Source organism: Bombina bombina, chromosome 1 (assembly GCF_027579735.1).
Source record: "Bombina bombina isolate aBomBom1 chromosome 1, aBomBom1.pri, whole genome shotgun sequence".
Taxonomy (NCBI): domain Eukaryota; kingdom Metazoa; phylum Chordata; class Amphibia; order Anura; family Bombinatoridae; genus Bombina; species Bombina bombina.
This window is the reverse complement of record NC_069499.1, coordinates 1,403,021,408-1,403,309,765: the sequence shown is the minus strand read 5'-3', so window position 1 is coordinate 1,403,309,765 and position 288,358 is coordinate 1,403,021,408. Positions and strand designations below refer to the sequence as shown.

Sequence of the window (288,358 nt, the reverse complement as noted above, 5' to 3'; positions counted from 1 at the left end):
TTCTGCCGCTCCGGATGTCTTCTTCGGTTCCATCGCTGCTTGGCTGAGTGAAGACGACTCAAGGTAGGATGATCTACAGGGGATTAGTGTTAGGTTATTTTAAGGGGGGTTTGGGTTAGATTAGGGGTATGTGGGTGGTGGGTTTTAATGTTGGGGGGGGTTGTATTTTTCTTTTACAGGCAAAAGAGCTGAATTCTTTGGGGCATGCCCCACAAAAGGCCCTTTTAAGGGCTGGTAAGGTAAAAGAGCTTTGAACTTTTTTAATTTAGAATAGGGTAGGGCATTTTTTTTATTTTGGGGGGTTTGTTATTTTATTAGGGGGCTTAGATTAGGTGTAATTAGCTTAAAATTGTTGTAATATTTTTTAAATGTTTGTAACCTATTTTTTTTTGTAACTTAGCTTTTTTTATTTTTTGTACTTTAGTTAGTTTATGTAATTGTATTTAATTGTAGTTATGTGTAGTTAATTTATTTAATTTATTTAATGATAGTGTAGTGTTAGGATTAATTGTAACTTAGGTTAGAATTTATTTTACAGGTAATTTTGTATTTCTTTTAGCTAGGTAGTTATTAAATAGTTAATAACTATTTAATAACTATTCTAACTAGCTAAAATAAATACAAAGTTACCTGTAAAATAAATATAAATCCTTTAAGGCCTAGATTTAGAGTTCGGCGGTAAAAGGGCTGTTAACGCTCCGCGGGTTTTTTCTGGCCGCACCATAAATTTAACTCTGGTATCGAGAGTTCAAACAAATGCTGCGTTAGGCTCCAAAAAAGGAGCGTAGAGCATTTTTACCGCAAATGCAACTCTCGATACCAGAGTTGCTTACGGACGCGGCCGGCCTCAAAAACGTGCTCGTGCACGATTCTCCCATAGGAAACAATGGGGCTGTTTGAGCTGAAAAAAAACCTAACACCTGCAAAAAAGCAGCGTTCAGCTCCTAACGCAGCCCCATTGTTTCCTATGGGGAAACACTTCCTACGTCTGCACCTAACACCCTAACATGTACCCCGAGTCTAAACACCCCTAACCTTACACTTATTAACCCCTAATCTGCCGCCCCCGCTATCGCTGACCCCTGCATTACACTTTTAACCCCTAATCTGCCGCTCCGTAAACCGCCGCCACCTACGTTATCCCTATGTACCCCTAATCTGCTGCCCTAACATCGCCGACCCCTATGTTATATTTATTAACCCCTAATCTGCCCCCCACAACGTCGCCGACACCTACCTACACTTATTAACCCCTAATCTGCCGAGCGGACCTGAGCGCTACTATAATAAATGTATTAACCCCTAATCCGCCTCACTAACCCTATCATAAATAGTATTAACCCCTAATCTGCCCTCCCTAACATCGCCGACACCTACCTTCAATTATTAACCCCTAATCTGCCGAGCGGAGCTCACCGCTATTCTAATAAATGTATTAACCCCTAAAGCTAAGTCTAACCCTAACACTAACACCCCCCTAAGTTAAATATAATTTTTATCTAACGAAATAAATTAACTCTTATTAAATAAATGATTCCTATTTAAAGCTAAATACTTACCTGTAAAATAAATCCTAATATAGCTACAATATAAATTACATTTATATTATAGCTATTTTAGGATTAATATTTATTTTACAGGCAACTTTGTAATTATTTTAACCAGGTACAATAGCTATTAAATAGTTAAGAACTATTTAATAGTTACCTAGTTAAAATAATTACAAATTTACCTGTAAAATAAATCCTAACCTAAGTTATAATTAAACCTAACACTACCCTATCAATAAAATAATTAAATAAACTACCTACAATTACCTACAATTAACCTAACACTACACTATCAATAAATTAATTAAACACAATTGCTACAAATAAATACAATTAAATAAACTATCTAAAGTACAAAAAATAAAAAAGAACTAAGTTACAGAAAATAAAAAAATATTTACAAACATAAGAAAAATATTACAACAATTTTAAACTAATTACACCTACTCTAAGCCCCCTAATAAAATAACAAAGACCCCCAAAATAAAAAATTCCCTACCCTATTCTAAAATACAAAAATTACAAGCTCTTTTACCTTACCAGCCCTGAACAGGGCCCTTTGCGGGGCATGCCCCAAGAAGTTCAGCTCTTTTGCCTGTAAAAGAAAACATACAATACCCCCCCCCCAACATTACAACCCACCACCCACATACCCCTAATCTAACCCAAACCCCCCTTAAATAAACCTAACACTAATCCCCTGAAGATCTTCCTACCTTGTCTTCACCATACCAGGTTCACCGATCCGTCCTGGCTCCAAGATCTTCATCCAACCCAAGCGGGGGTTGGCGATCCATAATCCGGTGCTGAAGAGGTCCAGAAGAGGCTCCAAAGTCTTCATCCTATCCGGCAAGAAGAGGACATCCGGACCGGCAAACATCTTCTCCAAGCCGCATCTTCTATCTTCTTCCATCCGGTGCGGAGCGGGTCCATCTTGAAGCAGGCGACGCGGATCCATCCTCTTCTTCCGATGTCTCCCGACGAATGACGGTTCCTTTAAGGGACGTCATCCAAGATGGCGTCCCTCGAATTCCGATTGGCTGATAGGATTCTATCAGCCAATCGGAATTAAGGTAGGAATTTTCTGATTGGCTGATGGAATCAGCCAATCAGAATCAAGTTCAATCCGATTGGCTGATCCAATCAGCCAATCAGATTGAGCTCGCATTCTATTGGCTGATCGGAACAGCCAATAGAATGCGAGCTCAATCTGATTGGCTGATTGGATCAGCCAATCGGATTGAACTTGATTCTGATTGGCTGATTCCATCAGCCAATCAGAAAATTCCTACCTTAATTCCGATTGGCTGATAGAATCCTATCAGCCAATCGGAATTCGAGGGACGCCATCTTGGATGACGTCCCTTAAAGGAACCGTCATTCGTCGTCTAGTCGTCGGAAGAAGAGGATGGATCCGCGCTGGAGGTCTTCAAGATGGAGCCGGTCGTCATCGGATGGAAGAACATAGAAGATGCCGCTTGGAGAAGATGTTTGCCGGTCCGGATGTCCTCTTCTTGCCGGATAGGAGGAAGACTTTGGAGCACCGGATTATGGATCGCCAACCCCCGCTTGGGTTGGATGAAGATCTTGGAGCCAGGACGGATCGGTGAACCTGGTATGGTGAAGACAAGGTAGGAAGATCTTCAGGGGATTAGTGTTAGGTTTATTTAAGGGGGTTTGGGTTAGATTAGGGGTATGTGGGTGGTGGGTTGTAATGTTGGGGGGGGGGTATTGTATGTTTTTTTTTACAGGCAAAAGAGCTGAAATTCTTGGGGCATGCCCCGCAAAGGGCCCTGTTCAGGGCTGGTAAGGTAAAAGAGCTTGTAATTTTTGTATTTTAGAATAGGGTAGGGAATTTTTTATTTTGGGGGTCTTTGTTATTTTATTAGGGGGCTTAGAGTAGGTGTAATTAGTTTAAAATTGTTGTAATATTTTTCTTATGTTTGTAAATATTTTTTTATTTTCTGTAACTTAGTTCTTTTTTATTTTTTGTACTTTAGATAGTTTATTTAATTGTATTTATTTGTAGCAATTGTGTTTAATTAATTTATTGATAGTGTAGTGTTAGGTTAATTGTAGGTAATTGTAGGTAGTTTATTTAATTATTTTATTGATAGGGTAGTGTTAGGTTTAATTATATCTTAGGTTAGGATTTATTTTACAGGTAAATTTGTAATTATTTTAACTAGGTAACTATTAAATAGTTCTTAACTATTTAATAGCTATTGTACCTGGTTAAAATAAATACAAAGTTACCTGTAAAATAAATATTAATCCTAAAATAGCTATAATATAAATGTAATTTATATTGTAGCTATATTAGGATTTATTTTACAGGTAAGTATTTAGCTTTAAATAGGAATCATTTATTTAATAAGAGTTAATTTATTTCGTTAGATAAAAATTATATTTAACTTAGGGGGGTGTTAGTGTTAGGGTTAGACTTAGCTTTAGGGGTTAATACATTTATTAGAATAGCGGTGAGCTCCGGTCGGCAGATTAGGGGTTAATAAGTGTAGGTAGGTGTCGGCGACGTTGTGGGGGGCAGATTAGGGGTTAATAAATATAACATAGGGGTCGGCGATGTTAGGGGCAGCAGATTAGGGGTACATAGGGATAACGTAGGTGGCGGCGATTTGCGGTCGGAAGATTAGGGGTTAATTATTTTAAGTAGCTTGCGGCGACGTTGTGGGGGGCAAGTTAGGGGTTAATAAATATAATATAGGGGTCGGCGGGGTTAGGGGCAGCAGATTAGGGGTACATAAGTATAACGTAGGTGGCGGTCGGCAGATTAGGGGTTAAAAATTTTAATCGAGTGGCGGCGATGTGGGGGGACCTCGGTTTAGGGGTACATAGGTAGTTTATGGGTGTTAGTGTACTTTAGGGTACAGTAGTTAAGAGCTTTATAAACCGGCGTTAGCCAGAAAGCTCTTAACTCCTGCTTTTTTCAGGCGGCTGGAATCTTGTCGTTAGAGCTCTAACGCTCACTGCAGAAACGACTCTAAATACCAGCGTTAGAAAGATCCCATTGAAAAGATAGGCTACGCAAATGGCGTAGGGGGATCTGCGGTATGGAAAAGTCGCGGCTGAAAAGTGAGCGTTAGACCCTTTAATCACTGACTCCAAATACCAGCGGGCGGCCAAAACCAGCGTTAGGAGCCTCTAACGCTGGTTTTGACGGCTACCGCCGAACTCTAAATCTAGGCCTAAGATAGCTACAATGTAATTATTAATTACATTGTAGCTATCTTAGGGTTTATTTTACAGGTAAGTATTTAGTTTTAAATAGGAATAATTTATTTAAGTATAGTGTAGTGTTAGGTGTAATTGTAACTTAGGTTAGTTTTTATTTTACAGGTAAATTTCTCTTTATTTTAGCAAGGTAAGCTATTAAATAGTTAATAACTATTTAATAGCTATTGTACCTAGTTAAAATAAATTGAAAGTTACCTGTAAAATAAAAATAAATCCTAACATAGGTACAATGTAATTATTATTTATATTGTAGCTATATTAGGGTTTATTTTATAGGTAAGTATTTAGTTTTAAATAGGATTAATTTAGTTCATAATAGAAATATTTTTTAGATTTATTTAATTAATATTTAAGTTAGGGGGATGTTAGGGTTAGTGTTAGACTTAGGTTTAGGGGTTAATAAATTTATTATAGTTGCGGCGGGGTTAGGGAATGGCGGTTTAGGGGTTAATATGTATAGAGTAGCTTGCGGTGGGCTCCGGGAGCGGCGGTTTAGGGGTTAATACATATATTATAGTTGCGGTGGGCTCCGGGAGCGGCGGTTTAGGGGGTAATACATTTATTTAGTTGCGGCGGTGTAGGGGGGGGCAGATTAGTGGTGTTTAGACTCGGGGTACGTGTTAGGGTGTTAGGTGTAGACAGCTCCCATAGGAATCAATGGGATCTCTGGCAGCAGCGAACCTGTACTTTCGCTATGGTCAGACTCCCATTGATTCCTATGGGATCCGCCGCCTCCAGGGTGGCGGATTGAAAACCAGGTACGCTGGGCCGTAAAAGTGCCGAGCGTACCTGCTAGTTTTTTGATAACTAGCAAAAGTAGTCAGATTGTGCCGCACTTGTGTGTGGAACATCTGGAGTGACGTAAGAATCGATCTGTGTCGGACTGAGTCTGGCGGATCGAAGTTTACGTCACAAAATTCTACTTTTGCCGGTCTGTAGCCTTTGATAACTAAGGCGAATCAGCCTCGCCACAAATACGCTGCGGAATTCCAGCGTATTTGAGGTTGATGGCTTGATAACTAGACCCCAAAGTATTGATCTAGGCCCATTTTGGTGTATTTCATGCCACTATTTCACTGCCAAATATGATCAAATAAAAAAAATCGTTAACTTTTTTTACAAATTGTTTCCCACTGAAATTATTTACAAACAGCTTATGCAATTATGGCATAAATGGTTGTAAATTCTTCTCTGGGATCCCCTTTGTTCAGAAATAACAGACATATATGGCTTTGGGGTTGCTTTTGGGTAATTTAGAAGGCCGCTAAATTCTGCGGCACACCACACTTGTATTATGCCCAGCAGTGAAGGGGTTAATTAGGGAGCTTGTAGGGAGCTTGTAGGGTTAATTTTAGCTTTAGTATAGTGTAGCAGACAACCCAAAGTATTGATCCAGGCCCACTTTGGTATATTTCATGCCACCATTTCAGTAGCAAGTGCAATCAAATAAAAAAGATCGTTAGCTTTTTTACTAACTTTAGGTTTCTCACTGAAATTATTTACAAACAGATTGCGCAATTATGGCACAAATGGTTGTAAATGCTTCTCTGGGATCCGTTTTGTTAAGAAATAGCAGACATATATGGCTTGGTGTTGCTTTTTGGTAATTAGAAGGCTGTTAACTGCTGCTGCGCACCACATTTGTATTATGCCCAGCAGTGAAGGCATTAATTAGGGATCTTGTAGGGTTACTTTTAACTTTAGTGTAGTGTAGTAGACAACCCATAGTATTGATCTAGGCCCACTTTGGTATATTTCATACCACCATTTCACTGCCAAATGCAATCAAATAAAAAAAATTGTTAGCTTTTTTACTAACTTTAGGTTTCTCATTGAAATTATTTACAAACAACTTGTGCAATTATGGCACAAATGGTTGTAAATGCTTCTCTGGGATCCCCTTTGTTCAGAAATAGCAGACATATATGGCTTTAGCGTTGCTTTTTGGTAATTAGAAGGCTGCTTAATGCCGCTGCGCACCACACTTGTATTATGCCCAGCAGTGAAGGGGTTAATTAGGGAGCTTGTAGGGTTAATTTTAGCTTTAGTGTAGAGATCAGCCTCCCACCTGACACATCCCACCCTCTGATCCCTCCCTGACCCCCCCTCAAACAGCTCTCTTCTTCCCTCCCTCATCCCACAATTGTCACCGCCATCTTTTTTTTTTTTTTTAACACAACTTTTTATTGAGGACATAGTTTTTTTTTCCATACAATCTTTCTCAATAGAAGTAAAAACAGTATATCAACACTGAGCATTGCATAACTGGTACAAGGATGATGGTAGGGTTTTGCACAGATGGATAACAAATGAGAGTGTAAACTTGTCTCTGTGCGGAGGTCCTTGTTTGTACAGAGGTCACCTTCTGCATGTATAACAATTTTTCAGAGGTATAAAATCTTGCAATACTAGTCTACAAAGGTGTGATCTTCAGAACAGCGAATCAGTCTATGGAGGTGATCTAATAACATAGTTAAATATATTATATTCTATTACAAACTCCTGTCAGTATCAGTATGGGGGACCCTCAAGCCCCTCTCCGCCTGCTACCTGTTGGTTCGTAAATCAGATCCCTTTTCCCATTTTTATCCTTTACCGGAATAGTCTCATAAAAGGGAGCTCAGTAAGTATAAAGAGGGTGTTGGGGTACCAGCTCAGCTGCTAAGGGGGGGGGGGGCAAGGGGCATGGGGAGGGGGAAGGGAAAAAGTGTAATATGGATTCCGAAACAAATGAAAAATGGGAAGTGAGGGAGTGAAGTGAAGAATGGGGAAACTGGAAGGGGATGAGTTTTACTTAGTCACCCCATTCCAAAGTATTTAGGTAGAGGTTGGGTCGAGTCAGCATAGATTTGTTGGTTGTATATCAGAAAGCGCCTAATTGAAGGCTATGGGAAATGGGTTTGGGAAATACCGTGTATGTCTATATTTTAAATATGATTAATTCTCATATGTGTATGTATGTATTCCGGAATACTGTATTGAAATATATACAAATTTATTTCCTCATACAATTGATTAAAACATATGATTGAAACATACAGTTAAAAACATGGATCCATGTAAAAGTATATAATTATAATAGGTTACAATCTTGGTTCATAAAAGACAAAAAATTAACATAATAATTCCTAAACTCTCCTCTTAAAAATCTCTAAAAATTCTTACAATATTGTTTAAAACATATGATTAGGGTATGGTCCGTTGTGGTCCCTAACCGGTTAGGGTGATTTGATATTTTCAAAAACAGTTTCTAGTCTTTTATTTGGTGTGACTTCATCAGTAAAATGTGAAGCAAAAAATGTGAACAAAAAACAAAAAATTCTTTAGGTGTGGTAATAGTGATGAAAAAATATTGAAAAAGATTCTAAAAAATTCTTTTAAACGTAAAGTCCAATCTTTAAATATGAGGTGAAATCAAAAATCAAAAAGTAAAAAATAATAGTAAAGTTCTTCCATGTTTTAAATCCAAAATGGTGGTTTTGGTGATTGTGAGATACCAAATTTGTGAAAAAATGTCGAAAAAATTAAATGATGAATTAAATCCAAATCCTTTTCAAATAATAAGTCTGTGTTTAAAGTGAGTGTGGAAAATTATAGTTTAATTTTCCACACTCACTTTAAACACAGACTTATTATTTGAAAAGGATTTGGATTTAATTCATCATTTAATTTTTTCGACATTTTTTCACACATTTGGTATCTCACAATCACCGAAACCACCATTTTGGATTTAAAACACGGAAGAACTTTACTATTATTTTTTACTTTTTGATTTTTGATTTCACCTCATATTTAAACATTGGACTTTACGTTTAAAAGAATTTTTTAGAATCTTTTTCAATATTTTTTCATCACTATTACCACACCTAAAGAATTTTTTGTTTTTTGTTCACATTTTTTGCTTCACATTTTACTGATGAAGTCACACCAAATAAAAGACTAGAAACTGTTTTTGAAAATATCAAATCACCCTAACCGGTTAGGGACCACAACAGACCATACCCTAATCATATGTTTTAAACAATATTGTAAGAATTTTTAGAGATTTTTAAGAGGAGAGTTTAGGAATTATTATGTTAATTTTTTGTCTTTTATGAACCAAGATTGTAACCTATTATAATTATATACTTTTACATTGATCCATGTTTTTAACTGTATGTTTCAATCATATGTTTTAATCAATTGTATGAGGAAATAAATTTGTATATATTTCAATACAGTATTCCGGAATACATACATACACATATGAGAATTAATCATATTTGAAATATAGACATACACGGTATTTCCCAAACCCATTTCCCATAGCCTTCAATTAGGCGCTTTCTGATATACAACCAACATATCTTTACCACTTTTAGGGGCAGCTAGGTACCCCATTTATCACTAAGCATTATTGGGATACTATGAGCGCTGAGAGATACCATTGATATAGAGTCAGCATAGATTCCCAGGGTTCCCATGTAAGGCAGTAATTGTGCAGTTGTCCCTGCTCTCTAGCTACATAATTTTCCATGTTCTTAATGTAATTCACACACTCTAACACACTCTGTAATATAGGAGGTTGGCTCTTTTTCCAGTTCCTAGATACAAGTAGCTTGGCGGAAATAAGGATATATATCAGAAGATTTTGTTTACTTTGGGGGAGCTTATCTATGCCTAGATGTAGTATAGCCAGGGCAGGGTTCAGGGTTGTAATTAGTTCTAAGTCTTTACAAAGCCTTTCTACTTTCTGCCAATAGTCCGTCAATTTAGGGCAGGTCCACCAAACATGTATGGGGGATCCTGATTCCCCACATTCTCTCCAGCACAGCTGTGAGTGCTCAGGAAAAAGTTTCTGTAGTTTTGTGGGTACTAAGTGCCATCTAGTGATTACTTTGAAGTATAACTCATATAGGTTGACACAATGGGTTGCCTTCTTCGTTAGGCTAATTGCCTTGTTCCAAGTATCTGGTGTAAATATGAACTGCAAGTCTCTCTCCCAAGCGTCCATGTGAGTTGCTTTTGGGGGTGGCGCTCCTTCTATAAGGCAATGATAGTGTACCGAGAGGGGTCTAATCTGCTGAAGATTGGTCGCCCACCTTACCTCCCAAGTAATTAGGTCTCTTAATGGTTCTTCTAGGAAGTCCCAGGATTTCATTAGTGTACGCAGTCTAAATAGGTCAAATCGGAGCTTGGGGGTCAGGGTGGGAAGGTCTAGCATGTCTTGGTGTGGTCTTAATTGATTGTTACAGTAAAAGTCCTCCAAAGTGTTTATACCCGAATTAGCCCAAGTGCTTAGTTGTACGTTAGGTAGTCCTACTAGGAGGTCTCTTATAGAGTGTACCGGTGAGGGATGCGGGGCCACTAATTTGCTATGCCGCAATTTAAACCAGTTCTCTTGAACTCCTTTCACTATGTTATTGGCAACGTGCACTTTAGTTTGCCAATGTGGGGGTAACCAGAGCAAGTCCTCCAAAAAGATGTATGCTGGCAATGAGGCCTGCTCTAGCTCTCTCCACCTTGTTGGAGGAAGGTCCCTTCCCCAGGCTGTAGCATGTGTTATCATTGCCACTTTGTAGTATTTTCTGATGTTGGGGAGACCTAGGCCTCCTTTCTCTACCGACATCTGTAGGATATGTGCTGCTACCCGGGGTCTTTTTTCATGCCAAGTATACGAGTTAAACAGGGTTTGGAACTTCCTTATCAAGATATATGGGACTGGTAACGGGATACAGCGGAACAGGTAGGTGAGAAGCATCATTTTAAAAGCCGCTATCCTACCTAACCAGGATATCTCACTATATCTCTTAGAGTTAAGCTCGGTGGTAACTGCTGCCAGCAGGGTTTCAAAGTTCTCTTTGATCACTGTGGATTTCATATGGGAGAGAAACACCCCCAAGTGACGAATTCCTCTAGAGGACCACTTAAAGGAGTAAATAAGTTGAATAGAGTCCTTCTCGTTCTGCGGGATATTAATAGAATAAGCTTCTGTTTTGGCTACGTTCAATTTATAATAGGAAATTTCACCGAATTGTTTGAAAAGGGTCATCAGTGGGGGAGGGAATCAACAGGGTCTGAGAGAAAAACCGTAAGGTCGTCTGCAAAGAGCGCCAGTTTCTGGGGGGTATCGTGCATCTGTATACCGCGGATTGCCTCCGATTCCCTAATGGCAATCGCCAGGGGTTCAATCACAAGGACAAATAGGAGGTGGGAAAGTGGTCATCCCTGTCTGGTTCCATTGCGGATTGTTATTTTGGGTGAGCAGAATCCCAACCCTCTAATAACTGCTGTGGGGGCCGAATATAATGCTTTGACCAGTATTCCAAACACTGATAGGGTCTGGAATAAGTAGTCCCACCTTACCCTGTCAAATGCCTTCTCAGCGTCTAGTGACAGGGTGAGTACCTGGAGTCCCATGTCCGCGGCCTCCGAGAATATATTTAAGAGGTGCCGGGTATTGTCCGTGCCTTGTCGACCCTGGACAAAGCCCACCTGATCTAGGTGTATAAGCGTCTGTAGATGTTTCCCTAGTCTGTTTGCTAATACTTTAGCATAAATTTTGGCATCAACATTGATGAGTGAAATGGGTCTGTAGCTGGAGCACAATAACGGGTCTTTACCCTCTTTGTGGATTGTGGTGATGTTTGCCTCTAAGAGTTCCGATAAGAAGCCACTCTTAGTTGCTGCATCTTTAAATAATCGAAGGAAGATTGGGGCTATAATCGGGCTGAGTGCTCGATAGAACGTCACTGTAAATCCGTCTGGTCCTGGGGCCTTATGGGGAGTAAGGTCGTATATGGCCACTTTAACCTCTGCCAATGTAAATTGCTGTTCTAACTCAGTCCTAGATTCCTCAGATAGGGTGGGTATGGGTAGTGTTTCTAAAAAGCTGCTGATTGAAACATACAGTTAAAAACATGGATCCATGTAAAAGTATATAATTATAATAGGTTACAATCTTGGTTCATAAAAGACAAAAAATTAACATAATAATTCCTAAACTCTCCTCTTAAAAATCTCTAAAAATTCTTACAATATTGTTTAAAACATTAGATTAGGGTATGGTCCGTTGTGGTCCCTAACCGGTTAGGGTGATTTGATATTTTCAAAAACAGTTTCTAGTCTTTTATTTGGTGTGACTTCATCAGTAAAATGTGAAGCAAAAAATGTGAACAAAAAACAAAAAATTCTTTAGGTGTGGTAATAGTGATGAAAAAATATTGAAAAAGATTCTAAAAAATTCTTTTAAACGTAAAGTCCAATGTTTAAATATGAGGTGAAATCAAAAATCAAAAAGTAAAAAATAATAGTAAAGTTCTTCCATGTTTTAAATCCAAAATGGTGGTTTTGGTGATTGTGAGATACCAAATTTGTGAAAAAATGTCGAAAAAATTAAATGATGAATTAAATCCAAATCCTTTTCAAATAATAAGTCTGTGTTTAAAGTGAGTGTGGAAAATTATAGTTTAATTTTCCACACTCACTTTAAACAGACTTATTATTTGAAAAGGATTTGGATTTAATTCATCATTTAATTTTTTCGACATTTTTTCACACATTTGGTATCTCACAATCACCGAAACCACCATTTTGGATTTAAAACACGGAAGAACTTTACTATTATTTTTTACTTTTTGATTTTTGATTTCACCTCATATTTAAACATTGGACTTTACGTTTAAAAGAATTTTTTAGAATCTTTTTCAATATTTTTTCATCACTATTACCACACCTAAAGAATTTTTTGTTTTTTGTTCACATTTTTTGCTTCACATTTTACTGATGAAGTCACACCAAATAAAAGACTAGAAACTGTTTTTGAAAATATCAAATCACCCTAACCGGTTAGGAACCACAACAGACCATACCCTAATCATATGTTTTAAACAATATTGTAAGAATTTTTAGAGATTTTTAAGAGGAGAGTTTAGGAATTATTATGTTAATTTTTTGTCTTTTATGAACCAAGATTGTAACCTATTATAATTATATACTTTTACATGGATCCATGTTTTTAACTGTATGTTTCAATCATATGTTTTAATCAATTGTATGAGGAAATAAATTTGTATATATTTCAATACAGTATTCCGGAATACATACATACACATATGAGAATTAATCATATTTGAAATATAGACATACACGGTATTTCCCAAACCCATTTCCCATAGCCTTCAATTAGGCGCTTTCTGATATACAACCAACATATCTTTACCACTTTTAGGGGCAGCTAGGTACCCCATTTATCACTAAGCATTATTGGGATACTATGAGCGCTGAGAGATACCATTGATATAGAGTCAGCATAGATTCCCAGGGTTCCCATGTAAGGCAGTAATTGTGCAGTTGTCCCCGCTCTCTAGCTACATAATTTTCCATGTTCTTAATGTAATTCACACACTCTAACACACTCTGTAATATAGGAGGTTGGCTCTTTTTCCAGTTCCTAGATACAAGTAGCTTGGCGGAAATAAGGATATATATCAGAAGATTTTGTTTACTTTGGGGGAGCTTATCTATGCCTAGATGTAGTATAGCCAGGGCAGGGTTCAGGGTTGTAATTAGTTCTAAGTCTTTACAAAGCCTTTCTACTTTCTGCCAATAGTCCGTCAATTTAGGGCAGGTCCACCAAACATGTATGGGGGATCCTGATTCCCCACATTCTCTCCAGCACAGCTGTGAGTGCTCAGGAAAAAGTTTCTGTAGTTTTGTGGGTACTAAGTGCCATCTAGTGATTACTTTGAAGTATAACTCATATAGGTTGACACAATGGGTTGCCTTCTTCGTTAGGCTAATTGCCTTGTTCCAAGTATCTGGTGTAAATATGAACTGCAAGTCTCTCTCCCAAGCGTCCATGTGAGTTGCTTTTGGGGGTGGCGCTCCTTCTATAAGGCAATGATAGTGTACCGAGAGGGGTCTAATCTGCTGAAGATTGGTCGCCCACCTTACCTCCCAAGTAATTAGGTCTCTTAATGGTTCTTCTAGGAAGTCCCAGGATTTCATTAGTGTACGCAGTCTAAATAGGTCAAATCGGAGCTTGGGGGTCAGGGTGGGAAGGTCTAGCATGTCTTGGTGTGGTCTTAATTGATTGTTACAGTAAAAGTCCTCCAAAGTGTTTATACCCGAATTAGCCCAAGTGCTTAGTTGTACGTTAGGTAGTCCTACTAGGAGGTCTCTTATAGAGTGTACCGGTGAGGGATGCGGGGCCACTAATTTGCTATGCCGCAATTTAAACCAGTTCTCTTGAACTCCTTTCACTATGTTATTGGCAACGTGCACTTTAGTTTGCCAATGTGGGGGTAACCAGAGCAAGTCCTCCAAAAAGATGTATGCTGGCAATGAGGCCTGCTCTAGCTCTCTCCACCTTGTTGGAGGAAGGTCCCTTCCCCAGGCTGTAGCATGTGTTATCATTGCCACTTTGTAGTATTTTCTGATGTTGGGGAGACCTAGGCCTCCTTTCTCTACCGACATCTGTAGGATATGTGCTGCTACCCGGGGTCTTTTTTCATGCCAAGTATACGAGTTAAACAGGGTTTGGAACTTCCTTATCAAGATATATGGGACTGGTAACGGGATACAGCGGAACAGGTAGGTGAGAAGCATCATTTTAAAAGCCGCTATCCTACCTAACCAGGATATCTCACTATATCTCTTAGAGTTAAGCTCGGTGGTAACTGCTGCCAGCAGGGTTTCAAAGTTCTCTTTGATCACTGTGGATTTCGTATGGGAGAGAAACACCCCCAAGTGACGAATTCCTATAGAGGACCACTTAAAGGAGTAAATAAGTTGAATAGAGTCCTTCTCGTTCTGCGGGATATTAATAGAATAAGCTTCTGTTTTGGCTACGTTCAATTTATAATAGGAAATTTCACCGAATTGTTTGAAAAGGGTCATCAGTGGGGGAGGGAATCAACAGGGTCTGAGAGAAAAACCGTAAGGTCGTCTGCAAAGAGCGCCAGTTTCTGGGGGGTATCGTGCATCTGTATACCGCGGATTGCCTCCGATTCCCTAATGGCAATCGCCAGGGGTTCAATCACAAGGACAAATAGGAGGTGGGAAAGTGGTCATCCCTGTCTGGTTCCATTGCGGATTGTTATTTTGGGTGAGCAGAATCCCAACCCTCTAATAACTGCTGTGGGGGCCGAATATAATGCTTTGACCAGTATTCCAAACGCTGATAGGGTCTGGAATAAGTAGTCCCACCTCACCCTGTCAAATGCCTTCTCAGCGTCTAGTGACAGGGTGAGTACCTGGAGTCCCATGTCCGCGGCCTCCGAGAATATATTTAAGAGGTGCCGGGTATTGTCCGTGCCTTGTCGACCCTGGACAAAGCCCACCTGATCTAGGTGTATAAGCGTCTGTAGATGTTTCCCTAGTCTGTTTGCTAATACTTTAGCATAAATTTTGGCATCAACATTGATGAGTGAAATGGGTCTGTAGCTGGAGCACAATAACGGGTCTTTACCCTCTTTGTGGATTGTGGTGATGTTTGCCTCTAAGAGTTCCGATAAGAAGCCACTCTTAGTTGCTGCATCTTTAAATAATCGAAGGAAGATTGGGGCTATAATCGGGCTGAGTGCTCGATAGAACGTCACTGTAAATCCATCTGGTCCTGGGGCCTTATGGGGAGTAAGGTCGTATATGGCCACTTTAACCTCTGCCAATGTAAATTGCTGTTCTAACTCAGTCCTAGATTCCTCAGATAGGGTGGGTATGGGTAGTGTTTCTAAAAAGCTGCTGATGTCGCTATGGTTAGGTTTGGCTGTCCCTTCTGTAGTCTCAATATTGTATAGAGAGGAATAGTAGGTTGCAAACGCGGCACCTATTTCTTTGGGTGAGTGTACCACGCCGCTGTGTGTCGCGATGTGGGGTATCCTCTTCTGCTGCGTGCGCTTGCGGAGTTTGTTAGCCAAGAGCTTATCTGCTCTATTACCTTTATAGTAATAAAGTTGTTTGAGTTTATGCAGATTTTCTTGGACCCGCAGCATATCTCTCTTGGAGATTTCTTCCCTAATGGTTCCTATTTGGTGTGCTATCTGAGTATTAGGGTTTAATTTATTTGTCTGTTCAAGAGTGCGGAGGTCTCCGTATAGTTTCGCTAAGGACTGGCTACCCTCTTTATGAAGTTGTGCGTTTTTTTTAATAAAATGCCTGCATGGGTATGCTTTAAGAGCTGCCCAAATCATGTCAATGTCAGTGCTCCCTGTATCATTATGTGATAAGAATTCCCTCACAGTCTCCTGGAGTGCCGGGAGTTCTATGTCAGACAGCCATTGTTCTGGGAGTCTCCATGGGGGTCTACCAGACAAGGATTGTAATTTGGTAAAGTCCAGGTATACCATGTAGTGGTCTGTCCACGTACACGGTCTAATGCTGGGATTAACAAGTTGATCTAGGGACCAAGAGTCACAGAATATATAATCTAGTCTAGAATATGAATTGTGAGCCTTTGAGTGATGCGTGAAGTCCCTTTCTGAAGGAGCTAAGCACCTCCATGCATCGTAGAGGTTATGTTGGTAAATGAGTTTCCGGAAGGCGTTGGATGTGGATGAGACATTCCTGTCAGAGTGTGCCGTGAGAGTGGACTGCTTGTCTTTGGAGGGGTCCCAAACAATATTGAAGTCTCCCCCCACTATCAGGCGTCCCCTTTAAATCTGATCTATGTGTGCCAGAAGTTTACGAAGAAAGGGTATTTGTTTGGTATTAGGTGAGTACAGTGAAACTAAGGTAAACAAAGTGTCATTGAGTGAACAGATAAGTATCAGAAATCTACCTTCACTATCTCTTTCGACGTATTCCAATTTGAAGGACAAGTCCTTGCTGACCAATATGGCAACACCTTCATTTTTGCCTTCAGAGTTAGAGGCAGTCTCACATACCGGGTAATGCTGGGGTATCCCAGATATCCGGGGCTCCCCCGTCCAATGAGTTTCCTGCAGAAACAGGATATGTATTTTGTGTGTTAGTATGTAATGCTGTAGGAGTTTCTTCTTAGTAGGGGAATTTAGGCCCTGTGCATTCAATGTAGCTATACGTATGGGGGCCATTCTTGGAGCGGTGTAAGGGATGTCTGGGTAGCTGAGGGTAAGGGACTAGTCTGAAAACGGAGTGTAAGGGTCCTATCAGTGTGGAGGCAGGAGAATGTAGTATATCCTCGAAAAACCTCTATGACTGTTCAAAAGTGATAAATATACACTTTCGCAATGAGTGTTCCGTCTGGTCTGTTCCAGAGGGACACAACTAAATTGTTGGGGGTGGAGCTATGCTGAGAGGGGTCCAGGACCCCGCCGGCCTAAGATGTAGGTCAAAAGCCTGTAGGGGAAAAGGCATGTGCATTGCATATGTATATATAGCATAGGTGATATAACATTCAGTGCTGTAAACCTCGAAGTACAAAACATTTATCTCAACAGGAGAAACAATAAACATTATGGGACAATGCAACAGAGAATAAGTGGAGGGGAGATAGCTGCTATTTCCTCGGTAGTTATGGTCCATTGCTCTTCACATAGAATCCTATATATTGTGTGTTAACCTTACTTTAGGGATACTATATAGAGCCCATAATAGTTAGGTTGACTGGGGGGGGGACTTAAAATTATAGTCTTAAGGAAGTGCGGGCTTTAATTATTCTACGGGCCGTTGGTAATGAAGCAATTAGTTGTAGTAATCAGGCATGTTTAGAAATTACAACCAAGGGCCTCAGTGGGGGTAGATTGGTAGGCTTGTAAGTTATCTATAGTTAGCTTAAGTATTCTCAAATCCCCATGTAGATTAAGGCCCAGCTGAAAGTAATAAAGCCTGGTCTGGAGGGAGTAGTCGATTAAAGCATTACCTCGAGCAATGGGGCTATACTGCTCACATTGTCAATGGAAGCAATTAAACATAAGTTCAGTCTACCAGTAATGTCCATGGTATCTACGGGCTATTAGAAACAATATAGCATGGTACATGAACAGTTGATTAACTAAATGTATAGTATAATGCAATAAAGTAACAACTCATGTGTCTTCAACCGAAGGAAGTGGATATGTTCAGAGTCTTAGACTAGTGTCCATTAACATGGGAAATAAACAAACTATAAAAAGTAAACTATTTTGATCTCACCCATCTTCTCCTTGCACAGCTTTTGAAGTCGTCCTTGAGCTATGAGGGATATTCCCCCTGGGACGAGTCACTTCTCCTGACCAGGAATACAGCCAGGGTAGGTTGTATAAGCAGGTCCTCTATGTGTCTGTAACTTGGTGCGTACTAACAGTGTCTCGAAGTTTCTTTAGGGTCCCAACAGATTTACCAGGAGTTCCAGAGGGTCTCTGTGGTAGTGGTTTCCATGGTGGTGCCGAGGCTCTCAGACCAGTACCCAGTTCTGTGCTAGCAGAGCGATCTTCTCCATCTGGCGTAAGCAAATCCCATTTTTGAAGTAGTTCACGTGCTTGTTGGGGGGTAGAGGCCATGTACTGGTGGCTGTCCTTAGTAATAAAAAGTCTTACTGGAAATCCCCATCTATATTTCAGATCGCTCTCTCTCAGTATTTTGGTAAACGGCTGAAAGTGCCTGCAAAGCTCTAGTGTGTGGGGAGAGAGATCTGGGTAGATTTGCAATCCAGTATATTCTTCAGGGAGGCGCTTGTCTCTGGCTAATGCTCTGAGAATTTTTTCCCTGAATGTATAGTAATGGAGTCTCGCTATTACATCTCTTGGCTGACCACTATCTGCTGACCTTGCTCTGAGAGCTCTGTGTACCCTATCTATTAGTTTTTCATTACTTGTCACAGGGCCCAATACAGCTTCAAATAGCCCCTGTAGGTACTTTTCTAACTCTTGTGGTAGAACTGATTCTGGTATGCCTTTTATACGTATATTGTTGTGGCGTGATCTATCCTCTAGATCCGCCAATTTCAATTCCAGATCTGTAATTTGGGTGGCTAAGGATTGAGAGTAGCTAAGGAGATTAGTGTGGTCTATTGTAAGATCCTCCTGTATGCGCTCCAGCGCATCTGTTCGTTCTCCTATTAGACCAATATCTCTCTTCAAATCTGCGTGGGATCTGTCAAACCTTTTCGATAGGGAGTCGTGGTGTGAAGCTAACAATGACTTCATGGTGTCCATCATGTTGTTGTTAGAACAGTTGTCTGCCCCTAGGATTTGTGAAGCTCGCTGTACTAGTGCTGATCCAGTCTGAGTATCTGAGGTACTCCCTGTATCTGAGTATTCATCTTCTGATCTTGTCTGATCTGCACCAGGGCGATGTTGAAAGTGATCGGCAACAGTCCTTTTTGGTGTGGCATGAGGCTTCTTTTTTCGTTTATGGGCCTGCGACATTTTATTATAGTAATAAGTGAGACAGTATATTAGTAATTGCTTGCTATTGTTGAGAACCTGCTTATTTCACGTATGTTAGTGTTATCGCATTGGCTGGCGGGGGCACAGACACTTAGAGGTTATTTACATGTCGCTACAATCTGGCCACTCCAGAGAGAAAGAAAATGTTTTATGAAGAATAGATTGGTCTGGGTGTCTTTAGACCAGTAGCCCTGTCTTCGTGGTATGAGTCGCCTCAGCTGGGTCCTGGAACCGATATATGATCTCTCCTCTGGGGAGCTGTCCCCTCAGGATGATGTCGGAGCAGGTATGAGGATATGACCCGCAGACAATCTGGGCCGGCGGGAAGGGGAGAGGAGAGATCTACATGCAGGCCCAGTCAGTAAATTGAAGTTAGGAAGTTATACCACAATGCAGGCCCTGTGATTGGATTAGGATAAACCAGGAACTTTGGCCCTTCAGAAGGGAAGCATAACTCAGTGGTAGCAGATCAAATCCTCTGGTCCACAAGGTATAGATAAGAGCCACTTGGGATAGGTAGCTTTAGTCCACTAGATGAACTATTGGCTGCTTTGGGAGTAGCCAGGTGACCAAAGGTTATGTTAGCCATAGTTAGTCTTCCAGCACTAAGCTTCCCAATGTCTCACCTAAAACTATAGAGCCTTAGGGTGTAGAACCCGGAGCGTGTAAAGTACAGAGGCCTGTAACCATAAAATATATTTTCCTCACACCTTGCTTGGCCCAGTGTTGTCACTGATAAAAGTTCTGTAGTGCCTGTGTGGTGCTCGTTTTAAATAGAGTAGAGAGCAAGCTAGCTAGGCCCGTGTCTCCAGTAGTGATTTTTCCCCTAAACGGGCCCTACAGCTTCTACTTAGTGTCTCTCTGGAGGTACCCGCTTCTTACCAGGGCCTCTAAACTGCCTCAAATTTCACTGATGACCGGTCAACAGAAGTATCACCGTGGCCCCTCTCCTGGGGCAGTGCCACCTCTGGGCGAGTCCGGAAAAGGGGTTATGGATATGACCAGCAGGGCTATAGGCCTGCGGGAAAGGGAGGAGAGGGGTTCCTATGTAATATTTTTGAAAGAGTCTTGTGGAGTCTCCAGGACTTAGAACGATAAATATTTGACCTTCCACTCCCCGCAGACCACATGTGCAAGTAGTTCAAGTCTTATTGCTAAGATTGTAGCTGTAGATAGTAGGATGGCTTTCAGACAGACCTGTGCTCAAGGGTGTGTGTGAGCCCCAACGCTTGGGGGATATGGGATCTATGAGAGACCCTCAAACGGCTTCTAGGTGGCCCTTTGAGCTGGGATAGGTATTAGCCCCTCTTTATATATGTGTTTAACTGAGGAAGTGTAGGCCTTAGTCGAGCGTCAGAAATGGAGACAGCTGTAGCTCAGTGTTATTGCAGTAGTTTAGTGAGAGGCTGCAACACTAGTATGAAAAAGTGAAATTCCCCTTGTCCAGATAGGAGAGATAAAAAAGGTGGGGGCTTTTAGCACAAATTGCCTCTTCTGACCCTGGAATCTCTATTTGATAACTACTTGTCTGCTGGGGAGTGTATAAAGCAGGGATAAGTAGCAGGGCTATGTAAACTTATGGCATCTGTTAAAGGATGTGAACAAAGTAGCGGCTAAACATCCAGCCTGAGAGAAGTTTGCTTAGGAGTGGGAGACAGAGGACACTTTAAGCTGCTCAGAGTTGTGCAAGGAGGACTGGGTAAGCGTATAAATTAATTGCAGGAGCTGGTGATACTGCGTTTTACTGTACGCTTGTGGGGAGAGTGAGCCAGCTGGAGGAGGAGGGAGAGGAAAATGGCGGTTTCGTGCCTTAACAGGGGAGCACCCGGTATCAGTGAAGGCTGGTAAGATTAACCGCTATATGAGGGCAGTAAGTGAGTTAGAGAGCGTGTGGGCGGCAGTTACTCACAATTATATCGGCGGTCCTCCAGTCCTATGCAGGCCTCCTCCACTGTGCCGCATGTGATGTGGCTCAATCAGTCTCTGCCTCAGTGGATGCGGTGAGTGTGGCTGAGCTCCGGAGCGGATCCCCGACCCTCCGGAGCATGAGGAGGTAGATAGATTGAGGAATGCAATTTAGGGAGAAGTCTGTGAGAGCTGGGTATGGGAGAGGTTGCGGCTGATGGGCTTTCTGTGTCCAGGCTGTCACGCCAAAATATGTTAAATTGTCACTTTTTGGGAGTGTCACCGCCATCTTAAAGGGACACTCAAGTCAAACTTAAACTTTCATTATTCAGATAGAGCATGCAATTTTAAACAACTTTCCAATTTACTTCCATTAACAAAATGTGCACAGTCTTTTTATATTTTAACTTTTTGAGTCACCAGCTCCTACTGAGCATGTGCAAGAATTCACAGAATAAGCGTGTATGCATTTGTTATTGGCTGATGGCTGTCACATGATACGTTTATGCATTTGTGATTGGCTGATGACTGTCACATGGTACAGGACTCAGGAGTGGAAATAGACATAACTTAAAATTGTCAGAAAAACAATTCTACTACTCATTTGAAGTTCAGACTAAGTGCTATTGCATTGTTTTGTTATCTTGCATTTCTTGATTATGCAAATCTACTGTGTTGACTGGTCCTTTAAGTACTGGCAGAAAATCTGCCAGTACTAAAATAAAAGTCTTTTTTTTTTTTAGCATTTTTTTTATATAAACATAGTTTCTGCAGTGTAGTTTCCCCCCTAACCCCAAAACCTCCACGATCACCCCCCCAAACAGCTCCTATTTGTGGCCATCTTAGGTACTGGCAGCTGTCTGCCAGTACCCAGTTTCTAATAATATTTTATTATTGTTTTACCCCATTTTTCCATAGTGTAGCTGCCCCTCTCAATATCCTCCCCCCCTCCCAGATCCCTTTATCAAGAATTATTCCCCCTTCCCTCTCACTTATTCCCTTCCGTATTAGTGCATTCAGGCACTGTTATGTAATCTCAGTGCGCGCGTGCTCCCGCTCCTGGACAGAACACCAGAACTACACCAGCAATGGGCCACCCACCCACCTCCCTGCTATGGCTCCCACCCACCAACGATCGTCACCATCGCTGGCCAATGCAGAGAGGGCCATAGAGTCGTTAAAGGTAGTTTTTGTAGGATGTGCCTAGCCACGAAGGGGTTAAAGGGACAGTCTACTCCAGAATTTCTATTGTTTAAAAAGATAGATAATCCCTTTATCCGGTTTTGCATAACCAACACGGTTATATTAATATACGTTTTACCTCTGTGATTACTTTGTATCTAAGCCTCTACAGACTGCCCTCTTATTTCAGTTCTTTTGACAGACTTGCATTTTAGCCAATCAGTGCCGTCTCATAAGTAAGTCTACAGGCGTGAGCACAATGTTATCTATATGGCAAACATTAACTAACGGCATCCAGCTGTGAAAAGCTGTCAAATGCATTGAGATAAGGGGTGGCCTTTAAATACAAAGAGAACAAAGCAAATTTGATGATAAAAGTGAATTGCAAAGTTGTTTAAAATTACATGCTCTATCCGAATCATGGCTTTTGACTAGACTGTCCCTTTAATTTAAAGCTGTGCATTTTGATTTTGAAACTAGTAGAAACATGCAATACTGATTCTATTGGCTGGTAAACACTTGCCTCAGAGTCCTAAACAATTTTTTAATCCATTTTACAATATATATATATACAGGGAGTGCAGAATTATTAGGCAAATGAGTATTTTGACCACATCATCCTCTTTATGCATGTTGTCTTACTCCAAGCTGTATAGGCTCGAAAGCCTACTACCAATTAAGCATATTAGGTGATGTGCATCTCTGTAATGAGAAGGGGTGTGGTCTAATGACATCAACACCGTATATCAGGTGTGCATAATTATTAGGCAACTTCCTTTCCTTTGGCAAAATGGGTCAAAAGAAGGACTTGAAAGGCTCAGAAAAGTCAAAAATAGTGAGATATCTTGCAGAGGGATGCAGCACTCTTAAAATTGCAAAGCTTCTGAAGCGTGATCATCGAACAATCAAGCGTTTCATTCAAAATAGTCAACAGGGTCGCAAGAAGCGTGTGGAAAAACCAAGGCGCAAAATAACTGCCCATGAACTGAGAAAAGTCAAGCCTGCAGCTGCCAAGATGCCACTTGCCACCAGTTTGGCCATATTTCAGAGCTGCAACATCACTGGAGTGCCCAAAAGCACAAGGTGTGCAATACTCAGAGACATGGCCAAGGTAAGAAAGGCTGAAAGACGACCACCACTGAACAAGACACACAAGCTGAAACGTCAAGACTGAGCCAAGAAATATCTCAAGACTGATTTTTCTAAGGTTTTATGGACTGATGAAATGAGAGTGAGTCTTGATGGATGGGCCCATGGCTGGATTGGTAAAGGGCAGAGAGCTCCAGTCCGACTCAGACGCCAGCAAGGTGGAGGTGGAGTACTGGTTTGGGCTGGTATCATCAAAGATGAGCTTGTGGGGCCTTTTCGGGTTGAGGATGGAGTCAAGCTCAACTCCCAGTCCTACTGCCAGTTTCTGGAAGACACATTCTTCAAGCAGTGGTACAGGAAGAAGTCTGCATCCTTCAAGAAAAACATGATTTTCATGCAGGACAATGCTCCATCACACGCGTCCAAGTACTCCACAGCGTGGCTGGCAAGAAAGGGTATAAAAGAAGAAAATCTAATGACATGGCCTCCTTGTTCACCTGATCTGAATCCCATTGAGAACCTGCGCTCCATCATCAAATGTGAGATTTACAAGGAGGGAAAACAGTACACCTCTCTGAACAGTGTCTGGGAGGCTGTGGTTGCTGCTGCACGCAATGTTGATGGTGAACAGATCAAAACACTGACAGAATCCATGGATGGCAGGCTTTTGAGTGTCCTTGCAAAGAAAGGTGGCTATATTGGTCACTGATTTGTTTTTGTTTTGTTTTTGAATGTCAGAAATGTATATTTGTGAATGTTGAGATGTTATATTGGTTTCACTGGTAAAAATAAATAATTGAAATGGGTATATATTTGTTTTTTGTTAAGTTGCCTAATAATTATGCACAGTAATAGTCACCTGCACACACAGATATCCCCCTAAAATAGCTATAACTAAAAACAAACTAAAAACTACTTCCAAAACTATTCAGCTTTGATATTAATGAGTTTTTTGGGTTCATTGAGAACATGGTTGTTGTTCAATAATAAAATTAATCCTCAAAAATACAACTTGCCTAATAATTCTGCACTCCCTGTATATATATATATATATATATATATATATATATATATATATATATATATATATATATATATATATATATATATATATATATATATATATATATATATAAATGCTCTCTTGTTAGCCGAAAGGTTAAAAATAGAATAATCTATCTTGCTGTGAAAGAGAGGCTGGTGGCATTACGGAAAGAGTTGGAAGGGGGTCCGCGGCCCCTGGTTGCCCTTCATCGTCTTAAATCCTAGTTTGTTGGGTTTTCCTGTAAACTTTAGGTCAGAACAACATCACACTGATAATTCAATAATGTAGACATTTATTTTATTTTTTTTACCAAAAATAGCAATACTCCTGTATAAAATAAAAACCACAGTGACAAGACAGAACTCAAAGAAAAGGAACTGATAGAACGGGCAAGAGTTTTTTGTATTCTGTCTAAATCTATGTTGCTGAATATGTCTACAGTGTAGTAAAAGAACCACATCATAACATATTCCCCTTATTTATTATGGATGCTGCAGGTCTCCACGTGGATTGCTGTAAGTCTGCCAGACGCATGGCTGACCAAGCTCCTCTGAATAGCCGTCTATCCCAGTGGCATGTGTATCATCAAACTTCTCCATATCTCCTGACAAGAACGGATGGAGCTACAAGCAACCTAGTCAAATTAACCTAGACATTTTTTCTGCCTATGCCCACCCACCCCCTCTGCCTGACATTCTCACGGGAAATTCTATCCATTTTGCAAAGTGGCAGAAATCTTCAGAATCAAAGAGGATAAGCAGAGACAGCATGCGTTGGCTGGCTGAAAAGAGACACTGAGAAACTGGCCTGATTGATAGAGGATGTCCCATTGCTGTCAGGACATATCAGCTTGGTTGTCTGTTTCTCTTGGGATTCATAAAACATCAGACTGTAGACCAAAAGGCAGAGAATCCAAAATACAAGTGGACATTTATAATGAAGAATAACAGAAATATGAGATTTCTCTTGTACATTAGACACATCTTCTTAAATCTACAATGCAACGATTTGTGCTATGAAATAGTTGAATATAGATTTGCCCATTGTACCTGTTTACATAGTGCCTGCATCTAACCTTTTGGCTCATTCTGCAGTTCCCATATCTGCCTTCATATGATATGGAAGAACTGATCATTATTCCTTTATTATATGAAGGCCAGAGTGTCTTGCGGTGATGACATGGGTGGCATGAAAGGGAGGTGGGTAGCTTAGTGCTTTGTGAGAGGATGGAGGGAGGGGAGCGAAGGGAGGGTTCTCTAAGATACAGAAAAAAGGTTTTGATGAGGGAGGGAGGATTCCCTATGCTACAGAAAATGGTAATGATGGGGGGAAGGAGATTCTGTAGGAACTATCGCTTGGAAGGGGTGATGGGGGTTCCCTGCACTACAGAAAAACATATTTATTAGGAAATACATTTAAACATTTTTACTATAAACTAGGTTCAGTGAATTCTAGAAAGTTGGTGGAGAGCTGTTTGGGCGGTATCAGGGAGGTGGGTGGGTATGGGGAGGGAACCCTACTGAGAAAAAAAGCCCTAAACCTGCATACTGGAAGACTGTCTGCCAGTACCTAAGATGGTGGTGACCAGTGGGGGTGAGGGAGGGAAAAGAGCTGTTTGTGAGAGATCAGATAGGATTCAGGGGTGGGAGATGACAGGTACAAGCTACCTTATTAACCCTTTCACTACCAGTAATATTAAAAGTGTGGTGTGCAGCTGCAATTAAAGGCCTTCTAGTTACCAAAAAGCAATGGCAAAGCCAGACATGTCCGCTATTTCTAAACAAAAGGGATCCCAGTAAAGCTTTTGTGTTGACTGCACAAGCGATATGTAAATAATTTAAGTGAGAACCCAAAGTTTGTGAAAAAGTTAAAAAACATTTTTTTAACATGATCGAATATGGCGTCGAAAAGGTGGCATGAAATATACAAAAATGGGCCTAGATCAATACCTTGGGATATCTGCTAAACTGATATATAGTTTTAATAGGTAAATTAAAAAAAGGCTTTATTTCTGTTTAAACTGAGTGATAGCAACAAAAAAAATGCTAAAGATTCTCTGGTACTTTGGGCAAGTTTTTCCTCTAAAATTCCTGATCCTGAAGGGGTTAAATGATATAGCAAAGAATGCAACTAGTAAAGCATATTTACAGGAAGTCTGTGAAATTAAAAAGCTCACATTTAAATGATCGAATCCTAGCAAAGGTGATATAAAACTAAAGGCAAAACAACTAGTTAGAGACAAACAAATATCACAGGGGCTATAAGGTTTTACAGCAGGCAAGAGTAGAATGAATAAATACAATCAAAGTGTGTCTTTCTGGGCACAAACTTCTGTTGTGTAATGAATTTAAATACATAAATTCCAATGGTCCAGATGTACCTCCATGTTCCTTTAAATCTTAGATATAATGAATTCTTACATCATTGTAAAAGTAATTATAAATGAAATATCGTGCTTAATGGTTATCTAATACAAGGGATTCACTTTTCTTTATTACATAGCTCCATCTAGTGGTAGATTAATAAAATTTCTCTTTTCATATATTAAAGGAACTAAAAAAGATTTTTTTTTATAAAAGCATAAATATAATTAGACACAAAAATAAATGTTTTAAAGCTTTTAACCGGCATTTGTGCAAGAGTTTCAAGGTTTCGTAAATTTCAGAGAAGATCAAAAGAAGACATCTTGTGGAATTAACATTCATGTTTTTTTTGGCTGTTTCAAATCAGAAGATATTCTGTAGAGAAATTAGAAATTTACTATGACATAGTTCTATAACAGTGTGAGGAAAACTGTAGTATACAGCTCACTGGGCCCCTGGACAAAGGCTGCAACAGGGCCGGTATTTTGACTGTAGTCTTTCTTACTGTTAAATATCAGCAGAAGCTGAGCCGGCAGTCAAATAGGATCAAGAGGAGTTGCTTCTCTGCGATTGTGAGCTCTACTACCTTGGTTATTATGCCCTAAGGGTGATTGCGGGAAACCAGAAGTGGACACGTTGCCCAATGTGCCTAGAAGAATATGGTTGAACCTCACTGACGATGCCCACTCTAGGCTAAAACATACATCTGGGGTTTGCCATGTCTCTTGTTTAGAGAGGGGTTGCCTGGTATTTCAGGGCTGGACTGTACTGTTTAGTCAGGACCAGACTGATGTACTACAGGAAAGTTCTCTATGAAAGGCATATGCTGGGCAAAACACAGAGGAGCCATGTGATGCAGGTGAAACCCGGGCCCACAATCCCTCATTCTGAGCTCTGTCCCTCTGAGACAGCCGTATGTCCCTCTTTACAGAATTTCCCTTAGCCTTACCTTCAGACCACCCAGAAACAATCCCGCCCACTAAACACCCATGATCCCCTCCCAACACAGCTCCACACACAAAATGGTGACGGACTCTTATCAACCTCCTGTGTCTCTCATCCTCAGCCACAAATGTTGGGAGTTATGCTACTATAAACTCTGCACTACATTTTTACAGTCGCTCTGCAGGGGAGGGGCAAAGAACCACAACCAACAGAATTAAATTACATAAGGTGGCCAGAGGGCCTGTATTTTCTGAGACAGTTTAGGATATAGAGTGGAGAAAAAAAGAGATATGCCGGCTACTCGCAACAGTAGGAAACAGAGTCTTTATTATCCATAAAACAAAAGAGCGGTATCAAATACACATATGGAGGGGCTGTTTTTGATACCGCTCTTTTGTTTTATGGATAATAAAGACTCTGTTTCCTACTGTTGCGAGTAGCCGGCATATCTCTTTTTTTCTCCATTGTATGTATGCGGCTGTCCTCCGCTATTTTGTTATTGCTGGCTCCACTCCTCCCCTCACCTTGGCGTGCTTCTGGATCATCCGCACGCAAGAATACTGCAGCGGCACTTCCGCTTTTTTTAAGGATATAGAGTCTCTGTTCCTAATTTCCAAGGGACAATTCAAGACACCCGATTTTCACTTTGGTGTCCAAAATTTGTCCCCCATAGCTGGCTGCACAACTGTACAGCTGGTCGCTCTGGGTATGTAGACATAGATACAAGGTTTGTTTTTTTTAATGAGAAATTTGCCAGTGGGTTTGACTCAGGAGGTGAAGGAGCTCACTGTTACAGAGTGCAGTTAGGAGGTAGAGAGCTTTAGTGGAGCTCTGCATGGCATTAGAAGCATCCTGGACCCGGACTCTCAGATGTATATGCCACATTGTCTAATTATTTTATAACAGTGACCCCACTCTCGCCCCCTGTGTCCTCTCTCTCCCTGTGTCCTCTCTCCCCCCTCTGCATCTTCTCCCCCTTCTGTGTCCTCTCTTCTGTCCCTGTGTCCTCTTTCTCCCTATCTGTGTCCTTTCTCCCCCGTGTGCTCTTTTTCCTTCTCTGTCTCATCTATACTCCTTTTTGCCTCTCCCTCCTTCTGTGTGCTCTCCCTCCCTCTAAGTCCTCTTCCTCCTTCCCGTTTGTGTCCTCTCTCTCTCCCTCTGTGTCCTCTCTCTTTCCCTCTGTCTCACTTTCCCTCCCTCCCATCCCTTCCTCTTCTTATCTCTCTCCCCCTCTCTTCCTCCATCTCTCTCTCCCTCTTTCTCTATGTCTCTTTCCCCTTTCCCACCCTCCCCCCTCTCTCCCCTCTCTCTGTTTCCCCTCCCTTTGTCTCCCTCTCTCTCTTTCTCCCTCTGTGACCTCTTTATCCTTATTTTGTGTCCTCTCCTCCCTCTCTTCCCCCCTCTCTCTCCCCTTCATCTCTTTCCCTCCCCTCCCTCCTTCTCCTGCTCTCTCTCCCTCTCTCTCTCCCTCTCTCTCTCTCTCTCTCTCTCTCTCTCTCTCTATCCCTTTCTCTATCTCTCCCTTTGTGTCCTCTCTCTCTATCTCCATCTCTCTTCCTCTATCTGCATTGACATTTTTATTTATTCTCCCTAGAAAGGCTAAAAAGCAAATGTTGTCACCTGGAAATTCTACAAATCAAATAGCTGGTTTAGGCAATTTAGCTTTTTTTATTTCTAGTGGGCATCGGACAAAACACAATTGTTTCCACAAAAGCAATAGGTGTTTTATGTCCCTTTAATTAATCATGTTATTGGGGGTTTAAGTTTTTCTCAAAAGTTCTTTTTAATGTATCTTTCAAATTTAGTACAAAAAATAAAACATATTTTTCATTATTGTTTTCCTGAATAATATACAAATTGAAATTGCCATACAACGTCAACAGGTAAATAACCATGAATTGTATTTTTTAGATTATGTTGGATTGGAGAAGGGAGAGAGGATATGCTGCTTTGCTAGGGGTACAGGAAAGAAATTAGTAGAGATGTGCATTCAGCTTCAGATGAAAAGACATTTTTCTGAATTTATGGCAATTCAGCGAGTTCTCCCATGCACGAACAGCCGAATACATTATTGGACAAAACTAGTAAAGAAAAAACTACTGCTTGATCAAATCACTTTATTCAGTAATTTGGTTCTGTACACACAGAAAGAGAACCTATCTGCCAGGAACGAACAACAGCTCAGTGGCTTGTTCTATGTCCCGGTTACCACCTGGGAGTAGCTTCTTTTGGACCAATTGTGCTTTTCGCAGAGGAGAACTTTACTGAAGAATATCAGTCTGATTCCGCCTAACAAAGTCAGTCTAGCCCTGAAATACCAGGCAATTCTCCTCTGAACAAGGGAAATCGCAACCTCAGATAATTGTTTCGGCATCCTTAGGGCCTCGTCGTCAGTGATATGCAGCCATATCCCTCTAAGCATGTTGGCCAATGAGTCCACTTCTGGTTTCCTCATCACCAGGATGGAGACTTTCCCCAGAGTCATAATAAATATACTGTAAATACAGAAAGAGAATCAGTCTGCCAGGAACAAACAACATCTCAGTGGCTTGTTCTATGGCCCAGTTACCACCGGGAGTAGCTTCTTTTAGCCCAATTATGCATTTCACAGAGGAGAACTTTCCTGAAGTATATCAGTCTGATCCCGCCTAACAAGGTCAATCCAGCACCAAAATACCACTGACGATGCCCAAAGAAGGCGAAACTATTGTCTGGGGCTACCGTTTCCCTTATTCAGAAGAGAATTGCCCAGTATTTCGGGGCTGGGCTGAACTTGTTAAACTGTAATGAGCATTCGTGATCGTGGGTTCAATAATGAACTTGTGAACGAGTTTACACTTAGCGTGCATGAAGGCATGTCCTCCAATAAAAAAATGTTCACAAAGGTATAATCTTGTTTAAAGTGAAAGTCAATCCTAGCTCCCATGGGCGCCAAGCAGGATTTACCGCACGGCTATTGGCTAAGAGCTGAAAACGTCACTTCTTAGCAAACAAATTTTTTAGCCGTGGGCTGCTGTAGCAGCTAAGAACGGTGATCGATTGAAACAAATAAAGGAACTTTCTACTTCATGAATGAAAGTCCCCTTTATTTGTTTCAATAGTCAATCCTAGCGTTTGTACAACGCTAGGATTGACTTTCACTTTAAGGATCTTTTAGGAAGATACAATGCTGCAAGGCAGCAGATTCATGATTTACAATGTGATTGTGACATTAATTCAAATATTAAAAATGAAAAATATAAATACGCTATTTGCAGAGGTTGGTGCCCTGATGTGACTATATAAGTATCCTATCATACCAAGATATGTTTGCCATTCATATGGTTACTAAGTGTTGTAGATGTATTCTGATGACAATAGGTTAATGTCACACACACAAGTGTGAAAAATCCTATTTGGGAGCTTTTCAGTTGAAAACTTGTTCACGGCTGGGTTTTTACATATAACAAAATTTAGCATTGTGAGTAGTAGAAAAACTTGGCTACCAATTTGGTGCTAGATTACAAGTGGCATGATAAAGTTAGTGCGGACGCAATATTGTGTGCATAGTACAAGTTAAAAGTAAAGTTGTGCCGCTGAGTACAATCTAGATAACTGAACCTTCAGTGCAGTTTAACTACACAATTACTTGTGGGGGATATATGTGAGGACTGAGCGCTACACAGCGCCAAATTAATGCATACATATATACAGTCTTAAAACTGGTTAACAAGGATGACCATACCTTGTCTTATGGCAGGAGTGAGCTAAAAAGGCCCACAAACAAGTGCCACAATAGCAATATACTTCCCTTTGAGAGCAGGCACCTGAATCAATGTGGGCACATATGCAGTCACTATCAGATTCAATACAAAAACTTGAACAAGTTGGTTGCCAAGTTAACTTAAACCAGGTAAACATCCGTCCAGCTTACCTTGAGTTATTCCAGATCAGCCCATTCACTCAAGCTGTTATCCCTGTACCTGTAATTGGTGTCCTGGAGTCCTTAATCTGTTCACTGCAGTCTGCTATGTTGTTCATAGAACGCTTCTCGCATCCACTAAATTACTTCCTAATGTGACTCACCTAAGTGACGTCACTCTTGACCTGCCAAATCCTTGATCGCTTATCCCTGCTTTCATTGCCTAGTTTAGCGAGTTTGCATATTTGACAGGATGTTAATTTGTCTATATATAGTTCATAGCCCTGGGATTTTTGGCCCCTATTTAGTTAATCGGAATAGATCCTGTTTAACTAGGTTTCAGTTTTTAGGGTTTTGACCTTAGCAGCTGGCAGGGCTGGTTTGGATGTATCTCGTATTGTGCCACACTCATTTAGAGTAGGGGCAGCCACTAGTGCAGCTGAACTATGATGGATAGTGGATAGGATTCGTGCCTTGAGGTATTGGAGATCGCAAAGGTACAAAACTTACAATAAGCCTTTGAGCAGCACAGAGTAGGTAGTGGGTTTCTTTCTCTTTATTAGGTTGTTTCTGCTGGTTCTTGTGTTGTTAAGTTCAGAATGTAACTGTTGTTCTGCTGTTTTAATGGTAGTGCTAAGGGTACTCAGAAAGTTTGGATCGTTGACCATTCTTTAGTTCACTGGGCCTCCATGACAGCGCTTGCAATCCCGTATGGCAACCAGCTTGGTTTTCACCCTTGTTGCGTGGGAATTCATTGGTTGGGTCGAATAGGCTTATGCTGGCTCGAGCTTCCCACTGTCCTCCAAAAAGCTTGCCATAGATGGGGTAGGCCTGACATCATTGGACTTCATGTGGGAGGAAATAATTTGGGATCCTTACCAACTTTAGACTTAATGAAGATGTTGTTGGCTGACATTAGGTAGTTGCATGTGTGGTTGCCTGGTATGAAAGTGGGATGATTCCTAGATTACAGTGGAGGTACACAGTGTGTCATAAGGCAGCCTTTGGGGTACCAGAAGAAAGTGAACTGGAAGCTAGGTAATGCCGTTAGGTGGGTTTGTGGTGTGGCATTCCAACATCTTGGCCGGTAAAAAATGACTATTCAGACCTGATGGGGGTTCATCTAAAAAACATGGGATTAGATTTGTTCCTAGCCAATTTTAAGCAGGCTTTGTGTTTGGTGTTATAGTTACTGGTTGGTGTTAAGCGTCCACCTGTATTTGTGTGGCTTCTTGTGGCAGTCTTGGCTCAGACTGCAGGCAGAGAGAAGGGAGGACTGAAGGCCATTGCGGGGGGAGCAATATCCCTAGGCATGTGCCTGAGGAAGCTCCTCCTGTGGGGTCAAACAGCTCGAGTAATGTCTTCTGCCTGGTAGGGCGTTGTAAGATAAATTGTATCTTTTAGAATTGTAGTGTGTTGCTAGTTGCAAACGCCAAGAGATACAAATTATAACCTGGCAATATGCTTCAAGCGTTTTGCTAAGAGTGAACTCACAGGAAATGCTGCTAGACAAATATGATTCTATTCAGACAAACAAGTGTGCAAGTCTGATAAATTCACAGAGGCAAATATGGATAGCTAGATCAAAAATAGAGTTCATTAGCATAAGATTAATTGTTAATATACAGACTGAGTAAGTATGGTTGATAATATGAACTAGAAACAACTTGAGAGAATCTGATTAGCAGAGTTATACTTGCGGTAGCCTGTGCTTGGCTTTCTCTTGCAGCATGGAACGCTGTAATGGCGGAGTGAGACCGGAGTTCTTCCTGAGAGCTGAGTGGCTAGTTGCAGTACTGGTCAGGCTGAGAGATTGTTCTGTAGCTTCCGGAAGGAAGGTGAGTTGTAGTCCTAGCGAAGCAGGTGAATGAATCAGCTGCAGCTGGAGATGTGAGAAAATCCTCTGTAATACTGTGGTGAAGCGGCACTTTAGGAGAGAGACTGACAGGCAATCTATGAAATGGATTCAGATGGCTGTGCAGATTAAGTGTCTTTAGTAGAAAGCAGCAATTAGTTAGAAAGTTCCTTTTTGAGGGTTAAATTCAAATAAGCAAAAGTTCAATATCACTCAGTTTGAGATGATAGCAGGAGTGACTTGATTTCTGTGAAGTATTCCAATCAGAACAAACAAAATAATCAAGCAAAGTAGATCTCAGGAAGTGAGGTTTTATAGGCAGGTGAAAAGGTGGAAGTGGAATGTCTTAAAGGGACATTACAGGCGTTGTACCCGGGTTCCACTCTGTGACAGTTTGCCTGGACCTGCTACCTGCTACCTGCTTTGTATGGGTTAGGTTAGGACTCGATTGCCGCCTCTATATATATTTTGTTCTTAATAATATGCAAATAAATAACCTACACCGTCTAACCTAAAATTTTGTGTTTGTGTCATAATTTGGTTATGTTAGTTTTATGAGTTTGGTAAGTCACTCTCACGACATTAGGTCATTTAACCCCTTATGAAAATATTTAGCAAAAATGCTTCTATTTGAAACTGAAATGCACCCTCGCACATCATATTTTTTACCTTTCTATCCCTTTAAAGATGCTAAATTGGGTAATAAAAAAGTATAACTTTTTTCTTTCTTACATAAAGTGCTATCATCAACAGCTGCCACCTTTAATAAAACCAAACAGCAAATATTGTAGTCATACAACTTTATCCTGCAATAGGGCCTGATTATCAAAAACTTGCTGGCATGGAGGAACGTCATGCAACAACTGTTTTTTAGTAGGCATGTGCATTGGGAGGTTTCAGATGCCTCAGAATGCAGAAGAAGGCGACGGCTCGCAGTGTTTGTCTCTTAATGAATTTCTTCTTCTAAAAGTGCAACACACTAAGATCTGGATTTGCACAGATCTTAGTGTATGGTTCTTTCACAAGCAGAAATCTGGCTTCGAAAATAGATGAGCACTGCAAACAGCCACCTTCTTCCACATTCTGAGCCATCTGAAACCGCCCAATGCACAAGCCTATTTTTTAGCATTATATTTTAATATAGGAGTCTTTTCTTTACACCCAGACTCTATGTTGTGAGATAAACAGATCTCAAACTGTAAACTGTCTTTCTAAAACCTCACAGTAATGACAAACATTCTTAGATAATCTCACCAGACCAGAGAGCTTTAGAGAATAGAAATATGTATATTTGAGGCTTGGGTAGATTTACCTTATGTCGAGCGGACATGATTCGCTATAGGTGTCGGGATTTATCATTGCACAAGCTGGCTGGCAGCCAATCGGCCACTAACAGGGGCTGTCAATCATCCCAATCGTATCTTAACTAGTTAAGGAGTAGCAGTCTTATGACCGCTGCTTCCGAACCAGTATCCTCTGCCTGATAAATGGAGCACCTCAGATAATATTAATTACAAGATTCCAAAAATGAAAATGTTGCTGTATTTCTTAAAGGGGCGTTCCCTGCATTTCTGGATGTGATAGAGAGACAAGCTCAGTACCATACAGCACTACATGACATGAGAGTTTTTGTTTAATTTACAGTTTGTGCTTTGTATTTTAAATTACTGTACACATAGGTTTTTTTCCTCTACATTGTATTACATTTAAGATTTCTACTTTAGATTGTAATGCATTTAGATTATGCATACATCATTATATTTAGGATTGTGAATTTACAAACTCAGATTGTGGTTTGAATGTTTCTGAAAAAATTTTTTTTGTAAAATATATACACTCAAGCCTCACTAAATATTCTAGTGCAGTTACAGCTTTTTCTCAAGTGCAAACTGTAGCTTTCAACTTTTAATACCAGCACTATTTAGCACAGTCATGATCTCCATTGAAAGTATAGGTTTGGGCTAGAGCAATGTCTGCAGCACTAACCAATCTCTGGTAAATGGACTTGTAATATCAAGTTGCGCGCTAATGTTAGCACGGCCCAGCGTTACTGTTATTGTGACCCGTGCTATCATTAGCGTGCCACTTGTAATCAGGGCCTGTATTTTACAATTTGATACAGTTTGGTACAACAAAATTCTTCATAGAAATCATCTTCATTCACGCAGTCTAGCTTAAAACATTTAACAACTTTATGCAAATCCCTGAATTCTATTTCTCATTTAAGGCACAGTGTTGTTCCTTTCTTGTGTCTAGAGCTAGCTTAAAACATTTAACAACTTTATGCAAATCCCTGAATTCTATTTCTAATTTGAGACACAGTGTTGTTCCTTCCTTGTGTCCGGATCTCAAATAAGCGATTACTGCATAATCTTGATGTAGTCAGAGATTTGAAGTTCTATCTTCAAAATACTAGTATTCAGATAAACTTCTATTTTTTTTTTTGTTCTCTACTCTGGTACTCGTAAGGGGCAGAAGGCTACTAAGGTAGCGTTGGCTTTTTGGCACAAACAAGTGATTCACAAGGCTTGCTTGGTGGCGGGAAGGTCATCTCCTAAGTGTATTAAAGCTCATTCTACAAGAGCAGTTGCAAATCCGTGGGCTTTTTTTCAAAATTGAATAACTTTGATGTGTTTGCTTAATTGGCTTTTGGCAGGAAAGTCTTTCAGGTCTCAGTGTCGGCTAAATAGGAACTGCCAGAAAAAATGTCCTTACCTTTCCATAAGATAGACCATCAGCTTGGGTATTAATCCCATATGCTATGGAGCCCTATGGACCCTCATTATTTTACAAAAAAAACCAACATAATTTATGCTTACTTGATAAATTATTTTCTTTTGGAATAATGATGGTCTATTTCAATTTTTAGGATGCGGTTCCAATAACACCTCTAAAGACTCTTCTTTGTCTTACCTACCTATATGTTTCCTATTCTCTATTCTCTGCTCATCTATATCTATAGCTGATTAGAGGAAGGCGGTGGGAGGGATTTTAAGAAACTTGTATGGGTTCTTGACCTCCTCCTAGTGGCGGGAAATATATCCCAATATATCCTATGAACGAGCCTGCAGCTGATTGTTAAGAAGCAGCGGTCGTTTGTCAGGGTTTTTTCCCTGTATTGTTTGCCATGTGCTGCTGGCAGCCATTTTATTTACCTCTCTTCCTGACTATGGTGCATTGTGGGGGATGCTGCTCATTTCCTGCACTTCCTTTTATGGCCAGACTGGTGTGCATCATCCATGTGAGACAGGATGCAGTCTCAGAATTGTGATGTCATCACTTATTATTTAAAGGGCCTCTGTTCAGTATGCTTTGCCTTTGCGTTGTCTCAGACCTGTTTGTGAGAGTTCCTGTGTATTAACTGGCTGCCTGATGTCCTTCCTGGTTCCTGATCCCTGGCTTGTTCCTGACTCTGCTGTTTTCCTTGTTGCTGATTCCGGCTCGTCTGACTATTCGCTTTGGCTCCTGACTCGGCTCGTCTGACTACCTGCTCTGGTTTTGACTCCTGGCTTGTTATTTGACTTGTGGACTTTTTATTATTTTTTGCTATTAATAAAGGTGTGACTATTTTTGCACTTCTCATCTCAGTATGATTCCTGGCACCCTGACATTACGCAAAGGCCATGAATCCTGATGGTGCTAATAATCCACCTTTACCTGCCATCATTTCCAGGATGGATGTACAGGATCACCACTTGGATCAATTTGCACTAGCCCTGCAAACCCTGCTGACTCGCACTGCACATATGGACCAAATAGTCCCACAAGTTATGGCTGCTCCTGTTTCCGCTGCTGCACCTATGCCTACCAGGAGCATGTCCGGTTCTGCACCTCTACCTCAGCGATATGGAGGCGATCCTATTCAGTGCAGAGGGTTTTTGAACCAGGTGGGCATTTACTTTGAGATGTTACCTCAGGCGATTCCCTCTGACAGAGCTAAGGTGGGATTTCTCATCTTATTACTCTCTGACACAGCTCTTGCCTGGGCTAATCCCTTGTGGGAGACAAATAAACCTGTGATTTCAAATTACCCTGAATTTGTGGCCTCCTTTCGAAGGGTATTTGATGTTCCAGCTCGCTCCTCCTCTGCTGCTAAACGACTCATGTCCATTCAGCAAGGTACAAGATCTGTTACTCAGTATGCTATTGAGTTCCAAATGCTTGCCGCAGAGGTAGGTTGGAACAAAGAAGCCCTTGTTGCTGCCTTCTTTCATAGGCTCTCTGATGCGATTAAAGACAAAGTTGCTGCCAGAGATTTACCAGAGGATCTCGAGGCATTGGTGTCTTTTTTTATCCTAATTGACATCAGACTCAGAGAGAGGCCCTCTTTCAAGGAGCGCTTGCGGAAGCCTACTGTTCCGTTGTCTCCTACGTGTTCATTCCCACCCATGCCTCCCTTTCCTCCCATGCCTCCTGGTCCCGAGTCACCAGGTACTGCTGAGCCGATGCAGTTGGGATTCATGTGTCTCTCCACAGCGGAGAGGGCCTTTAGGAGGAGGGAGGGGCTCTGCCTCTATTGTGGGTTACAGGGCCACCTTTTGAAGTCTTGTCCTACACGGCCGGGAAACGCTCACACCTAAGGTCCTGTTGGGGGCAGACCTTGGGTGGTTTATCCTCACCCCTGGAACCACTTAAGGAAAAACCTTTGGTCATGGTTGTCCTTTCCTGGGTGGACTCCTCCATAGTCACTCAGGCTCTTGTTGACTCCCGTACTGTGGGCTATTTCATTGACAGTGCTTTTGTATCAAAACACTCCATTCCTGTTTTGCCTCGGTCCATTACGCTTGCTATTGAGGCCATTGATGGCAGGCCCCTTCAGCCCGCACTGGTTACTCACGAAACTGCTCCGTTGTCCATGGCTGTTGGAGCTCTCCATTTTGAAACCCTCCAGTTCCAGGTGATAAACTCTCCGCATTTTCCGGTTGTTTTGGGTTATCCCTGGCTCTAAAAGCATAATCCCAGTCTCGACTGGCGCAGGTCCGAAATTTTGTTGTGGTCCCCGCAATGTCCACTTGTCTTCGGAAACCAGTTAAAGTCTTGTGCACTGCTTCGGTATCTCAATTGCCAGAGGAGTACCGAGAGTTCCTAGACATTTTTTACAAGGTGCGTGCCGGTACGTTGCCTCCTCACCGGTCTTACGATTGTGCCATAGACCTGCAACCCAGAGCCATTCCTCCTCGGGGCCGGGTGTACCCTCTGTCTGTTGCAGAAAATTGTGCTATGGAGGAGTATGTTGTCGATGCTCTGTCGTGGGGGATCATCCGCAAATCCTGCTCTCTTGCAGGGGCTGGCTTCTTCTTTGTGAAGAAAAAGGGTGGCGAGTTAAGACCATGCATCGATTATAGGGGTCTTAATCGTCTTATCATTAAGAATGCTTACCCTATTCCGCTCATTACGGAACTCTTTGACTGCATCAAGGGAGCTATGGTCTTTACTAAACTTGATTTGAGAGGAGCTTACAATCTCGTTAGGATTAAGGAGGGCCACAAATGGAAAACAGCATTTAACACCAGGAGCGGGCATTATGAGTATCTTGTAATGCCCTTTGGCCTATGTAATGCTCCTGCTGTTTTTCAGGAATTTATTAATGATGTCCTACAAGATATGTTGCAACAGTGTGTTGTGGTGTACTTAGACGACATCCTCATACACTCACCCACACTTGAGGCTCATCGTTCTGATGTTACATGGGTTCTTCAGAGACTACGTGAGAACGGCCTGTTTTGTAAACTCATGAAATGTGAGTTCCATCAGACTCAAGTAACCTTACTAGGTTATGTTATCTCCGTTGCAGGGTTCTCCATGGATCCTGACAAGTTATCTGCAGTTCTGCAGTGGCCTCGCACAGTTGGTCTTCAGTCTATTCAACGTTTTTTGGGGTTCGCCAATTACTATAGAAAGTTTATTAAAAACTTTTCTTCCTTGGTGAAACCTATCACAGACATGACCCGTAAAGAGAATGATCCACTCCATTGGTCACCTACTGCCATTAAGGCCTTTGATAGTCTTAGTTCTGTCTCATCCTAACCCTGTCCTGCCTTTTGTTCTTGAGGTCGATGCGTCTGAGACTGGAGTAGGTATCCTCTTGTCTCAACGTCTTACGCCTGACGGTTCCTTGCATCCGTGTGGTTTCTTCTCTAAGAAATTGTCTCCAGCAGAGTGCAATTATGAAATTGGCGACAGGGAATTACTGGCCATTATTTTGGCACTCAAGGAATGGAGGCATCTTCTCGAGGGTACTAGCGTGCCAGTGCTCATTCTTACTGACCACAAGAATTTAACTTATCTATCTGAAGCAAAACGTTTGTCGCCCCGACAGGCCAGATGGGCGCTATTTTTTTCTCGGTTTAATTATGTGGTCTCCTACCTGCCTGGTAGTAAGAATGTTAGGGCTGATGGCCTCTCTCGACAATTTTTGCTTCTGTCCAAGGAGGAGTCTGTACCTACTCCTGTTATACCTCCTGACCATATTTTGGCTACCATATGTACTAATTTGACTTCTTTCTTGGGGGAGGAGATCTTGGCTGCACAAACCAATGAGAAACCTAGTGGTAAATGTTTTGTTCCTGAGAATCTTCAAACTAAACTTTTGCGCACTTACCACTATCCTAAAGCCGCAGGTCACCCAGGCAAGAACCAAATGATTTGGTCTGTCACTTGACAATTCTGGTGGCCAGGTCTTCGTTCTGATGTTGCTGCGTATGTTGCCTCCTGCTCAGTTTGTGCACAGAATAAGACTCCTTGACGTCTTCCTGTGGGTCTTCTTCAACCTATTGCTAATGGTGAGCGTCCTTGGACACATCTTTCCATGGACTTCATTGTCGACCTCCCTCTTTCCAATGGCAGTACTGTTATCCTTATGGTGGTTAACCGTTTTTCTAAAATGTCACATAGCATTCACTTGATGAAGCTGCCAACCGCTCAGGAGCTTGCTTCAATATTTGCCCGGGAGGTCTTCCGTTTACATGGGTTACCCAAAGAGATAGTGTCGGACCGGGGTAGCCAGTTTGTCTCCAGATTTTGGCATTCGTTTTGTGCTCAAATGGGGATCCAGCTTTGCTTCTCCTCGGCATATCACCCTCAATCCAATGGGGATGCGGAATGGTCTAATCAAGCTCTGGAACATTTCCTCCGTTGCTATGTCTCAGATCACCACAATAATTGGTCTGAACTGTTACCTTGGGCAGAGTTTGCTCGTAATAATGCTATTAATGCTTCTTCCAAGTTATCCCCGTTCATGGCGAATTATGGGTTTCATCCATCCTTGTTGCCCGATTCATTCATGTCTCAGGGTATTCCGGCTTTGGAGGAGCACCTCCGGCAACTCCGTTCCTCGTGGGTGCAGATTCAGGATTGCCTTCATCGCTCTATGCAGCGCCAAAAGTTCCAGGCTGATCATAGGCGTCTGCCCGCGCCTTCCTACCAGGTTGGTAAGAGAGTTTGGCTGTCCTCCCACAACTTGAACCTTCATGTGCCTTCCAATAAATTGGCTCCCGTTATGTTGGTCCTTTTCGAATACTCCGACGGGTTAATCCTGTGGCCTACACTCTTGACCTTCCTCCTGCTATGCGCATCTCCAATGTTTTTCATGTCTCCCTCTTGAAACCATTGGTTTGTAATCGGTTTACCACTGTGTTGCCTCATCCCTGTCCTATCTTTGTTGACAACCATGAGGAGTATGAAGTCAGCAGCATTATTGACTCTCATATGTCCAGGGGCCATGTACAGTATATTGTTCAATGGAGGGGCTACGGTCTGGAGGAGCGTTCTTGGGTTCCCTCCTCCGTGCCTTCCATGCCCGTTTCACCAATAAGCCTTTTGTCCTCCCGTGGGGGAGGGGTCATTGAGGGGAGGGTACTGTCAGGCTTTTTTCCCTGTTTTGTTTGCCATGTGCTGCTGGCAGCCATTTTACTCACCTCTCTTCCTGACTATGGTGCATTGTGGGGCATGCTGCTCATTTCCTGCACTTCCTTTTATGGCCAGACTGGTGTGCATCATCCATGTGAGACAGGATGCAGTCTCAGAATTGTGATGCCATCACTTATTATTTAACGGGCCTCTGTTCAGTATGCTTTGCCTTTGCGTTGTCTCAGACCTTTTTGTGAGAGTTTCTGTGTATTACCTGGCTGCCTGATGTCCTTCCTGGTTCCTGATCCCTGGCTTGTTCCTGACTCTGCTGTTTTCCTTGTTGCTGATTCCAGCATGTCTGACTATTCGCTTTGGCTCCCGACTCGGCTCGTCGGACTACCTGCTCTGGTTTTGACTCCTGGCTTGTTATTTGACTTGTGAACTTTTTATTATTTTTTGCTATTAATAAAGGTGTGATTATGTTTGCACTTCTCGTCTGATTACTGGCACCCTGACATCATTACACCAATGATTCTGAACCTGTAGGCAAGCTCTTATGTGGGGGTTTAAAATAACCAGGTACATATTTGCCCCGATGATTAACAGCTCCTACTTGCATGCTATTAGGCTAGCAGGAGCAGGGGACACCATTGCACAAGCAGACACTTGTGCAATATTAAATGTGGGTATTGTATTGCTGCCTGCCTTCTGTGGTCCCAGGTGGACAGATTCTTGAAAGCATACCTTGTCCATCCGGGCTTTGATAAGTGGTCTCTTTTTAACAATTTATGATTGTTCTCAAGCCCTGCATGTAGCTAAGTGATAAGTGATCTCTGTGCTGTTATATGAGAGTTCAAAATGTCCTCAGCATTTCTAAAAGTTGGTGTGATCTGTCTCTCCTCTCTTATCGTTTATCCCCTTATCAACCAGCGCCGTACCCTGTATGACACTGGTCATTAAGCCCTTAATGAACTGCATTGTACCCTGTTCTACACTGCAGTCCTGGGCCTAGATCTGCTGCAATCTCGGCAGTGCAGAAATAGAAATAGTGTTGCAGTGTTACTGATGCAGAGAGGGTCACTCTGTGGCCCTCTCTGCATCAGGCAGCAGTGGTGCCGATCATTGGAGGTGTGGGAGGGTAAGGAGGGAGGCAGGTGGGCGGCCAAGCACTGGAGGGGGGCGGAAGGTGAGTGGGCGGGACTGCTATGCTACAGAAAAAAACCTCTCAGAGTGGAAGGAAGGGGAAGGAGGGAGGGGAGAGGAGGGAGAAGGGGATCATACAGTGGAGGTGGGATTAGCAAGTGGGAAAGCTATCTTGGAGGGGGTAAATGAGGTGGGGAGCAGCTACACTACAGAAAAATTGTGGATTTTTTTGTAAATCTAATTTTTATTGAGGTTCCATTCAAACTTACAAACAATAGTTTGTCGGTTCTACCATGAACTTCAGAATAACATCAAGTCATTACATAAAATAACACATCAGAGGGGCGTGTCCGGACCATGAACGAAAATGGCTGCTATGCTGTGAGCTCTACTTTTTGGATATTTATTTAGCTGAGATATCGAAGCATCAACAAGCCATCCATTATCGAAATATGCATTAATCTACACCCTGTTCCAAATTATTATGCCAATGATATCTTTCTCATTTACCTAAATAATTGATGTAAACAACAGTCAGCATAATTCTCATGTTATCAACTATTAAGAGTACAATTCAAATTTTATTGAACAAACCTCCTAATGATAACAGTACTTTTTTTCAAAATAAAAAAATTACAATGCACTGTTCAAAATTATTACGCACAGTAAGTTTCAAAACACTTTATAGATTGTAAAGAACTGAAAATTGTCATTTGTTGTGTTTGCAGCATATTTACTGAAATCAAAAGCTATTTCAAACAAACTTTGAACAACATTTTAACTTTTTAAACATTTTAAGGTCACGTTACATTTTATTTATTTAATTATTTGATAGCAGCTTCACAAGTCTTGATACAAGAAGAAAGGGCACCTCCTAGTGTAGCCAATACAGAACTGTGCAAATATACTCAGATGTCAATTTTATACTCACAAATTGTGAAGGCAGAGGGAGTGCCAAGGTAAACGATCTGGGAACTCAGCAGTGTCCCAGTTGACTGTGCACTAAATGGCAGGGCAGCTACTCCTGTAGAATTATGGTTGAAATCTGTAAAAATGGAAGATATACAGAGGGCGACTCCTAGTGCAGATCAATTAGCAAATGAATTCTCCCACTACCAACTCCCCTTAGAAGGATACTCACACAGTGGGAAGCACACTATAGTGCTAATGCAGCCTGCTGGGTATATTGCAGTGGCCCAGCACACATACACACTCAGGCAATGAACTGTTCCAAGGTTTTTTTTGATGTTCCAATCAAACAATAGGAGACTTCAGTAGATAAAAAGAACTTTATAAAAATCAATGAATAAACATATAAAATCAGTCAGTAAAACACGCTACGCATTAAAAGAGCTTCACAAGTCTTGCATCCATTGAACTTGTGAGTTTTTGGACAGTTTCTGCTTGAATTTGTTTGCAAGATGTCAGAATAGCCTCCCAGAGCTGCTGTTTGGATGTAAACTGCCTCCCACCTGCATAGATCTTTTGCTTGAGGATGCTCCAAAGGTTCTCAATAGGATTGAGGTCAGGGGAGGATGGAGGCCACACCATGACTTTCTCTCCTTTTACCCCCATAGCAGCCATTGATGCAGAGGTATTCTTTGAAGCACGAGATGGTGCATTGTCATGCATGAAGATGATTTTATTACGGAAAGCATAGTTCTTCCTTCTGTACCAGGGAAGAAAGTGGTTAGTCAGGAACTCCACATACTTTGCAGAGGTCATCTTTACACTTTCGGGGACCCTAAAGGGGCCGACCAGCTCTCTTCCCATGATTCCAGCCCAAAACATGACTCCACCACCGCCTTGCTGACGTCGCAGCCTTGTTGGAACAGGGTGGCCGTCCACCAACCATTCACTACTCCATCCATCTGGACCATCCAGGGTTGCACGGCACTCATCAGTGAACAGGACTGTTTGAAAATTAGTCTTCATGTATTTTTCTGCCCAATGCAGACGTTTCTGCTTGTGAGCATTGGTTAGTGGTGGCCGAATGGAAGATTTATGCACAGTTGCAAGACTCTGGAGGACTCTACACCTTTATGTCCGTGGGACTCCAGAGGCACCAGCAGCTTCAAATATCTGTTTGCTGCTATGTAATGGTATTTTAGCAGCTGCTCTCTTGATCCGATGCATGGATCTGGCAGAAATCTTCCTCAAAGTGCCTTTATCTGCATAAACTCGTCTGTACTCTGAATCAGCCACAAATTTCTTAATAGTGTGATGATCACGCTTAAGTTTTAGTGAAATATCTAATGTTTTCATACCTCGTCCAAGGCATTGAACTATTTCACTCTTTTTGGCGGCAGAGAGATCCTTTTTCTTCCCCATATTGCTTGAAAATGGTGCTCTGCTTAATAAAGTGGAACACCCTTCTATAGTAGTTTTTCCTTTAATTGGGCTCACCTGGCAATCTAATTATCACAGGTGTCCGAGATTGTTTTCAGTGATCAAAAGAGCCCTGAGACACAATGCCATCCATGAGTTAAACTGAAAAAAAATATTTAATCTTTGTTACACTGAAATAGAATTTGCATAATAATTTGGAACAGGGTGTAAAGGGGACACCCTAAGGATCACTATTTTGCTGATATTGTAAGCGACAGAGCTCCTTAACCCAGTCAAACTGGACTCTATATTACTCCTCCCGGAACAGACACCAAGTTCCCTCCCCCGGGACATTGAGTATATAGTTCATAGTAGCAGTTTTCATTTTGGCTCTACATCCTTAGAATGGGAGAACTCTACTTTAGAATAAAAATCGCCCTAGTAAGGCTTGAGGATCAAATCGATAACTACGGCAGTCTGTCCCAGCTGTGAAACTGACAACCACGCGGTCTGGTGCATCAAAGGTGCTGCTGACTAATGACAGGAAGTGAAAATGAAGAAACGCTGTAAATCTCTGCAGGAGGCTGGTAAGCAGGAGTAAGGAAATCCAAATCCTCTTGTAGAAGGAAACTTTAACAAAAGTTCTCCTATGTAGTAAGTTGAAAAAATAATATCCAGAGAGAAAACTTTTAGAAATAAGCTTCGAACAAAAATGAAGCAGGCTGACAGTCTGCTTCATTTTATTTCTCAAAGTTTTCTCTCTGGATATTATTTTTTCAACTTACTACATAGGAGAACTTTTGTTAAAGTTTCCTTCTACAAGAGGATTTGGATTTCCTTACTCCTGCTTACCAGCCTCCTGCAGAGATTTACAGCGTTTCTTCATTTTCACTTCCTGTCATTAGTCAGCAGCTCCCAGCAGCACTTCCAGAGTTTCACCTGTAACACTGCTGAGTCTTCACACTCCTTGCCTGCAGTTCCTGTTCAGTGTTCCTCTCACCTCACGCTGACTGCTGCTGCATCTTACCAGATTCCATCTCCTCTGACCGGTCAGTGACATTTTCTTTTGAGGTCTGACAGAGAGCGGACATACGGATCAGCTGGAGAACGTGTGTAAGCGACACTGACCAATAGGAGCTGAGTAGTCTAACAGACCCTTTCCAAGTGACCATAACGGCTGGAGGAAGAGACTACACAGAGGTTGAACGGCTAATCGAGCTGGTTGTCCTCTGGGTCTATACCACTCTGAGTAGCCAGGTAAAAATACACCGTTGTGCCTAAGGATCAACACGTTTTTTAATCAGACTGTGTGAAATTTAGCTGTTACCCTTATCTGAAGTTTGTAACAATTTTTTCAGATACTTGTTTGTTACCATCTGGCCAAATCTTTTTTTTAGTAGTGGCAATATATTTTATTCTCAACATATTTTTTTAGCTTTTTTATATCGGAGACGTCTGAAATGTCTTTTTATGTTCTTTATCAATTTGTCATCAATTTAGGTAGCAGATATTGAGCTCATATATTTGCATTACTGTTTAGGTTTAACAAATTATTGCTCTTTTATTATTTGGGTATTGTGTATCCTTATCTGCCTATATGGGTTTTACCCTTCACTAATGTTACCTCTTAGTTATACATCATATGCTATAACGATATTACCTCTATATTAATTAATGTCTTATTTATTTATCTAAATGACTAGTATTGATGGTTTAATTATAACTGTCTTTTGGTCCACTTACTAACCTTTAGCCTTTTGAGCGCTCCTAAATATTTTGTTGTGTCTAACGAATGTATTATACCCTCCTCCTCGAAGGACTTACATTTTCTTGACACCCCATGTTCGTCTCATACACATGAGGACTCTTCAGTTTAAGTTAACATTATGAGATGCTACATTTTATAATATCCCAGATAATGTACACCGGTGTGGTTAATGTTGTCTCTTTTTCAATAACTGTTGGGTACTCAACCATATAAATGTGTAGTCTATAATTTTTGAAGAAGTGAGATCTATCCTTCTGATTTTAACTCTAACTCTCTCATTAGCTAAGATTTACTTAACGGTTAACACAATGGGTAAATGTGCATAAACCTATTAGGAAACAGGAATGTCTATCACCCCAAATGACACTTAATGTATTACTAGAGTCTTATACATAACCTATTGCACCGTTGGGTCACAATCCAATTGAGAGAGGCCACTTTATACTTGGTGAGTCTTATCTGTTTTAATAAAAAAAAGCCAAAAATATATCACCACATCGAACTACCTAGGATGCCCTTTCCTAGTATTAGCTAGTTGAATACATATTACTTCTGATGTATTACAAGCAAAACACACTAGCTATATGACCCTATACACATAGCCACTATGATTATACGACATTACAGGAACCCTAGGTTTCTTCCGCTGAGGTGTGTGAGATACGCTTATATCAGTCTCCAATTGGAAAGTCTGAAAGCATGGTTTAGCATGACCAGAAGGTTTAGCTACATAAGCTCCCTATAATGTTTGATATAATTGTACAGCTTGTATTACTAATTTGGTGAATGTCAAACCATCATTTTCATGTCATTTATGAAACTGTTAGAGTGGGTAGATTCTTATTGTTTATCTGAAAGACTGCCCTCTCAGCTTATGTTACGTTTTACAATTTTATGTTCGGCATTATTATATAGGTTAACTCTGCAGTAGTTTTACCCTACAGTGCGGTACTAGTTCCCCTCTACCTTCCTGATAATTTAGACTGATCAGGGCTAAATGAGATGTCTTACCACCATAGTTAGCTCCTTCACTGCTACTATCATGCTCTACTTTAAGCGGTACTTATCCGCTGTTGGGCCATTTTATGGGATAATTTCTATTTACATTCTATCTCACTTTTTAATGTTTTAGTTCCTATAGTAAAAACTGTATCTCTCCATTAAGATAATTCGCTATAACCCTAAGTAGCTCAGTTTAAAGTATCACTCTATGAGGCAGTATATCCTGATAAAGAGGTACTACAGTAATCTCTGCAAATCCTATTATGTGTATATGCCTGATAAACAGATATTAGGCTATACCTGATTTGCCTTGGGAACGGCTATCACAATTCTCCACACATATTATGTTTTTCTTATATATAAGCTCCATATTTTGGGGTATGATTTGTTTCAGGAATTTTGTCTCTGGAATTTGATGTGTCAATCTGGTGGTTAATCTTGATTTTTTTATTTCCTATTTCTGCAAAAGTTTGTCACCATATTGTGGAGATAATACCCATGTTGTCATGCCCTGAATATTGTTTTGATAAATGCCTTAATAAAAAAATTTCGCCTAGATTACGAGTTTTGCGTTAGCCTTAAAAAGCAGCGTTGAGAGGTCCCAACGCTGCTTTTTATCTAACGCTGGTATTACAAGTTTGGCAGGTAGAGGCTCACCGCTCACTTTTCTTCTGCGACTCGAGGCTACTGCAGATACCCTTATGTCAATTGCGTATCCTATCTTTTCTATGGGATTTGCCTAACGCTGGTATTACAAGTCTTGGAAGAAGTGAGCGGTAGACCCTCTCCTGGCAAGACTTCTACCGCATATAAAAGTCAGTAGTTAAGAGTTTTATGGGCTAACTCCGGAACATAAAGCTCTTAACTAAAGTGCTAACAAGTACACTAACACCCATAAACTACCTATCAACCCCTAAAATGAGGCAAACCATATCGCAAACACTATAATAAATATTTTAACCCCTAATCTGCCGACCGGACATCGCTGCCACCTACATTATACTTATGAACCCCTAATCTGCTGCCCCTAACATCACCGACACCTACATTATATTTTTTAACCCCTAATCTTCCGCCCCCAACATCGCCGCAACCTAACTACACTTATTAACCCCTAATCTGCCGACCGGACATCGCCGCCACTTTAATAAATGTATTAGCCCCTAAACCGCCGCACTCCCGCCTCACAAACACTAGTTAATTTTTATTAACCCCTAATCTGCCTGCCCTAACATCGCCGACACCTACTTACATTTATTAACCCCTAATCTGCCAGCCTCAACGTCGCTGCTACTATAATAAAGTTATGAACCCCAAACCTAAGTCTAACCCTAACCTTAACACCCCCCTAATTTAAATATAATTTAAATACATCTAAATAAAATAACTACAATTAAATAAATTATTCCTATTTAAAACTAAATACTTACCTGTAAAATAAACCATAAGATAGCTGCAATATAACTGATAATTACATTGCATCTATCTTATGATTTATTTTTATTTTACAGGCAAGTTTGTATTTATTTTAACTAGGTAGAATAGTTATTAAATAGTTATTAATTATTTAATAACTACCTAGCTAAAATAAATACAAAATTACCTGTAAAATAAATCCTAACCCAAGTTACAATTACACCTAACACTACACTATCATTAAATAAATAACCTAAACTACCTACAATTAATTACAATTAAATACAATAAACTAAACTACGAAAAAAAACTCTAAATTACGAAAAAAAATAAACACTAAATTACAGAAATTTTTTTTACAAGAAGTAATTACACCTAATCTAATCCCCCTAATAAAATAAAAAAGCCCCCCAAAATAAAAAAAAGCCCTACCCTACACTAAATTACAAATAGCCCTTAAAAGGGCCTTTTGCGGGGCATTGCCCCAAAGTAATCAGCTCTTTTACCAGCTCTTAAAAGGGCTTTTTGCGGGGCATTGCCCCAAAGTAATCAGCTCTTTTACCTGTAAAAAAACAAAATACAATACCCCCCCAACATTACAACCCACCACCCACACACCCCTACTCTAAAACCCACCCGATACCCCCCTTAAAAAACCTAACACTACCCCATTGAAGATCACCCTACCTTGAGCCGTCTTCACCCAGCCGGGCACCACTGGTCATCCGATGGGTCAGAAGAGGACATCTGGACCGGCAGAAGTCTTCATCCTATCCGGGCAGAAGAGGACATCCGGACTGGTAGACATCTTCATCCAAGCGGCATCTTCTATCTTCATCCATCTGACGAGGAACGGCTCCATCTTGAAGACCTCTGGCGCGGAACATGCTTCTAGGCCGACGGACTAACGACGAATGAATATTCCTTTAAATGACGTCATCCAAGATGGCGTCCCTCGAATTCCGATTGTCTGATAGGATTCTATCAGCCAATCGGAATTAAGGTAGGAAAAATCTGATTGGTTAATTTAATCAGCCAATCGGATTGAAGTTCAATCCGATTGGCTGAGGTCAATTTTATTGGCTGAGGTCAATTTTATTGGCTGATCCAATCAGCCAATCGGATTGAACTTCAATCCGATTGGCTGATTAAATCAACCAATCGAATTTTTCCTACCTTAATTCCGATTGGCTGATAGAATCCTATCAGCCAATCGGAATTTGAGGGTCGCCATCTTGAATGACGTCATTTAAAGGAATATTCATTCGTCGTTAGTCCGTCGGCCTAGAAGTATGTTTGGCGCCTATAGGTCTTCAAGATGGAGCCGTTCCTCGTCGGATGGATGAAGATAGAAGATGCCGCTTGTATGAAGAGACGGCTCAAGGTAGGGTGATCTTCAATGGGGTAGTGTTAGGTTTTTTTAAGGGGGGATCGGGTGGGTTTTAGAGTAGGGGTGTGTGGGTGGTGGGTTGTAATGTTGGGGAGGGTATTGTATTTTTTTTTTTTACAGTTAAAAGAGCTGATTACTTTGGGGCAATGCCCCGCAAAAGGCCCTTTTAAGGGATATTTGTAATTTAGTGTAGGGTAGGGCTTTTTATTATTTGGGGGGCTTTTTTATTTTATTAGGGGGATTAGATTAGGTATAATTAGTTTAAACTTCTTGTAATTTTTTTTATTTTCTGTAATTTAGTGTTTATTTTTTTTTCATAATTTAGTGTTTGTTTTTTTTCGTAATTTAGTTTATTGTATTTAATTGTAATTAATTGTAGGTAGTTTAGGTAATTTATTTAATGATAGTGTAGTGATAGGTGTAATTGTAACTTATGTTAGGATTTATTTTACAGGTAATTTTGTATTTATTTTAGCTAGGTAGTTATTAAATAGTTAATAACTATTTAATAACTATTCTACCTAGTTAAAGTAAATACAAACTTTCCTGTAAAATAAAAATAAATTATAAGATAGATACAATGTAATTATTAGTTATATTGTAGCTATCTTGTGGTTTATTTTACATGTAAGTATTTAGTTTTAAATAGGAATAATTTATTTATTGTAGTTTTTAGTTGTTTTTTTTATTTAGATGTATTTAAATTATATTTAAATTAGGGGGGGTGTTAGGGTTAGGGTTAGACTTAGGTTTAGGGGTTCTTAACTTTATTATAGTAGCGGCGATGTTGGGGCTGGCAGATTAGGGGTTAATAAATGTAAGTAGGTGTCGGCGATGTTAGGGCAGGCAGATAAGAGGTTAATAAAAATTAACTAGTGTTTGTGAGGCGGGAGTGCGGCGGTTTAGGGGTTAATACATTTATTAAAGTGGTGGTGATGTCCGGTCGGAAGATTAGGGGTTAATAAGTGTAGTTAGGTTGCGACGATGTTGGGGGGGGGGCAGATTAGGGGTTAATAAATATAATGTAGGGTTCAGCGATGTTGGGGGCAGCAGATTAGGGTTTCATAAGTATAAGGTAGGTGGCGGCAGTTTCCGGAGCGGCAGATTAGGGGTTAATAATATAATGTAGGTGGCGACGATGTCGGGGACGGCAGATTAGGGGTTAATAAGTGTAATATTAGGGGTGTTTAGACTCGGGGTTAATGTTAGGGTGTTAGGTGCAGACATAAAATTCATTTCCCCATAGGAAACAATGGGGCTGCGTTAGAAGCTGGACGCTGCTTTTTTGCAGGTGTTAGTTTTTTTTACAACCAGCTCAGCCCCATTGTTTCCTATGGGGAGATCGTGCACAAGCACGTTTTAGCCAGCTTACCGCTGATTTAAGCAACGCTGGTATTACAGTGAGAAGTGGAGCTAAATTTGCTCTGCGCTCACTTTTCTGAGGCTAATGCAGCCATTCAGAAAACTTGTAATACCAGCGTTGTCTTAAGTGAACGCTGGAAAAAAAAGGCTTGTTAGCCCCGCAAGTCTTTACCGACAAAACTCTGGCAGTTTGATTTAAAAAAAAAAAAAATAACACATCAGGGCCTCTATTTATCAAGCTGTCAACCGCAAATACGCTGGAATTCCGCAGCGTATTTGTGGCGAGCCTACAGACCGGCAAAAGTAGAATATAGTGACGTAACATACGATCTGCCGGACTCAGTCCGACACAGATCGATGGTTACGTCACTACAGATGTTCTAGGACGGCGGATTGAAAACCAGAAAAAAAAATCTGACTACTTTTGGAAGTTATCAAAGGTACGCTCGGCACTTTTCCAGCCCAGCGTACCTTTCATTGTGGCGAACTTGCGTACTTTTGGAAGTTATCAAAGGTACGCTCGGCACTTTTCCGGCCCAGCGTACCTGGTTTTCAATCCGCCGCCCTAGAAGCGGCGGATGCCATAGGAATCAATGGGAGTCTGACAGCAGTGAAAGCTCATGTTCGCTGCTGCCCAATATCCCATTGATTCCTATGGTAAAAGTCTACACCTAACACCCTAACATGTACCCCGAGTCTAAACACCCCTAATCTGCCCCCCCTACACCGCCGACACCTACATTATACTTATTAACCCCTAAACCACCGGTTACCTGACCCCGCTGCAACCCTAATAAATGTATTAACCCCTAAACCCCCGCTCACGGACCCCACCGGCACCTACATTATACCTATTAACCCCTAATCTGCTGCCCCCTATACCGCCGCCACCTACATAAATTTATTAACCCCTATCCTGCTGATCCCGGACCCCGCCGCAACTAAATAAATTGTTTAACCCCTAAACTGCTGTTCCCGGAGCCCACCGGCACCTACATTATATTTATTAACCCCAAATCTGCCCCCCCCTACACCACTGCCACTATAATAAAGTTATTAAGCCCGAAACCTAAGTCTAACCCTAAACCTAACACCCACTAACTTAAATATAATTTAAATAACTAAATAAATATTACTATAATTAACTAAATAATTCCTATTTAAAACTAAATACTTACCTATAAAATAAAGCCTAAGATAGCTACAATATAACTAATAGTTACATTGTAGCTATCTTAGGGTTTATTTTTATTTTACAGGCAACTTTGTGTTTATTTTAACTTGGTAGAATAGTTATTAAATAGTTATTAACTATTTAATAGTTACCTAGCTAAAATAAATACAAAAGTACATGTAAAATAAAACCTAACCTAAGTTACACTAACACCTAGCACTACACTATAATTAAAATAATTAAATAAATGAACTACAATTAAATAAAATTAAATACAATTAAATAAAATTAACTAAAGTACAACCCCCCCCCCCCCACTAAATTACAGAAAATAAAAAATTAATTATAAGAATTTTAAACTAATTACCCATAATCTAATCCCCCCAATAAAATAAAAAAGCCCCCCAAAATAAAAAAGTCCTACCCTATACTAAATTACAAATAGCCCTTAAAAGGGCTATCAGCCAATCGGAATTCAAGGGATGCCATCTTGGATGACGTAATTTAAAGGAACCGTCATTCGTCGGGTAGTCATCGGTCTGGATGGATGCTCCGCGTCGGATGTCTTCAAGATGGAGCCGCTCCTTGTTGGATGGATAAAGATAGAAGATGCCATCTGGATGAAGACTTCTAACTGTCTGGAGGACCTCTTCTGCCCGGTTGGATGAAGATTTCAACCGGCTTCATTGAGGACTTAGGCCCGGTTGGGTGAAGACGTCTCAAGGTAGGGTGATCTTCAAGGGGTTAGTGTTAGTTTTTTTAAGGGGGGTTTGGGTGGGTTTTAGAGTAGGGTTGGGTATGTGGGTGGTGGGTTGTAATGTTGGGGGGGTATTGTTTTTTTTTTACAGGTAAAAGAGCTGATTACTTTGGGGCAATGCCCCGCAAAAGCCCTTTTAAGGGCTATTTGTAATTTAGTATAGGGTAGGGCTTTTTATTTTGGGGGGCTTTTTTATTTTATTAGGGGGATTAGATTAGGTGTAATTAGTTTAAAATTCTTGTAATTATTTTTTTATTTTCTGTAATTTAGTGTTGTTTTTTTGTACTTTAGTCAATTTTATTTAAATGTGTTTAATTTTATTTAATTGTAGCTAATTTATTTAATTAATTTAATTATAGTGTAGTGTTAGGTGTAATTGTAACTTAGGTTAGGTTTTATTTTACAGGTAAATTTGTCTTTATTTTAGCTAGGTAGCTATTAAATAGTTAATAACTATTTAATAACTATTCTACCTAGTTAAAATAAATACAAAGTTGCCTGTAAAATAAGAATAAATCCTAAGCTAGGTACAATGTAACTTTTAGTTATATTGTAGCTATCTTAGGGTTTATTTTATAGCTAAGTATTTAGTTTTAAATATGAATTATTTAGTTAATTATAGGAATATTTATTTAGAGTTATTTAAATTATATTTAAGTTAATGGGTGTTAGGTTTAGGGTTAGACTTAGGTTTAAGGGTTAATATGTTTATTATAGTGGCGGCGGTGTGGGGGGGCAGATTAGGGGTTAATAAATATAATGTAGGTGGCGGTGGGCTCCGGGAGACTAGAGATTAGAGGTTAATCAATTTATTTAGTTGTGGTGGGGTCCGGGATCGGCAGGATAGGGGCGGCATATTAGGGGTTAATAGGTATAATGTAGGTGGCGGCGGGGTCCGTGAACGGCAGTTTAGGGGTTAAACACTTTATTTAGTTGCAGCGGGGTCTGTGAGCGGCGGTTTAGGGGTTAATACATTTATTAGAGTTGCGACAGGGTCCGGGAGCGGCAGTTTAGGGGTTAATAACTTTATTTAGTTGCGGGGGGCTCTGGGAGCGGCGGTTTAGGGGGTAAAACAGTTTAGTATAGTGTGGGTGCTTAGTGACAGTATAGCAAGAAAGCTGTGAAAAAGCCGAAGAGCAGCGAGATCGATGACTGTTAGTTAACAACAGTCCGCTGCTCATCGCACCGTACTTGGTGCGTGGCTTTTTGACAGCTTTTTTGATAATTTTGGAGAACGTATTCAGGTCCGCGGCGGCGATGTTAGGCGATCTTAGGCGAGCGTATTGGTGCCGTCAAATGCAAGAAAGTCGACAGCTTGATAAATAGAGGCCCAGATCTGAAGTACATACTTTCATGACAGATATAATCATAGTGAACCTTATACTTTTTAAAAAGTGTCAGCATATTCCTTGTATGACAGCCAGCCATGTTTGGGCTATTGATTATAAACATATATAAATCTATTCGGGAGTAGTATTATTATCTATAGTAGTATAGCGTATAGGGGGGCTGTAAATGAAAAACTAGTAAGAAGTGTCAAAAAATAATAGTTTTAAAGGTATAGGTCTTGGGATATATTTTCCTTAACTTACCAAGTAAACCATATGGGTGGGGGAAGGGGAAAGGAGTAATGCAAAGTTGAGGATATGTAAAAGTATTAAGGAAGGAAAACCCATTGAACTTATTACAATATGGTGGTACTATCATTAATAACTATAATGATATTTGTCAGGGTACAGGTAAATGACATATATACATATATATGTAAATAGGACATGGGAATGTGTTTATGTATGAAACCATATTTTTATCAGATATTATTAAAATAGGGTTGCAATTCTGATGTCAGGGTTTAACTCAAAAACCCACATTATTTGAATACACATCTCAAGAAAATACAGACAGGATGTCTCCAGAAATTTTAAAACACAACATTTGCTTCCTAGCTGGAGGTGAAAACTTCAAGGAAGAACAATTTGTTTAAAAAGGAACTTGTAATTAGCACAGGCTTGTAAAATGACCATGTTTATTGAACTATATACAGAGTTTTATGGTTTGAGATAGTATAAGACCATTAAGACATTTCAAGAGACCATATGTTGACTACCTAGAAATATGTGATAAAATCTCCTGCTTCTCTGTAGCGTTGCCTGATAGTCTGATTTAAGTGACATATTTTGTGAGAACTTTAACCATTTACATTTGAATACAAATTAATCCCTACTGTGTCATTGAAAGTTGACCAGCAGAGACACATGTTTAAATGAAAGTTTAAATGACTATATAACAATATATGGTCTGCTGGATTTTGTATAATTTTGAACACTGCATAGAAATGAATATATATATATGTGGGAGATGGATTAAAATTTTGTAATAGATTAAATGGCAATTGCAATAAACCCATTGTTAACAGAGAGCATAGAAATTAACCCCTTAATGACAACTGACGTACCAGGTACGTCATGCATTAACAAGCAGTTAATGACAATAGACGTACCTGGTACGTCAGTTGTCTAACAGAGTGCTGGAAGCGATTGCGATCGCTTCCAGCAGCTCTGAGGGTATTGCAGTGATGCCTCGATATGGAGGCATCCTGCAATACCCTTTTACAAGCCTCCAATGCAGAGAGAGCCACTCTGTGGCCCTCTCTGCACCGGAGCATCGTTGGTGGGTGGGAGCGCAACAGGGAGGCGGGTGGGCGGCCTGCAATGGGCCCGTGATCATGTGGAAGGGGGCGGGATCAGAGGCGGGAGTACCCGGGGGCACGCATGGACGCGCGCACGTGCACGGGGGCGGCGGGCGGGCGCGTGCACGGGGCGGGAGCAAGTGGGAACCGCTACCTACAGAAAACTAAAATAATGCATTGGGAGAAAAGGTGGGGGAAATTGTATTTATAAAGTAATCGAAGGGTTCTGGGAGGGGGGGGTGGGGTGGGGGGTTGTAGCTACACTACAGAAAGTAGCTTAACATTAAAGAATCTTTTTTTTTTTACTTAACTGGGTACTGGCAGACAGCTGCCAGTACCCAAGATGGCGCCCATTAGGCTAGAGGGGGAGGGTTAGAGAACTGTTTGATGGGGGATCCATGATATTGGGGCTAAGGGGGGATTCTACACAGCAGCATATGAAAATATGCCATTAAAAAACAAAAAAAAACACAAATATACCTTTTTATATTAGTACTGGCAGACTTTCTACCAGTACTTAAGATGGCGGGAACAATTGTGGGGTGTGGGAGGGAAGAGAGCTGTTTGGGAGGGATCAGGGGGTCTGATGTTTCAGGTGGGAGGCTGATCTCTACACTAAAGCTAAAATTAACCCTGCAAACTCCCTACAAGCTACCTAATTAACCCCTTCACTGCTAGTCATAATACACGTGTGATGCACAGCGGCATTTAGCGGCCTTCTAATTATCAAAAGCAACACCAAAGCCACATATGTCTGCTATTTCTGAACAGAGGGGATCCCAGAGAAGCATTTACAACCATTTGTGCCATAATTGCACAAGCTGTTTGTAAATAATTTCAGTGAGAAACCTAAAGTTTGTGAAAAAGGAAACAATTTATTTTTATTTGATCGCATTTGGCGGTGAAATGGTGGCATTAAATATACCAAAATGGGCCTAGATCAATACTTTGGGTTGTCTACTACACTACACTAAAGCTAAAATTAACCCTACACATTCCCTACAAGCTCCCTGATTAACCCCTGCACTGCTGGACATAATACACGTGTGGTGCGCAGCAGCATTTAACAGCCTTCTAATTACCAAAAAGAAACGTCAAAGCCATATATGTCTGCTATTTCTGAACAAAGGGGATCCCAGAGAAGCATTTACAACCATTTATGCCATAATTGCACAAGCTGTTTGTAAATAATTTCAGTGAGAAACCGAAAGTTTGTGAAAAAATTTGTGAAAAAGTGAATGATTTTTTGTAAATGATCACATTTGGCGGTGAAATGGTGGCATGAAATATACCAAAATGGGCCTAGATTCATACTTTGGGATGTCTTCTAAAAAAAATATATACATGTCAAGGGATATTCAGGAATTCCTGAAAGATATCAGTGTCCCAATGTAACTACCGCTAATTTTGAAAAAAAAAGTGGTTTGGAAATAGCAAAGTGCTAGTTGTATTTATGACCCAATAACTTGCACAAAAAGCAAAGAACATGTAAACATTGGGTATTTCTAAACTCAGGACAAAATTTAGAAACTATTTAGCATGGGTGTTTTTGGTGGTTGCAGATGTGTAACAGATTTTGGGGCTAAAAGTTAGAAAAGGTGTTTTTTTTTCCATTTTTTCCTCATATTTTATAATTTTTTTTATAATAAATTATAAGATATGATGAAAATAATGGTATCTTTAGAAAGTCCATTAAATGGCGAGAAAAACGGTATATAATATGTGTGGGTACAGTAAATGAGTAAGAGGAAAATTACAGCTAAACACAAACACTGCAGAAATGTAAAAATAGCCTTTGTCACAAACGGACAGAAAATGGAAAAGTACTGTTGTCATTAAGGGGTTAATACATGTGTGTATATATATACATGTACATATATTCAGACAACATATTATATATGAATATAGAAATTTGGGAGATTGTCTAATTTTCTAATATTACATTAGTATTCGCTTAGCTTGATAGGTGACTATTTTAGTCAATCTAAAATATTTAACTATGTCAGAATAATAACCCTTGTATCTTTTTATTTTTTTTTAGACATATGATGACAAGATTCATGCATTCCGAATTTGTTAGAAATGTGAAATATGCTGTGTTTATATATAAATGCCAGGATACTGGTGACATTTTAAATGGATTTAAAGCTAATCAGTTAGCAGTAGAAATATAAATTATTTTTGATGTAATATGATATTTAAAAGAATTTGATGTTTCATATTAAAATAATCAAAAAAATTCACATGGTGCTATCCTGCCTGGAATTCGAATTGTACGTAATTAATGAAAGAAATTATGATGATGTTAAATAATCATTACATGGGATATTTTAAATTTAGCAAACATGAATAATAGAAGTGGTTAAGTGAATCTGTCTGTTTTGTCTGCGGCCCCCGATGGCCGGAATCCAGTATGACAGTCAAGGGACTTAACTGTTAAAAGATGCATTTCCATGGTGACCATGCCAAGCCTAGGGCCAATCTGATCAGACTTCCCAGGTAACCAATGGGATGATCAGCTTCCGTAGGGCCACCCACATGGTTTCATAAATGAGTGAAAACATATATAAGTAAGGCTAGAGAGGGTAAAAGGACAGAGGCTGCTAACTTTGAGTGATAACTGCTGCTGGGCATATGAAATATAATCATTCTAAGCAAGCTGACTACCTTTTCTCATTGATTGCAAAAATGTACTTATCTGTCTTCTGAGATGAAACAAGGAGTTTCTGGTAACTGAATTATCGATTTTGGTAATTTTGGTAACGTATATATATATATATATATATATATATATATATATTCCACAAGTAGACACCACAAAAGCGCAAAAAATCTCCTGGGTAAGATAAAACTATTCTTTATTGTAGCCAAAATATAAAAACATAACAGCTAAGCACAGCTGAAATAAAGCACCTAAAAATCTAGTGCGTGTGGTCTGGATCGCTGACATTGTGTCACTAGATTTTTAAGTTCTTTATTTCAGCTGTGCTTAGCTGTTATGTTTTTATATTTTGGCTACAATAAAGAATAGTTTTATCTTACCCAGGAGATTTTTTGTGCTTTTGTGGTGTCTACTTGTGGAATATATATTGCTCTTTTTTGGATGCTGATTACAGACCGGCTCTGACGCCACAGCTGCAGGTCTCCACCTCGATTCTCACATTTCGTTCCCCTCAGTGACTGAAACCTACATTCAAGCTACAGGTATTACTGATTTAAATTTGTTTCATAGGTACTGTGAGTGCTTTTACTCTGATAGTGTTCTACTATATATATATATATATATATATATATATATATATATATATATATATATATATATATATATATATATATATATATATATAAAGGTTGCAATTAATATTTTAACACAAATATATGCATATTCACTGCAGTTTAAATTACACTTGATAGATTAAAAGAGCGCAGTCTGTATTTTTGTTTATATTCATAGTCCTGTATAGGATTAAGTTATCTTTTGTATGCTAAGTGATTCATCTGTGCAAAATATAGAATATATATATGTATATCTTAGAATTGGTTTTAATTATACGTAAATAAGAATTTGTTCCAGTTTAAATAAGTAGACATTTAGAGTAACTGTTTACATTAAGAATATATGTACTTTTAGTACCCTTATTAGAATTGTATTAGAATCAATTGTAGCTAAATAGCTGAGTATATATATATATATATATATATATATATATATATATTATCCTATTGTTTAACTTAGCACTGTTAATTGTGTTGCTTGAATGTTAGTAGCTGCTATCTTAAATCTCATTATGATATTTTAAAGGCAACTCTGATTTGTAAGGCTATTGTGAATAAAGCTAGTTTTAAAGGTAAACTTGCATGAACTCTGCATAGCATATTTGAATAGTTTTTAAACGTGTATAATATTGATTCATATGCTAATTCCTACAGATATATTTCAATGTGTTCATAGATATTTACTAATAATAAAGAATTCAGGTATTTATATTAATTTTATTGTCTTAGTATATGCATATTTGATTGTGGGTTTAGTTTAAAGAAATATTGTTAAATATATTCAGTTATAACCCTGCCATATACTCACATATTATTTGGAGAGTACTGCTAAGATTCTTATAAATATACTGACATATTCTTCCTCTTATAGCAGGCATTCAGGTGGTACTCCTTCCCTTAGATCAAACTAGGAGCTAATAATAGGTCTCTGAGAATATTTGTAAGATTCAGGCAGGTGTAAAATGTGTATTTGACTATTAGTGAAAACAGCACAATATCTAATCATGAATTAGGTATCCTATATAAATAGGTATCAACTAGTAGATGTGTCACTATGGGAGTCTGTAAAGTTTGGGAGGGTCAATAGTCACAGATAAAAGCAATGACTCATATGGTCATCTGTCACAATAGCTAGTAAAGAAGCCTGGACATGAATGGAGTTTCACACTGGCAGCATGATGGCAAATATGTAAAAGAAATGTAAAGGTCCAGGTTTTGAGTGAGTTTATCTATTTCAGACCCTTTGGGCTAGCTTAAATTTCCATCAAGTAGTGATAACATTAAATCCTAGATTATATCGATAAAGTGAACAACATCCTCTATGATAATTAGCTAGTGTACTGCTTCTCATAGTGTCTTTAAGGTAAAAAATACAATGCTAGTTTAAACTTTTCTAGAGCACCTTATGAAAATATGAGCATATGTAGAGTGTATGCATATATATGTTCCACATATAGTAGTGTCAGACATATTGACATGAAAGATCAATCTATCAAAGTGCATAGTCCCTAGAAAGATAAATAACAATAACAACAATGTGTACAATACAATAATTACTGACAGGTAACCAACCGCTAATCAATTGTTCTAAAATATTTAGTAAAAAGGGTGTTATAAAATTAGTTCACAGACTTGTAAAGTCATCCTTTGGATCCGGCTAATAGCCTTCATATTGTTAAAGGTGGTGTAGGGTAAGGCGAGATCAACAGCTCAATTTGTGCACAGTTTGTCTGGTAAGCTGTAAATGCAAGTTCCGTTGTGTAGAAGGTAGTCAAACCAATTCCTCTCCTACTAGTATTAGGTGCAGGGATAACACCAGGATGAGGTGGACCCATAATCTTGATGTTAAGCCGTTTAGTGACTAGGGGACAATCTCTCCAGTCTGTTGCTGTAGTTATTGTCTCTGATACCACCATCATGAGGTCAGGACTGACCATTTTTCTCATACCTTTTGCAGCAGGTGAGTATTCAAAGATGTGGATTCCTTTAACAGCAGTCGCAGCATCTCCTTCCAGCAGAACCGACTTCGCTGTTTTGTTTTGGAGAGTGAATCCAATGGGTTCTACGTTGTCTAGCTGTGTGAGCGTTGGGTGGTAATTCTGTCTGAGTGGCTGATGTTTCTCAGGAAGGTATATCCGGTGCGTTAAAAAAGACTGTAGTCTTACTGGACTGAGCCAAACTCTGAGTGGTGGCGCTCACATCGCAAGGATCTATAGGATTAGCAGTGTGTAGCGGTAATCCGGTGCCATTTTGGGAGATATGTCGTACAGCCAGTTTCGTGCACCACTGTGTGATTAGTGTGCACAGCCCAGACAAGTGGTCTCTCAGCAAGCTGCAAATAACTTCCTCAAGCACCTGCCATCCTTATTGTTAGGAGAGAGTTTTGTACAGGGGTTCCTTCTACGAAAATGGCGTCCTCAATGCCTGCTACTGCTGCCTCGTGGTCGTTTTGTGTGTCTGCCCGAAAAATCCATGTAAATGATGCTCCAGAGACTGTAATATAAACCCTCAGTTGGGGATCAAGTATATAGTTCACAAATGTTCTATGAGTTCAGAAAAAAACTAAAATCTATATTAAATCCAGGAGCTCCTTCAGTGTGTGTCTAGTCGCTTTGGCAGTTGGCCCCGCCCCCTGTTTTTTTTATTATTGCCAAATGATGGTGGTAATTAGTTAGAGAGGGAGGGTCCGAAAGCTTTTTGGGAGGGATTAGGGAGGTGGGAAGGTAAGGGGGTAATCCTACACTAAGGACAATAATAAAAATAAAAACATAAATAATAAATAAATTAAAAAAAAGTGTAAAAATGCATACTTGCAGACTGTCTGCCAATACTTAAGATGGGGGTGACCATTGGGGGGTGGGGAAGGGAAGAGAGCTGTTTAAAAAGGATCAGGGGGTGGGAAGTGTCAGGTGGGAGACTGATGTCTACGCTAAAGCTAAAATTAACTTTACAAGCTACCTAATTAACACCTTCACTGCTGGGAATAATAAAAGTGTGGTGCACAGCTACAATTAGCGGCCTCCTAATTAACAAAAAGCAATGGCAAAGCCATATATGTCTGCAATTTCTGAACAGAGGGGATCCCAGAGAAGCTTTTACAACCATTTGTGCCTTTATTGCATAAGCTGTTTGTAAATAATTTCAGTGAGAAATCTCAAATTTGTGAAAATATTAATTTTTTTTTATTTGATCGCATTTGGCGGTGAAATAGTGGCATGAAATATACCAAAATGGGCTTAGATCAATACTTTGGGTTGTTTACTAAAATATATATGTATAGTTTTGATAGGTAAATAAAAAAACAAGACTCTATTTCTGTCTAAATGGAGTTATGGCAAAAATGTTAAAAATGCTCTGGTCTTTTGGGGAAGTTTTAGTCTGAAATGCCCAGTCCTTAAGGGGTTAATAATCTCTAGAAAAAAAACCAAGACAACTGTTCCTGCCCCCCACTGCTTGCAATCCCGGATCACACTAGCTGCAGCCATTCCACTCACAGTTCACCTGTTCACTTCTTGCATTACTCACTCTCTGCTTCTTAGGAACTGGGTTCCCAGTTGTACATTGCACTATTGAAGGGGACATTATATGTATCTCCAGGACCATAAAACAAAAATGCCAAATAAATACATACATATCAATACATACCTTACTGCAGAGGAGCTGCCTTCGACACTGACATCCTCGTTCTGCATGTCACAAACAAGATACTGAAGTGCAGGCGCGGGAAAAAGAAAATTTAAATAGCTGTAACTTCCACTGGTTAGTGTCATAGCCACCGACTATACCATCACCAAAAAAAAATATTCCGAATTTTTTTTTTTAAAAAAAAGTACATTCTTGGCCTGTGCGCATTTTGAACTCTGTTTAAAAAAGGTGTGCACAGGGATGTGCAATCACCATAGAGGGACCGGTGTCCGCTTGTAATCTGGGCCTAAATTATTAAAATTAAGATTTTACATGTTGTAAGGGAAAAATGTTCTAAGAATAAATAAATAAGGTAGCCTGTGAGACTGCAAAAACAAGTTTGGGCAAATGATTTCAGTGTATCTTTTGAAACATGTGCTGCACTCTGTATCTTTGTCTATGTGAAATGAGCCTGACAGTTTCACAAAGTTATCTGGTGACAGGGGAGTTCCCCAGTTGTGTTCTCTAACATCCCTCATATTTACTAAGCATTTTACACCTGCAGGACTCACTGATTTATGCTGTTGATCTTTGCTTAGAATTCACAATACACTCATTTAACTGAAGAAGTGCTCCCATGTTAACCTCACTCTCCTGTGAAATCCTGCTTTAAGATAGCCTCATTACTTCCTTTGGGAGGCAGCTCTCTCTCTGTGACTTCCAGCTTCTGCACTTATTCATAGAGAATTCAGTGAATTCTGCCCCTGCAAAGCCTGCATAATGATTGCTCTACAAGAAGGAGAGTTAATGATAATCAGGTCCCTAGTAAGTATTAGATATGTGCGATTCGTTTCGGATCGATTTGTAAATTCGCAAAATTCGGCAAATTCGGCGATTCGGATCAAACCGAATTTCCGAATTAAAATTCTGCTGAATTTGCCGAATAAATCCGAATTACTTCGGATTTATTCGGTAAATTCGGATGGCCATGGATTACACTACTATTGTACAGTATAAGTCTAATCCCACCTAACACTTACCGAAATTCCGAACCGAACCAAATCGAACTGAATTCAGCTGAATTTAGTACATAATACTAGTCTAATCCCACCTAACACTTACTGAAATTCCGAATTTCCGAACCGAATCGAATCCAGACGAATTTATTTGAATCCGAATGAATCCGAAACAAATACAAACCGAATTTATTCGAATCCGAATGAATCCGAAACAAATCCGAACCGAATTGATTCAAATTTTTCCGAATTCGAATTGATCCGAACCGAAATTCGAAAAAATCTGAATCGATCCGAACCGATCCAAATTTTTTCGCCATGCACATGTCTAGTGAGTATACTGTCACTGTTATAACTGATATGATCAACTTTTGATGGATTTATACAAAACATTCCTTCCTAAACAAAAACAATAGTAAAAAAATATCCAGTAGAGTAAGTGGTTTACCACATTTCTATATCAAATCTACTTTAGCTTGGCATTGACTTGCCTATGAAGAAATGCCAAACCAGCAAAATAATTTCTTTGAATAATAAATTATTTTTCTGGCAGACAAAGACCAATGAGTAGAATAAGATATTTGATTTGTCAGGGAAAGTATGTCTCCCCAGGCTTATGATTCAGCCGAACAATTACTCTTGTGTGAACATGCTGCTGTTATTGCTATTCCCAGCAGATACAAGGAATTATATATTTGCCAACAAGGGAGGTAATGCAGTGATATTGGCCATTATGTATAATTATGGCATTGCTACTTTTTTCTCAGGTATAACTTACGTTTTGCAAAGAGCTGAACAAGAAGAGCACGTTACATTTTTTTTAAATGATAACTAGTTAACAGAGTGATATAGTTATAATATAGTTAATCACATTTGGAAAAAAGGGTTGTCCTGTGTATTGAAGCAATTAAGAAGAATATCAAACCACAGTATAAAGGCTAATCTTTATTAATTACACTGGCTAACAATTTTCTTTCCAAAATAACATGGACAAAAAAAAAACTATTATTTTTTTTTACTAATGCAGATTACCTGTTTTAAAAAAAAAATGAGAATACAATTTATTTAATTTACATTTTTTATGTAAAGAATATAGGCCCTATTTATCATATTGCGGGCAGACAAGCTAGGGAACGTGTCCACCCATGTTTGAGGTGAGCAGGCAGTAGAGTTGTAAATAACATACTTTACTCAGAGGAATTGCTTATAGAAGTTGCAAAATGACTTTTTGTTCTAATGTTATACATACATAAAGTGTCTAAAAAATTTAACATAAAAATGGGCAAAATATAAAAACCTAACGGTTTGAAATGCACCCCAATCTGCGCTCTCGTCATACGTCACCTTTTTTGTAGCTAGAATGCCGATTGGAGAACAGTTCAGACCGTTAGCTCACAAAAATATGAGTTTTGAATAGTGATGTCGCGAACCTAAAAATTTCGGTTTGCGAATGGCGGACTCGAACTTCCGCAAATGTTCGCGAACCGGCGAACCGGGTGAACCGCCATTGACTTCAATAGGCAGGCAAACTTTAAAACCCACAAGGACTCTTTCTGGCCACAATAGTGATGGAAAAGTTGTTTCAAGGGGACTAACACCTGGACTGTGGCATGCCGGAGGGGGATCCATGGCAAAACTCCCAAGGAAAATTACATAGTTGATGCAGAGTCTTGTTTTAAGCCATAAAGGGCTTTAATCACCTGACATTCCTAATTTTTTTTTTAATAACGTGCTTTAAAACATCAGGTATGATGTTGTATCGATCAGGTAGTGTAAGGGTTACGCCCGCTTCACAGTGACAGACCAAACTCCCCGTGTAACGCACCGCAAACAACTGCAAACAGTCCATTTGCACAACCACGAGTTAGATAGATTTGATAGTTAGATACATACATTACATAGATCAATAGATGCAATATACATATGATAGATACAAATTACATAGATCAATAGATGCAATATACATTTGATGATAGATACGAATTACATAGATCAATCGATGCAATATACATTTGATAGATACGAATTACATAGATCAAAAGATGCAATATACATTTGATAGATACAAATTATAAAGATCAATAGATGCAATTTATATTTGATAGATACGATTGATAGTTAGATAGATTTGATAGATAGATTTGATAGATATATGATTTCCCTGACAGAGTATAACAATAAGACATTCGGTCTGGGACCCGTGGTGTGTTAAGTAGTATTATTCTTAGCAGTTTACTACCTGTTACTCCCCCTATCGGGGGAGGTCTATATGGCCTGCATTTTTGGAACAGGGAGATGGAAAAAGATGATTGGTCTGTCATCCTACTTCAAATTTGGCTGAAACACAAGTGGCTGTCTCAAATCAGTCCGGCCACGAGATAGATAGATTTGATAGTTAGATATACATAGATTGATAGTTAGATAGAATCGATAGAAGATAAATAGATCAATTTGATACATATATAATTACCCTGACAATGTATAATCCCTGTAACTCCCCCTATTGGGGGAGGTTTATATGGCCTGCATGATTACCCTGCCAAATTATAACAACAAGACATGCGGTCTGGGACCCATGGTAACTAGGTTGTGTTTATATTAGTACTATTCTTAGCACTTTAATCCATGTTACTCCCCCTATCTGTGTAGGTCTATATGGCCTGCATGATTACCCTGAGAAAGTATAACAACAAGACATGCGGTCTGGGACCCATGGTAATTAGGTTGTGTTTAGTAGTACTATTCTTAGCACTTTAATCCCTTTTACTCCCCCTATCGGGGGAGGTCTATATGGCCTGCATGATTACCCTGACAAAGTATAACAATAAAACATGTGGTCTGGGACCCATGGTAACTAGGTTGTGCTAAGTAGTACTATTCTTAGCACTTTAATACCTGTTACTCCCCCTATCGGGGGAGGTCTATATGGCCTGCATGATTACCCTGACAAAGTATAACAACAAAACATGCGGTCTGGGACCCATGGTAACTAGGTTGTGTTAAGTAGTACTGTTCTTAGCACTTTAATCCCTTTTACTTCCCCTATCGGGGGAGGTCTATATGGCCTGCATGATTACCCTGACAAAGTATAACAACAAAACATGTGGTCTGAGACCCATGGTAACTAGGTTGTGTTAAGTAGTACTATTCTTAGCACTTTAATACCTGTTACTCCCCCTATCTGGGGAGGTCTATATGGCCTGCATGATTACCCTGACAAAGTATCAAAACAATACATGCGGTCTGGGACCCATGGTAACTAGGTTGTGTTAAGTAGTACTGTTCTTAGCAGTTTAATACCTGTTACTTCCCCTATCGGGGGAGGTCTATATAGCCTGCATGATTACCCTCGACAAAGTATAATAATAAAACATGCGGTCTGGGAGCCATGGTAACTAGGTTGTGTTAAGTAGTACTATTCTTAGCACTTTAATCCCTGTAACTCCCCCTATCGGGTGAGGTCTATATGGCCTGCCTGATTACCCTGACAAAATATAACAATAAGACATGCGGTCTGGGAGCCATGGTAACTAGGTTGTGTTAAGTAGTAGTATTCTTAGAACTTTAATCCCTTTTACTCCCCCTATCGGGTGAGGTCTATATGGCCTGCCTGATTACCCTGACAAAGTATCACAACAAGACATGCGGTCTGGGACCCATGGTAACTCGGTTGTGTTAAGTAGTACTGTTCTTAGCAGTTTAATACCTGTTACTCCCCATATCGAGGGAGGTCTATATGGCTTGCATGATTACCCTGACAAAGTATAATAATAAAACATGCGGTCTGGGACCCATCATAATTAGGTTGTGTTTAGTAGCACTATTCTTAGCACTTCAATCCCTTTTACTCCCCTACACTAGCAAAATGATGTAATTTTTTTTTTAAATTTACAATAATTTTAAGCAGATATCAGTGGTGTTACAGAGCAATTAACAACAGTATATGCTGTGAGACTGACACACAGGCCTGATAGAAAATGAAATTAGATTACACTAGCAAAATGAAGTAAAAGTTTTTTATTTTTTATTTTACACTAATGTTACACCAGATATTAGTGGTACTGGTGGCACAGAGCAATTTATCACAGTATATGATGTGGGCCTGACACACAGGCCTGATAGAAAATGAAATTAGATTACACTAGCAAAATGATGTAAAAGTTTTTTTTAAAATTTACACTAATGATTGTTAAGCAGATATCGGTGGTGGCACAGAGCAATTAACCACAGTATATGCTGTGAGCCTGACACACAGGCCTGATAGAAAATGAAATTAGATTACACTAGCAAAATGATGTAAAAGTTTTTTTAAAAAAAATTTACTCTAATGTTACACCAGATATCAGTGGTGGCACAGAGCAATTAACCACAGTATATGCTGTGTGAGCCTGATAGAAAATGAAATTAGATTACACTAGCAAAATGAATTAAAAGGTTTTTTTTAAAATTTACACTAATGTTAAACAGATATCAGTGGTGGCACTAATCACAGTATATGCTGTGAGCCTCACACACAGGCTGACAGCCAGGCAAATGCAAATAAAATTACAAAAAAAAAAAACAACAAAAAAACGACTGTAGTTCTAGCCCTAAAAAGGGCTTTTTGGGCTGAAGTTCTAGCCCTAAAAACGGCTTTTTGGGGTGCTGTCCTTACAGCAGAGATTAGATGAGTCCTTCAGGACTGTAGTGGACACTAAATACACTAGCCTAGCTATCTATTTCCCTATAATATCAGCAGCAGCAGCACTAAACCTCCTCTCACTAACAATGCAAGATTGTAATGAATCTAAAATGGCTGCTGTCCAGGAGCTGGGAGGGTCTGTGAGGGAGTGTCTGCTGCTGATTAGCTTAAATGTGTCTGCAGGCTGTGAGATACAGGGTCAAAGTTTCCTCAATGATGACGAATAGGGGGCGGATCGAACATCGCATATGTTCCCCCTGCCGCAGCGAAGGCGAAGAAGCTATGTTCGCTGGGAACTGTTCTCTGGCGAACTGTTCGCGACATCACTAGTTTTGAAGTGGGCACAGGGGATTAGAATGGCACAGATAGATTAAAAAGTAAGTTGCAGTGCATCTTCATTAGAAGTGATCAGTTAAAGTCCATCTAAAAATATTATATAAGTTTACCATCACTTTAAGGGGTTATAGGCAGGACCAGCTCTGTGAAAGGTACATACAGGGCAAAATTACATGCTCCTGGGGTGAACCTATCTATAAAACAAGTAATTAAGCTACTGCTCATTATCCGGTTTAAACTCTTTTTGAGCATGCAAATTATTACCCTTGGGGAAGTCTCCCTAAGGGTGATGAAAGGAAACCTGACATGGATCTGTTGCCCAATGTGCTTGGAGTGATATTTCTGCACCCCACAGATGAGACCCACACTAAGCCAAAACATATGTCTGTAGTTTGTTATGTATCTCATTCAGTTGGAAATTACATGGTAAGTGAGTACAAAGAGACACAAAAAAGGCACAATACTTCACAACTCCACTGAGCTAGCACAGAGGCTGGACTGGACTGGATCATTGTATATATCTGTCACCAAACAACTTCCAGGACTGCCAACTTATGAAAGAGCCTATTAACTTATAATAGTATACACCATGTTAAAATGTGTTGAGTTAGTGGTGTTTCATTGACATTTACTAAATCAGAAAGGTGTAAGAAATCAGATGTTTTGAAGATATCATTGAAACCTTGCCAACCAGCCATTGTAAAGCTTCATTCATTAGTGATCAATTTCTAGCAGGGGGATTGTAGGTCTTAAAATTTGTGAGAATGCATAAATCTAAGAATGGAAATACATGTCAATAGAACAACCTGTAGTTGGTCAACATTTTCCTTTTTTATTTATGTATTGTAATTTTTCTTCACAAATAACTCTATGGTTGTTTTATATTCAGGTTTAATTGTACAAGTTCCATGTTTCTGTGAAAATAGAAAATTCTTAAATATATACATGGCAGGTAAGCAACTTACAGAATGTACAAAAGATGCAGGCTTGGATGAAAATAAATGGTTCACTTTGTTCAAACGTAAGGAACCATCACACGACAGTAAAAGCACATATAGCCTGTTGAGGTATTGCTGAGTGGCATTGGATAAACTACATATGTATTACATAATTTAATAATTCAATTGAGCTAATATCTACTTAATATGAATTGATTTGGCTATAGCCATAACAGAAATTGTAAATCAAACCTTTCAGCCTAGACACCTCTTCCCACTCACTATGCAGATTATATTTTGATGTATTTCTAAATAACTCAATTAAAACAATTGCCCTGATACAGACCTAGTTCAGGATGCCCCTGGGGTGACAGAAACACAATTCTGTTCTGTTAGCAGAATCCCACAATATTGTAAGTTAACAGATACATGTGATAATCAACATGATGATTCACTAGGTCTTCCTTAATAAGCGATTAATTGTAAGGTTAATTTTTAGAGATATATTTTATGATCTGTTTTGTATAGAAAATTGTAACAGAATAAGCGTTTATAATTGATTCATAATCTAGTTTTTACATAAATATAATTAAATGTGTACATGGCAGGTAAGCAACTTACAGAATGTACAAAAGATGCAGGCTTGGATGAAAATAAATGGTTCACTTTGTTCAAACGTAAGGAACCATCACACGACAGTAAAAGCACATATAGCCTGTTGAGGTATTGCTGAGTGGCATTGGATAAACTACATATGTATTACATAATTTAATAATTCAATTGAGCTAATATCTACTTAATATGAATTGATTTGGCTATAGCCATAACAGAAATTGTAAATCAAACCTTTCAGCCTAGACACCTCTTCCCACTCACTATGCAGATTATATTTTGATGTATTTCTAAATAACTCAATTAAAACAATTGCCCTGATACAGACCTAGTTCAGGATGCCCCTGGGGTGACAGAAACACAATTCTGTTCTGTTAGCAGAATCCCACAATATTGTAAGTTAACAGATACATGTGATAATCAACATGATGATTCACTAGGTCTTCCTTTGAAGGTCCAATACACATTCTCGTCTGGAAAAATTGCTAGTTTAGATATCAACATATGTAAGGCTATGAGTCATATGAAATGAATTGTGTTTAAATTCATATAGTTATAAGACTCAGATTATATAACTAATGTATATGAATCTAGAAGATTGTCTTAGGCCCAATATACCATATTGGATGAATGTCCTGAATTTAAAATGTCTAACTTATTTCAAACTAAATAACATTATTTTGTTTTTCAGACATCTGATATATAAATTAGGTTCCAGATATGACTAGTAGATACTGATATATGAATGCCTATATAATGTGTGCCCTGAATCATATCATATAGCTTATACACTAAATATTAAAAAGATATCCACAGATATGTAATATTTATATTAATATGTAATAATAATCAAATGTAAATATAGCTATATGAAATTACATCAGACTGCTACTCACAAGGTATGTATGTAATATTAAGATGATAACTGGAAAAGGTGGAAACATTATATCAGGATATGAACTAAAATATTAATCAAATTCATGCTTAAAATATTAAAATCCTTTTAAGTGTCAAATTAGAAATATGCCTTTGAAATACATCTCTTGAGACATTGTCAGTAGGAAGTATGTATTATATGTATATTATATAAATTTAATATTTTGCACAGGTCTATATCTAAATGTAATGGAAGTGTATACAGTATATATTTTTAGGTATATTATAAGTGGAATATACTCGCGTTTGATATTGATACACACATCTTCAGTAGTATTAGATAGTCCCATATATGTGGACCAGATGAATTTATTAATATCAGGAAACAATGAGTATATTAAATATATGTTTTAAAATATATAAGAATATTTTTACAGTGGTGTTTGCAAACAAAGCTGCATTCTGTTGACTGCTGCCACCAATGGTTCAGAAATGGTATTGCAGCCAGGAGGGGTTGGCTGTTAAAAGACATACATTTCCCCGGGCCAATGAGATGTTCAGCTCTGATTAGTGCGTATTCAAATTTTCACCAATGATTAGAAAAAGAGGTGGGCTTTAATCACTTGATAAAAGTCTCATGCACAGGGAAAAAAAGTAATGCATGCTGACCCTGGTGATATTGACTTACTGACTTAAAATGCTGCCTTTGAAAATACACAACGTTTTTGTAAGACAAAAATTGAGCTTAACATTATTTCCATACATGTGCATTCTATCTTTATATGATGGTGAAAATAATTTATTGTGAAAGCTGAAACTCTCATACATTGATTTGCTGGTAATGTATTATGGTGATGTTTATAATTTAATATTTTAAAGCAAAGAAATTCTTTATAGCATAGTTAAACTACAGCTGTGAGTTAAAAAGGTATCTTATTCTTATATTTAATATTAATTAGACCAAGGGTAGTAAATATACTGGTGTTAAATATTAATATTTAGAAATAATTTTTGTATTTTAATGTCATAAGTTAGTTGCAGCTATTGCGATATATCTTAGAATTTGTTTTATTGTGGCTAAATAAGAGGTTGTTTCAGACCAGATTAATTGGCATATACATTGGCTGTTGCATTAATAATATACAATTTCTGGTGTTTTAATTGAAGTTATATAGAACCATTTGTGGGCTAAATAGTTTACTTATACTTTTCTGAATGTTCTCCTAGATTTATTGAGATTTAGCAAGATTGGTGTGAAGTATCTTGTTATATTGTTAACTAAGCACTGTTTAGTTAGCAGTCCATATGTCAGCATTGTTGCTGTGTCGTTGGCTAATTATAAATCGTTCTGGTATTCTTATTTGTGGTATTTTAATAAGCGATTAATTGTAAGGTTAATTTTTAGAGATATATTTTATGATCTGTTTTGTATAGAAAATTGTAACAGAATAAGCGTTTATAATTGATTCATAATCTAGTTTTTACATAAATATAATTAAATGTGTCTATACAAATAACTGATCAGAACAAAGGATTAAATATACATTTTTAATAATAATTTTGTTGTCAAATTTATAGATATCGCAGCAGTGATATTTTGGAATACACTACAGAGATTTAATATCTTACTGAAGTGTATCTACAAAGCTCTGCTATATTAATTGTAGATATCGCTGACAGTAGTTTTATACTGTTATTAATTATTAATATTCATAATTACAATACGTAAAAAGCCAATATGTAAGAAGACAAGGTAATCAACTTCCAGTCCAGGTTGGTGCAGCATTATATGGTTTCCTCATTGAAGATACATACTATGATGAGGCCAATCAAGATATTCATCCAGATGTAAGAACCTCTGTTTGAGTTGTTTCTTTCTACAACAAAAGTAAGAAATACTGGTTAATTATTTATTTTCTTCTAGGATTTCAGATTGTGTCTTGTTCAACAACTATATGACTGCAAATTGAGTAAATTGAGGCATGCAATTCATTTCACAGAGTGCAACCACCAGAACAACTCGTAGTATTCCTATCTATTGGGTTGATTCCAATGCATGGATAGCATAGTCTTTCAAAATCACAACCCAACTGACCATGAATCTTGCACTATATTTCAACAACAAATGGACACATCAAATTCAACAGTCAAGGGGAATTAATGATCAAGCACATTTTCTACATGTTTGTGAGAATTCCAAGATGATTTGGGATAATTATATGATGCATATGTCATGATACAATCATGTAGAGTAGTTGATACCTGGATTGGCTACCCAGCAGAGGTGGTATTGTGGTCTCAGCCTGGAAAGGGTTAAGGTGAATTGCTTTTTCTTTGTGTGAAATCTGTTTTCAGTAAAGCTGTAAGCTGAGACCACCCCCGCTCCTTCCCCTCCTTTCTTAGCCTGCCACAGGTTTGAGGTGAAGTGTTCTTTGTGTAACTGTGTGTAGGAATGCAAAACACTGCTCCCCTTGGAGACTGATATGGTGAGCCACCGCTAGCTGTGCATTGGCTAAACCTCATTGTAAATTATAACAAGGGTGGTGTCTTTGACAAGACAAAGAAAGTTTAGTTTAAGTGTATGTAACAGAAAGACTTTTGGTTAGAACTCCCTGGGACTGAGACAGCTAACATCATGGATGGAAGTTCTCCCATATACAGACCACTGGAACTTTGGTTATAAGTGTATGGTATTGTGTTTATGTATATTCTGTCCAAAGTTATTTTTAAAAGAACTGTAATTTCGTGGTCTTATATAATTTCATTGTCTCTGTTTTCCTACTTTGTACAATGACAATAAAACTAATCTAATCTAATCTAATCTAAACTTTGTACCTGTATGTTATTTTGAATGTCTTTGTCATTTCGCACTGTTTAACCTGTATTGATATTTTTGTTATTAAACACATAGAAAATCTCATTCTGTCTTTGGGTTCTAATATTCGAATTCACACTCCTGTTGGGAAAAGGTTAAAGGTATGTTACCTAATTGTTAAATTGAGTGAGTTTTTGGGGGTTCCAAAATGCCCCTTTAATTTAGAAGTTTTGGTGGTGGCAGAAATTGTTAATTAGAGCAGCATGGACAGGATTTGGGGGTAATGTTGTGTCCCTTTTAATGTCCTTTTGTAGAGTTACAAGGTAAAGGGAACCAGAGCTGTGTGCTATTAACCCCTTCATGTCCACACCCCTCTATTGTGACATTGAAAAAGTTTGATTTGTTACAGTATATATTGTATATATGGTCTATATTAATTAAAACTATATTCATCAGTGATGTATAGAACCTCAGCAGTGGGCGGGATATTTATATATTTATTTAATTGACATATACATGATATTGGTTTCAGCAAACCAGATCTGCAGAAAACGCAATAAAATTTAAATCATGAAACATCTAGAAATTACGTTCAGCAATCCTGTTTTTAAAACTGTTTTAATTTCATACTTGCATTCTTATGATTCTTAGTTAAAGGGACACTCAAGTCAAAATTAAACTTTCATGATTCAGATAGAGCATGCAGTTTTTTTTTTTTTAAAGAATTTATTTATTATCCAACAAAGTACACAAAAATAAATTAAGCACTTTTGCTTTACCATTGCACCTCGCAGGGTATATCATATACTAAAACAATATCTCACTGAGAAAAAGATCATAGTAAACCTTGAGATAAGTAGAAATAACAGTATACTTGGAGCTTTTTATACTAAATCAGAAACCAACCAAGGAAAAAAAGAAAAAAGGGGGAGGAACTGCCTTCCTCCCCCCTCCCGTCGACCTACCAAATTCCTAATAAGATTATCTCTGAGTTTTGAAATGGGAAGATTAGATAATTTATTTCTGTAGAGGGAAGTGTTTTTAGAAATACTGCCCAATTGTTGAAAAATTTTCTGATGTAAGACTCATTGTCTATGTTCATATCTCTTTGTTCCAATATGCATTGCTTCTTCAGACAGTTCCTAACTTCAGAGATGCTTGGAACTGATCGCATTTTCCATTTTTTTCAGATTAAATATCTAGTAGCTAAGATAGAAAAAATTACTACTTTTTCACTGGTCTGATAACCAAGTTCATTCCTTAGACATAATATGATCTGATACAGTGATAAAGCTACAGACGAAATCTTTAATACATTCTTTAGTAGTGATGTCCCGAATAGTTTGCCGGCGAATAGTTCCTGGCGAACATAGCTTGTTCGCGTTCGCCGCGGATGGCGAACATATGCAATGTTTGGTCCGCCCCCTATTCGTCATCATTGAGTAAACTTTGACCCTGTACCTCACAGTCAGCAGACACATTCCAGCCAATCAGCAGCAGACCCTCCCTCCCAGACCCTCCCAACTCCTGGACAGCATCCATTTTAGATTAATTCGGAAGCTGCATTCTTAGTGAGAGGAGGGACAGTGTAGCTGCTGCTGATTTAATAGGGAAATCGATAGCTAGGCTAGTGTATTCAGTGTCCACTACAGTCCTGAAGGACTCATCTGATCTCTGCTGTAAGGACAGCACCCCAAAAAGCCCTTTTTAGGGCTAGAACATCAGTCTGCTTTTTTTTTTTTTTTTTCCCTGTGTAATCTAATTGCAGTTGCCTGCCTGCCAGCGTGTGTGTCAGGCTAACAGCGTATACTGTGCCCACTTGCCCAGTGCCACCACTCATATCTGGTGTAACAGTAGTGTACATTTAAAAAAAACAACACTTTTTTGACTGTGAAATAATAGCAGTCAGTTTCCTTCACACGTGTGCGTTTCAGTGCCTGCCAGGGCACAGTGTCACACCAGTGCAACTCATATCTGGTGTAACAGTAGTGTACATTTAAAAAAAAAACAACACTTTTTTGACTGTGAAATAATAACAGTCAGTTTCCTTCACACGTGTGCGTTTCAGTGCCTGCCAGGGCACAGTGTCACACCAGTGCAACTCATATCTGGTGTAACAGTAGTGTACATTAACCCCTTAATGACCACAACACTTTTCCATTTTCTGTCCGTTTGGGACCAAGGCTATTTTTACATTTTTGCGGTGTTTGTGTTTAGCTGTAATTTTCCTCTTACTCATTTACTGTACCCACACATATTATATACCATTTTTCTCGCCATTAAAGGACCAGTCAACACAGTAGATTTGCATAATCAACAAATGCAAGATAACAAGACAATGCAATAGCACTTAGTCTGAACTTCAAATGAGTAGTAGATTTTTTTTCTGACAATTTTAAAAGTTATGTCTTTTTCCACTCCCCCTGGACCATGTGACAGCCATAAGCCAATCACAAATGCATACACTTACCATGTGACAGCCATCAGCCATTCACAAATGCATACACACTTATTCTTGCACATGCTCAGTAGGAGCTGGTAACTCAAAAAAGTTTAAATATAAAAAGACTGTGCACATTTAGTTAATGGAAGTAAATTGAAAAGTTGTTTAAAATAGCTGCTTTATCTGAATAATGAAAGTTTAATTTTGATTGAGTGTCCCTTTAAATGGACTTTCTAAAGATACCATTATTTTCATCATATCTTATAATTTACTATAAAAATATTTATAAAATATGAGGAAAAATGGAAAAAAACACACTTTTTTTTAACTTTGACCCCCAAAATCTGTTACACATCTACAACCACCAAAAAAAAACATGCTAAATAGTTTCTAAATTTTGTTCTGAGTTCAGAAATACCTAATGTTTACATGTTCTATGCTTTTTTTGCAAGTTATAGGGCCATAAATACAAGCAGCACTTTGCTATTTCCAAACCACTTTTTTTCAAAATTAGCGCTAGTTACATTGGAACACTAATATCTTTCAGGAATCCCGGAATATCCATTGACATGTATATATATTTTTTTTAGAAGACATCGCAAAGTATTGATCTAGGCCAATTTTGGTATATTTCATGCCACCATTTCACCGCCAAATGCGATCAAATACAAAAAATTGTTCACTTTTTCACAAATTTTTTCACAAACTTTCGGTTTCTCACTGAAATTATTTACAAACAGCTTGTGCAATTATGGCATAAATGGTTGTAAATTCTTCTCTGGGATCCCCTTTGTTCAGAAATAGCAGACATATATGGCTTTGGCATTGCTTTTTGGTAATTAGAAGGCCGCTAAATGCCACTGTGCACCACACGTGTATTATGCCCAGCAGTGAAGGGGTTAATTAGGGAGCATGTAGGGAGCTTTTCGGGGTAATTTTAGCTTTAGTGTAGGGTAGTAGACAACCCCAATTATTGATCTAGGCCCATTTTGGTATATTTCATGCCACCATTTCACCGCCAAATGCGATCAAATTAAAAAAAACGTTAAATGTTTCACAATTTTAGGTTTCTCACTGAAATAATTTACAAACAGCTTGTGCAATTATGGCACAAATGGTTGTAAATGCTTCTCTGGGATCCCCTTTGTTCAGAAATAGCAGACATATATGAATTTGGTGTTGCTTTCTGGTAATTAGAAGGCCGCTAAATGCTGCTGCGCATCACACATGTATTATGTTTAGCAGTGAAGGGGTTAATTAGGTAGTTTGTAGGGAGCTTGCAGGGTTAATTTTAGCTTTAGTGTAGAGATCAGCCTCCCACCTGACACATCAGACCCCCTGATCCCTCCCAAACAGCTCCCTTCCCTCCCCCACCCCACAATTGTCCCCGCCATCTTAAGTACTGGCAGAAAGTCTGCCAGTACTAAAATAAAAGTTTTTTTTAAAAAATAATAAGATTTTTTAGCATATTTACATATGCTGAGGTATAGCATCCCCCCTTAGCCCCCAACCTCCCTGATCCCCCCAAAACAGCTCTCTAACCCTCCCCATCTGCCTTATTGGGGGCCATCTTGGGTACTGGCAGCTGTCTGCCATTACCCAGTTTGCAAAAAAAAAGGGCTTTTTTTGTTAGTTTTTTTTTCTTCTGTAGTGTAGCTTCCCCCCCCCACAGACAAACCCCCACCACCTTACTGATCGTTTTTTTTTTTTTTACTTACTATCCCTTTTTTCAACATTTTTTATTACAGATTTTTCTGTAGTGTAGCGGTTCCCACCCGCTCCCTCCCCATGCACGTGCCCGCCCTCCCGTGCACGTGCGTGCGTCCGTGCGTGCCCCCGGCTATCCCCGCCCCCCCTCCACATGACCAGGGCCATCGATGGCCGCCACCCGCCTCCCTAGTCTGCTCCCACCCACCAACGAGGAAAGCCACCGATCTCCGGTGCAGAGAGAGCCACAGAGTGGCTCTCTCTGCATCGGATGGCTACCAAAGGTTATTGCAGGATGCCTCCATATCGAGGCATCACTGCAATAACCGGAAAGCAGCTGGAAGCGAGCAGTATCGCTTCCAGCTGCTTTCCACACCGAGGACGTGCAGGGTACGTCCTCAGGCGTTAACTGTCTTTTTTTTGAGGACGTACCCTGCATGTCCTCGGTCGTTAGAGCTCAGCAGTGTGGCATTTTTTGTGTGTGTCTGCCTCTGACAGCAGCGATGCCATTTGCAACCTGTGCCAGAGTCGTGGGAAGTCCAACACCCACCTAGGTACAACTGCTTTGTGAAGGCACATGATCGCACATCACAAACGGCAGCTGGCTTGTCTGAACTCTTAGCCCGCCAGCTTTTACCATACAAGCTGGTGGAGTCTGAGGCGTTCCAATAATTTGTAGCTATTGGGACACCGCAGTGGAAGGTACCCGGCCAAAATTTCTTTGCACAAAAGGCAATCCCCAACCTGTACTCGATTGTGCAAAAGGAAGTAATGGCATGTCTGGCACACAGTGTTGGGGCAAGGGTCCATCTGACCACTGATACCTGGTCTGCAAAGCATGGTCAGGGCAGGTATATCACCTACACTGCGCATTGGGTAAACCTGCTGATGGCTGCCAAGCATGGAATGCGTGGCTCTGCAGAGGAGTTGGTGACACCGCCACGACTTGCAGGCAGGCCTGCTGCCACCTCCTCTACTCCTCCTACTCCATCCTCTTCCATAACCTCCTCGGCTGAGTCCTCTTCTGCTACTGCATCTTGCTCCACATCAACGGGGAGTTTGGTCTGTCACTGTGAAGCGGGCGTAACCCTTACACTACCTGATCGATACAACATCATACCTGATGTTTTAAAGCACTTTAGGAATGCTAGGTGATTTATGCCCTTTATGGATTAAAACCAGATTCTGCATCAACTATGTAATTTTCCATGGGAGTTTTGCCATGGATCACCCTCCGGCATGCCACAGTCCAGGTGTTAGTTACCTTGAAACAACATTTCCATCACTATTGTGGCCAGAAAGAGTCCCTGTGGGTTTTAAAATTTGCCTGCCTATTGAAGTCTATGGCGGTTTGCCCGGTTCGCCACATTTGTGGAAGTTCGCGTTCGCTGTTCGCGAACCCAAATTTTTATGTTCGCAACATCACTATTCTTTAGCCAGAATTCTAGTTTATATCAGAAGTTTCTTATTTTTGGACATTGCCATAGCATGTGCACCAGGTCAGCTGCAGGATATGAACATTTGGTACATTTATTAAAACCTGGATTGCCACACCTGGCACCTCTCTCAGGTAGAGCATGCTGTTTTAAACAACTTTCCTAAGTAATTCCATTAGCAAAATGTACCCAGTCTTTTTTATTTACACTTTTTGAGTCACTAGCTCCTACTGAGCATGTGCAAGAATTCACAGAATATACGTATATGCATTTGTGATTGGCTAATAGGTGTCACATGATGCAGTGGGAGTGGAAATAGACATAACTTTAAAATTAGTCAGAAAAAAATCTACTACTCATATGAAGTTAAGACTTCAGTGCTATTGCATTGTCTTGCTATCATGCATTTGTTGATTATGCAAATCTACTGTATTTACTGGTCCTTTAAAGTAATTTTGTCTAAGTAAACAGGATTTCTGTAATCAATAGCATATTCAGCTTTTAAGAGTGTTCCATTCCGTTTTGTTTATTGTTCACCAAGATCTTTTGCATAGGTTTTTACTGAAAACAGAAGTCTCAAAGTCATGTCTTGAAAAATTGTGATTAGTATTTAGAACCACTTGTGGCCAAGTTCTTTTAGCAATAGAAATTCTGCAAAGTCAAATCTCATTCTGTACAGTGAGGTCTGGAATTTGTGGTGCTATTTTAAAACTCATAACAGTGATTTTAAGATTTACAGAAGCAGAACTGTTAAAATCCCATTTAGAGGTTGTTGAGGCCACTTTCTTCTTATAGAAATTAATTTTCTACAGTGTTATTCTTGATTTTACATGAAAATCTCGCCACAACACAAAAAAGAGGCTTTCTCATTCAATTATTAAAAAAATAAAGAAAAGTCAATAGTATTGGCATCATGCACATGTAATGGCATTTAGATTGTTTAAAAAATATCTTTACCTTTGAACCTGCTAACTTGTTTACAAGTTTGTTTTCTGCCTTGTGCAAAATCTTGCACTTCAGTTATTACCAGGAGAAAGACTTTCCTTTTGAATCTGCATCTCTGTTTACTTGTTTGTTCCTTTCCACTCCTGGCGTATGTGGACATAACATACCTGAATAGTATATATTTAAAATACTCTGCAAGTATTTGCTCAATCAAAGTATTTTGTTATTTAAATAAATCTATCTTTTCAATCTATATGATTTCTACCAATCTTCATTTAAAAACAACTGTTTCAGACAATGAGGCTCTCGCAAAATATCCTGAGACAGAAAGGAGCCCGGAGGAGAGGACTGACAGAGGGGTATGTGACCACTATTCTTGGCAAATGGAGCAGGCTGGTGGGTAGGCGGAGCTTTAGGGATCTTGGTATTTAAGGCTGCAGCGAAAGTTATCCTTCCTCTTGTGTCCCTGCAATCGCAAGGCAAAGTCAGAGGTGGAACTTGTGATTGCAGTGACCGGCAGAGGATGGACAACTTGCTGGAGGAGGTTCAGATGATGGTTTAAGAGAGGGGCACAGCTTGGCTAAGGGACTACTTAGCGGCAGCTAATCTCCCCGGAGCCGTGGTGGAGTTGGATGCTGGCGGTACCGGGATCGGCAGGCCACAGAGGCAGTCGAGACCTCCAGATCGGCTATCCCCGGATGGGAGAAGAGTCGGGAGCGGCGGTGATGGCGATGGGCTGGAACATCCAGGTGGAAGGCCCATGTGCCGGGCGGAGGTTGGCCGCACAGCAGGGAAGGTCTGGGAGCAGACGGTGGCACGTGGGGAGGCAGCCAGTGTTACAAGGAGGACGTCTGGCCGGAGCAGAGTAGCGGCAGGTAAGAGAAGAGTTGATGGAGGGCTGGGCCTTGATCTTGTCATGCAGGATAATGGGTGGAATGGCGCTGAACTAGCACAGACAACACTGGCACTTCAGGAGGGGGACACAGCAGGGGATTATTCACCCCGGGCATACATGGGGAGTCAGGACCGGTTAAAGGAGGCTGGTGCTGTGAGAGGCAGGGGGCAAGTGGTAAGAAGGGGCAAGAGGAAGAGGGTACCACAAGGGGTGAGCGCAGGGTTGGGGGGACAGTCTATAAAGGAGGGCATATGCAAGTAGGTAGGATGGGAGACACGCAAGCAAGAAGGATGGGACAACAAAGTGGGGAGAGCTTGCAAAAGGGGGGGCAGGGCAGAGGGGTCAGGGGAAAAAGAATAGGACAGTGCATAGGGCCCTTGCGAGGGGGAGAGGGAGGGGTAGGGATGCTAGGAGAGGGGATATGGTAGGAGTCAAAGGCTCAGGTGGGCGGTGGGGCGGAATTTTCTGCTGAGACTACTATGAGGGACCTGGAGGGGGGTTAGCTGTGGATAGACTATTCCTACAGTGACTTGGAGGAGGAGGATCCTGGGGAAGGGCCATCATCCAGACCAGCGGTATCACGGCAGGTAGGGGACCAGGCTGAGTTGGCCAATTGCTTTGTTCGTTGGTGCGAGGGCAGGAAGGGAGGAGTGAGGATGAAGGTGCTAGGTTAAGGGCTGAGGCTAGGGAGGGTAGCGTTAGGAGGGGGGGTGGGTCAGGATAGGGCTCTCACTGTCTCCTCTCCACAGATACGGCCACAAGGACTTATATGGACTTATATGGTGAGCCACCGCTAGCTGTGCATTGGCTAAACCTCATCGTAAATTATAACAAGGGTGGTGTCTTTGACAAGACAAAGAAAGTTTAGTTTAAGTGTATGTAACAGAAAGACTTTTGGTTAGAACTCCCTGGGACTGAGACAGCTAACATCATGGATGGAAGTTCTCCCATATACAGACCACTGGAACTTTGGTTATAAGTGTATGGTATTGTGTTTATGTATATTCTGTCCAAAGATATTTTTAAAAGAACTGTAACTTTGTACCTGTATGTTATTTTGAATGTCTTTGTCATTTCGCACTGTTTAACCTGTATTAATATTTTTGTTATTAAACACATAGAAAATCTCATTCTGTCTTTGGGTTCTAATATTCAAATTCACACTCCTGTTGGGAAAAGGTTAAAGGCATGTTATCTAATTGTTAAATTGAGTGAGTTTTTGGGGGTTCCAAAATGCCCCTTTAATTTAGAAGTTTTGGTGGTGGCAGAAATTGTTAATTAGAGCAGCGTGGAAAGGATTTGGGGGTAATGTGGTGTCCCTTTTAAGGTCCTTTTGTAGAGTTACAAGTTTAAGGGAACCAGAGCTGTGTGCTATTAACCCCTTCATGTCCACACCCCTCTATTGTGACGTTGAAAAAGTTTGATTTGTTACAGTATATATTGTATATATGGTCTATATTAATTAAAACTATATTCATCTGTGATGTATAGTACCTCAGCAGTGGGCGGGATATTTATATATTTATTTAATTGACATATACATGATATTGGTTTCAGCAAACAAGATCTGCAGAAAACGCAATTAAATTTAAATCATGAAACATCTAGAAATTACGTTCAGCAATCCTGTTTTTAAAACTGTTTTAATTTCATACTTGCATTCTTATGATTCTTAGTTAAAGGGACACTCAAGTCAAAATTAAACTTTCATGATTCAGATAGAGCATGCAGTTTTTTTTTTTTTAAAGAATTTATTTATTATCCAACAAAGTACACAAAAATAAATTAAGCACATTTGCCTTACCATTGCACCTCACAGGGTATATCATATACTAAAACAATATCTCACTGAGAAAAAGATCATAGACCTATAATCAAAGTCATGGGTTAATAACAACCATCATAGTAAACCTTGAGATAAGAAGAAATAATAGTATACTTGTTGGAGCTTTTTATACTAAATCAGCAACCAACTAAGGAAAAAAAAAAAGAAAAAAGAAAAAAAGGGGAGGAACTGCCTTCCTCCCCCCTCCCGTCGATAAAAACTAACTAACTAAAGTTTTGAAATGGGAAGATTAGATAATTTATTTCTGTAGAGGGAAGTGTTTTTATAAATACTGCCAAATTGTTGAAACATTTTCTGATGTAAGACTCATTGTCTATGTTCGTATCTCTTTGTTCCAATATGCACTGCTTCTTCAGACAGTTCCTAACTTCAGAGATGCTTGGAACTGATCGCATTTTCCATTTTTTTCAGATTAAATATCTAGTAGCTAAGATAGAAAAAATTACTACTTTTTCACTGGTCTGATAACCAAGTTCATTCCTTAGACATAATATGATCTGATACAGTGATAAAGCTACAGACGAAATCTTTAATACATTCTTTAGTAGTGATGTCGCGAATAGTTTGCCGGCGAATAGTTACCGGCGAACATAGCTTGTTCGCGTTTGCTGTGGACGGCGAACATATGCGATGTTCGGTCCGCCCCCTATTCATCATCATTGAGTAAACTTTGACCCTGTACCTCACAGTCAGCAGACACATTCCAGCCAATCAGCAGCAGACCCTCCCTCCCAGACCCTCCCAACTCCTGGACAGCATCCATTTTAGATTCATTCGGAAGCTGCATTCCTGGGGCTCGATCCGATATTTGCGCTGGTTTGGTATCACATATACGGTGTAACCTAGAAGTTACGCGCGTATATTTCTGCCGTCGCCCGTAGTTTTTTGGGCCATAGGCAGGTATACCAAACCAGCGCAGTTTGGTATCCAATATACAGCGTAAGGACTTATGTGGCGAAAATGGAGAAATCTTACTCCATTTTCACCTCGCCACAAAAAGCAGCCGTAAGAAGCCTTACGCTGACTATTGGAGCCCCGTAACTCCCTAAACTAGCTGCTAAATAAACCTAACGCATGTGCAATGTCTATCTACCTGTCAACTGCGATCTACTAAATAAAACCTAACACCTAACGCATGCGCAATGTCTATCTACCTGTCAACCGCGATCCCCCGCCGCAATCCCTAATAAAGTATTTAACCCCTAAACCGCCGCCATCTACATAAACTAACCCCCTACTGTGAGTCCCTAAAACCGCCACCATCTAACTGATCTATCCCCTAATGTGAACCCCTAAAACCGCCACCATCTACCTGATCTATCCCCTAATGTGAACCCCTTACACCGCCGCGGTCTACCTTATCTATCCCCTAATCTGACCCCTTACACCGCCGCCACCTATATAAAAATTATTAACCCCATAATCTAATCCCCCTATACCGCCGCCAGCTATATTAATATTATTAACCCCTAATCTAATCCCCCTAAAATAATTATCTCTATTACCAGCCCTTAAAAGGGCCTTTTTTAGGGGCTTTGCCCCAAAGTAAACAGCTCTTTTGCCCTATAACCTCCCCTCCCTACACCGCCGCCACCTATATTAATAGTATTAACCCCTAATGTAAGACCCTTACACCGCCGCCATCTATATTAAAATTATTAACCCCTAATTTAATCTACCTACCCCGCCGCCAGCTATATTATCTATATTAACCTTAAGTATATTATAGTTAATATAGTTATTACATTATATGTATTAACTATATTAACCCTAATTATATTAGGGTTAATATAGTTAATATAGTTACTATAGTATTTATATCAACTATATTAACTCTATCTAACCCTAACACCCCTAACTAAATTCTTATTAAATAAATCTAATTCATATTATAAACTAAAATATTCCTATTTAAATCAAAATACTTACCTATAAAATAAACCCTAAGATAGCTACAATATAATTAATAATTACATTGTAGCTATGTTAGGGTTTATATTTATTTTACAGGTAAATTGTTAATTATTTTAACTAGGTATAATAGCTATTAAATAGTTATTAACTATTTAATAGCTACCTAGTTAAAATAATTACCCAATTACCTGTAAAATAAATCCTAACCTAAGTTACAAATACACCTACACTATCAATAAATTAAATAAACTACAAATATCTATCTAAAAATACAATTAAATAAACTAAACTAAATTACAAAAAAAGCAAACACTAAATTACAAAAAATAAAAAAAAGATTGCAAGATTTTTAAGCTAATTACACCTATTCTAAGCCCCCTAATAAAATAATAAAGCCCCCCAAAATAAAAAAATTTCCCTACCCTATTCTAAATTAAAAAAAGTTCAAAGCTCTTTTACCTTACCAGCCATTAAAAGGGCTTTTTGCGGGGCATGCCCCAAAGAAAACTGCTCTTTTGCCTGAAAAAACCCCCACAATACCACCCCCCAACATTACAACCCACCACCCACATACCCCTAATCTAACCCAAACCCCCCTTAAATAAACCTAACACTACCCCCCTGAAGATCTCCCTACCTTATCTTCACCACGCCGGGCCGAACTCCTCATCCGATCCGGGTGATGTCTATCCAAGTGGCAAAGAAGAAGTCTTCATCCCGGCAATGTTTTTATCCAAGCGGCAGCAAAGTCTTCTTCCATCCAGCAGCATCTTCCATCAAGCGGTAATCGGCCAATCGGATTGAACTTGAATCTGATTGACTGATTCAATCAGCCAATCAGATTTTTCTACCTAAATTCCGATTGGCTGATAGAATCCTATCAGCCAATCGGTATTCGACGGACGCCATCTTGGATGACGTCATTTAAAGGTACCTCATTCGCCGTTCAGTCGTCGGCCGGGATGGATGCTCCACGTCGGTGGAGTGAAGAAAGAAGATTGAAGATGCCGCTTGATGGAAGATGCTGCCGGATGGAAGAAGACTTTGCTGCCACTTGGATAAAAACATCGCCGGGATGAAGACTTCTTCTTTGCCGCTTGGATAGACATCACCCGGATCGTATGAGGAGTTCGGCCCGGCGTGGTGAAGATAAGGTAGGAAGATCTTCAGGGGGGTAGTGTTAGGTTTATTTAAGGGGGGTTTGGGTTAGATTAGGGGTATGTGGGTGGTGGGTTGTAATGTTGGGGGGTGGTATTGTGTTTTTTTTCAGGCAAAAGAGCAGTTTTCTTTGGGGCATGCCCCGCAAAAAGCCCTTTTAAGGGCTGGTAAGGTAAAAGAGCGTTGAACTTTTTTTAATTTAGAATAGGGTAGGGAAATTTTTTTATTTTGGGGGGCTTTATTATTTTATTAGGGGGCTTAGAATAGGTGTAATTAGCTTAAAAATCTTGTAATCTTTTTTTTATTTTTTGTAATTTAGTGTTTTTTTTTGTAATTTAGTTTAGTTTATTTAATTGTATTTTTAGATAGATATTTGTAGTTTATTTAATTTATTGATAGTGTAGGTGTATTTGTAACTTAGGTTAGGATTTATTTTACAGGTAATTGGGTAATTATTTTAACTAGGTAGCTATTAAATAGTTAATAACTATTTAATAGCTATTATACCTAGTTAAAATAATTAACAATTTACCTGTAAAATAAATATAAACCATAACATAGCTACAATGTAATTATTAATTATATTGTAGCTATCTTAGGGTTTATTTTATAGGTAAGTATTTAGATTTAAATAGGAATATTTTAATTAATAATATTAATATTAGATTTATCTTAATAAGAGTTTAGTTAGGGATGTTAGAGTTAGATAGGGTTATTATACTTAATATATATATATAATATAATAACGATATTAACTATATTAACCCTAATATAATTAGGGTTAATATAGTTAATATAGCTGGCGGCGGTGTAGGGGGATTAGATTAGGGGTTAATACATTTATTATAGGTGGCCGCGGTGTAGGGGGATGTAGATTGTAGGCAAAAGAGCAGTTTACTTTGTGACAAAGCCCCGCCAAAAGCCCTTTTAAGGGCTGGTAAAAGAGCTGATTACTTTGGGGCATGCCCCGCAAAAAGCCCTTTTAAGGGCTGGCAAAAGAGCTGTTACTTTGGGGAAATGCCACGCAAAAAGCCCTTTTCAGGGCTATTTGTAGGGTTAGACTTAGGTTTAGTGGTAGGGATAGTTTAGTATTTTAGGGGTTAAATAATTTAATATAGATGGCGACGGGGTAGGGGGATTAAATTAGGGGTTAATAATTTTAAAATAGATGGCGGCGGGGTAGAGGCTCACTTTAGGGGGTAGGTAAGGTAGATGTCGGCGGGGTAGGGGCTCACTTTAGGGGGTTATAGATTTAATATAGCTGGTGGCGGGGTCCGGGAGGTTTAGGGGTTAATACATATTTTATTGTTAGGATAGTGAGGGGGGATAGCGGATAGAGGGTGTAGATACGTGTCGGGCTATGTTAGGGAGGCGTGTTAGACAGTGCGGGTGATTTCATACTTTAGTCAGGTTTTGTAGGCGCCGGCAGTTTCTAACGTGGCGTAAGTCACTGGCGACGCCAGAAATTTGTACTTGCGCAGATTTCTGGACATCGCTGGTTTATCCGACTTATGGCACGTTAGCATCTGACGGCGCCGTATATTGGATAGCTCGAGATGCGAGCTGGAACTGCGGGCGACGCGGGTTCCCTCGCTTGTGCCGCAAACTACGCCGTATATCGGATCGCGCCCTTAGTGAGAGGAGGGACAGTGTAGCTGCTGCTGATTTAATAGGGAAATCGATAGCTAGGCTAATGTATTCAGTGTCCACTACAGTCCTGAAGGACTCATCTGATCTCTGCTGTAAAGACAGCACCCCAAAAAGCCCTTTTTAGGGCTAGAACATCAGTCTGCTTTTTTTTTTTTCCTGTGTAATCTAATTGCAGTTGCCTGCCTGCCAGCGTGCGTGTCAGGCTCACAGTGTATACTGTGCCCACTTGCCCAGTGCCACCACTCATATCTGTTGTAACAGTAGTGTACATTTAAAACAACAACACTTTTTTGACTGTGAAATAATAGCAGTCAGTTTCCTTCACACGTGTGCGTTTCAGTGCCTGCCAGGGCACAGTGTCACACCAGTGCAACTCATATCTGGTGTAACAGTAGTGTACATTAACCCCTTAATGACCACAGCACTTTTCCATTTTCTGTCCGTTTGGGACCAAGGCTATTTTTACATTTTTGAGGTGTTTGTGTTTAGCTGTAATTTTCTTCTTACTAATTTACTGTACCCACACATATTATATACCATTTTTCTTGCCATTAAATGGAATTTCTAAAGATACCATTATTTTCATCATATCTTATAATTTACTATAAAAATTTTTATAAAATATGAGGAAAAAATGGAAAAAAACACACTTTTTTAAACTTTGACCCCCAAAATCTGTTACACATCTACAACCACCAAAAAAAAAAACCCATGCTAAATAGTTTCTTAATGTTGTCATGAGTTCAGAAATACCCAATGTTTACATGTTCTATGCTTTTTTTGCAAGTTATAGGTCCATAAATACAAGCAGCACTTTGCTATTTCCAAACCACTTTTTTTCAAAATTAGCGCTAGTTACATTGGAACACTAATATCTTTCAGGAATCCCGGAATATCCATTGACATGTATGTATTTTTTTTTTTAGAAGACATCCCAAAGTATTGATCTTGGCCAATTTTGGTATATTTCATGCCACCATTTCACCGCCAAATGCGATCAAATACAAAAAATTGTTCACTTTTTCACAAATTTTTTCACAAACTTTCGGTTTCTCACTGAAATTATTTACAAACAGCTTGTGCAATTATGGCATAAATGGTTGTAAATTCTTCTCTGGGATCCCCTTTGTTCAGAAATAGCAGACATATATGGCTTTGGCATTGCTTTTTGGTAATTAGAAGGCCGCTAAATGCCACTGTGCACCACACGTGTATTATGCCCAGCAGTGAAGGGGTTAATTAGGGAGCATGTAGGGAGCTTTTCGGGGTAATTTTAGCTTTAGTGTAGGGTAGTAGACAACCCCAATTATTGATCGAGGCCCATTTTGGTATATTTCATGCCACCATTTCCCCGCCAAATGCGATCAAATTAAAAAAAAACGTTAAATTTTTCACAATTTTAGGTTTCTCACTGAAATCATTTACAAACAGCTTGTGCAATTATGGCACAAATGGTTGTAAATGCTTCTCTGGGATCTCCTTTGTTCAGAAATAGCAGACATATATGAATTTGGAGTTGCTTTCTGGTAATTAGAAGGCCGCTAAATGCTGCTGTGCATCACACGTGTATTATGGTTAGCAGTGAAGGGGTTAATTAGGTAGTTTGTAGGGAGCTTGCAGGGTTAATTTTAGCTTTAGTGTAGAGATCAGCCTCCCACCTGACACATCATACCCCCTGATCCCTCCCAAACAGCTCCCTTTCCTCCCCCACCCCACAATTGTCCCCGCCATCTTAAGTACTGGCAGAAAGTCTGCCAGTACTAAAATAAAAGTTTTTAAAAAAAAATATATATATATTTTTTAGCATATTTACATATGCTGTTGTGTAGCATCCCCCCTTAGCCCCCAACCTCCCTGATCCCCCTAAAACTGCTCTCTAACTCTCCCCATCTGCCTTATTGGGGGCCATCTTGGGTACTGGCAGCTGTCTGCCAGTACCCAGTTTCCAAAGCAAAGGGCTTTTTTTGTTAGTTTTTTTTTTCTGTAGTGTAGCTTCCCCCCCCCCCCCACAGACAAACCCCCACCACCTTACTGATCGTTTTTTTTTTTTTTACTTACTATACCTTTTTTCAACATTTTTTATTACAGATATCCGCCACCCGCCTCCCTAGTCTGCTCCCACCCACCAACGAGGAAAGCCATCAATCTCCGGTGCAGAGAGGGCCACAGAGTGGCTCTCTCTGCATCGGATGGCTACCAAAAGTTATTAAAGGATGCCTCCATATCGAGGCATCACTGCAATAACTGGAAAGCAGCTGGAAGCGAGCAGGATCGCTTCCAGCTGCTTTCCACACCGAGGACTTGCAGGGTACGTCCTCAGGCGTTAACTGCCTTTTTTTTGAGGACGTACCCTGCACGTCCTCGGTCGTTAGAGCTCAGCAGTGTGGCATTTTTTTTGTGTGTCTTCCTCTGACAACAGCGATGCCATTTGCAACCTGGGCCAAAAGAAACTGAGTCGTGGGAAGTCCAACACCCACCTAGGTACAACTGCTTTGCGAAGGCACATGATCGCACATCACAAACGCCTATGGGATCAACACATGAGTACAAGCAGCACACAAACTCAAAGCCGCCATCCTCCTCCTGGTCCAGCATCTTCAGCCACGTCAAGCTCTGCTGTCCTCCTTGCCAACTCTCAACCATCCGCCACTCTGTGTCTCGCCTTGAGCAGTTCCTGCTCATCTGCCAACAGTCAGGTGTCTGTCAAGGACATGTTTGAGCATAAGAAACCAATGTCACAAAGTCCCCCCCTTGCCCGGCATCTGACAGCTGGCTTGTCTGAACTCTTAGCCCGCCAGCTTTTACCATACAAGCTGGTGGAGTCTGAGGCGTTAAAAAATTTGTAGCTATTGGGACACCGCAGTGGAAGGTACCCGGCCGAAATTTCTTTGCACAAAAGGCAATCCCCAACCTGTACTCGATTGTGCAAAAGGAAGTAATGGCATGTCTGGCACACAGTGTTGGGGCAAGGGTCCATCTGACCATTGATACCTGGTCTGCAAAGCATGGTCAGGGCAGGTATATAACCTACACTGCGCATTGGGTAAACCTGCTGACGGCTGCCAAGCATGGAATGCGTGGCTCTGCAGAGGAGTTGGTGACACCGCCACGACTTGCAGGCAGGCCTGCTGCCACCTCCTCTACTCCTCCTACTCCATCCTCTTCCATAACCTCCTCGGCTGAGTCCTCTTCTGCTACTGCATCTTGCTCCACATCAACGGGGAGTTTGGTCTGTCACTGTGAAGCGGGCGTAACCCTTACACTACCTGATCGATACAACATCATACCTGATGTTTTAAAGCACTTTAGGAATGCTAGGTGATTTATGCCCTTTATGGATTAAAACCAGATTCTGCATCAACTATGTAATTTTCCATGGGAGTTTTGCCATGGATCCCCCTCCGGCATGCCACAGTTCAGGTGTTAGTCCCCTTGAAACAACATTTCCATCACTATTGTGGCCAGAAAGAGTCCCTGTGGGTTTTAAAATTCGCCTGCCTATTGAAGTCTATGGCGGTTCGCCCGTTCACGAATATTTGTGGAAGTTCGCGTTCGCCGTTCGCGAACCCAAATTTTTATGTTCGCGACATCACTATTCTTTAGCCAGAATTCTAGTTTATATCAGAAGTTTCTTATTTTTGGACATTGCCATAGCATGTGCACCAGGTCAGCTGCAGGATATGAACATTTGGTACATTTATTAAAACCTGGATTGCCACACCTGGCACCTCTCTCAGGTAGAGCATGCTGTTTTAAAAGTGGGATTGGAAATAGACATAACTTTAAAATTAGTCAGAAAAAAATCTACTACTCATATGAAGTTCAGACTTCAGTGCTATTGCATTGTCTTGCTATCATGCATTTGTTGATTATGCAAATCTACTGTATTTACTGGTCCTTTAAAGTAATTTTGTCTAAGTAAACAGGATTTCTGAAATCAATAGCATATTCAGCTTTTAACAGTTTTCCATTCTGTTTTGTTTATTGTTCACCAAGATCTTTTGCACAGGTTTTTACTGAAAACAGAAGTCTCAAAGTCATGTCTTGAAAAATTGTGATTAGTATTTAGAACCACTTGTGGCCAAGTTCTTTTAGCAATAGAAATTCTGCAAAGTCTAATCTCATTCTGTACAGTGGGGTCTGGAATTTTTGGTGCTATTTTAAAACTCATAACAGTGATTTTAAGATTTACAGAAGCAGAACTGTTAAAATCCCATTTAGAGGTTGTTGAGGCCACTTTCTTCTTATAGAAATTAATTTTCTACAGTGTTATTCTTGATTTTACATGAAAATCTCGCCACAACACAAAAAAGAGGCTTTCTCATTCAATTATTAAAAAATAAATAAAGAAAAGTCAATAGTATAGGCATCATGCACATGTAATGGCATTTAGAATGTTTAAAAAATATCAGAAACACCATTCTATCCAATTACAAAACACACCATGGGCCGGCCGATCCGATATGAAGCGTCGCCCGCAATTTTGCGCGGGTTTGGTATCACATATATGGCGTAACATAGAAGTTACGCTCATATTTTTCTGCCTTCGGCCGTAGTTTTTTGGCCCATAGACAGGTATACCAAACATGCGCAGTTTGGTATCCAATATACAGCGTAAGGATTTACGTGGTGAAAATGGAGAAATCTTACTCCATTTTAACCTCGCCACAAATTGCAGGCATAGTAAGTCTTATGCTTAGTATTGGAGCCCCGTAACTCCCTAAACTACCTGCAAAATAAAACCTAACACCTAACGCAGGCGCAATGTCTATCTACCTGTCAACCGCAATCCCCCGCCGCAATCCCTAATAAAGTGCTTAACCCCTAAACCTCCCGGACCCAGCCGCCACCTACATTAAATGTCTAACCCCCTAATGGAATCCCCCTACACCGCCGCCACCTACATTAAAATTATTAACCCCTAATGTAATCCCCCTATACCGCCACCACCTATATTAAAATTATTACCCCCAATGTTAGCCCCCTACCCTGCCGCCACCTATTTTAACTACATTACCCCCTAATCTAATCCCCCTACACTGCCGCCACCTATATTAAATATATTAACCCCTAATCTAATCCTCTACACCGCCGCCACCTATATTAAATGTATTAACCCCTAATCTAATCCCCCTACACAGCCGCCACCTATAATAAATGTATTACCCCCTAAAATACTAAAATGTCCCTACCCTAAACTAAATTACAAATAGCCCTGAAAAGGGCCTTTTGCGGGGCATTGCCCCAAAGTAATCAGCTATTTTACCTGTAATCTGACCCCCCTACACTGCCGCCACCTATATTAACAATATTAACCCCTAATCTAATCCCCCTACACCGCCGCCACCTTTATTAAATATATTAATCCCTAATCTAATCCCCCTACACTGCCGCCACCTATATTAACTATATTAACCCTAATTATATTAGGGTTAATATAGTTAATATAGTTATTATATTATATATATTATTAATATAGTTAATAATTAATATAGTTATTATATTATATATATTAACTATATTAACCCTATCTAACCCTAACACCCATAACTTAATTATTATTGCAATAAATCTAAATAATATTAATATTATTAACTAAAATATTCCTATTTAAAACTAAATACTTACCTATAAAATAAACCCTAAGATAGCTACAATATAATTAATAATTACATTGTAGCTATTTTAGGGTTTATATTTATTTTACAGGTAACTTGGTATTTATTTTAACTAGGTACAATAGCTATTAAATAGTTAATAACTATTTAATAGCTACCTAGTTAAAATAATTACCAATTTACCTGTAAAATAAAAATAAATCCTAACCTAAGTTACAAATACACCTACACTATCAATAAAATAATTAAATAAACTGCAATTATCTAAACTAAAATATAATTAAATACACTAAACTAAATTACAAAAAAAAAGCAAACACTAAATTACAAAAAATAAAAAAAGATTACAAGAATTTTAAGCTAATTACACCTAATCTAAGCCCCCTAATAAAATAATAAAGCCCCCCAAAATAAAAAAAATGTCCCTACCCTAAACTAAATTACAAAAAGTAATCAGCTCTATTACCAGCCCTTCAAAGGGCCTTTTGTGGGGCATTGCCCCAAAGTAATCAGCTCTTTTACCTGTGAAAAAAAAGAACAACCCCCCCATTACAACCCACCACCCACACACCCCTACTCTAAAACCCACCCTATCCCCCCTTAAAAAAACCTAAGTCTAACCCCCAAGTGGTCCTTACCTGTCCTGAAGACTGGCGGAGAAGGTCCTGTTCCAGGCGGAGAAGTCTTCTTCTAGGCGGCGACCTCTTCTTCTTCCAGGAACCAGCCAGCACGGAGCAGAGGAGTTGAAGACCGATGACCGCGGAGCTGAAGACTGTCCTCTCTGGAACTGAAGACCGGCGATGCAGGAACTGAAGATCCGCTACGCTGGAACTGAAGACCCGAGCCATGGAGCGTGGAGGATCCTCTTCATACGATCGCCGCCGTACACTGAATCGGAATTCAAGGTATGTGATTAAAAATGGCGTCCCTTGAATTCCTATTGGCTGATTTGAGCCTTCAAATTCAAATCAGCCAATCGGATGAGAGCTACTTTAATTCTATTGGCTGATTTGAATAGCCAATCGAATAAGAGCTACTGTAATTCTATTGGCTATTCAAATCAGCCAATAGAATTAAAGTAGCTCTCATCCAATTGGCTGATTTGAATTTAAAGGCTCAAATCAGCCAATAGGAATTCAAGGGATGCCATTGTTAATTGCGTACCTTGAATTCTGATTCAGTGTACGGCGGTGATCGTATGAAGAGGATCCTGCACGCTCCATGGCTCCGGTCTTCAGTTCCAGCGTCGCTGATCTTCAGTTCCTGCATCGCCGGTCTTCAGTTCCAGAGAGGACAGTCTTCAGCTCCGCGGTCATCGGTCTTCAACTCCTCCGCTCCACGCTGGCTGGTTCCTGGAAGAAGAAGAGGTCGCCGCCTGGAAGAAGACTTCTCTGCCTGGAACAGGACCTTCTCCGCCGGTCTTCAGGACAGGTAAGGACCACTTGGGGGTTAGACTTAGGTTTTTTAAGGGGGGTTAGGGTGGGTTTTAGAGTAGGGGTGTGTGGGTGGTGGGTTGTAATGGGGGGGGTGTTCTTTTTTTTCACAGGTAAAAGAGCTGATAACTTTGGGGCAATGCCCCACAAAATCCCTTTTAAGGGCTGGTAATAGAGCTGATTACTTTTTGTAATTTAGTTTAGGGTAGGGACATTTTTTTATTTTGGGGGGCTTTGTTATTTTATTAGGGGGCTTAGATTAGGTGTAATTAGCATTCAAATTCTTGTAATCTTTTTTTATTTTTTGTAATTTAGTTTAGTGTATTTAATTATATTTTAGTTTAGATAATTGTACTTTATTTAATTAATTTATTGATAGTGTAGGTGTATTTGTAATTTAGGTTAGGATTTATTTTCCAGGTAAATTGGTAATTATTTTAACTAGGTAGCTATTAAATAGTTATTAACTATTTAATAGCTTTAAAATAAATACCAAGTTACCTGTAAAATAAATATAAACCCTAAAATAGCTACAATGTAATTATTAATTATATTGTAGCTATCTTAGGGTTTATTTTATAGGTAAGTATTTAGTTTTAAATAGGAATATTTTAGTTAATAATATTAATATTAGATAGATGTATTGCAATAATAATTAAGTTATGGGTGTTAGGGTTAGATAGTGTTAATATAGTTAATATATATAATATAATAACTATATTAACTATATTAACCCTAATATAATTAGGGTTAATATAGTTAATATAGGTGGCGGCTGTGTAGGGGGGTCAGATTAGGGGTTAATATATTTAATATAGGTGGCGGTGGTGTAGGGGGATTAGATTAGGGGTTAATATAGTTAATATAGGTGGCGGCGGTGTAGGGGGGTCAGATTAGGGGTTAATATATTTAATATAGGTGGCAGCGGTGTAGGGGGATTAGATTAGGGGTTAATATATTTAATATAGGTGGCAGCGGTGTAGGAGGGTCAGATTAAAGGTAAAAGAGCTGATTCCTTTGGGGCAATGCCCCGCAAAAGGCCCTTTTAAGAGCTGGTAATAGAGCTGATTACTTTGGGGCAATGCCCCGCAAAAGGCCCTTTTCAGGGCTATTTGTAATTTAGTTTAGGGTATGGACATTTTAGTATTTTAGGGGGTAATACATTTATTATAGGTGGCGGCGGTGTAGGGGGATTAGATTAGGGGTTAATCATTTTAATATAGGTGGCAGCGGGGTAGGGGGATTAGATTAGGGGGTAATGTAGTTAAAATAGGTGGCGGCGGGGTAGGGGGCTCACATTAGGGGTTAATATAGTTAAAATAGGTTGCGGCGGTGTAGGGGGATCATATTAGGGGGTAATATAGTTAATGTAGGTGGAGGCGGGGTAGGGGGCTCACATTAGGGGGTAATATAGTTAAAATAGGTGGCGGCGGTGTAGGGGGATCATATTAGGGGGTTAGATAGTTAATGTAGGTGGCGGCGGGGTAGGGGGCTCACATTAGGGGGTAATATAGTTAATGTAGCTGGCGGCGGGGTCCGGGAGCGGCGGTTTAAGGGTTAATATATTTATTGTTAGGAGTGAGAGGTAAAATTCGTGTCGGGCTATGTTTGGGAGGCGTGTTAGACAGTAACGGCAGATTGTATACTTTAGTAAGTTTTTCTATGCGGCGGCAGTTTCTAAAGTGCCGTAAGTCACTGGCAACTCCAGAAATTTGTACTTACGCAGATTTCTGGACATCGGTAGTTTGTCAGACTTACGGCACTTTAGCAACTGCCAGCGCCGTATATGAGATAGCTCGCTGAAACTACGGGCGGCGCAGGTTTCCACGCTTGCACCGAAACCTGCTCCGTATATCGCCCCAGGTGTCACAAACCAAACCATCAGACTAAAAAGAAAAAGAAAAGGTCTGGGAGGCATTCTGCTCGACAGGGCTGTGCAGGAATTTGAACCCTCTGGCTCTGTGCTTACTTCTCTGTTTGCTTGTGTGTTGAGCCACAGCCAGTTCCAGCAGTTTGAGAATTTCAAATGCAATAGCATGCAACTTAACAGATCTGTCAAATGAGTATTTCTCTTTCTTGTAATTACACCTGTGCAAAACACAGGTGCTCTCAATTTTGTATTTACTCAGAGCCAATCCTGTGAAAAACCTCCCTATTTAAGGCTAGCAGCACATTGTCTTCACATTGTTGCTGTTTTGTCTCAAGCCAGAACCTGTTTCCTGTACTTCAGTACCTATTTGGAGGAAGACTTTACCTTTGAACCTGCTACCAAGTTTGTTTCCTGCCTTGTGCAATTCCTGCACGTCAGCTTTCATCAGGAGAAAGACTTTATCTTTTAACCTGCTAACTTGTTTACAAGTTTGTTTCCTGCCTTGTGCAAAATCCTACACTTAAAGGGACACTATACCCAATTTTTTTCTTTCATGATTCAGATAGAGCAGGCAACTTTCTAACTTACTCCTATTATAATTTTTTCTTTGTTCTCTTGCTATCTTTATTTTAAAAGCAAGAATGTAAATCTTAGCAGCCAGCCCATTTTAGGTTCAGCACCATGGATAGCGCTTGCTTATTGGAGGCTTACATTTACCCACCAATAAGCAAGAATAACCCAGGTTCTCAACCAAAAATGGGCTGTCTCCTATGCATCACATTCCTGTTTTTTAAATAAAGATAGCAAGAGAACAAAGAAAAAATGATAATAGGAGTAAATTAGAAAGTTGCTTAAAATTGCATGCCCTATCTGAATCATAATAGAAAAAATTTGGGTATAGTGTGCCTTTAAGTTATTACCAGGAGAAAGACTTTACCTTTGAACCTGCTAACTTGTTTACAATTTTGTTTTCTGCCTTGTGCAAAATCCTGCACTTCAGTTATTACCAGGAGAAAGACTTTCCTTTTGAATCTGCATCTCTGCTTACTTGTTTGTTCCTTTCCACTCCTGGCGTATGTGGACATAACATACCTGAATAGTATATATTTAATATACTCTGCAAGTATTTGCTTAATCAAAGTATTTTGTTATTTAAATCTATCTTTTAAATCTATATGATTTCTACTAATCTTCATTTAAAAACAACTGTTTCAGACAATGAGGCTCTCGCAAAATATCCTGAGACAGTAAGGAGCCCCGGAGGAGAGGATTGACATAGGGGTATGTGACCACTATTCCTGGCAAATGGAGCAGGCTGGTGGGTAGGGGGAACTTTAGGGATCTTGGTATTTAAGGCTGCAGCGAAAGTTATCCTTCCTCTTGCGTCCCTGCAATCGCAAGGCAAAGTCAGAGGTGGAACTTGCAATTGCCGTGACCGCAGAGGATGGACAACTTGCTGGAGGAGCTTCAGAGGCTGGTTTAAGAGAGGGGCATGGCTTGGCTAAGGGACTACTTAGCTGCAGCTAATCTCCCCGGAGCCGTGGTGGAGTTTAATGCTGGCGGAACTGGGATCGGCAGGCCACAGAGGCAGTCAAGACCTCCAGATCAGCTATCCCCGGATGGGAGAAGAGGCAGGAGCGGCGGTGATGGCGATGGGCTAGAACATCCAGGTGGAAGGCCCATGCGCCGGGTGGAGGTTGGCTGCACAGCAGGGAAGGTCTGGGAGCAGACGGTGGCACGTGGGGAGACAGCCAGTGTTACAAGGAGGACGTTCGGCCGGAGCAGAGTAGCGGCAGGTAAGAGAAGAGTTGATGGAGGGCTGGGCCTTGATCTTGTCATGCAGGATACTGGGCAGGACAGGGCTGAACTAGCGCAGACAACACTGGCACTTCAGGAGGGGGACACGGCAGGGGATCATTCCCCCCGGGCATACATGAGGAGGCAGGACCGATTAATGGAGGCTGGTGCTGTGAGAGGCAGGGGGCAAGTGGTAAGAAGGGGCAAGAGGAAGAGGGCGCCACAAGCGGTGAGCGCAGGGTTGGGGGGGACAGTCTATACAGGAGGGCATATGCAAGTAGGTAGGATGGGAGACACGCAAGCATGAAGGATGGGACAACAAAGTGGGGAGAGCTTGCAAAGGGGGGGGGCAGGGCAGAGGGGTCAGGGGAAAAAGAATAGGACAGTGCATAGGGCCCTTGCGAGGGGGAGAGGGCGGGGTAGGGATGCTAGGAGAGGGGATATGGTAGGAGTCAAAGGCTCAGGTGGGCGGTGGGGTGGAATTTTCTGCTGAGACTACTATGAGGGACCTGGAGGGGGGCGAGCTGTGGATAGACTATTCCTACAGTGACTTGGAGGAGGATCCTGGGGAAGGGCCATCATCCAGACCAGCGGTATCACGGCAGGTAGGGGACCAGGCTGAGTTGGAGCAAATGCTTCATTCGTTGGTTCCAGGGCAGGGAGGGCAGGAAGGGAGGAGTGTGGATGAAGGTGTTAGGTTAAGGGCTGAGGCTAGGGAGGGTAGCGTTAGGAGGGGGGGTGGGTCAGAATAGGGCTCTCACTGTCTCCTCTCCACAGATACGGCCACAAGGAAGGAGTTCCTTGGTGCGCCACAGCCCGCGGAGGTCTGGAGCAAAACGGCGGGGAGAGAAGTCTCGTTCGTCCAGGGAGAGCAAGGCATCGGACAGGGAGATGATCCCCTATGTCGGGGTGGTTGGAGAGAGAGGCAGACAGGATTGGCAGACAGAGGAGGTCTAGATCACCAGCACTGAGGAGGGGTGTTAACAGACCAAGGGAGGAGGAGTCAAGAGGACAGACGGATGTCAGGGGGGGTGCAGAAGGCGGTCGCACCTGGAGTGGTGGGAGCAGCAACGACACCAATGGCAGGTGAGGGAGCTAACATCGCAGTAGGTGTGTCTAGGGGTGAGCATGTGCTAGATGTGGCTCAGAATTCGTTGGTGAGTGGCCTGAGGGATTTGTTGGCAAGCTTTGAGAAGCATGTGGCAGGGCAGTGTGGCGTCGGCATGGGGAGTCGGGATGGGTGCAGGGATTCCGGCGGCGGGAGCCAGTACAGGGACAGGTGGCCCCGATTTGGGGCAGGGTGTGGCATCGGGTGTGCCGGCCAGCGGGAATAGCAGGGGAAATGTTGTGAAGGTGGCGGAGAGTGCAATGAGGAGGCCATGTCTGTGTTCTATTGGCCCATTGGGGATACACCTGGCGCAGGACGTGAAGGAGAAGATATGGAAGAGGGAGTATGTGGAAATATTTTCTCTTCTGCTGTTGGACCAGGTCATGGAGATAAAGGAAGACACGAAGGGCGATAAGGAGAAGAAAGAAGAAGACGAGAGGAAGAAGAGGTACAGCATATTACCAAAGACATTGACTAATTGGTCAAAGGCCTTCTGCATTTTGGCGGCGGTAGTGGGTGAGAGAGTTCCCAAACAGTGCTCAGTGCTGTTTTGTTATGATGAAGACAGATGGCCTGACGACTTCTTTGAGTTTCCTAGGGGATTGAGATTGATTTGATGGAATGCTGTTTACCCCAAGACAAGTTGGTGGACCTGAGAGGTTCCATCACGGGGGCGATTGGGAAAACAAAGCTTCAGCTTCGTGAGATACAATCTCTGGTGGACAAGCTAAATTTTGCTTGCAGAATTATCCCAGTGGGGAGGGTTTTCTGTAGGCGGCTTTCGCTGGCCACAGTTGGGGTGAAAGAACCGTGTCATTAGATAAGGTTGGGAGCTGACCTTAAGGAGGACCTTAGGGTTTGGTTGCTGTTTTTCGACAACTTTAATAGGAGGGCTTTGGTACAGGAGAAGGCTGTTTCGAATGAGGAGCTTCATTTGTTCAGATGCAGCAGGGTCAGTCGGTTTTGGTGCATATTGTCAGGGTAGCTGGTGTGCAGGGTTGTGGCCAGTGATATGGGCTCACTAAGAATTTGCTGTTCTTAGAGCTTTTCCCTTTACTGGTAGCATTGAAGGTTTGGTGGGGGAGATTGCGGGACAGGAGGGTGGTTTTCCACACAGATAATCTAGGAGTGGTGTTTGCAATTAACAGGTTGACGTCCAGCTCGTTACCAGTTGTGCGATTGCTCAGGCTGTTTGTATTGGACCGCATGCAGTTGAATGTTTATTTTGTGTTGTCCACGTACCAGGTTGTCTAAATGTAATTGCTGATGCTCTTTCTCGCTTCCAGTGGGCCTTATTTCGAGAAGTGGTGATGGATGCGGAGGAGCAAGGGGTCAGCTGTCCACCAGAGTTGCTGGAGGGGGAGTTTTGGAATTGATCAAGGTGGCTAGGGGAGCTTTAGGTCGAGGTACTTGGGTTGCATATGTGAGGACATGGGGCAGTGGCTTCAAGTTCTGCAATTTTTTTTTCTTCTTCCAGAGAAGGGTGGATCCGAAGATTGGTAGAGTGGATTGGGGTAAAAAGGGCTTGGAGGAAAGTAGCGGCTTTGGGGGTTTCTATTCAAGTTGTTGGTTTGGGAGGACATGACTAAGATGTTTGTGGTCCGGTTAGCGGTGAAAGGGATTTGTAAAGTTGGCAAAGATGTGAGGCGGCCGGTGGTTTTTGATATCTTGGTGAAGATGTTGGGGGGCCTTGGGGGGGGTGTTCATCAGAATTTGAGACGGTGTTGTTTAGGGCGGCATTTGCTTTGGCCTTTTTTTGAGCTTTCTGTATATCCAAATTTGTAGGGGCTAATAGAAGTGATCAAGGGGGCCTGCAGGCCAGCGATGTGTCCATCAAGGATGGGGTGTTGTGGATATGGCTCAGACGATCTAAGACAGGTCAGGAGTAGTGATGCCGCGAATAGTTCCCCGGCGAATAGTTCCCGGCAAACATAGCTTGTTGGCGTTCGCCGCGGCGGGCGAACATATGCAATGTTTGGTCCGCCCCCTATTCGTCATCATTGAGTAAAACTTTGACCCTGTACCTCACAGTCAGCAGACACATTCCAGCCAATCAGCAGCAGACCCTTCCTCCCAGACCCTCCCACCTCCTGGACAACATCCATTTTAGATTCATTCGGAAGCTGCATTCTTAGTGAGAGGAGGGACAGTGTAGCTGCTGTTGATTTAATAGGGAAATCAATAGCTAGGCTAGTGTATTCAGTGTCCACTACAGTCCTGAAGGACTCATCTAATCTCTGCTGTAAGGACAGCACCCCAAAAAGCCCTTTTTAGGACTAGAACATCAGTCTGCTTTTTTTTTTTCCTGTGTAATCTAATTGCAGTTGCCTGCCTGTCTGCCAGCGTGTGTGTCAGGCTCACAGCGTATACTGTGCCCACTTGACCAGTGCCACCACTCATATCTGTTGTAACAGTAGTGTACATTTAAAACAACAACACTTTTTTGACTGTGAAATAATAGCAGTCAGTTTCCTTCACACGTGTGCGTTTCAGGGCCTGCCAGGGCACAGTGTCTCACCAGTGCAACTCATATCTGGTGTAACAGTAGTGTACATTAACCCCTTAATGACCACAGCACTTTTCCATTTTCTGCCCGTTTGAGACCAGGGCTATTTTTACATTTCTGCGGTGTTTGTGTTTAGCTGTAATTTTCCTCTTACTCGTTTACTGTACCCACACATATTATATACCGTTTTTCTCGCCATTAAATGGACTTTCTAAAGATACCATTATTTTAATCATATCCTATAACTTACTATAAAAAAAAATTATAAAATATGAGGAAAAAATGGAAAAAAACACACTTTTTCTAACTTCTAACCACCAAAAAACACCCATGCTAAATAGTTTCTAAATTTTGTCCTGAGTTTAGAAATACCCAATGTTTACATCTTCTTTGCTTTTTTTGCAAGTTATAGGGCCATAAATACAAGTAGAACTTTGCTATTTCCAAACCATTTTTTTTCAAAATTAGCGCTAGTTACATTGGAACACTGATATCTGTCAGGAATCCCTGAATAGCCATTAACATTTATATATTTTGTTTTAGAAGACATCCCAAAGTATTGATCTAGGCCCATTTTGGTATATTTCATGCCACCATTTCACCACCAAATGCAATCAAATAAAAAAATGTGTTCACTTTTTCATAAATTTTTTCACAAACTTTAGGTTTCTCACTGAAATTATTTACAAATAGCTTGTGCAATTATGGCATAAATGGTTGTACATTTTTCTCTGGGATCCCCTTTGTTCAGAAATAGCAGACATATATGGCTTTGACATTGCTTTTTGATAATTAGAAGGCCGCTAAATGCCACTGTGCACCACACATGTATTATGTCCAGCAGTGAAGGGGTTAATTAGGGAGCATGTAGGGAGCTTTTTGGGGTAATTTTAGCTTTAGTGTAGTGTAGTAGACAACCCAAAGTATTGATCTAGGCCCATCTTGGTATATTTCATGCCACCATTTCACCGCCAAATGCGATCAAATAAAAAAAAAAATGTTACATTTTTCCAAATTTTAGGTTTCTCACTGAAATCATTTACAAACATTTTGTGCAATTATGGCACAAATGGTTGTAAATGCTTCTCTGGGATCCCCTTTTTTCAGAAATAGAAGACATATATGGCTTTGGCATTGCTTTTTGGTAATTAGAAGGCCGCTAAATGCTGCTGCGCACCACACGTGTATTATGCTCAGCAGTGCAGGGGTTAATTAGGGAGTTTGTAAGGTTAATTTTAGCTTTAGTGTAGTGTAGTAGACAACCCCAAGTATTGATCTAGGTCCATTTTGGTATATTTCATGCCACCATTTCACCGCCAAATGCGATCAAATTAAAAAAAATAGTCAACTTTTTCACAAACTTTAGGTTTCTCACTGAAATTATTTACAAACAGCTTTTGCAATTATGGCACAAATGGTTGTAAATGCTTCTCTGGGATCCCCTTTGTTCAGAAATAGCAGACATATATGGCTTTGGCGTTGCTTTTTGGTAGTTAGAAGGCCACTAAATGCAACTGCGCACAACACATGAATTATGCCCAGCAGTGAAGGGGTTAATTAGGTAGCTTGTAGGGAGCTTGCAGGGTTAATTTTAGCTTTAGTGTAGAGATCAGCTTCCTACCTGACACATCAGACCCCCTGATCCCTCCCAAAGAGCTCTCTTCCCTCCCCCACCCCACAATTGTCCCCGCCATCTTAAGTACTGGCAGAAAGTCTGCCAGTACTAAAATAAGAGGTATCTTTTTTTTTTTCCCCTATATATATTTTTAGCATATTTACATATGCTGTTGTGTAGGATCCCCCCCTTAGCCCCCAACCTCCCTGACCCCCCCCCCCCAAAACAGCTTCATAACCCTCCCCCTCTGCCAGTACCCAGTTTGCAAATAAAATGTTTGTTTTTTTTATTTCATTTTTCTGTAGTGTAGCTTCCCCCCCCCCAAGACCAATCCCCCACCCGCTCCCAGATCACTTTGATTTCCAAGTATTAAATATTTTGCACCCCTTTCTCCCACTTATAAAAACATTATTTTCTGTAGTGTAGCGGTTCCCACCTGCTCCCTCCCCGTGCACGTGCCCGCCCGCCTCCGTCCGTGCACGCGCGCCCCCGGCGATCCCCCCCCGATCCCGCCCCCCTCTCTGACAAGGACCACATCGATGGCCGCCCACCCGCCTCCCACTTCAGCTCCCACCCACCAACGAATGCAGCCATCGATGCCCGGTGGCTCTCTCTGCACCGGAGGGGTAAAATTTGTTATTGCAGGATGCCTCGATATCGAGGCATCCTGCAATAACCGGAAAGCAGCTGGAAGCGATCAGGATCGCTTCCAGCTGCTTTCCAAACTGAGGACGTACGCCATACGTCCTCAGGCGTTAACTGTATTTTTTCTGAGGACGTATGGCGTACGTCCTCGGTTTGGACTGGTGTAACAGTAGTGTACATTAAAAAAAAATAATAGAAATTTGACTGTGAAATAATAGCAGTCAGTTTCCTTCACGCGTGTGCGTTTCAGGGCTTGCCAGGGCACAGTGTCACACCAGTGCAACTCATATCTGGTGTAACAGAAGTGTACATAAAAAAAAAACTAGAAATTTGACTGTGAAATAATAGCAGTCAGTTTCCTTCACACGTGTGCGTTTCAGGGCCTGCCAGGGCACAGTGTCACACCAGTGCAACTCATATCTGGTGTAACAGTAGTGTACATTTAAAAAAAAAAATACAATTTTGACTGTAATAGATTAAATAGCAGTTAGTTGTCTGCAAGCATGTGTGTCAGGCCTACAGCGTCTACTCTGCCAACTTCTGCCAGTGCACAGTGCCACTCATATTTGTTGTCACAGTAGCTTGCACACATAGTACCACTAATCGAAAAAAAATGACAGGCAGAGGCAGGCCACCCCGCAGGGGCTGTTGTGGTCGTGGTGCTGTGATTCCCTTTGGCCCTAGAATAATGCAGTGTGGTGCGTTAAACGGTGAGTTTGGTCTGTCACTGTGAAGCGGGCGTAACCCTTACACTACCTGATCGATACAACATCATACCTGATGTTTTAAAGCATGTTATTCCAAACAATTTAGGAATCTTAGGTGATTTATGCCCTTTATGGATTAAAACCAGACTCTGCATCAACTATGTAATTTTCCATGAGAGTTTTGCCATGGATCCCCCTCCGGCATGCCACAGTCCAGGTGTTAGTCCCCTTGAAACAACTTTTCCATCACTATTGTGGCCAGAAAGAGTCCCTGTGGGTTTTAAAATTCGCCTGCCTATTGAAGTCTATGGCAGTTCGCCCGGTTCGCCCGTTCGCGAACATTTGCGGAAGTTCGCATTCGCTGTTCGCGAACGGAAAATTTTATGTTTGCGACATCACTAATCAGGAGGGGTCGGGCGGTGGATCAGGATTGGGGAGATGCAGGGAGCATGTTGCCCATTGGCTGTTATGTTGGCTTTTATGGCAGTTAGGCCAGTTGGTTGCAGCCTCATTTTTGTGCACAGGGATGGGTCAGTGTTATCTTGTTTCTGGCGTTTTTTTGGCGGTCCTTGACTAAGTTGGGTTATCCGGCGGGGGAGTTCGGTACGCATTCCTTTCAAAACGGGGCTGCCACAGAGGCAGCCAGTATGGGGTTAGGGGAGAATGTGATTAAAACAATTGGATGTTGGAAGTCTGGTTGTTATCGTTTGTATGTTAGGCCGAAGTTGAAGGTTTAAGATGTTCTTTGTTTTGGCTGGTCCAGTTCATTGTTGGATTGTAGGGCATTCCTTTATATATTGGGCCCTCAAGGCAGTGGCTGTGAAAGACCGGGGAGTGCAGATGAACTTTCCTGAGGAGACAGTGTTGCTGAGATGGATCGGGGTCAGGGGTTTGAGGTGGGATCAGATGGTTAGAAAGATGGTGGATTATGCTAGGTTGTTTCGGCCTCCAGCTATTTTGGTGATCCATGCGGGTGGGAACGACTTGGGATTCCAGTCACAGAAGGAGTTGGTGGACAGGATTAGGAAGGATTTGTGTAGATTGAGCGAAATGTTCCCTAATCTGATAATAGTTTGGTCAGACATTGAACCTCATTCAGTGTGGAGGGCTGCTTGGGACCATAAAAAGCTGGAGGCCTCTAGAAAGAAGATCAATAGGATAGTTAGTAGTTTTGTTTCCAGAATTGGGGTTTGGGGCGGAGACAGGTCGATGTTGTTTTCTTAAGGGATGGGGTTCATTTGAACTAAGTTTACATCTTTTTAATTTCAACATCAGAGAGGGGGTGTTAAAGGCCTTAGCCCGTGTTGGGTCTGCTCATCTGTGACTCCCTGTGGCGGGGTGCTTGTTTTCAAGGATGGAGTTTAGGTAGATTGGTACCTCCCTAAAGAGGCAGGAGAGTTATTTTAGGGGATGTACCTGGTGAGAAGCCAGTGGAAGGTACATCTCTAGGGCAAGCACCTCTGGTTGTTTTCATCTGGTTAAAAGTTACTGAATTCAATTGAATTTATATGTTTTATATTTATTAAATAATTTAATAAATGCGGGCTGCGGCCTTTACACCAACTTCTCTTGTGTGTCGTATTCTTTATGGTGCGTAATGTATGCCCTATATGCGGTCACATGACACAAGATTGTTCCAGGTATCATTCTCAGCTGTGCTTGACTATGAAAGATTGTGATCCATTTTATAAAAATACAGTTTTACAATATCAAAAGAGAAAATCATAAAGACTGTATTCAACTCCTTTGATAATAAAATAAAGTCCAAAGATATATGATAGAAAGTATCAGTGGCATTTTTTCATTGTTTTGTTAATTTGTTGTTGTAAACATACGGCTAGATTACGAGTTTTGCGTTAGAGACTATGCGGTGCTAACGAGCAGTTTTGTTTCACCGCTCACTTACCTACAGCGCTGGTATTACAGGTTTTTACAAACCTGGCGTTAAAAGGCAAGAAGTAAGAGTTGAGCAAAATTGTGCTCCTTATTGCACTCCAATACCAGCGCTGCTTAAGTCAGCGGTGAGCTGGTCATACGTGCTTGTGCACGATTTCCCCATAGGAATCAACGGGGAGAGCCATCTGAGAAAAAGTCTAACACCTGCAAAAAAGCAGCGTAAAACTCAGTAACACAGCCCCATTGATTCCTATGGGGAAATAAAATGTATGTTTACACCTAACACCCTAACATGAACCTCGAGTCTAAGCACCCCTAATCTTATACTTATTAACCTCTAATCTGCTGCCCCCAACATCGCTGACACCTACATTATATTTATTAACTCCTAATCTGCTGCCCCCAACATCACCGACACCTACATTATATTTATTAACCCCTAATCTGCCGCCCCCAATGTCGCCCGCCACCTACTTACACACTTATTAATCCCTAATCTGCCGCCCCCAATGTCGCCACCACTATAATAAACATATTAACCCCAAAACCGCTGCACTCCCGCCTCGCAAACATTAGTTAAATATTATTAACCCCTAATCTGCTGTCCCTAACATCGCCGCCACCTACCTACATTTATTAACCCCTAATCTGCCGCACCCAACGTTGCTGCCACTATACTAAATGTATTAACCCCTAAACCTAAGTCTAACCCTAACACCCCTTAACTTAAATATAATTACAATAAATCTAAATAAAAATTAATATTATTACCTAAATTATTCCTATTTAAAACTAAATACTTACCAGTAAAATAAACCCTAAGCTGGCTACAATATAACTAATAGTTACACTGTATGTACCTAAGGGTTTATTTTTATTTTACAGGTAAGTTTGTATTTATTTTAACTAGGTAGAATAGTTACTAAATAGTTATTAACTATTTAATAACTACCTAGATAAAATAAATACAAAAGTACCTGTAAAATAAAACCTAACCTAAGTTACAATAACACCTAGCCTAACCCTACAATTAAATAAATTAACTAAATTAAAAACAATTAAATAAATTAAATTAAATTAGCTAAAGTACAAACAAAAACAAACACTAAATTACAGAAAATAATAAGCAAATTACAAGATATTTAAACTAATTACACCTATCAAAATAAAATTTAAAAAAGCCCCCCAAAATAAAAAAACCCTAGCCTAAACTAAACTATCAATAGCCCTTAAAAGGGCCTTTTGAGGGGCAATTTCCCCAAAGAAATCAGCTCTTTTACCGTAATTAAGGTAGAAAACATCCTATTGGCTGATGCAATCAGCCAATAGGATTGAAGTTCAATCCTATTGGCTGTTCCAATCAGTCAATAGGATTGAGCTCGCATTCTATTGGCTGATTGGAACAGCCAATAGGGTTGAACTTCAATCCTATTGGCTGATTGCATCAGCCAATAGGATGTTTTCTACCTTAATTCCGATTGGCTGATAGAATTCTATCAGCCAATAGTAATCTAAGGGACGCCATCTTGGATGATGTCACTTAAATGAACAGTCATTCAGTAAGAAGACTCTGGATGAAGAGGATGCTCCGCGTCGGATGTCTTGAAGATGGAGCCGCTCCACGTTGGATGGATGAAGATAGAAGATGCTGTCTGGATGAAGACTTATGCCCATCTGGAGGACCACTTCGCCAGATTTGGATGAAGACTTCTCCCGGCTTCGTTGAGGATTTTGGCCCGGTTGGATGCAGACTTCTGCCGCTTCCAGGAGGATGGATGTCCGGTCTTCAGAACAGTAAGTCGATCTTCAGGGGGTTAGTGTTAGGTTTTTTTAAGGGTGTATTGGGTGGGTTTTATTTTTTAGATTAGGGTTTGGGCCGCAAAAGAGCTTACTGCCCTTTTAAGGGCAATGCCCATCCAATTGCCCTTTTCAGGGCAATGGAGAGCTTAGGTTTTTTAGTTAGGGTTTTATTTGGGGGGTTGGTTGTGTGGGTGGTGGGTTTTACTGTTGGGGGGGTTGTTTTTTTTTTTTTTTTTTTACAGGTAAAAGAGCTGATTTCTTTGGGGCAATGCCCCACAAAAGGCCCTTTTAAGGGCTAATGATAGTTTAGTTTAGACTAGGGTTTTTTTTTTTTATTTGGGGGGGGGCTTTTTTATTTTTATAGGGCTATTAGATTAGGCGAACATTTGCGGAAGTTCGCATTCGCTGTTCGCGAACGGAAAATTTTATGTTTGCGACATCACTAATCAGGAGGGGTCGGGCGCTGGATCAGGATTGGGGAGATGCAGGGAGCATGTTGCCCATTGGCTGTTATGTTGGCTTTTATGGCAGTTAGGCCAGTTGGTTGCAGCCTCATTTTTGTGCACTCCAATACCAGCGCTGCTTAAGTCAGCGGTGAGCTGGTCATACGTGCTCGTGCACGATTTCCCCATAGGAATCAACGGGGAGAGCCATCTGAGAAAAAGTCTAACACCTGCAAAAAAGCAGCGTAAAACTCAGTAACACAGCCCCATTGATTCCTATGGGGAAATAAAATGTATGTTTACACCTAACACCCTAACATGAACCTCGAGTCTAAGCACCCCTAATCTTATACTTATTAACCTCTAATCTGCTGCCCCCAACATCGCTGACACCTACATTATATTTATTAACTCCTAATCTGCTGCCCCCAACATCACCGACACCTACATTATATTTATTAACCCCTAATCTGCCGCCCCCAATGTCGCCCGCCACCTACTTACACACTTATTAATCCCTAATCTGCCGCCCCCAATGTCGCCACCACTATAATAAACATATTAACCCCAAAACCGCTGCACTCCCGCCTCGCAAACATTAGTTAAATATTATTAACCCCTAATCTGCTGTCCCTAACATCGCCGCCACCTACCTACATTTATTAACCCCTAATCTGCCGCACCCAACGTTGCTGCCACTATACTAAATGTATTAACCCCTAAACCTAAGTCTAACCCTAACACCCCTTAACTTAAATATAATTACAATAAATCTAAATAAAAATTAATATTATTACCTAAATTATTCCTATTTAAAACTAAATACTTACCAGTAAAATAAACCCTAAGCTGGCTACAATATAACTAATAGTTACACTGTATGTACCTAAGGGTTTATTTTTATTTTACAGGTAAGTTTGTATTTATTTTAACTAGGTAGAATAGTTACTAAATAGTTATTAACTATTTAATAACTACCTAGCTAAAATAAATACAAAAGTACCTGTAAAATAAAACCTAACCTAAGTTACAATAACACCTAGCCTAACCCTACAATTAAATAAATTAACTAAATTAAAAACAATTAAATAAATTAAATTAAATTAGCTAAAGTACAAACAAAAACAAACACTAAATTACAGAAAATAATAAGCAAATTACAAGATATTTAAACTAATTACACCTATCAAAATAAAATTTAAAAAAAGCCCCCCAAAATAAAAAAACCCTAGCCTAAACTAAACTATCAATAGCCCTTAAAAGGGCCTTTTGAGGGGCAATTTCCCCAAAGAAATCAGCTCTTTTACCGTAATTAAGGTAGAAAACATCCTATTGGCTGATGCAATCAGCCAATAGGATTGAAGTTCAATCCTATTGGCTGTTCCAATCAGTCAATAGGATTGAGCTCGCATTCTATTGGCTGATTGGAACAGCCAATAGGGTTGAACTTCAATCCTATTGGCTGATTGCATCAGCCAATAGGATGTTTTCTACCTTAATTCCGATTGGCTGATAGAATTCTATCAGCCAATAGTAATCTAAGGGACGCCATCTTGGATGATGTCACTTAAATGAACAGTCATTCAGTAAGAAGACTCTGGATGAAGAGGATGCTCCGCGTCGGATGTCTTGAAGATGGAGCCGCTCCACGTTGGATGGATGAAGATAGAAGATGCTGTCTGGATGAAGACTTATGCCCATCTGGAGGACCACTTCGCCAGATTTGGATGAAGACTTCTCCCGGCTTCGTTGAGGATTTTGGCCCGGTTGGATGCAGACTTCTGCCGCTTCCAGGAGGATGGATGTCCGGTCTTCAGAACAGTAAGTCGATCTTCAGGGGGTTAGTGTTAGGTTTTTTTAAGGGTGTATTGGGTGGGTTTTATTTTTTAGATTAGGGTTTGGGCCGCAAAAGAGCTTACTGCCCTTTTAAGGGCAATGCCCATCCAATTGCCCTTTTCAGGGCAATGGAGAGCTTAGGTTTTTTAGTTAGGGTTTTATTTGGGGGGTTGGTTGTGTGGGTGGTGGGTTTTACTGTTGGGGGGGTTGTTTTTTTTTTTTTTTTTTTTACAGGTAAAAGAGCTGATTTCTTTGGGGCAATGCCCCACAAAAGGCCCTTTTAAGGGCTAATGATAGTTTAGTTTAGACTAGGGTTTTTTTTTTTTATTTGGGGGGGGGCTTTTTTATTTTTATAGGGCTATTAGATTAGGCGAACATTTGCGGAAGTTCGCATTCGCTGTTCGCGAACGGAAAATTTTATGTTTGCGACATCACTAATCAGGAGGGGTCGGGCGGTGGATCAGGATTGGGGAGATGCAGGGAGCATGTTGCCCATTGGCTGTTATGTTGGCTTTTATGGCAGTTAGGCCAGTTGGTTGCAGCCTCATTTTTGTGCACAGGGATGGGTCAGTGTTATCTTGTTTCTGGCGTTTTTTTGGCGGTCCTTGACTAAGTTGGGTTATCCGGCGGGGGAGTTCGGTACGCATTCCTTTCAAAACGGGGCTGCCACAGAGGCAGCCAGTATGGGGTTAGGGGAGAATGTGATTAAAACAATTGGATGTTGGAAGTCTGGTTGTTATCGTTTGTATGTTAGGCCGAAGTTGAAGGTTTAAGATGTTCTTTGTTTTGGCTGGTCCAGTTCATTGTTGGATTGTAGGGCATTCCTTTATATATTGGGCCCTCAAGGCAGTGGCTGTGAAAGACCGGGGAGTGCAGATGAACTTTCCTGAGGAGACAGTGTTGCTGAGATGGATCGGGGTCAGGGGTTTGAGGTGGGATCAGATGGTTAGAAAGATGGTGGATTATGCTAGGTTGTTTAGGCCTCCAGCTATTTTGGTGATCCATGCGGGTGGGAACGACTTGGGATTCCAGTCACAGAAGGAGTTGGTGGACAGGATTAGGAAGGATTTGTGTAGATTGAGCGAAATGTTCCCTAATCTGATAATAGTTTGGTCAGACATTGAACCTCATTCAGTGTGGAGGGCTTCTTGGGACCATAAAAAGCTGGAGGCCTCTAGAAAGAAGATCAATAGGATAGTTAGTAGTTTTGTTTCCAGAATTGGGGTTTGGGGCGGAGACAGGTCGATGTTGTTTTCTTAAGGGATGGGGTTCATTTGAACTAAGTGAGTTTACATCTTTTTAATTTCAACATCAGAGAGGGGGTGTTAAAGGCCTTAGCCCGTGTTGGGTCTGCTCGTCTGTGACTCCCTGTGGCGGGGTGCTTGTTTTCAAGGATGGAGTTTAGGTAGATTGGTACCTCCCTAAAGAGGCAGGAGAGTTATTTTAGGGGATGTACCTGGTGAGAAGCCAGTGGAAGGTACATCTCTAGGGCAAGCACCTCTGGTTGTTTTCATCTGGTTAAAAGTTACTGAATTCAATTGAATTTATATGTTTTATATTTATTAAATAATTTAATAAATGCGGGCTGCGGCCTTTACACCAACTTCTCTTGTGTGTCGTATTCTTTATGGTGCGTAATGTATGCCCTATATGCGGTCACATGACACAAGATTGTTCCAGGTATCATTCTCAGCTGTGCTTGACTATGAAAGATTGTGATCCATTTTATAAAAATACAGTTTTACAAATATCAAAAGAGAAAATCATAAAGACTGTATTCAACTCCTTTGATAATAAAATAAAGTCCAAAGATATATGATAGAAAGTATCAGTGGCATTTTTTCATTGTTTTGTTAATTTGTTGTTGTAAACATACGGCTAGATTACGAGTTTTGCATTAGAGACTATGCGGTGCTAACGAGCAGTTTTGTTTCACCGCTCACTTACCTACAGCGCTGGTATTACAGGTTTTTACAAACCTGGCGTTAAAAGGCAAGAAGTAAGAGTTGAGCAAAATTGTGCTCCTTATTGCACTCCAATACCAGCGCTGCTTAAGTCAGCGGTGAGCTGGTCATACGTGCTCGTGCACGATTTCCCCATAGGAATCAACGGGGAGAGCCATCTGAGAAAAAGTCTAACACCTGCAAAAAAGCAGCGTAAAACTCAGTAACACAGCCCCATTGATTCCTATGGGGAAATAAAATGTATGTTTACACCTAACACCCTAACATGAACCTCGAGTCTAAGCACCCCTAATCTTATACTTATTAACCTCTAATCTGCTGCCCCCAACATCGCTGACACCTACATTATATTTATTAACTCCTAATCTGCTGCCCCCAACATCACCGACACCTACATTATATTTATTAACCCCTAATCTGCCGCCCCCAATGTCGCCCGCCACCTACTTACACACTTATTAATCCCTAATCTGCCGCCCCCAATGTCGCCACCACTATAATAAACATATTAACCCCAAAACCGCTGCACTCCCGCCTCGCAAACATTAGTTAAATATTATTAACCCCTAATCTGCTGTCCCTAACATCGCCGCCACCTACCTACATTTATTAACCCCTAATCTGCCGCACCCAACGTTGCTGCCACTATACTAAATGTATTAACCCCTAAACCTAAGACTAACCCTAACACCCCTTAACTTAAATATAATTACAATAAATCTAAATAAAAATTAATATTATTACCTAAATTATTCCTATTTAAAACTAAATACTTACCAGTAAAATAAACCCTAAACTGGCTACAATATAACTAATAGTTACACTGTATGTACCTAAGGGTTTATTTTTATTTTACAGGTAAGTTTGTATTTATTTTAACTAGGTAGAATAGTTACTAAATAGTTATTAACTATTTAATAACTACCTAGCTAAAATAAATACAAAAGTACCTGTAAAATAAAACCTAACCTAAGTTACAATAACACCTAGCCTAACCCTACAATTAAATAAATTAACTAAATTAAAAACAATTAAATAAATTAAATTAAATTAGCTAAAGTACAAACAAAAACAAACACTAAATTACAGAAAATAATAAGCAAATTACAAGATATTTAAACTAATTACACCTATCAAAATAAAATTTAAAAAAAGCCCCCCAAAATAAAAAAAACCCTAGCCTAAACTAAACTATCAATAGCCCTTAAAAGGGCCTTTTGAGGGGCAATTTCCCCAAAGAAATCAGCTCTTTTACCGTAATTAAGGTAGAAAACATCCTATTGGCTGATGCAATCAGCCAGTAGGATTGAAGTTCAATCCTATTGGCTGTTCCAATCAGTCAATAGGATTGAGCTCGCATTCTATTGGCTGATTGGAACAGCCAATAGGGTTGAACTTCAATCCTATTGGCTGATTGCATCAGCCAATAGGATGTTTTCTACCTTAATTCCGATTGGCTGATAGAATTCTATCAGCCAATAGTAATCTAAGGGACGCCATCTTGGATGATGTCACTTAAATGAACAGTCATTCAGTAAGAAGACTCTGGATGAAGAGGATGCTCCGCGTCGGATGTCTTGAAGATGGAGCCGCTCCACGTTGGATGGATGAAGATAGAAGATGCTGTCTGGATGAAGACTTATGCCCATCTGGAGGACCACTTCGCCAGATTTGGATGAAGACTTCTCCCGGCTTCGTTGAGGATTTTGGCCCGGTTGGATGCAGACTTCTGCCGCTTCCAGGAGGATGGATGTCCGGTCTTCAGAACAGTAAGTCGATCTTCAGGGGGTTAGTGTTAGGTTTTTTTTAAGGGTGTATTGGGTGGGTTTTATTTTTTAGATTAGGGTTTGGGCCGCAAAAGAGCTTACTGCCCTTTTAAGGGCAATGCCCATCCAATTGCCCTTTTCAGGGCAATGGAGAGCTTAGGTTTTTTAGTTAGGGTTTTATTTGGGGGGTTGGTTGTGTGGGTGGTGGGTTTTACTGTTGGGGGGGTTGTTGTTTTTTTTTTTACAGGTAAAAGAGCTGATTTCTTTGGGGCAATGCCCCACAAAAGGCCCTTTTAAGGGCTAATGATAGTTTAGTTTAGACTAGGGTTTTTTTTTTATTTGGGGGGGGGGGGCTTTTTTATTTTTATAGGGCTATTAGATTAGGTGTAATTAGTTTAAATATCTTGTAATTTGTTTATTATTTTCTTTAATGTAGTGTTTGTTTTTGTTTGTACTTTTTATTTAATTGTTTTTAATTTAGTTAATTTATTTAATTGTAGGGTTAGGTTAGGTGTTATTGTAACTTAGGTTAGGTTTTATTTAACAGGTACTTTTGTATTTATTTTAGCTAGGTAGTTATTAAATAGTTAATAACTATTTAGTAACTATTGTACCTAGTTAAAATAAATACAAACTTGCCTGTAAAATAAAAATAAAGCCTAAGCTAGCTACAATGTAACTATTAGTTATATTGTAGCTAGTTTAGGGTTTATTTTATGATAAAGTAATTTTTATTATTTTGTAGCAAAGGCATAATAACAGAAAAAGTATGAAAGAAAAACAAATCAAGAGAACAGAAAACCTGGTTCTCTGAAATAACATAGTAAATGAGATAAATCAGGTTACAAATCATTGAAACGTTCAGTCACTAAGTTATAGTTCGTAAGACCTCTCTAACATGAGAAACTTGGAAGCATCCAACATTGTGAAACAATAGTCCGTGTAGTGAGGAATCTTCAGTTTGTAGCTAGACTTAAAATAGATTTGTACACAGTTATGATGCTTAGAGGCTCGAACAAGCTACATATTACCAGGGTAAGGATCAATGAAGTAAAGAAATAGTGAAGGGGGAAAAGAGTTAAGTAAAGCAAAGAGAGAGAAAAAGGTAAAAGGTAGAAAAGGGGGTGTCTCCCGACCATTCCACTCTTTTTTATTGAAAAACTTGTTATATGTGGGATTAATGTGTCTCCTATTTATCTATATTTTACCTGTCATGTCTGGGGGTTCTGAATTCTTAAAGGATAGAACAATCCAAGTGGGAGGCTCTATTAGAGTAAACTAATGTATTAGGATACATTGTGTAATATCCAGTAATACCATACTTTCTGAAAGGTTTCTTGGGTATCTAGAAGAAATGCTGCCTGCTCTGACATACTGTAATAAAATTTAAGTTTGTTTTTGATTTCTTCCCAGGACGGGGCACATTCCCTCCAATGGCGGGCTATACAAATCCTTGTGGCAGTGCATGTTATCTTAATAAACAAATTTATATATTTATTGAATTCTTTAAGTCTGACGTGGAGTAAAGCTTGTTCCATGGTGAGCTTAATAGGGCTGTCTAAGATTGAGCTTAAAAACCGGGATAATTGGTTCCACACCCTGTGTATATGGGAGCAGTCCCACCACATGTGTTTGCAGTCCCCCACTTCCACACAGCCCCTATAACAGAGTCTAGATCTATCTTTGGTGGAGTGTGAGGTTATCAGCGGAGTTAGATACCAACGGAAGTTGGTCTTAATGCAGTTTTCCCACATATCTGCACTTAACAATCCCTTTCCTGCACTAGATAGAGTCTTATGCCAATCCTGAATCTCCATTTCCTTGTTAATATCTTTTTCCTATTTGGTTTGTAGGATGGGTTTGGCGTCATCTGATGCTAGCTGGATTGCTTGGTAAAGCTTGGAGATAGTGTTCTTGGGCCTGGAAGTGGTGCTACATATGGTCTCTAATATAGAGGGCAAATTTTTAGTTATGGATGGCAAAAGAGGGTGAATGATGGAGGTAAGCTGCAAGTATAAGAACCATTCTAGTTTGATTGGCTGCAATTTTTCTTGTAATTGTGTGTAGCTCATCATTTTACCTCCTATTATAAGGTCAGCTATTCTATAAAGTCCTCTGTTTTCCCATTTTCGAATGATGGGGATCAATTCATGTCTAACTAGGCTTGTGAGTGTGGCTTTGACGGAGTGCATAGGGAGTAGAGCCAAAGAAGTAGTCAGTCTGGACCATTGTTTGACCATAAAAACTTTCAATGATAGCAACTTTCAAGTACATTAAAGGGTTTAGTAAAACTGAGGCTGTGGGTATTTTACATAAAATGGAAAATTCAAGAACAAGGGGTCATGAGCTCAAGCTAAAGGGTAGTAGATTCAGGAGTAATTTGAGGAAGCACTTCTTTACAGAAAGAGTGATTGATTTATGGAATAAACTTCCTCAAGAGGTAGTAGCAACAAACACTGTGGGGGACTTTAAAAATGCATGGGACAAGCATAGGGCTATCCTACGAACTAGATAAGTTTATACTGTTAGGTAAGGTGGGGCAGACTTGCTGGGCCTATGGCTCTTATCTGCCATCAATATCTATGTTTCTATGTTTCTATGTTATCACTGGATGTTCTTGTTGCTTCCTACTAAGGCATCTTTTAGGGTCCCAAAGAATCATGTCCTGTGGGATAAGTCCTGCTATATCTGATTCTAGTTGAGTCCATACAATGTCCTTGTCAGGGTCGTTGAGAAGTGCCGTCTGTGCTAATCTGGCTGCCTGATAATAGTGTTTAAGGTTTGGTGCCCCCACCCCCCCCCAATTGTCTGTTCCTAGAGAGGACTGCCGAAGGGATTATGGCCTTTTTGTTTCCCCGTATAAAACCAATTATATGCTTTTGGAGGTCGTCTAAGTCTGGGGCTGGAATTCTGATCGGCAGGGTGCGGAATAAATATAGGATTCTTGGCAATATCATCATTTTGACTGCCGACAGTCTACCAAACCATGAAAATCTTAGTTTACTCCATTTATTTAAATCTTGTTTAATAGATTTATACATAGGGGGATAATTTGCCTTGTATAGTGCCGTTGAGCTTGTGGTTAGATTAATCCCCAAGTATCTGAGGAGGTGTTTGGCCCATTTGAATTCAAAGTTAGCCTCTATCAGCTTTTTAGTATGATCTGGGAGATGCACAGGTAGTGCTTCACATTTTTCCAGGTTAATTTTATAGCCTGATATAGAGGAAAAGGAGTTGAGGGTTTGGTAGAGGTTCGGAAGTGTCATTAGTGGTCTTGACAGGGAGAGTAGGACATCGTCTGCAAAGAGTGTGAGTTTATATTCCTTTTGTTTAATTTTGATACCTGTTATATCAGGGGATCTTCTAATATGTTGGGCCAGGGGCTCTATGCACAGCGCAAAAAGTAATGGGGACAACGGGCATCCCTGACGGGTCCCATTGAGGACAGCAAATCTTTCGGATTGGTGACCCATGGCTCTCACACTCGCAGAGGGGGTGGAATATATATTTTGAATTGCTCTCATAAATTCCCCAGAAATGCCTATCCTAGTTAACACTGCCTGCATGTATGTCCAATCGACTCTATCAAATGCCTTCTCTGCATCCAGAGAAAGGAGCAGGGAAGGCGTTTTTGTTTCATGCATATAGTCAATCAGGGACACCATTCTCCTGACATTGTCTGGAGCTTCTCTATTTTGGATGAAGCCAACTTGGTCAGGGTGTACCAGTTTGGGGAGTAAGGGTTTGAGTCGGTTAGCTAGAATTTTTGTGAACATTTTTAGGTCCTGATTTATTAGGGATATCGGCCTATAGTTCTGACACAACGTCTTATCTTTGCCTGGTTTCGGGAGTACTATAATTTTAGCGTCTAATAATTCAGATGGGATCATATGGCCTTTTAATATGGAGTTGCAGAATTGGACAATATATTTGGTCAGAGTTGGTTTAAATTGTTTATAATAGTCCCCTGGGAAACCATCAGGGCCTGCCGCCTTGCCTGGCTTTAAATCTTTGAGGACTCCTAGGACCTCCCTGTCTGTGATGTCAGCATTTAAAGAGTCTAGTTCTTGTTTGCTAATTTTGGGTAAGGTTGCCTCCTCAAGAAAGGCATCAAGGGAGTTCTGAGTCATTTCTGTTTTGGTTACCTTCTGACCGTCATATAGAGAACCATAGTAGGCCGCAAATGAGTCGACTATTTCTTTAGGGTTTGATGTTAGGACCCCCTGGGAATTATAGAGGGAGGGGATAGACATGTCTCTAGTTCTATTCCTAATTTTATAGGCCATGAATTTGTCTGGTTTATTTGCATACAGAAAATATTTGGATTGAAGTCTAAGCCCTGCTCTGGATGATTGGTCAGAAAGTAACTTGTCAAGTGCTTGTCGTTTATCTTGTAGTGATTTATAGTGACTTGTTGAGCCAGATAGTTTGTGACGTTTCTCTAGAGTAGCTATGTCTCTTTGAAGTGAATCAAAAGACATTTTCGCTTTACGTTTAGCGTGCGACTTTATTTGAATCAACAACCCTCTTATAACTGATTTATGTGCTGCCCACACCTGTATAGGGTTGTCTACTGTGTTCGTGTTGAGAGTCCAATATTCCTCCATGTGTCTGAGAACCGTCTCCTTATGATTTGGGTGTTTTAGGGTTAACGGGTCAAATGACCAACTTTTGATATTATTATGTGGGAGAATCCCTTTCAGCTTTAGTAAGACTATTGAGTGGTCGGACCACACACATGGGTGAATAGAGGAAGACACTAGGTTAGCTATCAGAATCTGACTTGAAAAGATGTAGTCTAAGCGGAAGTACTTGTGGTGTGCTGTGGAATAGAATGTGTGATCAGTTGTAACGCCATATAAAGCCTTCCATGTGTCCAGTAGGTTGTGCCCTGCCATTGTCTGGAGGATCGAGTGAACCTTTTTATTTAGTCTGTGTTGGGTGGTCGTGAGAGGGATGTTTAAGGTTTGGGACTGCGGGTATAAAGAGACATTGAAGTCCCCTGCTAAGAAAATTCTAGTTGTATTCCAGCTAGTAAGGAGATAGGATAAATTAGTGAAGAACTGTTCTTGATGCTCATTTGGAGCATATACATTACAAAAAACTAGTTCTACTTCGTTGATGGTACCTTTGATGATGAGGTATCTACCCTCCTTGTCTATAATGGAATCAGTGAGATGGAAGTTTAGGGAGGAGTGGAGGAGTATAGATACCCCCCTTTTTTTCTGGTTAACCGTCGAGTGGTAATGTAGAGGGAATTGTCTCTCCCAATGTTTCGGGATCTGAGAGGACAGGAAATGGGTCTCTTGCATAAATATGACGTTAGCCCCTAGAAGTTTGTATTGTGACATAGCCTTCCTTCTTTTTATGTCTGAATTTAGGCCTCTCACATTATGTGAGACTATCGTGATGTTGGTATTAGCCATCTAAGTGTTGAAAAGGATGTCTTGGAACCATTATGTGTTGGTGCATTTGCAGTTACCTGATACCTCATATTGGATCTATCTGAGTGTGATGAGTCCGAGATTCCCACTTGGATTTCAGCCCGACTTCTATGTGATGGGAGCTTTTGTGGTCTTTTGGAGGGTAAGGGTGAGGAGAAGAATAGAGAGGTAGAAAAGGAGACGTTCTGATAGAGAAAGAGGAAAAGAAAACAAAACAGGTTAATCATGTTGTACAATACAGTATCAAACCATGTAGATAAACTTAAAATAAATAACAAAAAAATTTTTTTCTTGACTAAACATATATAAACTTCTTCTGGGGGGACTTTCAGCGTCGGAGGAGGTGTCACCTAACCACCCTCTTAGTGCTTAAGGCAAACATGATAAAAGAGGTCTTTCCAAGGGAACAGTATTAATAATGTAAACATAAGTGCCGGCTTATCTGTCTTAAAGCCTGCGGGCATCAAGTAACTAGAATAGGAATTAACCCCTACTTACTCAACTACACCCCACCCTAACAATAAACATAACAATTTACTAAAACCATAACATTTCTGGTGGAAGGCTGCTCCGGGCACTGGTTCTGGAACTCCTGAGATTAATCATCATGCCCCATTGTCCAAGAACTCACAAGCTGGACAGAAAGGAAACTAGTTCAACAAGTGTCAGGTTGAACCTCTCAAGTGTTCTTAGGTTTCTTCGTAGGGATCCTTGCCCACTGTGATCTCTGTGACTTCATGGGTATCCTCTGTGGTTTTGGCATCTCAGTGGATGATGAAGGTCCTGGAATAGGGGGTATTTCTAGATCCAAAGCCTCACAAATATCTGGGATCCCCTCTGCATCTCTGATTGTCAGTAGTTTATTGTCCTTTGAAATGTGGAGGGCAAAAGGGTATCCCCACCTGTACTGGATCTGGTTTTTCCTTAAGAGGGTTGTGAGAGGTCTTAAAGCTCCCCTTCTCTGTAAAGTTCTGTTGCTAAGATCCTGGAAAAAGTGTACCACATTACCCCTAAATTTGAAGGTAGGTTGTTTTGCTGCGTCTCTGAGGATCTTGTCTTTTTCAGGGAATCTCAGAAAGGCCACAATGACATCCCTCTGTGGGAAGTCAGCTTTGGGCTTAGGTTTGAGTGCTCTGTGTGCCCTTTCTATTTCGATGTCTGTGGACGGGTCCACTCCTGTGATCGCACAAAACAGTTGATGTAGGTAGGAGGGTAGGTCTGTAGGTGTTACAGATTCTGGAATGCCTTTGAGACGGATGTTACATCTTCTGCTCCTATTCTCCATATCTTCCAGCTTGTCTAGCAGTTCATTTACTACCTGTTGTTGTTGGGATGTCTGTTGGACCGCCATCTCTACATCTTCTATGATGTTATCATTGTTTTCCTCCAGAGATTCGACCCTTGCGCCCAGGTCTGACATATCTTTCTTGATATCATTTAGACTCTCGTTCATGGAGGTATGCATGGTGTCCATTTTAGCCCATAGTTTGTCGAAGCTGCTGGTGATATCTTGTTTGGACACAAGTAGATGTAGATCAGCTCTAGTCAGAGGTGTGTTATCATCTGAAGGTTGAGACTCTTGTGGAGTGGCTTCAGTGGGTGTCCTAATTTCAGAGCTTTGCTCAGTTTTGATGTCACTCTGTGTTTGCTTGAAGTAAGAGGTAACTGGAGTGTTTTTCCCCCCTCCCATCTTCTCTGATTTGTTCAACCTCTTTGCTGTCATATTGATGCTCTTGTCTGGATCTACTTGTAAGAGGTTGTTTTTGGGAGAGACAAGAGGGTCAGTTCCAGAGTAGTTGTGATTCCTTTATCTTCTTGGATTTAGATTATGTGTGTAGATCAACTTGGTGCAATGAAATCTATATCCACTAGATGGCAGACTTGCATCAGAAATGAAAAATTGCTGAGAGACTTGAATTCCTCTATGTGTAATAACACCTTAAACCACCGGGTGGCGGGCTTGTATAAGAAATGAAAAAGTGTTGGGAGAAATTGAATCTTCTGTCTGTTATATTACTGTTGTCCACAAGGTGGCGGGCAAGTATTAGAAATGAAAAAATATAAATAAATAAGTTCAGAAATGGCTGAATGGAGAGAACAGAACTTTTAAAAGATAGCAAAACTGATATAGATGCCCCTAAAGTTTGCAATATTCTGGGTCCACTGTAGGATCTGGTAATGAGGTAGGTTCCGTTTTGGGCTTATAATGTACTCAGCTAATCTTTTAATAAAAGCCTTGAGGGAGCTGGTAGGAATTATGTGTAAGGCCAAATCCAGAAAGTAGGAGCATATGCAATGGTTGTCACGAGGGTAGTGCTGGTTTTCAGGGAGCCTAGGCCCAGCTACCGTGTGCTTAAAAGTTTGTTGTCTGAACTTTAAAGGGGATTACAACATTGCAGTGTCCCTTATGTACCCTTGTTGCAGCCTATAGTCTAATATCGCCTTCTGTAAGTCTATTGTAAGGCTAGATTTGGGTGTTCTTTCTCTGTTGTATGTTTGCCGCCGTTGTATTTGCGGTAGCTCTGCTTACGGCTTGCCCCTGGGAAGATGTTACAAGAGCTATGAATAAGGCTGTGTGTGGAGCGGTGCCAAGTCACATACTCACGCTCCGGTGGCGAATCGTCTCTGCTGTTTTATGAGACACTTCACTGTGCAGGCTGACTGAGGTGGGGTGTAGTCTCGCTGACTTGAAGTAACGGCTCAGGCACTGAGGGAAGATGGCGGCTGCGACCGGACCTCTGCGCTTTAAATCTGGTGCGATGTTTATAACTTTGGGGTGTAAAAGAGGTATCTTCCGGTGCACCGCATGTTCATGGTGCTACATAGTCCCCTTAGAGCCCTCTCTGCATAAGTTTGTGCGGGCGGTGGTGCATCTCCTCAGATTGAAGTGTGGAGCACTAAGGAGACACGTCCATCTTGGATGCCGGCAAACTCCGCCCCCCTAGGGTTTATTTTATAGGTAAGTATTTAGGTTTAAATATTAATTATTTAGGTAAAAATATAAATTTTTAGTAAGATTTATTGTAATTATATTTAAGTTAGGGGGTGTTAGAGTTAGGGTTAGACTTAGGTTTAGGGGTTAATACATATAGTATAGTGGCGGTGACCTTGGGGGCTGTAGATTAGGGGTTAATAAATATAATGTAGGTGGTGGCGATGTTAGGGACAACAGATTAGGGGTTAATAATATTTAACTAATGTTTGTGAGGCGGGAGTGTGGCGGTTTCGGGGTTAATATGTTTATTATAGTGGCGGCGATGTCTGGAGTGGCAGATTTGTAACAGAGGCCTATATAAATATGTTGTTGTTCTATATAAGCAATAGTTCTGAGTCATATTATTTACTGCATGTTATTAAATATTTTTTTTTTTTTTTTTTTTTATTTTTTTTTATTGAGGTGATAATTTGGCATATAAACACAAAATTGCAGCAATACACAATAAAAATGTAAATTTGCTTATAACAGGGTACAATGTGTAGGTTACATATTAACAATCATTACACGGGATCTCAGTTGCACTAAGCTGAGCAAAGAAAATAAAATATAATCACCATTTGCAAGAATAAAAGAGATAAACAACAATTCAAGAAAATGCCAATCAAAGTTTAGAACCTTCTTATTTATCTAAGAGGCCACTCTTGGACCTCATAACAAAAATATTAAGCAACTATAGCAGAAGGTAACCCCAAAGGTAAGAGGCCTCTCATGGGCCTCATACTGAAACCCTCAGATTTTATTATTAGTGCGCTATATATTATAAGCTTAAAGTAGTTTAGTAGTTAGTTTTTTTTTTTTTTTTTAAATGATAGCAATAGTGAGAAAATAATTTTGCGTTGTAGCTAGCATTGTAGAGTATGTAAGTATAATTGGGGTGCGGCACATAGAAGATAGGCCGCGTAGTTAGCCCTCCTACATAAGGAGGTTTATTATGAAGGGGGTGGGGGGGGAGGTGGTAAAGTGAATATAATGAGTAAAATATATAGTTTAGGAACTAAGAGGCTCATTGTGGGTTAAGGGAGAGCTGTTAAAGAAATGTTATAGGTAGCACGTGCTAAGTAGGCAGGCTGTAATGTTACAGGGCGACATGGTCATACATAAAATCTCATAAGCAAGAGAAAAATAAGGGTGGATTAGTGACATATTGTATTAGTGGTATGTCTGGCATAATGGAACCAAATTCTAAACTTTACGGAACTAACCTGGTGTATGTAGCTCATTCAAGGTATAATGTACAATAAGATACTGAGTAATAACAGTCGGGCAGGACCAGCCCGCACCAGTAGCAGGTATATGAAACTATATGTAGCAATGGCCACCACACCATATGAAGAATATTGCAAACTATGCCTCTTAAATTGAGCACAGGGTCCATACAATTATGAAAGAGAGAGGATACCTAGTGGAGACCCAACCTGCATGCATAGGTATTAGTAATGGAGTATCATCATTAAGGGAAGAGAGCCAAGAAAAGTATATGATATAGAGTGACTGTACTGCTGGACATTGTGTGTATTAGGGAGCTGCCTCGGCCGCAGGCAGCGCCTTTGCAGTAAATGAATAAGTCACAGCAGACATAGTAGTAGAAAATGGGCCTCATTTTAGTAGGGGGAAGCATATCGTTAGAATTCCACTAAACAGCACAAATAGAACTTATTGCATATGCACATCTACTATCTATATATCAAAATATGAATATGTTTCCAAAGGCACGGTTGGGTATTAACAGTTACTACAAACCAGCTAACCACGGGTAGTAAGCTGCAGAGAGATTCTAATCTGCTGGCAAAAGCTAATTCTAAACAGAAGCTAAGAGCATATAGAGATACATGGTAAATTAAACATCTGTAAAAAGTTATGAGAGTGAATTCTTACAGGAGTCACAGGTTAAGGGGATCATAAACATTAGGATTCAAATCTTTAGAGACAAAACTCCCTGTTAAAAAGGAACACACCAACTGACGTTTTTGAAGGCATGAATAAAATAGCATCAACATGTCCTATATCACCTTAACTTCAAACATTCACATGTGGCTCATTAATACAGTCAGGCAAACAGTGAAAAATAAGCATATTTTTAGTATTTTGAACTTCAGGACAGTAAAACATCCAGTTCTTTAGAGGTTGATACTAGTAAACATAGTACATATGCAGAAGGGACTGTTCTGTAAAATATCCATATAAGTAAGGCATGCTACGCTGTAGAAACTGCATTATGATAAGTGACAATGTGGTGGGACAAATGCTTACTTTAGGGACATTAAAATGGTAATATTAGCTTATAAGTAAATAAACAACCGATATATTGTGGGGGTCAGTGTGAAACATAGAGTTAGGTAGTATCAGTAAGCCCTTCTAAACAATGTGCCTGTAAATGGCATGAATCTTATCAGAAGCGTACAATAAGTAATATTCAATAGCTAATTTCTGTTGCTGAAATCAAATCTGCTCAAACATTGCAGAACAATATCACAGGAGTAGGCTAAATGTCGGGCTTTAAATGGTCCAGGTCACCACCGGGATCCCAGCCTCCCAGAAGGGGAAAAAGTACACAGAATGTTATATGAGGCTGCGGTGGAGCTGTCCCATTGCTCTCCATTCATTTATTAAAATCTAACCTACTCCAGTTTGCAGTTTAGATATGGGAGGGTTGAAGTACTCTCTTGGGTGCTTTGATATGTTCCCTTTGAGCTTACTCCTAGCAGGGGTGACAGCAAACCCATTATAACACCGTGCATCCCTCTGAGGCCAGAAGAGTTGAGACAAACAACACTGTCTCCCATGTAAAAAACCTTGCTGTATGCGGGGTGGAAGAAATCGCGGACCTTGTGAGAGTGGTTCTGACTCTGGCCAAGGATATCCCTTAGCCCCAATATTGCGGTCTGCCTCCTCTAAGAATTTGCAGGCTCGGCCGTTGTTGTTTGCGGGTCGCAGGTTCCCACTAATAAAAGTTTTGTCATCTAACTTCACTGCTGCCGTTTTAAAGTCTGCTGTCATGTGTGTCTCTGTCAAAGAGATCTGTACCTGATGTAGAGGGGATGTCAGACCCCTCGATCTCGGCTCTTTCCCATACCCCGGGGCTTCAAGGTTGGTGCACGAGTAAGTGGTGTGTGCCGCTGTCGTTATGTCTGTCCACCGGGGCTCCATTGTGACTTGGCAGACGAGCGCATTTCTATACTTGTTTAAAAGGGCATGCATCTGCCCTAAAATATGCTCCGCATCAGTCATATTCAGACAGGATGGTAGTTCCTTGAATTAGAGGCCAGCAGAAGTAGTCTTCAGCTTCTAATTAGGTAGGCAGTATAGGCCGCAAGATGGCTGCCGCAATTCGCGCGTTCAGCGACCAGCGCACTCAGAGTGTAAAAGTCCGTTTTTTGTAGAGTTTCTCACACCAAGATTCTTGTCAAGAGCAGGTGTAGTTACTGGTCTGCTCTAATGAGCAATAGAGTAAATAAGAAGTCAAAGACGGCCGCAAAGTTTAAGTTTTTTATGCTTATGTTCAGAGCTGTGGAGATATGCGACCGTCTTGCTTCATAGTTGGCTCCGCCCCCCCGTTATTAAATATTTTAACCTATACGATTTAAGGTTTTTTTTTGCGCATATATATATATATATATATATATATATATATATATATATATACACAGTCGTATGCAAAAGTTTAGGCACCCCTGACAATTTCAGTATTTTTCATTTATAAATAATTGGGTGTTTGGATCAGCAATTTCATTTTGATCTATCAAATAACTGAAGGACACAGTAATATTTCAGTAGTTAAATGAGGTTTATTGGATTAACAGAAAATGTGTAATATGCATCAAAACAAAATTAGACTGGTGCATAAATTTGGGCACCCCAACAGAAATATTGCATTAATATTTAGTAGAGCCTCCTTTAGCAGAAATAACAGCCTCTAGACGCTTCCTATAGCCTGTAATGAGTGTCTAGATTCTGAATGAAGGTATTTTAGACCATTCCTCCTTGCATAACATCTCCAGTTCAGTTAGGTTTGATGGTTGCCGAGCATGGACAGCCCTCTTCAAATCACCCCACAGATTTTCAATGATATTCAGGTCTGGGGACTTGGATGGCCATTGCAGAACATTGTACTTGTTCCTCTGCATAAATGCCAGAGTAGATTTTGAGCAGTGTTTTGGGTCATTGTCTTGTTGAAATATCCTTCCCCGGCGTAACTTCAACTTTGTGACTGATTCCTCAACATTATTCTCAAGTATCTGCTGTTATTCAGTGGAATCCATGCGACCCTCAACTTTATTAAAGAAAAGGGAGAACAGAGCACAAAAGGTATTATATGGCACACTTAAATAAGAGACTTATTGTATTAAATAAGACATGGGCCGGGAGGACACCTGTAACTCATTAAAATGTAACCTTTATTTATTCAATGTTAAAAAAAAAATTCAAACATATAAAAAATATATTTTATTACACCATTGGATATTAGGGAGATAAAGAAAAACCTATTATGTGTTTGTCAGTGTGTTCACTGGTAGTCTTTATAGTGTGATTGAGGCGGTCTGGGATTATAACATATAAGTAAGATTCAAAAGAATCACTATTTCTGCTACACAACCTGTTCTTAAAGGGACATTATACACTCTTTGCATAATGTTTGCATAAATGTTTTGTAGATGATCTATTTATATAGCCCATAAAGTTGTTTTTTTTTGTTTTTTTTTTTTTTATAGTTTTGCTTATTTTTAAATAACATTGCTCTGATTTTCAGACTCCTAACCAAGCCCCAAAGTTTTATGTGAATATCGTCAGCTACCTTCTCCAGCTTGCTCCTGTTTGTGTAAAGGGTCTTTTCATATGCAAAAGAAGGGGGAGGGGGGAGTGTCTTATTTGCCACTTGCAGTGGGCTTTTCAGCTACCTTTTCAACAGAGCTAAACTGAGAACTTCTAAGTAAGTTTTTAAACAGTTTTATACTGGATTTTTATATCAGTATCTGTGCATATTATTCTTTATAGTAGTGTCTATTACATGCAGTTATATAAAAATGAGTGTATACTGTCCCTTTAAGTATGATAGTTAGTTATATTATGACATATCATATCACACCACCATCCTATCTACATACCATTTTCCTATAATACAAGTTTTTGTTTCAAGTTTAAGAATGTCTCTGCTGACCACTTTTAGATAAGTGTCAATTTGTTAGAATTGTGTCACCTGGGGCATGAAGGAGGATTCATTTTTAATTTTGGATAGCCAGTCCAGGTTGGTAATAGATTCCTCATCATTGTCTTCTAGGAGAGACACTAGATTTGATAATGCTATATGGTCTAAATTGCTGTCGTCATGTCTAGTGTAAAGTTTCTTTAAAGCTATTTTCCTGATAAACAGGTGTAGATCTTTAATCATTTCGAAATGATTGAGGTTCTGTGTAGGGGAAAAGGATAACCCTCTATTTAGGACACTTATATGATGGGGGCAAGGGTTTTATTGGAAAGATTGATACTTTGGAGGTTTCCTGGTTCTACCAATGTGGTCTTCTCCCCCAATCCTCCCTGGTTCCCCCATTGTTTTTGTAACCCCATCTGGTCCTGTTTCTCAGGTTTCTGTCTTGGTTGCCCACCCCTTCTTTTTCTTTTGTTTTTTTGGCTTCCTCGTTTTTTGACAGTATAGCTTGTCTATCACTAGCATTCTGTACCAATAATGTTCTATTGGTTAGTATTTTGTCTGTGTCCTCTGCTGCTGAGGTTTCACATTCTGAAGATACTATTTCATCTTTATTTTTGTTAGAAGGTAAATATTTCCTTCTACGACTTGGGTTCATTTTGTCCCATGTGAAGATACAGCCTTTTTCAAAATCTTTGATGTCCCTAGTGTTTGTTTTGTCCCATTTTGTTTTGTCCCATTTTGTTTGTATTATTTCTTTTTCCTTGGTGTCTAATTCTGCTCCCAAGTTTTTGTAGGCAGTCTTAAAGTTCTCTTATGACTCAAATTTGTGTAATTTCATATTTAGGTCAGATATCTCTTTACTCAATTCTTCCATAATCTCTGTTTCATAGTGAGTAAGGATAGCTACTAAGACCTCAGAGTATGATATTAATGCTTGTTCCCATCTGCCTCTATAGCTCTCTATAGAGAAAGAGGGGAATAGTCTGACTCTTAAACCTCTTGGGATGATGTGTTTCGCAAGATAGGGATCGTAGGTGCTTTTATTCCCTACTGATCGTGTATGTTTCCTTAATAAATCCCCCAAAAATTTAAGACCAGTTTCCCAGTTGTTAATTTCGTGATTTGTGGTACCCTCTGCTGAAATATTGCTTAAAGTTTTATCTATATTGGCCTGGCGTTCTTTTTCTCTGCAGAGAAAATCATCCATCAAATCGATAGATGCCATAATTAATTCCCAGAAAGACTACTGAATAGTCAAAAGAAATACTGTTTGGAAAAAAACCTCTCTAAAAGGAGGTAAGTGGGAGTTGTTAAGTCCCCTTATTGTGCTTCTCTCTATCTGACTTAATCATAGTTTTTGATGAGATACACAAGCACACTAGGGATATTTGGAGTCTGACTCATAGTCAGAACAATTTTACAATTCGTATTACAATTCGTATTATAGAAAATTGGTATGTAGATAGGATGGTTGTGTGATGTGATATCTCATAATAGAACTATCATACTTAAGATCTGGTTGTGTAACAGAAATAGTGATTCTTTTGAATCTTACTTATATGTTATAATCCCAGACCGCCTCTATCACACAGTCCTCGGACACCCTCCAACCCCCACCGACCATGCACGAAATCTAGGCGTCATCCTGGACTCATCGATCTCCATGGACCGGCAAATCAACGCCGTCTCTTCTGCATGCTTCCACACACTTCACCTGCTGTGAAAGATCTTCAAATGGATCCCAGCCGACTGGACTATGGTATTGGTAATGCACTCTACGCCGGCACCACCATCAAGCTCCAAAAGAGACTACAGCGCATCCAGAACTCCTCGGCCAGACTAATCCTTGACATCCCTCGTCAATGCCACATCACCAAATACCTGCGGGACCTGCACTGGCTCCCCATCAACAAAAGAATAACCTTCAAGCTTCTCACCCATGCATTCAAGGCCCTCCACAACATCGGTCCCGAATACTTGAACCACCGCGTTACCTTCTACACCCCTGCCAGACAACTTCGATCGGCCGACCAAGCCCTCGCTGTCATCCCCCGCATCAGGAAAACCAAGACTTGGAACACCCTCCTGCTGCACCTTAGACAAGCTACCGCCCTAACTAAGTTCAGAAAGGACCTCAAGACCTGGCTCTTCGACTGAACTGCAACCCTCAGCGCCTTGAGACCCTTATGGGTGAATAGCCGCGCTTTACAAGAACCCAATAGATATAAAGACTACCAGTGAACACACTGACGAACACATAATAGGTTTTTCTGTATCTCCATAATATCCGATGGTGTAATAAAATATATTTTTTATATGTTTGAATTTTTTTTTAACATTGAATAAATAAAAGTTACATTTAATGAGTTATAGCTGTCCTCCCAGCCCATGTCTTATTTGATACAATACGTCTCTTATTTAAGTGTGCCATATAATACCTTTTGTGCTCTGTTCTCCCTTTTCTTTGATAAATTATATTTGGGTATTGGGCACTGCCTTTATAGGGATACTCAGGTCTACCCTTCTAGGATATATAAGAGACTTAACAACTCCCACTTACCTCCTTTTAGAGAGGTTTTTTTTTCCAAACAACCTCAACTTTAGCAAGATACCGGCACTGGCCACAAAGCCCCACAGCATGATGGAACATCCACCAAATTTTACTGTGTCCTGGAACGCTGTTTTTTTGGTGCCATGCATAACTCCCCTTGTTATGACCAAATAACTCAATCTTTGTTTCATCAGTCCACAGCACCTTCTTCCAAAATGAAGCTGGCTTGTCCAAATGTGCGTTTGCATACCTCAAGCAACTCTGTTTGTGGCGTGTGGGCAGAAAAGGCTTCTTCCACATCACTCTCCCATACAGCTTCTCCTTGTGCAAAGTGCGCTGAATTGTTGAATGATGCACAGTGACACCATCTGCAGCAAGATGATGTTGTAGGTCTGGAGGTGGTCTGTGGGCTGTTTTTGACCATTTTCCCCATCCTTTGCCTCTCTGATATCTTACTTGGCCTGCCCCTTCTGGCCTTAACAAGAACTGTGCCTGTGGTCTTCCATTTCCTCACAGTGGACACTGACAGCTTAAATCTCTGCAATAGCTTTTTGTAGCCTTCCCTAAACCATAATGCTGAACAATCTTTGTTTTCAGGTCATTTTGAGAGTTGTTTTGAGGTCCCCATGTTGCCATTCTTTAGAGGAGAGTCAAAGAGAACAACAACTTGCAATTGGCCACCTTAAATACCTTTTCTCATGATTGGATGCACCTGTCTATGAAGTTCAAGGCTTAATCGGCTCACCAAACCAATTGTGTGTTCCAATTAATCAGTGCTAGGTAGTTACAGGTATTCAAATCAACAAAATGACAAGGGTGCCCAAATGTATGCACCTGTCTAATTTCGTTTTGATGCATATTGCACATTTTCTGTTAATCCAATAAACCTCATTTCACTACTGAAATATTACTGTGTCCTTCAGTTATTTGATAGATCAAAATGAAATTGCTGATCCAAACACCCAATTATTTATAAAAGAAAATCATGGAAATTGTCTGGGGTGCCTAAACTTTTGCATACAACTGTATATTTATCTGTATACATTTGACATAAAGAATTTCATGAGCAGACAGTAACTGTATTTACATTCTTACAAGTATGCTAAAATAATCACTGTGTAAAAACCTTCAGAGAATGAAGCTATATAATTTTGTATTCTTTGGATCATATTTTTTTCTAAATTTGTCAAATGCAACATTAACTTATTAAAATAATGCAAAGGTTATATATTCTTCTTATTGTTAAATTACCTGACCAGCATTCTTGATAATTCATAAATGTAACATGCATTGCATAATTTATTTTTGCAATGTGTCTTAGCAAAAATCTGCAATATGATATGGTTGTGACTTACCATTCACTTGCAATCTGTATTTTAATTCAATGGTGTCACCATCTGTGAAAATTAATGCTTTGTAAATACCACTGTCTCCCATTTCCAGATTGCTCATGTGTAATGAGTAACCAGAATTCTGGAGTTGCAGCCGTCCTTGAAATTTTTTAAATATTACATTCAGCCGGTCATTCTTTAAATCTGCCAGTATCTTGGTTTTATGTTCAGCATCCTCACGGGTCCATAAGATGTTCATAACTTCAGTGTCATCTAGTCTGTGAACTGGAAAAAGTATAGAGCCTCCACATATTCCTGAGAGATTCTGAAAATCCTTAGATGAGCCAATTCCTGAAGTACATGGAGAGAAAAGTTACTCAGATTCTGGTATTTTTTTATACTGCGTCAATCTAATTTGCAAGTGTGACGATCAGGGTTAACCAACCTTGCACCAGTCACTTGTTTGGCACAGAAAGGGTTAACTGAACCTTTCCACTTTAACTAATCTGTCACAGTCTAGCCACTTCAGGCAAGCCTGTGACTTCAGTGGGTGCAAGGGTTAACAATACTCTCTAGTCTGTCCTAGACTTAGAAAAAATGCACAAACTCCCCTTTAATGCCATCCACACTAAACTATCTCTAAGCTGCCACCACTTAAGATTTATTATATGAGAAATCTTAAGGAACCCAGACTAACAAATTTAATCCCAAAATACAATTTAGCAAAAAATACTCTAAAATCACAGTAATAATACTACCAGTCCCTTTCAGTAACGTGGTTCAAATATTAGACAAAGGAAAAAACTTAATGAAGAAATGATTTATTATGCAAAAAAAATATGCACAGTGCATTATTAAAAAATATGTTAACAAATAGAATTGTACACAAGCAAACAGATTTTAAAATAAAAAGGAGAAATAACAGACACCTTATACCAACTTTAGTTGTCTGTACCAGGGAGATTGGCAGGAAAAGATGGTCACTTACTCTGTTGATACACAGCCTCCCGTGTAGAATGAACAACTTGTGTTGTTAGACACATTTTATACCTGTTTCTCTGATATCAAATTGCTTGACCCAAACTTCTTACAGAGGGGCCAGATATATGCACTCCCCTCTTTTGCCAGAAATATCCACTCCCCTCTTTTTACGACATGTCATAGAATATTTAGCTGAAATTATAGATCCCAATTATACAATATAGCAAATCGGACTGACTACTCGTTCACAAGTAAGGTAATTTCAAGTGTATAGATGACAGAGTACATTGTCTTTCCACGCTGTCAAAACAGATCTAACCTTATTGTATACAAAGTATCCTGTGTAATTGTAGTTGGAAATGTTGTATTCAGATATATGGCAAAATCTCCAATGTCTACCATTCACAGTGCAAACGAAAAAACACCGCTAATTATAGATCACAGTCAAACTTGAGAGTATACGTGACCCACTTGTATCCACGGTAAAGTACCGGGTGTTGCTTAATCCCAAAAAGTGATACAGGTTAAACAGGTATTCTTAAACAAACCTCCGTGAGGCTCGATACAAACACTTCAGATCCGTCTGCATCCAGGCAGTTTCTAGGCTTATCCTTCCGTGTTGAAAGGGTTCCCCTACACCGCGCTTGATAAACAGGTAATATGAAGCACAAAGAGGTACAACACCTTTACGGATAACTTAAACCCATAGAAGACAATAGGAAGGCTAAAAAAATGCAATTAAAACATCCATTTATTGGTTACTCATAGTAAAAACTTGCAAAAGGCACAGTTAACTCAGACCTGATCACAGCTGACACGTTTCCTGCCACACTTGGCACTTCATCAGAGCTTACAAACAGGTGTCTGTGATCAGGTCTGAGTTAACTGTGCCTTTTGCAAGTTTTTACTATGAGTAACCAATAAATGGACATTTTAACTGCATTTTTCAGCCTTCCTATTGTCTTGTATGGGTTTAAGTTATCCGTAAAGGTGTTGTACTTCTTTGTGCTTGAAATTATAGATCACCTTATAACTTCTGTTTTACATATTCAGCATATATACCTATATAAGCAATTTCCCAGTGATGTCATGAGAGTCAGTTTGGTACCTAATATGACATGGTTGTCATATTTTCATCATCTAGTGTCATAATATGGTTAAAAGCATGTCTCAAGTTGTACTAGTCCTTTTATTGACCTTATCTAGCTCTGGGTGGAGGGTACTGCTTTTTGTCTCTTGTGCTGACTTTACATTATTTAATGCATTAATAGATATGTAATAATATTTGGTCAAGTGGAACTTAGAAACTATTTTTAGGGGTTTTGGCTTATCTAAGGGAAAACACAGCAACACATTTCTACTGATCTATAACAAAAGAGACAGCGGGCGCCACATAGTGCAGATAAATGATGATAAAGAAGGCTGTAGGGATATGCAAATGTACAGTATCCTACTCACTTGGCTGTAAGCACTGATGTGCAATAGAAACAGGCCGAGTCCAAAGAGTCGCTCGGCAGACCCTCCAGGCACCTGGAACAGATGGTTTTGGTTATCCAGGCAACCGAAACTCCAGGAGGCAGGGGGGTTCCCCAAAGGCTTCTATGCTGTTAAGCACTGTTTGTTGGGTAGAAGTATAGTTGCTGCTAATAAGGTAGCAGTAAGTAGAGCAGGGGTGCAATAGTAATTATGCACAAAATCCACAGCAACTTCGAAAGTAAACAATAGTGCAGTAGCAGAGTAGCAAAAAAGGAATGTTTAAAAGTATAAAAACAAGCAACGCGTTTCTCTGTGTACCAGCACAGTTTCATCAGGCTATAAACTTGGTATACAATGCTGCTACACTTTATAACAAATATTAGCCAATCGGCATCTAGTGAAATAACACACCCACACAGAGCACAGCTGTTACGTATCATAACAATTACTCATGCAAAAGTCTTATCGCCTAAGATAGGATTACTTGACTCGCAAATTTCAAGTATATAATCTATTATATTCCCAACGGACAGTAGAATCCTATCAATCAGAAAACAGTTGTTTGATATATATTTTATGTTATGTTGGTAGTTATATATGGAAATACATTTATATATTGTTTGGAGGAGCGTGTTAAGAAAGGGGAGTTATCCAATAGAGGAGGGGCAGATATTCTTTACTAGACAATGTCTCATGGATATCCAATCAAAACCAAGTGGGTGTGATCAAATTCACAAACACAAGTTTGCAAACACAGACATATCCCCAGCAGCGTCACAAGTAGTCAAACATTCTAACACAACCACGCAACACCACTAAAAAGCCAGCCACACTCTATCTCATTCATCCCAGGTGTAAATACACAACCCCACAACATCCATCTAGGGACGCCTAGTACATTGTGTTAAACACACCCAGTTCAGATGTATCACTCGGAACCGGACTAATCGCAACATCAATTTGGAGCCGAACCAATCAAAGCATCTCAAAACACTCTTTCGCAGTGATAGTATGTGAAGTGTAGAACTATAATAATCAAAATGAACATAGATAATCAGTAAACAATTATAACATATTACAAGTGTCTATAGATATACAGCACATTCGTGAGTAGTAAGTGCATAAATAAGTGTTACTGGAGTCTGTAAACATACATACCAGATCTTATTATAATTAGTTAATTACAATAGTGCCAAAGAAGGTTGTCCATTATGTAGAACAAATAATAAATATACTACGAACCTATACAAAAAGTGCATAATGGTATGTATACAATAGTGAATAAGCGTGATCAATAATAAATATACTACAAACCTATACAAAAAGTGCATAATGGTATGTATACAATAGTGAATAAGCGTGATCAATAATAAATATACTACAAACCTATACAAAAAGTGCATAATGGTATGTATACAATAGTGAATAAACGTAATCATTAGGGTTATAATAATAAAACAAAATTTAAGTTTAACCAGATATGTATGACAATAATGAATAAATGTGATGACCATTAAGGTTATAAAAACAAAATTTAAGTTTCACCAGATATGTATGGCCATAGTATCCAATTAAACATCCACTCGTATATAGAGTGAAGATACACAAGATGATAAGCAAATGGGCTCGGATACATTGATACCAATATAAGATATATAATACATAAAAGGTAATACATATATAACTAACTGTAACCTGTCGCTATAGCGGCAGGAACCCTCACTAGCTCTAATCAGTAGCTGCACAGTAAGAGAACTCACTGGCTCTAGTGTATCTATGACACACTCTGCAAAAGATCACTGTAGCAGGGTAGAGCCTCATACCACTCACATACTACAGATAGAAACTGCAGCAGCAAGTGAAACTAGCTCAAGGGGTCTCATAAAACCACGATATACCAACACGTGGTCACTATAACCACGATATACCAACTGTGAGGTAATCCACATTTCAAGGATAAAGCTAAAAACAATAATAATGATCCTATCGTGACAGAAGTAACGTAGGGTACATATTGGTATGAATGTGATAGTGTAACTGCTTAATATAATCAAATGGTGGTTGAATGAAAGAGTAATAAATGTGTGATAATCATGATCAGGTAAAATTCAAATATCATTAGGGACAAAGAATCATTCAAATATAAAAGGATGTGTGTAGACTATAATATAAACTAACTAAGGGACCACTAAATGGTTAGTATTGTAGACAGATTAGAGCCAGAGTGAGTAAGTAACTATGGGTAAATTAATACTACATAGTTAGTAATAATTTTTGACACAATAGACTAGTGGGAAGGTGGAAAAGGTATCAGAACCCCCATTATACAAATAATAGAACTACAGACCCTCACGCCCACACCGCGAATGTTAATAGACCATACATACACAGATCCATGTGTAGATTGAGACCAGAGGGAAACATAGTCCTCAACTTGTAGATCCAATATGTTTCCCTCTGTCTCAATCTAAGATATCTATTGTATAAATTAGATGGCGGAATTGATTCGATGGGACAGATATTAAATATAATAAGAGATCCATTTTGTTGCAAATTACAATGTCTGGGCACGCTGTGTTTCTTGAAATTATTTTTCATGTTCCTAAAATGTTCATTCCATCTGTTTCTGATTATTCTACACATGCGGCCTACGTATTGAACCCCACAGATTTTACAAGTCAACAGATAGACTACATACATTGATGTGCATGACAAATTTTGATGAATCGCAAATTTTTGGTTTGTACTATATGAGGAAAAAGACCTACATCCAGGGTTAATAAATTTGCACATATTGCAGTTCTTAAGATGACATTTATTTATCCCTTTCTTAACTTTATGTCTAGTGAAAAATGGAGAACTCAAAGTAGATTTGTTCTTTTGTTTACTGTTGTCAGTCATAGTAGTTGTTTTGCTAACTACCACCTTACTTGGTGCCAAATGATTTTTCAGGGTAGGGACCCTCTTAAATACACATCTGGGTTCAGATGTTATTAGTTCACCTAGTATTGGGTCTTTACGTAGGAGTCCCCAATGTTTTCTGAAAATGTTTTTAATTCTTAAGTGATTTGTATTGTATTTGGTAATAAAGGTGGAATTGGCTTGATACTCTTGGTTCGAATTTTGTTTGATTTTTGGCTCAAAATATAATTTCCTGTTTTAGCACGCTCATAAGCATCTCTAATGATATATTCAGGGTATCCTTTTTCAATAAAACGATCTTTAAGAATAATGCTCTGTTTTTCAAAGTCATTCAAACGGCTACAGTTTCTATGTATTTGCTTGAATTGCCCGTATGATATATTGTTTTTCCATACATTATGATGATTGCTTTTATAATTGAGGTAGCTGTTACAATCTACAGTTTTAAAGTGAGTAGTTGTAATTATTCTATTGTCCGTTGAGAATGTTAGACAAAGGTCTAGAAATACAATAGTTTTTTCTCTCAATATTACTTGAAAAGATCAATCCCATATTGTTAGAGTTGAGCGATGTAACAAATAATTCTGCAGATACAATGTCCCCCTTCCATAAAAACAGCAGATCATCGATGCATCTGCCATAGAACACCAGGTTTGCCCAGTATGTCGAGTTGTAAATATTTGTTTCCTCGAAAAGTCCCATAAAGAGGTTGGCAAAACTCGGGGCGAACCTGGTCCCCATGGCAGTACCCTTGAGATGTAGGTAATAATCATCTTGGAAAACAAAATAATTATGCTGTAAGATGAAAGCAATTCAATGCAAAATAAATTCCTTCTGTAGATCAGGAATATAGAAATCATCAGCCAAATATTTAGAAATAGCTTGGATCCCCCATTGGTGTTGTATATTAGAATACAATGAATGTACATCACATGAGATCCATATGTAATCATTATCTATAGTGATCTTCTCCAATTTGAGGATTAAATCTGGAGAGTCTTTTATATACGAATCTAGTGCGAGCACATATCGCTGTAGGTAGAATTCCACATAGGCTGACATATTAGGAAGGTGATAGTAAAACGCACAGTTTGGTTTTGAAGGAATTAGATAGTCTTTTTCTGCTTTTGTTAGGATGCCTACTTGGTGCCCAAAATTAACCATCCCTATAAGTACTTTAAGGTATTTATCTTTAGGGTCTGAGGGTAATTTTTGGTAATAATTCTTATCACCCAGTATTTTGTAGGCTTCTATTTGATAGTCTGATAGATCCTGTAATATAATGCCACCACCCTTATCGGCTTGACGTATTACTAACTGTTTATTATCTTTCAAACATTTTAGAGCATTCCTTTCCTCATAGTTCAAATCAGATTTGGTATGATGTTTATGTTTAGGTAAATTCTCCATATCTTCTAATACATATTCTTTGAACAGATTAATATGTGTATTTTTGTTGGGGGTAGGATTAAAATTTGATTTTGGTTTCATTTGGGAATGAACCTAATCGTCCAATAGATGTTCAGTAAGACTTTCAGGTTCATGATAAATTATATTAGAAACTGGTCTAGTTAGTAATACGTCAGTTAGTAATACGTCAAGCCGATAAGGGTGGTGGAATTATATTACAGGATCTATCAGACTATCTAATAGAAGCCTACAAAATACTGGGTGATAAGAATTATTACCAAAAATTACCCTCAGACCCTACAGATAAATACCTTAAAGTACTTATAGGAATGGTTAATTTTGGGCACCAAGTAGGCATCCTAACAAAAGCTGAAAAAGACTATCTAATTCCTTCAAAACCAAACTGTGCATTTTACTATCACCTCCTAAGGTGCATAGGAATGCGCTATGCCCCCCCCCCCCGGACGACCTATTATTGCCGGTATTGGCAGTTTAACCGACAATATGTCAGCCTATGTGGATTTCTACCTACAGTGATATGTGCTTGCACTAGATTCATATATAAAAGACTCTCCAGATTTAATCCACAAATTGGAGAAGATCACTATAGATAATGATTACATATGGATCTCGTGCGATGTACATTCATTGTATTCTAATATACACCAATGGGGGATCCAAGCTATTTCTAAATATTTGGCTGATGATTTCTATATTCCTGATCTACAGAAGGAATGTATTTTGCAATTAATTGCTTTCATTTTACAGCATAATTATTTTGAAAATTCGATCACACCCACTTGGTTTTGATTGGATATCCATGAGACATTGTCTAGTAAAAAATATCCGCCCCTCCTCTTTTGGATAACTCCCCTTTCTCACCACGCTCCTCCAAACAATATAGAAATGTATATCCATATATAACAACTACCAACATAACATAAAACATATATCAAACAACTGTTTTCTGATTGATAGGATTCTACTGTCCGTTGGGAATATAATAGATTATATACTTGAAATTTGTGAGTCAAGTAATCCTATTTTAGGCGATAAGATAACAATGAGTAATTGTTATGATACGTAACAGCTGTGCTTTGTGTGGGTGTGTTATTTCACTAGATGCCGATTGGCTAATATTTGTTATAAAGTGTAGCAGCATTGTATACCAAGTTTATAGCCTGATGAAACTGTGCTGGGACACGGAGAAACGCGTTGCTTGTTTTTATACTTTTAAACTATATTAAACATTCCTTTTTTTGCTACTCTGCTGCTGCACTATTGTTTACTTTCGAAGTTGCTGTGGATTTTCTGCATAATTACTATTGCACCCCTGCTCTACTTACTGCTACCTTATTAGCAGCAACTATACTTTTACCCAACAAACAGTGCTTAACAGCATAGAAGCCTGTGGGGAACCCCCCTGCCTCCTGGAGTTTCGGTTGCCTGGATAACCAAGACCATCTGTTCCAGGTGCCTGGAGGGTCTGCCGAGTGACTCTTTGGACTCGGCCTGTTTGTATTACACATCAGTGCTTACAGCCAAGTGAGTAGGATACTGTACATCTGCATATCCCTACAGCCTTCTTTATCATCATTTATCTGCACTATGTGGCGCCCTCTGTCTCTTTTGTTATAGATCATCATATTGTGTTGGGGCACGACATACCAGAGGAGCTGCCTGAATACCATTTTGTGGACTGTGCTACATATCCGTAATATGTTACTTTGATTTATCTATTGGAAATTATTGTGTGGACATTGCTACATATCCGCATCTTGTTACACTGATTTATTTTTTTGTGGTCTGCTAATTATTGCTTAGATTTTGCCACATACTTTCAATATGGACTATTAGTAATTTACTATTATTATTATTATTTCTCCTATATTGACTACCACTGTGTGGACATTGCCACATATCCGTAAACTGTTTTTTTATTTTTTATTATTATTATTATTATTATTATTATATTTTATTTTGTATTTTTAGGTATCCACCTAATATTTTATTTCTATATTTGATATTTCACAATATCTAACCTCTATTTTCCATTCATACATTTTATATTATTTTTACATCTTTTTTCATATATTATTAATATCATTTATATTTACTTTTATTTTTATTTTGTGTGGCGCCTCTTACTAGATATTTGTCTGCACTTTTGCTGCCGGCAGTTTATCTGTTTGAGAATATATATATACATTTCTTCTGAAAAAACAAATGTTTTTAGCACACAAGCTAAAGAACATTAAACCATTAGCATCTAAATCATGAGGTATTCATGACACCTCCCCCAAAGTAGAGATGAAAATGGAGGTGGCACACAAGCCACTCCAGCTGCGAACCAAAGGGAGCTTCCCCTTTATATGATAACGCCATTCCCAGACAAATTGCACATAGCAGTTTTGCCATCATGATGCCCTTCTTTTAAAAATGACGAACAACTTGCTCTACCCAGCTGGTTAAATATATTGAAGGGACCCTCCCATGCAGCCTGTAGCTTGTTCTGCCTCATGGGTGTTAGTACCAGAACATTTTGCCCCATCTCACACACTCCCTCTCTGGCAGTAGAATCCTGCAACTGTTCTTGTATGAATATGGCATTGGCATCTCTGGGATTTGCAGTTACCTCCCCCAATAAGGCTTGCATCTTGTCCCTGAAATGTACATTATACCCTGTTACAGGGGTGTCTGTGATGCCTAGTTTCTTGCCACACCCTCTGAACATATTGTGTGGTCAGCTTTTAATTAACTACCCAGGGATCTAACCCTTCCACTGGAGTAGAATCCCTGTACTCCTGCACCTTGTTATGATTGGTAAGGGGTTGCTTAACTGGCCCCCTTTTCTCCACTGTGGGGCCTACCTGCTGGGTCTGCTGGGAACTCTAACTCTGCACTCCTATCAGTGTATGTGCTGACTTGAACTGTGGTGCTGTGTAAATACACTTCTCTTCATTTCTCCCCCCTTGTATCTGCAGTCTATGTCAGTCTCTGTCCCCTAGTCTGTGCAGTCTGCTTATAGGTTACAGCTGAGGTCACTGGGGTCTGTCACCCACAATCTTTCACATTCACTCTCGAAGAGTATCCTGTACCCTCCTCCTGCATACACTCTGGATTTTGGGGCACTGCTACTTCTGGCACAGATTGGTCTACACTTTCTATCTGCCTTCTCTCACATGCAGCCTGCGACTTCACATCCTCACACAGAATTTAGGATCCTTCTGACTCTGGTACAGACAAGCACATATAGTCCTTTTGCCATTTCTCCAATTTATCCTGTCTCTTTCTTTCCACAGGGGAATCCACTTGTTCTGGCACAGACTGGCACACATCATCCAGCTGCCCATTCGTCCAGTCATTCACTCCCCTTATATGTTCACTCTTTTCTATAGACTCCACTGTTTCAAGCGCAGACAGACAACCTCCACCCATCTGCCTCATCTCACAGTCAGTTTCTCCCTTTACAGTCAAACTCTGTTCTACAGATACTACTGGTTCAGGCACATACAGGTATACACCATTCATCTGCCTTTCTTCACAGTCAGTCTCACACTGTACAACTAAATCCAGTTCTCCAGATCTACTGGTTCAAGCACATACAGATCCACACCTTCTATCTGTCTTTCTCCCCAGTCAATCTCTCCTCTTACATTTTCACATCTCAGCATAGACACCCCCAGTTCAGGCACAGCACTTTGCACATATGCACTCTGTCCTCCCTCCTGGTCAGCATGTCTCTGAGCTTTTTTACACACAGTCCATTGCACATCAGGGTCCATAGCTAATGTCACTAGGTCACATGTATCATTGTTCGGCACATACAGAGATAACAATCTATCCAGATCAGTACCCAGTAACACATCATTAGGAATATTGTCAGATACCCCCACATTTCTGAAACCTCTCCCTGCTCCCCAATCAAGGTATACATGTGCCATAGGCACTGCAAGTGGCATTCCCCCAATCCCTTTAACTGCTACAGTCCTGCCAGGAATAATGTCCCTAGAGCTCACTAGCCCTGGACGCACAAGAGTCACTTCTGCACCTGTATCCCGAAGCCCCAATGTTACCTTATCTCCAACAGTCACAGGTTGTGCGTACTCATTATTGCTTTCCTCTGGCCGTGTAACAAAAAACACAGATGCTGGTATTTCTGAGTAATGACTCCCTCCAGCTGATTGTGCTGATTTCATCTTCTCTGGGTTAGTGTAGCTGATGTGGCCCACTTTGTTGCAAGCAAAACACCTGTGGGTATCCCCCTGCCCAGGTGCAGCACTCGCCCCTCCTTTCCCAGAGGGAACAGACTCATTATTAAGGCACCACAGGCTTGGTAAAGGGGAGTCATGAAACAGCTCTCTTCCAGGTGAATGCCCCCTTAACAAAGGCTTTTCTCCCATTCACTGGTGACCTGTTGGCTGTGTAAAAATCTGCCAGATCACCCACCTCCAATGCTGTATTGGGATTGTGATCCAGCACCCACTCCTGCACTTCTGCTGGACACAGGTGCATGAATTGCTCCTTAACCATCAGATCTTCCAGGTCCACCATTGTGGCAACCTTTTACCCTCTGATCCACTGTTTGAATGCTACTGAAAGGATTCCCACAATTGTAGTGTAACTCTCTGACATACCCCTCTGCAGAGTACGGAATTTCTTTCTGTACACCTCAGGATTGAGATTATACCTCTTCTGCAATGCAGCCTTAATTGCATCATAGTCCTGATCAAACTCTGGAGGTAGTTCTGCGAAAGTCTCCAGTGCAGGACCTTTCAGTCCAGGGATAAGATACTTGGCCCACTGCTCCCTTGGCAGCTGGAAATGTCTGAAAACATACAATTCTCCATCTTTCTCTAGGGTAGGGATATTCTCTGCACGCACTCTGAGTACAGAGGAGTCTCTAGATTCACTAACAACAGGTGAGACAGTTTATCTCTTCAACTGTGCAAGCTGTAACTGATACTCTCAGCCTGTCATTCAGCAGCCTATCTCTGTGTGGTCAGAGCCTCTCTCTCTCAGCACAGCACTCAGCAGCCTGTCTCTCAGCCTGGCACTCAGCTGCAGCAGCTTGCTGTTCTTGGAATTTTAGGATCAACTCCATGTGCATACTTGGATCTGCTGAGCCAACATGCTTTAGAACAGTTTGCAAATAACAGTCCAGGGGATCTCCAGAGCATGTTGAATTACTGCCTTCAGCTGCAGACACCTCTCCTGCGGCTTCAGCTTGTGCAGCCTGGCTGCTGTCATTTTCCATAAAAGCTTGTATCAATCCCTCTTTGGTTTTCCCACGGGAGGAAATATCTCTCTCCTGGCATAATAGTGCCCACATTCCCTTTGTCTGCTGCTGCTATGCCTCCATAGTAAAAAAAAAAAAATAGAAATGAAAAACAGAGAATAGGGAAAGGGACTGTTTGCAATGTGTAACTATATAATGCACTGAGTTTTAGCCTTTAGTATTAGGAGGTTCACACTAGCAAATCCGCAAAGCACTAACATCTACTAAATAAAAAAAATATCCTACTGCTGCCAACAATTTTTGACAATCAGGGTTAAGTTGGTTAACCAACCCTGCACCAGGCACAGAAAGGGCTAACAGACCCTTTCCACTATTACTAATCTGTAACAGTCTAGCCACTCCAGGCAAGCCTGTGACCTAGTTCAGTGGGTGCAAGGGTTAACAACACTCTGTAGTCTGTCCTAGACTTAGAAAAAATGCCCAAATTCCCCTTTAATGCCACCCACACTAAACTATCTATTATTTATTATATGGGAAATCTTAAGGAACCCAGATTAACAAGTTAAATCCCAGAATACAATTTAGCAAACAATAATCTAAAATCACAGTAATAATACTACCATTTGTGGTTCAAATATCAGACAAAGGAAAAAGCTTAATAAAGGAATAATTTATTATGCAAAAAAGTATGCACAGTGCATTATTAATAAAAAAAGATGTTAACAAATAGAATTGTTCACAAGCAAATAGCAAAAATAAAAAGGAGAAATAACAGACACCTTATACCTTACACTAACTTTAGTTGTCTGTGCCAGGGAGATTGGCAGGAAAAGATGGTCACTCATTCTGTTAATACACAGCCTCCTATGTAGAATGAACAACTTGTATTGTTAGACTCAAAATGTTATACCTGTTTCTATGATATCAAATTGCTTGACCCAACCTTCTTTTCTTACAGAGGGGCCAGAAATATTCACTCTCCTCTTTTGCCAGAAATATCCACTCCCCTCTTTTTATGACAAGTCATAAAATTCAGAGTCTTTGGCTGAAATTATAGAACACTGTATAACTTCTGTTTTACATATTCCGTGCATACACCTATATAATCAATTTCCCATTGACTTCATGAGAATTAGTTTGGTACCAAATATGACATGGGGGGGTAGTTATCAAGCCATCTACTTTTCTGGCTTCGCCGGCCCAATACGCCCGCCTAAGCTCGCCTCACATCGCCGCCGCGGACCTGAAAAAATACGCCTAAGTTATCAAATAAAGCTGTCAAAAAGCCGCGGGGCGATGAGCAGCGGAATGTGAGAGTTATCACTCATCCGATCTCGCTGCCCTTCGGCTTTTTCCCAGCTTTATTGCTAGCCTGTCACTAAGCACTCACACTAAACTACATTGTTCTACCCCCTATACCGGCGCCCCCGGAGCCTCCCGCAACTCAATAAAGTTACTAACCCCTAAACCGCCGCTCCTAGACCCTGCCGCAACTCTTATAAATGTATTAACCCCTAAACCGCCGCTCCTAGACCCTGCCGCAACTCTTATAAATGTATTAACCCCTAAACCGCCGCTCCCGGAGCCCACCGCCACCTACATTATACCTAGTAACCCCTATCCTGCCCCCCCTACACCATCGCCCTCTATTATAAAATTATTAACCCCTATCCTGCTGATCCCGCACCTCTCCGCAACTAAATAAATAGTTTAACCCCTAAACCGCCGCTCCCTGAACCCGCTGCAACCTATATTAAACCTATTAACCCCTATCCTGCCCCCCTACACCGTCGCCACCTATAATAAATTTAATAACCCCTAATCTGCCCCCCCTACACCGTTGCCACCTATAATACATTTATTAACCCCTAATCTGCCCCCCACTACACCGCCGCCACTGTAATAAAATTATTAACCCCTAAACCTAAGTCTAACCCTAACCCTAACGCCCCCCTAACTTAAATATTAATTAAATAAATTTAAATAAATTAACTCTTATTAACTAAATGAATCCTATTTAAAACTAAATACTTACCTTTAAAATAAACCCTAATATAGCTACAATATAAATAATAATTATATTCTAGCTATCTTAGGATTTATTTTTATTTTACAGGTACCTTTCAATTTATTTTAACCAGGTACAATAGCTATTAAATAGTTATTAACTATTTAATAGCTTACCTAGCTAAAATAAAGAGAAATGTACCTGTTAAATAAATCCTAACCTAAGTTACAATTACACCTAACACTACACTATACTTTAATAAATTATTCCTATTTAAAAATAAATACTTACCTGTAAAATAAACCCGAAGATAGCTACAATATAATTAATAATTATATTGTAGCTATCTTAGGATTTATATTTATTTTACAGGTAACTTTGTATTTATTTTAGCTAGTTAGAATAGTTATTAAATAGTTATTAACTATTTAATAACTACCTAGCTAAAAGAAATACAAAATTACCTGTAAAATAAATCCTAACTTAAGTTACAATTAAACCTAATACTACACTATCATTAAATTAATTAAATAAACTACCTACAAATAACTACAATTAAATACAATTACATAAACTAACTAAAGTACAAAAAATAAAAAAAGCTAAGTTACAAAAAAAAAAGTTACAAACATGTTAAAAATATTATAACAATTTTAAGCTACTTACACCTAATCTAAGCCCCCTAATAAAATAACAAACCCCCCCAAAATAAAAAAATGCCCTACCCTATTCTAAATTAAATAAATTTCAAAGCTCTTTTACCTTACCAGCCCTTAAAAGGGCCATTTGTGGGGGCATGCCCCAAAGAAAACAGCTCTTTTGCCTGTAAAAGAAAAATACAACCCCCCAACATTAAAACCCACCACCCACATACCCCTAATCTAACCCAAACCCCCCTTACAAAAACCTAACACTAATCCCCTGAAGATCATCCTACCTTTAGTTGTCTTCACTCAGCCGAGCCACCGATGGAACTGAAGAGGACATCCGGAGCGGAAGAAGTTAATCCTCCAAGCGGCGCTGAAGAAATCTTCCATCCGATGAAGTCATCATCCAGGCGGCGCTGAAGAAAAGTCTTCGATCCGGCCGATGTCATCTTCAAAGAGGCGCTGAAGAGGTCTTCTATCCGGGCGAAGTCATCTTCCAAGCCGGGTTTTTAATCTTCCTTCCGCCGACGCGGAACCACCTTCTTCACCGACGGACTACGACGAATGACGGCTCCTTTAAGGGATGTCATCCAAGATGGCGTCCCCTCAATTCTGATTGGCTTATAGGATTCTATCAGCCAATCGGAATTAAGGTAGGAAAATTCTGATTGGCTGATGGAATCAGCCAATCATATTCAAGTTCAATCCGATTGGCTGATCTAATCAGCCAATCAGATTGAGCTCGCATTCTATTGGCTGATCGGAACAGCCAATAGAATGCGAGCTCAATCTGATTGGCTGATTCCATCAGCCAATCAGATTTTTCCTACCTTAATTCCGATTGGCTGATAGAATCCTATCAGCCAATCGGAATCGAGGGGACGCCATCTTGGATGACGTCCCTTAAAGGAGCCGTCATTCGTCGTAGTCCGTCGGTGAAGAAGGTGGTTCCGCGTCGGCGGAAGGAAGATTCAAGACCCGGCTTGGAAGATGACTTCGCCCGGATAGAAGACCTCTTCAGCGCCTCTTTGAAGATGACATCGGCCGGATCGAAGACTTTTCTTCAGCGCCGCCTGGATGATGACTTCATCGGATGGAAGATTTCTTCAGCGCCGCTTGGAGGATTAACTTCTTCCGCTCCGGATGTCCTCTTCAGTTCCATCGGTGGCTTGGCTGAGTGAAGACAACTAAAGGTAGGATGATCTTCAGGGGATTAGTGTTAGGTTTTTGTAAGGGGGGTTTGGGTTAGATTAGGGGTATGTGGGTGTAGTTAAAATAAATTGGAAGGTACCTGTAAAATAAATATAAATCCTAAGATAGCTAGAATATAATTATTATTTATATTGTAGCTATATTAGGGTTTATTTTAAAGGTAAGTATTTAGTTTTAAATAGGATTCATTTAGTTAATAAGAGTTAATTTATTTAGATTTATTTAATTAATATTTAAGATAGGGGGGCGTTAGGGTTAGACTTAGGTTTAGGGGTTAATAATTTTATTACAGTGGCGGCGGCGTAGTGGGGGGCAGGATAGGGGTTAATAAATTTATTATAGGTGGCGACGGTGTAGGGGGGGCAGGATAGGGGTTAATACATTTAATATAGGTTGCGGCGGGTTCAGGGAGCGGCGGTTTAGGGGTTAATACATTTATTATAGTTGCGGTGGGCTCCGGGAGCGGCGGTTTAGGGGTTAATATGTATAGAGTAGCTTGCGGTGGACTCCGGGAACGGCGGTTTAGGGGGTAATAACTTTATTTAGTTGTGGCGGTGTAGGGGGGACAGATTAGTGGTGTTTAGACTCGGGGTACATGTTAGGGTGTTAGGTGTAGACAGCTCCCATAGAAATCAATGGGATGTCTGTCAGCAGCGAACTTGTACTTTCGCTATGGTCAGACTCCCATTGATTCCTATGGGATCCGCCGCCTCCAGGGGTGGCGGATTGAAAACCAGGTACGCTGGGCCGTAAAAGTGCCGAGCGTACCTGATAGTTTTTTGATAACTAGCAAAAGTAGTGAGAATGTGCAGCACTTGTGTGCGGAACATCTGGAGTGACGTAAGAATCGATCTGTGTCGGACTGAGTCCGGCGGATCGATGCTTACGTCACAAAATTCTACTTTTGCCGGTCTCGAGCCTTTGATAACTAAGGCGTATCAGCATCGCCACAAATACGATGCGGAATTCCAGCGTATTTGAGGTTGACGGCTTGATAACTAGGCCCCATGGTTGTCATATTTTCATCATCTAGTGTCATAATATGGTTTAAAGCATGTCTCAAGTTGTACTAGTGTCCTCTTATTGACCTTATCTAGCTCTGGGTAGAGGGCAATGCTTTTTGTCTCTTGTGCTGACATTTTTACTTACTTGATGCATCAATATATATTTAATAACAATTGGTTAAGTGGAACTTAGAAACTATTTATTAGGGGTTCTGGCTTATCTAAGGAAAAAACAGCAGCACATTTCTTCTAAAAAAACAAATGTTTTTAGCACACAAGCTAAAGAAAATGAACCCATTAACATCTAAATCATGAGGTATACATGACAGCAAGATATTCTAATTTTGAAGAAAGTTTTAGGGCTAGTTCCTACACATTGCTAATATTTAGCCTATATGAAAAAATCTACTGAGATTGGATTTTTCATTGTGATCCTACATGATTGGCTATTATGTTGTAGTAGCATAATGTCTTGGTCACTAAACAATAGTGGTACCTGATTGCTAGATACTATAATCAGCTATAGTAATCAGTGTTATAGCCTATTAAACCAACACCACCTCCATCATAAAATACCTTAAATCTGCCCTATCCTTTTGAATACTCTCTGTCAATTTGCTTCCTGCGCCACCCTGGCTGTTGCTGCTCTGGCTGTTGCCAGGGATGTGGCGGTTCCTGTGAGCATGCAGAGATGACATCATCACCGCACGTCTCTTCCTCTGAAGTCAGATCCTTTGAGATGCTTGGCGCGAATCGGCACATATGTAAGTACCTGCAGTGCTTACATACACTGCCCAAGTATAGTTTTTGCTTCGTGTGCTCCTGGGTGCTGTGTTACTGAATTGCTATACTGTTATTGAACTCTGCCTGTCTGACCACTCTGCTTGCTTAACCCCTGAATTGCTGGATTACTATACTGTTATTGAACTCTGCCTGTCTGACCACTCTGCTTGATTAACCCCTGAACTGCTAGATTGCCATACTGATATTGAACTTTGCCTGTCTGAACACTCTGCTTGCTTAACCCTTGAACTACTGGATTGCCATATTGTTGCTGAGCTCTGCCTGTCTGACCATTCTATTGGTTTACCCCTGAACTGTTACACTGCTGGATTTCATTTGATGCTGATACCCGACTGTTAATGCTCTTTCTATTGGTTCACCCTTGAGCTGCTTTACTGCTGGATTGCCTTCCTGTTGCCGAACTCAGCCTGCCTTGACCATTCTCTGTCTTCTTCTTATTGCCCTGAAGGACTACCCTGTCTACCGTGAGTACTGCTTTCCTCATTTCACTAACTTACTCTGCTCTGGGATATTTCCTATCATTCCACTTGACGCTGGGATAAGAAGACTACTGGCCAAGTTTGGTCTGATAGAGAGATATCCCACGAGCATTGCATTATACTTGGGCCATGGACCCAAATGAGGTAGCAAGAGCAGTCTCTCTTCAGGGACAGTTTCTGGGAACCCATACCATAAACCTGCAGAGTGTGGATTCTAAACTAGAGGCTATAACCGCTATGCTCTCCTCACTGGTTGCAGAGAAGAACGCTGCTCCTGTTGTTACATAGGCGGTCCCTGCTGCTAGTGCTGCAGCTTCTTCCCCTGCTTCTGGAAGTATACCCCGGATACCATTACCTGACAAGTATCATGGTACTACCGACTATAGGGGTTTTCTCAACCAGTGCAGGCTGCACTTTCACAATGATCCACACACCTTCCAGTCTCATCAGTCAAAGGTCACTTTTATCATTTCTTTATTGAAAGACAAGACCCTAGCCTGGGTCTCTCCCCTTTTGGAACAGAGTGCTAAACTCCTGAGCAATGCTGATGCTTTCATTTCTGCTTTATCTTCTGTGTTTAGGACATCCGGCGAGAGAGTACTCTCTCTTGTATCTCCGCCAGAGCAATAAATCTGTGGCACAATACCCCATTGAGATTTGCACCTTAGAACTTGAGACCAGTTGGGATGGCAGTGCGGCCTTTAGGCGAGGTTTGCATGAGCGCATCAAGGACAAGCTTACTTATCATGATGTTCCTTTTTCCCTGGATGAATTCATAACACTTTGTATCAGTCTAGATTCCCGCTTTCAGGAGCGACAAGCTGAGAGAGACAGAACTCGTAGAACCTTTCCCTCTCGTCCTCCTACTCATCCGGTCTCTAGACTATCCTCTTCCCCTTCAGCACCTCCAGTTACCTCTGTAGAGGAACCAATGGATTTCTCCTCCCTTAAGCCCACAGAATCTGAAAGACAGAGAAGAAGGAGATTGAGACTGTCACACCAACTAAAGAACTGCCAGGTAAAGCCAATACTTAGAGGATAAAACTGGGGTAACTCTAAGCGTGGTCTCTACTTAATCCCCTCACTCCTCTCGGATCCTGGTACCTGTTACCCTTACCTTCCTTCAGAATTCTGTCCACACTCAAGCCTTCAGGGGCAGCTGGAAATTTTCTTGATCACAGTTTTATGATTCAGGCAGGGTTGCCTCTTCTGCAGAAAAAAACAATGTATCAAAATAACTACTCTGGGTGGCACTACCCTTGGATCAGGGTTAATCCATTTTGAATCAGCACACCTAACCCTAACTGTGGGAGTCCTTCATACTGAACAGTTTCAGATCAATGTCATTCATTCCCCAGCACAGCCTGTCATCCTTGGTCTTCCTTGGTTTCATATACACAACCCGCAATTCGACTGGATTGAGGGACAGTTGGCCACCTGGGGTACATCCTGCTTCCACTCCTACCTGGCTAAGGTTACTCCTCTGCACCACATCCCCATAGCCAGTCTACTGACCCCTTCAAGTCTTCCTTCAGTATACGCAGATTTTACAGATGTGTTTGAAAAGAAAGCAGCTGATGTGCTGCCACCCCACCATCCTTACAACTGCAAAATTGACCTCTTTCCTGGAGCCCCACTTCCTAAAGGGAGGACTTATCCTCTCTCCAAAGCTGAAACCAAGGCCATTGAGGATTATTTACAAGAGAACTTAGGTAAAGGCTTTATTTGCCCTTCCTCTTCTCCTACCAGGGCTGGCTTCTTTTTTGTCAGTAAGAAGGATAGTGGTTTAAGACCCTGTATCGACTACAGAGCCCAAAACAACATTACTATCAAGAATCGCTATCCTATTCCTTGAATCACTGAACTTTATTATTTGCTCCAAAATTCTCGCTACTTCACTAAGTTGGATTTACGTGGGGCGTACAATCTTTTTCATATATTCCCATGAATGGAAGACTGCCTTCAACACGAGATCAGGTCATTATGAATACCTCGCAATGCCTTTTGGGCTGTGTCATGCCTCTGCAGTCTTCCAAGAATTTGTCAACGATGTCTTCCGTGACCTCCTCAATCACACTGTCATCGTCTATCTGGATGACAGCCTTATTTTCTCCTCCACCCTTGAGGAGCATCATGAACATGTGAAACAGGTACTTCTTCACCTTAGAGACAATTCTCTGGTAGCCAAACTGGAGAAATGTGAATTCAATCAAGTTCAGATCCAGTTCCTTGGTTATGTCATCTCAAATGAAGGTTTTGCCATGGACCCTTCTAAGCTCACTGAAGTTCTGGAATGACCTCAACCTACCTCATTAAAAGAACTACTGAGATTCTTGGGGTTCTCCAATTATTACCGCAAGTTTTTAAAGAACATTTCCCAAATAGTTGCTCCACTCACTGAGTTGACTAAATGGAACAGAGACTGCAAAAAATGGCCTCCTGAAGCAGTGGATGCCTTCTCTCATCTGAAAAAAGCCTTTAGTTCTGCTTCTGTGCTCCACCATTCTGATACTGACCTGCAGTTCACTTTAGAAGTTGACACCTCCGAGATAGGAGCTGGAGCAGTCTTAACCCGAAGTGATCCTTTAACCTCCAAGTTGCACCCTATAGTATTTTTCGCCAAACGCTTTACTCCTTCTGAGAGGAATTACTATGTGAGTAATCATGAACTCTTAGCCATTAAGATGGCCCTGACTGAATGGCATCATTGTCTAGAGGGTACCACCAATCCCATTCAGATTCTCACTGACCACAAGAATCTGACGTACCTAGAGACTGCTCATCAACTCAATCCTCGTCAGGCCAAGTGGACCTTATTCTTTTCTTGTTTTAACTTTGTGGTCTCTTATCTTCCTGGGACCAAAAATAAAAAGTCTGACGCCCTTTCCCATCAGTTTCCTCAGTCTTCTGACTCTTCTGTAGCTCATATTGAACACATCTTACCCCCCTCCTGTGTGGTTGCTCAACTTAACACCTCTCTGCTTCAAAGATTGCAACGTGTCCAGTCTAGAAAGCCTCCTGAAGCCCCCACGGCTCCTGATATATTCTTTGTACCTCTGAACCTACGCACCCTTGTGCTATCCTGGGCTCATGATAGCTAACTATCAGGACATCCTGGTTTGACAAGAACTTTTAAGCTTCTTTCTCAAAATGTATGGTGGCCAACCATGAAGTTTGATGCTCAGGATTATGTAAAAGCCTGCATGACTTGGGCTGCCAATAAGACTCCCCGATCCTTGCCTCCTGGCTTACTCCAACTGTTGTCCATTCCCAAACAACCTTGGACACATATTACAATGGATTTCATTGTAGACCTCCCTCCTTCTGAACATCATACAACCATCTGGGTTGTGTTGGATCAATTCTTCAGACTTGTTCATTTTATACCCTTAAAGAAACTACCATCTGCCCAAGGATTATCATCTCTTTTTCTATTACATGTGGTACAACTTCATGGCAGTCCCGTGAATATTGTTTCCGACAGAGGTCCTCAATTCTTCTCTACCTTTTGGAAAGCCTATTGCAAATTGATTGGAACTACTGTTTGCTTGTCTTCTGGCTATCATCCCCAGACTAATGGGCTGACAGAGAGAGTGAATCAAGATCTCGAAGCCTATCTCAGAGCTTTTGTTAATTCTCTTCATACCAATTGGTCTGAATTGTTGCCCTTAGCTGAGCTGGCAAAGAACACTCATTGGTACTCTTCTCTACGATATTCTCCATTTCAAGCCACAGCAGGCTACCAACCTCACATTTTTCCTCTTTCCGCTTAGTCCACAGGGGTTCCTGTTGCAGACCGACACGTTACTAACCTCACTACTCATTGGCAACGTATTCACTCTCAGTTAAGTTCAGCTGTCTCCAGATACAAGAGGTTGGCTGATCATCATAGAGCTTCTGTTCGTTTGGGTCTCTACTCAACATATTTGTCTACGTCAACCCAGTCACAAATTAGGGCCTAGGTTTATCGGCCCTTACAAAGTCCTTAAAAGACTGTCTCCTGTTGCCTACAAAGTGGCCTTGCCCAGAACCCTGCTCATACACCCAGCGTTCAACATCTCACTACTCAAGCCCTACATCAAGAACAGATACACTCAGTTCCGACCTCCTCCTCCTCTGCTCTTGATTCATGGTGACCCTGAGTATGAGGTTGCTAAGACCCTGGACTCCAGATACAGATGCAGGCAACTACATTACCTTGTGCATTGGAAGGGGGGTTACTCTATGGCAGATCATTCCTGGGTTCCTGCCCGTGATGTTCATGCTCCATCTTTGCGAACTCTGGTTCTCGGAGAGAACCCTTGGGGGGGGGGCTATGTCATGTCGCTTGCTGCGCCGCCCCGGATATTCCCAGGGAGGCTGCGGTTGCTGCTCTGGCTGTTGCCAAGGATGCGGCAGTTCCTGTGAGCGTGTGTGACAATAACGTTTTCGCTGCACGTCTCTTCCTCTGAAGTCGGATCTTTTGAGCTGCTTGGCATGAATCGGCGCCTATGTAAGTACCTACATTGCTTACATACACTGCCCAAGTATAGTTGTTTCTTTGTGTGCTCCTGGGTGCTGTGTTACTGAATTGCTATACTGTTATTGAACTCTGCCTGTCTGACCACTCTGCTTGCTTAACCCCTGAACTGCTAGATTGCCATACTGATATTGAACTCTGTCTGACCACTCTGCTTGCTTAACCCCTGAACTGCTGGATTGCCATACTGATATTGAACCCTGCCTGTCTGACCACTCTTCTTGCTGAACCCCTGAACTATAAGATTGTCATATTGTTGCCGCCATGAACTGTTACACTGCTGGATTTCCTTTGATGCTGATACCCGCCTGTTCCTGCTCTTTCTATTGGTTCACCCCTGAACTGCTTTACTGCTGGAATGCCTTCCTGTTGCCGGACTCAGCCTGTCTTGACCATTCTCTGTCTTCTTCTTATTGCCCTGAAGGACTACCCTGTCTACCGTGAGTACTGCTTTCCTCATTTCACTAACTTACTCTGCTCTGGGATATTTCCTATCATTCCACTTGACGCTGGGATAAGAAGACTACTGGCCAACTTTGGTCTGATAGAGATATATTCCACTAGCATTACACTCTCCTTCCCTTTGGCCTGCATGACACCCCCATGTCATGGTATGAATCATATCTCTCTGATCATTACTTTAGCATCTTACTTTCTGGTATTTACCACCTATGCCACTGCTTTTCAGGGTTCCTCAAGCCTCAATTCTATTATTTTCATTCTGTATCTTTTACTTAAAAACTTCATAAGCTTGTTTGAGTTCCAGTACAACTTCTAAAATGACAACACCTAAATTTAGATATCTTCACCTATTTGAGGTTCTGGGACTGAATTATCAAGCTTGATGCCCCGTGTTTCTGGCGAGCCTTCAGGATCACCAGAAACACAAGTTATGAAGCAGCGATCTAAAGAACGCTGCTCCATAACCTGTCCACCTGCTCTGAGGTGGAGAAAAGACATCGCCGGAAATCAACCCGATCGAATACGATCGGGTTGATTGACACCCCCTGCTAGCGGTCGATTGGCTGCGAATCTGCAGGGGGCGGTATTGCACCAGCAGTTCACAAGAACTGCTGGTGCAATGATAAATGTCGAGAGCACATGCTGTCGGAATTTATCGATGTGCAGCGGACATTATCCACAATATCGGATCATGTCCGCTCGCATCATGATAAATAGGCCCCTCAGAGTCTTATTTTCTTGCTTTTACTGATACCCTCTCTGCATCAGACGTTTTCATTTTCCATAGATATTTTCAAGCACTTGTTTTTAATAATATTGTCACTTGCATATTAATAATCGGCTAGATTTAGAGTTGGGCGGTAGCCGTGAAAACCAGCGTTAGAGGCTCCTAACGCTGGTTTTTACCGCCCTCTGGTATTTGGAGTCAGTCAGGAAAGGGTCTAACGCTCACTTTGCAGCCGTGACTTTTCCATACCGCAGATCCCCTTACGTTAATTGCGTATCCTATCTTTTCAATGGGATCTTTCTAACGCCGGTATTTAGAGTCGTGGCTGAAGTGAGCGTTAGAAATCTAACGACAAAACTCCAGCCGCAGAAAAAAGTCAGTAGTTAAGAGCTTTCTGGGCTAACGCCGGTTTATAAAGCTCTTAACTACTGTGCTCTATAGTACACTAACACCCATAAACTACCTATGTACCCCTAAACCGAGGCCCCCCCACATCGCCGCCACTCTATTAAATTTTTTTAACCCCTAATCTGCCGACCGCACGCCGCTGCCACCTACATTATCCCTATGAACCCCTAATCTGCTGCCCCTAACACCGCCTACCTACACTTATTAACCCCTAATCTGCCGACCGGACCGCGCCGCTATTATAATAAAGTTATTAACCCCTAATCCGCCTCACTCCCGCCTCAATAACCCTATAATAAATAGCATTAACCCCTAATCTGCCCTCCCTAACATCGCCGACACCTAACTTCAAGTATTAACCCCTAATCTGCCGATCGGAGCTCATCGCTACTCTAATAAATTTTTTAACCCCTAAAGCTAATTCTAACCCTAACACCCCCCTAAATTAAATATAATTTTATTCTAACGAAATAAATTAACTCTTATTAAATAACTTATTCCTATTTAAAGCTAAATACTTACCTGTAAAATAAACCCTAATATAGCTACAATATAAATTATAATTATATTGTAGCTATTTTAGGATTAATATTTATTTTACAGGCAACTTTGTATTTATTTTAACCAGGTACAATAGCTATTAAATAGTTAATAACTATTTAATAGTTACCTAGTTAAAATAATTACAAAATTACCTGTAAAATAAATCCTAACCTAAGTTACAATTAAACCTAACACTACACTATCAATAAATAAATTAAATAAACTACCTACAATTATCTACAATTAAACCTAACACTACACTATCAATAAATTAATTAAATACAATATCTACAAATCAATACAATTAAATAAACTAACTAAAGTACAAAAAATAAAAAAGAACCAAGTTACAAAAAATAAAAAAATATTTACAAACATTAGAAAAATATTACAACAATTTTAAACTAATTACACCTACTCTAAGCCCCCTAATAAAATAACAAAGCCCCCCAAAATAAAAAAATGCCCTACCCTATTCTAAAATTAAAATAGAAAAGCTCTTTTACCTTACCAGCCCTGAAAAGGGCCCTTTGCGGGGCATGCCCCAAAGAATTCAGCTCTTTTGCCTGTAAAAAAAAAAACATACAATACCCCCCCCCCAACATTACAACCCACCACCCACATACCCCTAATCTAACCCAAACCCCCCTTAAATAAACCTAACACTAAGCCCCTGAAGATCTCCCTACCTTGTCTTCACCATGCCAGGTTCACCGATCGGTCCAGAAGAGGGTCCAAAGTCTTGATCCAAGCCCAAGCGGGGGGCTGAAGAGTGACGTCCATCCTCGGGCTGAAGTCTGGATCCAAGCGGCGGCTGAAGAAATCCATCATCGGGCTGAAGTCTTGATCCAAGCGGGCGCTGAAGAAGTCCATCATCGGGATGAAGTCTTCTATGAAGCAGCATCTTCAATCTTCTTTCTTCCGGAGCCATCATCTTCCAGCCGACGCGGAACATCCAGCCCGAGGATGGACGTCACTCTTCAGCCCCCCGCTTGGGCTTGGATCAAGACTTCAGCCCGAGGATGGACGTCACTCTTCAGCCCCCCGCTTGGGTTTGGATCAAGACTTCGGACCCTCTTCTGGACCGATCGGTGAAGCTGGCATGGTGAAGACAAGGTAGGGAGATCTTCAGGGGCTTAGGGTTTATTTAAGGGGGGTTTGGGTTAGATTAGGGGTATGTGGGTGGTGGGTTGTAATGTTGGGGGGGGTATTGTATGTTTTTTTTTTACAGGCAAAAGAGCTGAAATCTTTGGGGCATTCCCCGCAAAGGGCCCTTTTCAGGGCTGGTAAGGTAAAAGAGCTTTTCTATTTTAATTTTAGAATAGGGTAGGGCATTTTTTTATTTTGGGGGGATTTGTTATTTTATTAGGGGGCTTAGAGTAGGTGTAATTAGTTTAAAATTGTTGTAATATTTTTCTAATGTTTGTAAATATTTTTTTATTTTTTGTAACTTAGTTCTTTTTTATTTTTTGTACTTTAGTTAGTTTATATCATTGTATTTATTTGTAGGTATTGTATTTAATTAATTTATTGATAGTGTAGTGTTAGGTTTAATTGTAGGTAATTGTAGGTAGTTTATTTAATTTATTTATTGATAGTGTAGTGTTAGGTTTAATTGTAACTTAGGTTAGGATTTATTTTACAGGTAATTTTGTAATTATTTTAACTAGGTAACTATTAAATAGTTATTAACTATTTAATAGCTATTGTACCTGGTTAATATAATTACAAAGTTGTCTGTAAAATAAATATTAATTCTAAAATAGCTACAATATAATTATAATTTATATTGTAGCTATATTAGGGTTTATTTTACAGGTAAGTATTTAGCTTTAAATAGCAATAATTTATTTAATAATAGTTAATTTATTTTGTTAGATTTAAATTATATTTAAGTTAGGGGGGTGTTAGGGTTAGAGTTAGACTTAGCTTTAGGGGTTAATACATTTATTATAGTAGCGGTGAGATCCGGACGGCAGATTAGGGGTTAATTATTGTAGGTAGGTGGAGGCGACGTTGTGGGGGGCAGATTAGGGGTTAATAAATATAATATAGGGGTCGGCGGTGTTAGGGGCAGCAGATTAGGGGTACATTGGTATAATGTAGCTGACAGCGGTGTGTGGAGCGGCAGATTAGGGGTTAATAATAATATGCAGGTGTCAGCGATAGCGGGGGCGGCAGATTAGGGGTTAATAAATATAACATAGGGGTCGGCGGTGTTAGGGGCAGCAGATTAGGGGTACATAGGGATAACGTAGCTGGCGGCGGTGTACGGAGCGGCAGATTAGGGGTTAATAATAATATGCAGGGGTCAGCAATAGCGGGGGCGGCAGATTAGGGGTTAATAAGTGTAAGGTTAGGGGTGTTTAGACTCGGGGTACATGTTAGAGTGTTAGGTGCAGACGTAGGAAGTGTTTCCCCATAGAAAACAATGGTGCTGCGTTAGGAGCTGAACGCTGCTTTTTTGCAGGTGTTAGGTTTTTTTTCCAACTCAAATGGCCCCATTGTTTTCTATGGGGGAATCGTGCACGAGCACGTTTTTGAAGCTGGCCGCGTCCGTAAGCAACGCTGGTATTTAGAGTTGCAGTGGCAGTAAATTATGCTCTACGCTCCCTTTTTGGAGCCTAACGCAGCCATTCTGTGAACTCTAAATACCAGCGGTATTTAAAAGGTGCGGGGGGAAAAAAACACGCGTAACTAACGCACCCCTTTGGCCGCAGAACTCTAAATCTAGCCGAATGTGTTTTACTTTTTTGTTTTAATGCAGCAAGCTCATAACCATTCATTAATAGTTGGTTAGTGCTTATTAAAGTTCATTTTATAACGAAGGGTAAATATCTTCATTAATAGATACTTTCACGTATACCATGTCAATCAAGAGGACATATTAAGCAGCCTATGCCTCACATAATTGCGATATGTAAAGATATACTGTCTAAAATGCCATATGATGGACACGGGCAACTGCACTTAGTCTGTCAATCTTCTTTAATTACTTGTGTTTGCCCACCTATTTTGATTAAAAACAAGCTCATGTATAATGTAAAAACTAATGTTACCCTCTGTGTCCCTTACTTCGTTATGTGGTGACATAAATTAGAGATTTTGTCCCTGGAATATTCACCTAGCTGTTTTTTAAGCAAATGGTTAAAACACAAGGCCTATTTCATGTAAGAAATCCCTTTCCCAAGACACTCCCATATAGCCTTTGAATGGCATATTATAGGCAATACCCTAGTAAGGGCCAGATTACAAGTGGAGCGTTATTTAACAATCACACTCGATAGTTAACTGAGCTAGAAGTAAGCTTATTGGGCGCGTTGGGTTATGCTCGTATCATGAGTTGAAAAGTAAACAGTTTTCTCTTGCACGCTAACCCAATGAGCGTAAAAAACTGAACTTAGAATATCGCGCGCTCAATAACGCAAAAGAAGTAGGGAAAAAACACTCTGACTCGAGCACAAACCTGATCACATATTGTCAAGTGCACTAAATATTTCTAAATATTCTACATTTCAATGTTCTTCACACAGCAGTATATGTTCTATTTATTCAAAAATGTATGGCCTAGATTTAGAGTTGGGCGGTAGCCGTCAAAACCAGCGTTAGAGGCTCCTAACGCTGGTTTTTACCACCCCCTGGTATTTGGAGTCAGTCAGGAAAGGGTCTAACGCTCACTTTGCAGCCGCAACTTTTCCATACCGCAGATCCCCCTACGTCAATTGCGTATCCTATCTTTTCAATGGGATCTTTCTAACGCCGGTATTTCCGATCAGCCAATAGAATGCGAGCTCAATCTGATTGGCTGATCGGATCAGCCAATCGGATTGAACTTGATTCTGATTGGCTGATTCCATCAGCCAATCAGAATTTTCCTACCTTAATTCCGATTGGCTGATAGAATCCTATAAGCCAATCGGAATTCGAGGGACGCCATCTTGGATGACGTCCCTTAAAGGAACCGTCATTCGTCGGGAAGTCGTCGGTGAAGATGGATGTTCCGCGTCGGCGGGATGAACATGGATCCGGAAGAAAGAAGTTTGAAGATGCCGCTTGATAGAAGACTTTAGCCGGATCATGGACCTCTTCAGCTCCCGCTTGGATGAAGATTTAATTCGGATCATGGACATCTTCAGCCCCCCGCTTGGGCTTGGATCAAGACATCGGAGGAGCTCTTCTGGATCGATCGGTGAACCCGGCGTGGTGAAGATAAGGTAGGAAGATCTTCAGGGGCTTAGTGTTAGGTTTATTTAAGGGGGGTTTGGGTTAGATTAGGGGTATGTGGGTGGTGGGTTGTAATGTTGGGGGGGTATTGTATGTTTTTTTTTACAGGCAAAAGAGCTGAATTCTTTGGGGCATGCCCCGCAAAGGGCCCTTTTCAGGGATGGTAAGGTAAAAGAGCTTTGAACTTTTTAAATTTAGAATAGGGTAGGGAATTTTTTTATTTTGGGGGGATTTGTTATTTTATTAGGGGGCTTAGAGTAGGTGTAATTAGTTTAAAATTGTTGTAATATTTTTCTAATGTTTGTAAATATTTTTTTATTTTTTGTAACTTAGTTCTTTTTTATTTTTTGTACTTTAGTTAGTTTATTTCATTGTATTTATTTGTAGGTATTGTATTTAATTAATTTATTGATAGTGTAGTGTTAGGTTTAATTGTAGATAATTGTAGGTATTGTATTTAATTAATTTATTGATAGTGTAGTGTTAGGTTTAATTGTAACTTAGGTTAGGATTTATTTTACAGGTAATTTTGTAATTATTTTAACTAGGTAGCTATTAAATAGTTATTAACTATTTAATAGCTATTGTAGCTGGTTAATATAATTACAAAGTTGCCTGTAAAATAAATATTAATCCTAAAATAGCTACAATATAATTATAATTTATATTGTAGCTATGTTAGGGTTTATTTTACAGGTAAGTATTTAGCTTTAAATAGGAATAATTTATTTAATAATAGTTAATTTATTTGTTAGATTTAAATTATATTTAAGTTAGGGGGTGTTAGGGTTAGAGTTAGACTTAGCTTTAGGGGTTAATACATTTATTATAGTAGCGGTGAGTTCCGGTCGGCCGATTAGGGGTTAATTATTGTAGGTAGGTGGAGGCGACATTGTGGGGGGCAGATTAGGGGTTAATAAATATAATATAGGGGTCGGCGGTGTTAGGGGCAGCAGATTAGGGGTACATAACTATAATGTATGTTGCGGCGGTGTACGGAGCGGCAGATTAGGGGTTAATAATAATATGCAGGTGTCAGCGATAGCGGGGGTGGCAGATTAGGGGTTAATAAATATAACATAGTGGTCGGCGATGTTAGGGGCAGCAGATTAGGGGTACATAGGGATAACGTAGCTGGTGGCGGTGTACGGAGCGGCAGATTAGGGGTTAATAATAATATGCAGGGGTCAGCGATAGCGGGGTGGCAGATTAGGGGTTAATAAGTGTAAGGTTAGGGGTGTTTAGACTCGGGGTACATGTTAGAGTGTTAGGTGCAGACTTAGGAAGTGTTTCCCCATAGGAAACAATATAGCTGCGTTAGGAGCTGAACGCTGCTTTTTTGCAGGTGTTAGGTTTTTTTTCAGCTCAAACAGCCCCATTGTTTCCTATGGGGAAATCGTGCACAAGCACGTTTTTAAAGCTGGCCGCGTCCGTAAGCAAAGCTGGTATCTAGAGTTGCAGTGGCGGTAAATTATGCTCTACACTCCCTTTTTGGAGCCTAACGCAGCCCTTCTGTGAACTCTAAATACCAGCAGTATTTAAAAGGTGCGGGAGAAAAAAAGCCAGCGTAGCTAACGCATCCCTTTGGCCACAGAACTCTAAATCTAGCCGTATATTTCTATATGTATATGATGGCATTTTGGTACAATATATATATATATATATATATATATATATATATATACATATATATATATATATATATATATATAACCTTTCCAGTTGTGATTTTATTTTAGCTGTGAGCTAGCTGGTGAGTGCTGGGTGTTTCTATGTGTTGTATTACTTTTTGTTTGTAATCCCCCTTGTTTCTTGCACCCATTCCGGACTGGGGTTAACTGCCTGTGGCTCTGGTGACATCACATCTTTTTTGGAGTGCTATTAGCACCCAGGGCTGGATGTTGCTGAGTCACAGGATGTGTACCTGGTCCGGTCTTGGAGTGCAGTTCCCTTCCATGTTTTGTATTTTCTCTGGGTGATTACATCCACCTGTGCACCTCTTCTTTGTTCTCAGTCTGTTTGGCTTTGTGAGCTTGCATGATGGTGTGGCTGTGTTAGGGACTCAGGCATTGGAAAGGACCTTGACGTGGTGCCTGAGCTTTCCCATTTGGCCAGATGCAGTAACTAACCTTTCCAGTTGTGATTTTATCTTAGCTGTGAGCTAGCTGGTGAGTGCTGGGTGTTTCTATGTGTTGTATTACTTTTTGTTTGTAATCCCCCTTGTTTCTTGCACTGTAAGGAAAGTGGTTGCAGTAATTGCTCATATAACACTTGCTTAAACTTGTGTGACTTTGCCTTTAAGAGAGTGAAAGCATAAGACAATTGCACTAACTTGTGTGACTTTGCCTTTAAGAGAGTGTGCCTTTAACAGAGTAAAAGACATTAATTAACTTCAAGTAGATGACAGTGAATTTCGCTAAGTCATGCTACAAGTGGTAAACAACCGATGGAGGCTGATGATAAGAAGTCAAAACCCAGACAGAACAAGGGTGCAACCTTGGCAGGGGTCACTTACTGACATTCAGGAACATCTTGATAACACATTGGTATAGGGGCTAATGCCTAGTAATATTGTTAAACGATGAATTATTATTAATTGCAATAGGCTAAGTAATATCAATTGCAATAGGCTAAGTAATAAAGCCATTATGATGTTTAGCTATTAATTATATCTATGGAAAGATTGTAAGAACTATTATTGATGTATTTGACAAAAGTAACTGCATAAGACCACATAATTAATGTTAGGCAGAAAAACATGTTTGTTTGAAACTAAAGATGACGGCATTGCAGTTTAGGAATATGTCAGAGATAGTACCTGGGCATGCCCTGATAAGCTTGGTTGAGGCTAAGACAGACTGGCCAGATGTCTTGGGCCACGGGCAACCTCAGAGGGAGCGGTCTCAGGATCTGTGGAGTTGCGCCAAAACTGTTACACAAGTGGACAGTATAAAAGAGGGGTACCTTTGGGCAATCTGATCATGTATGATGTCTGATGTCTGAGTCTGAGAGTCTGAGAGTCTGAGTGTCTGAGCGTCTGTGTATTTGTGGTGTGTGTATTTGAGTGTATTTTTGGGGCCTGTGGATGGACGCATCTTCAGTGTTGTTGTTTCCCGCTGATCGCCTGTTTTTCTCCTGGTCCAAAGATTGCCCAGATGTCCCCTCCCATTGCACCCCAGAAGCGGCAGGATAGGATGATGTAACCAGAGATCACGGTGATGTATTAATTTGTTTGTTTAAAACTAGCTAGACTTGTTTTAGTGGTAATACAACATAAGATTGTTATCAGTCGTTGCGCAGGCAACTAAATGTAACTGAAAACTGTATAGATAATTGTATCTAGAATTGTTTATATAAGCATTGCAATTGCATAGAGTGTTATAAGTATGAATAGTGGTTTGTGGTATTTTGTTTCCATGATTATGTTGCAGAATAAACCATCATTGTTATTATAAGATTGTGAAAACCTGTGTAATGTGTCAGTCATTTCCTTGCTGAAAAGTGATATATGATAACATCATATCCTGAAAAAAGAATCACATAACATTATTGGCGTAGTCGGTCGGCAGGATACATAATTGTTTATCACTTGAGCAAAGAAACTGACAGTTTTCTTACTGAATGTGCAGAGCTGATAGACGCAGCTCCGAGCGAAAGTGAAACCCCTTTGTAGATAAAATAATAAGCCAGAAAAATATATAGTTGTATCTTGCACGGTCAGGAGTATAAATATATATGTTTATGGATTAGCTAGAATTAAATTGTTAATTCCTCAAATGAGCCATGAAAGCTGTGTAAATAAACAGATATTTCATGGACATAGTCAAAATTGTCACCTTGGAATGAAATTAATTGATATTGCACAGGTATATACATATTAACGTATATTGTTACTGTTACTGTGAATTTATTGATTGATGTCAGCAATAATTGAAGGTATTATGAAAATGTTTAGGAAGAAAGTTCAAACGGTTCCCCCTTCACGGCCTCAAAATATTGCGGCTTGGGAGGGGACCCCATATCAGGAATTAGCAGGGGAAGTCTTGTCTGGGACTGACCTCATAGATAACGCTGAATTTTTTGACAAAACAGAACCTTGTGAAGTGTTGAATAAATTACAGAAGGTAAAAGTTAAGACAGATTCAGACACAGAAAGGTTACATAAGAAATTATGGGTGTTATTACAGGCATACAGAAAGACACACGAGCAGTTAGAGGAAGCTGTAGAGCAGACGGTGTGCCTGCAGAGTCAGAATAAATTGCTATTAAAAAAGAGCCAGTGTTATGAAGATGTAGCTCAACAGGCTGTGGTTAAGGTAGCCAGGGCCAAAGTAAAGTGGAAGGGTGGTAGGTTGAGCAAAAGTAAATTACAATCAGTATTACAGAGCAGGGCCAGATGGGACCCTGGGGGGTGGGATAAAACTTTGCAGAAATGGAAGGTCCATTTGGGAAAAGCAGTAAATGTACTGAATGACAGATCCATCACTGACAGTGAAATCTCACTGTCCAGAATGATAGGCACACAGGAGTACATTGAGCATCATGCTCAACATGCTGTGGTAACGTTTTGGGAAACTAGCCCTGAGGGGAAAATGTCCCTAGTTGATTCCCAAACAAAGTCCACTGGAAAAGGATACCAATACCTGGATGGGACAAAAAGGGCCAGTGCCCCTGAAGCCCCAGGGCCAGGGTTGGACTTGCTTTCGTTGGAGGACCTGGAGTAATATTTCCAGGGCCCATACGAAACAGGCCAAGCTCCCAGTATCAGTATGGTCTATTTTAAGCAGGCTTTGATTGATACTGGAGTGGAGGCAACTTAGATTTATTAGGGGGGGGAGACTATAGAAGTAAAACAAGCAGGGGTGGCATTGAAAGTAGGAAGTCTCCCTAAGAAGTGATTTTTTGTTTTAATTGTACCCATCCCAGAGTATTTAATTAGCATAGATGTATTAAAAGGGAAGTTACAATGTAGTGATTGTAGTCAAGGATATGGAGCAATGATTGGCTGCATGTGCCTGCGGGCAAGTGCTATTTACGGAATTAATTTGAAGTATGTTTCCTTCCTAGATTCTTATTGACAGGGCTGTTATTGTAACCGGTGCTCTGTTGGGACTCCTTTTGGTCGTATGAGCCAGAGGATGAAACGTGAGGTGTCCGGTGCCAGCTATCACACCTTCTATGAGGGAAGCATGACCGTTCCGTATTGCACAACATGGGCATCTTGCTCCATCCCATTTACCTTTGATGATGACGTAAAAAACATGAAAGGTGCCTGTTTGACCAAAAATGAATATGGAAGTTGGATGTTCCTTACCAAGCGGGAAAGGGTGGTATTTGAACTATCAGAAGAAGAGACAATTACCTGTGACATCCCTTCCTCCACTGTACATTGTGTAACTAAAGATTTTTGTTCTGCTGCAGTGACCAGGGAAGACTGTAAGGAGTCTAAGGAGGATGAGAGCTGGACAATTGTTTTACAGGATGAGAACTTAATATTTGAACTGCAAGAAGGGGTTGGGTTGATTTGTGAAAATCCCAGTACGCCTTCCACTTCCCCAAAACTAACAGTGGGGATTCAGGAACGCATTTTAGGTTGTAAAACATCCACTGATACACAGGTTCGTGCTGTAATGTTAAACATATCATACACTGATGGGGAACCAGAGGGACTGACATATGTGTGTAAATATACAGGAAAAGAGTCATCTGAACCTCTTTTAATGTATATCAGGAGACCTGTAATGGATGGGAAATTATTAAACAACCGACACAAGGGAAAAAGGGACCATGCACGGCGCCATTTAGGCTCCCTGCATGCCTCCTCATGGGAACTTGATAATACCTTTGTAAAAACTGCCAAAGATGTGTTTAATGTGACAAATGTTCAGGGACCATGTTGGGTGTGTGGGTTTGTGCCTCACGGGCAGACTAGGGGTTACCCTTATTTATGTGTCCCTTTAACCATGAGTATGCTTGCCGATATGATTGGGAATAAGACTGTGTGGAATTTTACAGGTCTTAACACACCAGGTAGGGATGACTTGCTGGATAAGTTGCATCTAGCTAATAATGTGACTACAGGTGCTATTATGTTTCCGAATCTAGATGGGGATATATATAGTACTAATAACCTAACCCAGCTACCTGACATGATAATGTTAATGTATAACATAGGATGGCTAGTTAAAAATAGGACAGGGGTATTCAACATTAAACTGAAATTCTATGACTTCTCATATTTGACATATGCCCATGAGAAATGGAAGACTAACTTTGGTGAGCCCAGAGACCTTATTAAAGACTGGTACCAACTCAATAGGGAAACACTAGCAGGTAACACACGGACTAAGGATGGGAGGAAGCGACTGAATAGGATATGTCCTCCTTTTGTTAAACTGCCAGTGGGATATTATTGGTTGTGTGGGAGGTGGGCAGTAAAGGTAATACCTTGCACCCATTATGGCCCATGCTTTTTAGGATATATATTCCCTGCTTTTAACATAACCACCACGCTTCCACCACCTATATTGCATAGAACACGAAGATACCTTGACCTGGGCAAAATACACAATGGAGTTAAAATTAGTGAAGGTATGCGCCTGCTTGCAACATTTGTCCCTCATTATGGGGCTGCTACAGCCCTCACTAGATTAAACACACTAGCTGATTTAGTAGATGAAGCTTTTAACGTAACTGGAGATGCAATAAAGCTTTTAGCATTAGAACAGGGACAAATTAGGATGGTGGCATTACAGAATAGAATGGCTCTAGACTACCTCCTAGCTGCAGAAGGAGGAGTTTGCCAGAGAATCCACCAGCAATGCTGTGTGTACATAGAAGACAATACAGGTAAAATCAAACATGACCTACACAGATTAGAAGAAGTGCAAAAGCACATACGTGAGGTACATGACGATTCATTTAGCAAATGGCTTAAAGACTTTGACTGGACTTTTGGACTGGGGGGATGGCTTGGAAGCTTAGGCAAAACTATAGTTAAATGGCTATTAATAAGTCTGGCTTGCTTGTGTGCGATATTAATTATAGTAAAAATGTTTGGATGTTTCTGTAATACATTAGGTAGGATGTGTTTTAAACCAAAGGACAATATTACTTGAGTGTTTTAATTATTAAGGTATGTGTTTAGAAACAAGCAAGGTGTCACATGACCAAGGGGTGGAATGTAAGGAAAGTGGTTGCAGTAATTGCTCATATAACACTTGCTTAAACTTGTGTGACTTTGCCTTTAAGAGAGTGAAAGCATAAGACACTTGCACTAACTTGTGTGACTTTGCCTTTAAGAGAGTGTGCCTTTAACAGAGTAAAAGACATTAATTAACTTCAAGTAGATGACAGTGAATTTCGCTAAGTCATGCTACAAGTGGTAAACAACCGATGGAGGCTGATGATAAGAAGTCAAAACCCAGACAGAACAAGGGTGCAACCTTGGCAGGGGTCACTTACTGACATTCAGGAACATCTTGATAACACATTGGTATAGGGGCTAATGCCTAGTAATATTGTTAAACGATGAATTATTATTAATTGCAATAGGCTAAGTAATATCAATTGCAATAGGCTAAGTAATAAAGCCATTATGATGTTTAGCTATTAATTATATCTATGGAAAGATTGTTAGAACTATTATTGATGTATTTGACAAAAGTAACTGCATAAGACCACATAATTAATGTTAGGCAGAAAAACATGTTTGTTTGAAACTAAAGATGACGGCATTGCAGTTTAGGAATACGTCAGAGATAGTACCTGGGCATGCCCTGATAAGCTTGGTTGAGGCTAAGACAGACTGGCCAGATGTCTTGGGCCACGGCCAACCTCAGAGGGAGCGGTCTCAGGATCTGTGGAGTTGCGCCAAAACTGTTACACAAGTGGACAGTATAAAAGAGGGGTACCTTTGGGCAATCTGATCATGTATGATGTCTGATGTCTGAGTCTGAGAGTCTGAGTGTCTGAGCGTCTGTGTATTTGTGGTGTGTGTATTTGAGTGTATTTTTGGGGCCTGTGGATGGACGCATCTTCAGTGTTGTTGTTTCCCGCTGATCGCCTGTTTTTCTCCTGGTCCAAAGATTGCCCAGATGTCCCCTCCCATTGCGCCCCAGAAGCGGCAGGATAGGATGATGTAACCAGAGATCACGGTGATATATTTGTTTGTTTGTTTAAAACTAGCTAGACTTGTTTTAGTGGTAATACAACATAAGATTGTTATCAGTCGTTGCGCAGGCAACTAAATGTAACTGAAAACTGTATAGATAATTGTATCTAGAATTGTTTATATAAGCATTGCAATTGCATAGAGTGTTATAAGTATGAATAGTGGTTTGTGGTATTTTGTTTCCATGATTATGTTGCAGAATAAACCATCATTGTTATTATAAGATTGTGAAAATCTGTGTAATGTGTCAGTCATTTCCTTGCTGAAAAGTGATATATGATAACATCATATCCTGAAAAAAGAATCACATAACATGCACCCATTCCGGACTGGGGTTAACTGCCTGTGGCTCTGGTGACATCACAGCTTTTTTGGAGTGCTATTTAGCACCCAGGGCTGGATGTTGCTGAGTCACAGGATGTGTACCTGGTCCGGTCTTGGAGTGCAGTTCCCTTCCATGTTTTGTATATACAGTATATATATATATATATATATATATATATATATATATATATATATATATATATATATATATATATATATATATAAAGATGATTACATATAGGTATAGATTTATATAGATATATAGGAATATTTATTTAAAAATACATAGAACATATACTGCTATGTGCAGAACATTGAAATGTGAAATATTTACAGTAAATACAGTTAAACACATACGGCTAGATTACGAGTTTTACGTTATGAGGGGTGCATTGCTAACTTGCACTTTATTGTCACCGCTCACTTTCCTACAGCGCTGGTATTACAGGTTTTCCTAAACCTGGCGTTATTAGTCAAGAAGTGAGTGTAGAGCAAAATTGTGCTCCATACCGCACTCCAATACCAACGCTGCTTAAGACAGCGGTTAGCTGGTTGTACGTGCTCGTGAACGATTTCCCCATAGACATCAATGGGGAGAGCCGGCTGAGAAAAAGTCTAACACCTGCAATAAAGCAGCGTAAAGCTCCGTAACGCAGCCCCATTGATTCCTATGGGGAAACACATTTTATGTTTACACCTAACACCCTAACATGAACCCCGAGTCTAAACACCCCTAATCTTAAATTTATTAACCCCTAATCTTCCGTCCCCGACATCGCCGACACCTACATTATTCTTATTAACCCCTAATCTGCCGCTCCGGACATCGCCGCCACTATAATAAACATATTAACCCCTAAACCGCCGCACTCCCGCATCGCAAACACTAGTTAAATATTATTAACCCCTAATCTCCCGCCCCTAACATCGCCGCCACCTACCTACATTTATTTACCCCTAATCTGCTGCCCCCAACGTCGCTGCCACTATACTAACGTTATTAACCCCTAAACCTAAGTCTGACCCTAACCCTAACACCCCCTAACTTAAATATAATTAAAATAAATCTGAATAAAACTTACTATTAATAACTAAATAATTTATATTTAAAACTAAATACTTACCTGTAAAATAAACCCTAAGCTAGCTACAATATAACTAATAGTTACATTGTATCTAGCTTAGGTTTTATTTTTATTTTACAGGCAAGTTTGTATTTATTTTAACTAGGTAGAATAGTTACTAAAAGCTATTAACTATTTACTAACTACCTAGCTAAAATAAATACAAATTGACCTGTAAAATAAAACCTAACCTAACCCTACAATTAAATACATTCCCTAAATTAAATTCAATTAACTAAATTCAATACAATTAGCCAAATTACAATAACCCCCCACTAAATTACAGAAAATAAAAAACAAATTACAAGATCTTTAAATTAATTACACCTTATCTAATAGCCCTATCAAAATAAAAAAAGCCCACCCAAAATAAAAGAACCCTAGCCTAAACTAAACTAACAAAAGCCCTTAAAAGGGCCTTTTGCGGGGCATTGCTCCAAAAAAAATACAAACAACCACCCAACAGTAAAACCCACCACCCACACAACCAACCCCCCAAATAAAACCCTAACTAAGAAAACCTAAGCTCCCCATTGCCCTGAAAAGGACATTCGGACGGCATTGCCCTTAAAAGGGCCTTTAGCTCTATTGCAGACCAAACCCTAAAAATAAAACCCACCCAATACACCCTTAAAAAATCCCAACATTAACCCCCGAAGATCCACTTACAGTTTTGAAGAGCCGACATCCATCCTCAACATAGTCAGGAGAAGTCTTCATCCAAGCGGCAAGATGTCCTCAACGAAGCCGGCAGAAGTGGTCCTCCAGACGGGCAGAAGTCTTCACCCAGACGGCATCTTCTATCCTCATCCTTCTGACGCGGAGCGGCTCCATCTTCAAGACATCCAGCGCGGAGCATCCTCTTCAATCGACGGCTTCTTCTACAATGAAGGTTCCTTTAAATTACATCATCCAAGATGGCGTCCCTTAGATTTCGATTGGCTGATAGAATTCTATCAGCCAATCGGAAGTATGGTTGAAAATATCCGATTGAAGAAATCCTCAAGCTAAATCTCTCCAAAACTGAGCTCCTCATTTTCCCCCCTTCTTCCAAAATCCCCACCCCCAATCTCTCTATAACTGTCGACAACTTCATTATTACCCCTACCCCGCATGCCCAATGTCTCTGGGTCACATTTGACTCAGATCTTTCTTCCACTCCTCACATTCAGTCCTTGGCTAAAGCCTGCCGCTTCCACCTTAAAAACATCTTGAAAATTTGACACTTCCTTACACAAGACACAACTAAGATTTGAATCCACTCTCTCATTCTTTCCCGCCTCAATTACTGCAACTCTGTCCTCTCTGGTCTCCACACCTGCTCCTAGCTCCTTTACAATCCATAATAAATGCCTCTGCCAGATTCATCTTCCTTACACGTCGCTCTTCATCTGCTGCATCACTCTGCCAATCCCTTCACTGGCTTCCTCTTGCCTCTAGGATCAAACACAAAATTCTCACTCTGACATACAAAGCCCTCACCTGCACTGCTCCCCCCTATATCTCAGACCTTGTCTCCAGATACTCTCCCTCCCGTCCCCTTCGCTCTGCTCATGACCTCCTACTCTCCTCCTCTCTGGTTACCTCATCGCACTCCCGTTTACAGGACTTCTCCAGACTGGCTCCCATCTTGTGGAACTCTCTGCCTCGCTCCACAAGACTCTCCCCTAGTTTTGAAAGCTTCAAGTGCTCCCTAAAGACTCTACTGTTCAGGGATGCTTACAACCTATGCTAACCTTACTTTATACCAGTTCCACTCCTCCATTGCTATCCCCTGAACCCCCTTAGCATGTAAGCCTAAGAGTCCAGCTGTTTGTAGATCACCTTCTTAAGAGCTGACTACAACAGTGCAACTCTTGGCAGGGCCCTCTACCCATTTGATCCCTATATTTGTTTTGTTGTACTCCCCCTTTGTTTATAGCGCTCCGGAATCTGTTGGTGCTCTACAAATAACCGATAATAATAATAATAATAATTAGACTGGCATGTCCTTTTAATGAAATCAAAACTTTTTATTAATTCTGGCAAAAATAAAAAGATGTGTTGCATAGGCCAAAAGCAGAACATGTTTTAAAACAATAAATCAGGGAGATCAGTCAAAATTAATTAAGTAATTTCTTAAATCCTTAAACATAAGTCAGATCAACAACTGATATAACGCCTAATTTTACCCTTTATTTCTGATGATAGAATTTTGCTCTATCATAGAGCAGAGGAGAGGGGATCACACAGTTAAAAACACACTCTCAGAAGAGGGCTGAAAAATTGGACACATTTAAAAGTGTTTACTGATTGTAAGATTTTAATAGTATAGATTAAGCATTAAGATTTTTGTTAAAGGACCAGTCAACACAGCACAAAACACAAAACCAAAACCAAAATAAATATACAGCCACATAGAGGATTAAGTTTATAATGTATATGAGCATTCAAAATAAAAACTTAGATAGTAAAATTATTATAAAACTTACTTTTCTCCTGTCTGTTTTACCAATTGTTCTGAGGCATGTCCACCTCCCACGCCTAGAGGAGGATGGGCTCACTGTGAGTGACACATTTTATCTTCCAATCCAAGATTAGCCTATTTGCATTTTTCCCCCCATTGTGTGCATGTGAGTGTGCACGTGAGCCCCCGTAGTGTGCACATGACCCCCCCTTGCATGTGCACGTGACTCCCTCCTCAGACGTGCACTATTGTCTTTATAAATTACAAGCAAGCACAGCATGAAAGGGAGCAAGCAGCTCTGCTGAACAGCATTTAGAGCAGGAGTTGTTCCCTTTCATGTCAGTTGGATTGGTGCCACATTATAGTGCTTCTCTGTCTTATATATTTTAGTGCACCCACATATTTGCAGCATAAATGTTTATTTTGCTCCCCTTGCATGAACATTTTCACTATAAAAAATAATTTCAATTTTTTTTTAAATTTATAATGTTCCCATTTTATAGTAAGTCTATGTAATTTTACACTTCTAATTACTTATTTTATAATTATCATCCCTAGTTTTAATTATAGGCTACCCATGCTACATATCTATTTATAAATGTATATTTTATATAGTCTTCCATTGATACTCGGCAGGCAATATGGGTATTTAAATAATGGAATTTATATTTTTTATACCTTAGAAAGCACCCTACTTGCTTTTATAATTAGCAATTTATTTTTAATTTATAGGCTAACCCCGCTAACTTCTCTTTTTAACATTTATTTTTCATAAAGTCTTTCACTGATACTCTGCAGGCAATTTGGATCTTGAAATACGAGAAATTTTACTTATCGTACCTACAAAAACACTATTCTCTTTTTAAGGCTAACCCTGTTGCATATCTGTATGTAAAAATAATTAGAACTCAATTTCATGCAGATATTTTCCGTTTGTTATTTCCACCTTTGCATGTAAGGCTATTTTTATCTGTGCAAAATCCTTTTCAAGCACCCTACTGCCTCTTCAAAGCTAAACCTTTCTAAGCCAAAGCCTTACATGCAAAGGGGGTAAATAATAAACGCTAAATCTCTGCATGCAATTGCGGTCTTCTATTGGTAAACATGCAGATATGCAACAGGGTTAGCATAAAAGAAGAGATGGAAAATACAAAATACTTTTATTTGCTAACCCTGCTACATACATTTGTACATTACAATCCTTCGTTACCCAGCATGTCATTTTGCACCCTTAGAAAGATGACGTTAGAAAGCACCCTACTTGCTTTTATAATTTATAATGTTCTAATTATTTGTACATACAGATATGCAACAGGGTTAGCCTTGAAAAAAAAAGTATGAATATTATAAATTATAAAAACAAGTAGGGTGCTTTCTAACGTCATCTTTCTAAGGGTGCAAAATGACATGCTGGGTAACAAAGGATTGTAATGTACAAAATAAAAGTACAAATGTATGTAGCAGGGTTAGCCAATAAAAGTATTTTGTATTTTCCATCTCTTCTTTTATGCTAACCCTGTTGCATATCTGCATGTTTACAAATAGAAGACCGCAATTGCATGCAGAGATTAGCGTTTATTATTTACCCCCTTTGCATGTAAGGCTTTGGTTTAGAAAGGTTTAGCTTTGAAGAGGCAGTAGGGTGCTTGAAAAGGATTTTGCACAGATAAAAATAGCCTTGATATTGAGTTCTAATTATTTTTACATACAGATATGCAACAGGGTTAGCATTGGGGGAAAAAAGGTATTGACTCAATTTCATGCAGATATTTTCCGTTTGTTATTTCCACCTTTGCATGTAAGGCTATTTTTATCTGTGCAAAATCCTTTTCAAGCACCCTACTGCCTCTTCAAAGCTAAACCTTTCTAAGCCAAAGCCTTACATGCAAAGGGGGTAAATAATAAACGCTAAATCTCTGCATGCAATTGTGGTCTTCTATTTGTAAACATGCAGATATGCAACAGGGTTAGCATAAAAGAAGAGATGGAAAATACACACACAGTATGTATATATATATATATATATATATATATATATATATATATATATTTGTGTGTGTGTTATACATACAGTATATATATATATATATATATATATATATATATATATATATATATATATATATATATATATATATATATACACAGGTAGCCCTCAGTTTACGCCGGGGTTAGGTTCCAGAAGGAATGGTTGTAAATCGAAACCGTTGTATATTGAAACCCAGTTTATAATGTAAGTCAATAGGAAGTGAGGGAGTTAGGTTCAAGGCCCCTCTCAAAATTGTCATAAGTAACACCTAATACATTATTTTTAAAGCTTTGAAATGAAGACTTTAAATGCTAAACAGCATTATAAACCCAATAAAATAATCACACAACACAGAATATATAATTAAACAAGTTAAATGAACAAAAACATTTGCTAAACAGCATTATAAACCTAATAAAATAATCACACAACACAGACTTCACTTGCATTTTTCTGCAAACAGTTCTTTCTATGCATTTCAATCTGGACTGGTTTATAGACAGGAAGATCTTGTTCCTTTGAAATCTGCTCAATAGCTCAGGTCTGGTTAAACTGATTAATTTCAGCTTGCTTGGCTTTGCTGCAACACAAGCGGACAGCTCCACCTACTGGCTGTTTTAATCAATGCACTGCTTCTCATTGCTTTTCAATAGCAGTCACATGACTGGAAAAAAAGGTTGTTATTCTGAAACGGTGTAAATTGAACCGTTGTAAACCGAGGGCCACCTGTATATATATATATATATGCACGCAAATCACATATACACCCTTTTATACACACTCATATGCAAGCACATCACACATACACCCTTTTATACACACTCATATGCACGCACATCACACATACACCCTTTTATACACACTTATATGCACGCACATCACACATACACCCTTTTACACACACTCATATGCACGCACATCACACATGCACCCTTTTATACACACTCATATGCATGCACATCACACATACACCCTTTTACACACACTCATATGCATGCACATCACACATACACCCTTTTATACACACTCATATGCACGCACATCACACATACACACTTTTACACACACTCATATGCACGCACATCACACATACACACTTTTACACACACTCATATGCACGCACATCACACATACACACTTTTACACACACTCATATGCATGCACATCACACATACACACTTTTACACACACTCATATGCACGCACATCACACATACACACTTTTACACACACTTTTATGCACGCACATCAGAGCTATGGAAAGAAAACTGTAGCATGTTACAGGGTCATACATTTTCAACAATTATAAGTATGATGGTGACACTCCAGCCTCTATGAAGGAAATGGACCCAGCACAATGTTCAGAGGCATTTAAGAGGACACAAGGTTTTTATAAATAATTAAAAAAAAAATACAAAATGAATGTATATATATATATATATTTGTGCTGATATATGTTTGGGGGGGGGGGGGGGGGGCTTGCTGCCCCAAAGAGAAAAGCACAGATGATTTAATCTAGGTTATTATCTAACAGACATATGAGCAAGTGAATGTAAGGTAGGTAATCATATTTTGTTGTAAATGTAAAGATTCCATGTTTTAACTTCTATTTGCAAAGACATTTTTCCTCATTGCCTGCCATTTAAACACATAAAAACTTTGAACACTTTAATAAAATGCACAGAGTGGGGTTAAAAACTGTTAGATCCTAAGAAAGATTTAGTTCAAAGATACAGGACCCTTTGCAGAGGAGTGGTGATATAGTTGGCCAGAGCTTAGGAAGATTGAGGCTGGGAGTCTACTTGACCACTCATGTATGCAGCTCACAGTATAATAAAAATGTCAAATTAGAACTGACAAAACACAGCTACCACTGCCCCCTTACCGTAGATGATCTTATCTCTACTCTACTATATCGTCCTGGCTGTAAATTAGTTGTGTGCTGTCTCAACTTAGTACTGAATACCTTACTGTCTGGCAGGCTCAGCACCGCGCGCGAGGGGAAAAAAAGCAGGGGAGGGGATGAAAAGGAGGGAACTGGGAAATAAAATGTTTCAGGCTGTTTAAAGGAGCAGTGTTGCCTGAGACTGCACCACCCTCTGAAGTAACTGTGCTGCTGCGCCCCAGAACCCTCTCTCACATCCCAACTCAAAAACACAAGCTTGTTATCAAACACTTCTGACCGCAGCCAGGCAGCCACCTTTACTTCTCTACATAGTTCTCCTTCTGCAGCGTGTGGATGTATAACGCTGCCTGCTCTGTCAGATGCACTCCCAGTGCTTTTAGATCCTGGCCCCACATGGTTATATAATAAACTTATTTTATGGTCTCTTATAGATATGGACAGAAATTTAAATAATAGATGCTGTGGTGGAGCTTTTAACACTATGCAGAGTGTGGATGCCCTGCTATAGCGCTGCCTGCTCTGTCACACACACTTCTGGTGCTTTTTTTTTTTTTTTTTAAAGACAAATTCATTTCTACAGATATAGAAGTATATACCGGGAGTGCATGTGACAGAGAACAGGCAGCGCTATAGCAGGGCATCCACACGCTGCATAGTGTTAAAAGCTCCACCACAGCATCTATTAATATATTTAAATTTGTGTTTGTTGGTATCTGAGACGGTAGACCATAAAATAAGTTTATACATATAACCATGTGGGGCCAGGATCTAACAATATGTATGGATGAGCTCTTCTTGCCGTTGAAAGTAATTTTTCTCTTTTTAGTTCATAATGATATATAATTTAAACACCCGCCACAACACAACATGCAGCTGACCTGTAGTACTCTGTGTTACTGGCAGTGGCTGCATTCTGACATCTGCCTCGCAGCCTCCTTCTTTCCTGCTAAGCAGCCGGCAAATGTTTCAGAGCGTTGCCATGGTAACCTGCGGCAACGCTCTGATTTAAAACTGCTGTTACAACGCAGGCGCGCTTCTGTGGACAGTGCACATCCTTTTATGTGCACTGCTCCACCAAAGAAGCGCAATGCCGATTGCGGCAACTTCCGGTTGCGGCTGCGCAGTGAATGAAAAATGCATATACGTATATGCATTTTTCATTCGAAAATGACAAACATGTGACAAAGAGGACAGGGAAAGCCTCCAAAAATGTAACACAATCATTTGAGGGGAAAAAATGACATAAAAATTATAAGGTACTGTTAGAAACATTTAATATAGCACAAGGAATATTTTTAGTATTGTTCTGTATAGTGTTGACTTACATCTTGGGGGTTACATGCATATAATTAATGGTTAAGCCAGCTAGTTAAAATGTCAGAGGACAAAAATACAATATAAAAAGTAATATAGTCCCTCTCTGACCTTAGGTCTGACTGCTGTCCTGATACTGACATTGTAAGGTCTGTGCTCTGTCAGAAATATTATAGGATGTAAACTGACTCACAGAACAAGAAGCAGGCTACCACTTCACTCACCTCTCTCTACCGTTCTGCAGACGGCAAAGCCAGAAGTGCCACATGATCGCACAGGAATGTCTGTGGGTGTGTAGTTGTAGCAGAGAGAGGGGTTTGTTTTTTTATTATTATTGCCAAGTAGCAGCAGCTTAACACTGCATGATGTAGCTCTCCATTAGATAGTCACCCTTACCCTAACACCCCTTCCCTCTCCCATCCTCTCCTGCGAATCGATAGGGCTGTAACTCTCTGTCAGACACCCTGCGTGAGATAAGAAACTGAGCACGGATGAAAGAATCACATATCTCTGTATTATTTCCAGGACTGTTAGCTCCCTGCTCTATGTATACAGTGCTCTGAATTAGGGATAGACTGATATATCGGAGCGGCCGATATTTGGAATTTCTGAAATATCGGTATCGGCCAGGAACTTACCGATATTACCGATATGGAGCAAATCAAAAGAAATTTAGCTCTGTGTACTTCAGGGAAACTATATAGTTTTAAGTGACACAAATCATCACACAAATCATCTATAGCACATATAAGCTAGACATAGCATCTAATAATAAATAGCACTGATAAAAGTCCAAGCCCAGGTGTTCCTGGGAGCTCAGTTACCAACTACCATACCACCAATGGCAGGCCTCTAGTTGGACTTGCATAAACAAACATATATGATTTGTGAAATGGAATATGTGATCTTTAAGTGGCACTTAAAGCTACATAGTTTACCTGAAGTACACAGAGCTAATTACTTTTGATTTGCTCATAGGGGTCAGCAATACATAAAATCAATCTGCTTGCTAATTGCTGTCACAAATAGAATATTATTTGTTGCATTCTGATACATTTTACACATTTTCAAAACATTTAACTAAAGCTGCTATATTTGACGATTTTTTTATTTAAATATTTTGTTTTCCCCTTTCCTGGGCATAGAAAAAAAACATTTAAAAAAATGATAGTTCAGGCACATCAATTAAATGTCCACAACAACAAGCCTTGAGTAAAAAACTATGCAGTATAGGAGACTAGTATCAATATTCTGTAGCAGTGGATAACAATGCTCTGACCATTAGGTGGCACTGTTAAACATGTATAAAACTGACCATAAGTGACATAATAAATAAACTTATAGTCCACTCCTCAGTACCAGGGAAGGTATTTGCAATCGGTTATCGGCCTGAAAGGCGGTCAATAATCAGCATCGTCCCTGAAAAAACTATAACGGTCTATCCCTACTCTGAAGGGTCAACAAAGTAACACTTTGAAGGAGGTGCGAGTAAACACTACTACCAAACCTGATTTAATCTCTATGCCTATGCCCTTAGCCCAGTCAGCCCCTGTAAAAATGGCAGCAGTGGATCACTAAATGATTACCTGATTTTTTTTCTATGATGCAGCCTGCTTCTCCACCCTGCCACCATTGATTTTCTTTCCAAGCTAGCCCCTTCTTCTTCGCAGAAGGAAACACGCATGGGAAAGAGGGAGGCCAAAGGGGAGGAGGCTGCACATTATTGGTGGTCAGGTGTGAGTAGTGTGTGATATCACACTGTGGGGCAGCATGACTCACTCGCACTGTAAGCATATGATATTGGCCAGTTTTTAAGACACTGCTGCCCAGTAATTAGAAAGAAAATAAAGTTACCATGTTACTGCTGCAACACTGTCAACAGCTTCTCTTACTTTGCACCCCCTGCTGGGATGTCCTTACGCCTTTGCCTAGTTGGCCTTTAACAAATGCTAGCGCTGGAAGAATGACAGCTTACTGGAGCTGCCTGTTAGGGGGAGGTGCTGAGCCTGATATTGCAAGAAAGGGGTGGCCTGGGACTGAGTCTGACTGACTGTTACTGAGTAGACAAAGAGAAAATAATGAAGCCTCCGGTGATCATCTTAAAAACAGTAGGCTGTGGCTGTGGGATCTGCTGAAGCATTTTGACTGTTAGACCTTAGTCATAGCTAATGATCTCACTGTTGCATCCTACTTAAATAGCAGCACAAGGGCTATCATTGAATAAAACTTCTAAAACAAAAATTAGCCATGCCTATATTGTTCTAACACTATAATTGCATGACTATCATTTGACTATCATTTTGAAGTACACAGAGCTAATTACTTTTGATTTGCTCATAGGGGTCAGCAATACATAAAATCAATCTGCTTGATAATTGCTGTCACAAATAGAATATTATTTGTTACATTCTGATAAATTTTACACATTTGCAAAACATTTCACTAAAGCTGCTATATTTGACGATTTTTTTATTTAAATATTTTTTTATTTAAATATTTTGTTTTCCCCTTTCATGGGCATAGAAAAAAAACATTTAAAAAAATGATAGTTCAGGCACATCAATTAAATGTCCACAACAACAAGCCTTGAGTAGAAAGCTATGCAGTATAGGAGACTAGTATCAATATTCTCTAGCAGCGGATAACAATGCTCTGACCATTAGGTGGCGCTGTTAAACATGTATAAAACTGACCATAAGTGACATAATAAAGAAACTTATAGTCCATTCCTCAGTACCAGGGAAGGTATTTGCAATTCAGTAAATATATGAGTATATTAAAAATTAAAGCAAATAAATAAATCTAACACTGATATTCCAGCATGTCCTTTCTTTCTCTGTCAAATGGCAGTATATATATATATATTTATTTTTACTTTACTTTTAACCCTTATCTGTAAAGTGTACCAAGTGAGCGTGTTTTTAGTGAAGTGGCAGCAATATGTGAAAAAAACAGAAGCCGTTTAACAGGAGAACATGCTGAAATGTTATGCTTTCTACACTATAATGTTTTTATACTTAACTGGGAGTACTGAAGAAATTGTGTAGTGTATAGCTTTTCAGTAGTGACTTAAATTTAATTTTATAACAGTGTGCAGTTGAAATGGGATCTATGCCATTTTTCTATGTTTTGGGAAGCAATTTAATAAGTTAATTTTCAAGCACTTTATATTTTCCAGTTGTTTACTTTTAATGTTTAAACTTTTAATAAGCATGTTCAGTTTATACCAGATTTGTGTAGAAATTGTGTTGATTTTTCAAAACTTTAAATGTACAGAATATCGGCCCCTGTTATCGGTTATCAGCCTGAAAGGCTGTCAATAATCGTCATCGGCCCTGAAAAAACTATATCGGTCTATCCCTACTCTGAATGGTCAACAAAGTAACACTTTGAAGGAGGTGCGAGTAAACACTACTACCGGATCTGATTTAATCTCTATGCCCTTAGCCCAGTCAGCCCCTGTAAAAATGGCAGCAGTGGACCACTAAATGATTACCTGATTTTTTTTCTATGATGCAGCCTGCTTCTCCACCCTGCCACCATTGATTTTCTATACAAGCTAGCCCATTCTTCTTCGCAGAAGGAAACACGTGTGGGAAAGAGGGAGGCCACAGGGGAGGAGGCTGCACATTATTGGTGGTCAAGGGTGAGTAGTGTGTGACATCACACTGTGGGGCAGCATGACTCACTCGCACTGTAAGCGTATGATATTGGCCAATCTTTAAGACACTGCTGCCCAGTAATTAGAAAAAAAATAAAGTTACCATGTTACTGCTGCAACACGGTCAATGGCTTCTCTTACTTTGCACCCCCCTGCTGGGATGTTGTTACGCCTTTGCCTAGTTGGCCTTTAACAAATGCTAACGCTGGAAGAATGACAGCTTACTGGAGCTGCCTGTTAGGGGGAGGGGCTGAGCCTGAGATTGCAAGAAAGGGGTGGCCTGGGACTGAGTCTGACTGACTGTTACTGAGGAGACAAAGAGAAAATAATGAAGCCTCCGGTGATCATCTTAAAAACAGTAGGCTGTGGCTTAGTCATAGCTAATGGTCTCACTGTCTCATCCTACTTAAATAGCAGCACAAGGGCTATCATTTAATAATACTTCTAAAACAAAAAGTAGCAATGCCTATATTGTTCTAACACTATAACTGCATACAACAAAGTGATGACCATCATTTGAACAAAACTCTATATGCTTATCCTACCTATCAATGCCTTATAGACAGTTCAATAGTCTCCTTAGTTAACATCAAATTAGAATCAATACCTTCTAGATTCTGTTCTGTCTATTAGTCTGGGCTTATATATGTCTAACTAACCCCCTTTTTTTTACTGTTACTGAGGTGACCCCCCATCCCTCCCGATGAAGTCATGCTGATAATGCAGCCTGTTGCTGCAACTGCGAGGGCAGGAGGAGAGACAGAACTAACACAGGACAGCAGTTGTGGCCTCACCAGATCTGACAGTAACAGACTCAGTCACTGAAGTGCCGCCCCCTCTTAAGTGCCGCCTGGGTCCGGGGGACCCACTTTGTCCCATCATAAAGCTGGCCCTGGCCCTGCTGCTCTGACTTCTGCATGCTCCTTCTGTGCTAATGCAACTCTGCTACAAGTTCTAACAGGGACATAGTATTCAATCATAGTCTTTGCCCCATCTAAGGGCTAGACTATGAGTAGAATGCTAACAGTTGTGTGCAAGTAAATAGGAGTTTATCACGGCTGAGTAAATGCGTTTGCTCGAGCTCAATTGATTTAAACGCATGTCGGGTTAGCACGACTCAGAGCTTAACTGTTGCATGAGACAAAAAAGTTGCGCAAAACACATAAGAAATATATTACAAAGTACAATTACAATAATAATAACACTGACAAAAATTATTTAAAAAAATGCATAAAAAAGTTTTAAGGGCTCAAAGATATGAGGTTTTAGGCGTTAAAAAAAGGCAGACAAAGGGCTTTAACATAGAGATACATACATACATACACACATGTCTAAATAGGCTATTAGGTATATATATGCAAATATATATATATATATATGTATGAATATATATGCATATATGTGTGTACATGTTTTTATGTATTTATATATGTACAGTATATACAGACATATATACCCATATAAAAACATAAATATATATGTATACTGTTACACATATACTGTGTGTGTGTATGTATATATATATATATATATATATATATATATATACAGTGTATATATATATATATATATATATATATATATATATATATATATATATATATATATATATATATATATATATATACTGTATATGTGTGTGTGTCAGGATTTCCATTTGGCCCTTCCCCCTTCACCTTTAAAAGCTATCCCTCAGCTGCAGACAAGTGCTTAGTAATTTGCATAGTTAGGCTATCTGGGAGCTGAGCCGGTTCAGGATTGTTACTCCTGCTTATCAAGCACACTGTTTCTTTCAATACCTGGTTACATGGATCCTACGTATTTGGGCTTATTGCAACTTACAAACCTCTACCAAAGAAGTAACTACATTTTGCATCTGTGATACTTTGCAACTCTAGTGAAAGCCTTCCTGAGCTTTACCGGGACTTACTTTCCTTTTACTTCAGCTAAAACTGATCAGCGTAAGCCTGTCAGTGTTTACCCCTGCATAAAACTTCCTCTAACCTGGGCTGATTCTCGGAGCGTGTACCGCTCCTCCTCCTCTCCGACTGCCGCAACCGGAGATCCTCAACCAACACCCAGAGGGGTCACATGACAGCGGCTCTCCGCAGCTTTTCAGGCGATCAGCTGTTTAGCCGCATGAACTGCCTCTAGCCGTACTGTCATCAGCGTGAACACTAAAGTACCGCTCCTTCTTCCATACCAACTTGTAGTTGAATCAGAGCTGCCACAGACTTTACAAATCATTGCTCCATCTACCTGTTAGCTGCAAACAGCTCAAATAACCATAATATCATTCAGCTCACTTTTCTTAAAGGGACAAGCTCTCAGGCTATTCACTCTAAGATGAATTCTCAATGACACGCTCATCTTACATCTCTTAAAGGGGACATGACTTTACTAAATTCTCTCCCAATTTATGTATGATTTATTTCCTACTAATCTAAAGCCTTATACTTGATCCCAGTATACTGCTCAGCATATATTTGATCTGTAGCATACTCTCAGGATCTCTACCAATAATTTCACTCACTGCCATATTCTGTGTCTCCAACATATTCAGGGAATACAGAGGCAACAGTGATACAAACCAAATTATAGGTCTACAGTTGCGTTCCATTCAAATTGAGTCTCAACAGTGTGTGTGTTAGAGGCTTTTATCACAACCAGGGGCCCTTTCTGCAGATCTGCTTCTGTGACCTTCCTATGACTCTGACGGACAACTGTGTGAGCATTCGGAGAACTGGATAACACAGACACTTGGTACAGTTAAATACAGTTCTGTTTATTTGTAAAACACAAGGAGTTTATATATGGTAAAAAATACATTGAACAGCATGAATCATTAGGTAATCCTTAATATTAGGTAACACCAGATGTATCCTGTAAGTGATGATTAATTGATACATTTTGCTGATTGTCAGACTAAAATTAGATTTACCACATAGAAAAAGACGGGGGGTATGAGGAAGTCTTAAAATATAGTCAGGCTGTGTGGTTTGCATGAACTTGCATAATAAGCAGCTGCACACAGTCCAAGAAGGAAAAGGACACATATAGAAATTACCAGTTTGCATATTACACTTTACACATAAGGATACATTTATTATTAGTCGAGCAGACATAATTCACTGCATACACTGTCAGCATTTTTATTTGTGCAATGCTGCCCCCTTCTCACTGGCGGCCATTCGGATCGGGATGATTTCAATCCGCCACCTAAGAGTCATCTTCACTATCTTTTTTGCTTCTGTCTGTGGGGGGTTCAAGGAAGGTGCCCCGACAATCCTTTGGCAACTACCCCAAGTGAACATTGAGGAATGAGATTAAAAAGGCCTTGAATCCCCCCAAAAAAGATAGTGAATATGTGTGAATTACAGTGCAATATATCACCTAGATTTAGAGTTTGGCGTTAGCGGTCAAAAACAAGGTTAGAGGCTCCTAACGCTGGTTTTGGGCTACGACTGGTATTTAGAGTCAGTCAGGAAAGAGTCTAACGCTCAATTTGCAGCCGCGACTTTTCCATACCGCAGATCCCCCTATGCCATTTGCGTATCCTATCTTTTCAATGGGATCTTTCTAACGCTGGTATTTAGAGTCTTGGCTGAAGTGAGCGTTAGAAATCTAACGACAAGACTCCAGCCGCAGCAAAAAGCCAGGAGTTAAGAGCTTTCTGGGCTAACGCCAGTTCATAAAGCTCTTAACTACTGTGCTCTAAAGTACACTAACACCCATAAACTACCTATGTACCCCTAAACCGAGGACCCCCACATCCCCGCCACTCTATTAAAATGTTTTAACCCCTAATCTGCCGACCGCACACCGCCGCCACCTACGTTATCCCTATGTACCCCTAACCTTACACTTATTAACCCCTAATCTGCCGCCCCCGCTATCGCTGACCCCTGCATATTTTTTTTTAAACCCTAATTTGCCGCTCCGTACACCGCCGCAACCTACGTTATCCCTATATACCCCTAATCTGCTGCCCCTAACACCGCCGACCCCTATCTTATATTTAATAACCCCTAATCTGCCGCCCCCAATGTCGCCTCCACCTACCTACAATTATTAACCCCTAATCTGCCGCTCCGTACACCGCCGCAACCTACGTTATCCCTATGTACCCCTAATCTGCTGCCCCTAACACCGCCGACCCCTATATTATATTTATTAACCTCTAATCTGCCGCCCCCAACGTCGCCTCCACCTACCTACAATTATTAACCCCTAATCTGCCGACCGGACCTCACCGCTACTCTAATAAATGTATTAAGCCCTAAAGCTAACCCTAACCCTAACACCCCCCTAAGTTAAATATAATTTAAATCTAACAAAATAAATGAACTCTTATTAAATAAATTATTCCTATTTAAAGCTAAATACTTACCTGTAAAATAAATCTTAATATAGCTACAATATAAATTATAATTATATTGTAGCTATTTTAGGATTAATATTTATTTTACAGGCAACTTTGTATTTATTTTAACCAGGTACAATAGCTATTAAATAGTTAATAACTATTTAATAGTTACCTAGTTAAAATAATTACAAAATTACCTGTAAAATAAATCCTAACCTAAGTTACAATTAAACCTAACACTACACTATCAATAAATTAATTAAATAAAATACCTACAATTATCTACAATTAAACCTAACACTACACTATCAATAAATTAATTAAATACAATACCTACAAATAAATACAATTAAATAAACTAACTAAAGTACAAAAAATAAAAAAGAACTAAGTTACAAAAAATAAAAAAATATTTACAAACATTAGAAAAATATTACAACAATTTTACATTTTATTCTATCAGTCAATCGGAATTAAGGTAGAAAAAATCTGATTGGCTGATTGAATCAGCCAATCAGATTTAAGTTCAATCCGATTGGCTGATTGGATCAGCCAATCAGATTGAGCTTGCATTCTATTGGCTGATTGGAACAGCCAATAGAATGCAAGCTCAATCTGATTGGCTGATTGGATCAGCCAATCGGATTGAACTTGAATCTGATTGGCTGATTCCATCAGCCAATCAGAATTTTCCTACCTTAATTCCGATTGGCTGATAGAATCCTATCAGCCAATCGGAATTCGAGGGACACCATCTTGGATGACGTCCCTTAAAGGAACCTTCATTCTGTGTTAGGACGTCGGAAGAAGAGGATGGATCCGCGCCGGAGGTCTTGAAGATGAAGCCGCTCGTCGTCGGATGGAAGAAGATAGAAGATGCCGCTTGGATGAAGATGTCTACCGGTCCGGATCTCCTCTTCTGCCCGGATAGGATGAAGACTTCTGCCCGATGATGGACTTCTTCAGCCGCCGCTTGTATCAAGACTTCAGTCGGAGGATGGACGTCTTCAGCCCCCGCTTGGGCTTGGATCAAGACTTCAGCCGGAGGATGGACGTCTTCAGCCCCCGCTTGGGCTTGGATCAAGACATCGGAGCCTGGACCGATTGGTGATACCCGGCGTGGTGAAGATAAGGTAGGAAGATCTTCAGGGGCTTAGTGTTAGGATTATTTAAGGGTGGTTTGGGTTAGATTAGGGGTATGTGGGTGGTGGGTTGTAATGTTGGGGGGGCATTGTATGTTTTTTTTTCCAGGCAAAAGAGCTGAATTCTTTGGGGCATGCCCCGCAAAAGGCCCTTTTAAGGGCTGGTAAGGTAAAAGAGCTTTTCTATTTTTATTTTAGAATAGGGTAGGGCATATTTTTATTTTGGGGGCTTTGTTATTTTATTAGGGGGCTTAGAGTAGGTGTAATTAGCTTAAAATTGTTGTAATATTTTTCTAATGTTTGTAAATATTTTTTTATTTTTTGTAACTTAGTTCTTTTTTATTTTTTGTACTTTAGTTAGTTTATTTAATTGTATTTATTTGTAGGTATTGTATTTAATTAATTTATTGATAGTGTAGTGTTAGGTTTAATTGTAGATAATTGTAGGTATTTTATTTAATTAATTTATTGATAGTGTAGTGTTAGGTTTAATTGTAACTTAGGTTAGGATTTATTTTACAGGTAATTTTGTAATTATTTTAACTAGGTAACTATTAAATAGTTATTAACTATTTAATAGCTATTGTACCTGGTTAAAATAAATACAAAGTTGCCTGTAAAATAAATATTAATCCTAAAATAGCTACAATATAATTATAATTTATATTGTAGCTATATTAGGATTTATTTTACAGGTAAGTATTTAGCTTTAAATAGGAATAATTTATTTAATAAGAGTTAATTTATTTAGTTAGATTTAAATTATATTTAACTTAGGGGGGGGTTAGGGTTAGGGTTAGATTTAGCTTTAGGGGTTAATACATTTATTAGAGTAGTGGTGAGGTCCGGTCGGCAGATTAGGGGTTAATAATTGTAGGTAGGTGGAGGCGACGTTGGGGGCGGCAGATTAGGGGTTAATATATATAATATAGGGGTCAGCGGTGTTAGGGGCAGCAGATTAGGGGTACATAGGGATAACGTAGGTTGCGGCGGTGTACGGAGCGGCAGATTAGGGGTTAATAATTGTAGGTAGGTGGAGGCGAAATTGGGGGCGGAAGATTAGGGGTTAATAAATATAATATAGGGGTCAGCGATGTTAGGGGCAGCAGATTAGGGGTACATAGGGATAACGTAGGTTGCGGCAGTGTATGGAGCGGCAGATTAGGAGTTAAAAATATGCAGGGGTCAGCGATAGCGGGGGCGGCAGATTAGGGGTTATTAAGTGTAAGGTTAGGGGTGTTTAGACTCAGGGTACATGTTAGGGTGTTAGGTGCAGACTTAGGAAGTGTTTTCCCATAGGAAACAATGGGGCTGCGTTAGGAGCTGAACGCTGCTTTTTTGCAGGTGTTAGGTTTTTTTTCAGATCAAACTGCCCCATTGTTTCCTATGGGGGAATCGTGCACGAGCACGTTTTTGAAGCTGGCCGCGTTCGTAAGCACCGCTGGTATTGAGAGTTGCAGTGGCGGTAAATTATGCTCTACACTCCCTTTTTGGAGCCTAACGCAGCCCTTCTGTGAACTCTAAATACCAGCGGTATTTGAAAGGTGCGTTAGCTACGCGGGTCGTTACCGACAAAACTCTAAATCTAGCTGTAAATGTTTAATTCTGTGACTCGATGCACTCTGGGAAGATTTATCATATTACATGAGGCTTTACCCACAGCCGCTTGGGTAATGTCAGGTTTACCTGGGTAACTCTAGGATTAACCAATTTCTTACTTTACCCCAGAGGGCAGTCTCTTTAAAAAAATCTACAACCCCAAAGCTAAAATTACAAAAAATAAAAAATGTAAAATTACAGAAAAAAATAAACAAAGCTATCCAAAATAAAAAATTAAACCTAAACTAAGACCCCAATAAAAATAAAAAAATCCCCCCAAAATAAAAACACCCCCTAATCTAATACTAAACTAACAATAGCCCAATAGTTTGATCAATTGTTTTATGACGGAAATATTCTGTCATATGTCCTTAAGAGGTTAAAAGGGCTTTTGTAGGGCAATGACCTAAGTTAAACAATTATTTTACATTTAAAAATTACTAAACCCCCCTAACAGTAAAACCCCCCACCCACCAATCCCCCAAAATAAAAAAACTAACACTAAAAAAACCTAAACTACCCATTGCCCCTAAAGGGGCATTTGTATGGGCATTAAGCTCTTTTACGGCCCTTAAAATGGCATTCATCTCTTTTCCAGTCCATTCATAAAAAAAATCCACAAAAAAAAGCCCCAAATAGGTACTCACTGTTCCTTAAGGTCTTCTTCCATGCGACTCCATCATCTTCTATCTTCATCCGGAGTGAAGGCAGCACAGAGGTGCAGATCTGTGGATCCTTGGCGGCGGTTCTCACTGGTGGCGCGGCGCGGATGGTGATTCTATCAAGGCTCAGTATGGTGGTAGCAGTCAGGCATCCAAGGACAGGTCTCTGGGTTTTTTAGTGGATGTGGATTATGGGTCTGGGGAGGAGGTTTATGATTTTGAACTAGCCTCTGGGGAGGTGGGGTTGTTTTTGCATTCCTCAGATGAGGAGTGTGTCCCTCCCTCTCCTGGGGCTAGCGGTAAGGTGGTTAGTCATTTTGGGGGGGTGGGGAATAGGCCCTCCACGGTTGTTAAGCCCCCTGGGGTGTCCTTTGCTGCCGGGGTGTGTGGTTATGATGATGTGGGTGGCTCACATGTAAGTTTTTCTTTTCCAGACACTAGCCCTGCAGTGCAATGGCCTGGCCCGTCCGCGGAGGTGGACAATGTTGACGGCCTGGAGGAGGACTTCTTTGGCCTACACGGCTCCTGGACAGATTCCATTCACCTGGAGCCTGATGACAGCAGACAGCGGAATACGTTGCCGGTTGCTGGTGGTGAGATGAGCAGATGGGGGGTAGGGCCAGGGGGGTAGTGTTAGCAAAGAACCAGAGTGGGGCCAGGATTGGTTACGGCACCCACTCGGGGTGGTGGGGGAGGGACAGACAGCCGGGGAACTTGGTAGGCCATGTTGGGGTTCCTAGAGGGGGATCTAGATGACGGCCAGTGGCAGAGGCCGTCTGGTCAGGGGGTGAAGAGGATGGGGCTCCCAAGAGGGGTAGAGGGGTGCCTACGGTTATGGGTGCCAGCTGGCACCCAGGTAGTAGGGGGGAGGGGTTTTCTTCCCCGGAATATGTTTTCACGTCCTGCTGTTTTTCAGGATCATACACGGCAGCCGGACCAGCATACAGGGACAGCTGCCACTATGCAGGAGAGCGTACAGCGGAGAACGGAGCCGCGCGTTGGCGGGCTCCAGGCATCTGTTGGAGAGTCATCAAGGGGATTGCAGTCCGCGGACGTTTCCACAGGTGAGACAGGGTTGGTAAATGTGAGGGGAAATGTTGTTTTGAGTGACAGTGATTCTATGGCTGTGAGGGTAGTTGCGGGGTTGAGGGATTTACTGTTACAATTGGAGTGGGCAGCTCCTCCTCAAGGTGTATCGGTTGAGAGGTCATGGGTCCCGGCTCCGGGGGCTGTGAGTGCTCCGGTGTTGGGGAGGGTCGAGGTCTGCGCGGAGGCGGGGTCCTCGGGCACGGTCGGTGGGGACCCTGCGGCGGTTCAGCCTGGACCATCGGTGGCTTCTGCTAGTGTAGCCCCTAAACCGGTGGATGGGGCGGAGTTGAGAGTGGCTGACACAGCGATGTCCCGATCTTGCCTCTGCTCCATTGGACCAATGGGGATGCATTTGACTTTGGAGGTCAAGGAAAAGATACGTAAGCGGGAGTTTATTGAACTGTTTTCCCTCCTTCCGCTTGAGCAGTCCTTTGAGATTCCGGAGGATTCCAAAAAGGATGTGGCCAAGAAGGAGGAGGAGGAGAGGAAAAAACGTTATAGGAAATTACCTAAAACGTTTACTAATTGGTTCCAAGCGTTTGTAATTTCTGCAAGTGTGTTTGCTAGTAGGTTCCCGGATCAAGGTTGTGCCTTGTTTTGTTATCTAGATGAGATTGCAGCCACGCAGAGGGCATACGGGGGTATGGCCTGGTGGTCATACGACAAACAATTTCGTCAACAGCTGTCGGTTAAGCCAGAAATGAGATGGGACGACCGGGACATGGGTTTGTAGCTCAAAATTATGACACCTTTGAGAGCCTCCCAGTCCTTTCAGTCGGGAGCCGGTGGCTCCTCCACGAGTGGGTCCCCGGCTTCGGTTAGGAAGGGGTGTTTCTTCGCTTTTAATGAAAAACTGTGTAAGTGGGGCGCCGCGTGTAAGTTCAAGCACGAGTGCTCTGGGTGTGGGGGTTCCCACCCCTATGCAAAGTGTTTCCGTAAGGGTAAGACGGGCAGAGCCGGTGATTCGGCTGACAAAGGGAGTGACTCCGGTGAGGCTAGACGCGATGGCGCCTTGGCTCGTCCTGTACGCTAGGCATCAGGGCTGTTGGCAGCGTTATTGTACCATGGTTTTCAGTTTGGTTTTGTTATCCCGTCACAAGGGGGTTGTCAGGTATTCAGGGGTAATTTGAAATCTGCTCGCTTGTGGCCTGGGGTGGTTTTGGAAAAACTACAAAAGAAGTGTCATTGGGGCGCATGGCGGGTCCTTTTGATTGTCCTCCTGTGGCGGATTTGAGAATCTCTCTGCTCGGGGTTGTTCCTAAGAGGGAGCCCGGAAAGTTCCGGCTTATACATCATTTATCTTTTCCTAGTGGGGGATCGGTAAATTATGGTATTCCTCAGGAACTGTCATCGGTTAAATATGCCTCTTTTGACCAGGCGGTTGCGTTGGTGAGGGAGGCGGGGACTTCGGCCTTGCTAGCTAAAATTGACATCGAATCGGCTTTCAGGTTGTTGCCTGTGCACCCAGCTTCGCACCATTTGCTGGGTTGTTGTGTGGAGGGCTCGTACTATGTGGATTTGTGTTTGCCCATGGGCTGCTCCATTTCGTGTTCATTTTTCGAACAGTTCAGTATATTTCTGCAATGGGTTGTCGCGGAGCGGTCGGGCTTGTCATCCTTGGTACACTACCTTGACGACTTTTTGTTTGGGGGTCCGGCCGGTTCGATAGATTTCTGTGTGCCCATTGCAAAGGACAAATCCGAAGGGCCCATTACGACCCTAGACTTCTTGGGCATTACGATTGACTCCGTCAGAATGGAGTGCAGACTTACCAGTGATAAGGTGATGGACTTGATGGAGGTTATTTAAGGTGACAGACTTGCTGGAGGCTATTGTGCGTTTATCCAAGGAACTAAAGGATGATTTGCGGGTTTAGAGGCGATTTTTGTTGGGTTTTAACGGTTCAGCATTGATACAGGCACCTAGGGTTTCTAATGAGGAGTTGGGGCTGGTAACTGATTCAGCTGGTAGTTGTGGCTTTGGCGCATATTTTTTGGGCCGTTGGTGTGCGGCTCGATGGCCGACTGAGTGGTTTTCGTTGGGCTTGGTGAAGAATTTGGTCTTTTTGGAACTGTTCCCGATCGTGGTCTCCCTGTTTGTTTGGGAGGCTGATTTGTTTAATCGGTCGGTGGTGTTCTCGACAGATAATATGGGGGTGGTGCATGCTTTGAATACTTTGACGGCTTCCTCTTTGCCAGTGCTGCATTTGTTGCATCTGTTGGTTTTGAAGTGTTTGAGGATGAACGTGTGCATTAAGGCTAAACATATCCCGGGTGTTTATAATTCTATAGCCGACTCCCTCTCTCACTTTCAGTGGCAGCAGTTCTGGGATTTGGCCCCTCTTGCAGACGCGACTGGTTGCCCATGCCCAGATTATCTGTGGCGGCTTTGGGAGGAGGACTAGCTGGACTGGTGAAGGCTTCGCTGGCTCCAGGTACTTGGGCTGCTTACTCTAGAGTGTGGTGGGACTGGGAATCCCGGCTGGGTGTCAGGGGTATCAGTGAAGGGGGTTTCGATCTTACTTGTGTTCTGTTGGATTGGATGTGGGAATGGGGGTCCCATAAATTGTCACCTTCCGCAATGGATAGGCGTCTGGTGGCTTTATCTTTTAGCTTTAAGCTTTTGGGTGTGCAAGATGTTACAAGGGTTTTCTGTGTTCGGCAGGTTTTGAAGGGTTTGAAGAAGGAATCGGTTGGCCCCTCCCCTGATAGGAGGAGACCAATTACCTTTTCATTGCTGAGTAAATTGTATAGTATTTTGGAGGCTGTATGCCTGTCAGAGTTTGAAACCTGTTTGTTCAGAGTGGCTTCCGTTTTGGCCTTCTTCTGTGCTTTCTGGATTTCGGAATTGGTTAGTAAGAACTTGTATTCTATGGGGGGTTTGGGAGTTGCGGATGTGGCCGTGTTTGAGTCCAGGGTGGAAATATTTTTGAGGAGGAGTAAGACGGATCAGCTGGGGAAGGCTAGGATTATTGTCCTTTTTCCCAGTGGTTCAGAGGTTTGTCCCTGGCTTTGTTTACGTTTGTATCTGAGGTTGCGTCCGGTTATGGGTGGTTCATTGTTAGTTCACCAAGATGGTAGGCCTTTGTCGCATTTTCAGTTCAGAGCAGTGCTTAAAAAAGCCTTGTGTCCCCCCCCTATGGATACATACCACAATATGCTCCCACAGTTTCAACACACTCTTGGAACAATGTTACCAGGAACGGAAAACTTATCTCACGACAAGAACTGACTGAAAAAGAACCTTGGCTAGCTACCTCCTGGTACTCATACACACAACTATCACACTACCTTAGCTCACATAAACAAAGGCATGACCTCACTAGACCTCTCACAAGATTTGAATCTTTATGTGCACTACCTTTTATACTGCGTCACACAATTTCCACAATATACAGGATACTATCGAGCACAGGGCAAGAAGATCTCCCATCATACTGCTACAAATGGCACAGTGACTTAGGTGCTGATATAGAAGCTAAACAATGGGGGAAGGCGTTCACACATCATAAAAGAACATCTGTCTCAGCAAAAATTCAGGAAATGAATTATAAGTTTCTGGCTCGATGGTATCTTACACTCCAGAGGCTACACAAAATATTTAAACACGCTAGTAATATGTGTTGACGAAACTGAGGTGAGACAGCTGATCTCCTACATATTTGGTGGACTTGTCCTAGACTAGACACCTTCTGGGATCAAGCTTTCACACATATGAACAAAGCACTCTCAGCCCAAATACCACGGGACCCACGCACCCTACTTTTGCTTAACTTACCAGACCTCAAAGAAGACGCTAAAATGTCACTACTATATATAATGTTAAGCAGTGCAAAAATCCTAATACCACAGAGATGGAAAACACAACGTATACCTACCTTGGATATGTGGATAGAGCAGGTGGACACACTATTGGCCCTAGAAAGATACCATTTCCGTAGGATAGGAAGGATTGCAACACACAAACTTATGCTCATGAGATGGGGCGCCTCCAAGACCATACAGACTGAACAGCAGATTCTCTAATATAATAGCCTAATTAAACCTCTGCAAACCCCCTTCCCTTCGCCTAAGATGCATCCCCCCCCCTCTACACCACTATCCTCACCTTATCCCTCGCTCTGCCCACGCCCGACAATGTCATTGGCAGGTCAGACTGGGAAAAGGAATATATAATTAAGTTAACAGAGAAATCTCTGAGAGAGAGAACCTTTGAGATAATACTCACCCAGTTTCTTATTAACTCTGTTGATGTTCTATTATATGTATACTCATGAACCTAATGATCTCAGGTTTTAGCATGACTGCCCAGCCAAGTATATAAGGTTATAAAAAGTGGATTGGCTAATCATCAAGGAACTTTCATGAAACAAAGCCTCACACATGCTGGAGTTCTGGACAGTATAGTTCTCTTTGCCAAAAGGCAGGCGGGCATACAGAACTGTATTGTAAGGAGCAATAACTTGTTCACATTGTCTTCTATCTATTCTGTTTTATTATTGGTTCTTTTATTGATGTACAGAGTACTTTCTCTCATGCTCTTTTATTTTGTACCGTATTTGCTATATCAATAAAGATATTTAAAACTCAAAAAAAAAAAAAAAAAAAAAAGCCTTGTGTCGTTTGGGCCTCAATATGGCTGATTTCGGGACTCACTCTTTTCGTATAGGGGCGGCAACGGAGCCTTCAATGAGGGGTGTTTCAGAGGTGGAGGTTAAAGGCATTGGTAGGTGGGGATCTGGTCGTTTTCGCTTGTATGTCCGCCCTGAGTTGGGTCTTTGAAGGGAATTTTCTAGTGGTTTCAATTGTTTTCTGTGTTCTAGGTATGGATCATTTGCGGTTGGTCGGCCACTCTTTTATTTATTGGGCCCAGAGGGCGGCTTCAGCGATGGTGGATGGATTGCAGTTGGGTATTCCCAAGTCTCGTTGTGAAGTTAAATGGTTCGGTGTGAGGGGGCTCAGGTGGGATGGATTGTTGCCCCTGGTGTTGGATTATTGCAGGCATTTTCAGCCTCTGACTGTTTTGTTGATCCACGCTGGGGGTAATGATCTTGGTTTTATGCCACAGAGGGACTTGGTAAGAAGAATGAAAAGTGGCATTGGTAGATTGAGGGTTTTGTTCCCATCTTTGACAATTGTATGGTCTGACAATTTGCCGCGGATGGTCTGGAGGGTGGCTTGGGATCTGGTATGTCTAGACAAGAGCAGACGGAAAGTGAATAAGATCATGGGGGCCTTTGTGAGGAGGCTTGGTGGTGTGGTGGTTCACCACTCAGACTTAGCGGAGGTGGGCGAGGGTGAGTTCTATTTGCCTGATGGGGTGCATTTGAATGACTTCGGTCTGCAGCTGTTTATCCTTAATTTTAAAGGAGGCATTGTGTGCGATTGGTGGGTTGACGGGACTGGGCTGAGGTGTCAGGCCAGTCAGTGGCGGGGGTGCTAGCCCTCAAATTGCAGAAAATGATGGCCAATGGTTAGTGTGGTGGTATTTTGCATTCCCATGGGGGAATTCAAAATGGGGGTTCCTAAGGGCAAGGGGTTCCTTAGAAACATATATGGATGATCGCTGATGGGCCCAACCACTTGCATGGTTGGGTCCAGTAAATGGAGTTACGGCCATAGTTAAAAAATATGAAAATCAGGAGGGACTAGCACCGCTGTGGGTTAATGTGTAATATGTTTACAAATTATTTGCACTGTTATTTATTGAGTTATTAAAGTTTTTTACAAAGTAATTTATTAAAATATAGGGCTGCGGCCAATTTGCACCAAAGCTAAGTTTGTTGTCTGATTATTTATGAGAGTGGTGGTTGTAAGGTTTGGTATTTGGGTCTTTTGGTGGTGTAAGGGGCCGGAGCTTGATGACATAAAAGGTCAAGTGGCTCCTGGAGGCTGCAGGACTGGACGGAGGGAGCTTTGACCTAGGAGGAAGTAGGCCCTGTATAGGGATAGGTGGAGCTATAGGAGGAGCTATAGGAGGAGCCGGAGGGGAGGTATTAAAAGCAGTAAGCTGAGCAGGAAAACCAGCAGAATTTTGTGTAAGAGGAAACAGAAGCATCTCCCTCCCACCAGTCCCTAGCTTTTGTTTGGGATCCGTGTTTTTCTCTGTTTTGTCATTTCAGGTTTTGTCACAGCTGGAAGGCGGGGGTGCTAGCCCTCAAATTGCAGAAAATGATGGTCAATGGTTAGTGTGGTGGTATTTTGCATTCCCATGGGGGAATTCAAAATGAGGGTTCCTAAGGGCAAGGGGTTCCTTAGAAACATATATGGATGATCGCTGACGGGCCCAACCACTTGCACGGTTGGGTCCAGTAAATGGAGTTACGGCCATAGTTAAAAGATATGAAAATCAGGAGGGACTAGCACCGCTGTGGGTTAGTGTGTAATATGTTTACAAATTATTTGCACTGTTATTTATTGAGTTATTAAAGTTTTTTACAAAGTTATTTATTAAAATAAAGGGCTGCAGCCAATTTGCACCAAAGCTAAGTTTGTTGTCTGATTATTTATGAGAGTGGTGGTTGTAAGGTTTGGTATTGGGGTCTTTTGGTGGTTTAAGGGGCCGGAGCTTGACGACATAAAAGGTCAAGAAAAAAATAAAAAAGTCTACCCTTACAAAAACAAAACAAAATGAAATTACCAAAACAAAAAAAACACCCCACAAAAAAAAATTCTATTCTAAAAATAAATTACCAATAGCCCTTAAAAGGGCCTTTTGTAGGGCATTGCCCTAAAGCGATCAGCTCTTTTGGTGAAAAAAAATCAATAAGCCCTACCATTACAACCCCCCACTCACCCCCAACCCCCCAAATAAAAAAAACCTACCTAAAAAAATCCTAAACTACCCATTGCCCCGAAAAGTACATTTGGATGGGCATCGCTCTTAAAAAGGCATTCAGCTCATTTGCTGCCCAAATAAAATAAAAAAACCTAATTCAAAAGAAAAAACCCACCCCAAAAAAGAAAAAACCCTAAGACTAACCCCAAAGTTGGTACTCACCGATGATGATGGGCGGTGCTTCATCTTCATCTTCTTCCATCTTCATCCCAGTATCGGCGGAGAGGTTAGCGGCGATGGCTGTGGCGACGTTGGTCCTCCTCTTCAGACCTTCAACAGAGGTCCTCTTCATGCGGTCTCCAGCTGCACACTGAAGAGTGAATGTGAAGTACCCCTTTTATATAGGGGTTCCCTTGCATTCCTATTGACTGATTTGAATCTTCATATTCAAATCAGCCAATAGGAATGCAAGGGTGCCCCTATATAAAGGGGTACCTTGCTTTCACTCTTCAGTATGCAGCATGAAGAGGACCTCAGTGTTGAAAGTCTGAAGAGGTATTGGTAGTTAATTTTTGGAATAGGTTTTTTTTTTATTTTGGGGTGTTTTTTTAAGGGGTATTAGAATAGGATTATTTTTTTTTTAATTTGGTAATTTTGTTTGTTATTTTTTGTAAGGGTAGATTTTTTTCTTTTTTGTAAATGTTAGTTTTTTTCTTTTTTGTAATTTTAGTAAAGGTAGTTTTTTATGTTAAGGTTATTTTAAGTCAAGTTAAGTTAGGAGGTGTTAGGTTAGGGGGGTTTAGATGTTAGTTTATTAATTTATGTTGTCGGAGGGACAGTGGTTAAGGGGTTAATAGATTCTTTATATACATTGTGTTGTGGGGGATGGCGGTTTAGGGGTTAATAGATTACTTAGATATTTTGCGTTGTAGGGGGAGGGTGGTTTAGCGGTAAATATATTATTAAATTACCTTGCGTTGTTGGGGATAGCGGTTTAGGGGTTAATAGATTATTTAGATACCTTGCATTGTGTGGAGATTTAGGGGTTAGTAGTATTATTTATGGTTGGTGATGTGGGGGTGGTGGTTTAGGGGTTAATAGTATTATTTTGGTTTGGTGATGTGGAGGGATGACGGTTTAGGGGTTAATAGTGTAGTTTATGGGTGTAAGTATACTTTTGTAATGTGTTTTTGTTGTGTTTTGTGCAACTTTTCGAAACACAGTTTACCACAGTTCTTAGATCGTGGTAAGGATTTTGTTCCGATTTGTAATATCAGTGGAAGAAAAATGGATCGCAAAATTGCGCTACCGCAAAATAGTTTCCGCTGCACTTTTAGTTGTGATAGTTTAATGTTTTTTTGTTGTTGTTTACTGTATAATTGTATTTAGTTAGTATTAAATTAAAAAAACATCATATTTTAAAACCACACCTTATGCGGGTGTTTTACTGTGTGCTGACAGCCCCATAGCGTAGCATTCTAAAACATTTGAGCCGGCTGCTACGTTCCATAAAGCCTTCAATACTATTTATTGCAATTGCATGATTTTTTTTTCTTTATTTAATAGTTGTTTTTTTGGTGTCTATTAATACTTTTGTTCTGTTATGTGAGTAAAAGAAGAACAGTAAACGCACTACTTTCTACATCTAAGTCTCTCACAAAAAGACTGCTCTTTGAATCTGAGGACCTCTAGTGGACATTTGTGGTATCGATTCTCTATATCAGCAAAAAAAGAGATCTGGTTATGTACTGCTAGCAGCAGTCTATGCTAAATCCATGCTAATTTTACCTCTCAAGAGGCTCTCATGCCTTGTTGTCATGTTGCAATGAGATTCTGCTCTTAACGATAAAGTATTACGGCCAGATTACGAGTGGACAGCTAACAGTTACGTGCCAGTGATAAGGGGTATATCGCTGGTGTATGCGCTCATTGGGCTTATCGCTGGTATTACAAGAAGAAAGTAAACGCAATCGCTTTAATGCATTTGCGATTTACGCTACAATGATTACTGCATACTCAGAGCTCTGGTTAACTGTTTTGCAAAACAAAGAAGTGTCACAAAACACATCAAAAATACATTACAAAGTACTACAGTTACACTCATAATAACACAAATAAAATTTATTAAAAAAATATTGCAATAAAAAATTATAAGGGTTCAAAGATATGAGGTCTCAGGTATTAGGCAAAACAAAGGCAGGTAAAGGGCTTTAACACATATAAACATATACATAACCACACGCTCTTGCTCCAAACCATCCAATTTTTTAGCATCTGTGACACAGCTCTGTTGTGGCTCTCCTCTTACCTGTCTAACCGGAACTTTAGTGTTACCTTCTCTGACCCTTCACTTCTTTCTGTTGGGGAACCATATGGCTCTGTCCTTAGTCCCCTTCTGTTCTCACTTTATACATCATCCTTAGGTTCCTTACTATAGTCCCATAAGTTTCAATACCATTTGTATGGTGATGATACCCAAATCTACATCTCTGCACCACACCTATCCCTTTCCTTACTAACTTGTGGCACTAACTGTCTTTCTAATATTTCATACTAGATGTCCTCTCACTACCTTAAGCTTAATCTCTCCAAAACCGAGCTCCTTACCCCCCCCCCTTCTTCCAAAATCCCTACCCCCAACTTTATCTAACTGTTGATAATAACATCATTACCCCAACCCTGCATGCCCGATGTCTTGGGGTCACACTTGACCCAACTTTTTTGGAATGTGTTACAGTCATCAGCTTTGAAATGAGTGTATATTTTAAAAAATACATTACATTCACAAAATAAAACATCAAATAATGTGTTGATAATGTGTTTTCAATATAGTACAGAGTGAATTACATTTTCAAATGACTCTTTTTATTAGTTTTTTTGCATTTTCCATACTGTCACAACTTTTTGGGAATTAGATTTGTGTATGTATATATATATATATATATATATATATATATATATATATATATATATATATATATATATATATATATATATATATATATATATATATGTATTAATGTATTTTTAGATATATATATGTATTTACAGTAATATATACACATATAAACACATAAATACATATGTATACATATATATACATCTACATAGAAGTGCATTGGAGCCCTTTGCAGTTAAGTATATGAAAGCATGTAAAAACATATTTATGCAATATTCATTTTTTTAATAAAGGTTTTAACTATGTATTTACTGTAAATATTTCACATTCCTAAGTATTTAAAAATAGACTAGTCCTAAATTAACACCGGCCATTTTTTGCAGTACAACTGTCCCACCCCTTGCTCTCTCTCCCCCCTCTTTTGCTTTCTCTCTCCCCCTCTCTTTTGCTCTCTCTTTCCCACCCTCTCCTTTGCGCTCTCTCTCCCCTTTCTTTTGCGCTCTCTCTCGCTCCACCTCTCTTTTGCTTTCTCTCCCCCCTCTCTTTTGCTTTCTCTCCCCCTCTCTTTTGCTCTCTGTCTCCCCCTCTCTTTTACTCTCTCTCCCCCCTCTCTTTTGCTCTCTCTTCCCTCTCTTTTGCTCTCTACCCTCTCTTTTGCTCCCTCTCTTTTGCTTTCTCTCCCTCTCTCTTTTGCTCTCTCTCTCCCCTTTGCTCTCTCTCTCCCCTCTCTTTTGCTCTCTCTCTCCCCCCATCTCTTTTGCGCTCTCTCTCCCCCCTCTCTTTTGCGCTCTATCCCCCTCTCTTTTGCTCTCTCTCTCCCATCTCTTTTGCTCTCTCTTCCCCCTCTCTTTTGCTCTTTCTCTCTCTCCCCTCTCTTTTGCTCTCTCTCCCCATCTTTTGCTCTCTCTCCCCCCTCTCTTTTGCTATTTCTCTCTCTCCCTCTCTTTTGCTCTCTCTCCCCCTCTCTCCCCCCCTCTCTCCCCCTCTTTTGCTCTCTCTCCCCCTTTCTTTTGCTCTCTCTCCCCCCTCTCTTTTGCTCTCTCTCCCCCCTCTCTTTTGCTCTCTCTCCCCCCTCTCTTTTGCTCTCTCTCTCCCCCCTCTCTTTTGCTCTCTCTGCCCCCTCTCTTTTTCTTTCTCCCCCTCTCTTTTGCTCTCTCTCTATCCCTCTATCTTTTGCTCTCTCTTTCCCCCTCTATTTTTCTCTCTCCCCCTCTCTTTTGCTCTCTCTCTCTTCCCCTCTCTCTTTTGCTCTCTCTTCCCGTCTCTTTTGCTCTCTCTTCCCTCTCTTTTGCTCTTTCCCCTCTCTTTTTCTTCTCTCTCCCCTCTCTTTTTCTCTTTCCCCTCTCTTTTGCTCTTTCCAATCTCTTTTGCTCTCTCCCCCTCTCTTTCTCTCTCCCACCTCTCTTTCTCTCTCCCCCCTCACTTTTGATCTGTCTCTCTTGCACACGTACGTGACCGGCCCCACCCACGTCACACCGGTCATGCCCACGCCACACCCTCTCACGCCCGGTCACACCCACTCACGCCCACCGCTGTCATGTCACGGACAGCAGATCAGGTAGACTCTAAGGCCAGGTGTGTTTGTCCTCGTGCTGTCTCTACTGCGCATGACCGCTTCGGACAAACACACTTGGCCATTTATATTATAGGATATAAGTATATATACATATATATATATATATATATGTATATATTTATACTTATATATATATATATATATATATATATATATATAAGAGAATAGAATACCTATGAGTAAAAAAATTAGGGTTAGGTAAGCTGCACAAAAGTTAGCTCTATAATACTCAATTATAAAAGGTATATAGATTACATAAGCTGCTATAGGTTAAAAAAAAGAAAACCTCAACACTACTTCCAGAGGCTGGGCTAGGTTTGGGCAGACAAATGTAGTCAAAAAGGGGGGGGGGTAGAACTAGCACTATAAGCTGATCTATGATATAAAATCACACATTAGTGAACAAAGGTTTAAAAAGGGATATGAGGATATATATGGTATTAGAGTATCCAATAGAATAAGTCTCTTTTTCAATAGTAATAAAAAGCCGATAGGCATTCCACTTACAAGAAGTTACCTCAAGTTTATGAGCTAAGTTGCAGCATCTGTGAGGGATATACCTCTGGACTCACCTCAAGCTAGATGTATGGTAGAAGTTGTGTAGGTCTTCCCCTCCTGGAGTATGGTGTAGTGCTTCTCAGTATCACTCTGTGTGCCCAAACATTTATATAAGGCAAAGACACGAAAGCAGAAAATAGTATGATACTGTTTTAGAAAAAAGACAGAACAAATACAAATTCTACTCACATAGAAAACCTCAAACATATGAGGTATGTAAAAGCACATAAAACAAGGCCCTAGTCCAAGCCCAGGAATACTTTGTTATCCCAGCAAGGGGTAAAATAACAGGGATCCGTAAAATGTAATTCACAAAAGTCTAAAAACACCAATGCAGTGTATTGGCACTCAGGGGTGCTTAGAAAATAAGTCCCTTACGCGTTTCGAAGGATTAAGTTTTCCTTCTTCCTCAGAGGGCTCCGTTTATATATATACTGTATATGTATAGGTATATACTGTACCCAAAAAAATCAGATATGTATAGAAATATTTATTTATTAATAAATAGAGCATATTATTCTATGTGAAGAACATTGGAATGTCAAATATTCATATATACATGTTGGGTTAGCGCACCTAAGAATATGCAATTGGGTTTGCATGCGAGTGGGGTGTTTCTCCACTTTTTATTGTTTCATTGACTTTTATCGAGGGAAAAGTTTTCGCATGCGATATTGTAAGTTGTTTTTTTTTTTAAACTAAATAAAAGAGGTGTTAATGGAAAAAATAGCAAATATTCAAGTGTTGAAGTGTAGAGGTTGCACAGCCACTTCTTCTGCAAGTTTGAAAAAACAAACTCACTAATTTATATATAGTATATACTATTGGTGCAGACCCATATAATTATTATATTACACAATAATAAGGAGAGAAGAATGACACATAATAGTGGCATTCACCAAAGACTGGGGATTCAGCACTCTTTTTGAAAAAAACACTTGTAGAAAAATTACTTTCAGAAAGGTGGTTTTATTGTGTGACCAGTGGGTCCAGGCCAAGTCAGATCCACCCTGGCAAAGTAAAAATAATGCAAACAATAACCAAAATTTACAGTAACAATAAGTTAACCTATAATTAACAAAAAATAATTACACCAATGAGCCGGCCCAAATGTTACCCATGCAGAGTGGAGCTATACACATATAAATATGTCATGTGAATTTATCTGCAATTAGTTCAACAAAGTGCTGTAGGAGGAAGGAAAGCTCACAGGTGTATATCAGACCTATAAAGGTTTTAGTAAAAACTGAATCACCAATAATCAGAGCATATTACGTTCCTAAATACAGTACTTGTCTTGCTTATATTAATAGTTGTAAGCGAAGCAAGCTTAAAGCATAACAAGATAATATTGCACAGCACAATCAGAAACAATCAAAACTGATTATAAATCAAATAGGCAAAAATAAGCTTTTGAAAAGGATTCCTTAAGGGACTTAAGATGTTGAACAGTCTTTCAAATTTGTACCAATAATAACAGGTACAAAAGTCCCCAAGGTAAATTAAGAACTATTTGATATAGTGCCCAACAGTAGAAAAAGAGCAGGTCATTGTCGAGTGAGCATTAGACAAGCGGTATGCGGTTGTAAGCTGTTAGATAGATGTAGTAGATAGAGATGGGGAAAGTCGCTCAAGCAGGCACAGAAGCAAGTATTCAGCGGGAGGTCAGGTTAGTGCAGCGTAGATTAGCAAGCAAAACAATGCACAAATGTCAAGCTGATAAGGAAAGGGAACAGGAGGGTACTTGCTGTTTAAATAGTACCCCTCTGTCGACTGCACCCTTTCAAAGCTATCTCAGTTTACCCGTAACCTCGGCGTTGCTCCAATTTCCCTTTTAGGACCTTACACCAGCCGTTCCTATGCTTGAGTAGTCGACGGACGTCTGATGTCCTCCAAATGATATCTGTTACACCTCGTTTAGCGTTTAGATGCACTCTCCATGTACACACAATCACGCCAGAAAACTTTCCTGCTCGATTTCTCTGTGGCGCTCAATTGCAGCGAAGGGCTCCACCAAACAGCATGGACAACACGTGGGTCGGCTAGCCAATCGCCGACACGTGTTTCACCATTACGTCATCAAAGGGACGGGGCTTCATCAGGGCATGATAGTATGCACGCCATACGTGCTATTTTATAGGAATTCAAAAACCGCCCGTAAGAACAGGTGAAATGATAAACACAAACAAAATATTAAAAGTATAAATTGAAAATTAGTACACATCAACAAATGCATAGACATAAAATATTTAGCAATCTACAAGTTACTATAAACCTAAGTTTGATAGGGGTTACGTTTTTTTTACTCGTTGGATTAGCGCGTGAGTGAAAACAGTTTACTTTCACCTCATAATACGAGCGCAATCTGACGCACGCAAAAAGATTACTTTTAGCACAGTTAACATTTGAGTGAAAGCATTAAATACCACTCTACTTGTAAGCTAGCCCTACATTAGTATATGGTTTTAATACTGGCATGGCTGCAGACCTCCGCCATGTTTATTAATGCTAAAGGTGGAGTCACAGTTAGTTGCAGTGATTACAAGACATTTCTGTTGTCTTGCTATAGAATAACATATCAGCCAAATTAATATATTTGAAAGATTTATCTTTCAATAGCCAAACTTCACCTACCACTTGGAGCAGGGGCATATTTTGGCCTAGGCAAAAAAGGTACTTGCCTAGGGCAGCAGATTGGAGGGGGGCAGCACATTTTTTGTGGCTATATTTGTAAGTAGCTTATAGTTATTTTAGAAGTATTATACAGGATATAATGGGAGATTTTCCCATGAAGCTTACAGTTTAGAGGTAACTCTGAACCTTTCATTTATTTAGCTAGCTATAACCTTTAGTTCTATTGGCTTTCAGCATTCACTATTGTGTTTGGGGAAGTATTGTTTCAAGAAATCTGTGTTTGAGGGTTTTTTATATATATTGCAGCAATAGATAGATATGTGTGTGTGAGCGCATGACCGCGTGTATGTGTATAACTCTGTGTGCGCATGTTTCTATGACTAAGGGGCCTATTTATGATGCTGCGAGCGGACATGATCCGATATAACAGATCATATCCGCTGCACATCGATAAATGCCGACAGCATACACTCTCAGTATTTATCATTGCACCAGCAGTTCTTGTGAACTGCTGGTGCAATAACGCCCCCTGCAGATTCGCAGCCGATAGCAGGGGGTGTCAATCAACCCGATCGTATTTGATCGGGTTGATTTCTGTCGATTTCTGTCTGCCGCCTCAGAGCAGGCGGACAGGTTATGGAGCAGCGGTCTTTAGACCGTTGCTTCATAACTTCTGTTTCCGGCGAGCCTTCACGGGGCATCAAGCTCCATACATAGCTTGATAAATATGCCCCTATGTGTGTATGTGCGTGAGTGTGTTTTTGTGTATGTGTGTATATGTGTATGTGCGTGAGTGTGTTTCTGTGTATGTGTGTATGTGTGTATGTGTGTATGTGCGTGAGTGTGTTTCTGTGTATGTGTGTATGTGCGTGAGTGTGTTTCTGTGTATGTGTGTATGTGCGTGAGTGTGTTTCTGTGTATGTGTGTATGTGCGTGAGTGTGTTTCTGTGTATGTGTGTATGCAACTGTTTTGCAAGCCATGGTGAACATTTGCTTTGGAAATACCATGAGAAAAAAATAATAATATTACTCCCTGAGAAAAAAGATATTATGCCCAAAAAAGGCCTAAAACCTTTTTTTATGGGGGGGGGGGGGGTTATGTAGCAACAACATTTTGAGTAGCACAAAAAAATATGCCACTGACCTGGACTGAAAAGGCTTTTGAATAATTTTTGCCTGGGGTCCCTGACAGGTATCACTCTGCCCGTGCGCACCCTGCATTATCGATTGTACTGCATTTGTAATCTAGCCCAATATCTGCAAATTTGTTAATGGCACAGTACAATCAAATCTGGCACATGCTTCTCCTAGATTTAAAACTGGCACTCTTTCCACTGAAAATCTGTGTATAGCACAGTGCAGCTGAATCTGTATTGTGCGTTTCCCAAATACAATGCTGACATATATTCCACATAATAATTAGAAAATTGGGAATAACAGTGGAGTCAACTCTAGAATAAGCTTGTTCTACTTACAATGCACCTATTTCTGAAATTTGCGAACAATACAGTGCATCTGACTATAGAATATGCTTTTCCACATTGTAAGTTGTCTCTACTTTGGCCTCCAAACTATCCTGATTTGAGGAGGATGGTCCCTAATTTTGAGTTCTGTCCTCTGTTTCTCTGAGACAGCCATATTTCAAATTTGCAGAATTTGTTTAGCCCCACCCAGTATTAAGTATTTTGAGTATTTTTTCACATTTTCAAGAAAAAAAACTGTGTGAACTGTAGGGCAGAAATGTTTAGAGAATTACAATGGGATTTGACAGAATTTCATACACTTTTTATGAAAAAACAGCAATTAAAGGGACATGACCAAAAAAAAAAACCCCAAATTTTTCTTACATGATTCAGATAGAGAATACAATTTAAACAACTTTCTAATTTAATTCTATAATCTGTTTTGTTTCATTCTCTTGGTATCATTTGTTGGAGGAGTATCAATGCACTACTAGTTTCTAACTGAACACATGGGTGAGTAAATGACAATTAGTATATAAATGCAGCCAGCAATCAGCAGCTTGAACCTAGGTTATTTGCTGCTACTAAGCTTGCCTAGATAAACCTTTCAGTAAAGGATAACAAGAGAAGGAAGCAAATGAAATAATAGAAGTAAATTGGAAAGTTGGTTAGAATTGTATGCTCTGTCTAAATCATGAATGTCTAATTATGACTTTACTGTCCCTTTAAGTTTTGTATTTTGTACTGATACGTTTGAATTTCTGTGTGTTTTTTGCACATCCAGTGTACGTAAATTATTATTTACACTGTGCATATTTAATATGATTTATTCCAGTGTAATTTACAGGCAAATTTAGAATTTTTGACAAATACGATTTTTGGTGAAGAATTTTGTTACGATTTTTGATGCACCAACAATTACAATTTTTTCCTGTATATTTTTTGTGTAAATGATTAAATTGTTAGTTTTGTAGGATTTTTAAATTATGGTTTTAATTGTGCACCTTTTGTAATGTATGCATCTCCTTCCCATACGAAAATGCAGTATATGCCCCTTAGCGAGACACCCTGTTTTCAGGGTAAGAAGTGGCTTTATATAATTCCACCAGGGAAAAAGAAGGACTGGTGAGAATTCGTAAAGAGATTTTATTGTTTAAATATAATCCCTTTATTACCCATTCTCCAGTTTTGCATAACTAACAAGTATTAATATACTTTTTACCTCTGTGATTACCTTGGGAGATATTTATCAAAGGTGTGGCGGACCAGATTCGACAGTGCGGATCAGGTCTGCCAGACCTCGCTGAATGCGGAGAGCAGTACGCTCTCCATATTCAGCATTGCACCAGCAGCTATTGTGAGCTGCTGGTGCAACGCCGTCCCCTGCAGATTCGCGGCCAATCGGCCGCCAGCAGGGGAGTGTCAATCAACCTGATCATACTCGATCGGGTTGAATTTCAGCGATGTCTCTGAGCAGGCGGACGGGTTATGGAGCAGCGGTCTTTAGACTGCTGCTTCATAACTGCTGTTTCTGGCGTGCCTGCAGGATCGCCAGAAACACGGACCCTCAAGCTCCGTCCGGAGCTTGATAAATGGGCCCCTTTGTATCTAAGCTTCTGCAGAAATAGGATTATTACATCTTAAGTGGGTGAGACTCTGTGACAGAGGAGGATTCTCAGGCCCAAAGGCTTCATTGGATTTAATTTGCTTTCATTAACCAAAGTGTATAGATTATATACATATAAATACAGTGTGTGTGTGTGTATATATATATATATATAACTTGGCGAGTTTCCACACTTTTTTTTGTAGGACTTGACCCCTGATTGGAAAGTTGTTTCAAATTGCATGCCCTATCTGAATCATGAAAGTTCAATTTGAGTAGACTGTCTCTTTAAATAACCTTGGCAGCCCAGAGACCTTTACATAATTCACCCATTAGAGTCAAATTGCATATTAACCCTTTGAATATACTTTATTTATATGTGTCCCTTTAAATTTAATTTTGCAGTCTTTGTACTATCTGTGGTGAATCCAGTCAAACAAGATATAATTTTCCTCAAGTGGGCTAATAAACTAAAAAAAAGTAAAATCAGAATTTCCAAATATTTTAGCATCTTTGAATAAGAAAAAAAAAACACTGCAATTTTTGTTTTCAAACAAAAGAAAATAATACTCAAAGTTGTTCAGTATTCCCTCATTGGTTCTGGAATTTTATGAAAAGTAAATTAAATTGCAACTTTAACATTTTACCCTGAATTTTAATTATTTAACATATATGTGCTATATTTGTTTATTATGTCTTTCATTGAATAGACTTGTCACATTTGGATGTTCCTGCTTTAGGTTTTTGTATGTGCATATTATGTACATTTTATGTATCACCTATATTTGACACTGTATATACATTCTGTTTTATTTCTGTAAAGTACAATTTGCCTTTGGTTATATGTAATACTACTGGTTGCCATGACCACAGTTTGGCGGTTTTTGTAATGGGGAGGGGCCAATAGGGTATTTAAGTTTGTTTTACCCTCATTTTGTGTTGGTCTAATGAAGGGGCGTATTCCCCCGAAACGTCACTTAAATAAAAGGCATCTTTTTGCACCTTTTGTCAAGTCCAGAGATTGCTGTTTTCTACTGACTATATATACAGTATATATATATATATATATATATATGTGTGTATTTAAGAATAAACAAAACATATTATATATTTCAGTCAGGTTAGCGCACATACGGCTAGATTTAGAGTTGGGCGGTAGCCGTGAAAACCAGCGTTAGAGGCTCCTAACGCTGGTTTTAGGCTACCTCCGGTATTTGGAGTCACTCAAAAAAAGGGTCTAACGCTCACTTTTCAGCCGCGACTTTTCCATACCGCAGATCCCCTTACGTCAATTGCGTATCCTATCTTTTCAATGGGATTTTTCTAATTCCGGTATTTAGAGTCGTGTCTGAAGTGAGCGTTAGAAATCTAACGACAAAACTCCAGCCGCAGAAAAAAGTCAGTAGTTAAGAGCTTTCTGGGCTAACGCCGGTTCATAAAGCTCTTAACTACTGTACTCTAAAGTACACTAACACCCATAAACTACCTATGTACCCCTAAACCGAGGCCCCCCCACATCGCCGCCACTCGATTTAATTTTTTTAACCCCTAATCTGCCGACCGCCACCTACGTTATACTTATGTACCCCTAATCTGCTGCCCCTAACACCGCCGACCCCTATATTATATTTATTAACCCCTAACCTGCCCCCCACAACGTTGCAGCCAGCTACCTACACTTATTAACCCCTAATCTGCCGACCGCAAAGAGCCGCCACCTACATTATATCTATGTACCCCTAATCTGCTGCCCCTAACACCGCCGACCCCTATATTATATTTATTAACCCCTAACCTGCCCCTCACAACGTCGCCGCCAGCTACCTACAATAATTAACCCCTAATCTGCCGACCGCAAAGCGCCGCCACCTACGTTATACTTATGTACCCCTAATCTGCTGCCCCTAACACCGCCGACCCCTATATTATATTTATTAACCCCTAATCTGCCCCCCTCAACGTCGCCTCCACCTGCCTACACTTATTAACCCCTAATCTGCCGAGCGGACCGCACCGCTATTATTATAAAGTTATTAACCCCTAATCTGCCTCACTAACCCTATAATAAATAGTATTAACCCCTAATCTGCCCTCCCTAACATCGCCGACACCTAACTTCAATTATTAACCCCTAATCTGCCGACTGGAGCTCACCGCTATTCTATTAATGTATTAACCCCTAAAGCTAAGTCTAAACCTAACACTAACACCCCCCTAAGTTAAATATAATTTTAATCTAACGAAATTAATTAACTCTTATTAAATAAATTATTCCTATTTAAAGATAAATACTTACCTGTAAAATAAATCCTAATATAGCTACAATACAAATTATAATTATATTATAGCTATTTTAGGATTAATATTTATTTTACAGGCAACTTTGTATTTATTTTAACCAGGTACAATAGCTATTAAATAGTTAAGAACTATTTAATAGCTAAAATAGTTAAAATAATTACAAAATTACCTGTAAAATAAATCCTAACCTAAGTTACAATTAAACCTAACACTACACTATCAATAAATAAATGAAATACAATACCTACAAATAACTACAATGAAATAAACTATCTAAAGTACAAAAAATAAAAAATAACTAAGTTACAAAAAATAAAAACATATTTACAAACATAAGAAAAATATTACAACAATTTAAAACTAATTACACCTACTCTAAGCCCCCTAATAAAATAACAAAGCCCCCCAAAATAAAAAAATGCCCTACCCTATTCTAAATTACTAAAGTTCAAAGCTCTTTTACCTTACCAGCCCTGAACAGGGCCCTTTGCGGGGCATGCCCCAAGAAGTTCAGCTCTTTTGCCTGTAAAAAAAAAACATACAATACCCCCCCCAACATTACAACCCACCACCCACATACCCCTAATCTAACCCAAACCGCCCCTTAAATAAACCTAACACTAAGCCCCTGTAGATCTTCCTACCTTATCTTCACCATACCAGGTTCACCGATTGATCCAGAAGAGCTCCTCCGATGTCCTGATCCAAGCCCAAGCGGGGGGCTGAAGAGGTCCATGATCTGGCTGAAGTCATCATCCAAGCGGGAGCTGAAGAGGTCCATGATCCGGCTGAAGTCTTCATCCAAGTGGGGCAGAAGAGGTCTTCCATCCGATTGAAGTCTTCATCCAAGTGGGATCTTCTATCGTCATCCATCCGGATCAGAGCGGCAGGATCCTGAAGACCTCCGACACGGAACATCCATCCTGGCCGACGACTGAACGACGAATGACGGTTCCTTTAAATGACGTCATCCAAGATGGCGTCCCTCAAATTCCGATTGGATGATAGGATTCTATCAGCCAATCGGAATTAAGATAGGAATATTCTGATTGGCTGATGGAATCAGCCAATCAGAATCAAGTTCAATCCGATTGGCTGATTGGATCAGCCAATCGGATTGAACTTGATTCTGATTGGCTGATTCCATCAGCCAATCAGAATATTCCTACCTTAATTCCGATTGGCTGATAGAATCCTATAAGCCAATCGGAATTTGAGGGACGCCATCTTGGATGACGTCCCTTAAAGGAACCGTCATTCTTCAGTTGGACGTCGCCGGAAGAAGATGGGTCCGCGGTGGAGGTCTTCAGGATGGAGCCGGTCGTCATCGGATGAAGATAGAAGATGCCGCTTGGATCAAGATGGTTGCCGGTCCGGATCGCCTCTTCTTCCCGGATAGGATGAAGACTTTGGAGCCTCTTCTGGACCTCTTCAGCCACCGGATGATGGATCGCCAGCCCCCGCTTGGGTTGGATGAAGATTTTGGAGCCAGGACGGATCGGTGATACCTGGTGAGGTGAAGACAAGGTAGGATGATCTTCAGGGGCTTAGTGTTAGGTTTATTTAAGGGGGGTTTGGGTTAGATTAGGGGTATGTGGGTGGTGGGTTGTAATGTTGGGGGGGGTATTGTATGGTTTTTTTTACAGGCAAAAGAGCTGAACTTCTTGGGGCATGCCCCGCAAAGGGCCCTGTTCAGGGCTGGTAAGGTAAAAGAGCTTTGAACTTTAGTAATTTAGAATAGGGTAGGGCATTTTTTATTTTGGGGGTCTTTGTTATTTTATTAGGGGGCTTAGAGTAGGTGTTATTAGTTTAAAATTGTTGTAATATTTTTCTTATGTTTGTAAATATTTTTTTATTTTTTGTACTTTAGTTAGTTTATTTCATTGTAGTTATTTGTAGGAATTGTATTTAATTTATTTATTGATAGTGTAGTGTTAGGTTTAATTGTAGGTAATTGTAGGTATTTTATTTAATTAATTTAATAAGCCGTTATGGCTAAATATAAATGTGTTAAAAGAAATTAGGAAAAAACGTAGGGCATTTAAATTATTAAAAGAAAATAGTACAGACTCAGCATACAATATTTATAAGGAATGTAACAAAGCATGCAAAAAAGCAATCAAATTAGCCAAAATTGAAAATGAAAAATTAATTGCCAAGGATTCTAAGTCTAACCCTAAAAGGTTCTTTAAGTACATAAATAGCAAAAAATCTAAGAAGGATAATATAGGTACATTAAAATGTGTGGAGGGTAGCATGATAAATAATGACAGGGAAAAGGCTGAGGTACTAAACCTGTTTTTTTCTTCAGTATACACAAGAGAGGAACCATTGATTGATACTTTGGAACAGAATAGAACATGCCAGTCCATACCACTAACTGGGTTTTGTTTAGAGGATATCAGGAAAAAACTAAAAAATATTAAGGTAAATAAAACTCCAGGCCCAGATGGAATACACCCAAGGGTGTTAAATGAACTGTTATAGACAAACCTTTACTCTTAATTTTTCAAGACTCATTATCCTCAGGCATGGTACCCCAGGATTGGCATAAAGCTGATGTGGTGCCACTCTTCAAAAAGGGAAGCAGGGATGATCCAGGAAGCTATAGACCAGTTAGTCTGACATCAATAGTGGGGAAGATATTTGAAGGGATTATAAGGGATTATATTGATGAGCATATTCGTGTAAACAAGATTATGAGTTCTAATCAGCATGGCTTTAGGAGAAATAGATCATGTCAAACTAATCTAATTAGATTCTACGAGGAAGTAAGTAAAAATATAGATAAAGGGGAATCAGTTGATGTGATATACTTAGATTTTGCAAAGGCATTTGATACAGTGCCACATGAGAGATTAATGCACAAAATTAAGGGACTGGGAATAGCTGAAAATGTTAGCTCATGGATAAATAACTGGATAAAAGATAGGGAGCAACGAGTAGCAGTAAATGGATCATACTCAGATTGGACAAAGGTAATCAGTGGCGTCCCCCAGGGATCAGTACTGGGCCCTGTTCTTTTTAATATTTTTATAAATGACTTGGAGCAAGGATTAAATAGCGACATCTCTATTTTTGCAGATGATACTAAGTTAAGTAAGGTCATTAGGTAAGAGCAGGATGAACTCTCTTTGCAAAGGGATTTGCTAAAATTAGAACTATGGGCAAGTGAATGGAAAATGAGATTTAATACGGAAAAATGTAAGGTTCTACATTTTGGAAGTAAAAATAAGCAGGCTATGTATTTTTTAAATGGGACAAGACTTAGCCAAACACAGGAGGAAAGGGATTTGGGAGTAGTAATAGATAACAAGCTAAAGATGAGTGCACAATGCAGCATAATTCTGTCATTATATAAAGCCCTGGTAAGACCTCACCTTGAGTTTGGAGTGCAGTTCTGGGGACCGATTGCTAAAAAAGATATTGCAGAACTAGAAAAAGTTCAGAGAAGGGCCACAAAGCTAATAAGGGGATTGGAGAAATTAACCTATGAGGAGAGGCTAGCCAAACTGGGTCTGTTCTCTTTAGAAAAAAGGCGCTTGAGAGGTGACATGATTACTTTATATAAATATATTCAAGGCCCATATACAGAGATGGCAGAAGCTCTTTTTATTCCAAGAAAATTGGTTCTGACAAGAGGTCATAATTTAAGGTTGGAGGAAAGGAGATTTAATCTCCTGCAACGGAAACGTTTTTTCACTGTAAGAGCAATAAAATTGTGGAACTCATTACCAAAGGAGGTAGTGAATGCCAATACCATAGATACATTTAAAAATAGTCTGGATAAATTTCTGTATATAAACAAAATTCATGGATATGATTGCTAGTATTAAATGGGTCACATTTTAATGGGGTTATTTAAGCTTAACTGGAGCTTTTTGTAAGTATTTTAGATTTGTATAGGTTGAACTCGATGGACTTCAGTCTTTTTTCAACCTTATCTACTATGTTACTATGTATGTTACTATGTTAATGATAGTATAGTGTTAGGTTTAATTGTAACTTAGGATTTATTTTACAGGTAATTTTGTAATTATTTTAACTAGGTAACTATTAAATAGTTCTTAACTATTTAATAGCTATTGTACATGGTTAAAATAATTACAAAGTTGCCTGTAAAATAAATATTAATCCTAAAATAGCTATAATATAATTATAATTTATATTGTAGCTATATTAGGATTTATTTTACAGGTAAGTATTTAGCTTTAAATAGGAATAATTTATTTAATAAGAGATAATTAATTTCGTTAGATGTAAATTATATTTAATTTAGGGGGGTGTTAGTGTTAGGGTTAGACTTAGCTTTAGGGGTTAATACATTTATTAGAATAGCGGTGAGCTCCAGTCGGCAGATTAGGGGTTAATAATTGAAGTTAGGTGTTGGCGATGTTAGGGAGGGCAGATTAGGGGTTAATACTATTTATTATAGGGTTAGTGAGGCGGATTAGGGGTTAATAACTTTATTATAGTAGCGGTGTGGTCCGATCGGCAGATTAGGGGTTAATAAGTGTAGGCGACGTTGTGGGGGGCAGATTAGGGGTTAATAAATATAATATAGGGGTTGGCGATGTTAGGGCAGCAGATTAGGGGTACATAGGGATAATGTAAGTAGCGGCGGTTTGCGGAGCGGCAGATTAGGGGTTAATAATAATATGCAGGGGTCAGCGATAGCGGGGGCGGCAGATTAGGGGTTAATAAGTGTAAGGTTAGGGGTGTTTAGACTCGGGGTACATGTTAGAGTGTTAGGTGCAGACGTAGGAAGTGTTTCCGCATAGCAAACAATGGGGCTGCGTTAGGAGCTGAACGCGGGTTTTTTGCAGGTGTTAGGTTTTTTTTCAGCTCAAACAGCCCCATTGTTTTCTATGGGGGAATCGTGCACGAGCACGTTTTTGAGGCTGGCCGCTTGCGTAAGCAACTCTGGTATCGAGAGTTGAAGCTGCGTTAAATATGCTCTACGCTCCTTTTTTGGAGCCTAACGCAGCCTTTATGTGGACTCTCAATACCAGAGTTATTTTTATGGTGCGGCCAGAAAAAAACCGGCGTTAGCTTTTCGGGTCGTTACCGACAAAACTCCAAATCTAGCCGTTAATTAAGTGCAATCAGTTTTGCTGTGAGTAAGGGTGCACCATTGAATACTATTGGGGAATATGTTAAATCACTCACAATTTTTGAAGTTCGTCTTTTTGAGTGCGTCAGGTTAGTGCTTGTACAAAAACCTTTTACTTTCAACTTGCAGTACGCGCGCTACCCGACACACGCAAGAAGTTCCACTTGTAATCTTACTTTTTTAAAACAGTATTTAGGACTCCATTAGCCAACTATAGATTATATCATGTTTTTATTCACTAGCCTTGTGAATTAAAATAATTTAAAAGGTGATCAATCATTTATATGTAACTCCTACCTTTTTTATTGAACTGTTTTGGCCTCTTAAAACAAATTAGAGGAAAGAAGTAAGTAAATGTGATTCATAATTATAGAACATAGCCAAACCTCCCTTTTTTCAAAGGGATCTCCTTTGACAAACGTTTCTATCATCTCCCAGGCTCAATTATGTATCTGCATTTAGAACAATTTTCTCACTTACACAATATGTACAATCTTCAATTCAGACATGTAATATTGTACTCTTGTACCCTTGTACAGTTGACTGTATTAAAGGGACAGTCTAGTCAAAATTAAACTTTCATGGTTCAGATAGGGCATGCAATTTTAAATAACTTTCCAACTTACTTTTATCATCAAATTAGCTTTGTTCTTTTGGTATTCTTAGTTGAAAACTAAACCTAGGTAGGCTCATATGCTAATTTCTAATCCCTTGAAGGCCGCCTCTTATCGGAATGCAATTTACATTTTTTCACAGCTAGAGGGTGTTAGTTCATGTTTGCCATATATATAACATTTTGCTCACACCCGTAGAGTTACTTATGGTAGGGCACTGATTGGCTAAAATGCAAGTCTTTCAAAAGAACTGAAATAAGGGGGCACTCTGCAGATGCTTAGATACAAGGTAATCACAGAGGTAAAAAGTATATTAATATAACCATGCTGGTTATGCAAAACTGGGGAATGTGTAATAAAAGGTATAATCTATCTGTTTAAACAAAACAATTCTGGAGTAGACTGTCCCTTTAAGTTAGACTTTGTAAATGAAGATGATTTGTCTGAAGATTCTTTTGTTCCAAACTGTATCATAAAATGCTATTTTTAGTAACTACTGTATAATTGGTCAATTTCCTACATGAAATTTGTCAATTCCTTAGTCTCCCTTATTTTTTCCAAAAAAGTTGGCAACCCTAATGGAGAGATATCCTCCCTTTCAACAATAGAATAAAAATGATACGGTCTTCAAAGGAACAATTAACGATTTCCATAAATTGTTTACCATCAAAGCTTCTTTCTGGCAATTATATTTTGTTCCCAATTACTACTTCCTGTAGAGCAAATTTATATAGAAAAATATCCCACATCATTGTGACAATATGCCTAAACACAAAATTAAAATTACTGTTAATGTGCCAGGGAATATGGTATGGAAACAACAAATCCACATGAGACTTGTCAAATGTACAAACTTTGGGCTGGATTATAAATGGAACGCTAATTTATTGCACGCCTGCAAGTGGGCATAATAGCCCATTTATATGGCTGTGTGATAAATAACCAGCCATTACAAGTACAAACCTCTGGTTGTTTTTTAAATGTGCCTCAATTGGCCCCCCAAAAATGTGTAGTGTAGTTATTAATATTATAAATAAAGGAGCATTTTTAATTTAAAAAAAAAAAATCTGCACTAAGCAGTTATATAGGATTAAAAGGGTGTGGGTGTTAAACAAAAAAAAAAGGCACTGAAAATTGCCTTTACATTGCAGTCTATGGGGACTGTGTGTTCTCAATATATATATATATACAGTATGCCCTGACGAACCCCTGAGACACATGCTCTGGAGGGGGGTGAAACGTGCATTGGCACTATGTGTATAGTACCTCAGAAGCAAGTCAACAACCTTCTGAGGTTTTATTGGTAATGCGTGAAAGCTGAAGCCTTTTCCCAGCATAAAAGCCTCTATTGCTGATTCTGAATAGTCTATGAAGCAGGACATATCTGTGGACTGTGAACTTGCGCTGAGATGATAGCGCATGAAGTATGCCTGTGAGTCTATTGTGGGGCTTGAGAACGACTAACAGAGGTGGTGACTAAGTACTTATGTGTGCAAAGAACTTTTTATGTTAACGATACATTTTGGTATCTCTATTGGATCCACTGACAAGGATATACAGAGTTGCGGCTAGTAAACTTTCCTTTCGATTTCCTGGACCAATAGGAACAGGTCCATGTGCTAGGAACCAATTGGAGCTGCAGTGATGAGTTGGCCACTCCCATTGGGGGTTACGTCACACGGTCACACGCCGAGGAATTACGGATCAGCAATGAATAGTTTCATCGCAATTCTACTCTGAAGGACTCAAGATAAGTACAGTCCTTTTGTTTGCCTAATGTTCAAAAGCTTTGTATCGGTCTGACCTAGTGTGCAGCAGGAACTGTTGCGGTCTCTTACATACCGGTACCTTCCGTGACTTGCTACTATATGGTCTCAGGATCCATTTTTACACCTACAGTGGGGGCATGGACTTTAAGGCTTTTCTAATGTTTATATTCATTTGCAGGATGAACCGCTGGTAGTTTCATACCTCTAACATAGTATTGTTCTTAATTCTGTAATATACTGTATATATCTCTCTATATGTGCTATCTTATAGGTTGAGGAATTTATAGTTTGCATACGTATGCATAGGAACTGGGATATCCTTTTAGCTTTACGTAGACCTAGCGTTGTTTTATTTTAAATTGTAAGATTTCACTCTAACTGCCGCAGCCCGGTGGAAATAGATTAATCACTGAATGTGATGTGGGATATTTGAATAAAAAAAATTGGATTTTTCAAAATATATTTTCGTGTGCTATAGTTATTTCCCTTGCTTTTTTAGGACATTCATATGTGTCCTAATATCTTTCTTCCTTTTTGATATTTTTTTTATATATATATATATATATATATATATATATATATATATATATATATATATATATATATATATATATATATATATATATATATATATATATATATATATATACTGTATGTGTATATGCTTTTATATATATATATATATATCTATATATATATATATGTGTGTGTGTGTGTGTGTGTGTATATGCTTATATACACACGTTAACACATAAATATAAATTTATATAAACAAGTATATTTAAATTTGCTGCCCATCTCTGCACGACTTACCCCCTTCACTGTGCTAGTTCTCATGCCATGTCTGACTGCATGAGAACAAGGCTCCCATTGGAGTCTATGGAAGTGCGCTCTCGTGCATTGCACCTCACATTTGCATGCTCTGGTATTACTAAGCTGAGCCCAAATTTCGCTTTCGTGGAAGCAATATTTTGCGCTCGACTTGTAATCTGGCCCTTTGTGCTTAGCTATGTTTTAACAAAAACATATTTCCCTTTATAGTGGATAGTGGATAATTAGTTATATTTTAACAAGATGATGTGCTATCAAAGTCATATTAACTTTATATTAAAGATAATTGTGCCACCCTCTAACATTTATTTTATTTAGGATTTGGCAAAATGACAAAATAAATGACTTAGACAGACACATTTTCTTTCATGATTGAGATAGAGCATATTTTTTTTCAAGTTTCCAATTGAGTAATATTATAAGATTTACTTTGTTCTCATTATATTATTTTTTTGAAGAGCATATCTAGGTAGGTATGTAGGTAGTATTCCACATCTGCAGCACTATCTGGCTTTTCACAATTTAATACTGTTTTGAGCACAGCATAGCACCAATGTTTGTGCAATGTAAAACATTGTTAAAAGCATTCTGGAAAAACTGCTGCCACATAGTGTTCTAGACACATGCACCCTCCTAAACCAACCTACCTGCGTTTCATCAAAGTATACCAAGAGAATAAAGTTAAAAATAAAATGTCATTTAAAGTCGTCTCTCTAACTCAGTAGTCTGCATGCAACATTTAGTATAATCCAGCAATAATTTTAGTTAAAATACAAATCAATTTAAAGGGGCATTAAAGTCATCTTTCTTTAACCATATGCATCAGAAATTGTTCACTGCATTGCAAAAGACCTGCATGCAAAATAAGGCCTAGTTTACATGTGGAGGGCAAACGTTTTAGCGCTGACATCTAAATGTATGGGATAGCGCAGCTGTGCTAATTCCCTCAAAATATATATGGGAGTGCACAGTAATATTCATCTTGTATATTGCGTGATTGCTAAGTCAATGTTGCGCTAAGCAGATGGTGTACAAGGAGTAGAGATCTTTATGTAGTCATGTGCTATACTATTAAAGGGATATTAAACAGCGGTCCTAGTACAAATAAATATGTTAAATCTAAGTAAACATAAAAAAGAAACAGAAGTGTAAAAGACAGCAAACAAGTTACTTTTTTTCTTGCAAAAAGAAAACACTTAGAATTTCTCACTGTACCCCTTTGCATTCTGCCACTTCTGAGCATGAGCAAAACAGACGTAGGGGCCTATTTACTATGGTGCGAGCGGACATGATCCGATATAGGGGATCATGTCCGCTGAACATCGATAAATGCTGACAGCATACACTGTCAGCATTTATCATTGCACCAGCAGATCTTGTGAACTGCTGGTGCAATGCTGCACCCTGCAGATTCGCAGCCAATCGGCCGCTAGCAGGGGGTGTCAATCGGTTGATTTCTGTCCGCCGCCTCAGAGCAGGCGGACAGGTTATAGAGCAGTGGTCTATAGATCGCTGCTTTATAACTTCTGTTTCCGAAACACGGGGCATCAAGCTCCATACAGAGCTTGATAAATATGCCCCTTACTGTCTCTCTAGAATTATCTGAATACTAAACCAGCTCATGATACTCTTGAAGTTTTATGACATCAAGCTATTAATTCTTCCTGCAGGAGCTCCAGACTCCTTGATGAGCTTTGACAGGAAGGGGCCTATTTATCAAAGCGTCAACTGAAAATACGCTTGAATTCCACGTTGTATTTGTTGCGAGATTGATCCGCCGTATTACAGATGTTTTGATTTCCCATTCGACTCTATTTGACACTTTTCCCAATTTATCAAACATTTAACAGGTACGCTTGCGTGTATTCTGACGCAGTGTACCTAGTTTTCAATCTGCCACCCTTGAGGTTGCGGATGCCATTGAACTCAATGGGAGTCTGAAAACACAGAAAGCTTATGTTCGATGCTGCAAGAGAATTAAGTATATTACATAATAAAAGTAAATTAGAAACTCTATTAAAATTGTATAACCTTTCTAAATCAAATAATATTATTGCTCCACATTTGGTGCACTAGTAGATATAGGGATAAAAATGAAAAATACATTACTACTTATGGATTATGTTACAAATTTGTCTCTCATTACAAAGCAAGAGGACAATATTTCTACAAATTTGTTGAAAGTTTTGCCCCAAACTTGTCGCACTAATAGATATAGATATAAAAATGAAATACACAACATAATATAGCTAACTTCCTTTTTATTTTTTTGTGAAATCTATGTGCACCATGTTTAAGGCATGTAATACAAGTCCCACTCTCCACTTTGCACCAATTTTGACTCAACACTTTCCACACCAATTATGACGCAAACTCCTAAATAACCCACACACTAGTAGGCACCTGTTTGTACTGATTGGAAGCGTTGGTCATTGGTAAAAAAACACACATACACCCTTTCACTCCCTTATTGATGAATTGCCCTTATACCTTCCTCAATGCATTGAAATATATGAGTAAAAAATGAACTCAAAAGCTTTTAACAATATTATTTCTTATGAATTCAAAGTTGTATACCTTCAGAAATTATTTTACCTTAATATATCAAAATATATTATTTATATATAGAGGTAGCCCTCAGTTTACGCCGGGGTTAGGTTCCAGAAGGAATGGTTGTAAATCGAAACCGTTGTAAATTGAAACCCAGTTTATAATGTAGGTCAATGGGAAGTGAGGGAGTTAGGTTCCAGGCCCCTCTCAAAATTGTCATAAGTAACTCCTAATACATTATTTTTAAAGCTTTGAAATGAAGCCTTTAAATGCTAAACAGCATTATAAACCTAATAAAATAATCACACAACACAGAATATATAATTAAACTAAGTTAAATGAACAAAACATTTGCTAAACAGCATTATAAACCTAATAAAATAATCACACAACACAGACTTCACTTGCATTTTTCTGCAAACAGTTCTTTCTATGCATTCCAATCTGGACTGATTTATAGACAGGAAGATCTTGTTCCTTTGAAATCTGCTCGATAGCTCAGGTCTGGTTAAACTGATTAATTTCAGCTTGCTTGGCTTTGCTGCAACACAAGCGGATAGCTCCACCTACTGGCTATTTTACTCAATGCACTGCTTCTCAATACTTTTCAATAGCAGTCACATGACTGGAAAAAAAGGTTGTTATTCTGAAACGGTGTAAATTGAACCGTTGTAAACCGAGGGCTACCTGTATATGCAATTGCATTTGTTTACACTTCTCCAATGTTAAACATCTAAGTGTACATTCTTGTCTAATATAGCAAAATACCCATGCACAAAATCGTATACTATATAATATAAAATAAATATCTCAAATACATTAAAGATACATTATAATGTGAAATTCAAAATTGTTAAAAGGTTTATAAAGATACCCTACCGGGATTCCATGAGTATCTAAAACATCATATATTATTGTTATTGGTTGCAAAAAAACTAAGATGTCATGTTTGTTAATTGTCTGAAGTTTTAGGGTTAAAGGGGAGGGATATTGGAATTAAGATCATAAACCAAAAACCTATTTAACACATTAATTATATCTGCTTGTGTATTAAATTACAGGCATTGCTTGACTACCCATGCATGGCCACATGCCTTACATGTGTGATTTCCACATTTGTAGTGGCCTATGCTGGTGAGCCAATGGCTTATGCCTATGTCTTTCTCTTTAACCATACTTGGCGAAAGATAATTTCCCAAATTGCGGTTTCGTTTAGGGACAAAGCAACAACCATATTTAAGCCATGTAATACAAGTCCCACTCTCCACTTCGCACCAATTTTGACTCAACACTTTTCACACCAATTATGACTCAAACTCCTAAATAACCCATGCACTAGTGAATTTTTCAACCACTTTTGATTGCAATATGCATAATCACATGATTTATGACATCAGCCAATCTGATTCAAATATACATTTTAAACTATCACTAACAAATCAAAATTAGACATGTGCACGGCTAAAAAATTCGGTTCGTTTTCGGTTCGGATCGATTCAGACTTTTCGAATTTCGTTTCGGATCGAATCGGATTCGGCAAAATTTGAATAAATTCGTTTTGGATTTATTCGGATCCGAATAAATTAGTTTTGGATTTATTCGGATTCGGCTGAATTCGGTTCTATTCCGTTCCGAAATTCGGTATGTTTTTAGTACACTAACACCCATTTAGTACACTAAGTCACTAACACCCATAAACTACCTATGAACCACTAAACCGAGGCCCCCCCACATCGCAAACCCTATAATAACATTATTTAACCCCTAATCTGCCGATCGGATATCGCCGCAACCTACATTATAGCTATTAACCCCTAATCTGCTGTCCCTAACACCGCCGACCCCTACATTATAGTTATTAACCCCTAATCTGCCTCCCCCAACGTCGCCGCAATCTAACTACAAGTATTAACCCCTAATCTGCTGACCCGATATCGCCGCCACCTACATTATAGCTATTAACCCCTAATCTGCTGTCCCTAACACCGCCGACCCCTACATTATAGTTATTAACCCCTAATCTGCCTCCCCCAACGTCGCCGCAATCTAACTACAAGTATTAACCCCTAATCTGCCGACCCGATATCGCCGCCGCCTACATTATAGCTATTAACCCCTAATCTGCTGTCCCTAACACCGCCGACCCCAACATTATAGTTATTAACCCCTAATCTGCCTCCCCCAACGTCGCCGCAATCTAACTACAAGTATTAACCCCTAATCTGCCGACCGAATATCGCCGCCGCCTACATTATAACTATTAACCCCTAATCTGCTGTCCCTAACACCGCCGACCCCTACATTATAGTTATTAACCCCTAATCTGCCCCCCCCAACGTCGCCGCAATCTAACTACAAGTATTAACCCCTAATCTGCCGACCTGATATCGCCGCCGCCTACATTATAACTATTAACCCCTAATCTGCTGTCCCTAACACCGCCGACCCCTACATTATAGTTATTAACCCCTAATCTGCCTCCCCCCAACGTCGCCACAATCTAACTACAAGTATTAACCCCTAATCTGCCGACCGCAAATCGCCGCCACTATAATAAATGTATTAACCCCTAAACCGCCGCACTCCCGCCTCGCAAACACTATAATACATTTTATTAACCCCTAATCTGCCCTCCCTAACATCGCCGCCACCTACCTACAATTATTAACCCCTAATCTCCCGCCCCCAACGTCGCCGCTACTATAATAAGGTTATTAACCCCTAAACCTAAGTCTAACCCTAACACTAACACCCCCTAACTTAAATATAATTTAAATAAAACGAAATAAGTTTACTATAGTTAAATAAATGAATCCTATTTAAAACTAAAGACTTAACTGTAAAATAAACCCTAAAATAGCTGCAATATAACTAATAGTTACATTGTAGCTATTTTAGGATTTATTTTTATTTTACAGGCAACTTTGTATTCATTTTAACTAGGTACAATAGTTATTAAATAGTTAATAACTATTTAATAACTACCTAGCTAAAATAAATACAAATTTACCTGTAAAATAAATCCTAACCTAAGTTACAATTACACCTAACACTACACTATCATTTAATTAATTAAATAAATGACTCATATTTAAAACTAAATACTTACCTGTAAAATAAACCCTAATATAGCTGCAATATAACTAATAGTTACATTGTAGCTATTTTAGCATTTATATTTATTTTACAGGCAACTTTGTATTTATTTTAACTAGGTACAATAGCTATTAAATAGTTATTGACTAATTAATAGCTACCTAGTTAAAATAATTACAAAATTACCTGTAAAATAAATCCTAACCTAAGTTACAATAAAACCTAACACTACACTATCATTAAATAAATTAACTACAAGTACCTACAATTATCTACAATTAAATAAACTAAAGTACAAACCCCCCCCACTAAATTACAAAAAATAAAAAACCACTAAATTACAAAAAATAAAAAAATATTACAAGAATTTTAAACTAATTACACCTAATCTAAGCCCCCTAATAAAATAACAAAGCCCCCCAAAATAAAAAAAAATGCCCTACCCTATACTAAATTACAAAAGTTAACAGCTCTATTACCTTACCAGCCCTGAACAGGGCCCTTTGCGGGGCATGCCCCAAAGAAAACAGCTCTTTTGCCTGTAAAAAAAAAACACAATCCCCCCCCCCCCCACATTACAACCCACCACCCACATACCCCTACTCTAACCCAAACCCCCCTTAAATAAACCTAACACTACCCCCCTGAAGATCTCCCTACCTTGAGTCGTGTTCACCCAGCCGGGCCGAAGTCTTCATCCGATGGGGCAGAAGAGGACATCCAGACCGGCAGAAGTCTTCATCCAAGCGGGGCAAGAAGAGGTCTTCCATCCATCAGAAAAGTACAAAAAAACAAACAAACACTAAATTAGCAAGAATAATAAAATATTACAATAATTTTAAACTAATTACACCTAATCTAAGCCCCCTACTAGCTATTAATATAGCTACAATATAACTAATAGTTACATTGTAGCTATTTTAGGATTTATATGTATTTTACAGGCAACTTTGTATTTATTTTAACTAGGTACAATAGCTATTAAATAGTTAATAACTACCTAGCTAAAATAAATACAAATTTACCTGTAAAATAAACCCTAACCTAAGTTACAATTACACCTAACACTACACTGTCATTAAATTAACTAAATAAATTAATCCTATATAAAACTAAATACTTACCTGTAAAATAAACCCTAATATAGCTACAATATAACTAATAGTTACATTGTAGCTATTTTAGCATTTATATTTATTTTACAGGCAACTTTGTATTTATTTTAACTAGGTACAATAGCTATTAAATAGATATTTACTGTTTAATAGCTACCTAGTTAAAATAATTACAAAATTAGCTGTAAAATAAATCCTAACCTAAGTTACTATTAAACCTAACACTACACTATCATTAAATAAATTAACTACAAGTACCTACAATTAAATACAATGAAATAAACTAAACTAAAGTACAAAAAAAACAAACACTAAATTACAAAAAATAAAAAAAATTACAAGAATTTTAAACTAATTACACCTAATCTAAGCCCCCTAATAAAATAACAAAGCCCCCCAAAATAAAAAAATGCCCTACCCTATACTAAATTACAAAAGTAATCAGCTCTATTACCTTACCAGCCCTGAACAGGGCCTTTTGCGGGGCATGCCCCAAAGAAAACAGCTCTTTTGCCTGTAAAAAAAAACACAATACCCCCCCCCCCCACATTACAACCCACCACCCACATACCCCTACTCTAACCCAAACCCCCCTTAAATAAACCTAACACTACCCCCCTGAAGATCTCTCTACCGTGTCTTCACCCAGCGGGCCGAAGTCTTCATCCGATCGGGCAGAAGAGGACATCCAGACCGGCAGAAGTCTTCATCCAAGCGGGGCAAGAAGAGGTCTTCCATCCATCAGAAGTCTTGATCCAGGCGGCATCTTCTCTGTTCATCCATCCGGAGCGGAGCGGCAGCATCCTGAAGACATCCCACGCAGAGCATCCTCTTCTTTCTTGATCCGACGACTAGGTGACTGTACCTTTAAGTGACGTCATCCAAGATGGCGTCCCTTGAATTCCGATTGGCTGATAGGATTCTATCAGCCAATCGGAATTAAGGTAGGAAAAATCTGATTGGCTGATTCAATCAGCCAATCAGATTCAAGTTCAATCCGATTGGCTGATCCAATCAGCCAATCAGATTGAGCTCGCATTCTATTGGCTGATCGGAACAGCCAATAGAATGCAAGGTCAATCTGATTGGCTGATTCCATCAGCCAATCGGATTGAACTTGAATCTGATTGGCTGATTGAATCAGCCAATCAGATTTTTCCTACCTTAATTCCGATTGGCTGATAGAATCCTATCAGCCAATCGGAATTCAAGGGACGCCATCTTGGATGACGTCACTTAAAGGTACAGTCACCTAGTCGTCGGATCAAGAAAGAAGAGGATGCTCTGCGTGGGATGTCTTCAGGATGCTGCCGCTCCGCTCCGGATGGATGAACAGAGAAGATGCCGCCTGGATCAAGACTTCTGATGGATGGAAGACCTCTTCTTGCCCCGCTTGGATGAAGACTTCTGCCGGTCTGGATGTCCTCTTCTGCCCGATCGGATGAAGACTTCGGCCCGCTGGGTGAAGACACGGTAGAGAGATCTTCAGGGGGGTAGTGTTAGGTTTATTTAAGGGGGGTTTGGGTTAGAGTAGGGGTATGTGGGTGGTGGGTTGTAATGTGGGGGGGGGTATTGTGTTTTTTTTTACAGGCAAAAGAGCTGTTTTCTTTGGGGCATGCCCCCGCAAAAGGCCCTTTTAAGGGCTGGTAAGGTAATAGAGCTGATTACTTTTGTAATTTAGTATAGGGTAGGGCATTTTTTTATTTTGGGGGGCTTTGTTATTTTATTAGGGGGCTTAGATTAGGTGTAATTAGTTTAAAATTCTTGTAATTTTTTTATTTTTTGTAATTTAGTGTTTGTTTTTTTTGTACTTTAGTTTAGTTTATTTCATTGTATTTAATTGTAGGTACTTGTAGTTAATTTATTTAATGATAGTGTAGTGTTAGGTTTAATAGTAACTTAGGTTAGGATTTATTTTACAGGTAATTTTGTAATTATTTTAACTAGGTAGCTATTAAACAGTAAATATCTATTTAATAGCTATTGTACCTAGTTAAAATAAATACAAAGTTGCCTGTAAAATAAATATAAATGCTAAAATAGCTACAATGTAACTATTAGTTATATTGTAGCTATATTAGGGTTTATTTTACAGGTAAGTATTTAGTTTCATATAGGATTAATTTATTTAGTTAATTTAATGACAGTGTAGTGTTAGGTGTAATTGTAACTTAGGTTAGGGTTTATTTTACAGGTAAATTTGTATTTATTTTAGCTAGGTAGTTATTAAATAGTTATTAACTATTTAATAGCTATTGTACCTAGTTAAAATAAATACAAAGTTGCCTGTAAAATACATATAAATCCTAAAATAGCTACAATGTAACTATTAGTTATATTGTAGCTATATTAATAGCTAGTAGGGGGCTTAGATTAGGTGTAATTAGTTTAAAATTATTGTAATATTTTATTATTTTTGCTAATTTAGTGTTTGTTTGTTTTTTTGTACTTTTCTGATGGATGGAAGACCTCTTCTTGCCCCGCTTGGATGAAGACTTCTGCCGGTCTGGATGTCCTCTTCTGCCCCATCGGATGAAGACTTCGGCCTGGCTGGGTGAACACGACTCAAGGTAGGGAGATCTTCAGGGGGGTAGTGTTAGGTTTATTTAAGGGGGGTTTGGGTTAGAGTAGGGGTATGTGGGTGGTGGGTTGTAATGTGGGGGGGGGATTGTGTTTTTTTTTTTACAGGCAAAAGAGCTGTTTTCTTTGGGGCATGCCCCGCAAAGGGCCCTGTTCAGGGCTGGTAAGGTAATAGAGCTGTTAACTTTTGTAATTTAGTATAGGTTAGGGCATTTTTTTTATTTTGGGGGGCTTTGTTATTTTATTAGGGGGCTTAGATTAGGTGTAATTAGTTTAAAATTCTTGTAATATTTTTTATTTTTTGTAATTTAGTGGGGGGGGGGGGTTTGTACTTTAGTTTAGTTTTTTTAATTGTATTTAATTGTAGGTACTTGTAGTTAATTTATTTAATGATAGTGTAGTGTTAGGTTTAATTGTAACTTAGGTTAGGATTTATTTTACAGGTAATTTTGTAATTATTTTAACTAGGTAGCTATTAAATAGTCAATATCTATTTAATAGCTATTGAACCTAGTTAAAATGAATACAAAGTTGCCTGTACAATAAATATAAATGCTAAAATAGCTACAATGTAACTATTAGTTATATTGCAGCTATATTAGGGTTTATTTTACAGGTAAGTCTTTAGTTTTATATAGGATTAATTTATTTAGTTAATTTAATGATAGTGTAGTGTTAGGTGTAATTGTAACTTAGGTTATGATTTATTTTACAGGTAAATTTGTATTTATTTTAGCTAGGTAGTTATTAAATAGTTATTAACTATTTAATAACTATTGTACCTAGTTAAAATAAATACAAAGTTGCCTGTAAAATACATATAAATCCTAAAATAGCTACAATGTAACTATTAGTTATATTGAAGCTATATTAATAGCTAGTAGGGGGCTTAGATTAGGTGTAATTAGTTTAAAATTATTGTAATATTTTATTATTTTTGGTAATTTAGTGTTTGTTTGTATTTTGGTACTTGTATGATGGATGGAAGACCTCTTCTTGCCCCGCTTGGATGAAGACTTCTGCCGGTCTGGATGTCCTCTTCTGCCCCATCGGATGAAGACTTCGGCCCGGCTGGGTGAACACGACTCAAGGTAGGGAGATCTTCAGGGGGGTAGTGTTAGGTTTATTTAAGGGGGGTTTGGGTTAGAGTAGGGGTATGTGGGTGGTGGGTTGTAATGTGGGGGGGGGGATTGTGTTTTTTTTTTACAGGCAAAAGAGCTGTTTTCTTTGGGGCATGCCCCGCAAAGGGCCCTGTTCAGGGCTGGTAAGGTAATAGAGCTGTTAACTTTTGTAATTCAGTATAGGGTAGGGCATTTTTTTTTATTTTGGGGGGCTTTGTTATTTTATTAGGGGGCTTAGATTAGGTGTAATTAGTTTAAAATTCTTGTAATATTTTTTTATTTTTTGTAATTTAGTGGTTTTTTATTTTTTGTAATTTAGTGGGGGGGTTTTGTACTTTAGTTTATTTAATTGTAGATAATTGTAGGTACTTGTAGGTAATTTATTTAATGATAGTGTAGTGTTAGGTTTTATTGTAACTTAGGTTAGGATTTATTTTACAGGTAATTTTGTAATTATTTTAACTAGGTAGCTATTAATTAGTCAATAACTATTTAATAGCTATTGTACCTAGTTAAAATAAATACAAAGTTGCCTGTAAAATAAATATAAATGCTAAAATAGCTACAATGTAACTATTAGTTATATTGCAGCTATATTAGGGTTTATTTTACAGGTAAGTATTTAGTTTTAAATATGATTCATTTATTTAATTAATTTAATGATAGTGTAGTGTTAGGTGTAATTGTAACTTAGGTTAGGATTTATTTTACAGGTAAATTTGTATTTATTTTAGCTAGGTAGTTATTAAATAGTTATTAACTATTTAATAGCTATTGTACCTAGTTAAAATAAATACAAAGTTGCCTGTAAAATAAATATAAATGCTAAAATAGCTACAATGTAACTATTAGTTATATTGCAGCTATATTAGGGTTTATTTTACAGGTAAGTATTTAGTTTTAAATATGATTCATTTATTTAATTAATTTAATGATAGTGTAGTGTTAGGTGTAATTGTAACTTAGGTTAGGATTTATTTTACAGGTAAATTTGTATTTATTTTAGCTAGGTAGTTATTAAATAGTTATTAACTATTTAATAACTATTGTACCTAGTTAAAATAAATACAAAGTTGCCTGTAAAATAAAAATAAATCCTAAAATAGCTACAATGTAACTATTAGTTATATTGCAGCTATCTTAGGGTTTATTTTACAGGTAAGTCTTTAGTTTTAAATAGGATTCATTTATTTAACTATAGTAAATTTATTTCGTTTTATTTAAATTATATTTAAGTTAGGGGGTGTTAGTGTTAGGGTTAGACTTAGGTTTAGGGGTTAATAACCTTATTATAGTAGCGGCGACGTTGGGGGTGGGAGATTAGGGGTTAATAATTGTAGGTAGGTGGCGGCGATGTTAGGGAGGGCAGATTAGGGGTTAATAAAATGTATTATAGTGTTTGCGAGGCGGGAGTGCGGCGGTTTAGGGGTTAATACATTTATTATAGTGGCGGCGATTTGCGGTCGGCAGATTAGGGGTTAATACTTGTAGTTAGATTGTGGCGATGTTGGGGGGGGGCAGATTAGGGGTTAATAACTATAATGTAGGGGTCGGCGGTGTTAGGGACAGCAGATTAGGGGTTAATAGCTATAATGTAGGCGGCGGCGATATCGGGTCGGCAGATTAGGGGTTAATACTTGTAGTTAGATTGCGGCGACGTTGGGGGGGGGCAGATTAGGGGTTAATAACTATAATGTAGGGGTCGGCGGTGTTAGGGACAGCAGATTAGGGGTTAATAGCTATAATGTAGGCGGCGGCGATATTCGGTCGGCAGATTAGGGGTTAATACTTGTAGTTAGATTGCGGCGACGTTGGGGGGGGCAGATTAGGGGTTAATAACTATAATGTAGGGGTCGGCGGTGTTAGGGACAGCAGATTAGGGGTTAATAGCTATAATGTAGGCGGCGGCGATATCGGGTCGGCAGATTAGGGGTTAATACTTGTAGTTAGATTGCGGCGACGTTGGGGGGGGCAGATTAGGGGTTAATAACTATAATGTAGGGGTCGGCGGTGTTAGGGACAGCAGATTAGGGGTTAATAGCTACAATGTAGGCGGCGGCGATATCGGGTCGGCAGATTAGGGGTTAATACTTGTAGTTAGATTGCGGCGACGTTGGGGGGGGGCAGATTAGGGGTTAATAACTATAATGTAGGGGTCGGCAGTGTTAGGGACAGCAGATTAGGGGTTAATAGCTATAATGTAGGCGGCGATATTCGGTCGGCAGATTAGGGGTTAATACTTGTAGTTAGATTGCGGCGACGTTGGGGGAGGCAGATTAGGGGTTAATAACTATAATGTAGGGGTCGGCGGTGTTAGGGACAGCAGATTAGGGGTTAATAGTTATAATGTAGGTGGCGGCGATATCGGGTCGGCAGATTAGGGGTTAATACTTGTAGTTAGATTGCTGCGACGTTGGGGGGGGGCAGATTAGTGGTTAATAACTATAATGTAGGGGTCGGCGGTGTTAGGGACAGCAGATTAGGGGTTAATAGTTATAATGTAGGTGGCGGCGATATCGGGTCGGCAGATTAGGGGTTAATACTTGTAGTTAGATTGCGGCGACGTTGGGGGGGGCAGATTAGGGGTTAATAACTATAATGTAGGGGTCGGCGGTGTTAGGGACAGCAGATTAGGGGTTAATAGTTATAATGTAGGTGGCGGCGATATTCGGTCGGCAGATTAGGGGTTAATAAAATAATGCAGGTGTCAGCGATAGCGGAGGCAGCAGATTAGGGGTTAATAAGTGTCAGATTAGGGGTGTTTAGAGACTCGGGGTACATGTTAGGGTGTTAGGTGCAGACTTAGTGTTTCCCCATAGGAAACAATGGGGCTGCGGTGTTAGTTTTTTTTCAGCCGAAACTCCCATTGTTTCCTATGGGGAAATGCCGAATTTTAACGAGCTAATTCGGATTTATTCGGAGATACGGCAGCTATTTCGGATTCATTCGGTAGATTCGGAAGTATTTTAATTCGGAAATCCGAATCGATCCGAATCTCCGAATTTACCGAATTTACCGAATTTCCGAATTAATCCGAAACGAACCGCACATGTCTAATCAAAATGCTCAATACTTGTGTCATTGATCACTCATCAGAACTTGTAAGTGCCATTTGTTACATTGTGTATTATATTTTGAAAGTTTGTATATGTGAAATTAGAATTAAAGATAAACATTGATGCTGACATTAGGACACACAGTGTAATATTTTAGACACTGATTTTAAAATTCGAATTGATGTTTGATTCAATATAATCTTAAACTAATAGCTCAAAAGGATAGCCCACCTAACATTAAACTGTCATGATTCAGATACAGCAGAAATTAAAACCACCTCTTTACTGTCATGATATTTTCAGTGTATATCTTCTTTCTCTTGAATTTTTTTTTCAGTAAGAAATGTCATCTTATATGCCAGCCCATTTTTTATAACAACTGTGAAGGAGTGCTTTTTAAAACTAGATTGCAATCAGGAGGGGATACACAGGTACAGAGAGAAAACTGGCCCAGCTCTTAAAATATTGATTGATTGCAAATACTGTACATATGACACCCTGATTACATGTTATATTTGCAATTATTGCTGCTCAGAATAATAATACATTTACACTATATACATATAGTATAAGGAATATGTACAAGCATTAATAATCATTGATATAAAAAAATATGAGATAAAAGCATATCATGACTTCTAGAAATACAAATACACATTAATTTATGTGAAGTATCATATAACAGATTTTTTTTGTATAACAAATAATTATAAAAATAACTTTCTATGAGATATTGTTCGTTGAGGTATAAATGTAGCTATTTCTTGGACATTAACAGTTGAAAAATAAAAGATTAGCTTTAGAGAAATGTTCTTGTTCATGGACAGTAATGAAATGGTTTAAATAAAGTTGGGAAAAACCTGAATACCTGCGACTTTGATGACTGTTAGTTAACACCAGTCCAATGCTCTTTGCATCGTACTTGATGCGTGTGTTTTTGACGGCTTTTTTGATAAATAAGGGTATCGTATTCAGATCCACATCAGCAATGTCTGGCAAGCGTATTGACCCGGCAAATGCAGTGAGACTGACGCTTTGATAAATTGACCCCGAAGTATTAGACCCTGATCAAATTAATTAAAAATTAGAAATAAAAAGGTAAAATCCTTTTAAAATGCAAATACATATTGAAATACATTTTACAGTGGTATTTTGGAATTGAGCACAAACATTTGTAATATGATTGCAAATAGTGCGCTAATAGAGGCCTATTTATCAAGCTGTCAACCGCAAATACTCTTGAATTCCGCAGCGTAATTGTGGCGAGCTTGATTCCCCTTATTTATCAAAGCCACCAGACCGGCAAAAGTTGAAATTGGTGACGTAACATACAATCCGCCGGTCTCAGTCCGACACAGAACGATGCTTACATCATTACAGATGTTTTGAATACAAATTCAGCACTATCTGACTACTTTTGCAAGTTATCAAACTCCTAACAGGTACGCTCGCCACTATACCAGCCCAGCGTACCTTGTTTTCAATTTGGGGCCCTGGAGGCGGCGGATGCCATAGGAATCAATGGGAGTCTGAAAGCAGCGAAAGCTTGTGTTCGCTGCTGCCCGATATCCCATTGATTCCTATGGGAAAATAAAAGTTATGTTTACACCTAACATCCTAACATGTACCCCGAGTCTAAACACCCTTAATCTGCCACCCTGACATCGCCGTCACCTACATAATGTTATTAACCCCTATCCCGCCGCTCCCCGACACCGCCGACACTAAATAAAGTTATAAATCCCTATCCCGCTGCTCCCGGACCGCACTGACACCTACATTATACTTATTAACCCCTAATCTTCTGCCCCCTACACCGCCGACACCTACATTATGTTATTAACCCCTAATCTGCTGCCCCAACACTGCCGCCACCTACATACAAGTATTAACCCCTATCCCGCCGCTCCCGGAGCCCACCGCAACTAAAAAGTTATTAACCCCTAAACTCCTGGCCTCCCACATCAGTACCACTTACTAAACCTATTAACCCCTAAACCGCCAGCCCCCCACATCGACATAAACTAAATTAACCTATTAACCCCTAAACCTAACAATCCGCTAACTTTATATTAAATATTAACTCATCCCTATCTTATAATAAATGTAAACTTACCTTTAGATTTAAATTAAACTATATTAAACTATTAATTAACCTACCCTAACTATTATACTAAGATTACATTAAACTATATTAAATTAATAATTAATCTACCCTATTATACTAAAATTACAATAAACTATATTAAACTATTAATTAATCTACCCTAACTGTTATACTAAAATTACATTAAACTACAAATTAAATTAAATATATTATATATTCAAAAACCTAACCCTACTCCAATAATTTAAATCTACTATTACAAATTACAAAGTTACAAAAACTAACAACTAAGTTACAAAAAATAACAAACACTGTTACAAAAAAATAAACACTACGTTACAAAAAAAAAATAAACACTAAGTTACACAAAATAAAAAATAGATCAAATATTTAAACTAATTACACCTAATCTAAAAGCCCTATGAAAATAAAAAATCCCTCCCAAAATAAAAAAAAACCCTAGCCTACAATAAACTGCCAATAGCCCTTAAAAGGGCCTTTTGCAGGACATTGCCCCAAATAAATCAGCTCTTTTACCTGTAAATAAAAAATACAAATACTCCCCAACAGTAAAACCCACCACCCACACAACCAAACCCCCAAATAAAAACCTAATCTAAAAAACCTAAGCTCCCCATTGCCCTGAAAAGGGCATTTGTATGGACATTGCCATTAAAAGGACATTTAGCTCTTTTCCAAAAGCCCAAACCCTAATCTAAAATTAAAACCCACCCAATAAACTCTTAAAAAAGTCTAACACTAACCCCAAAGATCCACTTACAGTTTCTGAAGAGCCGACATCCATCCTCAACAAAGCGGCAGAATTCCTCATCGAAGCTGGCAGAAGTCTTCCTCCAAGCGGGCCGAAGTCTTCATCCAAGCCAGCAGAAGTCTTCATCCATCTGGCACGGAGAGGCATCATCTTCAAGACATCCAGCGCGGAGCATCCTCTTCTGACGACGTCTTCTTCCGAATGAAGGTTCCTTTAAATGACATCATCCAAGATGGCGTCCCTTAGATTCCAATTGGCTGATAGATTTCTATCAGCCAATTGGAATTAAGGTTGAAAAAATCCTATTGGCTGTTGCAATCAGCCAATTCTATTGGCTGATTGGAATAGCCAATAGAATGCGAGCTCAATCCTATTGGCTGATTGGATCAGCCAATAGGATGAAAGCTCAATCCTATTGGCTGATTGCAACAGCCAATAGGATTTTTTACCATAGTGCGCACTATTTTTTTGCTCAAGGTCACACAAAGGATAACACCCTGTACAATATCGATTGCACTCTGTTTGTAATCTATCCCTTGAATGATTCAAAAAGCATTTAAAGCTTTATTGTTTTGCAAGCACAGGAAGGATTTATTGAAAAGCCTTCATGAATGTAATCTGGCCAATTAGTAACAAATGCTCCTACACATATAAACCAATCAGTGTACAGCGTGCAAGAGTGTCAGGGTTTTGTATTCTATGGAATGCACTCCAGTCTGTCTACACTACAATGTAACACTGTAATATTGGGGTTGAATACAAATGATCCACATTGTGATCAAAGTTACAGTGATACATAAAGTAACAGTAATATAATATCTTAGGCCTAGATTTAGAGTTCTGCGGTAGCCGTCAAAAGCAGCGTTAAGGGCTCCTAACACTGCTTTTGGCCACCCGCTGGTATTTAGAGTCAGACAGGAAAGGGTCTAACGCTCACTTTCAAGCCGCGACTTTTCCATACCGCAGATCCCTTTACGCCAATTGCGTATCTTATCTTTTCAATGGGATCTTCCTAACGCCAGTATTTAGAGTCTTGGCTGAAGTGAGCAGTAGACCCTCTACCGACAAGACTCCAGCCGCAGAAAAAAGTCAGTAAAAGAGCTTTCTGGGCTAACGCTGGTTTATAAAGCTCTTAACTACTGTGCTCTAAAGTACACTAACAGCCATAAACTACCTATGTACCCCTAAACCGAGGTCCCCCCACATCGCCGCCACTATAATAAAAATTTTTAACCCCTAATCTGCCGACCGCACACCGCCGCCACCTACATTATCCCTATGAACCCCAAATCTGCTGCCCCTAACATCGCCGACACCTACATAATATTTATTAACCCCTAATCTGCCCCCCCAACGTCGCCGTTACCTACACTTATTAACCCCTAATCTGCCGACCCGACCTCGCCGCTACTCTAATAAATGTATTAACCCCTAAACCGCCGCACTCCCGCCTCGCAAACCCTATAATAAATAGTATTAACCCCTAATATGCCCTCCCTAACATTGCCGCCACCTAACTTCAAGTATTAACCCCTAATCTGCCGACCGGACCTCGCCGCTACTATAATAAATGTATTAACCCCTAAAGCTAAGTCTAACCCTAACTAACACCCCCCTAAATTAAATATAATTTTAATCTAACAAAATAAATTAAATCTTATTAACTAACGTATTCCTATTTAAAACTAAATACTTATCTGTAAAATAAACCCTAATATAGCTACAATATAACAAGTAATTATATTGTAGCTATTTCAGGATTTATATTTATTTTACAGGCAACTTTGTATTTATTTTAACTAGGTACAATAGCTATTAAATAGTTATTAACTATGTAATAGCTACCTAGTTAAAATAATTACAAAATTACCTGTAAAATAAATCCTAAAATAGCTACTATATAATTATTTGTTATATTGTAGCTATATTAGGGTTTATGTTACAGGTAAGTATTTAGTTTTAAAAAGGAAGACTTTAGTTAATAAGATTTAATTTATTTCATTAGATTAAAATTATATTTAATTTAGGGGGGTGTTAGGGTTAGACTTAGCTTTAGGGGTTAATACATTTATTATAGTACCGGCGAGGTCCGGTCGGCAGATTAGGGATTAATACTTGAAGTTAGGTGGCGGCGATGTTAGGGAGGGCAGATTAGGGGTTAATAATATTTATTATAGTGTTTGTGAGGCGGGAGTGCGGCGGTTTAGGGGTTAATACATTTATTAGAGTAGCGCCGAGGTCCGGTCGGCAGATTAGGGAGGGGTTAATAAGTGTAGGTAAGGTAGCGGCGACGTTGGGGGGGCAGATTAGGGGTTAATAAATATTATGTAGGTGTCGGCGATGTTAGGGACAGCAGATTAGGGGTACATAGGTATAATGTAGGTTGCGGCGGTGTACGGAGCGGCAGATTAGGGGTTAATTGTGTAATGCAGGTGTCAGCGATAGCGGGGGCGGCAGATTAGTGGTTAATATGTGTAAGGTTAGGGGTGTTTAGACTCAGGGTTCATGTTAGGGTGTTAGGTGCAGACTTAGAAACTGTTTACCCATAGGAAACAATGGGGCTGCGTTAGGAGCTGAACGCTGCTTTTTTGCAGGTGTTAGGTTTTTTTTCAGCCCAAACTGCCCCATTGTTTCCTATGGGGGAATCATGCACGAGCACGTTTTTCCAGCTAGCCACTACCGTAAGCAACGCTGGTATTGAGGGTTGAAGTGGCGGTAAATTCGGCTTAACGCTCCCTTTTTGGAGCCTAACGCAGCCCTTCAGAGAACTCTCAATACCAGCGTTGTTTAGAAGCAGCGCTATAAAAAAAAAACGTGTAGCTAATGCACCCCTTTGGCCGCAAAACTCTAAATCTAGGTGTTATTTATTAAACGGCTGGTGGATTTATGTTCTGCATCATGTAAAACCATGCATAATGGATATTATATAATATGAGTCGTCCCCACCTATGACTTGCGGTCAACAATGTCCTTCAATGTATTTTAGTTTATCTTTCCAGCAATCCTTTATTACTCCTTAACTGCAACACATATTTCTAGCTATCTGGATCCAATTCATTTTGTTCATGAGCCATTCTGCATATTTGTGTAAAATTTATCTTTTTAAATAATTGATAAGGGTCCCCAAAACAGTGCTCCTAATAATGGATTTAATACAATTTTTCACTCCTACTTAAGTAAAGGTGTGCAGCATTCATATTTATATATAATATTATATATTTTTCTTGGTTTAAAAATATGTTGGGTCTGACAAAATAATTGTTGAACTTTGCATTTTTTTACTCCTCCTTTACACCTCTAATCTGGGAGTACAGGCAGTTGTTGATAATAATAATAATACACTGTACACAGGCTTTTCTGTCAATCAATTTAAAGTTATTAAAGTTTAAGAAAATATGTTTTTTTCAGTTTATGGGCAAGATTACAAATGGAGCACACTTTTATTTTTCTAACACTCGCTGCTTTAACCCCTAAAAACTGCCTAGTGCAGTAGTTTTTAAGGGAAAAAACTAAAAGACCCTTCATTTTGAGGGCATTTGGGGCACTTTTAGAAAATTAACCTTAGATCGGATCTCTTGTTAATATTATGAGCGCTAATTGCTACCGCAAGCTTGCGATAGCAATAACCAGCCACTTGTAATGGCTGGTTATTTGTTGCTCACCTGCAAACGGGCAAATTTGCCGTTTGCAGGTGCGCAAATCCGTGATAAATTAGCGATCCACTTGCAATCTAGCCCTATATGGGAAAGTTTCTTAAAACAGTATTTGGGATGCCATTAGCCCACTATAGACTCTATAATGTTTTTAAGAGAATTTCTAAACGTATTCACTAACCCTGTGTGTTAATTAAAAATATTTTAAAAGCCAATGCATCCCTTATATATAACCCCTAATACAATTTATTGAATTTGTTTGAACCTTAAAACCCAGTAACAAGCTTTGTGGCTAAAATTATTTAAGCAAGTACCTTAAAATAGATTCTAAATTATATCCTAGCACTATTCCTGTAAAATAATCTTAAAATGTGTCAACATTCTATATAGAACTGTCACTTTAAAACACAAAATTATCAAATAGTTCTTTTTCCATTGATGTGGGTCTGTATACCAAGAAAATAAATTGAAATCAATGAGCAGCTTACATGAAAATGCCTAAATTCACAAGAAGATGTTGGTATTTAATTTTGGGGCGTAAATACCAATTTGAATTCGTTTGATCCTTAAAACCCAGTAACAAATTTTGTGGCTAAAATAATTTAAGCAAGTACCTTAAAATAGATTCTAAAGTATATCCTAGCTTGATTCCTGTAAAGCAATCTTAAAATTTGTCAATTTTCTATATAGAATTGTCACTTTAAAACATAAAAGTATTAAATAGTTATTTTTCCATTGATGTGGGTCTGTATACCAAGAAAATAAATTGAAATCAATGAGCAGCTTACATGAAAATGCCTAAATTCACAAGAAGATGTTGGTATTTAATTTTGGGGCGTCAATAACAAAGAAATAGCTACATATAAAAATACAGTTTTAGAACCATGATCTGAGATGTTTAATCAGTTTACTTTGCTCTTTTTTTCCCCTGTTTTATATATTGGATCACAATTAAAAGAAATCATTCATAACTGAAAACTTTGCAAATAAATTTCACTTGATTTGTATAGTTTAGAAGAAAGACAGAGAAAGAGAGAGAGAGAGAGAGAGAGAGAGAGAGAGAAATAGAGAGAGAGAGAAAGAGAGCAAGAGAAAGAGATAAAGAGAGAGGGAGAGAGAGCAAGAGAGAGATAGAGAGAGATAGAGAGAGAGAGAGAGAGAGAAAAGAGCGAGAGAGAGAGAAAGAGAAAAGAGCGAGAGAGAGAGAAAGAAGTGAGAGAGAGGGAGAGTGAAATAAAGAGAAAAGAGAGAGATAGATGATATAGATAAATAGAGAGAAAGAGAGAGAGAGAGAGAGAGAGAGAGAGAGAGACAGAGGATGAGAGAGAGAGTGATAGTGGGAGAGAGATAGACAGAAAGAGGGAGAGAGAGAGAACAGAGAGGTAGAGTGAGAAAGAGGGAGAGAGAGAAAGAGAGAAGAGAGAGATAGACAGAAAGAGGGAGAGAGAGAGAAAAATAGAAAGGGACATTCAGTGTAAACTATTCATACTTGGTAAACTATCCTGAGGCTATATTTCCCTTTAAATTAATTAATAAAGTAAAAAGAGGAAAAAGTTTATCATTTAGTAGAAACGCAAGAAAAAAAGGATCATTTTCTGAAGAGCAAGGGTTAAAAATATAATAACATGTGAAAGCTCAATTTTGCATAAAATATATAAATACAGTAGATGGGTTTATGTTTCCAGTGAAAATGGTTAGAAAGAATAAAAAAAAAAAAGACTATTATGCCTAAGAAAGATAATATGATGACTATATATCCACAAATGTTTTTCGCTACAGCAAAAATCCTGTTTTAAAAAAAATAATTTCAATATGTTTATCTTGGTCAGCTTGAATTATTTATCTCTGCTGGAAGACTATTCAATGAAGGCACAACCTTTTTATAAATAAGTACTTCATCACATATTCACATTGCATATCCATAATCCATCTTTCTCTTGTTCATCTCTTGGTTTCAATGTATAAACTATGGGGTCAATTTATTAATGTGCGAGTGGACATGATACGATGTAGTGTATCATGTTCGCGGCACATCGATAAATGCCGACGGCATACGCTTCAGAGCAGGCAGACAGAAAAATATATAATACTATATATAAATTTTACAAAATGATGCTTCTGTAATGTTCCACTTGCATAAGACACTTACCACAAACAGCAAATAAAAGGAGAAAACGGCAACCCATTCTTTATAAAGAATTCCACCTGTCTAGTGTTTCCTGCCTTTTGTAGTTTCCACGCACTTTGCAGTCACTTGCTCGTCTGAAGTTCAGTGCTTTCGTTTGCAAGTTATAAGGACTTCACAAAAGCAGGAAGGCATCTCATTAGTTTAATACATTCAGCTAGCCTAGATTCAAATAGAACATTAATGAATGAGCTGTGACTCAGAGGGAGATAATCTTTCCACTGCAGGATGTGCTAAGTGAGAAAGAAAAGAATATGATTAATGCACTAAAAAGCTAATATTCCAACATATATTAACACGACCACTCAATGAGGCACACATCCATGTTTGTATAGTGTCAAAAGCGAGTCATCCTATTTATTAAATATGATTGTCATAGAAAAAAGAGTACTACTGTGTTAGCAAAAAATAAAAGTAGTGTACATGATATTAAAAATTCTTGAATAAACATTGGCATATCATCCAGAAGGACCCTATATTGAGCTTAGGTCTGGATGATAGACCATGTATAATATACAAAAGGAATAAGGATCTAAAACATTTCTTGGCCCCCTCAAAACTTCGACCCATTAAGAGCTAGATTACAAGTGGTGCTCTAACCGTTACTCGCAAGTGATAAGGAGTGTATTGTGGATCTTTGCATGCGTTGAAAGTAAACGCGTTTGCTTGAGTGCAATTGAATTTAATGTGCATCGTTATATAGACTTTATATATATATATATATATATATATATATATATATATATATAGTGCATTGTAGGCCTTTGCAGTGAAGTAGCTAAAAACATGTAAAATCATATTTATTTTTTCAATATTCATATTTATTAAAGTATTTAACTGTGTATGTATTGTAAATATTTCACATTCCAATGTTCTTCACATAGGGGAATATGTTCTAAGTATGATTAAATATATATTCCTAAATATATCTGTATATATCTGTACTTATATATAATCATCTCTATATATGGTATAGATATATATTTTACCAAAAAAACATTACTGTATATCAAATAGAACATATTCTCCTTTGTGAAGAACATTGGGATTTGAAATATTAATATTTCATACCGGGTTAGAATACTTGGGAAAATGCTATCGGGTTTGCATGTGGGTATGGGTGGGATTTTTTATTTTTTTTTGCGATCCATTGAAGCCTGTGGTGGAATATGTTAACGCATTCCACTTTTTGCGGAGTTGGGTTAGCGCTTGTGCGTAAGCTTTTTACTTTCAACTTGTAATATGGGAGCTACCTAACGAGCAAAAAAACGTACTCCTAGCAAAGTTAACATGCAAGCGGGAGCAGTAATTTGTGCTCCACTCGTAATACAGCCCTTAAATGAATAATAATGATTTAAATTGGTTAGTTCCCCTGAAAGGGACATTTATCTGTAAAAAAAACGTGTCCACATGTGATGAGAAAGGTCACATTTGATAATTCCCATAGGACTAAGGGGCATATTTATCAAGCTCCGTATGGAGCTTGAAGCCCAGTGTTTCTGGCGAGCCTGGACCATTGCTCCATAACCTGTCCGCCTGCTCTGAGACGGCAGACAGACATCGCCGAAAATCAACCCGATCCAATACGATCGAGGTTGATTGACACCCCCTGCTGGCGGCCAATCTGCAGGGGCCGGCGTTGCACCAGCAGTTTACAAGAACTGCTGATGCAATGATAAATGCCGACACATCGGATCATGTCCACTCACATATTAATAAATAGGCGCCTAAATCTTATAGTATTAGCTATAGGAAGACGTGTGACTCTACTTATGTTGTCTATCAACTGATTTGCCCATGTAATATGATTTACATTGGACGCACAAAAAGAAAAATTTAAACTAGGTGCTATGAACACATACGTAAAATCTCTAAAGGGGAGGCGTAACATAGTGTAGTTGAACACTTTAAAGAGTTTCTTCAAATATATGCTAGTGGGTTAAAAATCAAAGTGATTAATTGGATCCCTCCTCCTAGAAGTGGACAGAATAGGTTGATGTCTTTAAGAAAACGTTAATCCTATTAGATAAAAGAACTCAATAGTTTACAGCCACATGGGCTAAATGTGGATCTTGACATTATAGCCTTTATGTATGAAATATTTTATATGATCTATAGATCCATTATTCTTGCCATTTCTAGTCTAGTATCTTTATAATCATTGTAAATATACTTTTGGGATGTTTTGCATTCTTTTTTTAATTAAAAAATAATAATAATTAGTTTTAGGTATCTCTAATAGCTAGAATATTCATTTGTGTACATATATATGTATGTTTTAATGTCTAAAGTGGATAGAAAATGGACTAGTGCCTACTTAAATTACCTTTGGCCTGAGGGGGGTGATGACTAGTAACCACCAATAGAAGCCTAAGTATGAAATTGATAATGACCCCAGGCGCCTAACCAAACCGGTGGCAAAGGCAGTGAAGCAAATACAAAGAATAAATAAAATCACTTATTTGTTAATAAAATAATACTAATACAATAGTCATGGATCCATGCTACTAATACAAGGACAATTTAAAACATACACATATGATTACACAATGAAGAAATAATGATAAAAACAATGGTAAAAATAGTTAAAGTACAATAGATGTCGACAAATAAATAGTGATGTCGCGAACAGTTCGCCGGAGAACAGTTCCCGGCGATCTTAGCTTGTTTGCGTTCGCCGCGGCGGGCGAACATATGCAATGTTCGATCCGCCCCCTATTCGTCATCATTGAGGAAACTTTGACCCTGTATCTCACAGTCTGCAAACACATTTCAGCCAATCAGCAGCAGACACTCCCTCCCAGACCCTCCCAGCTCCTGGGCAGCAGCCATTTTAGATTCATTCTGATCCTGCATTCTTAGTGAGAGGAGGGTTAGTGCTGCTGCTGGTGATTTTATAGGGGAATTGATAGCTAGGCTAGTGTATTCAGTGTCCACTACAGTCCTGAAGTACTCATCTGATCTCTGCTGTAAGAACAGCACCCCAAAAAGCCCTTTTTAAGGCTAGAACTTCAGCCCAAAAAGCCCTTTTTAGGGCTATAACTTCAGTCGTTTTTTTTTTTTTTTTTGTAATCTAATTGCATTTGAATGCCTGTCAGCCTGTGTTTGAGGCTCACAGCATATAGTGTGATTAATTGCGCTGTGCCACCACTCATATCTGGTGTAACATTAGTGTAAATGTAAAAAAAAAAACTTTTACATCAGTTTGCTAGTGTAATCTAATTTCATTTTCCATCAGGCCTGTGTGTCAGGCCCACAGCATATACTGTGCCTAATTGCTCTGTTTTCCACCATTCATATCTGGTGTAACATTAGTGTAAATTTTTAAAAAAAAACTTTTACCTCAGTCTGCTAGTGTAATCTAATTTCAGTTGCCAGGCCAGTCTGCCACTGCCAGCCTCAGTGCCACCACTCATATCTGGTGTAACATTAGTGTAAATTTAAAAATAAACAACTTTTACATCAGTCTGCTAGTGTTATTTAATTTTAGTTGCCAGGCCAGCCTGCCACTAGTGCCAGCCTGTGTGTCAGGCTCCCAGCATATACTGTGCCTACTTCCATCCTCAGTGCCACCACTCATATCTGTTGTAACATTAGTGTAAATTTTTTCAAAAAAACTTTTACATCAGTCTGCTAGTGTTATTTAATTTTAGTTGCCAGCCTGCCACTAGTGCCAGCCTGTGTGTCAGGCTCCCAGCATATACTGTGCCTACTTCCATCCTCAGTGCCACCACTGATATCTGTTTTAACATTAGTGTAACTTTTTTTAAAAAAACTTTTACATCAGTCTTCTAGTATTATTTAATTTTAGTTGCCAGGCCAGCCTGCCACTAGTGCCAGCCTGTGTGTCAGGCTCCCAGCATATAATGTGCCTACTTCCATCCTCAGTGCCACCACTCATATCTGTTGTAACATTAGTGTACATTTTTAAAAAAAAAACTTTTACATCAGTCTGCTAGTGTTATTTAATTGCAGTTGCCTGCCTGCCAGCGTGTGTGCCAGGCCCACTTGCCAACTAGTGCCACCAATCATATTTGCTATAACAGTAGTGTAAATATTTAAAAAAAAAAAAAATTTTGGACTGTGAAACATCAGTCTGCTAGTGCAATCGAATTGCAGTTGCCTGTCTGCCAGCGTGTGTGCCAGGCCCACTTGCCAACTAGTGCCACCAATCATATTTGTTATAACAGTATTGTAAATATTTTAAAAAAAACTTTTTTGACAGTGAAACATCAGTCAGCTAGTGTAATCTAATTGCAGCTGCCTGCCTGCCTGCCAGCGTGTTTGCCAGGCCCACTTGCCAACTAGTGCCACCACTCATATTTGTTATAACAGTAGTGTAAATATTTAAAAAAAAAAAACTTTTTTTAATGTGAAACATCAGTCTGCTATTGTAATCTAATTGAAGTTGTCTGCCTGCCAGTGTGTGTGCCAGGCCCACTTGCCAACTAGTGCCACCAATCATATTTGTTATAACAGTAGTGTAAATATTTTTAAAAAAAACTTTTTTGACTGTGAAACATCAGTCTGCTAGTGTAATCTAACTGAAGTTGCCTGCCTGCCAGCATGTGTGCCAGGCCCACTTGCCAAGTTAGTGGCACCACTCATATTTGTTGTAACAGTAGTGTAAATATTTTAAAAAAAACTTTTTTGACTGTGAAACATCAGTCTGCTAGTGCAATCGAATTGCAGTTGCCTGTCTGCCAGCATGTGTGCCAGGCCCACTTGCCAACTAGTGCCACCAATCATATTTGTTATAACAGTATTGTAAATATTTAAAAAAAAAAACTTTTTTGACAGTGAAACATCAGTCAGCTAGTGTAATCTAATTGCAGTTGCCTGCCTGCCTGCCTGCCAGCGTGTTTGCCAGGCCCACTTGCCAACTAGTGCCACCACTCATATTTGTTATAACAGTAGTGTAAATATTTTAAAAAACATGTGAAACATCAGTCTGCTAGTGCAATCGAATTGCAGTTGCCTGCCTGCTAGCGTGTGTGCCAGGCCCACTTGCCAACTAGTGCCACCAATCATATTTGTTATAAAAGTAGTGTAAATATTTTAAAAAAAACTTTGACTGTGAAACATCAGTCTGTTAGTGTAATCTAACTGAAGTTGCCTGCCTGCCAGCATGTGTGCCAGGCCCACTTGCCAAGTTAGTGGCACCACTCATATTTGTTGTAACAGTAGTGTAAATAAATTAAAAAAAAAACTTTTTTTGCCAGGCCCACTTGCCAACTAGTGGCACCACTCATATTTGTTGTAACAGTAGTGTAAATATTTAAAAAAAAAAACTTTTTTGACTGTGAAACATCAGTCTGCTAGTGCAATCGAATTGCAGTTGCCTGCCTGCTAGCGTGTGTGCCAGGCCCACTTGCCAACTAGTGCCACCAATCATATTTGTTATAACAGTATTGTAAATATTAAAAAAAAAAACTTTTTTGACTGTGAAACATCAGTCTGCTATTGTAATCTAATTGAAGTTGTCTGCCTGCCAGTGTGTGTGCCAGGCCCACTTGCCAACTAGTGCCACCAATCATATTTGTTATAACAGTAGTGTAAATATTTAAAAAAAAAAACTTTTTTGACTGTGAAACATCAGTCTGTTAGTGTAATCTAACTGAAGTTGCCTGCCTGCCAGCATGTGTGCCAGGCCCACTTGCCAAGTTAGTGGCACCACTCATATTTGTTGTAACAGTAGTGTAAATATTTAAAAAAAAAAAACTTTTTTGACTGTGAAACATCAGTCTGCTAGTGCAATCTAATTGCAGTTGCCTGTCTGCCAGCGTGTGTGCCAGGCCCACTTGCCAACTAGTGCCACCAATCATATTTGTTATAACAGTATTGTAAATATTTTTTGAAAAAAACTTTTTTGACAGTGAAACATCAGTCAGCTAGTGTTATCTAATTGCAGTTGCCTGCCTGCCAGCGTGTGTGCCAGGCCCACTTGCCAACTAGTGCCACCACTCATATTTGTTATAACAGTAGTGTAAATATTTAAAAAAAAAAAAACTTTTTTGACTGTGAAACATCAGTCTGCTATTGTAATCTAATTGAAGTTGTCTGCCTGCCAGCGTGTGTGCCAGGCCCACTTGCCAACTAGTGCCACCAATCATATTTGTTATAACAGTATTGTAAATATTAAAAAAAAAACTTTTTTGACTGTGAAACATCAGTCTGCTATTGTAATCTAATTGAAGTTGTCTGCCTGCCAGTGTGTGTGCCAGGCCCACTTGCCAACTAGTGCCACCAATCATATTTGTTATAACAGTAGTGTAAATATTTTTAAAAAAACTTTTTTGACTGTGAAACATCAGTCTGTTAGTGTAATCTAACTGAAGTTGCCTGCCTGCCAGCATGTGTGCCAGGCCCACTTGCCAAGTTAGTGGCACCACTCATATTTGTTGTAACAGTAGTGTAAATATTTAAAAAAAAAAAAACTTTTTTGACTGTGAAACATCAGTCTGCTAGTGCAATCGAATTGCAGTTGCCTGTCTGCCAGCGTGTGTGCCAGGCCCACTTGCCAACTAGTGCCACCAATCATATTTGTTATAACAGTATTGTAAATATTTAAAAAAAAAAATTTTTGACAGTGAAACATCAGTCAGCTAGTGTAATCTAATTGCAGTTGCCTGCCTGCCAGCGTGTTTGCCAGGCCCACTTGCCAACTAGTGCCACCACTCATATTTGTTATAACAGTAGTGTAAATATTTAAAAAAAAAAAAACTTTTTTGACTGTGAAACATCAGTCTGCTAGTGCAATCGAATTGCAGTTGCCTGCCTGCCAGCGTGTGTGCCAGGCCCACTTGCCAAGTTAGTGGCACCACTCATATTTGTTGTAACAGTAGTGTAAATATTTTTTAAAAAAACTTTTTGACTGTGAAACATCAGTCTGCTAGTGCAATCGAATTGCAGTTGCCTGCCTGAAAGGGTGTGTGCCAGGCCCACTTGCCAACTAGTGCCACCAATCATATTTGTTATAACAGTATTGTAAATATTTAAAAAAAACTTTTTTACTGTGAAACATCATTCAGCTAGTGTAATCTAATGGCAGTTGCCTGCCTGCCTGCCAGCGTGTGTGCCAGGCCCACTTGCCAACTAGTGCCACCAATCATATTTGTTATAACAGTAGTGTAAATATTTTAAAAACTTTTTTGACTGTGAAACATCAGTCTGCTAGTGTAATCTAATTGAAGTTGCCTGCCTGCCAGGGTGTGTGCCAGGCCCACTTGCCAACTAGTGCCACCAATCATATTTGTTGTAACAGTAGTGTAAATATTTTAAAAAAAACTTTTTGGACTGTGAAACATCAGTCTACAATTGTAATCTTATTGCATTTGCCTGCCTGCCAGCGTGTGTGCCAGGCCCACTTGCCAAGTTAGTGGCACCACTCATATTTGTTGTAACAGTAGTTTAAATATTTAAAAAATTACCATTTTTGACTGTGAAACATCAGTCTGCTTTTTTGTGTCAGGCTCACAGCGTATACTGTGCCCACTTGCCCAGTGCTACCACTCATATCTTGTTTAATAGTAGTGTAAGTCTACATTTACACAGCATATACTGTGGTTCATTGCTCTATGCCAGCCACCACTCATATCTGCTTATAACATTATTTTAAATTTAAAAAAAAACTTTTTTACAGAGCATACTGTGGTTAATTGCTTCGCCACCATGGCTATCAGCCACAACCATATGTGCTTAACCTTTTTTTAAATTAAAAAAAACAAACTTTAAATCATTTTGCTAGTGTAATCTAATTTTATTTTCTATCAGGCCTGTGTGTATCTGACTTACAGAGCCTACTGTGGTTAATTGCTGCCCTACCAAGGCTAGTAGCCACGACTCATATGTGCTTAACCTTTTTCTTTAAATTAAAAAAAAAAAACTTTAAATCATTTTGCTAGTGTAATCTAATTTTATTTTCTATCAGGCCTGTGTGTATCTGACTTACAGAGCCTACTGTGGTTAATTGATGCCCTACCAAGGCTAGCAGTCATGACTCATATGTGCTTAACCTTTTTCTTTAAATTAAAAAAAAAAAACCTTTAAATCATTTTGCTAGTGTCATCTATTTTTATTTTCTATCAGGCCTGTGTGTTTTGCTGACTTACAGAGCATACTGTGTTTAATTGCTGCCCTCCATAGTCTATCAGCCACGACTCATATGTGCTTAACCTTTTTTTAAATTCCAAAAAAAACTTTAAATCATTTTGCTAGTGTAATCTAATTTTATTTTCTATCAGGCCTGTGTGTATCTGACTTACAGAGCCTACTGTGGTTAATTGGTGCCCTACCAAGGCTAGCAGCCATGACTCATATGTGCTTAACCTTTTTCTTTAAATTAAAAAAAAAACTTTCAATCATTTTGCTAGTGTAATCTAATTTTATTTTCTATCTTGCCTGTGTGTATCTGACTTACAGAGCCTACTGTGGTTAATTGCTGCCCTACCAAGGCTAGCAGCCACGACTCATATGTGCTTAACCTTTTTCTTTAAATAAAAAAAAAAACCTTTAAATCATTTTGCTAGTGTAATCTAATTTTATTTTCTATCAGGCCTGTGTGTATCTGACTTACAGAGCCTACTGTGTTTAATTGCTGCCCTACGTAGCAGCCAGCCAGAGCCACCACTCATCTTTGCTTAACATTATTTTAAATTTAAAATAAAAACTTTTAATTTATTTTGCTAGTGTAATCTAATTTCATTTTCTATCAGGCCTGTGTGTTTCTCACTTACACAGCATACTGTGGTAAATTGCTGCCCTACCTACCAGCCACGACTCATATCTGCTTTACATTATTTTAAAGTTAAAAAAAAAAATTTAAATCATTTTTCTAGTGTAATCTAATTTCTTTTTCCATCAGGCCTGTGTGTTTCTGGCCCACATCATATAGTGTGACACAGATTAATATATTTTTTTTTTCCACCACTTATATCTGGTGTAACAACATTAGTGTAAATTTTATGTAATTTTTTTTTTTACATCAGTCCTCTTCTAGTGTTATTTAATTTTAGTTGCCAGGCTGCCATTAGTGCTAGCCTGTGTGTCAGGCTGCCAGCATATACTGTGCCTACTTCCATCCTCAGTGCCAGTCCACGACTCCTATCTGGTGTAACATAATATTACATTTTGTAAAAAAAACCTTTTACATCACTCTTTGAGTGTTATTTAATATTAGTTCACAGGCCAGCCTGCCACCACTAGTGCCAGCCTGTGTGTCAGGCTGCCAGCACATACTGTGCCTAGTTCTATCCTGAGTGCCATTACTCCTATCTGTTGTAACATTTTTTTAACTTTTTTAAAAACAAACTGTTACATCATTCTTCTATTGTTATTTAATTGCAGTTTCCTGCCTGCCAGCGTGTGTGCCAGGCCCACTAGCCAACTAGTGCCACCAATCATATTTGTTGTAACAGTATTGAAAAAATTGTAAATCATAACTTTTTAGACTGTGATTCTTCAGTCTCCTAATGCCATTGAATTGCAGTTGCCTGCCTGCCAGCGTGTGTGCCAGGCCCACTAGCCAAGTAGTGCCACCAATCATATTTGTTGTAACAGTATTGAAAAAATTGTAAATCATAACTTTTTAGACTGTGAATCATCAGTTTGCTAGTGCCTTTGAATTGCAGTTTCCTCCTGCCTGCCAGCGTGCGTGCCAGGCCCACTAGCCACTAATGCCACCAATCATATTTGTTGTAACAGTATTGAATTTTTTTTAATTCATAACTTTTTTGACTGCGAATCTTCAGTCTCCTAGTGCCATTGAATTGCAGTTGCCTGCCTGCCTGCCAGCGCGTGTGCCAGGCCCACTTGCCAACTAGTTACACCAATCATATTAGTTGTAACAGTATTGTAAACATTTAAAATAAAAAATTGTTAGACTGTGAATCATCAGTTTGCTAGTGCCATTGAATTGCAGTTTCCTCCTGCCTGCCAGCGTGTGTGCCAGGCCCCCTAGCCAACTAGTGCCACCATTCATATTTGTTGTAACAGTATTGAATTTTTTTAAAATCATAACTTTTTTGACTGTGAATCTTCAGTCTCCTAGTGCCATTGAATTGCAGTTGCCTGCCTGCCAGCGTGTGTGCCAGGCCCACTAGCCACTAGTGCCACCAATCATATTTGTTGTAACAGTATTGAAAAATTCTTAAATCATAACTTTTTTGACTGTGAATCTTCAGTCTCCTAGTGCCATTGAATTGCAGTTGCCTGCCTGCCAGCGTGTGTGCCAGGCCCACTTGCCAACTAGTTTCACCAATCATATTTGTTGTAACAGTATTGTAAAAATTTAAATTAAAAAATTGTTAGACTTTGAATAATCAGTTTGCTAGTGCCATTGAATTGCAGTTTCCTCCTGCCTGCCAGCATGTGTGCCAGGCCCACTAGCCACTAGTGCCACCAATCATATTTGTTTTAACAGTATTGAAAAATTCTTAAATCATAACTTTTTTGACTTTGAATCTTCAGTCTCCTAGTGCCATTGAATTGCAGTTGCCTGTCTGCCAGCGTGTGTGCCAGGCCCACTTGCCAACTAGTTACACCAATCATATTAGTTGTAACAGTATTGTAAACATTTCAAATAAAAAATTGTTAGACTGTGAATCAGTTTGCTAGTGCCATTGAATTGCAGTTTCCTCCTGCCTGCCAGCGTGTGTGCCAGGCCCACTAGCCACTAGTGCCACCAATCATATTTGTTGTAACAGTATTGAAAAATTCTTAAATCATAACTTTTTTGACTGTGAATCTTCAGTCTCCTAGTGCCATTGAATTGCAGTTGCCTGTCTGCCAGCGTGTGTGCCAGGCCCACTTGCCAACTAGTTACACCAATCATATTAGTTGTAACAGTATTGTAAAAATTTAAAATAAAAAATTGTTAGACTGTGAATCATCAGTTTGCTAGTGCCATTGAATTGCAGTTTCCTCCTGCCTGCCAGCGTGTGTGCCAGGCTCACTAGCCACTAGTGCCACCAATCATATTTGTTGTAACAGTATTGAAAAATTCTTAAATCAAAACTTTTTTTTACTGTGAATCTTCAGTCTCCTAGTGCCATTGAATTGCAGTTGCCTGTCTGCCAGCGTGTGTGCCAGGCCCACTTGCCAACTAGTTACACCAATCATATTAGTTGTAACAGTATTGTAAAAATTTCAAATAAAAAATTGTTAGACTGTGAATCAGTTTGCTAGTGCCATTGAATTGCAGTTTCCTCCTGCCTGCCAGTGTGTGTGCCAGGCCCACTAGCCAACTAGTGCCACCAATCATATTTGTTGTAACAGTATTGAAATTGTTTTAAATCATAACTTTTTTGACTGTGAATCTTCAGTCTCCTAGTGCCATTGAATTGCAGTTGCCTGCCTGCCAGCGTGTGTGCCAGGCCCACTTGCCAACTAGTTACACCAATCATATTTGTTGTAACAGTATTGTAAAAATTTAAATTAAAAAATTGTTAGACTGTGAATAATCAGTTTGCTAGTGCCATTGAATTGCAGTTGCCTGCCTGCCAGCGTGTGTGCCTGACCCACTTGCCAACTAGTTACACCAATCATATTTGTTGTAACAGTATTGTAAAAATTTCAAATAAAAAATTGTTAGACTGTGAATCATCAGTTTGCTAGTGCCATTGAATTGCAGTTTCCTCTTGCCTGCCAGCATGTGTGCCAAGCCCACTAGCACCACCAATCATATTTGTTGTAACAGTATTGTAAAAATTTCAAATAAAAAATTGTTAGACTGTGAATCTTCAGTCTCCTAGTGCCATTGAATTGCAGTTGCCTGCCTGCCAGCGTGTGTGCCAGGCCCACTTGCCAACTAGTTACACCAATCATATTTGTTGTTACAGTATTGTAAAAATTTAAATTAAAAAATTGTTAGACTGTGAATCATCAGTTTTCTAGTGCCATTGAATTGCAGTTTCCTCCTGCCTGCCAGCGTGTGTGCCAGACCCACTAGCACCACCAATCATATTTGCTGTAACAGTATTGAAAAATTCTTAAATCATAACTTTTTTGACTGTGAATCATCAGTTTGCTAGTGCCATTGAATTGCAGTTTCCTCCTGCCTGCCAGCGTGTGTGCCTGGCCCACTAGCCACTAGTGCCACCAATCATATTTGTTGTTACAGTGTTGTAAAAATTTAAATAAAAAAATTGTTAGACTGTGAATCATCAGTTTGCTAGTGCCATTGAATTGCAGTTTCCTCCTGCCTGCCAGCGTGTGTGCCAGGCCCACTAGCGCCACTAATCATATTTGTTGTAACAGTATTGAAATTTTTTTAAATCATAACTTTTTTGACTGTGAATCTTCAGTCTCCTAGTGCCATTGAATTGCAGTTGCCTGCCTGCCTGCCAGCGTGTGTGCCAGGCCCACTTGCCAACTAGTTACACCAATCATATTTGTTGTAACAGTATTGAATTTTTTTTAAATCATAACTTTTTTGACTGTGAATCTTCAGTCTCCTAGTGCCATTGAATTGCAGTTGCCTGCCTGCCAGCGTGTGTGCCAGGCCCACTTGCTGTTTCCAAGTAGTGCCACCCATCATATTTGTTCTAACAGTATTGTCAATTTTTGTAAAAAAAAATTTAGACTAAGAAGAATGACTCAGCTAGTTTAATCTAATTGCACTTGCCGTACTCCCAGCGTGTGTGCCAGACAGGCCCATTTGCCAACTAGTGCCAACAATCATATTTGTTGTCACAGTACTTCTAATATTTTAAAAATAAACATTTTTGACTTTGAAACATCAGTCTTTTTTTGTTGACAGTCTCACAGCATATACTGTGCCCACTTGCCCAGTGCCACCACTCATAATTTGTGTTATAAAATTGTTTGTAAGTGTACATTTAAAAGAAAATGACAGGCAGAGGCAGGCCACCCCGCAGGTTCCATCGTGGTCATGGTGCTGTGATTCCTTTAGACCCTACAAATATGCACATTGTTCAGACGCCGGGTGCCAGGGGGGACGCGAAAAGTTCTGAGGAGGACCTAGTTGAATGGCTAACACAGGACACCCAATCTTCTACAGCTTCCGCTCCTATTCCTCCTAACCTTGACGCACCATCTACTTCCAGCTGTGCTTTTGGCACGTCTCAAGTGACTAGTGCCACTCGCCCGCCTGTCGCCACCACCAACACTAGCACCACAGCCGCTTCACTTGATCTGTCACAGGAGTTATTGACACATCAGTTGGAAGAAATGAGTGATGCGCAACCATCATTGACATTGAGGATGTAGATAACAGTGATATGTCTCAGTCAGGCAGCATTACAGACATGGAGGTACGGTGTGATGATGATGATGTTGTACCCACTGATGCTTCCTTTCTTGATGTGTCAGAAACAAGTGAAGCGGTTGATGATGATGTGTCGGTGGATGTCACGTGGGTGCCTGCTAGAAGAGACGAAGAAGAGGGGTAAAGTTCAGATGGGGAGACAGAGAGGAGGAGGAGGAGACGAGTTGGAAGCAGGGGGAGGTCGTCGCAAGGAGCTAGTGGCGCAATCAGACAGCATGCATCGGCAGCCGGGGTCAGCCTGACAGCACGCCGATGCCCATCAACACATGCTGTTGCCACCACCAAAGTGCCATCATCGCAGAGCTCTGCAGTGTGGCATTTTTTTTGTGTGTCTGCCTCTGACAACAGCAATGCCATTTGCAACCTGTGCCAAAAGAAACTGAGTCGTGGGAAGTCCAACACCCACCTAGGTACAACTGCTTTGCGAAGCCACATGGTCTCCCATCACAAACGCCGATGGGAAGAACACATGAGTAGAAGCTGCACACAAACTGAAAGCCACCCTCCTCCTCCTGCTCCAGCATCTTCAGCCACGTCAACCACTGCTGTCCTCCTTGCCCCCTCTCAACCATCCTCCACTGAGTCTCTCTTACGTAGCAGTTCCTGGTCATCTGCCCAGTCAGGTGTCTGTCAAGGACATGTTTGAGCGTAAGAAGCCAATTTCTCAAAGTCACCCCCTTGACCGGCATCTGACTTGTCTGAACTCTTAGCCCGCCAGCTTTTACCATACAAGCTGGTGGAGTCTGATGCTTTCAAAAAAAATTGTATCTATTGGGACACCGCAGTGGAAGGTACCTGGCAGAAATTTATTTTCACAAAAGGCAATCCCAAACCTGTACTCTGTTGTGCGAAAGGAAGTAATGGCATGTCTGGCACACAGCGTTGGGGCAAGGGTCCTTATGACCACGGATAGCTGGTCTGCAAAGCATGGTCAGGGCAGGTATATCACCTACACTGCGCATTGGGTAAACCTGCTGACGTCTGACAAGCATTGAATGCGTGGCTCTGCAGAAGAGTTGGTGACACCGCCACGACTTGCAGGCAGGCCTGCTGCTACCTCCTCTACTCCTCCTACTCCATCCTCTTCCATAAACTCTTCCATAACCTCTTCCTCGGCTGAGTCCTCTTCTGCGTCTTGCTCCACATCAATGGCACCCCCCAGCTCCCCAGGTACTATTCCACATCCCGGATACTGTAATGTCACGCCGTCTTGGGGTTGACTTGCCTGAAAGCGAGAGTCACACCGCACCAGCACTCCTGACCACCCTGAACGCACAGGTGGATCAGTGGCTGACTCCGCACCAACTGGAGATTGGTATGGTTGTTTCTGACAATGGAAGTAATTTGGTGGCGACATTGAAATTGGGCAAGTTGACACATGTGCCGTGCATGGCACATGTGTGTAATCTGATTGTACAATGATTCATGTATAAGTACCCAGGCTTACAGGACATCCTGAAGCAGGCCAGGAAGGTGTGTGGCCATTTCAGGCATTCCAACACGGCCATGGCGCACTTGTCCAATATCCAGCGTCAAAACAACCTGCCAGTGCGGCGCTTGATTTGCGACAGCCCGACACGATGGAATTCAACACTCCTAATGTTTGACCGCCTGCTCCAACAAGAAAAAGCTGTTAATGAGTATTTGTATGACCGGGGTGCTAGGACAGCCTCTGGGGAGCTGGGGATTTTTTTGTCAAATTACTGGACGCTCATGCGCAACGCCTGTAGGCTCATGCGTCCTTTTGAGGAGGTGACAAACCTTGTCAGTCGCACCGAAGGCACCATCAGCGACATCATACCATTTGTTTTCTTCCTGGATTGTGCCCTGCGAAGAGTGCTGGATCAGGCCCTCGATGAGTGTGAAGAGGAAGAGTTGTGGTGTCCATCACCACCACAAACAGCCTTATCAGCATTGCATCCTCTTGTGAGGAAGAGGAGTCAGAGGAGGAATGTGGCTTTGAGGAGGAGGAGGAAGACCAAGCACAACAGGCATCCCAGGGTGCTTGTTGTTGTCACCTCTCTGGTACCCGTGGTGTTGTACATGGCTGGGGGGAAGAAGATACCCTCAGTGAGATCAGTGAGGACGAGGAACGGGACATGATTAGCTCGGCATCCAACCTTGTGCAAATGGGTTCTTTCATGCTGTCGTGCCTGTTGAGGGACCCTCGTATAAAAAAGCTGAAGGAGAACGACCTGTACTGGGTGTCCACGCTACTAGACCCCCGGTATAAGCATAAAGTGCCTGAAATGTTACCAAATGCACGCAAATCGGAAAGGATGGAGCATTTTAAAAATAAATTAAAAACTATGCTTTACACAGCGTATAAGGGTGATGTCACAGAAAATGGGAATGTAACAGGGGAAGAGATGAAAGTAATCCTCCTCCTCCCACGACCACGGCGGCAAGGACAGGACACTTTCCTGACGTCTTGTTGATGGAAGACATGCGGACCTTTTTAACTCCCATGCATTGCCACAGCCTTTCGGGATCCAGCCTCAGAGAAAGACTCAACCGACAGGTAGCAGACTACCTAGCATTAACTGCGGATCTCGACACTCTGAGGAGCGATGGACCCCTTGACTACTGGGTGTGCAGGCTTGACCTGTGGCCTGAGCTATCCCAATTTGCAATTGAACTTCTGACCTGCCCCGCTTCAAGTGTCCTGTCCGAAAGGACCTTCAGTGCAGCAGGAGGTTTTGTCACTGAGAAGAGAAGTCGCCTAGGTCAAAAAAGTCTTGACTATCTCACCTTTATTACAATGAATGAGGGATGGATCCTGAAGGGACTGACATTGGGCGATACATTTGAGTAAAAAGGCCTGATGATGAGATGAGCTGGCTTGGGCTACAACTGGTACACACGCTGGCTTTTTTTTTCTTATAATGCAGGATGACTTGCGTGACTTATCCACCAACAACTAGTGTTCAAGCCGCAAGCTTTTAGGGCACTTTCTAAATGTTTTACAAACATCAATTTTTCTGGCCGCTGCTACAGCAGTGGCTGCAACAATACCCAATTTTTCAGTCATTTGTACATGCCTAATTTTTCTGGCCTCTGCTGCTGCTCTGTGGCTACAAAACTCAAAGCAAAAAAAAAGGCACATAACAGTGATTAAACTGTTAAGAATAGTACAACTTAACAAACCACTCATATCTGGTGGACCATTAAATTGCACGCGCAGAGCCCCAAATTTGAAGGAGGAGGACCGACCAAGCATCTTTATCCGTCTCTTGGTTGCTCTAAAATATCTCAGGGTTCCATCTATGCCATACCTATAGTTTATTGTGCAAAAGGGTGGCATATGTGGTGTTTCATGCTGTTGTGCCTGTTGAGGTTCGTGGCCCATGGTATAAAAAGGCTGAAGGAGAACGACCTGTACTGGGTGTCCAAGCACATTTTTTGTTAAATGTTCCCGTTTCCTCTCAATTATCTCCGGGTTCCTCAAATCAATGCCATACCTGTACTCAATTGTGCAAAAGGATGGCATATGTGGTGTTTCATGCTGTTGTTCCTGTTGAGGTTCGTGGGCCATCTTATTAAAAGGCTGAAGGAGAACAAAGTGTACTGGTTGTCCAAGCTTCTTTTTCCATCTCCCGGTTCCTAAAAATTATCTCCGGGTTTCTAAAATGGATGCCATACCTGTACTCTATTGTGCAAAAGGATGGCATATGTGGTGTTTCCTGCAGTTGTTTCTGTTGAGGGTGCTGGACCCTCGTCTAAAAAGGCTGAAGGAGAATGACCTGTACTGGGTGTCCAAGCATGTTTTTTTGGCCAATTTAACGTTTCCCAAAAATTATCTCTGGGTTTCTAAAATCAATGCCTTACCTGTACTCTATTGTTCAAAAGGATGGAAAATGTCCTCTTTCCAGCTGTTTTTTCTGTTGAGGGTCCTGGACCCTCTTATAAAAAGGCTGAAGGAGAAAGAAGTGTACTGGGTGTCTAATCATTTTTTTGGTTCAATTTCCGTTTCCTAAAAATTATCTCTGGGTTTCTAAAATCAATGCTGTACCTGTACTCTATTGTTCAAAAGGATGCCATATGTCCTCTTTCCTGCTGTTGTTTCTGTTGAGGGTCCTGGACCCTCTTATAAAAAGACCGAAGGAGAAAGAAGTGTACTGGGTGTCCAATCAATGTTTTTTTCTATTTCCTGTTTCCTAAAAATTATCTCTGGGTTTCTAAAATCAATGCCTTACCAAGTTACCTGTACTCTATTGTTCAAAAGGATGCCATATGTCCTCTTTCCTGCTGTTGTTTCATATGAGGGTCCTGGAGCCTCTTATAAAAAGGCTGAAGTAGAAAGAAGTGTACTGGGTGTCCAATAATTTTTTTGGTTCAATTTCCCTGTTCCAACAAATTATCTCTGGGTTTCTAAATTCAATGCCTTACCTGTAATCTATTGTTCAAAAGGATGCCATATGTCCTCTTTCCTGCTGTTGTTTCTGTTGAGGGTCCTGGACCCTCTTATAAAAAGGCAGAAGGAGAAAGAAGTGTACTGGGTGTCCAATCAATGTTTTTTTTCTATTTCCCGTTTCCTAAAAATGTCCTCTTTCCTGCTGTTGTTTGATATGAGGGTCCTGGAGCCTCTTATAAAAAGGCTGAAGTAGAAAGAAGTGTACTGGGTGTCCAATAATTTTTTTGGTTAAATTTCCCTGTTCCAACAAATTATCCCGGGTTTCTAAAATCAATGCCTTACCTGTAATCTATTGTTCAAAAGGATGCCATATGTCCTCTTTCCTGCTGTTGTTTCTGTTGAGGGTCCTGGACCCTCTTATAAAAAGGCCGAAGGAGAAAGAAGTGTACTGGGTGTCCAATCAATGTTTTTTACTATTTCCTGTTTCCTAAAAATTATCTCTGGGTTTCTAAAATCAATGCCTTACCTGTACTCTATTGTTCAAAAGGATGCCATATGTCCTCTTTCCTGCTGTTGTTTCATATGAGGGTCCTGGAGCCTCTTATTAAAAGGCTGAAGGAGAAAGAAGTGTACTGGGTGTCCAATCATTTTTTTGGTTCAATTTCACTGTTCCAACAAATTATCTCGGGGTTTCTAAAATCAATGCCTTACCTGTAATCTATTGTTCAAAAGGATGCCATATGTCCTCTTTCCTGCTGTTGTTTCTGTTGAGGGTCCTGGACCCTCTTATAAAATGGCCAAAGGAGAAAGAAGTTTACTGGGTGTCCAATCATTTTTTTGGTTCAATTTCCCTGTTCCAACAAATTATCTCTGGGTTTCTAAAATCAATGCCTTACCTGTACTCTATTGTTCTAAAGGATGCCATATGTCCTCTTTCCTGCTGTTGTTTTTGTTGAGGGTCCTGGACCCTCTTATAAAAAGGCTGAAGTAGAAAGAAGTTTACTGGGTGTCCAATAATTTTTTTGGTTCAATTTCCCTGTTCCAACAAATTATCTCCGGGTTTCTAAAATCAATTCCTTACCTGTACTCTATGGTTTGAAAGAATGCCATATGTCCTCTTTCCTGCTGTTGTTTCATATGAGGGTCCTGGAGCCTCTTATAAAAAGGCTGAAGTAGAAAGAAGTGTACTGGGTGTCCAATCATTTTTTTGGTTCAATTTCCCGGTTCCAACAAATTATCTCCAGGTTTCTAAAATCAATGCCTTACCTGTAATCTATTGTTCAAAAGGATGCCATATGTCCTCTTTCCTGCTGTTGTTTCTGTTGAGGGTGCTGGACCCTCTTATAAAAAGGCCGAAGGAGAACGACCTTTACTATACTGGGTGTCCAAGCATGGTTTCTTGTTCAATTTCACGGTTCCTAAAAATTATCTCCGTGTTCCTAAAACCAATGCCATACCTGTACTCTATTGTTCAAAAAGATGGCATATGTGGTGTTTCATTCTGTTGTGGCTGTTGAGGGTCGTGGGTCATCGTATAAAATGGATGAAGTAGAACGACCTGTACTGCCTTGCTGCTCCTTTTAGGCAGGCCAGCTCTTTGCATACATGCCCACAGACTCTGTAACGGATGCCTCTTTTAGGGAGAGGTGCAGCCATAATGCAGGGTCAGAACCTCTGCCTGCAACTGGTATACTTAATTTTGCGAAAGGAAGTAACCTTACCATGGTTCCCTGACCGCACGTCTTGTTGTTATATTTTGGTGAGGGTAATCATGATGGCCATGTAGACCACCCTCGAGAGGCCTTGAAGTAACAGGGATGAAAGTGCTAAGAATAGTACTAATTTACACAACCGAGTTAGCCATGTGTCTTAGTCCAAGACCACATGTTTTTTTTTTTGTTTGGTGCGGCTAATCATGCAGGCCATATAGACCTCCCACCATTCAGTGTTGTAACAGGTATTAAACTAATAAGAACAGTACTACCAAAATACAGCCAATTAACGGGCTTTCAAGAGCCAAGGTTTTATTGTTGTACTTTGTTAGGCTAATCATGATGGCCATGTAGACCACCCCCGAGAGGCCTTGAAGTAACAGGGATGAAAGTGCTAAGAATAGTACTACTTTACACAACCGAGTTACAAGTAGTAAGAAGTGAATACAGCGCCAACAAGAGGCCAAGGGATAAATATACTCACAGAGAGATAAAAGAAGATTATTTAATGAACCATGTTAAAAAGCATCAGTAATAAAAGACTATATATAAAAAATGTAAAAAGCACATATAAATAAAATTACAAATACAGGAATATCTTACAGAAGCGGCTCAAAGGGCCAAAGCTGATAATTACAATAAAAACAGAGGTAATAACAGGTGATCAGTGTGAGTGGTACACCAGAATAAGAGTGTATACTAATAAAACAGAATTAGCCTAAGTACAACTGTAGCAAGTGCATCAAGCAAAAAACTAATAAACAATAATACAAACAATAGTGTTCAAAATTAGTGTTACAAAAATAGTGTTCCAAAAAATAGAAAAATGCACTGCAGTGCAAAAAAAGGGGGGTAGCAAAATAATTGTATAGATACAATCAAATAGTGAGTGAGTGCAAATGGATATAAAAATGCTAGCTACTTAATCCAGTGAGGTTAAGATATAATTAAATAAAATACACAATATGCAATAACATAAAAAATAAAATACACAATATGCAATAACATAAAAAATAAAATATAAAATATAATCCAAAAAAGTGTTCAAAAAGTTGATCAACAAATGTTAGTGAAGAACAAAAATAAGTCAATCAAAACTAAAAAATGGAAAAAAATGGGTGATGAAAAGCAAGGTGAAAGTGAGGAAATTGATTCCTTCCAATGTTAGTTACTTTAACAGATCCAAATTCCTGAGTGTGGTTGCTGAAGTAGCTGATTGGATCCTAGCACCTGTCAGCTGCTCCTATGGTATCCTAAAAAGTGTCCCTGTAAAAAAAGAAATTCACAACATAGTGTATCCAATATGAGAATGTAGTAAAGATTAAAGTAATGCTTACCAATATGTCAATGCGTTTCTGCCCTCAAAAAAGGGCCTTTCTCAAGACTAGAATATTGGTAATGGCAGCTGGCCTTATATACAGTTTAGAAGTAGCCTATATGATAGTTTAATTGATTAATTGTATTGTTTGGGCGCCAAATCCCTCCACTTCCTGTGTAACATCTAAAAGATTCCCCCATAAAGTGTAGCATCACTTCCTGTGTAACATCTAAAAGATTCCCCTCCACTTCCTGTGTAACATCTAAAAGATTCCCCCATAAAGTGTAGCATCACTTCCTGTGTAACATCTAAAAGATTCCCCTCCACTTCCTGTGTAACATCTAAAAGATTCCCCCATAACGTGTAGTATCACTTCCTGTGTAACATCTAAAAGATTCCCCTCCACTTCCTGTGTAACATCTAAAAGATTCCCCCATAAAGTGTAGCATCACTTCCTGTGTAACATCTAAAAGATTCCCCCATATGGCAAACCGGAAGTATATACATTTTCCCGGATTAATTTTATGCATATCTAAATATTTAGGTCATTCAAAAGGCATGTATATGGCCTTAGATTTATCCAGTTGTTTCTTTCTCAATTGCCGGTATCTTTGTTTTGGCTTACCAGTTTCAAGCCCAATATCGGAGCTACCCGGTAGTGACGTAACCGTTGACGTCACTTCTGGTCCGGCGATATTACATAGACATTAGCATGCTGTACAATGCTAATATATGCGGCTGTCAGTTACGCCTCCAATCTAGTATATTAAATCCTTAGAGAGCCCTGGGGATAAAGATGTCAGAACAATGCCCACCAATGTGTCAATAAAGGGGATAAGTGTCAAGGCACTATTGGCCCTCAAACGTTATAACGATAGATAAAGGCTATGTAATCACAAACATTGACATTTACAAAAAACTAACACATATTTTATGTCAGTGGGACAAAGGAAACAATAAAAACAATAACGGCAAGTATTTTTGGAAATGAAATAACGGTTTTGTTATCTATTTCTTTTAAGTCCAAAGGGGTCAGATAATATTTTCTTTCTATAACCATATTTTATATATCCATCATTATACTAGTAGATGGATTGAATGATCTCAAATATTATAATATGTGTTAACATATTGTCAAAGTGTGTTTAAGATACACTGGTAGTGGATTAAGTGATCTTAAATATTATAATATGTGTTAACATATTGTTAAAATATTTTGAGATATGTTTGACATTTCATAAAGAGAAGAGAAGTTGTATATACTTTTATGGATCCTTCAATGTCATTGAGCCATGCTCAGATGGTAAGATCTCGCATATTTATAAGAAATAAAGTTATTTTAATTTATTTTATAAAAGATCAGAATCATAGTGAGAGGAGGAAGAAATTAACCTGTGATGAATTATTTACAGAGGGCAAACTGCTTAGTTATTAAAAAAGTCCTAGAATGTATTTTTTATATATATATATATATATATATATATATATATATATATATATATATATATATATATATATATATATATATATATATATATATACATATATATATATATATATATATATATATATATATCGTTTGCTCCAAAATTTGAGCATAGAGAATACAAAGTCCCAATAGAAACCATTTGGACTTAGTTGTCCATCTATCTGATATGTATAATTAGTTATATGTATATAAAGATATAGATAAAACCAGGACATGGTATCTCATATTTAGCGAGAAATAAAAGGGATATGTACCTGATTCTGGTCGCATAAATATATTAGATTACAACGCCATCATAGTAATTGAATAAGGAAACTAGTGATAGCTGGACAAGTCCAGTGTATAAATTTCTATGTCAGAGAAAGAAACATTCAAGTGTATGCTCATGAATGTAATTAAGGGTATATATATAAAAGGGTATATAAATAGGAAACAGTCTACATTTGCTGTTTAATAGTTTAGAACTAGAACAATAGAGGAAAATAGAGGAAAAAGCCTTCTTCTTATGTTAATAGGATAACTGTATAGATGTCCACACTAATTGCTTTGAAGATTGAATCTGCAAAACCTACTTTTAAATCATTCTAACCCACAATTATATAGTATTGTGGAGCTTAGATTTTAATGGTGATCAGAAGATCAAACAGAAGATGGTAAACAAATATGTGGTAGGGTGAAGGGTAACCTCAAGCAGACAAAAATTGATACGCAATTAATGAGTAAAAATGGATGAATTTCTATATATTTGGGTGGAGGGCTACAATGCCTATATAATGAGACTTTGGATTGGATATATACGATACCGGACCTTCTATAAATTTAGGTCTTTATAAAGGCTAAATTGTGTAATAACCCAGAAGCTTTAAAACAGTGGGTTTATAGAATTCTAAATGAGTGGGTTTAAACTGGTAAGCCAAAACAAAGATACCGGCAATTGAGAAAGAAACAACTGGATAAATCTAAGGCCTTATACATGCCTTTTGAATGACCTATATATTTAGATATGTATAAAATTAATCCGGGAAAATTTATATACTTCCGGTTTGCCATATGGGGGAATCTTTTAGATGTTACACAGGAAGTGATGCTACACTTTATGGGGGAATCTTTTAGATGTTACACAGGAAGTGGAGGGGAATCTTTTAGATGTTACACAGGAAGTGATGCTACACTTTATGGGGGAATCTTTTAGATGTTACACAGGAAGTGGAGGGGAATCTTTTAGATGTTACACAGGAAGTGATGCTACACTTTATGGGGGAATCTTTTAGATGTTACACAGGAAGTGGAGGGATTTGGCGCCCAAACAATACAATTAATCAATTAAACTATCATATAGGCTACTTCTAAACTGTATATAAGGCCAGCTGCCATTACCAATATTCTAGTCTTGAGAAAGGCCCTTTTTTGAGGGCAGAAACGCGTTGACATATTGGTAAGCATTACTTTAATCTTTACTACATTCTCATATTGGATACACTATGTTGTGAATTTCTTTTTTTACAGGGACACTTTTTAGGATACCATAGGAGCAGCTGACAGGTGCTAGGATCCAATCAGCTACTTCAGCAACCACACTCAGGAATTTGGATCTGTTAAAGTAACTAACATTGGAAGGAATCAATATCCTCACTTTCACCTTGCTTTTCATCACCCATTTTTTCCATTTTTTAGTTTTGATTGACTTATTTTTGTTCTTCACTAACATTTGTTGATCAACTTTTTGAACACTTTTTTGGATTATATTTTATATTTTATTTTTTATGTTATTGCATATTGTGTATTTTATTTTTTATGTTATTGCATATTGTGTATTTTATTTAATTATATCTTAACCTCACTGGATTAAGTAGCTAGCATTTGTATATCCATTTGCACTCACTCACTATTTGATTGTATCTATACAATTATTTTGCTACCCCCCTTTTTTTGCACTGCAGTGCATTTTTCTATTTTTTGTAACACTATTTTTGTAACACTAATTTTGAACACTATTGTTTGTATTATTGTTTATTAGTTTTTTGCTTGATGCACTTGCTACAGTTGTACTTAGGCTAATTCTGTTTTATTAGTAAACACTCTTATTCTGGTGTACCACTCACACTGATCACCTGTTATTACCTCTGTTTTTATTGTAATTATCAGCTTTGGCCCTTTGAGCCGCTTCTGTAAGATATTCCTGTATTTGTAATTTTATTTATATGTGCTTTTTACATTTTTTATATATAGTCTTTTATTACTGATGCTTTTTAACATGGTTCATTAAATAATCTTCTTTTATCTCTCTGTGAGTATATTTATCCCTTGGCCTCTTGTTGGCGCTGTATTCACTTCTTACTACTTGTGCTTATTTTTTGGAGGTTGGTTAGGATCTCTGTTTGGATACAGCTTGGGGATTACCTTAGCGCTTGTACACACACCCTTTTTCACTATTACACAACCGAGTTAGCCATGGGTCTTAGTCCAAGACCGCATGTCTTTTTTTTTGGTTTGGTGCAGCTAATCATGCAGGCCATATAGACCTCCCACCATTCGGTGTTGTAACAGGTATTAAACTAATAAGAACAGTACTACCAAAATACAGCCAATTAACGGGCTTTCAAGAGCCAAGGTTTTATTGTTGTACTTTGTTAGGCTAATCATGATGGCCATGTAGACCACCCCCGAGAGGCCTTGAAGTAACAGGGATGAAAGTGCTAAGAATAGTACTACTTTACACAACCGAGTTAGCCATGGGTCTTAGTCCAAGACCGCATGTCTTTTTTTTTGTTTTGGTGCGGCTAATCATACAGGCCATATAGACCTCCCACCATTCGGTGTTGTAACAGGTATTAAACTAATAAGAACAGTACTACCAAAATACAGCCAATTAACAGGCTTTCAAGAGCCAAGGTTTTATTGTTGTACTTTGTTAGGCTAATCATGATGGCCATGTAGACCACCCCCGAGAGGCCTTGAAGTAACAGGGATGAAAGTGCTAAGAATAGTACTACTTTACACAACCGATTTAGCCATGGGTCAACGTCCAAGACCGCATGTTTTTATTTTTGGTTTGGTGCGGCTAATCATGAAGGCCATATAGACCTCCCACCATTCGGTTTTGTAACAGGTATTAAACTAATAAGAACAGTACTACCAAAATAAAGCCAATTAACAGGCTTTCAAGAGCCAAGGTTTTATTGTACTATGTTAGGCTAAACATGATGGCCATGTAGACCACCCCCGAGAGGCCTGGAAGTAACAGGGATGAAAGTGCTATGAATAGTACTACTTTAAACAGCCGAGTTAGCCATGGGTCTTAGTCCAAAACAGCATGTCTTTTTTTTGGTTTGGTGCAGCTAATCATGCAGGCCATATAGACCTCCCACCATTAGGGGTTGTAACAGGTATTAAACTAATAAGAACAGTACCAGTACCCATGGTAACACAACCTAGTTACCATGGGTCCCAGCCATGGGTCCCAGACCGCATGTTTTGTTGTTGTACTTTGTTAGGATAATCATGATGGCCATGTAGACCTCCCCCGAGAGGCCTGGAAGTAACAGCAATGAAAGTGCTAAGAATAGTACTACTTTAAACAGCCGAGTTAGCCATGGGTCTTAGTCCAAGACCGCATGCCTTTTTTTTTGGTTTGGTGCAGCTAATCATGCAGGCCATATAGACCTCCCACCATTCGGTGTTGTAACAGGTATTAAACTAATAAGAACAGTACTACCAAAATACAGCCAATTAACAGGTTTTCAAGAGCCAAGGTTTTATTGTACTATGTTAGGCTAAACATGATGGCCATGTAGACCACCCCCAAGAGGCCTGGAAGTAACAGGGATGAAAGTGCTAAGAATAGTACTACTTTAAATAACCGAGTTAGCCATGGGTCTTAGTCCAAGACCGCATGTCTTTTTTTTGGTTTGGTGCGGCTAATCATGCAGGCCATATAGACCTCCCACCATTAGGGGTTGTAACAGATATTAAACTAATAAGAACAGTACTACTTAACACAACCTAGTTACCATGGGTCCCAGAACGCATGTTTTGTTGTTGTACTTTGTTAGGATAATCATGATGGCCATGTAGACCTCCCCCGAGAGGCCTGGAAGTAACAGGGATGAAAGTGCTAAGAATAGTACTACTTTAAACAACCGAGTTAGCCATGGGTCTTAGTCCAAGACCGCATGCCTTTTTTTTTGGTTTGGTGCAGCTAATCATGCAGGCCATATAGACCTCCCACCATTCGGTGTTGTAACAGGTATTAAACTAATAAGAACAGTACTACAAAAATAAAACCAATTAACAGGCTTTCAAGAGCCAAGCTTTTATTGTACTATGTTAGGCTAAACATGATGGCCATGTAGACCACCCCCGAGAGGCCTGGAAGTAACAGGGATGAAAGTGCTAAGAATAGTACTACTTTAAACAACCGAGTTAGCCATGGGTCTTAGTCCAAGACCGCATGTCTTTTTTTTGGTTTGGTGTGGCTAATCATGCAAGCCATATAAACCTCCCACCATTAGGGGTTGTAACAGATATTAAACTAATAAGAACAGTACTACTTAACACAACCTAGTTACCATGGGTCCCAGACCGCATGTTTTGTTGTTGTACTTTGTTAGGATAATCATGATGGCCATGCAGACCTCCCCCGAGAGGCCTGAAAGTAACAGGGATGAAAGTGCTAAGCATAGTACTACTTTAAACAACCGAGTTAGCCATGGGTCTTAGTCCAAGACCGCATGCCTTTTTTTTTGGTTTGGTGCGGCTAATCATGCAGACCATATAGACCTCCCACCATTCGGTGTTGCAACAGGTATTAAACTAATAAGAACAGTACTACTTAACACAACCTAGTTACCATGGTTCCCAGACCGCATGTCTTATTATTATATTTTGTAAGGGTAATCATGCAGGCCATATAGACCTCCCCCGATAGGGTGAGTAACAGGTATTAAAATGCTAAGAACAGTACTACTTAACACAAACTTACCATGGGTCCCAGACCCAGAGCATATGTCTTATTATTATATTTTGTTAGGGTCATCATGCAGGCCATATAGACCTCCCCCGATAGGGTGAGTAACAGGTATTAAAATGCTTAGAACAGTACTACTTAACACAAGCTTGTTACCATGGGTCCCAGATCGCATGTCTTGTTATATTTTGTAAGGGTAATCATGCAGGCCATATAGACCTCCCCCGATAGGGTGAGTAACAGGTATTAAAATGCTAAGAACAGTACTACTTAACACAACCTTACCATGGGTCACAGAGCATATGTCTTATTATTATATTTTGTTAGGGTAATCATGAAGGCCATATAGACCGCCCCCGATAGGGTGAGTAACAGGTATTAAAATGCTAAGAACAGTACTACTTAACACAAACTTACCATGGGTCCCAGAGCATATGTCTTATTATTATATTTTGTTAGGGTAATCATGCAGGCCATATAGACCTTCCCCGATAGGGTGAGTAACAGGTATTAAAATGCTAAGAACAGTACTACTTAACACAACCTTACCATGGGTCCCAGACCCAGAGCAGATGTCTTATTATTATATTTTGTAAGGGTAATCATGCAGGCCATATAGACCTCCCCCGATAGGGTGAGTAACAGGTATTAAAATGCTAAGAACAGTACTACTTAACACAAACTTACCATGGGTCCCAGACCCAGAGCATATGTCTTATTATTATATTTTGTTAGGGTCATCATGCAGGCCATATAGACCTCCCCCGATAGGGTGAGTAACAGGTATTAAAATGCTTAGAACAGTACTACTTAACACAAGCTTGTTACCATGGGTCCCAGATCGCATGTCTTGTTATATTTTGTAAGGGTAATCATGCAGGCCATATAGACCTCCCCCGATAGGGTGAGTAACAGGTATTAAAATGCTAAGAACAGTACTACTTAACACAACCTTACCATGGGTCACAGAGCATATGTCTTATTATTATATTTTGTTAGGGTAATCATGAAGGCCATATAGACCGCCCCCGATAGGGTGAGTAACAGGTATTAAAATGCTAAGAACAGTACTACTTAACACAAACTTACCATGGGTCCCAGAGCATATGTCTTATTATTATATTTTGTTAGGGTAATCATGCAGGCCATATAGACCTTCCCCGATAGGGTGAGTAACAGGTATTAAAATGCTAAGAACAGTACTACTTAACACAACCTTACCATGGGTCCCAGACCCAGAGCAGATGTCTTATTATTATATTTTGTAAGGGTAATCATGCAGGCCGTATAGACCTCCCCCGATAGGGGGAGTTACAGAGATTAAAGTGCTAAGAATAGTACTACTTAACACAACCTAGTTACCATGGGTCCATGACCACATGTTTTGTTATTATACTTTGTCAGGGTAATCATGCAGGCCATATAGACCTCCCTTGATAGGGGGAGTAACAGGGATTACAGTTCTAAGAATAGTACTATTTAACACAACCTAGTTACCATGGGTCACAGACCAGATGTTTTGTTGTTATACTTTGTCATGGTAATCATGCAGGCCATATAGACCTCCCACCATTAGGGGTTGTAACAGATATTAAACTAATAAGAACAGTACTACTTTACACAACCTAGTTACCATGGGTCCCAGACCACATGTTTAATTATTATACTTTGTCAGGGTAATTATATATCTAACAAATCTATCTATTTATTTTCTATCGATTCTATCTAACTATCAATCTATGTATATCTATCCTATCTATCTATCTTGTGTCCGGACTGTTTTGAGACAGCCACTTGTGTTTTTGACAAATTTGAAGTAGGAGGACAGACCAATCATCTTCTTCCATCTCCCGGTTCCAGGCCATATAGACCTTCCCCGATAGGGGGAGTAACAGGTTGTAGTAAACTGCTAAGAATAGTACTACTTAACACACCACGGGTCCCAGACCGCATGTCTTATTGTTATACTCTGTCAGGGAAATTATATATATTTCAAATCTATCTATTTATCTATCAAATCGATCTAACTATCAAACGTATCTATCAAATGTATATTGCATCTATTGATCGATGTAATTCGTATCTATAGAATGTATATTACATATTTTGGTTGATGTAATTCGTATCTATCAAATGTATATTGCATCTTTGGATCGATAACATTCGTATCTATCAAATGGATATTGCATCTATTAATCGATGTAATTCGTGTCTATCAAATGTATATTGCATCTATTGATCTATGTAATTTGTATAGATCATATGTATATTGCATCGATTGAGCTATGTAATCTATGTATCTATCTATCAAATCTATCTATCCCGTGGTTGTGCAAATGGACTGTTTGCTGTTGTTTGCGTTGCGTTACACTTGGAGTTTGCTCTGTCACTGTGAAGCGGCCGTAACCCTTACACTACCTGATCGATACGACATCATAACTGATATTTTAAAGCACGTTATTGCAAACAATTTGGGAATGTTAGGTGATTTAGGCCCTTTATGGGTTAAAAGCAGACTCTGCATCAACTATGTAATTTTCCATGGGAGTTTTGACACGGATCCCCCTCCAGCATGCCACAGTCCCGGTGTTAGTCCCCTTGAAACAACTTTTCCATCACTATTGTGGCCAGAAAGAGTCCTTGTAGGTTTTAAAGTTCGCCTGCCTATTGAAGTCAATGGCGGTTCGACCGGTTCGCCGGTTCGCGAACAATACCGGAAGTTCGAGTCCGCCGTTCGCAAACCAAAATTTTTAAGTTTGCAACATCACTAATGGCTAACACAGTACACCCAATCTTCTACAGCTTCCTCTCCTAACCTTGACGCACCATCCACCTCCAGCTTAGCTTCGGGCACCTCTCAAGTGACCAGTGCCACTCGCCCTCCTGCCGCCACCACCAGCACTAGCACCACAGCCGCTTCACTTGATCTGTCAGAGGAGTTATTGACACATCAGTTGGAAGAAATGAGTGATGCGCAACCATCATTGACAGAGGATGTAGATAACAGTGATATGTCTCAGTCAGGCAGCATTACATACATGGACGTACGGTGTGATGATGATGGTGATGTTGTACTCGCTGCTGCTTCCTTTGTTGATATGTCAGATACAAGTGAAGCGGTTGATGATGATGCGTCCGTTGATGTCACGTGGGTGCCCTCTAGAAGAGAAGAAGAAGAGGGGGAAAGTTCAGATGGGGAGACAAAGAGGAGGAGGAGGAGACGAGTTGGAAGCAGGGGGAGGTCGTCGCAAGGAGATAGTGGCACAGTCAGACAGCATGCATCGGCACCCGGGGTCAGCCAGACAGCACGCCAATAAACGAATGCTGTTGCCACCACCAGAATGCCGTCATCGCAGAGCTCAGCAATTAAGTTTGATGTCACCTATAGATCTGCACTTGGCTCTGATCGATACTAGTATACCACTTGTTTACTACTAGGACCTTTTTGACCACAATAATTGTTCTGTCATTACGATACACTATTATCTTATTTTTGGTTGTATTCATTTATCCCTTTAACCATTCACGTAATGAAGACCCACTAGAATAGGAATAGCTTATAGATATACGCTACAGTCCAAGCAATGTCATCCCACAAAGCTGTAGAGACTAGATTACTTATCTTCTGTCGATATCAAATACTTTATTCCTAAAAGACTAGTGTGTTGTCAGACATTGATATTCAATTAGGCTCTGACACTTCTATAATGATATACGATATATACACAGGTACAATATAGTTATATCCACAATTTAATGTGATACACAACACTGATTGGTCCCATTCTATGTGATTGTGACCACTATATGGCGTAAGGATATTTTAGTATTCCACTATTGAGGTCCTATCCAAAGAAATAAGATACAATAAGGAACATCTAAGAGACTGAACTTATAGAGCTGTTAGGTCTCATTCAATTTAATTGTTTAGTAAGTGTTGTAAGGGTCCTGTCGAGATTTAAAGATTTAAAATATAATAAATATGTAGACTCAACCCTATTCGATATGATTACATTGGCATTGCATAGATCGAAAATGAGATAGATGCGATAATAATATCGCTATAGATCACATATCTCAGTAAACTTTAAACACTCCTCTGAAAGGTATCCAATCGGGATTCTTCTAGCCACACACCCTCCTTTAACCACCAATAGTGGCGCCTGTAAACAATCGTGACGTCACGACCAATAAATGAAGCCGAAAATTGGCACTATCGGGCATAATGGTTAGTATATCAAAGATTGAGCCCTGATAGTTACAAGAAATTGTTTATGATGTATACAATATAAGACACCTATAAACTAAAAACGGGTATTTTTATACTTATTCCAAAAATATTAGAAACACAATTTTTTACTTGTACCGGAAGTGACGTCATGATTATAGGAGATAAGGAAAAGTAACGTTTATAATAGCAAGCTGTACACTGATTGACGGGTATGATCTGTATAATCTCTATCATACAATGAAAAATGGAAAGTTTATTCTAAAGTTCGCTTTTGTCAATGTTAAAGATATTGATTTCAGCACAATTGAAAACCGGAAGTCTTATGTAGCACTACATCCGGTCAATCAATCCCTTGAACTATTTAAGGCCACCAAGTACCCCAGTCTTGATAAGGACCTAGTAAGGGCCGAAACACGTAGACCGAGTACTGGTAAGCCTAATTTTATTTACTCCCACTGTTTGAAAAACTATCTGCACTATATATTTTTATTTCTATAGGTGGATATCGTTATTTGTTTTATCACCCTGTCGCAAGCAACACTATTTGTGGAGTCAGCCTTTTAAACTACACTAGACACTTTCGGATGTAGTTGGTTCATCCTGGAATTCACTACAAGCAACACACCACATATTAGGATTTTAAGTAACTATTTTTGAAGATTTGTACATCACGTTTGTTCACATTTTTTTCATCAAGTTGACATTTTTTAGCAATTTTTTATCTTTTTATCTGTTCTTTTTCATTACGTTTTTTAGCAGGTTCGCACTAATTTATTGGCCACCATTGTATTTTTTAGACATTTTCCTTTGGACACACATCATTTGGGACATAAATTTTTGGTTTTTTTTGGTGATTACCACCTCACAGCTGGGATTTGAGCTCTTTCCCACCTCATCTGATTTTATTCCACTGCCATATTGTGGTCTAGCACACCACGGCTACCAAGTTGCTCTAAGGTTGTCTAGCAGAGATTAATTATTTGTCGCTATTTATTTGTCGCCATCTATTGTAACAATTTTTACCATTGTTTTTATCATTATTTCTTCATTGTGTAATCATATGTGTATGTTTTAAATTGTCCTTGTATTAGTAGCATGGATCCATGACTATTGTATTAGTATTATTTTATTAACAAATAAGTGATTTTATTTATTCTTTGTATTTGCTTCACTGCCTTTGCCACCGGTTTGGTTAGGTGCCTGGGGTCATTATCAATTTCATACTTATGTTTTAATGTCTGCTATAAATTATGCTACTCTTCTTCTATATTAAGATTTTGAGGTTTTAAATGTATATTTGACTTAAAGAAAATGTTTATGAATACCCTGCCACTATTATAAGATACGTTATTTGCCATTCATGAGATTTAGATTCAGTTGTAGCAATACGGGAATAATGTGGTGCGTGGAGTCACAAATATATAATTTTTACTTAAAGGGACAGTATACAGTAAAATAGTTTTTCACTTAATATATTTTCAATTACTTGCAATACTAGCTACAGAGTATAGAATGTATGAGAAATTTCATATTAAGGTTTATTTGTGGATATGAAATTGAAGGTTTTGTGCTTTAAAACCACAGCCTATTGAAATGGGTTGACATGGCAGGTAAAATTAGATCTCATTATGTTATCACTTTGTGTACACACACATGCTTCCTTATCTTGTGTCTGTTTGTAAACCAAAGCCCAGTACTTAGGCCCCGATGTTCAAAACATTGACAGACCATCGGCAAACTTTTCTGCTGACCTCGTCAGCATCACAGCCTAACAATCCATCAGAATATTCATTGGCATTTTACTCCGGAGTGGGGGCCTATTCAAAGCGTACTTCAAACGCGCAAATAGTGCACTCACTGAAACTAAAATTAGTTTCTGTGTAGGCACACATCAAATATTGCCAAACGGACCTAAGTTTTATTACAGCTACACTAACAAGGTCAAACCATGTTGTCTCGGCAGCTCATAGCTGGCGTGGCAAACAAGAACGCTAATGTCCTCGCAACCTGTACTTTGCTGCTATAAACATATCGATCTTGTGTCGATGTGTCCAAAGCACAGTGCAGGATACTCCCACTAGCACACCTCATTAACGCCCCCTGAACGCCTATAACTACGTCACGCCTAAGCTACACGCCCCCTGCTTCACCTCACTACCAGTGGTGACTCTAGGAACAATATATAGTGGGGGGGCACATAAGATACCACAGTCAACACTGGGGGAGGGGCACTAATAATTTTCACCACTAAATCATACCACTAAAAACCCCCAAAACATAATTTATGTAAGAACTTACCTGATAAATTAATTTCTTTCATATTGGCAAGAGTCCATGAGCTAGTGACGTATGGGATATACATTCCCACCAGGAGGGGGCAAAGTTTCCCAAACCTCAAATACCTATAAATACACCTCCCACCACACCCACAACTCAGTTTAATCGATAGCCAAGTAGTGAGGTGATAAAAAAAATGTGTAAAAAACATACAAAAAGAGGATCTAAAAATATAATTGTGCTTTTATACAAAAAAAACATAACCACCATAAAAAAGGTGGGCCTCATGGACTCCTCATGAATTGCCAATATGAAAGAAATGAATTTATCAGGTAAGTTCTTACATAAATTATGTTTTCTTTCATGTAATTGGCAAGAGTCATTGAGCTAGTGACGTATGGGATAGAAATACCCAAGATATGGAAGTTCACAGAAGAGGGAGGGATAAAATAACAACAGCTATTTCCACTGAGAAATTAAATGCACACAATAATTATGTTTTTCTTAAAAAAACTTAAATCAAAAGCAGTAGAATCAAACTGAGACAGCTGCCTGAAGAACTTTTCTACCAAAGACTACTTCAGAAGAAGCAAAATACATCAAATTCGTAAAAACAATAAAAATATACAAAGAAGACCAAATTACTGATTTGCAAATTTGATCAACCAAAGCTTCATTCTTAAAAAGCCCAAGAAATGGCGACTGAACTTAGTAGAATGAGCTGTAAAGCTCTGTTGCGGAGCCTGCCCTGCCTCCAAATAAGCCTTGAGAAACAAAAGCTTTAACGAGAATGCCAAAGAAATAGCAGAGGCTTTCTAACCTTCTCTGGAACCAGAAAAACAACAAATAGACTAGAAGTCTTCTGAAATCCTAGTAACCTCAATATAGAATTATAAAGCTCTTACCACATCCAAAGGATGTAAAGAATTCTTTAGGATTAGGAAACAAAGAAGGGACAACAATTTCTCTACTAATGTTCTTCAAATTCACAAAAAAAGTTCACAAAACAACTTATCTAGATGAAAAAAATCAGATAATGTGACACACAAGAGAGAGCTGATAAATCAGAAACTCCAGAAAGAGACTCCAAAAAGGAAAAATTAATAAATGAACAGGCTTGATACCAACCAAAGCCTGAACAAAACAGAGAATATCAGAAAGTTTAAACAATCTTTCTAGGAAATAAAACAGAAAGAACAGAGATTTGTCCCTTCAAAAACTTTACAGACAAACTTATCCAAACCCTTCTGAAAAAACTTTAAAATCCTAGGAATTCTAAAAGAATGCCAAGAGAATTTATGAGAACACCATAAAATATAGGTTTTCCAAACCTGATAATATATGTTCCTTGAAAGAGACTTATAAGCCTGCAACATAGTGATAAAAACTGAGTCAAAGAAACATCTATGACTAAACACTACTTAATTTCCATACCATCAAATTAGTAATTTGAGCTCCCGATGGAAAAATAACCCCTAAAACAAGAAGGCTGGCCAAAGTGAAAACGGTCAAGGATGGCAACTGGACATACGAACAAGATCCACATAACAAACCCATGAGGCCCAATATGATCTTGGAAATCACCCTTGGAAGATGTAGTCAGGTTGCAAAACCAAGATACTGAAATGCAGGCACCATTTCCGCCTGAAAATCCCTGGACCTGAAAAGGTACCTGGGAAATTGCGAAAACACATCTGTATAGAGATACCACTCTCCCTGATGTACAATCCAGTACACAAACAGCACCTTCTTCCTGTGATATTTGTTGCCAGTGGAACAGAGGAGACTGCTTTTCCTCTCAAATATCAAAAAATCCACAGCACCAAAACTTATGAAGAAATCTTAGAAGTTTATTCTTGTCTCAGATACAAACATATGCAATGTTTTGGGAGCCATTCCCTTAATCATGTATCTCTCTACTGGCTGTTAAGACTGATGGCTGAGATAATCCACCTACCAAACGTCTAAACCTGAGAATAAAATCGTAGAGATTAGACAGGAGATGAATTCCAACTAAGAACGTATTCAAGATACTTCTTAATTGCTAAGGAACTGTGAGTCCCTATTTGATGATTGACATATGCCACAGTAGTTATATTGTCTGTCTGAAAGCAAAAATGAAAAGTTCTCTCCTAAAAAAGGCCAAGCCTGAAAGAGCTCTGAAAATAGCACTGAGTTCTAAAATATTGATTGGAAACCTCACCTCTTGAAGTTTCCAAACCCCTTGTGCTGTCAGAGACCCTCAGATAGCTCGCCCAACCTGTAAGACTTGCATCCATTAAGAATACAGTCCAGGAAGGACGAACAAAAGGAGGCCCCCTGACTAAAATGATGATAGTCTAATCACCAAAACAGAGAGAGTTAAGTGTTAGGATTTAAGAATTCTATCAGCCAATCGGAATCTAAGGGACCCCATCTTGGATGACGTAATTTAAAGGAAAACCTCATTGTAAAGAAGACGTCGAAATAAGAGGATGCTTTGTGCCGGATGTCTTGAAGATGGAGCCGCTCCACGCCGGATGGATGAAGACGTCGGCCCGCTTGGATGAAGACTTCTGCCGGCTTCGATGAGGACTTCTGCCGCTTCGTTGAGAATGGATTTCGGATCTTCAGAAACTGTAAGTGGATCTTCTGGGGTTAGTGTTAGGTTTTTTTAAAGGGTTTATTGGGTGGGTTTTAATTTTACATTAGGGTTTGGGCAAGGAAAAATAGCTAATTGCCCTTTTAAGGGCAATGCCCATCCAATTGCCCTTTTCAGGGCAATGGGGAGCTTAGGTTTTTTAGATTAGGTTTTTATTTGGGGGGTTGGTTGTGTGGGTGGTGAGTTATACTGTTAGGGGGTATTTGTATTTTTATTTACAGGTAAAAGAGTTGATTTCTTTGGGGCAATGCCCCACAAAAGGCCCTTTTAAGGGCCATTGGTAGTTTATTGTAGGCTAGGGTTTTTTTATTTTGGGGGCGATTTTTTATTTTCATAGGGCTCCTAGATTAGGTGTAATTAGTTTAAATATTTGATCATTTATTTTTTATTTTGTGTAACACTGTTTATTTTTTTTGTAACTTACGGCTAGATTTAGAGTTTTGCGGCCAAAGGGGTGCATTAGCTATGCGTGTTTTTCCCCCCCGCACATTTTAAATAACGCTGGTATTGAGAGTTCTCTGAAGGGCTGCGTTAGGCTCCAAAAAGGGAGCGTAGAGGCATATATACCGCCACTTCAACTCTCAATACCAGCGTTGCTTACGGTAGCAGCTAGCTGGAAAAATGTGCTCATGCACGATTCCCCCATAAGAAACAATGGGGCAGTTTGGGCTGAAAAAAAGCCAATAGAATGCAAGCTCAATCTGATTGGCTGATTGGATCAGCCAATCGGATTGAACTTTAATCTGATTGGCTGATTCAATCAGCCAATCAGGTTTTTCCTACCTTAATTCCGATTGGCTGATAGAATCCTATCAACCAATCGGAATTCGAGGGACGCCATCTTGGATGATGTCATTTAAAGGAACCTTCATTCGCTGTTAGGACGTCATTAGAAGAGGATGGATCCGCGCCTGCTGCTTCAAGGTGGACCCGCTCCGCTCCGGATGGAAAAAGATAGAAGATGCCGCCTGGATGAAGACTTCCGACCCTCTGGAGGACCTCTTCTGGCTGGATAGGATGAAGACTTCGGACCCTCTTCTGGACGGATCGGATGGTACCCGGCTGAGTGAAGACAAGGTAGGAAGATCTTCAGGGGCTTAGTCTTAGGTTTTTTAAGGGGGGTTTGGGTGGGTTAGATTAGGGGTATGTGGGTGGTGGGTTGCAATGTTGGGGGGGGTATTGTATGTTTTTTTTTTACAGGCAAAAGAGCTGATTTCTTTGGGGCATGCCTCGCAAAAAGCCCTTTTAACGGCTGGTAAGCTAATAGAGCTATTAACTTTTTATTTTAGTATAGGGTAGGGCATTTTTTTATTTTGGGGGCTTTGTTATTTTTTTAGGGGGCTTAGAGTAGGTGTAATTAGTTTAAAATTCTTGTAATCTTTTTTGTAATTTAGTGGGGTTTTTTTTGTAATTTAATTTAGTTGATTTAATTGTAGGTAATTGTAGGTAGTTTAGTTAATTAATTTATTGCTAGTGTAGTGTTAGGTTTAATTGTAACTTAGGTTAGGATTTATTTTACAGGTAATTTTGTAATAATTTTAACTAGGTAGCTATTAAATAGTAAATAACTATTTAATAGCTATTGTACCTAGTTAAAATAAATACAAAGTTGCCTGTAAAATAAATATAAATCCTAATATAGCTACAATGTAATTATTATTTATATTGTAGCTATATTAGGGTTTATTTTACATGTAAGTATTTAGCTTTAAATAGGATTAATTTTTTTAATAAGAAATAATTTATTTTGTTAGAATAAAAGTATATATTTAACTTAGGGGGTGTTAGGGTTAGACTTAACCTTAGGGGTTAATACATTTATTAGAGTAGCGGCGAGGTCCGGTCGGCAGATTAGGGGTTAATACTTGAAGTTAGGTGTCGCATATGTTAGGGAGGGCAGATTAGGGGTTAATACTATTTATTATAGGGTTTTTGAGGTGGGAGTGAGGCGGTTTAGGGGTTAATACATTTATTATAGTGGCGGCGAGGTCCGGTCGGCAGATTAGGGGTTAATAAGTGTAGGTAAGGTAGCGGCGACGTTGGGGGAGGCAGATTAGGGGTTAATAAATATTATGTAGGTGACGACGATGTTAGGGGCAGCAGATTAGGGGTACATAGGGATAATGTAGGTTGCGGCGGTGTGCGGTCGGCAGATTAGGGGTTAAAAAAATTTATTATAGTGGCGGCGATGTGGGGGGACCTCGGTTTAGGAGTACATAGGTAGTTTATGGGTGTTAGTGTACTTTAGAGCACAGTAGTTAAGAGCTTTATAAACCGGCATTAGCCCATAAAGATCTTAACTCTTGACTTTTTTCTGCGGCTGGAGTCTTGTCGGTAGAGGGTCTACCGCTCACTTCAGCCAAGACTCTAAATACCGGCGTTAGGAAGATCCCATTGAAAAGATAGGATACGCAATTGGCGTAAGGGGATCTGCGGTATGGAAAAGTCGCGGCTGGAAAGTGAGCGTTGGACCCTTTCCTGACTGACTCTAAATACCAGCGGGCAGTAAAAAACAGCGTTAGGACCCCTTAACGCTGGTTTTGATGGCTAACGCAGAACTCTAAATCTAGGCGAGTGTGTTTTAATAGTAGATTTAAATTATTTGAGTAGGGTTAGGTTTTTAACTATATAATATATTTAATTTAATTTGTAGTTTAATGTAATTTTAGTATAACAGGGTAGGTTAATTAATAGTTTAATATAGTTTAATGTAATTCTTGTAAAACAGTTAGGGTAGCTTAATTATTAGTTTAATAAAGTTTAATGTAATTTTAGTATAATAGGGTAGATTAATTATTAGTTTAATATAGTTTAATTTAAATCTAAAGCTAAGATTACATTTATTATAAGATAGGGATGAGTTAATATTTAATGTAAAGTTAAGGGGTTGTTAGGTTTAGGGGCTAATAGGTTAATTTATGTTATGGAGATGTGTCGGGGCTGGTGGTTTAGGGGTTAAAAGGTTTAGTAAGTGGTAGTGATGTGGGAGGCCAGGGGTTTAGGGGTTAATAACTTTATTTAGTTGCGGTGGGCTCCAGGAGCGACGGGATAGGGGTTAATACTTTTATGTAGGTGTCGGCAGTGTCGGGGTGGGAGATTAGAGGTTAATAAGTATAATGTAGGTGGCGGCGATGTCAGGGTGGCAGATTAGGCGTTAATAAACATAATGTAGGTGGCGGCGGTTTTGGGGCAGCAGATTAGAGGTTTATAAGTATAATGTAGGTGTCGGCAGTGGCGGAGATGAATTCCAACTAAGAACGTATTCAAGATACTTCTTAATTGCTAAGGAACTGCGAGTCCCTATTTGATGATTGACAAATGCCACAGTAGTTATATTGTCTGTCTGAAAGCAAAAATGAAAAGTTCTCTCCTAAAAAAGTCCAAGCCTGAAAGAGCTCTGAAAATAGCACTGAGTTCTAAAATATCGATTGTAAACCTCGCCTCTTGAAGTTTCCAAATCCCTTGTGCTGTCAGAGACCCTCAGACAGCTCGCCCAACCTGTAAGATTTGTATCCATTAAGAATACAGTCCAGAAAGGATGAACAAAAGGAGGCCCCCTGACTAAAACGATGATAGTCTAATCACCAAAACAGAGAGATCTGAGTGTTAGGATTTAAGAATTCTATCAGCCAATCGGAATCTAAGGGACGCCATCTTGGATGACGTCATTTAAAGGAAAACCTCATTGTAAAGAAGACGTTGAAAGAAGAGGATGCTCCGTGCCGGATGTCTTGAAGATGGAGCCGCACCGAGCTGGATGGATGAAGATAGAAGATGCCGTCTGGATGAAGACGTCGGCTCACTTGGATGAAGACTTCTGCCGGCTTTGATGAGGACTTCTGCCGCTTTGCTGAGGATGGATGTCGGGTCTTCAGAAACTGTAAGTGGATCTTCAGGGGTTAGTGTTAGGTTTTTTAAAGGGTTTATTGGGTGGGTTTTAATTTTAGATTAGGGTTTAGGCAAGGAAAAAGAGCTAAATTCCCTTTTAAGGGCAATGCCCATCCAAATGCCCTTTTCAGGGCAATGGGGAGCTTAGGTTTTTTAGATTTGGTTTTTATTTGGGGGGTTGGTTGTGTGGGTGGTAGGTTTTACTGTTGGGGGGGTATTTGTATTTTTATTTTTATTATATTAAATTGGCCTTGTATTAGTAGCATGGATCCATGACTATTGTATTAGTATTATTTTATTAACAAATAAGTGATTTTATTTATTCTTTGTATTTGCTTCACTTCCTTTGCCACCGGTTTGGTTAGGCACCTGGGGTCATTATCAATTTCATACTTCTGTTTTAATGTCTGATATACATTACGCTACTCTTCTTCTATATTAAGATTTTGAGGTTTTAAATGTATATTTGACTTAAAGAAAATGTTTATGTATACCATGCCACTATTATAAGATACGTTATTTGCCATTCATGAGATTTAGATTCAGTTGTAGCAATACGGGAATATTGTGGTGCGTGGAGTCACAAATATATAATTTTTTCTTAAAGGGATAGTATACAGTAAAATAGTTTTTCACTTAATGTATTTCCAATTACTTGTAATACTAGCTACAGAGTATAGAATGTATGAGAAATTGCATATTAAGGTTTATTTGTGGATATGAAATTGAAGGTTTTGTGCTTTAAAACCACAGCCTATTGAAATGGGTTGACATGGCAGGTAAAATTAGATCTCATTGGGGGCGGAGCCAACTGCCAACATGGATGGCTGCTAAAACATAGAGCTCTGATAATTAGGGAACTGAAGACGCTAGCTACCTCCTAATTAGCACCTATTCCACCTTATAACTAACTCCTAACAACGTCTGGGCCACTTCAGTCTCATTGTGTGTCATTTTGGAGTTGAATGCCTATTTTATCGAGGTACTATATAGATTCATAGGTACCAAGCTATGCGGCCTTCTGTAAAAACTCAGCATGGAAGGATGCTACGCCACTCTACAAGCCGCACTTAAAAATTTAGAAGATCGGATGGACTTTTGCTATGTGGACCTCATTACAGCTTGCAGCAGCAAGGTCAGTGTTTACCCTGATGAGTCGTACGAGCATAAGCTGGCTCCCAACTGTAAGAGGAAACTCAGCACACCGGATCAGAACGCTCTGATTCCAGGGCTCTCTAGCTCGGGAATGGAGCGCCCAACAACGCATCCGGCTGTGGATGTGCTACGAAATACTCAACCTGCTTCTTCGGTGACAAAATCTCTAATACTAACGGAACATATGCATACAGGGACTCAGAGCTTGACCCACATGTGCCCGGACCTGCTTCTTTTTAGAGTACACAGTCACTGCTATGGGCATTGCATCACCGTCGAAACAAGACCCACAGAATACAGAGCGCTGTCGACAAGCTTAGGCTAATCCCCTCTCGGTAGTGAAGCCCCACCGCATGCGCCCTAATTGCGGAGAGCTGATAGTTTGGTATGAAGAGGATCTAGAATTCACACCTTCTCTGCAGCCGCGGAATTGGATATGGATATCTGACTTTCCTCTAACATTTAGTCCGGTTTGCGCTGTTGTGGTGCAGACCCCTGGCTACACCCCTCTGGATGAGGAGACCTTACGTAGCAGACCAGCAACCTTGGATCACAGCAGACTGGGCATTAATAAATACACTACCAGATCTGGGGTCAGATAGCTATAAGAACGGCACTCTGTAGTCCTCTATTGACCAAAGAAAGTTTCACTTATAACCCTGTGGTCAAGGTGTAGAGGGCTTTGGAAATTGATGATGACGACTAGCAGCCAGAACTATATCCTTATTTTTTACTGCACGCTATTATCTGTATATATGTTTTCTTGTTGTCAGAAGAGGTTTATGATATGCTAGCTCCTTAAGCCATTGTGTGGTCACTTGTATAAGCACCGCATTTTTTTCCATTACACCAAATTGATGGCCTAATTCTAAACCTCCTCACTCATGTCTATTAGGAGGTTCCATAAGGGTTAATATCATATTTATCTTCTACTATCCATATTACCCATATGTACACTGCTAGTAATGCTATATCATTCCTAGATTCATAATCCCTTTGTTTTAGATTGAGCTCAGGGTGTGTATTATAATCTAATGCTCTCCCCTATTTTCAGGGTATTCTACTGACAAGTATGTACTGTGCTTAGAGTTGCTTCCTAAAAGTTAGTGATTACCCATATTGTTCCATTTCATTGTCCACTCCATGAAAATAACTATTATTATGATGGGCTATATAGTCTTCCTTCTTATTTAATACTATGCCAGCTCCCAAGATGTTTATTTTCCAGGGGATATTCATCATATGACATAGGTATTAATGTTTATACCATTAGAATTTAAGTGAAATATTCTTGTTGATTATATAAATATTTATAACAATAAGCCTAGAGATTCCCAGAAGTTAGCACTGTAGACAAAGCATTGTTAAATTAATTTCTATGAGCCTACATGTTGTAACAAGTCTAATATAGGGTCTCTAGTATACATGTGCAGACTATGTATAGTAACAAGTCTTATTTAGTGCCGCTGGTATTTAGGTATAACTTATATATAATAACAGGTATCGTATTGTACCTTCTAGTATATGGATATAACTTAGATACAGTATCCAGTCTTATACAGTGCCTTCAGTTAATAGGTACAGCTTTGGTTTAATAATAAGGCTAGCACTAGTATATAGGTACAACTTGGGTATAGTAAAAAGAAATTTGCGGGACCATTATAAATGACCTTGATCAATACGTCTCTCCTTGTATATGGAAACTTGTCCTATATGTAGATTTGCTCTGCATTTTTATGGAATGTATACTAGTTATAAATACACTGCCCACATGCCTATTTACTGTACTCTCCCTTTTGATAAGGGTGCTCCGAGTATACAGATAACTTTTCACCAGTTGCTTACACTTTATCCAAGCCAAAGTTTTCTTAGTAACATATTTATTACTACTATAATATTCTAGGTACATCCATACTATAATTGGAGACCTAATATTAGCTTGAGCAGCACCAGTGTCATTTGTACTAATATTTAACATGGGTTAGGATGTGTTGCTCTTATAGGTGTTAATTTTTCCATAAGATTACTATAGAAGATTTAATACCTTTGCGAACTGGCTTGTAGATCTCAAACAGTTTAACGCTATACGACCCTCACCGCTGATTTATTCTATAATTACCTCTATGACGACAAGACTCTAAACACAACTACTCCTTACAGGGAGATTCCCTATTTGGCTCCGGCCCCCCTTCCTCCCTCCTTCTTGCTTAACGAACGGTGCTTACCCGCTGAATTCCCCCCCCTTTAATATTTTCACTATAAACTCCTTTTAGACCCAGTAGAGGCCGCAGATCTGACTACCATGGACTATACCACTCCCATGTAGCTAATAGGCTCGTAAGAGACCTTCTAACTAGTCAGCCAGTCATGCTACTATTTACATAAAATCTGAGGTTGGAGAATCTTGTCTATTTTCAGGCATATATATATTCTGTTGTTTTTTTATTTATGTGCCTTGCGATGTTCAACATTGTTTATTGACAAAGGATGTATGCATATTTATTAGTGCAAATTTACTACTGCCTGTTATTGTCTTCAACGCATAACCTCAATAAAAATATTATTTAAAAAAAATAATTAGATCTCATTATGTTATCACTTTGTGTACACACATTTGCTTCCTTATCTTGTGTCTGTTTGTAAACCAAAGTCCAGTACTTAGGCCCCGATGTTCAAAACATTGACAGACCATCGGCAAACTGTTTTGCTGACCTCAACAGCATCACAGCCTAACAATCCATCAGAATATTCATTGGCATTTTACTCCAGAGTGGAGGCCCTATTCAAAGCGTACTTCAAACGCGCAAATAGTGCACTCACTGAAACTAAAATTAGTTTCTGTGTAGGCACACATCAAATATTGCCAAACGGACCTAAGTTTTATTACAGCTACACTAACAAGCTCAAACCATGTTGTCTCGGCAGCTCATAGCTGGCGTGACAAACAAGGAGGCTAATGTCCTCGCAACCTGCACTTTGCTGCTATAAACATATCGATCTTGTGTGGATGTGTCCAAAGCACAGTGCAGGATACTCCTACTAGCACACCTCATTAACGCCCCCTGAACGCCTATAACTATGTCACGCCTAAGCTACACTCCCCCTGCTCCACCTCACTACCAGTGGTGACTCTAGGAACAATATATAGTGGGGGGGCACATAAGATACCACAGTCAACACTGGGGGAGGGGCACTAATAATTTTCACCACTAAATTATACCACTAAAAAAAAAAAAAAACATAATTTATGTAAGAACTTACCTGATAAATTAATTTCTTTCATATTGGCAAGAGTCCATGAGCTAGTGACGTATGGGACATACATTCCCACCAGGAGGGGGCAAAGTTTCCCAAACCTCAAATGTCTATAAATACACCTCCCACCACACCCACAACTCAGTTTAACGGATAGCCAAGTAGTGAGTAGGGATGGGCGAATGTTTCGCAACATTCGAAAAACGGCACGAATTTTAACACATTTGTTCGTTCGAATCGAATTTCGAATGTTTACATAACATTCTAACATTCGATTTTCGAATATTCGGTTTCGAATTTTACGATTACATTCGAAAATATTCGAATTCGAAAAATTCGAATTTAGACTGTAATAGTATTTCTAATGCTTTTTCTTTAAATGTAATATTCGAATTATGCAATATTCGAATTCAAAAAATTCGAATTTAGATTGTAATAGTATTTCTAATGCTTTTTCTTTAAATGTAATATTCGAATTATGCAATATTCGAATTCGAAAAATTCGAATTTAGATTGTAATAGTATTTCTAATGCTTTTTCTTTAAATGTAATATTCGAATTATGCAATACGTGTATTCGAATTCGAAAAATTCGAATTTAGATTGTAATAGTATTTCTAATGCTTTTTCTTTAAATGTAATATTCGAATTATGCAATACATGTATTCGAATTCGAAAAATTCGATTTTAGATTGTAATAGTATTTCTAATGCTTTTTCTTTAAATGTAATATTCGAATTATGCAATACGTGTATTCGAATTCGAAAAATTCGAATTTAGATTGTAATAGTATTTCTACTGCTTTTTCTTTAAATGTAATATTCGAATTATGCAATATTCGAATTCGAAAAATTCGAATTTAGATTGTAATAGTATTTCTAATGCTTTTTCTTTAAATGTAATATTCGAATTATGCAATATTCAAATTCGAAAAATTCGAATTTAGATTGTAATAGTATTTCTAATGCTTTTTCTTTAAATGTAATATTCGAATTATGCAATATTCGAATTCGAAAAATTTGAATTTAGATTTTAATAGTATTTCTAATGCTTTTTCTTTAAATGTAATATTCGAATTATGCAATACGTGTATTCGAATTCGAAAAATTCGAATTTAGATTGTAATAGTATTTCTAATGCTTTTTCTTTAAATGTAATATTCGAATTATGCAATATTCGAATTCGAAAAATTCGAATTTAGATTGTAATAGTATTTCTAATGCTTTTTCTTTAAATGTAATATTCGAATTATGCAATACGTGTATTCGAATTCGAAAAATTCGAATTTAGATTGTAATAGTATTTCTAATGCTTTTTCTTTAAATGTAATATTCGAATTATGCAATACGTGTATTCGAATTCGAAAAATTTGAATTTAGATTGTAATAGTATTTCTAATGCTTTTTCTTTAAATGTAATATTCGAATTATGCAATACGTGTATTCGAATTCGAAAAATTCGAATTTAGATTGTAATAGTATTTCTAATTCTTTTAAATGTAATATTCGAATTATGCAATATTCGAATTCGAAAAATTCGAATTTATATTTGAATTCGAAAAATTCGAATTTATATTC

The 288,358-nt window shown here is 39.6% G+C and overlaps 1 protein-coding gene across 1 annotated transcript; it reads right to left on the bottom strand.

The window, feature by feature from the left end:
- Positions 1–70,038: 70,038 nt before the first annotated feature.
- LY9 (lymphocyte antigen 9) lies at positions 70,039–242,291 on the bottom strand. The gene is made up of 3 exons (XM_053705164.1): positions 242,176–242,291; positions 132,961–133,287; positions 70,039–73,530 (listed from the first exon to the last, which is right to left on the bottom strand). Exons 1-3 carry the CDS (start codon positions 242,210–242,212, stop codon positions 73,439–73,441), a joined length of 456 nt encoding a protein of 151 aa, XP_053561139.1. The 5' UTR covers positions 242,213–242,291; the 3' UTR covers positions 70,039–73,438.
- Between the last annotated feature and the right edge of the window lie 46,067 nt (positions 242,292–288,358).

Coding starts and splice junctions, on each gene's coding strand:
- LY9 (XM_053705164.1), bottom strand. CDS start 242,212: ATGGGTTGCCGTTTTCTCCTTTTATTTGCTGTTTGTG. Junction 133,288..242,175: donor CCTTTTATTTGCTGTTTGTG/GTAAGTGTCTTA, acceptor CATGTACTTCAG/GAATTGGCTCATCTAAGGAT. Junction 73,531..132,960: donor ATACAGATTGCAAGTGAATG/GTAAGTCACAAC, acceptor CTTTTGTTGTAG/AAAGAAACAACTCAAACAGA.